General features: G+C 37.7%; 16 protein-coding genes across 31 annotated transcripts; 3 read left to right on the top strand and 13 right to left on the bottom strand.

Moving 5' to 3' along the window:
* Positions 1–6,681: 6,681 nt before the first annotated feature.
* Positions 6,682–15,401, bottom strand: LOC306856025 (large ribosomal subunit protein uL3). The gene is made up of 9 exons (XM_079394990.1): positions 15,311–15,401; positions 11,206–11,398; positions 10,822–10,990; positions 10,351–10,486; positions 8,304–8,490; positions 7,921–8,081; positions 7,718–7,819; positions 7,376–7,591; positions 6,682–6,964 (listed from the first exon to the last, which is right to left on the bottom strand). Exons 1-9 carry the CDS (start codon positions 15,359–15,361, stop codon positions 6,920–6,922), a joined length of 1,260 nt encoding a protein of 419 aa, XP_079251116.1. The 5' UTR covers positions 15,362–15,401; the 3' UTR covers positions 6,682–6,919.
* Positions 15,402–15,727: 326 nt separating this feature from the next.
* LOC306855775 (mitochondrial glutathione transporter SLC25A39) lies at positions 15,728–27,469 on the bottom strand. Of its 4 annotated transcripts, none has more exons than XM_079394645.1 (12): positions 27,245–27,469; positions 24,954–25,063; positions 24,313–24,372; positions 23,251–23,301; positions 21,947–22,056; positions 21,790–21,857; positions 21,075–21,199; positions 19,563–19,736; positions 19,364–19,473; positions 18,362–18,443; positions 18,087–18,170; positions 15,728–17,243 (listed from the first exon to the last, which is right to left on the bottom strand). In XM_079394645.1, exons 2-12 carry the CDS (start codon positions 25,048–25,050, stop codon positions 17,125–17,127), a joined length of 1,080 nt encoding a protein of 359 aa, XP_079250771.1. In that variant the 5' UTR covers positions 25,051–25,063; positions 27,245–27,469; the 3' UTR covers positions 15,728–17,124. The 4 variants fall into 4 exon arrangements, with proteins under 4 accessions (XP_079250771.1, XP_079250773.1, XP_079250772.1 ...); XM_079394647.1 differs by having other exon boundaries at positions 18,087–18,167; positions 27,245–27,388; XM_079394646.1 differs by having other exon boundaries at positions 27,067–27,253.
* Positions 27,470–28,817: 1,348 nt separating this feature from the next.
* LOC306848355 (large ribosomal subunit protein eL27) lies at positions 28,818–31,885 on the bottom strand. The gene is made up of 5 exons (XM_079382855.1): positions 31,826–31,885; positions 31,339–31,421; positions 31,087–31,256; positions 29,276–29,386; positions 28,818–28,909 (listed from the first exon to the last, which is right to left on the bottom strand). The coding sequence occupies exons 2-5, from the start codon at positions 31,417–31,419 to the stop codon at positions 28,861–28,863; spliced, it is 411 nt and encodes a 136-aa protein (XP_079238981.1). The 5' UTR covers positions 31,420–31,421; positions 31,826–31,885; the 3' UTR covers positions 28,818–28,860.
* Positions 31,886–34,503: 2,618 nt separating this feature from the next.
* On the bottom strand, positions 34,504–42,455 carry LOC306855769 (RUN domain-containing protein 1-like). Its single transcript, XM_079394630.1, has 5 exons — positions 41,817–42,455; positions 38,524–38,682; positions 38,191–38,389; positions 37,182–37,277; positions 34,504–37,096 (listed from the first exon to the last, which is right to left on the bottom strand). The coding sequence occupies exons 1-5, from the start codon at positions 42,195–42,197 to the stop codon at positions 36,225–36,227; spliced, it is 1,707 nt and encodes a 568-aa protein (XP_079250756.1). The 5' UTR covers positions 42,198–42,455; the 3' UTR covers positions 34,504–36,224.
* Positions 42,456–42,913: 458 nt separating this feature from the next.
* On the bottom strand, positions 42,914–58,127 carry LOC306855748 (progranulin-like). Its single transcript, XM_079394592.1, has 22 exons — positions 57,956–58,127; positions 57,607–57,688; positions 56,768–56,905; positions 56,194–56,331; positions 55,740–55,868; positions 55,455–55,539; positions 55,201–55,307; positions 54,521–54,671; positions 54,333–54,428; positions 54,131–54,228; positions 52,739–52,886; positions 52,557–52,654; positions 51,792–51,945; positions 51,606–51,706; positions 51,206–51,359; positions 51,018–51,118; positions 47,662–47,815; positions 47,476–47,576; positions 47,132–47,371; positions 44,721–44,963; positions 44,392–44,640; positions 42,914–43,784 (listed from the first exon to the last, which is right to left on the bottom strand). Exons 3-22 carry the CDS (start codon positions 56,903–56,905, stop codon positions 43,632–43,634), a joined length of 2,838 nt encoding a protein of 945 aa, XP_079250718.1. The 5' UTR covers positions 57,607–57,688; positions 57,956–58,127; the 3' UTR covers positions 42,914–43,631.
* On the top strand, positions 57,299–65,415 carry LOC306855757 (interferon-induced 35 kDa protein homolog). Of its 3 annotated transcripts, XM_079394602.1 has the most exons (12): positions 58,654–58,706; positions 58,874–58,900; positions 60,441–60,525; positions 61,882–61,911; positions 61,999–62,055; positions 62,150–62,308; positions 62,395–62,511; positions 62,779–62,923; positions 64,164–64,270; positions 64,359–64,545; positions 64,635–64,741; positions 64,818–65,415. In XM_079394602.1, exons 4-12 carry the CDS (start codon positions 61,900–61,902, stop codon positions 65,028–65,030), a joined length of 1,104 nt encoding a protein of 367 aa, XP_079250728.1. In that variant the 5' UTR covers positions 58,654–58,706; positions 58,874–58,900; positions 60,441–60,525; positions 61,882–61,899; the 3' UTR covers positions 65,031–65,415. The 3 variants fall into 3 exon arrangements, with proteins under 3 accessions (XP_079250729.1, XP_079250728.1, XP_079250727.1); XM_079394603.1 differs by lacking the exons at positions 58,654–58,706; positions 58,874–58,900; positions 60,441–60,525 and adding exons at positions 57,299–57,389; positions 57,628–57,690; XM_079394601.1 differs by lacking the exons at positions 58,654–58,706; positions 58,874–58,900; positions 60,441–60,525 and adding an exon at positions 61,319–61,417.
* Positions 65,416–65,807: 392 nt separating this feature from the next.
* LOC306856950 (branched-chain-amino-acid aminotransferase, cytosolic-like) lies at positions 65,808–80,126 on the bottom strand. Of its 4 annotated transcripts, XM_079396529.1 has the most exons (18): positions 79,108–79,434; positions 78,983–79,021; positions 78,800–78,903; positions 78,421–78,487; positions 77,913–78,004; positions 77,724–77,828; positions 77,579–77,646; positions 77,347–77,443; positions 74,008–74,082; positions 73,355–73,555; positions 72,233–72,343; positions 71,969–72,088; positions 71,720–71,883; positions 69,653–69,795; positions 67,791–67,876; positions 67,344–67,484; positions 67,156–67,230; positions 65,808–67,060 (listed from the first exon to the last, which is right to left on the bottom strand). In XM_079396529.1, the coding sequence occupies exons 1-18, from the start codon at positions 79,298–79,300 to the stop codon at positions 67,019–67,021; spliced, it is 1,923 nt and encodes a 640-aa protein (XP_079252655.1). In that variant the 5' UTR covers positions 79,301–79,434; the 3' UTR covers positions 65,808–67,018. The 4 variants fall into 4 exon arrangements, with proteins under 4 accessions (XP_079252655.1, XP_079252653.1, XP_079252652.1 ...); XM_079396527.1 differs by lacking the exons at positions 77,347–77,443; positions 77,579–77,646; positions 77,724–77,828; ... (3 more) ...; positions 78,983–79,021; positions 79,108–79,434 and adding exons at positions 75,519–75,617; positions 79,895–80,126; XM_079396528.1 differs by lacking the exons at positions 77,347–77,443; positions 77,579–77,646; positions 77,724–77,828; ... (3 more) ...; positions 78,983–79,021; positions 79,108–79,434 and adding an exon at positions 75,519–75,928 and having other exon boundaries at positions 65,828–66,519; positions 67,005–67,060.
* Positions 79,965–92,764, top strand: LOC306856935 (potassium voltage-gated channel subfamily A member 7-like). Of its 5 annotated transcripts, XR_013783053.1 has the most exons (4): positions 80,090–80,227; positions 80,552–80,805; positions 80,921–80,971; positions 81,794–82,859. XR_013783053.1 is itself a non-coding variant. In XM_079396494.1 (3 exons), exons 2-3 carry the CDS (start codon positions 84,909–84,911, stop codon positions 91,971–91,973), a joined length of 1,605 nt encoding a protein of 534 aa, XP_079252620.1. In that variant the 5' UTR covers positions 80,865–80,971; positions 84,880–84,908; the 3' UTR covers positions 91,974–92,764. The 5 variants fall into 5 exon arrangements, 2 of the variants coding, with proteins under 2 accessions (XP_079252620.1, XP_079252619.1); XR_013783052.1 differs by lacking the exon at positions 80,921–80,971 and having other exon boundaries at positions 79,965–80,227; positions 80,552–80,739; XM_079396494.1 differs by lacking the exons at positions 80,090–80,227; positions 80,552–80,805; positions 81,794–82,859 and adding exons at positions 84,880–85,601; positions 91,062–92,764 and having other exon boundaries at positions 80,865–80,971.
* On the bottom strand, positions 92,727–95,235 carry LOC306856973 (fibroblast growth factor 21-like; the record flags this gene model as incomplete). The annotated part of the gene is made up of 4 exons (XM_079396563.1): positions 92,727–93,363; positions 94,359–94,462; positions 94,735–94,812; positions 95,109–95,235. The coding sequence occupies 4 exons, from the start codon at positions 95,233–95,235 to the stop codon at positions 93,055–93,057; spliced, it is 618 nt and encodes a 205-aa protein (XP_079252689.1). The 3' UTR covers positions 92,727–93,054.
* Positions 95,236–98,815: 3,580 nt separating this feature from the next.
* On the bottom strand, positions 98,816–123,888 carry LOC306856981 (excitatory amino acid transporter 2-like; the record flags this gene model as incomplete). Its single annotated transcript, XM_079396573.1, has 11 exons — positions 123,779–123,888; positions 110,295–110,438; positions 109,453–109,605; positions 109,071–109,324; positions 106,036–106,141; positions 105,700–105,826; positions 102,863–103,096; positions 102,065–102,259; positions 101,060–101,194; positions 100,530–100,962; positions 98,816–99,031 (listed from the first exon to the last, which is right to left on the bottom strand). Exons 2-11 carry the CDS (start codon positions 110,431–110,433, stop codon positions 98,816–98,818), a joined length of 1,992 nt encoding a protein of 663 aa, XP_079252699.1. The 5' UTR covers positions 110,434–110,438; positions 123,779–123,888.
* Positions 123,889–157,757: 33,869 nt separating this feature from the next.
* Positions 157,758–190,156, bottom strand: LOC306847989 (liprin-alpha-3-like; the record flags this gene model as incomplete). Its single annotated transcript, XM_079382279.1, has 30 exons — positions 157,758–157,804; positions 158,746–158,908; positions 159,103–159,171; positions 160,600–160,775; positions 164,474–164,571; positions 164,830–165,005; positions 165,805–165,831; positions 166,523–166,585; positions 167,427–167,627; positions 167,836–167,917; positions 168,009–168,102; positions 169,278–169,429; positions 169,560–169,693; positions 169,780–170,020; positions 171,444–171,637; positions 171,731–171,896; positions 172,513–172,592; positions 172,712–172,774; positions 174,226–174,357; positions 175,372–175,455; positions 175,569–175,703; positions 177,135–177,228; positions 177,350–177,402; positions 178,220–178,312; positions 180,002–180,130; positions 180,209–180,268; positions 180,357–180,431; positions 180,958–181,122; positions 181,878–181,979; positions 189,824–190,156. The coding sequence occupies 30 exons, from the start codon at positions 190,154–190,156 to the stop codon at positions 157,758–157,760; spliced, it is 3,681 nt and encodes a 1,226-aa protein (XP_079238405.1).
* An 8,973-nt stretch (positions 190,157–199,129) lies between these two features.
* LOC306851059 (nucleobindin-1-like) lies at positions 199,130–205,950 on the bottom strand. 3 transcript variants are annotated; one of them, XR_013782470.1, is made up of 14 exons: positions 205,831–205,950; positions 205,409–205,532; positions 205,205–205,312; positions 204,214–204,346; positions 204,031–204,134; positions 203,446–203,631; positions 203,267–203,357; positions 203,128–203,186; positions 202,782–202,874; positions 202,237–202,326; positions 201,970–202,143; positions 201,486–201,612; positions 200,780–201,317; positions 200,187–200,460 (listed from the first exon to the last, which is right to left on the bottom strand). XR_013782470.1 is itself a non-coding variant. In XM_079387105.1 (13 exons), the coding sequence occupies exons 2-13, from the start codon at positions 205,520–205,522 to the stop codon at positions 201,229–201,231; spliced, it is 1,368 nt and encodes a 455-aa protein (XP_079243231.1). In that variant the 5' UTR covers positions 205,523–205,532; positions 205,831–205,950; the 3' UTR covers positions 199,130–201,228. The 3 variants fall into 3 exon arrangements, 2 of the variants coding, with proteins under 2 accessions (XP_079243231.1, XP_079243232.1); XM_079387105.1 differs by having other exon boundaries at positions 199,130–201,317; XM_079387106.1 differs by having other exon boundaries at positions 200,186–201,317; positions 205,409–205,569; positions 205,831–205,945.
* A 485-nt stretch (positions 205,951–206,435) lies between these two features.
* LOC306851048 (G1/S-specific cyclin-D2-like) lies at positions 206,436–210,669 on the bottom strand (the record flags this gene model as incomplete). The annotated part of the gene is made up of 4 exons (XM_079387095.1): positions 206,436–206,992; positions 207,352–207,672; positions 209,456–209,671; positions 210,460–210,669. 4 exons carry the CDS (start codon positions 210,667–210,669, stop codon positions 206,852–206,854), a joined length of 888 nt encoding a protein of 295 aa, XP_079243221.1. The 3' UTR covers positions 206,436–206,851.
* A 4,544-nt stretch (positions 210,670–215,213) lies between these two features.
* On the bottom strand, positions 215,214–226,734 carry LOC306851036 (TBC1 domain family member 17-like). Of its 2 annotated transcripts, XR_013782468.1 has the most exons (18): positions 226,665–226,734; positions 223,689–223,784; positions 223,465–223,542; positions 222,001–222,118; positions 221,730–221,916; positions 221,485–221,596; positions 221,229–221,399; positions 221,022–221,147; positions 220,823–220,926; positions 219,895–219,989; positions 219,692–219,808; positions 219,506–219,606; positions 219,325–219,424; positions 217,124–217,221; positions 216,311–216,427; positions 216,118–216,204; positions 215,669–216,025; positions 215,214–215,409 (listed from the first exon to the last, which is right to left on the bottom strand). XR_013782468.1 is itself a non-coding variant. In XM_079387081.1 (17 exons), exons 1-17 carry the CDS (start codon positions 226,689–226,691, stop codon positions 215,840–215,842), a joined length of 1,920 nt encoding a protein of 639 aa, XP_079243207.1. In that variant the 5' UTR covers positions 226,692–226,734; the 3' UTR covers positions 215,214–215,839. The 2 variants fall into 2 exon arrangements, 1 of the variants encoding a protein (XP_079243207.1); XM_079387081.1 differs by having other exon boundaries at positions 215,214–216,025.
* A 1,451-nt stretch (positions 226,735–228,185) lies between these two features.
* On the top strand, positions 228,186–233,673 carry LOC306851028 (uncharacterized protein). Its single transcript, XM_079387068.1, has 6 exons — positions 228,186–228,324; positions 229,372–230,004; positions 230,079–230,355; positions 230,450–230,533; positions 231,504–231,673; positions 232,651–233,673. The coding sequence occupies exons 2-6, from the start codon at positions 229,621–229,623 to the stop codon at positions 232,786–232,788; spliced, it is 1,053 nt and encodes a 350-aa protein (XP_079243194.1). The 5' UTR covers positions 228,186–228,324; positions 229,372–229,620; the 3' UTR covers positions 232,789–233,673.
* A 2,177-nt stretch (positions 233,674–235,850) lies between these two features.
* LOC306858772 (tripartite motif-containing protein 16-like) lies at positions 235,851–246,564 on the bottom strand (the record flags this gene model as incomplete). The annotated part of the gene is made up of 4 exons (XM_079399489.1): positions 235,851–236,261; positions 237,267–237,406; positions 238,949–239,011; positions 246,510–246,564. The coding sequence occupies 4 exons, from the start codon at positions 246,562–246,564 to the stop codon at positions 235,851–235,853; spliced, it is 669 nt and encodes a 222-aa protein (XP_079255615.1).
* Between the last annotated feature and the right edge of the window lie 961 nt (positions 246,565–247,525).

The following is a 247,525-nucleotide window of genomic DNA, read 5'->3' as shown; positions in this document are numbered from 1 at the left end:
CTGGGTCAGACTAAGTTTAGACTAAAATGAGACTCAAATACTGAAACAGGAAAAAGTGGTATACTGTCTTGCACTGTAATTTAACCTTTTTTAAGTTGTATGGAGATATGTTTAAAGATAATATGAAGTAAAATATTACACATACGGTGGAGATCAAAATTAGAGAGCAATACAATTTCGTCAATTTCAGGGTCATCGCTTAGTCCTATTTGAAGTTATTCTAACAGGAGTAGAAGAGCAGTTTTTAAGCATATTTCATGAGTTAAATACATTCTGAAGCACAGCATCAAAAACTGAAAAAAATTTGATTTTTGAAAAAGAACACTGATGAAAATTAGAGAACACTTTCAGATACCTCCCAGTTATTGGTGTTAATCTGGCATTTGGTTCTAATGTCCTTAATTATATGTCAACCCATATTTAACCGGCAGCCTAACTTTCCAGTTATCACTGACTTTGCAAGATGGTGAGCTGTTTTAAAGTGACTGAAACCCTCCAACAGCAAGGTGTCTAGATGCAGGTCAATAGCACCCATAGCAAGAAAAGTTGGTCATTCCAAATATGAGATTTCTAGAATATTGCATCTTTACAATATCACAAACTCATTCAAGTCCCCCAAAAAGGCTTGTCATCCACAGAAACAAATGCACAAGAGGACAGGATAATACAGAGAATCTCAGTGGGCAGTCGGTTCAACACTGCAGCTGGAATTGCTTGTCAGTTCAGCGCTGAATAGGGTAAGGATCTTTCTTGGCATATAGTGTTTCGACGTTGGACTGAGCCCATTCTCTCTCATCAGCAGAAAGAATCAAAGTTCACTTCAGTGATGAAAGCAAGGTTAATTTATTTGGGTCTGATGGGAAACATTATGTTTATCGTCAAACTGGGAAAAGACCCTGAGTGTGTAAAGTAGTCAGCAAAAGGTGGAGGAGGAAGTGTGATGGTTTGGGGGATGTTTTGTGCAGCAGGAGTTGGGCCTTTTATACAGATACAAGGCAGAGTGAATGCAGATGTCTATAAGAGCCTCCTGCAGCAACATGCAGTTCCTTCCCTGCGTTTATCACCCAATCAGCCTGCAAATTTAATGCAGGACAATGCCTCCTGTCACACAGCAAAACATGTAAAGCAGTTTCTTGAAGCTGAAAACATTGAAATAATGAAATGGCCATCTCAGAGTCCTGTCTGGTGGGAATCTATGGAAAATCATTGGCGACAAAGTTATGGCTAAGAAACCCACTACACACTAACTGTGGAAGAGGAGTGGACCAAGATCACACCAGCGGAGTGTGAGAAACGGATGTCCTGAGGCTGCAGGTATGTTGAAGTCATTCAAAGTACACTTCCTACTAATTTCTGACTGCTGTAACCCTCAGAACTTTTAGTTGTAATCTTTCTTTGTGCTAATCATTGTTGTTCTCCAATTTTAATCACTGTGTTTTCCACAAAATAAAGGTGTTTTTTTTTTTTTTTAAGTATCTTGGATATTTTGTAAAACACTGTTGATATAGCCACAAATACAATTCCTTCGAATTTTGAACAATGATGCAGGGGGCACTGGTTGTAGTCAAACTACAAAATTACTTTATTTTTTATACAAAAAGCTGTGAGCTTTTTATTTTATTGACAAAATATTTGAGTTTGTCTTGCATATTTTTTTCATTGGACCAGATTACATTTTAATCTGTATAATTAATATACACAATATTGTCAAAAGTATTGGGTCACCCCCTTCTAATGAACACGTTTGACTACTTTAGTCATTTCCATGAGAATCTGAATGTTTAAGCATATAATGATATTCTAAGGAATTGTGTGCTTCTTTTATAGCAACAGTTTGGACAGGACCCTTTTCTATTCTAACATGACAGTGCCTCTGTGTATAAGGCACGGTTAAAAAGACATGATTGATTCAGTCAGTGTGGAAGAACTTGACTGGTCTGCAGAAAGCCAAGTCCTGATCCCAGCTGAACTCCTCTGGTGTGACTTTAAATGCAGACACCAATGATTGGTACATATGGTACAGTAATTTTAGACACTTCCAAAACTGTTGAGATGGAAATACAATTTTTAAATACATGAATTATGTTTCCTTCTTTGTTGCCACTGTTTTGGAAGTGCCTTTTTCCGTTGTAAAGAAGGGTGTCCCAATACGTTTGTGCATATAGTGTATTTTATAGATTCATAAACTTCCTATTAAGTATTTCTTCAGTATATCTTGCATATCTATACATATGCCAAGCATATTTATGTGAATATAGGCCTACTTATATAAAATTATACTTATACTCAAAATCATAATCAAGCCTCTTATTGTTGACTGTCTATCTAGAGCTTTTGTTTGTAGTTTGTAATAAATTAACTCACGTGCAGACTAATGCAAATCATTCGGATGAAAGACGTAAAGCAAAGAAACTCTGCAAACGGCAACTGAACTGGCTGTCTGAGCTAATGAGGGACTACTCATGTGATAAAAGACTCTTTGACAATGTAATGAATGTAAATTATGACACAACACCAACAAATTGAGCTCTTTCACTCACATAAATGGACCAGATGAACCGCCCGTGGCTAATTAGTAGCTGTATCACCCATTGCTCAGCGCGATGACCAACCGATGTCCCTCCACATGCAGAGAGACGGTGGGATCGGGTGGGATGCACTGCTCCGCCGCTCGCCCTCTAGTGGTTAGGTGAGAGTTCAGCCTGTCTTCTGCTCAGGAGTCTGGTGATGCTGTTGCTGGCTTTAAGAATGCTGTGTCCATAGGAACCAGCTCAGAATACTGATTCCACAGTGCAGCACTTGTGCATCAGGGCTGCAGTCAGGCAGACGCTAGCCAAGGACTGTCCACTGTCCAAAATAAAACCAATGCATGTGGTTGATGGTTGAAGATATGCTATACTCATACTGTGGGGTTTCAATGCAGTCCATAAAGGATCAATAAAAAATAAAATAAAATAAATATAGAAATGGCTGCCTTAGACAATGAAAACATGTATTTGAATATAATTGCACATTTTTCAGTTTTTACAGTTTCTACAGTTACAGTTTCTTTACATTTTAGTTTTTTTTCTTTATTTATAACATAACGAAGACCAAAAATAGTACACAGCAAATAAGAGTTGATACATCCAAATAATAAAGAAATATAAACTTTTTTATATAATTCTTCTAATAAAAAGTCCAGAGCATGTTTTCTTGATGTTGCACAGATGCTCTTGTCCTTTATGAAACATCTGTGCACTTTATAACACTACTAGCAGACATAGACCTATTAGAAGTGCATTTGGGCATTATATCCTCCTGACATGTAAAACAACATAACCAAGGACAAACATTTTAAATATATATTTATATATTCATAATTTTATCATTAAAAACAAGCTATAGCATATCCTTGTGCATGAATCATACACAGCAATGGTATCACTGAGTGCACTAACTGAGTGTAACCAGCACGTTTAAAGAGCATAAACAATATAATGAAGGGTAGTTATGACATGAGAGGGGAAGAGGAGGAGGGGTGGAGAGCAGAAGATAGGACAGTGTGGGGAATAGCTGTATGCCCTGCCAGAGCTCCTTACGTAAGTGCACAGAGCAGAGAGGAGACCAACACAGACTCGCCCTTTGGCCACTATGATATACCGCTTCAGCCCTTTCATCTCTGCGCTTCTCTCTTTTACTGCACACTCCATTATTATACCTTCCAAAAAGGGCAATATTGTACCAGAAAGACATCTGGTTGTCCCTCTAAGTAGGGTTTCCATCAATTATAAGTTAATAGTACTGTTAATAAAATATTAATAAACAAATAATTGAACACTGTCACATTGTTCTTTTAATAACTGAAATATAATGTAATTTTAAACGTTGAAAATACATGTAGGGTAAGTGAAAGTTTATTAATTAAACTGGGACTAGTATCTAATTTTTTATTTTTTTTCCTTTAAGACTGGTCATAATAAGACTGGCTAAAATTCTAGTTGGTCATTAATGTAATTAAGAGTAATTAATGACAGAATTTTCATTTTTGGGTGAACTATCCCTTTAATGGTCATTATAATTTAGTTTAATCTACAAATATAACATGATTTTGTAGGAATTCTAATCAGGAGTGAAACATAGAACCCATGAAAAGTTATTTGTGCCAATAGGGATCGCTCCTATAATGGAAACCCGATTTCAAGGTATCACCCGAATTGCCACAACACAGACAAAAAAAATTGCTATCTTTACTAATGGAAACCACAGAACTGCGTTCCAAGTAAGACTACATACCTCAGCTGCCACGTCATAAAGCTCCATCGAAGGCCGTCTCGATTTAAAGGATTCTTGGAAGGGAACCTTGATTTCGTGACCTCCATTGCATTTTGAAGGATGCATCAAGTATCCTTTGTGTCTAACAGTCACTCACAATTATTTACACATATTCCCATTCACGAGTTCACACTTACATATAATAAATAGAATAAAGTTTATGCGTATTTGGCATGCTGTCAAGGGGAGGGCTCCGAGCTCGGAATTTGGCCCGAACCCAGAGTACCCCCCCTACAGGTTAGGACAGGAATAGTTCGGAGAAGGGGTGGCGGAGGGATGCTGGTTGATTACTGATTGTTCTCCTCTCGTGTTAATTATCTGAAAGTGCTCCTCCCGAACTTTGTTAATAAAACTTCATTTCATGACAAACATTTGGTGGCAAATGAGGCGGCAATGAACATTTTTGTTATAATATTATTATAATATCAGTTTTCGGAGATGAATGTATTATATTTCCTTTTGTTGTGTAAATCAATCACAACTGTCCATGAAGTAAATCAATGGGAGACCATAGACAGTTGTCTTTCACTGCTTTAATAATATAAAGTTTTTATTACCATGCATTTTTCCCAAATTAATTTTTAATAGTATTTTCGGACTCTTTGTCCAATCACCACCGCAAATTCAATGTGATTAGGCTAGCATGCTAATCAGCCAAACCTTAACCCTTTGCCTTTTTTCTGAGTGAAATCTAGGCCTATTCTAGGATTCATGTATTTTATAATCCAAACAGTCTTTTTCCCACACTGTCTCTCACTGAATCTGGGTTGAAGCAGTCTGTTAAATTCTAAGTAAGCATTTCCCCTTGAAAAAGCACAAAGAGACAAGCAGTGACAAAAAAGTGATGACCACTCATCTAAGCTCATTAAAAAGAATTTAAAAAATGAAGGCGCCATCCTTGATAAAACCTTATGAATATTGCCGGAAGGATGGTGGGTGAGGGGCGAAGCGATTCTTGCCATGAGAGCAGAATATCTACCATGTGAGGTGGAAGAAAGGCCTAAACAGTGTGTGAAGAGCTTCCAGGGTTCTTATTACGCTGTGAAATGATGGGGAAGCAGTTTTGCCACGAGTCAGTGAGGACAAAGAGTCTTAATTAGGTGAGCTCCCTTCGGACTGTCGTAAACAAAAGCCTCAATCCAAACTTCCCAACGCTCAGAGGGATGCTCCGTTCTCAAGGACAAAACCTAGAGGCATTGCAAGCTTAACCATTCTTGTTTGAGATTGCTACAGCAAAATTTACACACTAGGAGAACAGAGAGCATGAGGTTGCAGTGAAAGTCCTCGGCAGCCCTGTTCTACTATGATGTAATGGTGGGAGGCCAGAGGGAGTGAGGAGAGCCAGCTGTTTCTTTGGTATAGACATCTGGGCATGAGCGCTGTGGGGTGTTGCATTTGGACAGATGAACAGAGGAACATGACAGGGAAAGGTAGAATTCCTGACACTGCCCTCATCAGTCCCATCACCCCTCATTACAATGAAGCTGCTGTCAGACTGAGAGCTAATTTGAGCTCTTAGTAATTTAGCATAATATTATAGGCATACTTTGAGACAAATGCTCATCAAATATGTAGACTTATGGAATAAAAAGTGGCATCCATAATAGGGGTTTTGAGCAAGGCTAGATTAGTGTGGACTTTCCCAACTGTGCTCTGAATCAACTTTTGTCCTCTAGAGGAGCCTTGTGAACGAACAATACTAATTAAGGTATATACAGCATTCATTATCGACCAAGCACCTGAAGGCCAGGATTTTCACTGAGCTGAGTCAGGGGATCCACAAGGCTGCCATTGATCCGCTTCCTGCTCTGCGGCATTGCTTTCCTGGAGCAACCTTTCACAGAGGTCATACATGGAAAATAAAGTTAGACCATTTTGTCGCAGGAGCTATTTGGTCTTACATCCAAGATTAGGGGTACCATGATTTGGTTTCAGTGTTAATGGGGACAGCATAACATTTAGATTGTGCAACTTTTAAGTTCTCAACACTGTTCACAATCTGAAAGTAAAGTCAATACACCAACAAAAAGGCATTTTCGCCACATGCATGTACAAGGATTAAATGCATGAATCCCCAAAAACTCAACCAAGAGCCTTAAGCAGATTTAAGATCCAAGCTAAAAACAAAATCACAACCTTATAAATTCACCCAAGAACAGTCATGTTATCTTTGAAGAACCAGCATTCTCACAGTCCTGAATCTTGATAAGTAGGAGTTAATTGACTTCAAGACCTGGAAAGTCATGCAAATTCTTTAACCCTGTGGCATTTTTACATTGAGAATAGAAAGCTATTTTTTTTTCCAGGAGGTACAAGTTACACTACCTAGATCTTAAATATAACTTGAAATAAGTCCCAACACCTGGAAGCAGTTCATTGATTTTATATAAAAAGGTAGCCCAACTTATGAAATCCTAAAAATCTTACATAAACAACACCGTGGGGAAGGGCATGTCACAAAGGTTGTGAACCACTACAATAAAACAAGCGGAGAATTGAGAACTGTTAACCATTCAGAAGAGCAAAAAAAGTTAGAGACCATTCATTTTGTTGATTTTTATTAAACTCTGCAGTATTGCATACCACCAGACGGAGCAGAGCACAATTAAGACGACATCTCCTTGGCAAGGCGGTCTTTCTTGAGGGGTCCCTGTAAAAAGAAAGATTGGTTACCAGCTGATTTAACGCAAACTGAGTTTAACAAAAAAGGTACATGTGTACGACTAGTATAAATGTCATCAGAGAGTGAACAGGGAGAAAGCACAAGAGAGGCACCACTCCCCTGCCTCACTGAGCTTTTATCTTGCACTGGAATGGAACCCAAATCTCAGACAGACAGGCTGAAACAGGTTACGAACAGTGCATTGATCTGCAGAGGACCATGGGCATGGAGCAGTTAAGTGTGGTGTACATAAAATTAAAAGGGTAGAATCCACCAATGCCTGGGGACACTTGGGCCCAGCCTAATTCAGACTGATATCTTTGGGCCCCAGTCAGATTCTGGGCGCTCGGGTCATAACCGTAATAAAGTGCTGAGTAACCACTGCATTCCTGCACTCACCATGAAGTTTTTCTTTTCCTCGATGGTCTGGAAACGTCCATGACCAAACTTTGAGGTGGTGTCGATGAATTTGAGGTCGATCTTCTCCTGGGCACGGCGGCTGGTCTGGACCAGGAGAGACTTGCGCAGGGTCAAAACCCTCTTTTTGGTTCCGACCACACAGCCTTTCAGCATCAGGAAGTCGTTGGTCACCTCACCATAGTGCACGAAGCCACCCTAAATGCAGGGAATTTTGTTTTTTTTTTTAAATAAAAAAAAAAAAAAAAAAAAAAAAAACTCACAATTGGTTGGCACAATCTTAAGTAACTGAAAACCCAGTACAGCAGACATCTGCACACTCACCAGGGGGGTGATACTCTTGTTGGACAGATCATAATCAGTAGAGGCATTGTTCTTAACTACTTTTCCATCCTTGGTGTGAAATCCTGCACCAATCTTGTAGACCTTAAAAAAAAAAAAAAAAAAACACTTGAGAAAAGGTTCCAGAGGAAAGAGATTCAAAACTGATCCTACAGAAAAGATTGGGTCTAATTCTGAGGCCTCACCTTCTTGTTGATCTCAGTGCGGTGGTGGTAGCCCTTCTGACCGGCACGAGCCACAGAGAAAGCCACACGGGCAGGATGCCAGGCTCCAATACAGGCTACCTTACGCAGACCACGATGGGTCTTGCGTGGCAGCTTCTTTGTGTGCCATCGGCTTGTCACGCCTACAAAAACACTTCTTCGATTAGAAAGTGCTCTTAGAACCTCATTTGCTTAAAATACAGCAAGTGTGCTGTCAGAAGGAAGGCAGCATGGGAAATTTCCTCATGCGTTTCGGGCGCCATGCCTGACGCGATTAATCCATGTCTTTCATCATTATGTGCACAATGGTTATTAAGTCAAAACTCAAGAACAGACAGATGCGGGAAAAAAAAGACATCACCTACCCTTGTATCCATGACCCTTGGTAACGCCGATAACGTCAATCATCTCATCCTGACCAAAGACGTTGTTGATTGGAATGGGCTGCTCAAGCTTCTCTCTCGCCCAGTCAACCTTATCAGCGATGGAGCCTCCGTTCAGCTGAATTTCCATCAAGTGAGACTTCTTCTGTCGGAGGGGCAGCAGGCGCATCTACAGAAAGCAGGATGGTTAGTAAAGCTTCATTTAAAAGAAAGTAAAATTGTATAGACTAGAAACACAAGTCATTCAACCAACATGTATCAAATTAAATGGAGTACACAATTTCTGTTGCACAACACCTTTGACAATGCAATTTTGAAAACATGTTCATTGCAGTGGCAGTTTCATAATGAGTTAAATCAGAAATTTATTAAATTATGCCTGTGGGGGAGGGGGGGGGGGGGGTTACCCATGACAATTGCACAAAATAAATAAAGTTTAAGATTCGTTCTTGTAATAAACATGTGGAATGGATTTAATTGTTTGATACCAGTAGTGTGACATTTTGAATGAAGTGATTAGGGGTGGGCGATATGGCAAAAATCACCATTTTATCATGATTCTTTGTCATGTTGATTTTACCAATTTGTCTGAGCAGTACAGCCAAACTAATTTCCCTATTATAAAAAAAAAAGTGGATATTTAGGATAAAGTAGGCAAAGAAAATTATAGAGATTTTTATTTGTCAAACAAAGATGCACATTACAAATACACAATATACAAATAAAAGTGCTTGATTTTCAGGTACAATAGGCATATTTAGCAGCGCATTCAAGAAATTGAATGAACAAATAAACACCACTATATAGATTGATTCCTAAAAAGCAATTTTTTTCCAGTCAAGAGTAGCGAATCTTTTTTTTGCGTTGTGTTGCTTTAACGTTAAAGAATAAAAATTTTAATCTGTCTGTCGATTCGGTCATAGGATTTCATTTATACCATCATTTATCAATTGGTTTTAAACCTGAATGGGTTTCTTTCTGCTGAACATGCATGCTATTTTTGAGGAATGTGGAAAACCAAACAGTTGTTAGTCCACAGTGACTTCCATAGTTGCTGGTCCACATTGACTTTGATAGTAGGAAAATAAAAATAAAATACTGTTTGGTTACCCATGCTCTTCAAATTATCTTTTGCGTTCAGCACATGAAACAAATTAATACAGGTTTGGGACAACGTGAGTGAATGACAAATTACATTTGTGAACCATCCTTTTAAAATGACAGTCGGCAGCATGTTTAGTCCCGTCCCTTTAAGACCTGCACGCAGCTAATATACAGGCACGCATCCGTTTCTCTCAACGGTTTAATTTTAGACAAGAGTCTGTAAACCTTGCGCGTTTTGACCGTATTAGCTCAAAAGAAAACCTAGTTTAGTAATCAGGCGCTGTTAGACAGACGTTTTAGTTTGCGCGCTTCAGGTGTACGGGCTCAGAAATTTAAAAAATAAATAATAAAGTGCACGTCAGAAAATGAAAAGCTTAACCAGCAAGGCTTTAAAACACACGCAGATAATGTACTTTTGATTGCAAATAAGTGCAGTGTCCCGCGAGTGTAACTCTACCGCTGACTTAACACTGATGTGAATGCATGTCGCGCTGTACAGTATACTGATACAGCGGCGCCAGAACTGCAGCTGATAAAACGGGGATCCTCAAATCTGGACCATTCCTGCAGAGTTTAGCGCTAACCCGAATCAAACACACCCGAGCATGCTAATCAGTCTTCAAGATCATTAGAGAAAAAAATAAAAATAAAAAATGGGCGAGTTTGATCAGGGTTGGAGCTAAACTCTGCAGCAGATTGGACCTCCAGGGTAAGATTTGAGGAACCCTGTGATTGAGTGTGTGCTGCAGCACGATACTTTGATTTTTCTTCAAAAGCAGATCAGAGACATTTTTATCATCCACGATCAAATGGTCATACCGAACACCCCTAAGTGATATTGAAAAGGCTGGGAGATTCCAGCCAAAATAGGCGTCAAAGTGGTCACCAAAGCTCAGTGTTACTTCATGTCACAGTTTAAACTCACCTGTGTGTGGGCAATTATGCGAATGACCTGGCAGTACTTCTTCATGGAGGCGAAGTCCTTCTCCAGCTGCTTCTTGCCCTCTTCATCTTGCCACCTCTTGCAGTACTTGGTAAAGGCCTTCTTCTTGGACTTGTACCTGAACGTGGCACAGAGAAAGGTTGGCACACAGTTCCTTCATAGCCCAGCGGGCCAGTGGAAGGAGACTGGGCATGGCTGCTTGCCCATCCTCATGGTAAAGGGGGGGCGTCGACAGCACTAGGTCATTTCGGCTCATGGCACGGTTTACAAGGAGCCCTTTCCACCGGCCAGAGGAGCCCAGAGCTCATCAGGGCACTAGGCACCTGAGCGGAGCTGCACCACACCGATACATTAGACTGGCTCAGAAAAACATGACAAATGTTTACTCTGGCCAGCAACTATCAGCTCCAGAATAAACAAAACCAATCAGAAGTTATCAAAACCAAGCCTTACCAGTTCTTATAGAAGCGACGCTTGCACTCATCACTAATGTGCTCAGCAAAGATGGTCTTGATAGAGCGAAGGCCACGAGGGGTCATGACATATCCAATAACACCCACTACAATCATGGGAGGAGTCTCCACAATGGTCACTGCCTCAACCACCTCCTTTTTGTTGACCTCTGATAAAGCACAAAATGCACAAGTTAGTTTAACTGTAAACCAGCATGCATTAGAACCAGGAATTTAAAGTTATGAAACTGCTCAGAACTCGACATTCAGCAAGGGCTCAAGGCCCAAATATGTCCGCCCGTCGAGATTATCATCACTGGCAGACAACCTAATAGCAAAGCATATTTCACATTGCATGCAACAGAATCGGTGCGGTTTAACTTACTTGAGCCGGGTCGGTCAACCTCACGGACAATGTGGGTCATGCCAGCCTTGTAGCCAAGGAAAGCGGTCAGGTGAACAGGCTTGCTGGGATCATCTTTAGGGAAACTCTTCACCTTGCCACGATGGCGTTTGCACCTCTTGCGGGGCAGGAAGCCCAGAGAGCCGTGGCGTGGGGCCGAAAATTTACGGTGAGACTACACAATGAAAATTCAGAATTAATCTATTGAACTTCTGTAACAATGTAACAGTGCATATTGCAGTTTAAAAAAAATAAAAAATTCAACTGAATATAACCTTATATGAAAATACCATATGAACAGTTAATGTAGGATTTGAATGTTTTACAAGACGCGAGGTCACAAATTTAGATGAAAAAGTGACGCTTTCCTTGACAGTTCTCAAAAAACGCTTTTTCAACATCGCGTCATTACGTCACATAAGGGAGTCGTGTGCCGCGCTCTGCTTTGAACGCGCGAGTCAGTGTGTTTTCGGTAGTTATTTTTATTTCAATGTATCATTGTCATGGTAAATTGTGTTTGTGGAGGTTGCACTAATGCATCTGCTTCAAACACCGCGGTGGTGTGTAACGATCACTTTACACCGGAGGATTACCATCGTTGGTGTATATCTCGCACAGCCTTCACGATTTAACACTATCAACACATTAGTGTGATACCCAGACTGAAAGATTGTTAAATGTTTTTAAATGAGTCTGACGGCATTTCTTTTGGTAGTATGTTTGGTACATCTACATATATTAACGGTTGAAATGTGTTTTGAGTTGGGTATTAACAGTGCTATGAAATAATTTATGATTTAGTGCTGTATAAATAAAACTGAATTTAATTAACCATAAATGCAGATCTGCTAGATTGTGATTTATTTTTTATTGGTCAACAAAATGGGGCCATTCAAAACCTTTATAAAGTCCTCCTTCCTCTGTAAACTGTCTTCTAATGGCTGACACAACACATGCAGGTAAGGGCTGCCCAGAACACCACAGGCCCAGCGGACAACTTGCCTGTATGCTGTCATTATTGATTGTTATACCAATGGCATCAAATAGTGTTACTTATAGGTAGTCATAACCTAAGTAGAGTTAACTTGTAATTGAGAATCAAAATTATTCAGACTGTTTTAATATTAAAATCTTTAACTATGCATTTATACATAAGTATTTCGCTTTGAGTAATAAATGATTTCTGCCCTAAAACATGTCTGCTGGCCTGGAGAGGTCTATGCTCCTGTCTGAAGTGCATAAAGGCTATCTGTAGCACATATGGGTTCAGACAGCAAGCCTCAAAGCCTGGGTGTAGAGTCAGACACTGCACATCACGTGTGGGGGCCACATTCTCCACTAAGACCCGGTATGTAACGCATCTAACTCCCTGCAGCACTGGCTTTCCTCAGCTGTGACCATGGCCTCGCATTTCCCACACAAGCACCTATGAATCAAAAACGTGTTTATATCTCTCTCTCTCTCCTGTGACACGCCTGATCAACGCTTATTAGTTTCGATTACTGGTAGTATCAATACTAGCATTGCTATTGCCTGATTACATTAGCTAACGTGTGTAAGTTATATCTGTAAGTTAACACTGATCTCTCACCAAACACCAGCCCTGTTCTCCTCACATCAACTCAATGTCTTCTCTTACCGTTGTTCTGTCTAATCCTGGCCTGTCCTGCTCTCTTGGCTGCATAGCAGGCTCATCATTTTATCTGTGGTCCGTCATACGAGTGTAAATACACATTTAAAATTTCCTCAGCGTCCGAACTAGGGATGGGTATCGTTAAGGTTTTAACGGTATTACTACTCTTATCGATACTGCTTATCGATCCGGTACTTTAACGGTATTCTTATCGGTACTTTTTGTTTTACTTTGTTTCTTTGTTCATATTCTTACAGTATCTTATCTTATGTATATAAAACACTAAAAATGCCTGCACTTCATCAACTTGTAAATGCACCAGTGCGCAGGTATTTTTAGTGTTTTATATACATAAGATAAGATACTGTAAGAATATGAACAAAGAAACAAAGTAAAACAAACTGACAAATACAATAAAACAAACACACAAACGAAATGAAATAAACAGTGCTTTCATTTTTCCATGAAGGTCTACTAATATTAATGTTCAGGTAAGTAATAGTTACAAAAGTAATCAGATGTAAATGAGCACTGCATAGTTTTCACTGTATGTACTGATAGATTTATGTTTATTAAAGCTATAACGTTGTTCAGATTAAGAGCTGTGGGTGATTTTCTCTTTGCATTTTGTTCTTTGATTAACATTGATGGCTCAAGCTCCAGTCTGACACTTTAAGACAATATACTGACACGCATCCGATTTTCTCCCAACTGTTCTCGTCCACTTAAAACATAAAAGTGAAGACTCTCATACCCGGCCATTTTGACACATTGTGTGTGTATTTTTTTGGCATATTTTTGTGTTATTTCGACGCGCCCGAAGCTCAAAGTGTACTTTGCTTGTCCGTTTTGGAGCACGCCGCCGCGCAGGCACACGCGCGCACACACATTTCAGCCTGGGGAACAGCGTCACTTGTTCAGATTGTACTCTCAACGTTTTACTATCAAATATGTCCTGCAATGTAGCAACAGTAAAGACGGCATTTTATAACAATCACTGATTGAGCTGATTCAGATAAGTTTTGGTTCGGAGGAACGAATCCACGCCGCTATGAAGGGAAGGGAGAAATGCGGCTATAATCATTGGAAGCCAAAATCGAAAAAAAAAAAAAAAAATACTTAGCTTAATATAACAGCCACAGGCCTAAAGTGTGAGCAGATGTTTGAATAGTTGGTTCTCTCTTCTATCATTAAACAGGACTTTCATGTTGCGTGTGCTGAAGCTCATCCGCGTGAGCGCGATCTGGCTTCTGAATTGCGCATAGCAAAAATGCATCATAGACATATGTTTGAATATTATTGCACATAAAAACAGCTGGCGACTGTTATATATTCTGTATCTGTATATATATATATATATATATATATATATATATATATATATAGAGAGAGAGAGAGAGAGAGAGAAACAATAAATGTGTGTATTTTCTTAATTTCTCCAATACCGACAGAAGTACCGATAACGTCAGAGTTTATCGATACTCCGGTCTTTCATAATTTAGCCCCGAGACCGATTTAATACCGAGTTTCGGTACCCAGCCCTAGTCCGAACCGTCTGCGATCCATTGTTTTCCTGTGGTTTAAATGGACCGCTCTCCCTTTTGATGCGTCACTTCCGGTTTTGGCGCGTTTCAGATGCGGAAGTAAAATTCTCATAAAAACGACTCCAGAAGCCTTAATAACGTAAAGTATATTTTAAAGAAAATCTAGTTCCTACAGTATTTTTCTATACATCGACTCACTGGAGTCTCTAACCTGCAATATGCCCTTTAAGACAGTTTTTAGGGGTTTTTGTCAAGTTATGAGGTTTCTGTAATACCCTTTCCTATCCCCGATCACATTTTTACCTGTAAACTCCCATATCTTTGTAATTTAAACTAGACGAGTTTAAAATTATAGTTTCTAATACATCTTACAGGTTAACAAGACAAAGGCGTCACTAAAAGAGTAGTCATTACTCCAGTCTTAAACACACAAGTCTCCTTAATTGCACGCAAAGTGTTTTTAAAGTCTCGTCGTTTAATGTTTAAAGCGTGAAGTTGAATCGGTAGATTAACAAAAGCTGATTTTACATTAAACGGGTCGCCTCCTGGGAACACCATTGATCCTTTATCTGGCGACTAAACATTACTCCGAGCCTCACTTGATACAAGCGCCTAACAGAACGAGAATAAAGCCAGAGAAGGATCATTCGACAGCCACAGCGGTTTATAATAATCTCATTTTCATCTTTGCGTTTTCTAAAACGTATTCAAGTCGTTTATCTGAGGCAAGATTTCAAAGCAGAGCCCCCCCTCCTCCCGGTCAAACACACCCAGGCACCGCCGTTACCATCCAAACTCACTGAAAAACATCCGTTTACCTTCTGTGTGTCACATACAGACTAGGATGCGTCTGAAATCAGACGGATGTCTTTGATTTAGGGTGGATTGTAAGGGAGAGCCGATCACTCACCATTCTGTCCCCGGTCCGTCTGAAAGAGAGCGAGAACGGGCGGAGCTTCATTTTAAAGCAAGACGCGCGCTCGACGCGTGTGCGTCACTGCATACGTCTCTCGTACGTAACCATCCTGCAGTGGTTTATATTTCTTCCGTTAAAAAACTGTGAGAAAATCTGTGAAATGTTTAAAGTGTTATGAATATGATACACTCTTCAACCCCCCTGGTACTTTATATCATTATTCGTTAAAGCTGAATGTGAGCTATGCCTTTTTATTTATTTTATTTGTTTATATTTCGTACTGTTATTATTTGAATGTTACTTTTTTCTGCATTAAAAACAGCGGTTTGTTGAAGTACATATTAAATATTCCGTGAATTTTCATTCTGTTTCAAGAATAATGTCAAATACATGTGAAAAATGCTTGTTTTTATGCAACTATTTTAATCTTAATGTTTCGTTTCTTTGTACAATTTTTCTATGTTGTTTTTATAATTGATAAATTATATAGTCGTACACAGAATCAGTAAATAATATGCAAGTTTATATACGCCATAAAATGTACACCACCAAACCATGAATTAGAAATATGCATATTGAAGTTTATACAATTTTTAAGCAGGCTATAAAATATCTATAAACAAATGAATCATCAAACAAACGTAATAATAATAAAAAAAAAAGTTTTCTAATCCCCAAAATTATTTTGGGGATCATTTATTCACCCTCATGTCTGTCTGTCTATAGAGCGGAACACAGAAAAATGTCCACTTTTTTTTTCTTACAATGAAAGTGGATGGGGTCCAGTGCTAGTCACCAATCACTCTCGTGATATAGAAACAGTCATTTTTCTTTACACATTCGTTTTTGTTGTGAAACACACACATAAGAAAAACCTTCTCTCACATTCATTCAGAAATGCAAGTAGACTCTTTTGTGTAGCATGCTTCATGTACAGTGCAGTAATACACATTTAGTTTTTTAAAGATCTTTTATTAAATAAAATCTGAGAACTCTCTAATCATTTCAAAGGCTGCAGTAATTTTACAGCAGTTCATATCTGAACTAAATGCAGTGAACAGGTGTAGCAAACATTACAAGACCAGAGACCCATCCACTACACGCTAAAACAATTCTTGCCTTAAAAAAAATAAAAATAAAAAAAACTGCATTACATTCTCAATGCATGAAACAAAACTTTAAAAATGTTAAGGATGTTCTTGTGGCTATAGTCCAGTGCCTATACAAAAGGACAAGTCTTATACTGTAGGGGAGTTAAATATTTGCAAAAAAAAAAAAAAAGTCATTTTTGATTTTTTGTTTTTTAGCTGAAAATAAAGATGCTGTAAAGCTCAGTATTGAGTTGTTTATCCATTCAGTATATTTATCCATTGAGGTTTCCTCAACAAGAACAGCAGAGGGCAGCACTGTGTCTTTAATAAGAGGGGCTAAAGTCATGCATTGCAGATACAACAACCTGGAAGTCACTTTCAACCGGCAGCCATTTCAATAAGTACGGCATTATGGGGAGGTAGTGCTTCTGCCAGCATGCTTTGGTACGGTTCCTTAAGGCATCACAGGGTTTGTGGGGAAATTGTGCATTTATTGATGCATCATAACGCAAGTCTTTCATCTCAGATGCAAAGTAGTGGTTTAAGTCTCAGAGCTTTTATTTCTTGTGCCAGTCAGTAGGCAAAACAAAAAGTTTATTTAGAGAACTATTTCAACGCTTGGCTAAAGTCATCTGCGATTGCAGTAGTTGGCAAGGAGGAGGAGTCTCTCTCAGCTTCCTCATCATCCTGGACAAACCTCTGGTCCTCTCGCTCAACTCAAAGTCCACATCTTGCCTGATTCAGATTACGCTCCTGAAAGAAAGTTTTCCCGAACTCATAAGTGCTGATCATGACTGCACAGGCGGGAGCAACTTTGATCACTCTCGGAAGAAAACCTGAAAAAAAATTAAAAATAAAAATAAAAAAAGCGCAAAGCTGTTAATTGAATGTATACAACATTATCACTGACTGTTTAAACAATAAATAAACAATAAAATAGAATAATTTCTGTAGTTTCAGACTCAGTTTGGTCCTACCCAAAACTAACAATACTGTTCTGTGCATAAAATATATTATACATCCAAAAACTTACTATAAACTATAGTATTATATTTCAATAAACTATTGCGTTATTAATCCTGCCTAGGGCTGCATGATATTAGAAAAAAAAAACTGTCATCTGCATAAAAACACACAACTGTACTTTACAATTACAATACTAATAGTTACATCTTAATTTCTTCATTTTCTCTCTTTATTTTCTTCGATTTTTTTTTAAGATTTATTTTTGGCTTTTTGCTTTATTATGATAGGACAGTTATTAGACAGGAAGCAAAGTGTGTGTGTGTGTGGGGGGGGGGGGGGGGGGGGGGGGGGGGGAAATCGAGCCGGGACTCGAACTCAGGACGCCTGAGGATATTAGCGCAGAGTTAATTTCTTCATTTTCAAATGGTAAACCATCAAGCTTTTATTTTGACAGGGGCAAACAAAAATATGCGCTGCCAGTTTCAGAGCGAAGTGCTGCTGAACATGAACTACATGAAACCGGCAGCGCATAAGCTTGCAGAAATAGCAGCCTGCATGATCTGACAATGGCACTGAGCCATATCACGATATTGATTTTATTTCAATAATTCCTGCAGCCCTAATCCAGACTCTTTTAACTGATGTCAATCTCTAGTTTGGCTAGTAAAGTTATATAACTACTGACGTCAGTATCACTAGGTCTTAGAGTTTACCTGCAAACAAACCCCTGTATCCCATGTCAATCCAGATATTCCTCATCATGTTCCATGTGGAGGACGGTTTCTTCACAGAGACTGCTGCGAAAGGTCAAAATGTCAAGATATTTGATGCCTGATGAATGTAATTAAATCCAGCTTAAGTAATCAGCTCCTAATTGTTTTTAAAAGTGAGCCGTCACCTAATGGCATCATGTGTCACTCAGCATGCAGGATGCATTACTGCACTCTTTCTAATGTGTTAACAGGAGAAACTACAGAAGCTGATATACCTCCGAGTGCCTCCATTTCTCCTAACTGGATTTGCCTGCGTGTTTTCACCACGTCAAACGGCAGGGTCAGAATTGCAGCGACCTGTGTCCAAAAAAAAAAAAAAGATATTCTGATAAGCCAGGAGGGTATGAGAGACATAATTTTTTTTATTAATACTTTAATTCAAGCGGGTTTAAAACCAGATTTAAAAATGGCATGCATCATGTTGTATAAAAACACTAAAAATGATCTATTTCAAAAAAATTCTGTTCTTTTGAACTTTCTATTCAAAGAAAAATATTATCAGTTTCCACAAAAATATAAACAAACAATAATGTCAACATTGATAATAATAAGAGATGTTTCTTGATTTCTGAAGGATCATGTGACACTGAAAACTGGAGAAATAATGCTGAAAATTCAGCTTTGCATCACAGGAATAAATTAGATTGTACAGTATATTCAAACAGAAAATAGTTCATTTAGATGGTAATATTTCACAATATTAATTTATTTCCTGTATTTTGATCAAATAAATGGTGAACAGAAGAGACTTATTTGGGAGAAAAACATGCAAATAGAAAAATCTTAATCTTTCTATACATTATTAATTTAATTTCCTAATGATTATTCTATTTTCACTGCAAAAAACATTACATTTCAACAAGGGTTTTCTTTTAATGTAGTAATATTAGGTATGTAGTAAAAATATACAAAACATAACTTGGCCATTAGTTAGATTTCAATTCAAAAGACCAGTTTCACTCATGTCCTACATTCATCTGGGACAGAAGTCGCCCCAGCATTTATTCTCATGCAAAATGCCCTTGTTGTTAATCAGTCAGGCCAGATAAGGTTATCACACTATGTTCACATTGTTTTATCTTTCTCACCAAAGTTTTATGTAATCATTCATAAACTCCTCTATATTAATTTATAGCCATCGAGTGCCTTATTTTAAAGTGTCACTTAAAATAAAGTAAAAGTTAACAATCATATCTGGCTTTTGGGAGTATACTCACGGCTCCTGAGACGGCCCCTGCTGTAAAACTCATGGTGAATGAGGTCTGTGGAGCCCTGTACCGCTCACACAGCTGTGCTTTCACAAGCTCATAGTTAAACCAGTACAGGGCTGAGGGGAAAGCACAAAAGCAGTCAAACACTTCATCTGGGGAACATCAGTTCACCATCACGCTGCCAGAGAGTGTACAGGTCACTGACCGGAAAAGGGCACGTCCCGTAGGACAGTGGGTCCCCAGCCTCTCCAGAGAGAGAACCAGCCGTCCTGTGCCACAGCCAAGCGGATACACACCATCAGCTCGCTGTACGGTAGCTTGCGTGACTGCATCTTAGTCCGAACTAACTCCAGAGGGCTGATCACAGACACCGCTCCCACTGCAGCACAGAGAGAGACGTCAATACCTCACACCACAGCAATAACCATCCAACAGAACACTGGGAAAACAAAACTAAGGATGCACTGATAGTAACATTATGCATTTTTTTGTCTAAATACATTTAAATCAATCATTCAAATTCTAGAATTGAATTTAGGTATTGCAACATTAAACCGTATAAAAAAAAAAAACTATTATTTTGCACAAGGTTTCAATGAAGAGTATACACTACAGTTCAAAAGTGTGGGCTCAGTAAGATCTTTCATTTTTAAAAGAAATTAATACTTTTGTATAAATGCAGTTCTTTTGAAGTTTCTATTCAAAGAATATTAAGCAGCACAACTGTTTTCAACATTAATAATATATGCGTTTCTTGAGCAGCATTTAGAATGATTTCTGAAGGATCATGCGTCACTGAAGACTGGAGGAAAATTTAACTTTGCCATCACATGAATACATCTCATATGAAATATACATTTAAATAGAAAACAGATAATTTAAAATGTAATAATTTTACAATATTACCGCATTTTTGATCAAATAATTTCAGCCTTAGTGAGCATTAGACACTTCTTTCAGAAACAATAAATCTTATTAGAATCTGACCACAAACATGTCAACGATATATTGCTATTAGTAATATATCATAATACATTAGCAATATATTACTAACAATATTAATATACAGATTATTTTGAAATGTTAGAACCTAAATGTGACCCTAGACAACAAAACCAGTCTTAAGTTGCTGGGGTATATTTGTAACAATAGTCAAAATTACATTGTATGGGTCAAAATTATTGATTTTTCTTTTATGCCAGAAATCATTAGGACATTAAGTAAAGATCATGTTCCATGAAGATATTTTGTAAATTTCCTACCGTAAATATCTCAAAACTTAATTTTTGATTAGTAATATGCATTGCAAAGAACTTCATTTGGACAACTTTAAAAGGTGATTTTCTCAATATTTTTATATTTTTGCACCCTCAGAGTTCAAATTTTCAAATAGTTGTATCTCAGCCAAATATTGTCCTATCCTAACAAACATACATCAATGGAAAGCTTATTTATTCAGCTTTCAGATTATGTATAAATCTCAATTTCGAAAAATTGACCCTTATGACTGGTTTTGTAGTCCAGGGTCACAAATGTAAAAAAAGGAAAAACCAGAACTAATTAATTAAATATCCAATACTGCCAATAACCAATATTGTACATTTATGTGTGTGTGTGTGTGTGTGTGTGTGTGTGTGTGTACACACACTCATCTCATTTTAAGATCCTCATAATACACAGTAATTGTATGAGACAGCAAGGCCAAGTAAATACTCACATCTTGCTAACCCTCCTGCTATGAGAGGGATATGGTCCCCCTGATAGCCCATGCCGTAACGCAGGAAGTCTCGCAGCTGGTCGTAACAGGTGAAATAGATGACTGTAGCAGGAACCGCCATCACCCTTCAAACACAAACACACTCATTGAAAACAACTTGTGCACCAATTACAAATGTGTGTCATTCCAAAGACCGATGTTTGTTCCTATTTTCTGGTTTGTAAAACCATGTGCTCAAGTGAACCGACCCCAAAAAAAGGTTAGTTACAGTGAACTTGATACAGATGTTCAATCATTAATATGTTATTTATACACTTACAAAGTCAAAGGGTCATTTCCTTGCACAGCGTCTTCTGCACCGCTATTCGGTAAACAGCATGACTACGGTTATTTTATTTTCATTGTTACCCTTCCCGTGTGAGGCAGTTCTTTTAAACTCAACTGTTCAATAAACTCAAGTCATCTGTCTGAATCAGTCTACAGAATCCTTCATTCAATGATCTTTGTACTGTATCTGTCAAAGCATTTATATCATTAAAATCTGACTTATTTAATGATCTGCACTTGTTAATAACAATGCACTTGTTCGATTAGAATCAAAGACTTTAGATTGAGCTGGAGTTACAGCACACAATTTATAAATAGACAAAAAACCAGGTGTTACGATAGCACCTGTTTATGTAACTGTACACTGGCATTATGATGCTGCACTTACAGTGTGGGAGGAAGTCCGCTCCACAAAGACCTGAGCCCCTCGTTACGAGTGATCTTTACAAATGCATCCTGACGAGCAAAAAAGTGAATTAATCATGAGTGTGTGTGATTACAAAAACTCAAAATCACAGTTTGGAAAGATGTAAATGAATTCTCACCACGGTCCCACTGAAGTGGGTAGGGGTTTTGTACCAGCTGGAGCAGCTTGACATATTCTGACACACATAGACGTGGTCCATCAACCCGTTACAATAGAGGAAGCATTTCCCTAAAATAACAGCCAAAATGGGGTAGCATGAATCTAATTTGCAGTAATTTTGCAAAAATATTACCAAGTACCCAAATGACTCAGAAGTGATTGCAATGATCATTCTTGCATTTGGTTACGGAAGAATTTTAAATAGAAACTTTGTTAAAGTTGTGCACTATACATATTGTATGGGTTAAAGTCAACATGAAATGATAAATTAATTTATTAATTATATGTATGTTATTGATTTGATTCGATGTTGATCTGTAAACAATTCATATGTGCCTTTTTTAAAACAAATTAGCACAACTCAATCTTCCAGTGAAACAACAGACTTCTCTTTGGTATCATATGCTGGACTTCTGCACTCATTTAGTCCGGTTAAACCCTGTCCCTTTCTTACAATTGACAGCCAGCTTGCATTCAGATCTGCCTCCATCCAATCAACAAACGATGAATAGGCGATTAATAGTCACCGGCATTTCCAATAATCTGTTTTCCTCAAATGTATCTCACAACACAGTAAAAAGAAGATCTGTTGCCTTGCAACACTGCCTAAATATGAAAAAAAAAAAAAAAAAAGAAACTAATTGCCTATGTGGTGTGCAACCTCAATAATCTTGGACTGTTGTACATACCCACAGTATTGCAAACGTGACGCTTTGACATTGGGGTTTCCAAGAAAGTCTTTTCTAATCATTTAAATAGATTTGGAGAGAAGGACTGAGGTCTTAGATAAGAGGTTCTATAAATATTAGCAACCATGGCACTGACCACGCATGCGGCGAAAGTTGAACCAAATCCAACCTTGGCACAAACAAGCAGTCTTCCTACCATTTCTGGACATTACACAAGACAAGTTCAAGGTAGGTCTACATGGCATGGATCTTAGTTTGTCCTAACGAGTTCTGTTAATGCTCTACTGCTATAAACATGCTGAATAAACATTTACATACAGCAGAGTCGGAAATATTTTCTGAATGCATCTTGCTGGGGTATTTACATATGTGCACATTTGTCATGTCTGTTTGCTATGTGACCTTGGGTTTAGCCCTTCAGAGGTGTGGCATATAAGCCAAAATGTTGTCCACACTATGTTATTTAGTTGTTTTGCAGAGTGTTTGTAATTCTTTGAGTGCTGGTTAGTGGGTGTTAGCGAAGCGAGCTTCTGGGCTTTGGGAGGGGACCATGCAGTTCACATACAGTACTCACATTTTGAAGGGCGGATGACTCTAGCCCAGGGCCTTGACTCTGATGCTACAGCTACGAGAGAGAGAGAGAGAAAGACAGTGCATATAGCAAATTCAAAGTAGCATGTGTTATCAAAAGCTTACAGCAGGCTATTAGTTATACACTACCGTTCAAATGTTTGGGGTCAGTAGACTTTATATAATAATAAATGAGAAAATTAAACTTGCTATCCAGCAAGGAAGCATTACATTGATCAAAATTGACAGTAAAGACATTTATAATGTTTTGAAAGATGTTTATTTGAAATGCTGTTCCCACCAAAGAATCCTAAAAACATATTAAGCAGCATGTCTGTTTTCAACATTTATAATATAATAACTGGTAATAAATGTTTTTTTCAGCACTAAATCAGCATATTAGAATGATTTCTTAAGGATCATGCGACTCTGAAGACTAAAAAAATTATTTGGAAATATATTCAAATAAAAAACTGATACTTTAAACTGCTAAAATATTTTACAGTATTACAGTTTTGTTCAATTTTTGATCAAATAAAGGCAGGCTTGGTGAGACATCTTTCAATCTCATAAAAAATCTTAAGAATCTGAATGACAGTGTAGCCTTCATTTTTGCTGGTATTAAAGCTGAAATGAGTCAAATTCTTCTAACCCAGTTTATGCATTGACAACTGTATGAAAGCCATTTGTACATAAATGTGCCCAAAACATTTAAACACTGTAGTGCTATCAAAACTTTGCTTTGTTTAGATCATGACTGACACAACATAGCAAGGCTGATACAACCAGTGGTTTATGTTTGGGGCAGGACTGAGTTTAGCAAGCACTGGCAGACAAGGGTGTTTTTCAGAAACCTGTTTGAAATCAGTCACTATTTTTGCTATTCTAATTGGTGTTGCTAGTAGCACAGAAATGATTCACTTCAGCTTTAAGACACACATTTCAGCTAAAAATGTAAGTGGACCAGGAAAAAAAACATTGATGTTAAACTGTTGTGACTTTTATCATGTCTAGAGTAAATGCATGAAGTTCACCGTTCAATCATCTAAGAGTTTAATATCTATACCTTGATAGAGGGGAGTTTGCTGGGCTTGAAGTCTGATCTTCACTACATCCAATGGTGTGACTGCAGGGCGAGAGGAAGAAAGACAAAAACTATCATTTTGACTTAAATTTGAAAAAAGTTAGCATTTTGATTCCAACCCTTGCACAAGCACAAAGCTTCCAATGTCAAATTAAAATGTAAAACGGTCAACTCAGTTAAGCTACTTTATGAACAACTATATTCCCTACATCCAGTATCATTCCAAAGTTTGGGGTCAGTATGTTTTTTTTTTATGTTTTTGAAAGAAGTTTCTTATGCTCACCAAAACAACATTTATTTGATCAAAATAAATAAATACACTAAAAAATGAAATATTACTACAATTTAAAACAGCTCAAAAAACATTTCTTTATTAAGTTAACATCACCTTTGATCAATTCAATGCATCCTTGATGAATAAAAAGTATTTAAAAAAAAAACAAAAAAAACTGACTGACCCCATACTTGAAGGGTAGTGCATGTACATTAAAATGAATCATGCACATTATTTTTTGGTTTTCTGCGCACACAAAAATATAAAACATTATGCTAAAAATCAGACAAATGCAGCAAATGATACCACAAACATTTCCACTGAAGATTGTGCCGATTCTTTTCCTCACCAAAAAGAGATGTTAGTACAGCCCCAGTGCCAGACGCCAGCATCTGCTGCACGGGTGTAATAGCAGCCGAGGGCCTGACCGCAGGCCTTTCCCCCATCCTGCTGGCCCACCTGAGAAACACAGAGTGCTCATGTTACACACACGTTTAGCTTGCATTTATTTTCTTGCATTTCCTGTTCTTTAGCTCCTATCATCAGGGAGACCTGCTCAGGGAGACTCAGTCCTCTGAATAACAACGTAATGTCATCTGCTACATTTATGCAAAAATGTATTCAGATATTAAGAGAAAGCAACCACTAGAGGCGGTGATGATCATAATGGCTAAGCACAGCGTACTGATATCTTATCTATTAAGCACACAGCTGTGGGTGGGTCTACACTACCCCTGCAGAGGCCAGTAAACTACCTTATAAGAAACAATTTAGCATGAGACTTTGACCGATATCAAGAGTGCAGCCCGGATGCATTCACCATGCAATGTGTTCAGTGTCAAATATTTGGGTAGACTTACAGGGATGGTTCATTTAAAAATGTAAATTCTGTCATCATTTGCTCACCCTCATGTTTCAAGCCTATGACTTTTTTTCTTCAATTGAACATAAAAGATATTTTGAAAAATCTTGGTTCGCATCGCATTGACATTCATTCTATGGGGGAAAAAAACAAATCAAAACTGTTTGACCTTCAACATACTTCAAAATCTCTTCTTTTGTGTTACACAGACTCATACACAAGACATAAGGAAATAGCAGTATACTAGTAGAGGGAAAAAAACAACACTCGTGGACTGGAGAATTTTAATTATTAGACTAGTATAACCTACAACACTGACAAAAACGCAGAAGCTAGAGCAAATCAAAGCTTTAGGCTACTGACACAGAACGGAAAATCCATATGCAACTAACTAAGAGCAGATATTATTCATCTGTGAGCACAATATCAATCTACATGTTGCCCTGATGCATTTATGAAGTGCAGCAGGCTGCTGCTAATACTTAGTCATATATTTCTGCTTCAATGCTGTATCTTTGATCAGTGCAAACACCTCGATCTATTTCATGTGTGTTATGAGACTCCAGAATCACAGTTGAAGTGCAGTCCATCGTCTCTAGAGCTGCACAACAAACCCCAAACAGTTCTTATCTCACTCCTTCACATCCCTTCATCGAAAATATCAAACACAACAACTCACAGATGATGCAATACAAATAATACTGCATGTACATAAAAACAGGATTACTGAGATAATGACTAGTTAAAAAAATTTATAGACCTATATGAATCATGACACTCTTAATTCAGACAATGCCTTGCCAAATTAATGTAGTAAAAGTCCCTTAATGTCCAAGCATAATTTGTAAATCTTTTCCATATTTTCTAAACTACGTTGGAACATTTTATTAAACATTTAAGGCATATGTGACCCTGGAGCACAAACCTTGTCATAAGTTGCACGTTATATTTGTAGCAATAGCCAAAAATACATTGTATGGGTTAAAATGATTGATTTTTTCTTTTATGAACAAAATCATTAGGATATTAAGTAAAGATAATGTTCCATGAAGATATTTTGTACATTTCCTACAGTAAATACACTAAAACCTCATTTTTTATCAGTAAAATGCATTGCTAAGGACTTCATTTGGACAACTTTAAAGGCGATTTTCTCAATATTTTGATATTTTTGCACCCTCAGATTCCAGATATTCAGTTGAATCTCGGGCAAATATTGTCCGATCCTAACAAACCATACATCAATTGAAAGCTTATTTATTCAGCTTTCAGACGATATAAATCTCAATTTTAAAAAAAAATTACCCTTATGACTGGATTTGTATGGTCACATATTACATTAAAAGTAATAGGCCTGAAAATGTTAGGACAGCTATCTTTGAGCCAAGAAAAACAGCCGAAATTCAAAAACAAAGAACAAAACGTGCTGTTACCTCAAAAGAAAACACAAGTCGAGGAAGTTGATCAAATCATGGGTAGCTAAAATTTTGCCTGTCCATAAAAACAGACTCTAACCGGCCTGGTTACTACTAACGCTACTGGTTACAAATAAAATGAAAGGATTGTAGAAGGCCATGATGATTAGATAACCCTCGATTACCTGTGCGGTAACGACTCTCCTCCATCAGCTCAGTTTCATTAGCTGTGCGCTGATCGCATTAAGCGCAATGGCGCAAGATGGCACGTTGTATAGAAAGCAGTGATAGCAACTGAAGCTAATGGACCAGAAAGGCTAGTACAATCGAGGAGTAATAGAGATGCTCGTGTAGGTAACTTACCTTTTGTCTAAACCGGAGGGTTTCCGCGCATCGGTCCTGTTCGTGTCATCCTGAAGCGAGACCCTCTCCTCCGCTACGCAGTCGGAGCGTCTCAATGCGAGCAGCGGCTGTAAATAAAAACACACTGCGCCCCCTGGCGCCAAGTACACTAACGGTCTAGGGTTGTTTTTGTCATGAAGCGAGAAAAAATGGGCCAAGTCGTATCACGTTTTACTTAAGTTGTCCTCTAGGCAGCGAGAACTGTAGGTAGAAGTAAATTTAACGCACCTTTTTATATTTCAGCTGAAATAAGGCAGCGTACCATAGAGCCACGGTATATGACTTCTAAAAATGAAGTTACATAATAGTTTCTTAATAAAGTTAATAATGGACTGTACAAATGCATTATTATACATTCCAACGATAAATGTTGCAGGGGAAAATATATGCAAGTTCCTCCTTCCAGTCTCCACCAACATGAGGAAACTGCCTCATTAATACACTATTTTGTTGGAAAAATCATTTAGTTTTCTTTGAATGTTTTTTTTTTTTTTTGCCTTTCTATATCTCCCATAGATTCTTATGAAATTTGGCACCCCACTTCAGTTTTTTTTCCAAGGAGACCAATGCCATGCAAGACCAAGGTCATCTAAAATAGAGTTAGGTATAAACTACATATGCAGTTTTCCAAAGTGGCAATTCAGAATAAGTTCAAAATATATCTTTTTTGACCTGGACAACTTGCTTTGACAAATTTTTTACTTTTTTTTTAACAAAAAACGCATTAAAACGGTTTTGCTCAAAATATCTTTTGTGTTTATCAGATTAAAGAAACGTATACAGGCTTGCATAGAATTTTTGGAGTGAATTATCCCTTTAACATGATCATTTAGCTCTCTGTAAGGTTTATGTACAGAAATACTGCTTTCCCATTATCAGTCATGACTAGAACCAAATTAATTTTGACAGAGTACTCAGTTAAAACCTATCAAAATATACATAACAGAAACACAGCTGGTTTTCTGCCTCACAAGCTCAAGAGATTTATTAAAAGGTTTCCCTCTTTAAGTCCTGAGAGATCACTTCCCTCACGCTAGCATGCAATGAACTAATACTATAAGCTTGACTTGTTTTCTCATGCAGAGAGCAATCACAATCAGGGTTACAGCAAAATGTTTATTTTGAGATTCTGCAGTTCATTGTCAAACAGCATCAACCAGTGAGGCCGTCCATTTTAGCAAACATAGCCGTCACAGGGTGGATGTCACAACTGTGATGCCTTGGCGTTTATATTACTCCAATATACAAGTTGTGGAAACTAAACCGTGTGGGTCTGCATTACCACTTGGATATTTATTATTACAGTTGTTAATGTTGCTCACAAATATTTTACATGATGCAACACTGAATGATGGCACAATGTGAACAGTTACTTCAAACAAGACCCTAAATACCCTTAATAATATTGTTTTGATGACAATGAGAATTTATAAACATCAAGCAATATACGCAATAAATTCAAAAACTAATATCATGACTCAAGTAATAATACAAGATAAGAATCCAAAGCCAATAGAAATAAGGCAAGGACCACTTTGTGAGATTTTTACAGATTTATTTGTGAAACCAATGAAAACTTAGAATCTGAGCTTCTGGAAGAACCATTTGTTCTTGCCCGTCTTGTACCTGTAAAAGAAAACATTCACTATTATCAGTGCATCACCACATGCAGGAAAATACACATTTATATAGAGAGTATCAAAGCAAATAGAATGTCCAGCGCTCAACGAGATCAAACTGTTCCTACAGTCATCTCTCTGAACAGAAGCTAAAGTCAGCTAGCTCTGGATTATGTGGGTTTCAACCCACTAGACCGAGAAAACTTGCCACAACACTTTTTCTGCATCAAATAATATAGGAAGCAAATAATATGACGTCTACACACTACAATGAGAAAGTTTTAATCTAGCCCTTAATGTAACGCAAGCATTAACAATCAAAAACATACAAATTGTAAAATGAAGTAGTCGAGATCTGGTAACGAACACATACCTCTCCTCAAACTTAACCTTGGCCTCTCTCCTGGCTTTGCGCTTCAGAGCAGGATCCCTGAAAATATCCTTGTTGACAACAGTTTTGTCCAGAGGAATGTCAACAGAGTATCTGGGGAAAGATGATGCATTAATTAGACAAATGTACATAAATCAGTAGACTTTAATTACTCAGGTTTTAAAATTAGTTAAAATATTGAGTTATTCCTATTCTAACAAATAAAGGTAATCACTTCAGCTTCTGAAAATCATGATGTATTTACAATTATACAAAGGGACCAACAGGGAAACTCTCATTCACCATTTAATTGCCTAACATCTCCTTTTGTAAGTCATATGAATAAGAAACATAAGTAAAGGTAAGCGATAAGACGTTTTATTTTTGGATAATTTTACTCACAACAATCTCTCTTAAAATACCTTATAGGGTTATGATAATCAAAACAGTCCAGAGCTAGATCAAGCTTTGATCTCTGCAAACCAAACTATCACTAATGACCCCCCCCACTAATAGAAAGATTTTATCATTAGCTAGCTCCACACCGGAGAGCTGCTTTATAACAGAAAATCAAGTTGTAATTCTAACTGAAAGTGAAACCGACTCTGGTTTTTCATGTTTAATTCTGTAAAGCTATCTATTGCATAAAGAACTATATAAATAAATGTGACTGGTCTTTACTAGAGTACTGAACTATAGAGCTCGTGCAAACATCCACAATGCTGTAATCAGATGCATATTTTTAGCTGCACAAAACCACTTGCTTTACAGCTTGAAATTGCATATAGGTGTGTCTTACCTTGTTTTAATGTATTATTTTAATTATGAACACACTGGTTTGTAGTGTAAACAGTTTTAACATTTACTGCACTTCATGAGTCTTCTCGTTATTTTCCTATAGCGGCTAATGAACTGGAAGTCTTGCCCATAGGCTTACTTCTGCATTGTAGAATAAGGTGGATAGGTCCAACCAATAAGCATCTATTAGAGGTATTTGCAATGGCTTAAGATGCATCATGAAAGCACAACAGCTATGTGACTGTGCTGGAATCATAAATAGTTCACCAACTAGAAGACAAGTATAACAAAAACCGCAACTCAACCTGAATCAGTCATCAAACGTTGCGTCTACACTACTGTTCAAAAGTTTAGTGACAGGAGAGCTTTCTTTGGAAAAGAAAGTGCTTTTCATGTTCTCATTCAAGTGATCAAATCACAGCAAATACATTTATAATATCAAAAAAAGATTTCAGTTTCAAATAAATGCTGTTTACTTTGCATTCATTGAAGAATTCTATTTCCAAAATTGACAAGAAATATTTCTGAAAGATTATGTGACACTAAAGACAGGAGTAATGATACTGAAAATTATAACTTACCATTTTAGGAATAAATTACATTTTAAAACTTATTACAATAGGAAACAATTCTTTGAACTTTTAGCAGCATTTTAAAATATTACCATATTTACTGTGTTTTTGATTAAATAAATGTAGCCTTGGTGATCATAAGAGGACTTGCGTCATTAGAAAGCAAGTGTTAGGCTGATAATACACGGGACAACTTTTTTTGAGCAATGTTGCTTGGGCACTTTCCCACTGAGAATGGGTAGCAAATTTCTATTTGGATATTTTAGCTCAGTTGGGGGCTCCGTGTCTCACCTGGTTGCCCGTTGACAGCAACACTTCCAGCATAGCTCAAAAAGTTCCCCCAGGTATCATCAGCCTTACTCTGAAAACATCTGTCAGTTTCTAACAGAAAAGCTGTATGAAGATGTGCACAGACGTCCCTCTCACTGCTCAGGGTCTACATACCTGGTTGGCATCAGGTGGTTGTAGTTGAACACCTTCACAAAGGCCTTGATCTTGGACCTCTTGGCAATCTTCTTCTTGCCCATGGTTGTGGTGACTTTACGAGGATAACGGTCAATGCCTGCGACCAGAGCATGGCTGTAAGGCCGGTCCGAGGTGCCATCATCAATGTTCTGGATGGAGAAGGAGAGCACAACACTGTCAACACCCTTAAACACAGCTGCTCTCCTGAATACCGTCAAATGTTAAAAGTACCTTGACAATCACAGCCTTGCGTCCGGCATAACGTCCAGCCAGGACCATCACCACCTTACCAGGTTTCATAAACTTGCCCATGTCTGCAAAACATGAATTTGTATATGACTCGAGCTCCAGAAGCACAAAGCTGCTGTATCTTCTGAGCAGCACGTTTATAAACAACATCGAGCTCGACATAGCATTATGCTAACTGGTCATTATAAGCATCTTCTGTCATTTAACAAAGGAACTTTATTTGATCTTATTCACATATTAATTTGTTTCTTGCACAGGTGTAATAATAACCGTATGCTATCATGTCTGAAGTAGAGAGAGCGGAGGGGACTCTAAACCTATCATCTTCTAATACAAACGTAATATTCAGACAATAAACACTTCCAGTATTCGACAGGGATATTCGCTCTATAAGCAGCATAAAAGGAAGCCCGCGGGTTTTATTTCTTTATCGATGTTCATGGATTATTTTCTCGTGTATGAAACTTACTGATGGTTCTCTATGGCCGACGAGATCGGGAAAGGAAGTAGAACGGGCGAGCGTGACCCTTGACACTGACGGTGAGTGACGCACTTCCGTCGACTTGTTCAACGTAGTCCACGCGCAGTAGTTCATTTAAATAAGATATTTGACCAACTTGGTGGCCTATCTTTCTTACTAAAGTGTCATTTCCTGCCTGGCAAGGTACCTGTTATTTCCTTATCTAACTTCCATCAGCAATGTCTTGTTTTGTGGAAATTGTGTTTTGTCCATGCTTTCTCCCCCCACAAAGCTCTCCTTTGGAATAATGCTGATATAACTGTTAGAAATATGTCTCTTTTTTTCTGTGTTTTATTATTTTGGTAATATTTTAACTTGCGGACAATTTTTGAATCTCCATAATTTTCCAGTCTCACCAAAGGAATATAATATTTGATGAGAGCCGTTCCAGTGGCTTAACCCAGTTAATTAATTCAGTAAAGGCAACAGTGTTTATGCAGCTTTATGTTTGGGTGGTATTGATATTTTAGATCGGAAATGCAATAACAAACATATTCCCAAAATATTTCAGAAAAAGAGAAAGATTGCTCCAAGAGGGAAATTCTACTGGGTTCCTTTACAACAAATATAAAAAAAGGCCTGGTTTTTGCCAAGTAAATTTTGTATTTCTAACAAGGTTAAAGAGATTCATTATAAAATTGATCCTGTTAATTTGTCTATTTCTGAATATTCTGCTGTTGACGAGTCTTGCTCATTTTGTGGTTTTGTTGAGGAAACAGCTGCCCATTTATTTTTTTGATTGTGGTGTTACCAGCAAATTATGGGGTGACTTAATGTTTCTAACCTTACAAATGTGACCCATACCTTTGTCCTCAAAGATGTTATTTTTTCCAAAGCTATTATTTGCTGAATATGTTGTTAATTTTCTTATATTGAATGCAAAATTCTTCATTCATAAGCAAAAATGGCTTTGTTTTTCCCCCTTTTTCTCTCTGAATTTGTTTCGTCTCTTAGACTTACAAATAACAAAAAGAGTACCAAATGTTTGATGCACTATGGCAACTTTTCTAGAATGATGTCATTTTATTTTTGCACTTTTCTGTATAAGTAATACCATAATTTGATGTACACAAATCCAGAATATTCTTTTCTGTCTTTATTTTTACGATTGTTTTGTTCTGTAGGAATATATTCATGTCTTGTTTCCCTGTTCTTGTATGTTTCTACAAGTTTTGCAAAAAAATAAAAATAAAAATGTTAAATCTTAACTAAGTATGGGTGACTTTGCCATAGTGATGGATGCCATCCCCAGTGGAGTAATTGCACTTTTCAAAAACTCTGATTATTTTTTTAAAAAGCTGGTTCTTTACCTTCTTGTATTTCTTGGTCACATCCCTGTGAAACAGCAATAGAAAAGATTTGCTTTTTGTCCAGTCCCTCTCTCGGGAATAGACAGCTCTTTCAGAAAGACATCATTACAATCGCTTCTGTGATCTCTTATTGGAGTAGTTCTTTTGAAGGTATTCTTTGGCAGAAAGTTTGGTCCTTACCTAACAAATATTTAATTACTAAGGTTAAAGATATATCTTTTAAGTTAATACACCGATTTTACCCTGTCAAACTTTATCTTAAAAAAAAATGTTTCCTGAGATGGATCCCCTCTGCTCCTTTTACGGAGTGGAAGATGAGTCTGTATGTCATCTTTTTTTGGGATTGTGTCCATGTCGCTACCCTTTGGGGTTTAAGGATGTCTTATTTGGTTTTTATAACTCTCACAAGAATGTAAAACAAGTATTTTCTAATAAATCTATTTATTTTCCTAGCTACATTTTTTTTTATATATACATAAATGTATTTTTTTGAATGTTAAACCTCTATTTCTTATTTTTTGTAAAGACCTGAAATGTTATTTGGATACTATTTCCTCTTCCAGCAATGTCAAAGCCTTAAAATCTTATATGCTGTGCACAAAGTGTAATATTTACTCTTCTTTATAATGTGCTATTAACTAGCTTTTGGGAGGATGATTTAGCTTTTTCTTTCTTAATGTTTTTTTTGGGGGTTATTTTTCAAGATCTTTGTATATTGTTTATATCAAAGCTATATCTAGTTTTGTTGTTATAATCAAGTGTTTAATAAAAAAACTATATATATATATATATATATATATATATATATATATATATACAATTATAATTATTATTTTAATAACTTTAAATGTAATTGTATTACTGTAATTATTTGATTCTGAAAAACCTCATGTTTATGATTGTGTATTGGCTATTGAAATAATAATAAGTTAACCGTTTAAATTAAACGGTGCACTTTTATAAATTTCTTGTAATTTTATTCTATTTTAATTATATATTTCTTTAATTTTATTTTTTATTTTTTTTAAATTTAGGGTTCTGCATCTTACTACTTAAATTCAAATTCAGAAATTGAATTAGAATTTTGTGTAATTATAATTCTAAATCCTTAATTTTACATGAAATTTAAAGTTCTAGTTTTCAGAAATTGAAATGGAATTTCGAAAAGACAATTCTCAGTTAAATTCTGACTAACATGAGATTACATAAAAACTTACAAATATACAACTATTACCATAATTACTAATATATATATATATATCACATTGTCTAAAAAAGAGAGCTGATGAGAAGTGAGAAAATGACAGGACAGAATGTGACTGCATCAAATTCATAGAGCATCCAGAACATTTAATTCATGAAATCACTGAAAAGAGACCATCATTACATCCAAAAATGATGGCATACATTTTATAAAAGGGAATGTAATTGACATTGATTTGAAATCACTATTGAAATAATTGAAAGTCTATTTCCTTCTAAGAGGTACAAAGACTATAATAATTTCTTAAATAGATATAAGACAAACAAACAAATGGACATCAAAATAGGCCAAGCATGTATTCAGATTGATATATCACTATTTAAAAAAAAAAGGGGGAAAGCAAGAGGGGAAAAAGACTACATTAAATAAGGGCTAACATCACAACCATTCCTCCATATCCCAACGGTGCAGAGAAATACACTGAATACAGAATCCATTTCCATGATGTGGGGTAACAAACAGTCCCTTCTTACTTGATGAGAGTTTCAGTAAATCAGTACTCAGAGTGGTTTCAGGAATCTGGAATCAGATCAGGTTCAGTAGCAGGATACAATTCCAAGGATTGTACATTCAATATTTCAGAGCAGTAAACAAGGATTGAAATAGCAGGTATTCAAGCAGAGCCTCTGAACGCTGGCATAGCATAACAGGCCATAAATAATTCAGTCATTGTCAATGCACAGCATATCAGACTCATGTTCAGCAAATGTGTTGAATGACCTTCATTTCATTCAGTTCACTTGCTGTGCATTTCCCCCTGTAGCAGCGAGCGGGCAGCACGACAACAAGATGCAGTTTTCTACAATCATTTTTGAGGTGTCACCTGGCTGGAGAGAAGTGGTTTTCCAATGATTTACAAACACCAATGAACATCTCTTTGTTTGTTCAGAATGACCTGAGTGTGTTGCTTGACCTAATAAGTGAGGTCTCACCAGCATGCATGGTCTCCTCAGAAAGCGATAGAAACAAAGAGCAGCAATAAACCAATGATATGCGCTATGCCACTGTTTGAAATGCAATGCCTCTTAATGATGCAAATGGAATGCAAAACATCTTATTAAATTAAAACATTTTATGATCTGTCTGTGAACCACTGTACAATAATGTAGTACAAGCTCAGAAAATTTGTGAATTTAGCTACATAAATTTCTAACATAAAAAATTTAATTAAACCATTAAGTCACTAGTCACTGTTTTGTGTGTGTGTATGTGTATGTATGTACGTATGTATACATCCATGTCTATATATATATATATATAGCAGTCCACATTTGAAGTAGTGCATCTTAAACATATGCAATGGCCCTTGAAAAGATTTCAAGTAATAACTCATTCTTCTACATAGTGGTTGATTTTGGTAAAAGCTTAACATAACAATTCCCCTCAAAGGTTATGTGGAGGCAGTTACACGCTCCGAGTCACTAAACTGAGCACATTTCCTTTGAGTTGTGACCAATGCAGCATATTAAAACCTGCCTTCATCCTCATCCTCTTCAGTTTAGAGACAAGAGGCATTAGACCCAACAGCAACAGACCCAACAGAGTCTCAAGAAAGTGCACGAGTTGCTTCATTTCCAATCTTTTAATTCCAGTGTACTTGTTGATCTGGGAGTATCTTTTAAATTGATTTAAATTCATGTTATATATAATATTGTTAGTGTTATTTATATTAGTGTAAATAGTGTTATTTTTTTAAATAATTTTTAAGATTATGAGTGTTGGGATGGTTCCCCTTTTTCCTCAACCCATCAAAATTCCCATATATTTCTTTTGCTTAGAAAGCATCTTTGATATTTTTAAGCTGCCTGACAGCCAAATCTACAGGGAGGCTGAATTTGAGATGGCTGAGGCGGCCCAAGATACGCAGGCCACCTTCGAAGCCCGTCTGGGCCATGTAGCTCCAGGACTGGTAGTGTGAGTGTATGAGCGTCCCAGACTTACACAGCAGGTTGAGCCAGGACACAAGCCTCTGCTCATTGAGCGCCATGCACACTAAGGCCTTAAACTCAGAGTCCGCGCTGCGCTTGAATCGCCCATGCTCGTTAAGAACCGTATGGATGGCCCATAACAGAGACTGCTTGGGTGTGACCGTCACAGGACCACCCCCTACAGGTAAACTGAAGGATTGAGAGAGCTGGCGGGCGGGCGACTCTACAAACGCCTGGCCATTTTTGGAATGATAGTACTTGATGAAAAGTTCCCAGGGATGCAGGGTCTGGGGAGAAGAGCTGAAGGGCAGCAGGCAGGAAATAGGGGCGAGGACCAGGCTCATGCCTTGAGAAGGAGCGTACAGTCCGTGGGCCAGCAGATCCCGAAGCGCCAGGGCCAGTTCTTTACGCACAGAAGCGGTGAGTTCGTCCCGAGGTCCTCCGGGTGTCAGGCAGGCGGAGTAGCTGACCACGTGTTCATCCTGAGAGCTGGGCTGCTGGCAGGAGGCTTGCAGACGTACACGTTCCACGGCTCCTTCGAGTTTCTGCAGCAGGGGGCCGTAATCTTGAGCCTCGCCACCCTGAGACCACATGTTCTGGGGCACGTGACCCGTGGCGCATCCGAACTGACTCAGAGCAAAGATCTGCAGCACTGCTAAGGCTTTTTGGATCAGCTGAAGCCCGGTTTCCCGCATCCTCTGGGCCTGTTCAGGATCCACTTTGGACAGAGAGAAGGGATTTAAAGTTACACGTTTTAGCTGTAAAATCAAATATAAAAGTATTATAAAGTGAAGTATAATTACCTCGCTTCATCCCTCCAGTGGCTCCAGTGTTTGGTCCGCCAGAACGGGTCTGTTGGCTCTTCACACCATCATTTAACAGAGGGTTCCCCACTTCATCTGAGAGGAGCAAGATCAGGATGGTAATCTAATTGCATTTATGTTGCTCCAAATAGCCACATCAAACTTAAAGCACAGGAAACCAGTACAGTGGGCTCTGCAGATAGTGGCATATAGCTTAATGATATTCACTACTGTTCAAAAGTTTGGGGTTAGTAAGACTTTACTTATTATTATTGATATATGATACTTTAATTTAGCAAAGATGCATTAAATTGAGCAAAAAACTCACTGTTTAATAAAGAATCCTGAAAAAATACATCCGTTTTCACCAAAAATATCAAACTTTTAATGATAATATAAATTATGTGCAAGTAAGATCTTTCTAAAGTACCAAATCAGCATTTAAGAATGTTTCCTGAAGGATCATAAGAATTAATATTCTGAAAATATTATTCAAATGAGAACACAAACTTGAACTGAACTGGTTCAACAACTGAGTCGTTTCATAACTGATGAGCTTTGCAACACTGACACTGTTATTAAACTGAACTGATTCGACACTGAATCTGAATTAAGTAGGATATTGACACTATTGTCTGCTGTAGAGCTGCTTTATAGCTGAAACTGAGTTTCTTCCATAATTATTGAACAAATACTTTTCGGTTTATAACGGTGAAGGTACTTGGAAACAGTCTGAATTGACAAAAAGTGCTATTTAATGAATGAAACTTCACTAAAAACTGGAGTAATGCTGCAATTTAGCTTTGATATCACAGGAATAAATTACATTTTAAAATATAAAATTGAAATGGCAAAAACACCCTTGGCGAGAATAAGACAATTTTTTTTTCTTTCAAAAACTTTCTATCAAAAATCTTACAGACTCCAGACTTTTGAATATTAGTGTGTATTTGATGAAACGTGACAAAAATGAGCATCACATCACTGACCCATAAGCAGACTTCCTCACCCTGTATGAAGTTAATGAACATCTCCAGGTCTCTGATTTGGGTCTTGAGCTGTTCAACCAGCTGCTCTTTGACTCGAGCCGGGTTGACTATCTGAGCTATAGCGGCGTCCACTCTCTGTCGGAGCTCCTCTGGAGTGAGGTTCCCAATGTCTTCATTCAGGTTCACGTCCAGCTTCTTAATCAGCTCATCAATGATCACCTGCAGTATTGAGGTGGACAGACACTAAATAAAATACCCCTGCAATGGTTTAAAGAGTAATTACTTACAAAAATACATCTTCAAATGACTTTCAGAATGACGTCAACAGCATGAAAGCGTATGATCAGACGGACCCTCTGTCTCTCCATGACCACAGACTGAGGCAGTGAGTCATAGCTGCCCTCCTGGTAGGCGAAGCGTTCCAGGTCGTCGAGTTGAGTCTTCAGCTGGAAAATCAGCTCCTTCTGCTTCTTTCTCTGAGCTTCCAAGCGTTCCCTCTTCTCTCTTTCACTCTGCATATTATAAAAACAAAAACACAGAGTCAAACAAACTTGAAAAACCTAAAGCCAAACTTAAAATATCCACAGTGTTTACATTGTAGCTAGCTGAACATATTTGCATATGCTCTGGTGAAGGATAATGAGCTTTTAATTAGTTTGCTTCATTTGGTTTAGCTTTGCTTATCCAGGGGCCTGTTCCATAAACCAAGATTAGAGTATAAGCCAGGCTTATTTCGGTTAGTCAGGCTTATTTTTGGTAGATTCGGTTTCATAAATCAAACTTAAAAAAGTTCAAACTCGGTTACCCCGGCAACTTATGCTGGCAAACTAACCTGGTCCGGAGCAGGCTAACTGTCAGGCTAAGCTGAGCTCCTCTAACACTGACCAATAGGAACGCATCCATATTACCACGGACTCTCTCACATACAGTCAGTTTAATTTATTATCGGTCCAAAAATAAAAGTATACAGAAAATACACATTAAATAATCAAATAAATAAAAAATAGGCTACAACCAACTGTATGTAATATATTGTGCCCAAAATGTAGGCGAATGACATTTTAACATTGTGGCTACTTGTGCATGCAGTTGATCAGAAGTTTCTAGCCATGCAGCCTTTCTCTCTGAATTTATGACAGCTGTACATTTTATGGTTATTAGAACATTAAAACATTACAATCTAAAATGTCTCTTTAAAGCATTAAAGCATAAAAACACAATCAAAAGTTAAAATCACTGAATTAAAAATGTAAATTCATAATAGAAATCAGAGTACATTTTAACTCATAAGAGGAACACACATTTAACTCATTTGAGCTAGTGATTAACAGTTGCTGCTATCATAAAAATACACTTATATGTAGTCAAATTCTGCGTGTCACATTTAATGTCCAACAACAAATATTTTAGCAGAATGTATATTTTATTCAGAATTCTTGCGCTAGTATTCTGTTCTGCTCTGTCTGTGTAGCGCGCATGCGCGCCGCAGCGCTCGTTCTCTCGCATAAGCTAAATGGATATATTTGCATGGCTTTCTGACATTTACAGATGTAAAAAATATACCTGTGACGTATCAGTTATGCACTGAGGAAAACACAATGTTTCAAATGCGTTAAACAGCACAAATATTCGCTGTTTGCTATGGTGGATCGATTTGATCCATGATCGACATTAAGGGCTGCTTCAGAATAAGCGTGTACGTCACATTATCCTGACTCACTGAACCTGGATAGCATTAGTCAGATTGCGTGAACTTGAATTGTCGTTTATGGAACCGCTTTAGTCCCGATTGATTTGTTAGGTTATTTCAAGCCAGGTTTTGGACTTTAATCCCCGCTTTTCTTAGCGTCTTTTATGGAACAGCCCCCAGAAATGCAAAGCAATTCAGAATTACAATACACACAACACATTTATAGGTTAACTACAGTCCTGCTAAGCTTGTATATTTAAGTCTCTGGGGAACAAAAATGTAACTGATTCATATAAAAATGAAAAAGAGACCGAACAAAACCAAACCAAGTATGAACTCCTATCATATCAGGAATACTTAAAGTAAACACTTAAGTTTAAAGAAAGACTGCACAAGGGTCATGTTCATAGTACTCACCAATTCATCCTGCAAGCAAAGAGTGCAGAGGAGGAAATAAGAAGAAAGGAATGCATTTTAATGGCAGTAACAAGATACACCAGCAGGAAGACATAAGGGGAAAAAGAGACTTCCAAATCTTCCTTGTATATTGTTTACTGGGATTTTTATCACGATACTGTGTTGAATATTTTTAAGAGGGTGTTGATTAGTTGCTTGAATGACACAGAAACAAGCCGTTTAACAAAAGAGATGCAGACACATTGAATGCTGATTCCTGAGGGCATCACATGGATATTATATAGTCTGATCATGTGTGAATGAAAGGGGTTTGTGTAATTATGGGTGTATCACAGATGCATATTGTTACTGTAAGTCAGGAACTGTTTACTATTGTAAAAGGCTTATTGAAAACAAAACAACACTGATGACACTGTAGATCAGGGGCCTGATTCATAAAACAAGTTTACCAAATAAGCCAGGTTTTAGTTAGCCTGACTTATTTTCAGTTGATTTAGTTCAAAATAAGTCATACTAACTGAAATAAGCCTGGCTTATTTGGTAAACTTGTTTAATGAAACAACCCCCAGGTCACCTGAAAGAGGTTTTCAAATTGGAGTGCACTGAAAAGTTTAGAAAGACTGTTAAAATGTAAAAATAAAGTAAAATATATAAGCAAATAAATAATACATCTAACAGTACAGTAATAGCTGTGACAGCTATAATGAATAGATAAAAAAATTAATGATGTAACAGAAAGACAAAGTAATTATTTCCCAAATAATAATTTGTCTTGTGTAACTTGGGTCTTTATACAAAAAACAAAACAAAATTGTAATGTCTTTTAAATTATAGGATGGGGTCCCTCATATTTGGGGCCTAAAATATTGAAAAGCCCTGATGCAGACCCCATGTATTTTATAGGGTTCATGCCATTCTCCTACAAAGCGCTTGCTTTCATATTTGAGATTTGGTGAATAAATTGCATCACTTCAGGTGTTACCATTCCTGCGGGGAGGGGGGGGGTGCTCTGCATTTAACCCATCCAACGTGCACACACACAGCAGTGAACACACACACACCGTGAACATACACCCGGAGCAGTGGGCAGCCATATGCTGCAGCGCCCGGGGAGCAGTTGGGGGTTCGGTGCCTTGCTCAAGGGCACCTCAGTCGTGGTATTGAGGGTGGAGAGAGCGCTGGACATTCACTCCCCCCACCTACAATTCCTGCCGGCCGGAGACTCGAACCTGCAACCTTTGGATTATGAGTCCAACTCTCTAACAATTAGGCCACGACTTCCCAAAAAGGCTTATTTTTGCTGGTCTTAGCTCACTTAAATTGGTCTCCAGCATGGCCAAGCTGGTATTTATCTGGATTGCCAACTGGTTTCACAGCCTGGCCAGCTGATAACCACCAACCCCCTTTAAAAGACTAGTCTGACCAGACCGAGAGACCAGGTCTTGGGTTTTGGGAGATCTTGGCTTGGTTTACAATGTTTTTTTTTTGTTTGTTTTCAGCAGGGTAGAGTTCACTACGACAGAAAACAATGGAACTCACAGAGTTTTCCAGCATCTGAGCATCCTGTGCCCTGCAGCCTATGACATGAGGGCACCCTTTGAAGGCAAACTCCTCCAGCTCCAGCAGCATCCTCTCTTTCTCGTCGCTCTGCGCGTGGACGATATGTTTCAGCCGAAACTGCACTTGAGCGAAGTGAGACGTTAACGCGAGGAGCGACGAGTTCAGCTGCTCCTGCTCATCCTCCAGCTTCCGCAGCCTGGATGCCATGTCCGCATCGCTGCACGACACAGAGCCAGCCTGCGTGCCCCGCTTCCACTGCTCATCCTCCGGGTTGGCCACGGCTCCCACCGGCGCCCAGCGCTCCCCGGCTCCCGCGAAGGCAGCTTCGCTGTCGGAAGTGGACAGATCCTCCGTCGACATGTGACTGATAGCTTGGGAAGACAGCCTGGCTGTCTTTTACCGAAAACAACCTCGACCAACTTAATTTATGCGCAACTGTTTAATGTGAATTCAGAATATTCGCAGCCGCTGCTTTAGCAGGTGCAGCGCAGTGTAATACTCACGTCTTCAGAAAACATTGCAACGTAATCGAAACGACTGAGATCTTGAGGGAATATGGAACAAACGCATCAGAGTTCCATGGAACGCGCGCCGTTCTATCAACATGTTCTATGTATCGACGAATGCGTGGGCAGGATGTTTACGTCAGTGCGTCATGACGTCACTGTAACGCACAGGGGCTTTACAGTTTGCTGAGCGTTTCTGTCCATATTTACTCTTCCTGCCATTCTCTCTGTGTTTGTTTTAATGAAACGCCCTAAGTGAGTTACTGGGTTGTGTGCCAAACACGCCTCTGACTGTTCTGACCAAGCAGAGATTTTTATTACTGCCATCATGGAGCCATCGACCAGGGGTGCGTTTTCCAAAAGCATTGTTTGCTACTATGGTCGCAAGTTCCATTGAACTCTATTGGTAACAAATGAACTTGCGACAATAGTTGCCTTTGGGAAACGCACCTCAGGTTGGTAGATCACGACTTTTTAATTATTATTATTATTATGCAATTATGTACGTATTAATACAAACATATACATCTCACAACAGTGGTAGAAAAAAACACATTAAACATATAATTTCCTTTTGTCTCTCTTTTATTTCTCTTTTAGAGCTGACAAGGTTTCAGATTGGTTTTACTTGAGAAAACTTTTTGTCATTTGTCACAAAGCTGAATCAATATAACCAGCATTTAAATCAATAAAAACGACAATTACACATATGGTAAAGATCAAGACCTGCAATAAGGAAGTTACACAGAAAGGGTGATGTTTGTTATCTGAAGAGATTAATTTGATATGCGTCCTTATCCTGGGCAATAATCACAAGACTGCATGATGTCAAGTCTGAAAAAATGTAATGACAGATGTGTGAATTAAATCCAGCCACTAGAGGTCATCTATGCTTCAATATGTTACATCTTCCCATCATTCCATAGTCAAATTACTCTTCAGATAAAACTGAGCAGTATCCAAAACATTGGAAACTATGCAAAACTATGAACAATGTACACTTTACAATAATGACCAATTCTTAAAGTGTACAAATGTCTCAGTGGATAAGATTTAGTTGGTATTACTGACAGACAATGGAAACAGATATTAAACAATCATATTCAGCCCTAATGAAATTGCTCCTGCAAATAACATCAACTTTTTTCAGTAAACTGTCTGATTATCTTTGATTAGTACTTTGATAAATGTAAAATTTTTAAAAATCTGACACTTTAGGGAGTGTTGGCCATTTAAGCGAGCGAGTGGGAAGAGCCCAGGTGCTTGGGGTTTTGTTGTTGTTGTTTTTTTACAGAGTAATAGCTCGTTTATTTTTGGAGAAGAACACCCTCCAGTTGTCCCAGTTGTTCCAGTCAATGCTTAAGGCTGAAGTACAAGTTCCACCCGCGCCACATTTGTATCCAGCAGGGCAGCAGTGTTTCATATCATCACAGCACTCGGCCTTTAGAGAGAGAGATAACAAAGGACAGAAAGGAGTAAGAGAAAGTACAAGATAAACATTTACAGTTTGATTGCCATTTGAATTTACAGAAAAGTCAATAGAACTAAAATCACAAGACAGTGAATATATTCATGGAAATTCATTCTTCAATCCAACTATTATGCACTGGAACTCTAAATCGACATCTTTAACCCATTAACTACTTTCAAATGAATTTTGAACAGTTATTAAATATTCTGAAAGTTTTTGTGTGCATATAATGAAACTCATGAGTGCTCAAAACAACATCAAACCACAATGGTTTTATTGTATGGCCAGAAAATATAGAACTATAGACATAAAATGTCTCCTTTTGTGTTCCACTGCTGAAAGAAACCTTGGAACAACATGGGGGTGAGTAAATGATAGTTTAATACTTTACCTTTGAAGATATGAAACTAGTTTCAAGTAGGTATGTGCTTGCCTTTTGGTTGCAAAAATATTTTAATGTGTTTTTCTTCTTGTTTTCCATTAAAATATTTAAGGTTTTATGCTTAAAATAGTGCAAAAATAACTTTGCTAATGGGGAAAAAAAATAATTTTTGGGTGAAGGTTAAAAAAAATGTACCTTTGGAGATGGGCAACAGCCCCAGGCGGTCTGGGAGGTTGGACAACAGGTCTCACTATCTTTGCAACTATATCCACCTCCACACTGACTGTCCTTTTCTGAGACGCTCGACTGTGGCTTTTGGCCATCAATGTGGGCAAGTGGGACTATTTCCACATGCAGCCAGGTGGTTTTAATGCAGGAGCGTCTACGCAGGTCACACCTGTAGCCTTTGGGACAGCAGTGCTCCTGGTCTGGGCAGCAAACAGCCTATGGCAAATAAGAGACGCATTAAATATATTGAATATGAATAGATTTTCTGTAGCCAGTCCATATACACTTGTTCTTACCTCAGGAAGAGGGCAGCAGCCCCATTCTCCCATGGACAGATGGCAGCAGGTCGAATCTGCAGAGCAACTCAACCGCTCGTCGCACTCAACAGCGCCGAAGTCCAAGCTTGGAGCCGGTGTGCTTTGAGCGGAAAGTTTATTGTACCAGGGAATCACCACATCTCCCTTGATGCAAGACACCCTGGTCACATCACACTTATAGTTAGCCGGACAACAGTGTTCCCCATCTGTGCAACATACAGCCTGAGAAAAAATGAGAAAAAGATTCAAGCTGAAAACATATGGGCAATCTGACCTTCACAACATGCTCTGTTTGTTTGAAAATTTGCAAAACAAATTGCATATAGCCTATTTCCATATAAAAATGTTTGTGGTCAGTAAGATTTTTTTCACATTTGTGAAAGTCTCTTATTCTCACCAAGGCTGTGTTTATTTGATAAAAAAATGCAGTAAAATGTAATATTGTAAAATATTATTACAATTTGAAATAGCTGTTTTATAATGTAGTTTATTTCTGTGATGGCAAAATTTTCAACTGCCATTACTTAGTGTCACATGATCCTTCAGAAATCATTCTAATATGCTGATTTGATGCTTGAGAAACATTTCTTCTTATTATCAGTAATGAAAATGTTGTGCTGCTTAATATTTTTGATATTCATGATTTTTTTAATTATTCCTAGAGAGCTCCAAAAAAACAGCATTTATTTGAAATAAAAATCTTTATGTAACTTTTAAATGTCTTTAATGTCTTGAATGTATTTTGATCAAAAGTATTGATTTCTTTAAAAAAAACAACCACAAATTTTTAAACAGTATTGTACTTTGTATCTATTTTCGAGTCAGTGAGGACTGTGCATCTGTGTTGCACGCACACGGAAGTACCTGGAACTGTGTGTACACTCAAAACAAAGGGCCTTTTTAATAGATGCAAAATCATGAAGATACAACCAGAAAAACAGGTCGTTTAGTAAAACAACAACCTGCAGTACATGGCTTTACGTGAGAATTTAGAAGATGTTTAGCATAAATAAACATCTCTCTGTTGAGTCACACTCACATTAGGCAGAGGGCAACAGCCCCATTTGTTGGGTTTTGCAATAAGACAGCAAGTAGAGTAATCTGGACAGAAAGTTTGTGAATCACACGGAACCCTGCTATTGTACTTCCCCACTCTGTCTTTCACTTCCCCGTGCTGTCTCTGTTCCTCCTTAGCTGAGGGTGGGTTAATGTCTAGTCTTAGCCTCAGATGTCACCCCACGGAACGTTGAAAGTCTGAAGGTCTGGCTACGCGAGACTAGTTAATGTCTGACATGGGTACAGCTGTGGTGTTGCTAGTGCAGGGGAGTGTTACAAAGTCACAAGTGGTGCCGTGTGGACAGCAGTGGAATTTATCCTTACAACAAACAGCCTGCAGACAGAACAACCTGACTTTTAGTTATTTTTTATGATTAATTCTTTATAATTATATATGCACTATTAGTATGTGATAGAACTAGTCTAAAGTAGTGCCTTTTGGTTGCAAAATTAATTTTTAATGGGTATTTGTTGGGTCTTTTTTTACCATTTAAACATCATTAAACAAGATAAACATACTTGTAGCGAAATGTATATAGAATCTTAAAGCTTTTTCTTTTTTACTTATTGAGTTTTTAATAAATCTAATATAAAAGTACTGAGGTTTATGCTTTTAAAAACAAATATGTGCTTAAGGGAAAAAAACGTATTTGCAGGTCAATAAGGTTAAAAAAAAAAATAATAATAAAAAATTGAATTTTATTCAGCAAAGATGCATCAAACTGAACAAACAGTGCAATAAATACATTATATTGTTACTAAAATATTGCTCTCCTTTTGGACTTTCTACTCATCAAAGAATCCTTTAAAAATGTATAATTATTCCACAAAAATATTAAGCAGCACAACTACTTTCAATATTGAAAATAATTAGAAAGTACCAAATCAGCATATTAGAATGCTTTCTGAAGAATCATGTGACACTGACGCCTGGAAAAAAAAATCAAGCTTTGCCATTACAGGAATAAACTACCTTTTAAAGTAATTCAAAATAAAAACCAAATATTTTAAATTGTATTAATATTTCACAATAGTGTTTTTTTTATCAAACAGAGGCATTGTTGGTGAGTGTAAGAGATATCTTTTAAAGGCAATAAAAAATCTTACCAACCCCAAACTTTCAAGCTATAGGGTAATTGAATGAAAATAGGTCTGTGACAGTTTGGTTTCTCAAATAAATGTTGCTGAGCACTTGAAGAATATCATTGTGAAAGCGGGACTGAGGGATATCACCAAGAGCAATAAAATTCAAAGTTGAAAACGGAGTGTATATTTTCTAATTTGGTTACTCATGCAAGATTAGATAAGTATTTCTCCTCTGAGATATACTGTACCTCAGGCAAAGGACAGCAGCCCCAGTCTCCATCAGTGTTCTTACAGCAAGTGTTGGAATCAGGACAAACATGACTAGAGTCACAGTTCACGTTCCCAGGTGACCTCTGACCTGCTCTAGGGAAAGCAGGCAGCTTCTCGAACCAGGGCTGAGATCCTGAAGTTTTGTCACAAGACTCGGCAGCAACATTACATTTCGTATCATGAGGACAACAGTGGACGAAGTCATCACAACACACAGCCTATTGAGGAAATAGAGTTATCTTATCAAAATATCTTCTTTTGTGTTCCACAGAAGAAAGAAAGGTTAAAAGAATTATTATTCTGTGTAGATCAGGTGATTTACCTGTGGCAGAGGACAGCAGCCCCATCCTCCTTCTTTAGTCTTACAGCATGTGGTTCCATCTGGACAAGATTTGGTGCCATCACAGGAAACATCTGAATGCACTGAAACACAAGAAACAAGTTCAAGAACAAATAAAATGATAGTTTTATACTGTCTGTGTGTGCTGGATTCAGTGCTTTAATCTACCTTGTGTAACAGCCTCATTCTGACTGCTGATCAGTTTGACAGGCAGCTTCTCGAACCAGGGCTGAGATCCTGAAGAGTCCTCACACGTCCCAGCAGCAACATTACATTTCTGACCATGAGGACAGCAGTGGATGAAGTCGTCACAACACACAGCCTATTGAGAAAATGGCGTTATCTTATCAAAATATCTTCTTTTGTGTTCCACAGATGAAAGAAAGGTTAAAATAATTATTATTCTGTGAAATATTAGGTAACACTTTATTTTAAGGTTGCCTTATTACACGTGACATGTACAGTGGTGTGAAAAAGTGTTGGCCCCCTTCCTGATTTTTTATTTTTTTGCATGTTTGTCACACTTTAATGTTTCAGATCATCAAACCAATTTAAATATTAATCAAAGATAACACAAGTAAACACAACATGCAGTTTTTGAATTAAGTTTTTTATTATGAAGGGAAAACAAAATCCTAACCCACATGGCCCTGTGTGAAAAAGTGCTTGCCCCCTAAACCTAATAACTGGTTGGGCCACCCTTAGCAGCAGCAACTGCAATCAAGCTTTGCGATAACTTGCAATGAGTCTGTTACAGCGCTGTGGAGGAATTTTGGCCCACTCATCTTGGCAGAATTGTTGTAATTCAGCCACATTGGAGGGTTTTCGAGCATGAACCGCCTTTTTAAGGTCATGCCACAGCATCTCAATAGGATTCAGGTCAGGACTTTGACTAGGCCACTCCAAAGTCTTCATTTTGTTTTTCTTCAGCCATTCAGAGGTGGATTTGATGGTGTGTTTTGGATCATTGTCCTTGCTGCAGAACCCAAGTTCACTTCAGCTTGAGGTCACGAACAGATGGCCGGACATTGTCCTTCAGGAGTTTGTGGCAGACAGCTGAATTCATGGTTCCATTTATCACAGCAAGTCGTCCAGGTCCTGAAGCAGCAGAACAGCCCCAGACCCCATACCATCACCATATTTTACTGTTGGTATGATGTTCTTTATCTGAAATGCTGTGTTACTTTTACGCCAGATGTAATGGGACACACACCTTCCAAAAAGTTTCCAACTTTTGTCTCGTCAGTCCACAAAGTATTTTCCCAAAAGTCTTGGGGATCATCAAGATGTTTTCTGGCAAAACTGAGACGAGCCTTTATGTTCTTTTCGCTCAGCAGCGGTTTTCGTCTTGGAACTCTGCCATGCAGGCCATTTTTGCCCAGTCTCTTTCTTATGGTGGAGTCATGAACACTGACCTTAACTGAGGCAAGTGAGGCCTGCAGTTCTTTAGATGTTGTTGTGGGGTCTTTTGTGACCTCTTGGATGAGTCGTTGCTGCGCTCTTATTTGGCCGGCCACTCCTGGGAAGGTTCACCACTGTTCCATGTTTTTCGCCATTTGTGGATAATGGCTCTCACTGTGGTTCGCTGGAGTCCCAAAGCTTTAGAAATGGCTTTATAACCTTTTCCAGACTTATAGATCTCAATTACTTTCTTTCTCATTTGTTCCTGAATTTCTTTGGATCTCAACATGATGTGTAGCTTTTGAGGATCTTTTGGTCTACTTCACTTTGTCAGACAGGTCCTATTTAAGTGATTTCTTGATTGCGAACAGGTGTGGCAGTAATCAGGCCTGGGTGTGGCTAGAGAAACTGAACTCAGGTGTGATAAACCACAGTTATGTTTTAACAGGTGGGGGGGGGGGGGGGGGGGGGGGGTTATGTTTTACAGTGTGTTTTGTTCCCATTGTTCCCCATGGATCTCCACGCCCGCCCTGAATACCCCCTCCTCTTGCTGGAGCAGGGGGAGAGATCGCTGAAGGGCCATACCAGACTGTTCCTGGTCCTCGTGAGTTTCAACAACTACCAGGGTGACGCGCTCTGTGCGCTCTACGACGACAGTTTGAACACTGCGTGCAGAGCACCGTTGTCAGAGGATGATTCTCGAGTGAATTTCGCCGCCTTTGTGGAGTAGACACTGGCAAGAAATGGATAACCATTCACCGGCTATTCCCAGGAGGATCTCGGCAGTTCCACTCCTGACCCAGATCCCTGCCCACCATCGACCTGCGATGCGGAGCATCAGACCGAGCCCACAGATGACGGAGAGCCAGAGCCAGAGCCCACCGCGGCCAACGAGCCATCGTATCAAGGAGCGACAGAGCTGTGTATCGCCGAAGAGCCAGAGCTGCGTATACCGTCAGACCAGGTGCGAGAGCCGGGTACCATGCCCACCACGAGGGAGGAATTCGTGGCCAGTGTGATTGCGGAGAGAAGCTCCGCCCACTGCACCATGGCTGAGGGTGAGCTAATTATGGATCTGGGTAAAGGGAAAGCAGAGGGAGACCTTATAGACCTGTTTGCCGACCTACCTCCTCTCCTCCCTCCTTCTTCGTAGCCCTCTGTCACCCCTGTTCCCACGTCCAGCCCAGAGAGGGCTATGGTTCCCACGTCCTGCCCAGAGAGGCTCCTTCAGTTCCACACCACCACCATTAGTTCCACCTTGGCCCTCCGGATCCTCCCCGTCGCCCTGGCTCATCGGCTCTCCATCTCCACCTCGGGCTCCTCTGCCACCTGCTCCGCCGCCATTGGTCAGCCCCCTGGAGTCGTCTGCCCCTCCTCCTCTATGGCTCCTCCATCTGTCGACTCCACCGTAGGTCGTTACCATGGCTGTGGCCTGGGTCTCGCCTGGCTCCTCCTGCTCCAAGTCCCTCCTGTCATCTTCCTGGCTCCTCCCTCCGTCTGATCCGCCCTGGCTCCTCCCTCCTTCGTCACCCCCCCCTGGACTCTGTCTGCCGGCCCAATCCCGGGTGCCCGTCTTCCTCCCGAGCCTCCCCCCAAGTTCCCACCTGTTTCCCCTCTCTGTTGTTTCTACGGCGTGAGGACGCGCCTTCCGGGAGAGGGGCGATATGTCAGGATTGTGGACTGTCTGTGTGTGTGTTTTGCTTCCCATGTGCTCCCATTGACCTAGTTTTCCCACGTGTGTTCATGCCCATATTTGGTGTTCCCGTTCCCATTGTGTTCATTTGACCCAGGTGTTCCCCTCGTTTAGTTTGAGTATTTAAATAGTGTTCTGTTTAGTTTTCCTTGTCCGGTGTCTAATGTCAATTGCGCTACATGTGTGTTCCTGCCTGCCCTGTGTCCCCTGCGATTTTGGATTATTAAAGACTGTTATTTGTGTTAACTCCACGTCTCCGTGTTCCTCTCCGTAGGCAATTGTGACAAAGCCCAGCCCTAACCCTAACCATATAGTAAGTACATGTAGTAAATTAATATTACTCAGTACTTAAATGTATAATTACACTGTAACAAGGACACCTTAAAATAAAGTGTAACCAATTATTCCTTTAATAGATCAGGTGATTTACCTCTAGGAGAGGACAGCAGCCCCATCCTCCTTCTTTAGTCTTACAGCATGTGCTTCCATCTGGACAAGATGTGGTGCCATCACAGGAAACATCTGAATGCACTGAAACACAAGAAAAGACAGTTCAAGAACAAATAGAATGGTAGTTTTATAATGTCTGAGTGTGCTGGATTCAGTGCTTTGATCTACCTTGTGTAACAGCCTCATTCTGACTGCTGATCAGTTTGACAGGCAGCTTCTCGAACCAGGGCTGAGATCCTGAAGAGTCCTCACACGTCCCAGCAGCAACATTACATTTCTGACCATGAGGACAGCAGTGGATGAAGTCGTCACAACACACAGCCTATTGAGAAAATGGAGTTATCTTATCAAAATATCATCTTTTGTGTTCCACAGTACTTACTATTATAATAACAATATATTATGCATAATTACTTGCAAGTAACCCTAAGCCAAACCCTAATCCTAACCACTAAGTACATGTAGTAAATTAATATTACTCAGTACTTAAGGGTATAATTACACTGTAACGAGGACACCTTAAAATAAAGTGTAACCAATTATTCCTTTAATAGATCAGGTGATTTACCTCTGGGAGAGGACAGCAGCCCCATCCTCCTTCTTTAGTCTTACAGCATGTGGTTCCATCTGGACAAGATTTGGTGCCATCACAGGAAACATCTGAATGCACTGAAACACAAGAAACAAGTTCAAGAACAAATAAAATGATAGTTTTATACTGTCTGTGTGTGCTGGATTCAGTGCTTTGATCTACCTTGTGTAACAGCCTCATTCTGACTGCTGATCAGTTTGACAGGCAGCTTCTCGAACCAGGGCTGAGATCCTGAAGAGTCCTCACACGTCCCAGCAGCAACATTACATTTCTGACCATGAGGACAGCAGTGGATGAAGTCGTCACAACACACAGCCTATTGAGAAAATGGAGTTATCTTATCAAAATATCTTCTTTTGTGTTCCACAGAAGAAAGAAAGTTTAAAAGAATTATTATTCTGTGAAATAACACTTTATTTTAAAGGCAGGGTAAGCAATTTTTCAAAAACGTTTTAGAAAACTGAGTCGGAGCCGCATACCAAAACAAACTTCTAGCCAATCAGCAGTAAGGGGCATGTCTACTCATGATATGGAGGAGAGAGCGTTCAGTGAAAGAAAGATAGAGATGGCAGATAAAAAACAAAAGAGGAAAATATCTGCGGAATGATAAGGCAAGAAGTAGGACCCGTATAAATATCGGATCAGATTTCCAGCACTAGCAAGAACTCAAGGAGCGGGAGGCCTACGATCGGATGCCGAGGTTGCTTTGTTTCTTCTCGATAGGTGAGTAACACTGTGTCTACACCAGACGCACCGCGCCGCAACAGCTAAAGCCTGCCTACAGTGGACATGTGTATTTCAGGCGAGAATGTAGTTGTTTAAAACTCAAATCTATTTATAAAAACAGCGTCTATTTGAAAATGTGCTTCGTCGATTTCGGAGACGTGAGCTCAGTACTTTATTCCTTTAACAGATCAGGTGATTTACCTCTGGGAGAGGACAGCAGGCCCATTCTCCTTCTTTAGTCTTACAGCATGTGCTTCCATCTGGACAGGCCGCAGTGTCATTGCAGGGAACATCAGAGGCTGAAGGTACAGAAAGTAAACAGAGTTTTATGTTAAATGTGTTGTGTGTTCAGTTTCAAGGTTTTGGAGTGTTTGTTGCCTCACTTTGTTTGTCTTGATTGATGATTGGCTGCACGGGCACCTGTTCTACCCATGGCACACCAGAACATGAAGAGTCCTCACACGTCCCAGCAGCAACGTTACATTTCTGACCATGAGGACAGCAGTGGATGAAGTCATCACAACACACGGCCTACAGAACAAAATTATGATGTTCTTTTAACTTAGTACAGAAAATTGTAATACTTACAAAAAACAGAACTGTTTCATGGTGCTGGATGTTTACCATATCTATATATCAAGGTATTTCTAGGTATTTCTAAGTAATAAAAAAATGATATAATCGTCTTACATCCAAAATCCTCTGGAATACCATGGTATGTTTTTGTTATAGAATTTTCCACCAGAGTTACATATAATTCAAGACAGGGGGTTTCAAACTTTTTGCTCCCCATGAACCCTAAATACGATGACTCCTTAAAATGCTAAAATATTTAAAGACCTATTTAAACTGTTTTGGAAAAAAAAAAACTATAAGAATAATATTATGGAAACAATTTTTTTTATTTTAAATATATTACATTTGCACTATAGTTTAAAAGTTTGGGGTCAATGCATTTTAGGAAAATAATACATTTATTGAGCAAAGATGCATTAAATTCAATCAAAAGTAACAGTAAACACGCTCATAACATTACAAAATATTTCTATTTGAAATAAATGCTGTTCTTTTCAGTTTTTTATTCATCAAAGAATCCTGAAAAAAAGTATAATGTCTAAAATATAATATAAAAATAAGCACAGCTGTTTTCTATATTGATAATTATAAAAAAACAATTCTTGAGCAGCAAATTAAAATTCAGCTTTGCCATTTCAGGAATAAATTACATTTTAAAATTTATGAAAATAGAAATGTTACATTAGATTGTAATAATATCTCATAAAATCCCAAACTGTGTTTTTTGATTACATAAATGCAGCATTGGTGAGCATAAGATAAATCTGTAAAAAAAAGAAAAACCTTCTGAATAGACATGTATCTGGTCAAATTATTAAAATATTATCTAAAATATATATTTATGTTAGATGCATAACTTTTAAAACAAATAATTACTTTTACAACCTACATCTGTTTTTTCTTAAATTTTCTGTGGACCTTGAGATGCATATAACACCATTTCAGGTGACCCGAGATTGAGTCCCGGCTTATGGATCTTTTCCTTATCCCGTCCTTCCCACTTTGTTTCCTGTCTACTTACTGTCCCATTGTAATAAAAGGAAAAAAGGCAAATATAAAATAAATAAAAAAATCTGAGGACCCCCCAAGCATCCCCAGTGCAAACAGTAGAGAGAAGGTCTTGGAGAAATGTAAAGGCTGAGCTAATTGTCCATAGGGTACAATTCTGCTAAAGTAGTAGATCAGGTGACATGATTTACCTGTGGCAGAGGACAGCAGGCCCATTCTCCTTCTTTAGTCTTACAGCATGTGCTTCCATCTGGACAGGCCGCAGTGTCATTGCAGGGAACATCAGAGGCTGAATTTAAAGAAGGCAATGACAGAAACCATTTGAGAAGTGTTATTTTTTATGTGCACATATATAACACATCTATGTATGGCTATCTACAAATTTGCACATACTCTTTGGTAGTGCACCAGGCAATGTAGTCATTTGTTTGCCAGCAGTAGTGATTTGTCTGGTTGTAGTGAGTTCAGCTTCAGCCCTCATTTCTGCAGCTTTTGAAGAAAAAGGGCAAAGAAACGAAAATGCTGAATTGCATTGGTGGAAGTTATCAGAAAATTAATAACTCTCTGGTATATTAGCCTACGTTTGTGATCTTCCCATTCAGCTCTAAGACGAGCAGGGAACTTGGCCCACATAGGCAGCTCCTGATTGGTGGAGGACATGCATTTGGAGCCTTCAACATCACAGACACTGTCCTCTGAACAACAGTGGATTTTATCGTCACAACACACAGCCTACAGAAAACACAAATGACAGAGGAAAGAATGTGAATTAAAACACTTATGAACAAATTAAGAAAAGTTTATTCAGCAAGGATCCTTGAATTTGATCAAAACAGAGGCTTTATATTGTTATTAAAAAATCATTTTCAAATAAATGCTGCTCTTTTGAACTTTACTTTCATCAAAGAATCACAGTTTCCACAAAAGTATTAAGCAGCACAGCTGTCTTTATCATTGACAGTAATTAAATCAGCACATTAGAATGATTTCCCAAGGATCATGTGACACTAAAGACTGTAGTAATGACAATTCACCTTTGCCATCATAAGAATAAAGTACATCTTAAAATGTATCACAGAAATACACTAGCTTTAATGGCTACTTTTAGTTTTTATATTAAAATAAAGAGGAAACTGAGTTTCAAAATTTATATTTATTTAAATGTTTCTCAGACTGTGAAAAAACAGCTTAACTTTCTGAACTGAGAACTCTATGTCAACATGTCTCTGCACATATTATTGTATTTCATCTGGGCTGATACCTTTGGCATGGGGCAGCACGCCCACTGACCATCTTCTGTCTCACAACATGTGGTGTCCACGGGACACTCTGAGGTCCCATTTCCACAAAGAACAGCCTCGACTGCTTCTACAATGACAGGACAACACCATGAGCTGCACTTTTATCCTATCCAAATTAATACAGTTCATCTCACTACTGTAAACCCATTATAAATCTATATGGGATCTCCTTTAAATAAAGGATATTTTAATCATGAAACGCTTTAGTCCATACCTTTTAGTTTGACACAGGAACCGCTGTCCGCACTGCAATCATGGTCTTTTGGGCAGCAGTGTTTCCCGTCTGAGCACACAAGGCCCTGAAAAAGAGAAACACTGTATATATTCTTATATATATTATATAGTATATGTTCTTATGAAACAAATAAAGTATAGAAGAGTATATCTCTAAGGCTCTATGTTTTAGCTTTTGTGACCAGGTGAGAGGCCATTCAATACGCCATGTCATGGACAAGGAGCTAGTGATTTGGGCCCTTGTTCCTGTAATAATGTAGCTTACCTGTGCTACGGGACAGCACCCATATGATGAAGCCATCAGCAGACAGGAGAACTCAGCAGGACAGAAGGAGCCATCGGGACAGGTGATGTCGTCTTCACTTGCAGGTAACGAGGGAATCATTCTGAACGACTGAGAAATGAGGATTGTTAAGTTCACCCAAAAATGAAAATTCTATCATCATTTACTCAACCTCATGTTGTTCCAAAGCTGTATCAGTTTGTTTCTTCTGTCAAACACAAAAAAGATATTTTAAAGAAGGCTGGTCACCAAACAGTTGACGGTAGCCATTGACTGAAAAAAACAACACTTAATAGCTACCATCTGTTTGGTTACCAACATTCTTCAAAATATCTTCTTTTTTATGAGGTTGAGTAAATGATGACAGGATTTTCAGGTAAACTATACATTTAAGACTAAACAAGCAGCTTTGAGTACTCTTATTTAGACTCCTCACTTTGGGAAGGTCTGTCTGTTTAGCCGGTATCCTTTCCACAAACAGCATTGTATGTGTGGCGTTTATACACATGGAGTCCATGACACTGCACAGCATGTCTTCAGGACAGCAGTGCAGGTGGTCCTCACAACACTCTCCCTATACACACACAAACACAATTATACGCATGCATGAGCTGATCATTCACACAAACATATTGGAAAGAGTTCATTGAGCAATATAGCACTGAAGCTGGAAATTTGACAGACAACCTCCTGATTACAACTTCATTTCTTTGCACTCTTTGAATAGCAAAGTCATCAAAGAGTGATTTGCATGCTGATACTATACGGGTGCCTTATCATATCCCTTATTACAAGAGCTGACAGTGTGAATGTGTCAAACGGGTGCTATTGAGGAATATCTGAGAGAGAATAAATAAAGAGTAACCACAGAGCACTAACTTTCATATCATTGTGCAGCGTCTGATCTGAACTGCTTTCTACAACCGTATTGCATTTATAAAAGAGTACCTGACACTAATAATCTGAAATGAAACTGTCTTTATGTATCTGTCCCTCGTTCGGTCTCTCACGTGATGGAAAGGGCAGCAGTTGAACTCTCCGGTGAGATCCTGGCAGCATGTCTGGCCTGCCTCACACACTTCATTGTTGGGGCACTGCGAGCAAGCAACCAGAGTCACCAGAGCGAGGCCTAATGTCACCTTCAACATCTGGATGGAAAGAGAGAGAGAGTTAAAAAATAAAAAGTAAGAAATTTGAAATGTGTCTGATGTGTTTTAGCGGACAATGACACCTTTATATCTCAGATGTATAATTTACTGTCTTTTTTGAGCTATAACAATGCAAGAATATAATTTTAATTCTTGTATCACTTCCTCTTTCACATCTAGAAATTTGAAGCAAAAGCTTACCAGAGAAACTATGCTGACCTCAGAAACAATAACTGAAACTCAGGATTATAAATGTCTCAGAGAAAGTGGTTCAAAGTGAGCAAGATATAATTTTGTTACACAGTTGGTGAGTGTCTTATTTTCTTATTTCTGACTGAGGGCAAATCAGGGTCAATTAAAACTGTGCCGTTTTATTTCCTTTTTTGACAAAAGGAATGCCATCCTGCCAACCCACATTGCAACTGAGAAACTGGTTTTATCTCCCAGGCTTCTACTGCAGCAAAAAGGGGAAACTGTGAATGTGGTATTATCCCTTTTTTTAGACACTGATTCATTTCAGTTGCTGTTTCTCACTGAGAATAATGCTTTAATATTAATTAAAGCATTAATATTAATATTATTATTCTTAAATAATAATATTAATATTATTATTAATGCTTAAATTAATAATCCATTAATTTAAGAAAAAAAATCTCTTCTGCAGTAAAAGAAAGTGAGAGGATGCACTTAATTCAACTTACTTTTAATTGTTAAATGAACAGGTGGATTTGTAAACGGCTGAAGGTGAATGACCAGTCCGTGGATCCGTGGGCTCCAAGTTATCTGTGAGTTTTAGATAAAAATAAAATAATAGAAAAATAAATCAATTAATTCAATTCATCATTCAAATTAATTCTCTTTAACAGTTTACCACAAAAATATGCTACATAAAAGTGAGTTAGTCCCTTGTAGAAAATAAATCTGCTATAGCAACGAGTGACGTCTAATTCTGCATAATAAATCACAAAGAGCAAAGCACTTGTCCACAAAACGTTTACCATGCTATTTGAAAATGCACAAAGTGCGTCTGAGACGAACGACAAGACCTACCTTGTCCCCTCGCGACGTGTCCACACTGTGCTTGAATTAATAAATGTTTGCCCCTTAAATGTAGAGTTCTGTCAAGCTCCGCCTATATAGAGAGCAGCCTTTGGAGAATGTAGCCTAAGTGTCTATCAGTAACTGAGGAGAGTCATCCGTGCTCGCTTCCTTGGAAATGTGCATGGCGAGATGACTTAGGACGAGTTTAGAGGAGTTTAAACTAGACTCAAATAAAACAGCTGCATGGTGTTACAGCCCAAGAGTAATTACTTCTCTTTGCTCTCATTTGTAAGTCACTTTAAAAGAATTACTAATGTAAAGTCTGTTAAATTAAAAACTCTAATGCAAATATTTTTTTTAGGATGAAAAGTAGTGTTTACTGTATGGCAACACCAGCACAACCTGAACGTAAAGCTGAAACCTAGTTTCCTGTAAATCCCAAACTTGGTGCCCCTGTCACACTGAATATCAATCTTATAGATTTTTAAAACAAATATCCTTATTGTAGGTACATTTTGATATGTAAATTAATAATAGGCTACATAAAGAATAATCTTAATGATCAACACCACCCCCTGGTGAAGAGCTGCAAATGGGTGGGACTTAAGCTGCAAGTGGGCTGTACAAACCAGCAGATGATTTTGATTGGTCATGTGGGTTGTAGTATCGGGTCATGCTCCTGGTGGCTGTAGTGGGCGAATTGTTTTGCAATCCGTCAAAAAAAAAAACCCCGAAGAAGCACGGTAGATGAGTGGAAAAGGTAAGCGTGATGAACAATTTTTGTTTTGTAAAAAGTATTACAAGCTGTGAAAAGTGCATTTTCTTGGCTTTTGTACGTTTTCTTAGTACCACACACACAGCTTACAATCTTGTGCCTGACAGTATCTTTTTTTCTTTTTTTTTTCTACAAACTAATTTGCTCTCCAGGTTATGGATACCGAAGACCATAAGCAGGTAATGTAATTGCATGGCATTGTAATTTTGGTAACACTTTCTATGAAGCTCATATTTATAATACATTATAAGGGTATTTTAAGGCATTATAATGAATGCATAATGCATTATTAAAAAACATTTTTTATATATAATATGTTATATCATCTTATGAATATCGAACAGTTTTAATGTATTATAATATTTACTTGTTAGTGGTTATAGCTTTTATGATTATGATGATTAACACGTTGCATCCACTTAAGTTACAATGGATTATATTTCTCATAGTTATAATATATTATAAGTCTCATATCTTGCCACCTTTCTTATGCTACTTTACTTAAAGCCATCAATGACCACTTATAAGTATAGTAATAATAATAGTAATATATATTTTTTTCTCTCAAACAGCCATATAAGATCAGATATCAAATCAGATTGCATTGAACTATTTTTATTTTAATATCAATTTGATTATTTTGATGGTACCCTTTAGTCAGCTGTTGATAAGTAACTCTGCAACTACATGTCAACTAGCAGTCATTGGAGTATTAGTAGTATGTCTGCTAAATATATGCTAACACATTGATTTTGATGGTTCCCCAACAGACAAACTGACTATAAGCAACTTTGCGAGTACGTCAACCTAAGCCTACTAATACTCTAATGCAAGTTAGTTAACATGTAGCTGCAAAGTTGCTTATAGTCAATAGACTAAGGGGACATCAAAATAAAATGTAACCTAACATATAAACATTGCATTTTTTTTTTCAGTTGAAATTATTAACAAGCTCACATCAAAATTAATATTAGCCTCACAGGGAACACTTAAATAACACTCCACACCTAACCACTCACAAGATGTGCTGTAGTAAGATACTATGCAGATCATAAATAATGTCAAGATATATAGTCCCATTATCAGTGTAAAAGTAGATTTAATATGGTGTTCATTGTGTTATAAATAACACAATTTTATACAGTCTGTGATAGATACACTGTAAAAAATGAACAGTTGGATCAACGTAAAAAAAATAAAGGTAATAAATTAAGTTGAAAAAAATTTTTTTTAGGTGTTACCGAGGTATTTTTTTTTAAGTTGATCCAACTGTTCACTTTTTACAGTGTAATTTTCTAAAGAATAAGGTACATTTTCAAAAGTATTAGAGCACATCTCCTAACCTCCTAATCCACAATGTAATATAATTAAAACATGGTTTAAATAACATTTATTTTTATTTAATACTAATAATAATAAATAATCAGTTTTGTGTAAATTAATGGTGAATAAACTAGCGTTTTGTCTAGTGGTTTTTAAAAGGAATACTTTGTTTAAATAGTAATAAAGTCTAATTTACTTTGCCGAATGTCATCCCTTAAAATTTCTGGACACCATGTACTTGCATAGCATAGACCTACAGAGCTGAGAAATTATTCTTGAAATGTTTGTACATGTTCAACAAAAGAATAAAGTCATGCATATCTTGGATGGCATGGGGAGAATGTTTTAAATTTGGGTTAACCCTAATGCTCATTGTGCTTCTTGTGTACCCACCAGGTTATGTTGGGAAGGGCAAGCGAGGCGAGCTCCGTGGAATTTACTCGGAAGCAATGCATCTGGGATTTTGCCGTGTCCACTGCATGCAAGTCTATTGTGCTGAATGAATAATTGTACATAATTTGATTCATCAGAAATAAAATCATTTACCCACCCTGAGGTTTCAAATTAATACATTGATTTGTGTAACACGTTCTGAAGAACATTAGTCTGTCATTTGCTGTCATTTGATTTAAATTAATAAAAAATATGCTAAATAAAAAATGTGCAGTACAGACAAACTGTAACTACATTTTCTTAACTAGTCAACATTTTCTTTGTGTCACACAGTTACCCCCTAAGTGCAACTGCATCTCACTTTAATGTTCCTTGGTAGGCTGCTGTAGAATAATTGTAGAAGTAAAATGTAATCTCCAGAAATATGCTGAAATTACAACAGTTAAAGCAGGGGTGCCCAAACTCGGTCCCGGAGGGCCGGTGCCCTGCAGAGTTTAGCTCCAACTTACCTCAACACACCTCCTGGGAAGTTTCTAGTATGCCTATAAGAGCTTGATTAGCTGGTTCAGGTGTGTTTAATTGGGGTTGGAGCTAAACTCTGCAGGACACCGGCCCTCCAGGACTGAGTTTGGGCACCCCTGAGTTAAAGTATTTAAAATGACACCATCACAAAGCATGGCAAAAGGTGTAAAGACATGATTTCAATGTTGACAGTGAGTGGTACTGGATACACACAATAATGACAAAACTAAGAATTTCAGTTTTTTAAACTACTATGAAAATGCGTTATATTTATATAATTTTAAACTACGATGAAATCCAGCCTATTTGCGGCATAAGCTCCTCCCATTGGCTGTTCTTGGCGTAAGCCCCTCCCACTTGCGGGTGTCCGGGCTGCAGCGATATCTACTTGACATATTTCAACCATTAAAACCTGAAACGAAAGCGAAACTGACCTCTCTACTGTTTGCTTCATCACGGTACGTGTTTGTTTGATCTGTTTAGGCATAATTAGGCCTGTAAGCAAAATAAATGGTATGACACAACAAAAAAAATATACAAACGACACCCGTTACAAAAAGAAAAAAGACCATGTTAATTGGGCGATGTTTTGTTAAAAAGGCAGTCTTGTAAAGACGCAGCGTAGGCTGTATGACAAGCGAAAGTATTTAATGTCAGCATTTTTCCTCAGTGTTTTCAAAAACGAACAAAACAAAACAAGTGTATGCTGGCGCCTAATAAAGTGTGTAATATATTTAAATTAAATAGTTTTACAGCGCTTTTGGCGAAGCCAACAACTCATTGAACTTCATCTAGTTCATAAAGCATATTTAGTAGCCAAACTTAACCAGCTGTGTTCAGACGATAAACATGAAAAACAAGGTGGTCATATAGATTATAAACGCTTCTGTCCTAAGTAACAGTGCTTTCTGTTTGTTCACAGGTTCTTGCGTAGGTAGAAATGTCTGTTGAGGTAAAGGAAGTTCTTCTGGCAAATAGGCTTCTTTTTTTAATTGGCATCTATTTTGTTTCTATTTATGCATTTTGTTTGTACACTTAGGATTTCAGCATTGTTACAGGCGCTGAGGACAGTGTACTGGAGCTCAACAAATACAAGGTATTATTTTACAATACAAATGGCTTGTAATATACCTGTCAACCAGAATACAAGTTAGGCCTGCTAATCATTATGTCATCTCATACGTCCACAGGCACAACATGAAGCAATATTGAAGGAACAAAATATACTGAGAGATGGCGTAGATAACAACAAATACTATGCCAACGAATTTAAACTAAGAGCTGATGAAAAGAAAGCGTTATCTGAAGAAGAAAACACGAAGCGTACTAAGATCATTCAGAAAGAGAAGGTCCATATAAATAAATGTACAGACACTCATATCTCCTAATTTAAAGATATATTTTTTTAAATGTGGTAATGGGTTCCTCTGTGCAGGAGAAATGCAGATTTGTACAGGAGGAGAACACCAAGCTGCAGAAGGAGATCTTGAAAATAAAGGAGGAGATGCAAAGCTTGGACCATAAAAACAGCAGTCTGAAAAAGCAAACTGAGGTTTAAAAGTGTCAAAATAAATATATTCACGCTTATTTTAGCTGCAAACATTGCATTGAATTGGCTGTCTGACTCTAAAGTAGCCTATATCAGTACAATATGTTGAAATGCTTTTTAGTAATAATCTAAACATTTTTAAAACTATATTTTCCCTTATATTCATGTAAATTTTGAACCTAAAATTGCAATGTTTATTTAAAAAAAAAAAATCCATGGATACTTTAACAACCGTGAGATTATTAACAAGGCTCTACACTGACTCCACAGATCTCTACAGCGGTGCCTGAGAGGAAGGTTGTGTTTCGGGGAAATACAAAAGAGGGAGCCCATGCTGTGAGTTTTGATGTGAACCCCCAAATAGTTTATCCGATGGAGGGTGGAACAGCACTGATCACCTTCGAGGAAAAGGATGGTATGTAATTTTTCAAATTTTTAGCATCATCACAATAAGAAACAATGTCAAAAGTGCTTGAAGGTTCACCTGTAATAAAGAACAGTTCGTTATAACTTACTCATGCCATTCCAAACCTGTATGACTTTTCTTCTTCTGTGGAACACACAATAATATGTGACCCTGGACCACAAAACCAGTCTTAAGTGTCAATTTTTTGAAAATGAGATTTATGCATCATCTCAAAAGCTGAATACATAATCTTTCCATTGATGTATGGTTTGTTAGGATCGGACAATATTTGGCCGAGATACAACTATTTGAACATCTGGAATCTGAGGGAGCAAAAAAAATCTAAATATTGAGAAAATCGCCTTTAAAATTGTCCAAGTGAAGTTCTTAGCAATGCATATTACTGATCAAAGTTCAGTTTTGATATATTTAGAGTAGGAAATTTACAAAATATCTTCATGGAACATGATCTTTACTTAATATCCTAATGACTTTTGTCATAAAAGAAAAATCGATCATTTTGACCCATACAATGTATTTTTGGCTATTGCTACAAATATACCCCAGCGACTTAAGACTGGTTTTGTGGTCCAGGGTCACATATATTTTAAGGAGTTTTTCTACTATTTTTGAACATACAATGAAAGGCTTTGGTGTCAGAGACAACTGAAAGTAACTAAAATAATGATAATTAAAATTTTTAAATTAAATAATGTAGTTTAAGTTTTAGCAATCCAATTCTTTTCAATCAGTGTAGTCTTCTAGTTGTTCGTAAAGTACTAGAAAAAGATGAATCTTTTTATTTTTATATTAATTTACTTTTTACTCAGGATTTTACTTAAAAGACAGAAAAATTTATATAAATTATAAAAATGGCATCACTTTTTAAGATTTTAGTGATTTCTCACATAATTTTCTTGCTTTAGAAATCACACGTTTATAATTAGGCTTCCTCATATATTCAGGTTTTCTAAGTCTGTAGAGACCTTGTTGTTGAGGGGTTGAAATGAAATTTAAAAAAAGTTTTTTTAATTGTTTTTAATATTATGTTTTAAATTATTTTAATTCATCTTGAGGCCCCGTTGGAAGTTTGCCAAGTACCCCTAGTGGGTCTGGGCCCTCTGGTTATGAACCACCGCCATAGATTTTCACACTGAGACACTAAAATGACTATAACACATACCAGGGCCTCTCGTGGCTTATTGCTTTATTAACCTCTATTCAAATCTCTTCTGATACTACATTTTAGTGGCTCAGAATATATTGAACATAAAGGAACATTCGGTGCAACTTGGAGAATGTACCATCACTGTGCAGGCTAAACCCATTCAATTCCTGGTACCCAGCTATGTTGAGGTAATGGAGACAAGCTGACTTTTTGGGACTGCATTGTGTTGCTATGGACTAATGTGATATAAAACAACACTCTCTCTCCATATGTTAGATGGAAACACAAGTGTGCCCACGCAGAATCCTAGTCTCCAACCTGCCAAAGGCAGAACCTGAGGAGAGAGTACTAGACAAACTGGACATCCATTTCTCTCGGTCAAGGAATGGAGGCGGCGAGGTGGAGAACAAAGACATGCTGCACGACTCTGGCACTGTGGTCATTACCTTCTTAGATGATAACAGTAAGTTAACTAAATTCATTCAGTCTGACATCTCAGTGCATGATGCTTGAGGTGTTTTTTTATTTAAAATTGTTTCTATTTGTCTTCAGTTGCCAAAGGTCTCTCTGACAAACAAGATCATGATGTAGACTTTGGTAAGAAGAAGCACAAGGTGAAGGTCACTCCATTCCTCAATGGCGAGATTTCACAGATGAAGGTAAGAAGAGTCGCAACAATTTCAGCTGTTAATGCTGCATTGTTTATGATTTAAACTGACTGTTGCTCCCTTTCAGCTCTGTGACTCAGAGTGCATGCGCACAGTGCTGCTGACGGGCATCCCCAACATCATGGACAAAGACAACCTGCAGGACAACCTGGAGATCCACTTCCAGAAGACGGCCAATGGTGGCGGAGAGGTGGAAGGCATCCTCTACAACCCTCTAGGCCACACCGCCCTGGCTTTGTTTGATGAGGACTCTACTCAAGACAGCCAGAGCGAAAGCTAAAAACCTCTACAGCCCAGAGATCCGATGCTGCCTTTAGACACCAAAATAGATCATTAATTCATAATAGACTTTACTGTACTCCAAATTTGGGTTTATTTTGCAAAAGTTATATAGTATGGAACTCTTCACCTCTTATTTACTGTTATATTTACTTCTCTTTACCCATTACAGTAATATACTACATTAATGGATACAGATTTTTAGTTTTTACAATTCTTAGTTGTATTTATTTTCTTTTGATGACGCAATCAAATTGGGTTATGGTTTATGAGTTAATCTGAATCACAGGAAAGATTTATCAAAATGAGCAAAGTCTTAAATGTTCCTAAACTATATTGTGATGCTGATATTGTGAAAAAAGAAAATATATTCTGCACAATGAAAATTAAGGTTATTTGTATTTATGATTTATATATATATATAATATACACAAACTTTTTTTTTACTTTGCGTGACACTTAAGCACATTTGCTTGGCTGTTTTGATTTTTAGTGTTTAGTCAGTCATGCTCACTGGTGAATAATTTATCCTAATATTGTTGTCATAATGAGAAATGTTGGCAGATATGGGCTTAATTGTCACGAAAAAATTTAACTATGCAAAAAATCCTAATGGCACTAAAAATTTTACTTTTTGATTTCTTTTAGGATAAAATATGAACCAGACATGTTTTTGAAGTTTCTAAATATTTTACATCCACCAAATATTAATGTTGATCAAAATGTATGCTTAACCAAGCAAACTAGACTTTCAGAAAAAAATATTTGTAGGCAGTTTAAAAAGCATATTACGTATTTGGATGCAAATCAAATTTATTTGTAAAAATACAGTAACAGAAAAAGTGAAGACATCTACTCCGAAAAAACCTTCAAACAAAACAAACCCATCATGTGTGCAGCAGCAGCCCCCTCAGCACAGTAATGACAAATGTGAAAGATACAGCCAACTCCATCAGGCACTTAGACAGGGGAGATGTGGAGTGCATGGATTAAAATACAAGTTTAACATGAAGAAAAAAAAGGGGGGTGTCACAATGAGCCGATAGATATTCTAAGCATTGAAACAACACCAGAAATAAGTTAAAACCAATACATTCTACATGATCAGTGAACATTATATATTTCACAAACACATGTACATACAGGTCACATTGTTGTTCTGGATACCATATAGACAACACACACCTAATGATCACCTATGATTATCACATCAAGACTTTTCTAGTGGTCTCTAGAGCAGCTATGTCTGGGCCGTCCTGAAACCCTTTGTGCGTGCATAAGTTTAGCTCATGGTTTTAATTCATCTAAATCTGGCAAGAACACATTGTCTTTGTCCTTCTCTAAACAGACATATACAATCATTTACACTTTCTTTACAAATTTGGATTTAATTTAGTGTCTTTTAAAAGAAACAGAACTGTTTATATCGTAAATGAATAGCTGTCTGTCCTCTTGTTAGTAAGGAAAAGACGATCATGATGTCTGTTCTCCTGTTACACAAACAAACAAGCAGCTCAGTGAATGAACATTTACATTCAAATAATTACGTGCTGAAGTCTTATCCTTCTCAACTGCCTGATTTCTTAGCACCATTCCCACAATATAAAAGTTGAAATGTTAATACAGATAAATGTTGTAGGAAAATAACATTAGGAGACAGCAAAAGCATGACAGATTGATAAAAAAAAGAAAGTTTACAGATTGGATCAGTAACTATTGCAAGGTGAACATATTTGCTTGTTGACTATAGTTGCTTATATATGGCTTATGACGCTTGTGCTTAGGTTTAAGGACGATCTCTAGTGCTACAAATTGTGCCATATGGATATCTAAGCAAGCTTGTAAGGACATTTGGAAAGACTGCATATATTTAATAGGTGGTTTTCTGTTTAGAAAGGTTGTTACTGTAGAATAACACCCCTGTCAATTTAGTCCACACACAAACACTTGAGATGAGAGGTTTTAGACATGAAACCTGCGTCAGATCGGTTAAACGATCACTGGTGCCCAGTCCCGCTGAGTGCGTCCATACTGTACATGGAGTAACAGGGCAGAGGTTTAGACTGTGTAACAATGGAATGAAAAGAATATTATTAATTCAAGGGCTATTTGAAAAACTTCTCTACCTGGATATCAGTCAGCTCCTTATGGAATCTCTTAGCAAGGTCCGGACCGTTCTTCATTGTGGGAATTTGGTAGGTCTACAAGATTTAAATAACAAGAACTGTGTTTGCAATAAATGTACAAATGTTTATTACACTGGCAAGATACTGTCAGTGGACATTTGCATGAGAGAAGTGAAGTGTGCATTTACCTGTCCTCTGTAGAGCAGACTGCCAACTGGACACACCACGCATGCAGTGCCCGAACCAAACACCTCCAGAATCCGTCCTTTATCTAAAGCGTCTATTAGCTCCTTCATTAAAACTCGGCGCTCTGTCACTTTGAAGTCCCCCTGAAAAAGACACGCAGTCCTTACAAACAGTACTATGGCAGAACTATGATACAGGTATGGCAACAGACGTCTTGGTACTTGATATGCAACATGTTACTGAACAATTTTCAGTCATATATCATAGTATTTTCATAGTATTACATGGTATTAAAGAATGCCATAGTGCTAGAATGGCACGTCCTTAATGTGTCACTGATATGCCAATTACTTGAATATTATCATACAAATATGGTTTTGCAATCTGATTTAGAGAACGCATAAAGGTGAGAGTTGAGAAACTTCCCCCTTTCCATTCTTGTTTCTCACCCATTCTCTTGCAAGGTCCAGCAGCGACTGCCTGGTGACTCCTGGAAGAATGACGCCATCCAGTGGAGGGGTGACCAGCTCTTTTTCTATAAAGACATGCAAATATCAGAAAATACATTAAGATGCATTAAAATTTGTGTGTAAATTGAGTGTAAATAGCGATAGATTCTATTTACACTCAGTGCAAATAGCATATTTTTTAGCGATGGATTCTATTTACACTATGTTAAAATAGCAGGATTTTCTGCTATTTATACTACTTATTGCAAATAGTGGCAATTATCTGCACCTCAGTATTGTAGTACATTATATATGTAAGTATGCAATAATTTTAATTAATCTATAATTTACACTCAATACGTTATTAAATGGATGCCACCTTATTGGGACTATAAAGCCCTCCCTATACACCTACCCTAACCCTACCTTTTTATTTGTAACTTTTATTTTCAATAAAAATTAAGGAAATAATTAAAATGCCTTTCTGATGCAATATGAGATTTGAAAAGAGAGAAAAAAAGTTGCGCTCGAACTCGGGTCGATCGGATTAAAATGCATGCGCCTTACCGTCTACGTGGGCGGAATTAATGTAAATAGCCTTTGCCAACAAGGCTGGCTATTTGCACTTAGTGTAAATAGACATTCCTAAAATTTACCACCAGCAGAGGGAGACAATCATTCTTCGTGGAACACCAAATGACTAAATGTCAACATCTTGACAGACTGTACAGCAGGCCACAATGCACACGCAGTTTACTTGACTTAACCTTGCTATTTTGAGAGTGAGAAATGGACCAGAAGCTATATATACTGTGATTTTTTCTTGACAGGGCTTCCATACCATTTTATTGATGTCTTTTTTTTATTCCTTCACAATTATCGAATAAGGATTTTTCAAAATCACTTGATAGAGACTACACAAACAAACAAATTCTATCCAATTAAATATTGTAGAGAAGAGCACAACTTAAAGTTACAACTGGTCCATCTCTGTCAACAAACGCACTTAAAGCGATAGTTCACTGAAAAATTTTAATTGTCATTAATTACTCACCCTCATGTCGTTCCAAACCCATAAGAGCTTCAATCATCTTTAACACAAATTAAGATATTTTTGATGAAATCCGAGAGCTCTCTGACCCTTCATAGACAGCAACACAACTACCACGTTCAAGGTCCAGAAAGGTAGTAAGGACATCATTAAAATAGTCCATGTGACATCAGTGGTTCAATCTTACTCTCGTGCACACGCATCGAAGACTGACACGGAGAAGACATTTTTGAATGAAGTCATTATTTTTGTTTTCTTTGTGCACAAAAAGTATTCTCTTAACTTCATAAAATTAAGTTTGAGCTCCTGATGTCACGGAGTATTTTAATGATGTCCTTACTACCCTTCTGGGCCTTGAATGCGGTAGTTGCATTGCTGTCTATTAATTTCAAATATCTCATTTGTGTTCTGAAGATGAACAAAGGTCTTACGGGTTTGGAACAACATGAGGGTGAGTATTTAATTTTTATTTTTAGGTGAAATATCCTTTTAAGTGCCTTTGTTGACACATATGGATGAGTTGTGACTCTTGTTTCTGTAGACTTATTGGGACGACAACCACTGTGGAGTAGCCCAGTACCTGCTCGACTGGTCATATTCATAAAAACAGAGAGAAGTAGGTCTGGCTACAATATTTTTCCTCAAGACACATGCGGTTTTGTTTATTAACCACTAAAGTGCCAACAGTTACAATGTGCATCTTTAAATAAGCACATTTTGGGTACTAAAGCACACGTTTGCACATACAAACACGTGTTAAGACTACAGAAGATTTTAATTCAGAGTTTCTAGAAGCTATTCTCCCTCTCACCTCCTTTTTCTGTGGTCCAGTAGATGAAGAGATTCATGGTTCCAACCTCAGTGATCTCCTCATTCTCTCCATACAGCCAAAGGACCTGCTGGCATTTCTGCTTGGCTGCCTCACTTTGAACAGCAATTGTCGGCCCGTAGTTACTAAGAAACATAAAACCACAATCACAGAGATGCATTCAGGACACAAAACATTATAACATTGAAACTAAATATTTTAAAGGAAGAGGTTTATAATGAAAGCACTGCAAATCATAAACAGACATCAGATAATCTGAATCCTCAGGACAGCAGTGCAAGCTTGGCTGAAGTGGACCTTAAAAGCATAATGGGAGTATGGGACAGTAAGATAAGGACTGATAAGAGAGGTGAGTGGGGACAGATACAGAACATAAACAGAAACCAGAATTGCATTTTTGTAACGGGTCAGCAGACTGCAAAGAATTTACAATGATCTCAAGTTGTAACTTGTATATAGCCAGCCTACTGCAGCCTGTGCAAGCTAATGAATTTCTCTGAATAACCTGAATGTGAAAAGCTACTCCAAAACTGCCAAGTGGCATGACAATGGTGGAATATACAGTTAGGTCCATATATATTTGGACACTGACACAATTTTCATAATTTCACCTCTATATACCACCAGAATAGAATTAAAATGAAACTTTAAGCTTTAATTCAAGGGGTTAAACAAATTTAACATAAAATGCTTAGGAAGTAATTACAACCATTTTATACACAGAAGACCAACTGCCAAGGTCAGGATTTTCATAAAAAAATAAAATAAAATAATATTTTTTTTTTTTTTACCAAACACTATTGTATATCTCCAGAACAGGCATACGACCAATCTGTGACAAGTTTGCACCTTTTTGTTTTTAAGTTTGATGCTGGTTGCTATTCACTGCCATTATGAGAGCAGGACATTTTTTCAAATTCTCCTTTTGTGGCCCAAAATAGAAAGAAGGGCAAATTATGTTATTTTTTTGGGTGAACTAAATTCTTAAACACCAAGAAGAAATATTACACAATTTGCTACAACAATAACAAAAATAAAAGCAAGAAATAGAGACAAATAAGAAAATAAAATTTTAAATTTAAGATTTTAGAGACTTTTTCCCTCAATGAAAAATATTTTAATTTTACTTATTACTCTACAACTCTTAAAATGTATGCTGAGATATATACACTATATTGCCAATAGTATTGGGTCACCCCCTTCTAATGAACATGTTTGACTACTTTAGTAATTTCTATGAGTACAAATCTTAATGTTTAAGCATATAATGGTATTCTAGGGAATTGTGTGCTTCTAATTTTATAGCAACAGTTTGGACAGGACCCTTTTCTATTCTAACATGACAGTGTCTCTGTGTATAAGGCACAGTTCAAAAAGACAGTTGATTCATTCAGTGTGGAAGAACTTGACTGGTCTGCAGAAAGCCAAGTCCTAAACCCAGCTGAACTCCTCTGGTGTGACTTTAAATGCAAACCGTGAGCCGAAAACTCATCACCAAACACCAATGACTTGTACATAAGGGTACTGTTATTTTAGACACGTCCAAAACTGTTGCAAGAGAGATAGAAATACAGTTTTTATGTTTCCATCTTTGTTGCCACAGTTTTGTTAGTGACTTTTTCTGTTCTAAAGAAGGGGGTGTCCCAACACTTTTGTCCATATAGTGTTTATACAAGTCATTGGTGTTTGGTGATGAGTTTTCGGCTCAAGGTCTGCATATAAAGTCACACCAGAGGTATTCAGCTGGGATCAGGACTTAGCTTTCTGCAGACCAGTCAAGTTCTTCCACACTGACTGAATCAATCACATCTTTTTTAACCGTGCCTTATACACAGAGGCACTGCCATGTTAGAATAGAAAAGAGTCCTGTCCAAACTGTTGCTATAAAATTAGAAGCACACGATTCCCTAGAATGCCATTATATGCTTAAGCATTAAGATTTGTACTCATAGAAATTACTAAAGTAGTCAAACATGTTCATTAGAAGGGGGTGACCCAATACTTTTGGCAATATAGTGTATATGTAACCATGTCATTGTGAAAACTCACCCTCCCATCTTGTATTCTCCAACGCCACCCCTCCAGGCCCGGACATATCGAGGATCTGCCAGCAATGACACCGGACTAAAGCTTCCAGTTGAAAAATAAGGTCCAACAGGCCCAATGATGACAAAGAGCAAAGCATGACCTGCTCGAGACACACCTAGAGAAGGCTGCAAAAAGAAGGAGGGTCACCATTACAGATAAAAAGACCAAAATTATTCAGTAAATTATATTTTAATACCGAAAGTTTCTTACTTCAATTCCTATAAATGTAGGTCTGATGTACAGGCTGGCGTCTGTGGAGTAAGGAACCCATTCTTGGTCGGTCTCAATCAGCTTACTTATACACTTTGTCAGTTCGCCCTTATCAAACAACTAGGAGAGATACAGAGAGAGAATATGCTGATGGAGAGGATACGGCACACAGATTGGCGAAGTGAAAATGTGATAATATCACAGAGCATTAGTCAATAAGCTGAAGTAATTCCTAATGGAATAAAACAAACAAAAAAGACTAACAGGCAGGCAGCTCCTCTCGGTGCTCCGGTACATGCGCTCCATATTCAGCATAGGCCTGAAGAGACGGATGCGGTTATCTACTCCCCGGAAAGCCTTCATGCCCTCAAATAGCTGAGAATAAAACAAAAATATATATATTTTATATTAATAATAAATTCATAAAAATTAAATAGTAAAATTTGGGGGAAATTAGTCTTAAACATTAGTAAGCCCTACAGTTCACTTCAGCTAAAAATGGATCATATTAAATAAACCTATATTAAGACAAGGTCAAATAACTGTGCAGAACATTCATGGAAATACTAGCTGTACGATAACTCAGCCTTAACAAGCTCACCAGGGCATTTATTGTTAAAAAAATACAGCAAAAACTTTATATTAATAATATAAAATACTGAAATATTATTCAAATTCAAAACAGCCATTTTCTATTTTAATATATTTTACAAAGACATTTAGTCTTGTGATGGCAGCCATTACTCCAGTCTTCAGTGTCACATGATGCTTCAGAAATCAATCTAATATGCTGATTTAGGGCTCAAATTCTTATTGCTATCAAAGTGGAAAAGAGTTGTGCTGCTTAATATTATTGTGGAAACGTGATACATTGTTGTTTAGGATTACTTGATAAATATAGAAAAGAACAGCATTTATTTAAAATAAAAAATATTTTGTAAACTTGTTAATGTCTTTACTGTTTCTTAGACAGTATTTCACTCTTGCTGAATTAAAAAAAAAAAAAAAAAAAAAAAAAAAAATCACACTGACCCCAATCTTCAGAGAGGTATTGCATAATTAAATAATCTTGATGAATATGTAGTTAATGTAATATAAAATTAAACCTATATTTACAATGTGTACAAGATTTAGAATTATAAACAACTTATACAAACATAAAATAATAATAATTAAAGGCAATCTTTTCAAATCAATGATTGCAATTACAATATCAAGGAAAAAACTGCAGACATTTCATTTCTACGTTTTCACAGATTGTAGTGGCAGAGCATCTGATAGAATTCAGGTGAAAACACCAGACTAGGGAAATAAAGTTCTCATTTATTATTTTGAAAAGATGAGAAAAAGATGACATGAGGCATGTGGCTGAACACACTCCCTCACCTCTATGGAGTAATGCAGGGCTGAGGAAGCAGGGTGAAGGGACAGATTCTGGAAGGGCTTGATCTGAGGTGCCTGCCATCCTCCTGCTTCAGACCAGCTGACTGTCAGCATGTGGTCTGAAAACTGCTTGCCGAACACAAGGGTTGAGGGGTCTGGCTTTGGCTTCAGTACAGGGTTCCTCTCGATGGTAAGATCTGCAGCCTGACACAATCAACCGGGGAGAGAGACAGAGAAAAAGAGGGAGAGAAAACGAAAAGAGAGAGGGGCGGGGAGTAAAGCGGGCACGTGGAGAGATGTTTATTCATCATCATTGATTGCACATGCATTTGAAAAATGAATCTGGATTCATGCCAGTCAAGCTCTTATGGAAATTGAATTAAATTAAATTGTGGTGAGAAGGGAAGTGAGGTGTTGGAGGAAAAAAAGAAAGCAAAAGCACAAAGAAGAGAGACGTCAGATTCCACAAGGCAACACTGTGGCCTGCTTAACACTTCAGAAAATGCAACTCAGGATGAGCCATAAAACTTGTGATCGTAAACTCTGAGCCAACTAAAACAAACACACAATCACAAGACCTGAGGCCAAAACTGACTAGTGGTGGCATGGAAATAACAGTAGTGCATTAACCTGGCACAACAGGTTTGTTTCAGTACCTTGAAGGAGGAGCTGACGAACCGCAACGACCCACATGACAGGGAGAGAGGCTGAAGAAAGCGTCCATTCAGGGCCTTAAAACACAGAAACAGAGTGTGACTTCAACCATTTCTTTTCATAGCCCAATCAGACACAGAGCATGTTGTTCTTGACAGCTGTTGTTTAGCCCTCGTGAGATGTGAAGATTGAGTATGCACCAGCTGTATGTATATACCTGCATTTGTGCACAAGGAGACAGCTGGCTCATACAGTAACAGTGCTTTTAATAACTAAAAAACCCTCGGTGAACAAGCAAAGCAAAGCAAGCAAATGTGTGTTTGCCTATTTTACTGTAAGACACACACTAACCCTACTTATATTGCTGTTTTCCTTTAGTTTTTTATTCGATATTTGTTTACATAATAAATAATGTAGCAGGGCTATACGATAGCTGTCGGGTGACCTCACCAAACTCTGTGCATTATTTGGCAGGCAAAAGCATCTTATAGCATGTTTTACCATTAGTTCCTGAAAAATAACTAGAATATCTTACTGCAATAAGTATTATTTTAATTATTAATAAATAACCCAATAGGTACTAGAATGTTTTCAACATCACTATAATAATTATTCATTCAATTATCTCTTTGCTACTAGTCACTACCAAAGGTTTGGACCTAATACTAGTATTAGGACTCTACTATGTAACTCATAGTTGTTTTTTTATCTCACCATTTACAATGGATGTTTACTTCTATGTAATGACTGGTCAGAATTTAGTTGTTCAACGTTTAAAATTAAATTTCAATATTAAAATAAGACTAAACATTTAGTTACATGTAACTAAAATAAGTACTAGTCCCTCATGACAAGTCACAAGTAAAACAGGAATTTCAGCAACAAATGATCACATACTAGTCAGAAGTAGGCCTAGGTAATAAATACAGACACATATTGATTACATTTGCAAACTGTAACCAGTAAAAGTGGAATAGTTACTTGTTGGATAGTGACTAACTAGCAAAGAAATATTAGTAACTCAACTGAAAAGACATTGATCTCACTGGAATGAATACTAGCACCTGTATCTAATAAATCGTTACAAGTAAAACTGTAAATCCTACTAATATCACTTTAGAAATATGCGAGTAGTAATTTCTTAGGAATGTGCTGGTAACATAAAAAAATATATATTCATGTATTAACACGGCGCGTGCGTTCATACGGAAATACGTGGAAAGCAGATCTCTGGAGATTTACAGACAGATTTTTAGCAGCAATTCACAGTGAGAAACAACAAATGACCCTCTGATGTTTCATCCACATATAAAATCAAACACTTAAAATCATGCATCCCGCTCGTGTGACAATTGAAACTTGCGTGTTGTCGATTTGCAACGGCGATGGTCTGCAGTTTAAAGCTGCTAAATTCGGTTTTGTTGAATATACTCCAGACAGAGCCGTTAATTATTGACAGAAGGATTTGGGAGATTTGGTGGGGGGAGATAAGTGAAATGATCTTTGCACTCACCGTTCTGATCGCTGCCATCGCTGCTGAGCTGAGAGATTAATGGTAAACTAGTCCGAGTGGGAGCAATAGCCTGGGACTCTCTGTGTTCCGGATTGGACCCTTAAGAAAACAATGTGCTCAGGGTTTGAATCCTTCAAGGGTTCTTCGATAGTTATTTAAGCATTGCTTTCAACACATGTGCATCAGAAGGCTTGTTTGAAACACGCTAAATATTATTATTCGTGATGCCACCAGGATATAGCCATAAGAAGCCAGATGCTGCTTTCTAAATATGGAGGATACTTTTTATATATGAACACTCATATGATAAGCTTAATAAATATGTATGAGTCGATCATATCATCATCTTTATATGAATTTTAAACGTCAAAGAAAACTATTCCTGTCCATTAAAGGGTTAATAGTAACCCGTGGGTAGGCGTGACGGGTGTCTCGCATCTGATTGGATAAACAGGTAAAGGGTCAACTCTAGAGGGGTTAAACAAGGTTATGAGGAAACATGAGGCGTTGGTCCGATCCGGTTAAATGATTGGCTTTTAGACATTTGAAAAAATATGCTCTATGTCAATACCTTCAGCTGATGATGTGATGAAAATAAAAATAGCCTGTCACTTGTGTTGGTCACTATTGTAAACAAGGCTGTATGGCTTTAGAATGCACAGAAACCTAGTTTCCACTTGCATATTCAATTGAATTGGGTTTTCCTTGAATTTAATTTTCTGTCTCAAACTCTGAAATCTATTTTAGGCATTGCTACCAAATTTGCATCAATTTGATTATTATTTACTTGCATATAATGCAATGCATTTCCAGCTGTTTAATATAGTTAAGGACTAACCACAACATTTTGATATCAAAAGACTAACAATAGTATCAGCACTACATTGTTTGTCTCATATCATTATCTCAGAATAATCCCCATTAGTGACATTGGCCATGCTTCTGACATCCTTTTTCTAAGTAAAATAATTTGACAACAGTTTAAATGTTTTTTAATGATTACAAATAATTTTGTGTATGAAGCAAATCACAACCTGTCAAAAGTCATAAAAAAAATCACAATTAAAATTGGATTTTTGTGTAACAAACATTCCAGGGAATATTTACATGTAAACACCAGTAAGTCTTTGCACATTCATGCTACTGCAATTCACAGTGCTGGTCCCTTATAATCATATAATGTTTAGCTAATATTTGCATTAAAATAGGGAAAAAAACTCATTTAGATTCATTAAGATTCACAGATACCCAAAAAATTCCTATTACTATTAGATATACAAATAAATGCAGTTGGCTTTAAATTGAACAATTATTGCACCATTTGCCCGATCGTGCGGCGGCATGAAAGTGCGAAATGGCAAGTGAAAGAAAAACCATTTTCAATTGCTTAGTACTTCAGTAAATTTTCAATAATGTGATAGTTTAATATTAAATTTGAACTCAAATAAAATGTGAAAATCATTTTGCACAATGATTTGAAATATGTGATGAATTAGAAAATATTTGCAAGGTCTGCAAATGGTTGCACTGAGAAGCAGCATGAAACAAGTTATCTGAGATGAGGAATGAAGCCATATTATCATTTCATGGACCTTTCCATCACTGTCCGTCTATGGAATTTGGCTTTTGAAGCCGTAGTTCAGTTCAGCCCCTCCGCTCAGAAACAAATCTATCCCAGTACAGAAAGTGGCATCAGCTGCCAAAAAGAGGGCAGCTAATCCGCTCTCAGTCTCCGTTCCCATTCGGCCAATCAGCTGTTGAGTAGAAATATGTTACTAGAATATAATCAGCAGAACAGCATTGATGATTTAGCCTTATGAACACCTACCTGAGCATTTTCTCCCCCTTTAATAGTGGCAGCAGTGTCTTCTGTGTGCCCAGCAAGCTCCTCCCACAGAGGCGTCATTATATTGCTTGGTGAGATGCTATAAAAGAGTTTGAATGTTAATGAACAGCATATTCACAGATGGAAATTCAATTGGATCTGAAATAGAGAAAATCCTAAATTCTTTAGATATAAATTAAAAAGTAAGGGTGTAATTGGGTGTAATGTCACTCACCAGTTCACTCTCACTTGATAGCGACTCTCATCCACAGCCATTGCTTTAGTCATGGCGGTGATCGCCCCCTTGTGCATGTATGTGAGTATCACTGTTACTTCCAACTTGATCAAGTAAAGCACTCAGGACAAGCAGAGAAACTCACCTTGGTTGCCACATAGGGAGCTGCATCTTTCTGGCCTATTGAGGCAACAAGGCTGGACAAATTGATGATGTTCCCTTGTGTTTTACGCAGATACGGCAGCGCATACTGCCCAGAGGTAATGAAAAGAGGTTAAAAAAGTTGTTCTGCACAAGTAAAGAGACCAAAGTTTTTTTTACATCACTTCCTTACCTTTGAAGTAAGGAAGTAACTGATGAGGTTCAGATTAAGCAGGTCTCTAAACTCTTCCGCAGTAGTTTCATCTGTGGTCTTGTGAGGGGGGTCTGATTGGGGATTTATATACAAAAAACAATTTATTTATTCATTTATTAGACGATTTATTTAGAAAATATCTGTATTACGATTTTGTAAAAAAACATTTTTAATAAACATTTTTTCTCAAATATATCCAAAAGTCCCTTGTTAAATTAAAGCAGGGGTGGGGAACGTTGATCCTAGAGGGCCACTCTCCTGCAGAGTTTGGCTCCAACCCTAATCAAACACACCTGAAGCAGCTAATCAAGGTCTTCAGGATGAAGTTAGGTATTTTTTTCCCAGGAATTTTCAGGGTTGGAGCTAATCTCTGCAGGAGAGTAGCCCTCCAGGATCAACGTTCCCCACCCCTGAATTAAAGAGTGTAGAACAAATCAAAAAGTTTAAAGTACAAAAAATAACAAGGGTGAAAAAAACTTTGACTTACGCCACCCAGCGTTGTTCACCAAACAGTCTATTTGTCCAAACCTCTCCATCGTCACATTGATTAATCGCTTCAAGATGATATTTAATGAAACAATGCATTTAGAACTATATGACACATTTGTTTTGAAAAATGCATCATGTAAATGTAAACTACATAGTAATTATAAACATTTTTAAAAGCTTAACCCACAAAACAGCACAAAAATGGTTTATACATTATATTTTATATAATTACTGATCTCAAGTTTTACATGGAAACCTTTTCAAAGTTGGGAAAAAAACCTAAAACCATAAATGTTGAAGTGCTAGTTATTTGATCCATTTCCTCTGCATTATGCATTTGCTCTCATGTAAATACAAGTTTAAGAAGAAGAAAATACCTTGATGTCGTCCTCTTTTGTCAGGTCACATGACACAAACGTGCATGACCCCGGTCCTTCCTCATTCAGCACAGACTCAAGAGACTGGCCAGCAGACAGCTCAGCTGACAATCGTAGAAAGGAAAAGGAAATGTTATTGCATTTATTGGCGAAATACGCGTATAGTTTAAATCAATCACATACTTTCTTGTGCGCAGAACACAACTTTGGCTCCGTTTTGCACTGCAAAGCAAACACAAAATTAATTTGACTTACTCTCCCTTTACTTTCGATTACTTCATGGAAAGATAAATATTACAAACCCTTACCAAACACTTTAACGATGCCCTTTCCAATGCCTCTAGTGCCCCCAGTAACGATGACAATTTTGTTGGCATAACGCTGAGCACAAGCCATGTTATTATATACAGCAAATGTCAAATTTCTGCACAGGCTGAGACTCGAGTAAGCTGTTTCTAATGCACTAAAATCATCTGATAGAGAAGTGATAGCCGATGTCATGTGTGTGTGTCAACTAGAGATGACCGCTTCCTGGACGAATGATATTTTGAAGTTATTTTAGTAAACTTGAACCGGTTCGCCTGAATCGTCTGAAATTTGATCCTATTCCGGTTTCCCAGCTCTTCCCAACTCAACAGCGCTGCTCCAGCAGCAGACTGAACTGAAAACAGTCTCTATGGGAAAACACTTTATATATATATATATAAACTTTATAATTGATATACAAAAATAATGTTCTTATTGTATATAGCCTACTTTGTCCAAACCGATATTACCATGTAAAATAAATAAATAAATAAATAACACGAACACTATTAATATAAATATTTCCACAAAAATCATCAGAGTAATATCCTTCTAGAGTTGCACAAACCAAGTAAGAGTCGCTATGAACTGATGCGTGAATCGAGGACTTCAATGAGGAAACGAAATGCAAGTTTCTCATGAATTCTGTAATAAGGTGAGCTGATTAATCACTTAATATGCGTTAGACTTGTAAAACCTCCGCGTTTACATATCATTGCATGTATTTGGCGCGTTGAAAAGCTTGAATGAGTTACTATTAGGCCAAAGGTGAATAACACGTCGACTTACGCCACCCAGCGTTGTTTACAAAACAGTCTGTGAGCGTTTCTCAATGTCAAGGAAGGATCCTCGGAAGCCAGAATTTCGAGGATGCTACGTCATCGACATCCGTCGAAGGACTGTTCCAATGTCGAGGATCCTCGGAATTTCAACCAAGGACTGAGTCCTTCGTTCGAAAAATATCCCATACACAGGAAAGGATGCATAAGTGTAGCCTTCGCGCTCTTCGCGCGCTAAAATCACCCACAATCCTATGCGCGCAGCTTTGCTATCTTGCTCAAAAATTCAAAATGTCGGACGTTAGCGGAGTCGGAGCGCCAACGGTGCAATATGCGTTCAAATGTAAGTATATTTACAAATTACAAATTACTTAAAAAACATTTTTGTATTAAAAAGTATTACTACCGTATTGATATTATAAATTCTAGAAATTACGTTATTGATAGCTAACTGAACCGGACCTGTCATTTCACAATTATTAGCCGTCACCGGCATTTCTTTAGTAAATAATTAACTTAGTTAAGTTGTCGGCAGAGGTGGCGACAAATTAAAATTCTCCTCCTTCGAGCCTGACACCGATGCTGCCTCACCATCTCCATTTCCATATCTGAAAAAATGCTGTACAGCAACCAAACCAGTAATGTTTGCACTTCCATTTTTTTTCAGCGCCAAAAGCGGACCGTTTCACTGACGTAATGACGCAATAACGTGCACTTGCTAGCCTGTTCCATTTACGTGTTCTCCGAATGCTTAAGAGGAGCCTCGCCTAGCCTCTGAAGGAAGTGACTTGGAAGGACCAGTCCTGCCAAGGACGTATCCTTGACATTGAGAAACACTGCGTTTGTCCAAAGCGGGTGTGTCTCACTCGTTCTGGAAACTGAAGCTGCGGGCTCTGAGGTCATAAACCCCGCCCTCTGCATGTAAACGAATGGGACTTGAGTCAAATTAATTACATTTCCAATACAATTTTCCAAAATATGATTTTGGTCATTTAAGTTAGTTATTATCACGCTGATATATGTTCTTTTTTTACAGTCTATGGTCCAAAGCTGTCAATCAGCACACCGATTAATAGCTTCAATCAATGTAAGATATGACAATAATAAATAATACATTTAAAACTATGTGACATTTTAGGCTATGCATCATAAAATGAAAAGTACTACATCATCATTCAAATTATTTTACAATTATTTAGATTTTTTTAAAAGCAATAATTATTATTATTCACAAAATAGCACGGAAATACAATAGATTTTATAATATTGATCTCAGTTTTAATATGGAAAACTTTTTAAATATGGATAAAAAAAACCAGAATCCTAAAACCATAAAATGTTAAACTGCTAAAGCTTCTTAATTTTTTTATACTACTACTATTAATAATAATAATAATAAGAAGAATAATAACAATATGTGATAATAATGATAATAACAATAAATGATTATTGTAATTATTATAATTCTTATTTTACAACCCGAATTCTGTAAATGTTGCGACGTTTTTTTTTTTTAAATTAGAAAATTTTAATTTTAAATTTGAATAAAATGAAAACTAAAACACATTAAAAATCACATGAGCCAATATTTTATTCACAATAGAACCTAGATAACATGTTTAAATGGGGAAATTTGACAATTTTATGCACTAAATGAGCTCATTTTAAATTTGATGCCTGCTACAGGTCTCAAAATAGTTGGGACGGGGGTATGTTTACCATGGTGTAGCATCTCCTCTTCTTTTCTAAACAGTTTGAAGACGTCTGGGGATCAAGGTTATGGGTTTCTGGAATTTTGGTGTTGGAATTTGTTCCCATTCTTGACTAATATAGGTTTCCAGCTGCTGAAGAGTTCGTAGTCGTCTTTCATGTATTTTTCATTTAATGATGCACCAAATGTTCTCTGCAGGTGAAAGATCTGGACTGCTGGCAGGCCAATTCAGCACCCGGACTCTTCTACTACAAAGCCATGCTGTTGTAATAGCTGCTGTATGTGGTTTTGCATTGTCCTGCTGAAATACACAACGTCTGGAGGGGAGCATATGTTGCTCAAAAACCTTTATATTCCTTTCAGCATTCATAGTGACTTCCAAAATATGCAAGCTGCCCATACCGTATGCACTTAAGCCCCCCCATACCATCAGAGATGCTGGCTTTTGAACTGGCTTTTGGAGGACACAGCATCCGTGATTTCCAACAAGAATGTCAAATTTGGATTCGTCTGACCATAGAACACTTTTCCACTTTGAAACAGTCCATTTTAAATGAGCCTTGGCCCACAGGACACAAGGTGCTTCTGGACCATGTTCACATAAGGCTTCCATTTTGCATGATAGAGCTTTAGTTGGCATCTCTAGATGGCACGGCGGATAGTGTTTACCTACAGTGGTTTCTGGAAATATTCCTGGGCCCATTTAGTAATGTCAATGACAGAATCATGCTGATGAGTGATGCAGTGTCGTCTGAGGGCCCGAAGACCACAGGCATCCAACAAAGGTCTTCGGCCTTGTCCCTTACGCATCAGAGATTTCTCCAGTTTCTCTGAATCTTTTGATGATGTTATGCACTGTAGATGATGAGATTTGCAAAGCCTTTGCAATTTGACGTTGAGGAATGTTGTTTTTAAAGTATTCCACCATCTTTTTATGCACTCTTTCACATATTGGAGAGCCTCAGACATCTTTACTTCTGAGAGACTCTGCCTCTCTAAGACATCCCTTTTATAGCTAATCATGTTACAGACCTGATGTCAATCAACTTATTTAGTTGCTTAGATGTTCTCTCAGATAAATCTTTTCAAAATTTCTTGTTTTTTCAGCCCTTTGTTGCCCCGTGCCAACTTTTTTGAGACCTGTAGCAGACATCAAATTTGAAATTAGCTCATTTAGTGGATAAAAGTGTTAAATTTCTCAGTTTAAACATTTGCTATGTTCTCTATGTTCAATTGTGAATAAAATATTGGCTCGTGTGATTTTAAAATCTTTTAGTGTTCATTTTATTCGAATTTAAAAAACGTCCCAACATTTCTGGAATTCGGGTTGTACATTTGTATTATTATTTGATGGAATAACATGTAAATCAGCTATGCATTTACTGTCCAAGAGAACCAGTTTGGGGATTCCCATATAGTGTCAACAGTGATGTCACATAGGTTATGTTCTTATAGTTACGGATGCTAAGAATTGAAGGTAAAAACAAACAAACATATTTCTAGATTTCTAAATTTTATAATAAAGAAATTATTTCTATAAAGAATAATAAAACATTAAGTTTTTTATTGTTATATTAACTGAGATTGGAATATTTGTGGAATATTGCATAAACAAAAGGAATAGTTTTTAAAATTCAATGTTTTAATGAACTACAAAAGAAGTGACTTGAAAACTATGAAAAAAAAAAAATGTTTGCTAGACTTATGTACATGTTTTAAACGAGAACCCCAGTTTATGTTATTATGTCATTCTGTATAATTATGTTTAGAAATGTTTATATTCTAAATATTTTATTATTTGTTTCCTGGCAGAAATGCTGGGGTGGGATAAAATAACAAATAGCAAAAACCTGTCATTCATACACGGAAAAAGAAAAGAAAAGAAAGAAAGAAGAAAAAAAAGAATATATATATACATACATATAAGAGAAAAGAGAGATACAGGCATTTTAAGGTGGTGCTGGTGTGAAGATGTTTGAGACAGTGAGCTGATGAGGGGACGAGGGGCTCTGGATTGAATTTCAGTATGACAGCATTCCCCAGCACTGCAGTAAGCGTGAGAGGGAGTGAAGACAGTGACCTACAAACAGGTTTAAGTGTCTGTACTGCACTGACCAAGGGGAGAACAAAGTTTGTGGTTCAGGGTACAGGAGAAAACACCTCCTGTTGGACTCATAGGGTAGAGCGTCTGGCAGAAAGGGGGGACAGCAGATACACAGCTCATGGTGTGGTGTAGGTAGGGAAGAAACACGGATAGCGTGGGGTAACTATTCTGGATTTACGGACACTAGTGGCAGAGGGTAAGTGGAGGAACAAACAGGGTGTCTCCTCAGAAACTTTTCAGAGAACCAAACCTCTATATTCCTAATACCAAATTTCAGATTTTAGGGAGATATTTACTTGCAAGGGATTGTGATGTTTTTGATGAACATTTTTCACCCCTTAACTTCACTTAAGTCTTGATTTATACTTGAGGACACAGGTTGTTTTGCTGTCTTCATATAAACCGGCTCTCTAAACAGGGACAGTTTTATAGTCTTTTTATTATTATTATTATTCTTTTTTTTTTTTTTTAGTCAAAGTCTTGTAGTCCTATTCTCGGGGTGAGGTTCAAAGTTGTAATGGATCTGTCTGCAGGAGTCAACACAGGGTTCGGATAGAGCACATGAATTTCATGAAATTTCATGAGAGTATATGATTTCATGGAACGGCAGGAGAAGTTTCTGCAGAAGAATTTATGTATGTATACCACGCATCTGCAGTTACATTATTGGAACAGGACTGTATAAACTTGATACATTTTTGTGGTTTATTTATCTATTACACAATTTAATTAAACTATATTACTTAGAAAATTGCTAAAAGTATTATGTTTTATAAACCTGCTTTTATTTTAATATATTAAATATGTTATATGTTATATAAAAAATGTTATAGAAATTTAATGATAGCAAACAAGATGTACACAATAATTATGGAATGATATAATGCTGAAATATATACATAATATTTACTTATTTGAATAATAAATAATTAGACACATTAGCAAATAAGTGCAAAATAATTTAACAATTTAAAATCTTTACTTAATATTTAATCAAAATTAACTAAATACATCTGTACATTCACAAGACTTTCAGGTGATATTAGAATCGACATTATAGGAGAAATAACCACTTCGGATAGTGTTACGTTAGATTAACACCATTTGTAGGTTTCTACAAACCTTTGACTCCTGGGTTCATGTTTGGCTGAAATGACTGTGTTTCTATCCAATATAACAGACTGAGTGAACAAGAAAGAAGAAGAAGAGATGGACAAAGGAGGAGGAGGAGGAGAAGGATCGGATGAGGGAGTGGAGGTCAAAAATCAAGCAGAGGAAGAGATCAGTGAAAGTGACAAGAAGCTCAAGGACCAGCGCAACAAGGCAGAAAAGGGTGACAAAGAGAAGGGTGAGAGGAAGAGAGAGAATCGAAGATCTGGTTCAATGTGCAGAGGAGGCTGGGCACTGTCCGAACGACTGGCCATCAACGTGTCAGGCATGCGCTACGAGACACAGATCCGAACCCTGGCCCAGTTCCCTGACTCTCTGCTTGGAGACCCTCAGCGCCGCCTGCGCTACTTTGACCCACTCCACAACGAGATCTTCCTGGACCGCAATCGATTCTGCTTTGATGCCATCCTTTACTTTTATCAGTCCGGAGGCCGGTTACGGCGGCCTGCTAATGTGCCTCTGGACGTCTTCATGGATGAACTGCGCTTTTATGAGCTGGGAGAGGATATCATGGCTCGCTTCAAAGAGGATGAGGGCTTCCCCAAGGAGGAGCCTCGACCCCTGCCAGACAATGAGATCCAGCGCAAGCTGTGGATGCTCTTTGAGCACCCTGAGTCCTCTGGAGGTGCCCGCATCATCGCCATCATCAGCGTGATGGTGATCGTGGTCTCTATCCTCATCTTCTGTTTGGAGACGCTGCCTGACTTCAGAGTAGAGAAGGAGCTGAGAGAGGTGAGAGGAGCAGTGAAAGACAGGTCAGCGTTACCGTATCTGACTCAACAGTACATAGCTAACAAGATTTACACAATTGTGTGTCACACATACACTAGCAAATTGTTATCATAAGCTGATATTCCCATACAGAAAATGCAGGATTTATTTTTTTCAATTATAGTACACGTAATGCACAAAACACAATATGACCAACAACCTCAAGCAAAGCCATAGTTATAAGAAAGAATGTTATAATGGCTGTTAGCATAAAGCAGATGGGTTCCTGAGCATATAAAGATGAATGAGCATAAATTAAATCAAATTTATTAGTATTAATATATTATTTAAAGTCAGCATGAAATGGAAATTCACACACATCTCTTTGCTAAGAATGTTATTAAGAAAGCATGTCACTGATCATATTGTGAACGATTCAACCATATGTTTTTTTGAATTCATGAATTTTAATAAAATTTTTATAACTTGATCTTCTGTTGAAACTAAAGACTTGTCTCTGGTGATGTACTTCTCCAATTATTAAAGGAACAGTTCACCTAAAAATGAAAATGACCCCATGATTTACTCACTCTCAAGCCAACCTAGGTGTATATGACTTTCAGGTGAATACAGTTGGAGTTATGTTAAAAAATATCCTGGCTCTTCCAACCTTTATAATGGCAGTAAATAGTGGTCAAGATTTTGACGCAAAATAAAGTGCATGAATCCATCATAAAAAAAGTGCTCCAGCAGATGACGCAGGACATAGAGCCAGGACATTTTGCAATATAACTCTGATTGTACTTGTCTGAAAGAAGAAAGTCATATACACCTAGGATGGCTTAAGGGCGAGTAATTCATGGGGTAATTTTCATTTTTGGGTGAACTTTGCCTTAAAGTTCACATAAATCCCACCTCTTTTTATAACCAACCTTTTTAGGGGAAGTCGTGGCCTAATGGCTAGAGAGTTGGACTCGTAACCCAAAGGTTGCGGGTTCGAGTCTCAGGTCTGGCAGGGATTGTAGGTGGGGGGAGTGAATAACTAGCGCTCTCTTCCACCTTCAATACCACGACTGAGGTGAGACCCTTGAGCAAGGCACTGAACCCCCAACTGCTCCCCGGGCACCGCAGCATTGGCTGCCCACTGCTCCAGGTGTATGTTCACTACTATGTGTACACGTGGATGAGTTAAATGCAGAGCACAAATTCCGAGTATGGGTCACCATACTTGGCCACACACTTTCCCTCTCCTTTTTGCTTTTCCTTTCATCCAATCAGCAACTGAAGGACAGAACCAAGTCCCCTTCATTTTTTTTTTCCATTTCAACAATCCGTTTAATTAGATGTATGTCTGCTACTTCCGTTTTGTTGCAACTTTAATATTACATTATTTATTATATTTATATTTTTTAAGTATTAATTGCTATCAATAACCATTTTAAAGATAAATTTAAAGCCTATATGTGTGGTCACATTTGCACATTTCACATGAGGTTGACAGATTTGGCAGCAGTTTCAAGTTGGTCGTGCAGATTATCTGCGTTGACCAACAGAGAGCAGCTTGGTTTGAAAGTGACTTCTATTTGAGATGTGCTTCATTCAGCACTACACTGTTGACAATAGAGACTTTTCTGCCTGCGAAATTCTGCTAATGTGACTGCACCTTATTAAATATTCTCAATGTACTTGTCATCCAAATATTATAACATTTTTTTATTTTTTTTGTGTCTCCAGTAAGACCAAAAAACAAAACAAAAAAAACCCCAAAAACTAATGTTGAGGAAAGCATATCCAAGTATAGGCAAACTTATCCAAGTAGTGTGCTGTGTAAATGTACACTGCATATTGAATTTCTATCAAATGTAAAAACAATGTTTATTGCTAAATGCTAAACTTTTTAGAACACAGAGGCATTCTTACTGACTACAGGCCGATACAGATTCACATACACATTTAAAAATGTGTACACATTTCAAATCACACATAGCCTAATAATAGTGTAAGTTTAAAGTGTGAGAAGTTGCAATAAAAAAAAGAATAAAAAAAAGAAAGCACAGAAGAAAGGTTTAGGAGCAGTGTAGGGTTATTGCTGAGATTATTTTAGACGTGTTGTTAAATCTGATACACAGATTGGGAGCAGACTCTGGGGGGGGTGGGGGGGGGGGCAGTCAAGTGACGTGTCCGTGGAAAGATGTTAGCGGCGTACACAGATAGAAAAAAGGGAAAGAGATGAGAAATGACAAGATGACAGGTGACAGAATGAAAGAGCGCCTGTGCTTGATCGAGTGAGGGAAAATAGAGAGATGCAGGGTGGCTTAGGAGCAAGGGGGGAAAGTTAGTAAAGAGTATCAAATTAGTTTCCCAGCAGCGATCCAACTGCTTCGGCACAAGACTGCAACCTCAACACGCTGCCAAAACAGCTCAGTAATTCTGCATGGATCAGACAGTCAACGACAAGTAAACTAAAGTGGGTGAGAGAGAGATTGTACATTCTCAAGTTTCACCTTAGAGATCTGAGGCGTTATTTTTAGAGTAAGGACAACCCTTCTGAGCATATTAACACTGATACAGGAGCTTTTATTAACAGACCCCCTCGAAAGCTGAAATAGGAATGGAAACACACTTTCACAACATCTTATGATGACTTTAGCAAAATCTAAATAAGCACTAAGATAGGGAACACTTAAAGGAACACTCCACTTTTTTGGAAATAGGCTCATTTTACAACTCACCTAAAGTTAAACAGTTGAGTTTCACCGTTTTTGAATCCATTCAGCCGATCTCCGGGTCTGGCGGTAGAACCTTTAGCTTAGCTTAGCATAGATCATTGAATCCGATTAGACCATTAGCATTGCGCTCAAAAATTACCAAAGAGTTTCGATAATTTTCCTATTTAAAGCTTGACTCTCCTGTAGGTAACTAGTTATGATATAGCTGGGGACTACTTTCAGGTGCTGCGTAATAGCATTCCTTTATTATGCCGGAATGAGAGTATAGTTCCTAGCCATATCGGTCTTGAAAATCGCAACTTTTCATTTTCCGTCTGTCTTAGTACACGATGTAACAGGAGAGTCAAGCTTTAAATAAGAAAAATATCGAAACTCTTTGGTCATTTTTGAGCGAGATGCTAATGGTCTAATCCGATTCAATGATCTATGCTAAACTAAGCTAAAGGTTCTACCGCCAGACCCAGAGATCGGCTGAATGGATTCAAAAACGCTAAAACTCAACTGTTTGACTCTAGGGGAGTTGTAAAATGAGCTTATTTCCAAAAAAGTGGAGTGTTTCTTTAATAGCCAGCTACCCCGACACAAGATCCCACACACCACATGTGCATACAAACACATCGCACATGTCATATTTTCTAATCTCCTATCTTGCTATTCATAAATCTGTTTTCCATGCAGACACATGCTTAACTTTGAGTTATACGACTGGAAATATAAGTAAGGCTATACGTGTTTATGGATGCATATTTGAAAATACCCCTACTCTGGTTACCTCTTACATACTGATGTGGTTTGTGCTCGTGTACACATTAGACTAAGTCATATTTTATGGAGTCAGAGTGATAAAGAGCAAAAATGACTGACCTTTGAGTGAAAGGTCATGTACTGTGACCCTAAAAGCAGAATGAGACATTCAACTTCAGTCAAGAAGTGGGTGTCAAATGGGTAACCAAATTGTTTCAGTCAGGTGAAACATGTTTGGTCTCAAGAGTAGTTTCAGAAATGATCTTTAAACAGTTTTATTAACTTGTGTTACACTGTATGCCCTCTAGCGGTTAAAAAATTAAAACTGCATGCATCTTGCGGGAAAACGTTTGGCTTGTGCTCTGCTTGGATGTGATTGAATAAACCGAATAAACATTAAAAAAAAGGTGTCAGCATATGATTTTTTTTTTTACTTGGCCTATTGCAAACACTTATGTTTTTAAATAAATTATGTACATGTGATAATTGCTAGTCTGATAGGTCAAACGTTAGATAATGAATTCACGTTACTGTTACTGATCTACATGGCTATCCATCTGTTCAATAGAACACCTGTTAGGTGACATTAAAAAAATCGCTGGGTTGCTTTTTAAACCTTTCAAATCTCGCATCTCTGGAAGTCCGATTCAGGCTTTATTACAAACTCCGTTGCTTAACACACGTTTTTTTTTTTTTTTTTGCCAATCTCATATTAATCTTGAGTACCTATACAGTAGCCTAGTATTGCCTCCTTTCTTATGTCCGAGGAGTCTTGATCAGATTTATAAAAGTAAGATACAACAGTTGAGCTCTGGAGGCGTGGCGTGGGCGGAGCTAAAGAGTCACGAGCACGCAAAGCTTTTGCGTAGCGTCCGTCTGCAAACTGCTACATCGACATAATTTCCTTAAAGCTGGGTTCTTTGGGAAGCTGAACAAGGTTATCTTTCCCTCACAACCAAAAACGCACTTGTTTGGCATTGTTGAATTTGTCAAGTTCAAATTTGAATTCGCTGCAGCCCACAAGATCCAAGGGGCGTGGTTGGATCCACATCTAGGGGGGTGGAGATGGGGTTAGTGCTCTGCAGCGAGACGCTCCTCGAATTTGTGGTCAAAAACAAAAATTAGCTAAAATCTTTTCTTATTATCAATTGCTGTGCTGAAGACTTCCGTAACCCGAATGAAGCACGTGCTCTTACTCTAACTCTTCTTTTATGACGGCATACAGGGCCTAACTTATCCACCTTATACTTCACGTAAAAATGGGCGTGGCCATTTGTAAATTTTATGGGTCTTGATTCTAGTCTCATTTGCTTCCAGCTATTTTTAGCTGTACAGAACCTCTTGTTTTGCTGCTTGATACTGCAAATGGTGTGTCTTACCATGGTATTTTAGTGTATTATCTTAATTATGAACACACTGGTTTGTAATGCCAACAGTTTTACCATTTACTGCTCGTTGTTATTCTTCACCTTATTTCCCCATAGTGGCTAATCAACTGGAAGTTTTGCTCATAGGCTTACCTCTGCGTTTAGGAATAAGGTGGATAAAATGCCTGGATTTGGCACAAAAATACTCCATCATATGTCCCACAAGTTTTTTGAGACTTTGGTCATGTTTACATACTTCATTAAAAATTTTTAACCGATAACTTTAATATATACAGTTTTTACAAACAAAGATGTCCACAAAAGTTTTTTTTTTTTTCAGATTTAGCTCACTTCTGGTTACAAATTTGTTTCCAAAATGCCAAAGTACACACACAGAGACAGAGACAGAGTTGCACAGTAAATTAAAAGTATTAGGTTGTAACCACACAGAAAATATCTCAACTACAGTATATTGAAAGCACACAAAATAATAATCTCAACATAGGCCTACCTTGAATATGCAAAATGCACTTTACACTCTAGCTGTGTTTAGTATGTTTTTGACTGTCATATCTTTTTATCCCATTTCTGCATCTAATTTCTTATTCTCATCTTTTTTCTTTTCTCTGTCTCTTTTGCAGCAAATGGTATACCAGGCTTACCTTGCAGGAAACAATACCTCGAACATCCCAATGTCCTCTCCTTTCCATGATCCATTCTTCCTGGTGGAGACCATGTGCATCTGCTGGTTCTCTTTTGAGCTAGTGATGCGTTTCACCTGCTCTCCCAGCAAGACGGTCTTCTTCAAGGACGTGATGAACGTCATAGACTTTTTTGCCATTATTCCCTACTTCGTCACGCTCGGCACTGAGCTGGCTAAGTCTAGGGGTGCGGCGCCAACCATGTCCCTGGCAATCGTGAGGGTCATCCGTCTGATTCGAGTCTTCCGGATTTTCAAGCTGTCTCGCCACTCCAAAGGCCTTCAGATCCTGGGCCAGACGCTGAAGGCCAGCTTGAGGGAGCTGGCGCTGCTCATCTTCTTCCTCTTCATCGGAGTCATCCTGTTCTCCTCGGCCGTGTACTTTGCTGAGGTGGACAGCCCAGAAACGTCCTTCACCAGCATCCCAGAAGCCTTCTGGTGGGCTGTGGTCTCAATGACCACAGTGGGGTACGGCGACATGTACCCGGTGACGGTGGGCGGAAAGCTGGTGGGCTCCATGTGCGCCATCGCCGGCGTGCTCACCATCTCGCTTCCCGTTCCCGTCATCGTTTCCAACTTCAGCTACTTCTACCACCGCGAAACGGAGTGTGAGGACAACCAGGAATACACACACATCAGCACCTCCCTTTGGGAGGAGGAAGAAGGTGGGGAAGAAGGAGAAGAAGGTGAGGAAGGGCCTGGGGAACAGGAAGACCGCGTTCCTCTCGAAGGAGGCACGGCCTATAGGGGGATCTGCGCCCCTCTTAACGGGACTCTCCTGGCTGGGCTTTGCGCGGGACAGACCGGAGTGCAAAGTGTAGGGAGCGTTTACCCTCTGGTCACCCAAGTCTGAGAGACTGGCGATCAAAGAGGAGGAATGAGAGATAGAGATGGAGGTGGTCCTGTACCATGTTTTAAGGAACACTGCCTCTCTGTGACTCACTGAATATATGTGGATGATGGGAAGGAATAAATGTAAGAAACAGAAAACGATTGATGAAGAGACTGAGAAGGTACAAAATGCAGATGCAGTATCCAAAGGAAAGGTATAAAGAAGTTACAAAAAACATGTACTTTCTAGCCACAACACATCTTTAAACCGCTTTCCTAACGTTCCGGTAACCAAACTTTTTTGACACCACAACCTTTATGCTGAACTTTAAATCACTGAATGTATTTATTTGAGAAACTATTTTTATCTATTCAGAGAGTGGCATCTCAATGCGTTTGGAAAATAGCTGAGGATGAGCTGAGCTGTGTTGTGCAATAAAAGTGTTTGCATCTTTGCTTTAAAGATCTTACTGGAATTGTTGACATATGTGTTATCGGACTTATTCGTAGGAAGAAGTGCCATGCGGTGTCATTTAAATGTCATGTATTTTGTCACCCGTGTTGCAGCCATGAATGTGTCAGGGATTTGTGTGTCCCGATGAATGGATAAACTCTTAAGCATCATTCATCTGGAACAGTTTTGTGTTACTGCTGTTCTGACATTGTTGAAATGCTGTGAATAGATGTGTGTGTTTGTGTATTCAAAGGCATTTTAGGAAAATATGTACAGTAATATATGATGTGCGTGTGCTCCATGAATTGTGTAACGCTGAGCCATGTTTGTGTACTATTTATTAAAATTTTTAATCACACAAAAATCATACTGAAGTGACTCAGTGTAATGCAAAAAGAACAAACAAACTGAAAAGCGGAATCCTCTCCAGCTGAATTGTAATATTTAAATGAACAATTGTATAATGTTTAATATAACAATATTTAAGTTACTTAAATTAATTTAAATCATTTTAGACCATAGCAAATAAATAAATAAGTTCAAATAAATACAGTTCCGGGCAAAGAAAAAATACAGTAACAAAACATTTTAAACCTTGCAGTCCAGTGATAATGTAAAGCATGCCTCCATAACTGATGTGCTCCGGTCCTCATTTCCTAGTATGCAGACTGGGACTGAAGACAGTCTGAATATGTGACTGATGTCCTATTCCTAGCGGGTCGTCAGAGTCCAGGTTTATGTCCTTAATATACTGTTTCACCTCCTGTATCTGGCTGTCCTCTCCTTTCCCTGCCATTGCCATCTGAGTATTCATAACAGGGAGGAACCGAGAAAGTGGGGCACCGTGTTTCTGCCCAGACAGCGACACAGGACTCTTAGTGTGTGGAGAAATGAAAAAAGAATATCCATCTGACTGCAGCAATTCCTGAAAGGTGCAGTCTCCTTCAGAGTAATGCGGCTGAAAAAGAAAACAAAACTCAGTACCAAATGTGTGCAAGGCTCCAGTGAAATTTATATAACAGCTTACTCAATGTTTACTACAGAAGGTGTTACAAACCATGACAAATCAATTCCACATTTAATAAATAATGAAATACAGGATTAAAAAACATACATATAAAAATATTACATGTAATAAAATGAAATCAACATTTCTACAAATCTACAATTTGAGTAGTTGTAAAGAGAAAATTAATTAATAATTGTAAAAACATTATTTATAAATAAATGTAATATTAATGACTTTTAAATGTGCAAATCATAAATTTTTAAATGTTTTTGAAGTCCCTTATGCTCACCAAGGCTGCATTTATTTGATCAAATTTTATTTATTTGACGAATTAATTTATATTTTATATATCATTTAAATATATTTAAAAATTTAATTTATTTCTTTGATGCAAAGCTGAATTTTCAGCATCATTACTCCAGTCTTCAGTGTCACATGATCCTTCAGAAATAATTTTAATATGCTGATTTGCTGCTCAATCATTCCTTATTATTATCAAAAAACAGCATAATTCTTTTGCGAAAACCATGATTCTTTTTTTTCAGGATTCTTTGATGAATAGAAAAAAAAGAGATTTATTTGAAATATATTCTCTGTAACATTATAAATGTCTTTACTGTCACTTTTAATCACTTTAATGCCTCACTGCTAAATAAAAGTATTAATTTCTTGTTTAAAAAAAACACTCAGTACCTTAACTATTACCTTAACTATCTAAAGTTATTAATAATTACCTCAGTTATTTTTAAATAAAATTGTATATTAAAAAATAGATATTTTGCTTTTAAATGGCAAAATAGTAAATGCTAGAATCCATTTTATGTATACACTGCTCTCTCTCTGCTACACTAGAATGGTGTCTTTTTAACTAATTGTCATTTTTCAGTTTTATACCATGCTCTATTGGATGTTTCAAATTTGTGAAGATGTTAGAATTTTCAGACCTGTCCTTTCAAGTTGTCTTCATCATCCACGCAGAGGAAGAGAGATGTAGCCGAACTCTGGATGACCGTCTCCCCCGCTTTCACTGAACGCAGGTTGAAAACACCTGCAGAGCAGCAAACAACAGGATCATTCACACATATCACCTTTGGACTACTGCCACTATAAAACATTTTCATAACATCAACCAAAATGACAACAATTATTGTTATTATTTGCATGAGCCTTTTTATGACAGATATTATGAATTATTATCTTTTCTGATAAGGTATTTGTCCTTTCTGGGAAATAAGGCCATAATGAGGGTTACTTAGTGTTTACAATAGTACTCTGACAGGAAACTGTGCCCTTTAACTCATGTGTGCAGCAGTTGCTTACAGTTGAGCTTCTCTACTGAAGATCCTCTAACGGAGCCGTCAGGTTTCATTTCAAGGAACAGCCCATACTTTATGTTATCTAAAATGGACAAAAACACACACAGACACATGAACACACTTATTGCCATTACCTCAAGCCAGTACAATTGCAGTGCAAAACGAATGCCCTGAAATAAAAAAAGCATACATTTTTATTGTAACATCACCACGCCAACTAAGAAGGATTGACTGATTCCAGATAGCCATGTTGACGGAAGAAAGTAGCACATGTCACAGTTACCCACATTAAGCAGACCCCAACATCTAAACACTGCAGCTCAAAAAGAAGCAGAAACTCATTTGCAACATTTGCAACAGGTTAAAGGTTAAGATTACCTGCGTAGAGCAAGCGTTCCCTGACTTGCGTGCTAAACGGCAGAAGCACGTTCTGTACAGGAACATACATACACCAACGAACAGGAGGAAACAGAGCAAAAAGAAAGAAAAAACAGGTAAAAAGCATGATTGACCGAGCCGAGCAGGTGGCCATCAATACAAATGGATGGTTTCCAAAAGTAAAAATATCCTCAAAAATAAAATATCTGTAATAATAAACCTTAAAACTGACTTCAAATGTAAATGATATATAAAAACGAAGAGGCTAACTCAAATTTGTGCAAAAAACAAAACAAAAACAAAAATTGAGAAGCGATGTCTCCAAGACCTCAGATGCTAAGATGGTCTACACAGAAGACATGTCCCTGTAAACTTGTATTTATACGGTACACATGAGAGAGAGCGACAGAGAATCCATGAGTCACTCAATTACGAAAAGGAAAAATGATAACAAACTTGTTTTCAGGAAACGAAGGAGGATAAACTGATGGTAAATCTCACAGGGCTATGCCATCTATGCCATTGATCTCAGAGGACAAGGGACCCCCGACTTCTGTACTGAGAGGAAAATATATAGTATAAGTTTGCATAACGCAGATAAATCATTGTTTATTTAATATAAAGTGTTTCCCAGTATTAAGAGAAAATGGGAGTGGAGGTGGCAGTTTAAACAGAACAGATAAGAGGCCATAAAAGAGGTCATTTTGCGCTCATCTGTGCATTCTCACCTAGGATACGACAGGACGCGGGGATAGTACACTACCGTCCCATAAGCTAGAGAGGGCAGTGTGGCATCAAGTTAAAATTTTGAATTAAAAGGTTCAAGTGTGCATGTCTTATCTTAACAAAAGTTAGCATAAACATGCTAACCCGGTCTGAAAATAATTGTTAGATCCCTGTAAATGATTAAAGACTGTAAATACTGAGGTGTCACTGAATCGCTGGACGCCATCAAGTGTCGCCTGATGTCTTTTAACATAGAGTCCCTAAAGAATCACATCCTTTTCTCCAATTGCCATTTTGCCCTTTCATCTTATTACAACTCCTTTAAGCCTTCTCATTCCATCTCAGTGACGTCCAGGATCCCCACAATAACATCACTATCCCTAATCATCTGTCTCCTGTCCTGGGAAGAATGAAGAGGACTGACGTCTTTCTGGCCATCTGCTGCTCTCTCCCATCCTTTGCTCTCTACCTCGCTCTTCTTTGAGCGGATTAAGCGTTTTGATGTCTTTGTCTCATCATTGTGTGAGGAAATGTTGACTCCGCGTGCATGAAGGGATTTCATTCACCCACTAGTCTTAATGCGAGAGGGGATTTAAAACATGCTTCGTGTTGATATCGAATCTTGCACAAGAGGCATTAAAGGACAAAGCACTCAATAAGTTAAATAAATTGATACGATTTTATTAAGCACACCATAAACAGCAGCTGATTTCATGGGGAAATGAATAGAAGTCTATCAGACATGATAAATACACGAGTCAGACAAAGTACACCATGAATAACAAAATACATTTTACTAGTTTGAGTGCAACACTAAACAATAAACATAATAGCAAATGACAACAATATTAACATCAAAGTAATTCTTGAATTGTAAAGGAAAGATAAATATTGCTCTTTCATATTTTAAAAGAAATCAGTCTCAGAAATACTAATGGAAACAAATGAGATGATTGTTGATGTACAGTAAGATTATAGAGCTATAATGTCCACTGCTTATGATTTAGGAAGGTTTTGATGAGGATTGCTGAAATCTGAGAAGCTTGATTGCAGACTTCATGGCAAATACTACTATTCAAAAGTTTGGGGTCGGGAAGATTTTGAATGTTTTCGAAGTCTCTAATACTCACCAAGGCTGTATTTATTTGATCAAAAGTACAGTAAAATCAGTAATATTAGGAAATATTATTAAATTTTTACATCTGAATTTTCAGCAGTCATTACGCCAGTCTTTAGTGTCACGTGAGCCTTCAGAAAATTTTGTAATATGCTGATTTGCTGCTCAAAAAACATGTATTATTATTATTATTATTGTTTAAAACAGTTCTGCTGCTTAATATTTTTGTGGAAAAGTAATACATAAAATATGCAAAATGTAATTTCAGGATTCTTCAATGAATAGAAAGTTCAAAAGAACAATCACAGAAATCTTTTGTAACATGATAATTTAATGCATCGCTGCTGAATAAAGTATTAATTTCTTAAAAAAAATGACTGACCTCCAACCATTTAACTATTATAGTTTAATACTGTTATTTAATTTAAAGGGTTAGTTCACCCCAAAATGAAAATTATGTCATTAATTACTCACCCTCATGTTGTTCCAAACCCGTAAGACCTTCGCTCATCTTCGGAACACAAATTAAGATGTTTTTGATGAAATTGGAAAGTTATCTGACCCTCCTGAAAGTATTCTCGTAGCATCGCAAAACTGAAGTTGAGCCACTGATGCCACATGGACTGTTTTACTGATGTCTTTACTACGTTTCTGGACCTGGGAACATTTCAGTTGCGTTGCTGTCTATGGAGGGTCTGAGAGCTCTCCGATTTAATCAAAAATATCTTAATTTGTGTTCCGAAGATGAACGAAGGTCTTACGGGTTTGGAACGACATGAGGGGGAGTATTTAATGACAGAATTTTCATTTTGGGGTGAACTAACCCTTTAATACTATTATAATTTAGCAATGAAATAATATTTATTTAAAAGAAAATATTGCAATTCTTTGGAAATATGTTCTTAAGTATGAAAAATGAATAAAAAAAAAATCTCATTTGTGAGTTTTTTTTTTATATAATAGGCTGGAAGTGAGTGGAAACTACACTGGCATTCATACAGCATGACAGTGGATGACTTGTGCAAGGACAATTGTTATACAAGTAAAATACGATGTCAGGTTTATGTAACTGCTTTTGGTCTGGCGACACTGAGGTGTGCAAGCCTGATGTCACATCCACTAATATAAACAGTGTATTGGTAAATCTGTACATGCAAATGATGTTTTCGTGCATGATTCACATTTAAGAAAGGGAAAGAACATGAGGGGTACGGAGAGAAATTGCATCATATTACTCACAGCTGCTCGTGACGTCCTCGCCACCATCAAAAGAAAAACCCAACAAATCATAAAACGGGAGAGTTGGAACAACTGTTTATAGGAACCAACTGCTTCGACTCATTTGAACTGCCTGTTGTCGTTTTGTTTATGTTACACTGGCAACTGAACAGAGGACATCTAGACTATAAAAGTAAACTAAGGCAGCTCAAATGAGTCAAGGCTATCTTTTCCCTGGACCATTGAGTAAGTCTGGGTTTTACAGTGCAGTGCAGTGACATCCAGTATCCCAGTAGCCTAGATAAATTATATGATAGGGAAGTCAAAGAATAAATAAAATCAAGATTGGCAGAGCACATGCAATAGAAGCTCAGAGCCACTCATCCGGTTTATTACTGAAATCCTGTAAAAGCAAATAAGCTACAAGTTACAAACAGTTGCAGTTGCTAGACTATAAAGCTTAAACATAAAACATAGTGAAACCTACATTCGCTTTTTATCAAGTTTCTCAATGCAAAACAAACACACAACAAACCTAGGTACTCAAAGTCTTTACCAAACAACAAAAATGCCAGCGTTCACTCAGAAAGGTGGGTTCCGAGATACGGAAGAAGCATTGTGAAAATGTGCTACAGCTTTGTTTCGTTCAGGGCAGGTCACAAGGTGGGATGCCGTGGCGCCTGTCGTACGCCGTGTCGTCGCTTTCTTCTCCGTCGCTCGCCACGTCCATCATTCTTTCTTTCTCCTCGTCCTCCTCGGTCTCGCTCCCTTTATCCCGCTCACGCTCCCGCAGTCTCTCTCTTTCTCTGTTTCGTTCCCGGTCTCTGCCTCTCTCTCGGAAACCTCTGGGAAGAGTGGTAATCTGTGGGATATGAGGTGATGAGTGACTTTTAACAGCATATCCACAACAAAAATACCTCAGGATAAAAACATCGGAATTACTTGATCAGACTGAAATGATCAGGTTACTCACCCTCATGTCAATACAATGTCATTTTTACAGAAAAATGTTGCGGTAAACATGTTACAGTAAAACCTGATTCACTGTAAGTTAACCTATACAGTGAAAAACTGTAAATGGTTTACCATTGTGGTGAAATTACTGTCAGATTTATGGTTGAAAGTAAACCTATGAATTACTGGATAATTTACAGTAAAAGGGAATTCCCCCCAGTCCCTGAGAGCCACTTCACATATTAAATGTGACCCTGGACCACAAAACCAGTCTTAAGTTGCTGGGGTATATTTGTAGCAATAGCCAAAAATACATTGAATGGGTCAAAATGATTGATTTTTCGTTTATGCCAGAAATCATTAGGATATTAAGTAAAGATCATGTTCCATGAAGATATTTTGTAAATTTCCTACTGTAAATATATCAAAACTCCATTTTTGATCAGTAATATGCATTGCTAAGAACTTCATTTGAACAAATTTAAAAAGTGATTTTCTCTATATTTAGATTTTTTTGCACCCTCAGATTCCAGATTTTAAATAGTTGTATCTCAGCCAAATATTGTCCGATCCTAACAAACCACATATCAATGGAAAGACCATTCATTCAGCTTTGATGTATAAATCTTTGAAAAATTGACACTTAAGACTGGTTTTGTGGTGCAGGGTCACATATATAAATCATTTGTTTATTCTTTTTGTTTGTTTTTTATTACTCTGATAATTAGTGAAATATACAGAATCCTAAGTGGCAAAATCTTGTAATACCTCAAACTCTTTTCTGGAAACCACAGCTGTCGTATTTGTTTACATCATAAATTTAACAGGATATTCTTTGTGTACTATTTGTGTATTGTGTAGTGTATTTGTTCTTTCGCAGAACTTGGTCCCTCTTATTCATGCAATTACAATGAACAAGGATAGACGTTTTTCAAAGGAAGGTTCAACAAGCATGCAAAAACAAACCCCACAGATCAGCCCAATTTGCGAACAAATTATTCAGATTGGTGAACTGTATATAACAAATCACTGACAAGATCAGACTCAAAAGAAAGATTTGTTTGATTCATGAACTCTACTAAACACGTCAAGAAGCTTAACAGAGAATAATGACTTTGATCTCTGTCTGTTGCTTGCACAAAACAACTCGTATTTGTTTCTTATTAAGAATTGGTAATACAGTTTGATCACTTTTGTAGTATGTAAAAAAGAAAAAGAGTGACTTCAGAAGAAGAAAGTCGTACAGGTTTGGAACAACATGAAGGTGAGTAAATGATGACAGACATTAAAATTTTAGGCGATCTGTTTCTGTAAAACCAATCTGTGCAGTCATTTATTTGAGAAACTCATAGCTTAAAAAACAAAATTCCAAACATAATATTTCTATTTTCTGAACGAAGCCTCACCTGGTTGTCATGAGTGGGCAGGGTGCAGTATCCAGGCTCCGTCCTGGGTAAAAGACGAGGGGAATGTGTTCGGAAGGGCCTTGGGGAGTGAGAGCACACGGAGCGAGGGGAGGGCGAGCGGATGGAGTGAGGTGACGGAGAGCGGACGGAGCGGGGCGAGTGCGGGATAGAATGCGACTGAGACTGCGAAGGGGTCAGAGACGGGGCGTGATGGTTGAGCTTTGGGGGCCGCGGGGAGCGAGGGGGCAGTTCGGGCGGTTTGAGAGGGTCTATGAGGTCTATTTCAGTGAGGAGAGGCGGAGGGGGGACAAACTCCTCATCTGATAGAGGGATGTCCCCGTCGATCATGGCGAGCTCTGCCCGTGATAGGTGGTCCACAATGCCCGCCCCGATAGAGTCGCCCACCACGTTAATGGAGGTGCGCATTCTGTCACTGAAGACACACAAAAACAGCTCTAAACGCTGACTCAGAACAGCTCAGGCTGCCATCAGGGCCCATAGATAACACAAACAGAGCCGTTTGAACTCACAGAAGCCAGTCGACAGCGACGAGCAGGCTGATGTCTTGAGTTGGAAGGCCCACGGCGGTCAGGATTAGCAACATGGTGACCAGACCCGCACTGGGAATACTGGCCGCTCCCACACTGGCTAAAGTCGCTGTCATACTGCAGAGAAAGATAGAGAGGGATTATACCACCACGACTGAGACAGCATGGGGCGGCACTGACGGATTTGATCTATTGAGGGGGTGAAAAAAGAAAAAGTTCAATGGTGGAAATGAGGAAAATAACAAGAAGAATTGGAAGAAGATGCTAACTCAGTTAGAGGAGGAACATCTGTGATGAAGCTGCAGGTTAAAGTTTTATTTTGTAACTGTACTACAATTATAGAGACATGGTAATAAAAAGCAATTAAAATAATTGTACTAATAACCAGATTGTTATGGCACAACACAAAGGATCATAAAACCAAACATGTGACTCATAAATCAAGACTGCATTCAGACTGCGTGTGAGAACTAGCAGGCAGATGTTTAAAAGAGACAACAAATGGCATTTTAAAAATGGATCATACGGAATCAAATCTTACCTGAAAAATAAAATAAAATAAAATATTAAATTAAACTAAATTAAATTGACTACAAATTCATGGTCATTAAAATTTGATGGTACAACCTAAAAATTGTATTTTATATAATTTTATATTAAAATAAAATAAATTAAAATACATACAAATGACAACAATTTTTCAGTCATTAAAATAATGGGATTTTATGTATAAGACCTGTGTTTGTGTTTTAAAAATTCAACCCATTTTAAAGTGAATTATAAGGAATCAAGTCTTACCTGAATAAAATAAACTGATAAAAATACAAATTAAAAGCTGCAACCTAAAAGCTGATTGTTCATCTTGTGACTAAAAAGACCATTTGAAATAAATGGAAATGAAAGGGATGTTGTTGTGTGCATGTGTTTCTTTATTGAAGCCACTGCATAAGCCACAATTTGTCTTGTTTCAGTTCCACATCTCCTTACCTAACAGTGACAATCTGTCCTCCATCTAGGGCAATGTCATTCATCTGGGCGATGAAAATGGCTGCTACGGCCTCATAGAGTGCAGTGCCATCCATGTTTATGGTGGCTCCAATGGGCAGCACAAAGCGGGTCACACGCTTGTCAATCTTTAGATTCTCCTCCAGACAACGAAACGTCACTGGCAATGTCCCAGCACTGAAAAAGAGAAAGCTAAATTGATTATAATTGTCAAACAAATGTTAATTTGTTGTTTGAAAATTGCTCTGACTAAATATTATTTCCAAAATAACCCACAAAACCAGTAATTATATATAAAAAAGCAAAGTTGATAGGATTGAATGCATATTCTGTGCCAAAATGGTTTGGCGCAACAGATGTAAACCCAGATTTATTCATAAACAACTCTGTAAAATATTTCCATAATTTCTCATCCATTTAGACTGATTCATCTTTCTAGACTTCCATTCTCTGATGTTCTCCAGAATGTGTTTGGCCAGATTAGGTAGTGTGGATGATTTATGTGGTGTCTAAAACATAAGTCATCCATCTGATGTTTTTTTGGTTATGTTGGAGTTTATATTAAAACATCTGAGACCACATACAAGTATAAAATATTTTCAACATGAGAATTGTTTTGGCTGTGCTATATGTAAAAGAGTAAAAAAAAGAGATAGATCGTGCTTCTCAAGACAAATGTTTTTAACCAAATGTGACCTTTAACTCTTAAGTCTGTGCGGCCAGAACTCTTCAATCAGCATATCACCATGAAACACATGAGGAGTAGTCTGCTGTCTGTACCTGCTGGCCGTTCCCAGCGCAGTGATCCAAGCCTGGAAGATACCAGAGTAAAACGTGAAGGGGTTTTTCCGAGTCATGGTGAAGAATATGATTGGCAGGATGAACCCGCCATGAATGACGAGACCGACTATAACCGTGACCATGTACATGCCCAGCTGCCTCGCCACCACTTCCAGGTCACCGATAGCAGCAATTTTCCCACAGATGAGGGAGGCAATGCCTACTGGTGAGTACCTGAGGACAGATTAGTTGAGTTATTAGTTTGGTCAGTTTAGCTGTTTAGAGTTGATGTCAAGTGTTTGTTTTTTTTTATGTTAGTGAGCCATAATACTTCTCTAACTTTTTGACTGACAATCAATACATTTTGTTTGTATCAAGTTTGTATTTGTGGAATATAAAAAGATATATTTTATTAAAAATAAAATAATTTTATTAAGAATAAAATAAAATATTCGGAATATTCTCAGGAAAGCTGCTTTGGAACAATATTTATATAAATCGGAAATCTGAATTGAAAATCTGAAAATGTTTACATTATAAATCACACTTACTTTTTTTCTTCACTCATTATAAATGTGTCTTTATACATGCAGTTATGTCCAAAAATATCGGCACCCTTGGTAAGTATGATCGAAGAAGGCTCGAAAATTAATCTGCATTGTTGATCCTTTTGATATTTTATTGAAAAAATTCACAAAAATCTAACCTTTCATTGGATAATAAGAATTTAAAATAGGGGGAAATACCATTATGAAATAAATGTTTTTCTCTAATATACATTGGCCACAATTATTGGCACCCCTAGAAATTCTTATGAGTAAAATATCTCTGAAGTATATTTCCATTCATATTTACAATTTTGAGCACTCCAGGGTGATTATGAACATGAAATTATCCAGCCATGGCTTCCTGTTTCACAGAAATATAAATAGGAGGGAAAACAAAGCCAAATTCCCTTAATCATCCATCACAATGAGAAAAACCAAAGAATGTATTTCTGATGTGCAGCAAAAGATAATTGAGCTTCACAAATTAGTGAAGTGGCTTTAAGAAAAGAGCTAGAGCAGTGAAAATTCCCATTTCCAAAAATAATTAAGAATTTCCAATCAACATAAAATGTTACGAAACTGCCGTGTGTCTATATCGTCCTAATGCATGGTGAGGAGGAGAGTTTGAGTGGCTAAAGACTCTCCAAGGACCACAGCTGGAGAATTGCAGAAAATAGTTGAGTCTCAGGGTCAGAACACCTTAAAAAAATTGTCAAACAGCACCTACATCATCGCATGTTGTTTGGGAGGGTTTCAAGAAAAATTCTCCTCGCTCATCCAAAAACGAACTCCAGCATATTCAGTTATCAGACACGACTAGAACTTCAAATGGGGCTGGCTTCTATGGTCAGATGAAACTAAAAAAAATTAGCTTTTTAGCAGCAAACACTTAAGATGGGTTTGGTGCACACAGGGATAAAAAGTACCCCATGGGTACAATTAAATATACTGCTGTATTTTTAATATTGTGGGCCTATATTTCTGCTGGAGGTCCTGGACATCTTGTTTAGACACATGGCACCATGGATTCTATCAAAAACCAACAGATAAAAAAAAATCAACAAGTGTCTGACTCTGTTAGAAATCTTATAATGGGCCATTTTTGCATCTTCCAACCAGACAATAATCCAAAACACAAACCTCAAAAACAACAAAAATGGGTCACTGAGCACAAAACCAAGCTTCTGCTATGGCCATTCCAGTCCTCTGACCTGAACCCTGTAGAAAATGAGTGAGGTGAACTGAAGAGAAAAAGCACCAACATGGAGCTGGGAATCTAAAGGATCTGAAGAGATTAATGCAGATTAATTTTCACAGCCATCTTTGATCATATTTACCAAGGGTGCCGATATTTTTGGTTATAACTGTATATAGCTGCCTTTACATTTTTAGAAGGGAGTCCCTTGCAAGGGGATCATCATATTGGCCCAGTTTCGCAACCTGAACACCATATGAGATGACGTTATTTCTTATGTGGTCTAAATTTAATTCATCTGAAATGCTGCATATAAATATTTCACCGTGTGTTATGTAAGAAACAGATTATGTTTATTGTACCGTTTGAACAGTTTACATACTGTGAACGGAAAACACAGAACACAGTTAGTTACAGATGGGACGGTCTCAGGGCTGAGAGGGGACTGGATTTGTTGTCATTAGCTTTTATTTTGGGCTATTTACTTATTCAGTGTTTATTCTTTTAATGTTAACGATGTATTAGAGTATGAAACAAACATGTTCCTTCCCACTGTCTCACTCCTTTTGTGCTGTAAAATGGCCTGTTACATTACGGATCAAGCGTTTCAGTTCTGCAGACATGATTCATAAGTTCATTGCTCTATCTGTTTTCTGCTATGTCTTTCTTTGCCAGCATGTGGGTATCTGTCTGTGGTTTATGTGTCGGAGGATATATTACATCCAGAATAAAACTCCCACATTTACTCATGGGAACAACTATGATGTTGCACTCTCTCAGATTCCTGTGCTGTTTTCTCCCTGACAAATCCCCCCCTCTCCCTCTTCCTTACATGCTATACTTTTCTCTCTGTCCAATTCTCTCACTCTGCTGAACACCTCTGAACATGTTTGACTGATTCAAACACAATAATTCCTTAGACTACAGAAGTATATAAGGTTTTTGTACTGCTTTATCCCATGCTTCAGGAATCAAAACATGGAGAGATTAATTAGTGTTATTTATGAGTGGATGACACCCATAAAATGGTTCAAATAAATTAATTTGTTTCAGTTGCAATAGATATATAATCATGATAAAGGCAGAATACTGACCACATGATCATGGACACCATCTTCATGATGATCTCATTAAGGATGTTGAAGAAATCACACATGAGCTTCCCCCTCTCTCCCATTTTCCCCATGCAGATGCCAAACGTGATGAAGAAACCAATCAAACCTTACAACACAGGTGACAAAAATGACAATTAAAAACAGTGAAATTAAACAGAAATTCATCTATTGATAAATCATAACGTTATTTGGTATTCTAATAATGGAACACAAATTTAAATGACCCTTTTTGTATTTGCTGGTAGTTAAAATTACATCTACGCTGTATTTTGTGCTTTAAGTAAAAAAAACAAAAAAACCCTAATATACTCTAACCTAAAACATTCATTCCCCACTTCATTTCCAGTTTTTTCCGGTTGACAAGGATCGGTTCTGTTTGGTTCTGGACTGGGACAGCTACTTTTTTCTGCACCGTTTGAACCTGAAAAGGCAAGCAAGAAACAGATGATGATTACGTAAAAGTGCCAGGACAACTGTCTCTCTCTGAATGTGAGCAAAACTAAAGAGCTGATCGTGGACTTTAGGAAGAGACAGCAGCGGCCCTACACTCCTCTTATGATCAGTGGAGCGGGGTCTCCGAGAACATCTCCGAGAACCTGACTTGGACTACACACATCCAAACACAGGTTAAGAAAGCCAGGCAAAGACTGTACCATCTGCGACAGCTGAGGAAATTCACCAGCAATCCTGAAAACTTTCTATTCAGGGACCATAGAAAGTGTATTGACTCAGTGCATCTCAGTGTGGTATGGAAACAGCTCCAATCAGGACTCCAAAGCACTACAGAGAGTTGTGCGCTTAGCTGAGCGCATCTCAGGGTCTGCTCTCCCCTCTCTGCAGGACATCTACCTCAAACGCTGCAAAAATAGAGCTGTCAAAATCTTCAAGGACACAAATCACCCTGGTAACCGACTATTCACTTTGCTTCCATCTGGTAAGCGCTTCCGTAGCCTGATGGCAAAAACTGAGAGACTTAGGAGGAGCTTCTTCCCCCAGGCCATCAGGCTCCTAAACTCTAACTCTGTGTCATAACATCACTTGACTCCATGTAAATATCACTATATCAATAAGATATTCATAATTTTTCTCTACCTCATATTGCTGCTATTTACATACCCTGGACAACTTTTTGCACATTCCTCTTTATTACTATTTAAGTCAAAAACATACTGACCTGCACATTTATATTTATATTTTTTATCTTTTATTTTATTTTTTCTACTTTCTTTTTCTTAATATTTGTATTCTATATAATGGCACTGTCCTTGGAGCGGACCTGACTTACATTTCACTGCTGGTTATACCCTGTATAATTGTGTATGTAATGAATAAAAATCTTGAATCTTGAAGTGTCCAAAAGAGTTTTGCTTACAGAGTAGTTTAGTATAAATATACTATTAGTAATATTACTACTGCATTGTAAATGTTATTTTTATTATCAAACATTCTATTTAACAGGACAATACAATAAATTGTACAAAAAAATTAAGTATAAAGTATGAGTTACCATGTAATCTATGGTGAAAATATATAGTAGTCAACAAAACTTGTCTATGGAAAACTATTGTTTTGGAAGTAAACACATAACCTTTTATTATACCTTACTAGTCTTAGTCATATTATTGAGTCTATCCTCTGCAATGTTGTTCTCATAAAATGTCTTGACCCACTTCCATTAGAAAATAAATGTATTTTTAGTGTGGCGCTGCTCATGTGATGTGCAATGCAGACATAGCAAACAAACTATCAGACAAAGAGCTTATGATGCAGGTGGAACCGTTGTGAAATGGTGTATATAAAGCTCTGCAAACAATTAGAAGGAACTTCTCAGATGAGAGCTTGGTTATCTGGAATCAGTTTCATACACACCGCAATAATGTTTATTATGTGCTCTGTTAAGAGCTGTCTCTCATAGGTTGACCGTACGTCCTCTTTTTCCTGGACATGATCTGGCTGGGATTTCTAAATTGTATAAATTGTCCAGGTTATATGCGTGTTTGGCTTGAAGCGGTGCTGCGCAGACCGTCGCCACACACAGACTGATCTGCGCAGCACCCCTTCAAGCTGAACACATCTTTTGGCTTTGTTTTCTATTGGTTTCATACTTGATGAAAGTAAATACTGCAAAGAAGTTTGACCAATGCAAGCATTGTACATAATCGACCAATCATGGCACGTGAGAAGGTGGGATCTACAGAGAACCAATGCAAATTTTCGACATTTTAGGCAATTAAGAAATCTCAGCCAGGACACGTCCAGGAAAAAGAGGATGTATGGTCATCCTAAGCCAGGGATACTCAAATCTGGCCCACTCCTGCAGAGTTTAGCTCTAACCCTAATCAAACACACCTGAGCATGCTAATCAGAGTCTTCAAGATCATTAGAAAATCACAGGTAGGTGAGTTTTACCAGGGTTGGAGCTAAACTCTACAGTAGATTGGCCCTCCAGGGAAAAATTTGAGGAACCCTACCCTAAGCATTCAAAAGCTTCAATTATTTAGAATAAATGGAAGAACAAATGCTTCTACAATACTAAACATCAACTACAATGTGAACGTAAGATATTGTAAAATTCATTTAAAAAGAAATGAACATCACAAATATGTAGAGTAACACCTGAATAATGTACAACATTTTAAGCCCAGCATTTTCATTTTATCTTTTAGTTTAGAAAAAAAGCCTTTTTTAGGCCTTTGTATACAACAACCGTAGTAGCACTAAATGCGAGTAAAATTTGGCTCTGGAAACGAAGTTGGATGCAGGAATTCCAACTTACAACACAGCTGAAACTGCAATGTAAAAACGGTAAAAGGACAATAAATGTACTTTTTTATCTGACAGCAGACAGCAGGAAAAAACTATGCTTAAATGAACATAATAAAATAATAATCCATCGTTAGGATTGCAAAATAAATAGGCCACTTTAAAAGAGAAGAGAAAATGATTCTCATATTGTTTGTTGGCTAAACTCAAATTCATCTGTCACTTGTTAGAAGCAAGATAAATTAGGCAGATGGACAGGACAGGTTGCGTGACATGTCCTCATGCTCAAAAACCATGAACAAACAATGTAAAAAACAACAGCTGTGAACCATTAGCCGCAGATAGCATGAAACTATCGGTCAATTGGGATATGACCCCAGGATCCCAATATACATCACAAGCAACCTGCTGTGCCACTGTTCTGAAAGGTTCATTTTCTAAACAACAGAAATGCAGAAAGATGACAAGATGATGTCTCTGTTTGTGGGAGGGACTCGGTTTCATGGTAAACCTCTGACCCCAAGTGCATACTGGGTGATCTTGTGACTCCACTTAAAACTTTCCAAAGCACAAGCACAATTTTTTACCTGTTGAAAACAGGCCTGGACCAGGTTCTCAGGGAAAAGATTTCGGATCAGATCCAGAAAGGCGTCCAGACTGCTCACTTCTTGGTTCTTGGGGGCGGAGTTGACCTGACCGGACCGGAGTTTTGGGTTCCCAGGGTGTATTCCAAGCACCAGGATGACACCCAGAACAGCAGCGATTACTGTGGTGGACATGTAGTACACCATTGCTCTGGTGCCCATTCTTCCACTGGAGCGAGCATCCAGACCGGCCAGGCCTGCGAGCCAGTCAGAAGAAGAGAGAGATCTTGTATCAACAAAGATAAATGGCTTCTGCTTTGGTGCTGTAGACACTCTGTTTCCATTTAGCAATCTTAAAACACAACACATGTGATTAAGGACTGACCTGTGATGAGACTGGAGATGATGAGAGGCAGGATGAGCATCTTCAGCATTCTCATTAGGATGTCTCCCGGAAAGGAAACCAGCATGAGAGTGTTTGTGTCCAGATCAGGAACATAACGCAGCATCATGCCCAGCACGGTGCCCGCTATAACACCTGTGAGAGTGTCGATTACACTGGTTATGTTCGGCTTACTTATTAAAAGGTGTATGGATCATTGTAGGACACTGGGTTTTTCACATGCACCACTGCATAACTGTCTTGTATCTGCATCATCTCAAACTACTGTTGTATAAACAGTGTCACTACATTGAGGCCAAAAAATTTGCTGAGAACTTGCTAGTTTGGTATTTGTCTGCGGTTTGACCGATGATCACAGTTATGAAACCACAGACAAGGTTTATGTTTTATATTTCTAAGAATGTAAGTATAAAAAATGAGTAGATGAAAGCTGATGATAAAGGCTGACAAACTGAGATTAAATTGGTGGTATCATACATCTATAAATTGTTTTTAGACACAAAATAGTAGTATTTTAGTTTTCATGAACATTTCTTTCCTCTTTACTGCTGCTGTGCCTTAAACACCCCCTTTTGCATACGCAATTAACTAATCTCTTCCCGTATATTATCCACAATTTTAGAGATGATGCCATCTCTCCTGCTTTGTCCTTATGACCTCACTGTGACTTGCTAGGTTTTATTAGTTTATGACCACAAAACAGGCAATAAAATGGTAAATTTATTTAATCCCCTGAACTTCCAAGGAAGGAGTCAGACAGACAGATCTAAAGTTGTGTACAAACACTCCCACACATGCATACATGCACGCACACACGAGCACACCTAGTATAGTGAGGGCAAGGAGCAGGTTGCGTGAAAACCAGCCACATTGTTGGTGTCTGTTGTCTTTTAAATCTGCTTCCACTCCATCGTCCATCTGCAATGCTGCACTTGTCTGGTTGCCCAAATGCTTATTCGTCATCCTATCTGTAGAAGTCAAGAGAAAGGGAGAAAGGAAGAAGGAAAATGCAAGGTAAATAAACAGTGATGATCACTTAAACATCCCTACCTTTCCCCTCCTTACCCTTCACTTTATGCCTCCAGTGAACTCAGGCTGTTTTTCAAGGGGTCAGGGGGTCAAATTTTTGCTAGTTAGCACGGCCCAGTTAGACCCTGCTGGTTGATAACATAGACTGTAAAAAAAAGATGGATAATGCTTCTACACTTCTTTCTACTATAGAAAAGTGAAGCCAGAACCTCCCAGTATGGCCACTGTCATCTTGCGCTGATAATGCCATTTGGAGCCCGAGTTTGCTGTCATGAGTTGGAGCCGTGGTATCAAAGTTGCCCCCAAACTCCTGCAGATCCAATCACAAGCTCATAATCATGACACCACACCCCGTTTTTACAGAATTAAATAACGAACTAAAGGCAAACTTATCCACCTAATTGTTCAATGCAGAAGTAAGCCTATGTGCAAGACTTCCAGTTCATTAGCCACTCTAGGAAAATAACGAGAAGAATAACAACGTGCAGTAAACGGTAAAACTGTTTGCACTACAAACCAGTGTGTTCATAATTAAGATAATACATTGCAATTATATGGTAAGACACACCAATTTGCAATATCAAGCTGCAAAATGAGCTGTTTTGTACAACAAAAAGTAGCTGGACGCGGATGAGACCAGAAGCCATAAAACTTACAAATGACCGTGCCTGCTCTTACGGGAAAAATAAGGTGGATTAGAAAAACAAACACTTGAACATACATCAATGTGAGGAGAAAATGACAGAAGCCATCTTTGGGAAAAATTAGTTGAAGTGTAATTTGTTTATTTAATTTGCCTCAAGTCCCATTTGTTTACATAGTGAGGGCAGGGTTTATGACCTGTAAAGCAGCCAGCCGCCAGATGGCGATCAAAATGTTTTGGCTTCACTTTTAAAGGACATGTGCGGCACACTTGGTTGATACCAAATTGACTCAACTCTACTGCCAAAAAGCATTTATCTCCATTGACATTTTGCAATATGTACCCTACCATTTAAAAGTTTGCGGGTCAGTAAGATATATCTATCTATCTATCTATCTATCTATCTATCTATCTATCTATCTATCTATCTATCTATCTATCTGTAGTTTAGGTATACCCTACATTATGGGGATGAAATGTCCCCACAAAGATGGCAATATTCAAAATTCTTTTTTGGTCCCCATGAGGAAAACAGATGTTTTTTTGAAAATCTAAAAAGTTTTATGTGAGGGGTAGGTTTAGGGTATGGGGATAGAAAATAGCATTTGCACAGTATAAAAACCACTATGTCAATAGGATGTCCCGATGAAACATGGAAACCCAATGTGTGTGTACACAGTATCATTTTTTTCAGTGTGTGTGTGTGTTTGTTTGTTTGTTTCTTTACTGTGTTTTTATTCTTTTACTATGAAAATATATTAAATCAATTATTAATGTTAAATATACTAATTACATATCACATAACTGATTATTGCTGAGACTAAAAATGGTCAAATTAAATTTTAAAATCTTTTTGATTAATCTTCGCAAAACAGTTTTGACTGCTAGCTTAGAATAGCTCTAAGTTCTTTAAATAGCCAGAACAAGAAAAAGAACAAAATGCTTTTCAGTCAAGCATTGAGGAAGGTGGTTATGATCTTGCACAGAACATACAGAAGCTGAGTAATAGCCAATAAGATAAATGGGAATGCCAAGGAATTGCTCTCTCCAGGTCTGACAAACTTCCTTCGGCACGCCCGGTTTCTAAAAATTTCTCTAGAAAAATACTAGTGCAATGAGGAAAAACAATGAAAAATATCTTTATCAATACCCCAAGCTCTCTTTCTATCATGCTAATGAGCAGTGTCTAAGCAAAACAATTCACCAGAATGACAACAAACTTGGCGTGTGTATAAAAGTCATATTAGTAATAGAAAAACACAAAGACCACAGAGATAGATGAAGTAACCGCGATGTCTGAGACTGAACTGTAGTTGTGGATGAGATCAACACCCTCACAACTAATGCATTGGTCACAAATGTTTTGCCTCAGCAACACAGGCCTATATTACAGCAGGAGTGTCATAATAGGTTCATGAAATTGCATCTGAAAGCCTTGAATGACCCTCTGCTGTGTTTACGTGACCATGCCGAAACATAACACACCACATTACCATAATTGGTTATTATTATTTTCATCTGTTGCTGTTTATGCTCATGACACTGGAGGCCAATGTATCGCGAAGCCTCATTTGATTGTATTCCTCTTTTTTAATCTTTAAATGATTTATGACTGACTATGACCAAGTCTTTGTACTGACAATCTAAAATGCATAAATAAACAAAAGGCTAATTTGAAACTTCCCAAGCAACATCTGCACCACACAACATGTTGCTTTTCTCATCTGCATCAAGCAGTTGGCAATTCCGTGATCTGTATGATCACCAAAACAGTCAAGCCAGAGATTTACTTCTCGTGTATCTTACAGCTGTTTCTCCTATAACGCCATGCCTCTTTTATAAAGAGAAATCAAATGATGCCGAAACTGGTTCGGTTTGGAAGTCACTGAGATCATCGCTTGCAAAGGAACAAAGCCTTGCAAGAAAACATTATAACCTCCTTCCAATCTTTTAATCTTCTAAACTGCTACTTTTCAAGCGCTCCCTTATACGCACACAAAGACACGCCCATATGTACTCTGTCAAACCTCCATATGGGAATAATACACAGCTCCTGCTCCTTTAGAATACCATGTGACTGCCAAGTGTGGCCGATAAACATTTCATCAGCCTCGGCCCATTAAAAACATCTGCCTGAAGCCAGACACTGATTGAGGTGGGAGAAACTGAGGGTTGAGTAATGAAACATATAGAATAAACACACGTGTTCAGAAGAAAGCAAGAGCTGAAAGACAGAGCGACAAACATCTATGAATTGCATCATCGTGAAGAATAATCTTGTCTCTTTTAACTAGACAAGATAAATACTCACCTGAGTTTCCTGTCTTGGCTTTTTTGCCCTTTCTCTTCTTACTGTTTTTCGGTGCTGTTTGGTTCTGACTCTTTGACCTGCATTTTTCTTTCTTTCTCTGGATGTTCCCTGTCCTGTTCATCTGTTTGTTCTCCATCACAGATTTAAACTAAAACAACAGTTGCTGCTCAAACATAAAGACGGATTGGCAGCACTGCTGAAATGTTTTTTTTTTTTTTTTTGGAGGGGGAGGGAGGGAGGGAAGTCATTTGCCAAGTTTCAATTGCACAAACATAATCCTCTGTGAAGCCTCATGGGAGACGAGAGAGAGAGAGAGTGAGAAAGAGCTTATGACCCGCGAGTCTGTATCCCTAACAATTTTCCCTGAAGTCGTAAGCGTAAACCTGTTTTCACGAAGGTCTCCGCATTCAAACACAGGCAACAACATGCCAGAACTGCGCCTATAAAAATGAAGTGCTGCTACATTCTGCTAATCCCTTTTTTGGAGAGCTGCTTTGTTTTTCAGAGAGGAGGTTACAGGTTGTAACCAAGTAAGTAACTTTAAGTCACACCGCTGGTGGGAGGTCACAATTTTCAAGAAAGGTCAGGATGTTAGTGAAACACTGGAGGAATGCAAGTCAACAAGTAAGGCACAATGACTTCAATTCACGAAAGAAAACTGATAGCCTTTGCAATAATAAAGAGCAATTACTCTCACAATGAAATACATAAATTCATGCGCTCTTAAGCCATGATGCAGGTCTGTAATATCAGCCAGAGTCACAATGCATCCCTCCCCCGATAAAGTATGTGACCTTTTTCTTTTCCACCAATCTAGATTGATTTATGAATAAGAACATGAAGAGGATTGGCCACCTATAATGTAAGAGCTTTGGCTGTCAGTCAGAAGATGATATTAAAGTGTTAGTTCACCAGTAATATCTTCCAATGAAGAAAAAAAAGTCATACAGGTTTGGAACACTGAACAGAAAAAGAAAATCTACTAATGGTTGTCTTCTGGGTTTAGTGATGGGAAGTTCGGATCATTTTACCGACTCGGACCTTTGAGTCTCGTTCAGCAAAATGAACGAATCTTTTTTCGGGTCATTTCGTTCATTTCGTTCATTTTAGCAAAATATAATTCAAATGTTATCTGTTACTTTCCAAACACATCTACTACTTATGCAAACGTTTATCACACTACAAACAATACAAAACTATGCTATAAGAAACAGAAAATATTACTTAATTGTTTACCTGGGTCTTTAGTCTATGATTAGCGCACCACCTCTTATCTGACAAGTGTTCGGGTTTGAGTCGTTCGTTCATCACGTGACAGCCCCATACGCTTAACCAATGCAGCGTGAGCCGGAAAGAGAATTGATTAGTTCATTCGTTCATCACGTGACAGCCCCATACGCTTAACCTCGGTACTTCCGCCTAAGTCAACCGTGACCTTTTCAACGTCATTGCGTATTACGTGACGTCACGAACGCGCATCACAGAACAGAGCAAGGCGAGCATTTGTGCTTATAAAACTTAAACTTTTTTATTTATTTTTGAAATGACCGATCGTTTCGCTAGATAAGACCCTTATTCATCGTCTGGTATCGTTTAAAGCCCTTTGAAGCTGCACTGAAACTGTCATTTGGACCTTGAACCGTTTGGGTCCCAATGAAGTCCATTATATTGAGAAATGTTTTCATCAAAAACCTTAATTTCTTTTCAACTGAAGAAAGAAAGACATGGACATCTTGGATGACATGGGGGTGAGTAAATTATCAGCAAAGGTTTTTTTAAAAGTGAACTAATCCTTTAAGTGGCATTCACACAGGATGTGAGATGGAACACAATGGAATCTTGAGACGTGTTTTTAGATTAACTACTTCTAACTTGACAGTAGCATCAAAAAATGCAAAGCAGACGGTGTGAAGCGCTGAACAAACCCAGATATTGTGCAACAACCAAAAAGCGTCCATCTGGTACATGTGTACAAAGACCAAAATTTAAAAAGAGAGCATATGGAATATGCAAGGAATAATGCATTCCAAAATTACTGCAAAATAAACCTAACAGGGCAATCAGGGCGCTGAGGCGAAGAGGATATTCTGCTTTCCTCACCGGATTAAAAAATTAGGCCATGAAATTTTAATTTGCTTTGCAATTATTTTATACTTTTACCTGTATATTACATTGAAGAAATATACAAATCAATCGGCCTAGCAATAAGACAATTTTACAACAATACAAATGCCAAAGTCCTCTAAGGTCTTGCTACAATCGATCTGTCCATTTTACAGAAATGCAGAATTAGGTAACACAAAATACATTTAGTTTTACATTGCATTTACATTCATGCATTTGCCTGATGCTTTTATCCAAAGCGAGTTATATTGTATTTAAAGTAGGGGAGCACGGGGCACAACCTAACAGTGTTTGACTTTCTTAGTTTGTGTAAATCCACGTGGGGTTCAGAGTATAATTTTTTTATACACTTTAATTTCATACTGGTCTAGAGAAAATATGTTGTGTTGTTTCATAATTACAGTGTATATGTTTTCATTATTTATTTCAAAAGAATGGAAGTGAAATGTGACAGCATGCCCTGTTATTGGGGTACATTGTAACATATGAGGGGCACGTTGTAACATAACCATATGACAGCTTAAAATGTTATCGGATCTAATATATGGCAGATCATTGAATATCGGATCATTGATATGGCAGCTAGTAAATACTGTAAATTTGGTTATGCTATTATGTGTGGAAATATTTAAAACATGTGTGTTAGAACTAACCCCGTGTTAGTTTGTGCCCTGCGCTCCCCTACACATTTTATTAAGTTATTCATTCCCTGGGTATCAAACAGGGGCAGCGCTAGGGGTGGGCTAAGGGGGCTGAAGCCCCGAATGTTTTTATTACCATGTCTTGTGCACATTAAGATTGAGTTTTCATGCGCATTAAAATTATTTCTATTACAAACCCGATTCCAAAAAAGTTGGGACACTGTACAAATTGTGAATAAAAACAGAATGCAATGATGTGGAAGTTACGAATTTCAATATTTTATTCAGAATACAACATAGATGACATATCAAATGTTTAAACTGAGAAAATGTATCATTTTAAGGGAAAAATAAGTTTATTTTAAATTTCATGGCATCAACACATCTCAAAAAAGTTGGGACAAGGCCATGTTTACCACTGTGTGGCATCCCCTCTTCTTTTTATAACAGTCTGCAAACGTCTGGGGACTGAGGAGACAAGTTGCTCAAGTTTAAAAATAGGAATGTTGTCCGATTCTTGTCTAATACAGGCTTCTAGTTGCTCAACTGTCTTAGGTCTTCTTTGTCGCATCTTCCTCTTTATGATGCGCCAAATGTTTTCTATGGGTGAAAGATCTGGACTGCAGGCTGGCCATTTCAGTACCCGGATCCTCCTTCTACGCAGCCATGATGTCGTAATTGATGCAGTATGTGGTCTGGCATTGTCATGTTGGAAAATGCAAGGTCTTCCTTGAAAGAGACAACGTCTGGATGGGAGCATATGTTGTTCTAGAACTTGGATACTTTCAGCATTGATGGTGCCTTTCCAGATGTGTAAGCTGCCCATGCCACACGCACTCATGCAACCCCATACCATCAGAGATGCAGGCTTCTGAACTGAGCGCTGATAACAACTTGGGTTGTCCTTGTCCTCTTTAGTCCGGATGACATGGCGTTCCAATTTTTCCAAAAAGAACTTCAAATTTTGATTTGTCTGACCACAGAACAGTTTTCCACTTTGCCACAGTCCATTTTAAATAAGCCTTGGCCCAGAGCAAACGCCTGCGCTTCTGGATCATGTTTAGATATGGCTTCTTTTTTGACCTATAGAGTTTTAGCCGGCAACGGCGAATGGCACGGTGGATTGTGTTCACCGACAATGTTTTCTGGAAGTATTCCTGAGCCCATGTTGTGATTTCCATTACAGTAGCATTCCTGTATGTGATGCAGTGCCGTCTAAGGGCCCGAAGATCACGGGCATCCAGTATGGTTTTCCGGCCTTGACCCTTACGCACAGAGATTGTTCCAGATTCTCTGAATCTTTGGATGATATTATGCACTGTAGATGATGATAACTTCAAACTCTTTGCAATTTTTCTCTGAGAAACTCCTTTCTGATATCGCTCCACTATTTTTCACCCGCAGCGTTGGGGGAATTGGTGATCCTCTTGCCATCTTGACTTCTGAGAGACACTGCCACTCTGAGAGGCTCCTTTTATACCCAATCATGTTGCCAATTGACCTAATAAGTTGCAAATTGGTCCTCCAGCTGTTCCTTATATGTACATTTAACTTTTCCGGCCTCTTATTGCTACCTGTCCCAACTTTTTTGGAATGTTTAGCTCTCATGAAATCCAAAATGAGCCAATATTTGGCATGACATTTCAAAATGTCTCACTTTCAACATTTGATATGTTATCTATATTCTATTGTGAATAAAATATAAGTTTATGAGATTTGTAAATTATTGCATTCCCTTTTTATTCGTAATTTGTACAGTGTCCCAACTTTTTTGGAATCGGGTTTGTACTTCTTATACTTCTTATTTCTATTTCTTTCCTGTAGCTCAAATAGTAGAGCATGGCGCTAGCAACGCCAAGATTATGGGTTCGATTCCCAGGGAAAGCAATAGCTGATAAAAATATAGAAACTGTAACTTGAATGCAATGTAAGTCGCTTTGGATAAAAACGTCTACTAAATGCATAAATGTAAACGTAAATGTATTAAACCAGCACTTAAACAGCAAAATGCAGTTGCTTCAGGTATCTTTAACTTACTGTAGCCTATAAATTCATAATACCGATATCCCCATCTGACAAAATTAGATTACTGTTACTGTATAGCAACAAATATAGATTTTAAATCATGGTATTATAAACACAGATTTTCTAGGACACACACAAACATTTAGAATGACTAGATTATATGAACAGATTGGTTAGCTTTTAGCATGGTCTGTGGCAGACAGGTGAGTGTCAGGGCAACAAAATTCAATAAACAAGAAGTTAATATTAAGTGATTTAAAATCGTGAAGAAAATATTGTCTTTTTGCTCTATTTCGCAAAAATTGTTCTAAACAAAGCCATGTTGTGCGTCTCCGCACACAACAGTGTTTCATTGCTGAATGAATTTACCTTTTTTGAATGCCTTGAATCAGTGATTCGTTGATCCATTCATAAAACCAGTTTCTTCATTCCTAAATGAATCAGCAGTTTTTAATGAATTGATTGAATAAATGACTCAATGGCTCAATCATTAAGACAATGGCTTGCTGCCACCTACTGGTACTAGTTTTAGTCTCATCTTTAAAAGTATAATTTTTTTTTTTTTTAATCATTACATATTTTAGTGTTCAAATTTTTTGTGTTTATATTTAAAACATTAATACTTTTAAAAAGAAAATGTTCAACAATTACAAATAATATCATCAGAACTATTACTCATGAGTTATTGTGATTTTTATGGGGTCCGGGTGGTAAAAATAATGGATTACAGTGCTGTACCACAATTTGATTGTTTTTTACAGGTCAAAACATGTTTAAATTACATGAAAATAAATACTACAGCACTGATACTGGAAATGAAAATACAGTAATAATACTGGAAATGAAAATACGGTAATAATACTGTAATTGAAAATACAGTAAACCCATTATTATACTGTAAATGCAATTACAGTAATAATACTGTAACCGTTTTTACAGTAACTTACTGGCATCCATCTGCCTGTAAGTTACTGTCAAATTTACAGCAATCTTTTTACAGTGTAGAGTTCAGTGGATTTTAGGGGATTTTACACTCATGTATTGCTATTGCAAACATGATTGATTCTAATAATAGTTTTGTGGGGTGTAAAATCTTTCTTCAACTTACTTTGAAAATGAAGACCAAAAAGAACACATTGCAACTCAACGCTATAATTTCAATTAAACACCATCAAAGGAATTAAATGATAATTGTTCTCAAAAACAAAATAAAATGAAGTCTTAACTTGCTGGTTGCTACAGTACCACATCTTGAGGCAAGGACTATGTATTCTACTTAGACACTATTTATTTCCTCCCCTTACTGACATTTAATGAACATTAGCTGAGATCATTCCTCAAACAAGCAATCAAACAAATACCTACAGCTTAGCCGAACTAAGCTGCTGGACTTTAGCCATCTCAAACAGTGCAGGTTCGGTTTACAGTTGCAAGCTCTTTATGACAGAACAGGATGCTCAGGAACGGAATAGATGAAAAGATCAGCCGCAGGCAAAACTACAGCTTACCAAAAAAAACAAACTCGGTTGGCCTCCTTTTGTAGATCACACAGTGTGAAAATTAAAGATTCTGGGGGTTTTAATCAGTGTGCCAGAAGATGTTAGATAGAGAGATATCACTTTTACTCCTCCAGTCAGAAGACTTGACATTGCGGTCAAAGCAAAATCCCTGGAAGACAGAAAGGCCTAGGGGAATCCTTTTAGAAAGCTAGCCAAGAAGCAAAATAAGCAAGTGAGAAAAAGATTAGTGTAATGGAGATAAACCTTGACCAAGCCTGGTTTAAGAAAATTTAGCTAATCTCCCGATCTTGACCAGCTGATATTAAAACCATCACACAGGGACAACTGCTAACCACATAGCTGGGTTTTTTTTTCTTTTTTTCTAGAGGTAAGTTGGAGGAGGAGGTATGTTTCTTGTGGTTTGGCTGCCCTTATTTGCAGGCGCTTCAGTGATATTGTGTAAGATAGCAATGTCAAACAAAATGAAAAAGTTACATAAACAAGTTTGAACAACCACATTTCTGTCATATTACAGATAACTTTGTCCAATTAGTGGCTTAAACTAAACAGAAGAACTACTGAAGAATAAGACCTAATGGATTATTTTCTGAGGTTGATTGTTTGGTGTGGGCTTTGCAAAGGGATAGAGATATAATCCCATAACTCCCTGCCTCAGTGAGAAAATGGAAGAAACACAGTGACAGACTGGACACCACAGTTGTCTTTCAACCTCACACATGAACTATGCAAACTAGACCCATCCACATAATCTCATTATATATGGAGGGGGTCACATACATTTTCACATACAGATTAATATTTAAGACACTTTGAAATTAAACTATATATTTGACCAGTTACATGATCTTGATGTTGCTAGCAGGCGTTCTACAGTTTGAACTACAGGATTTTTTTTTTTTTTTTTCTTTTAACAGGAAAAATCTCATGTACTATATCACATTCCAAACATCAAATGCAATGAACTATTTTATTTATCAGCATTTTAAATATCTACATACATTTACGTATTTGGCAGCTGTCTATAGCCCAAACAACTTACATTGCATTCACAGTATATGTTTTTTAAGTTCATTCATTCCCTGGTAATCAAACCAACGACACTAGTGTTGTCAATGGCATTTGCTACTGTTTGAGCTACAGGAATACTAAACAAAATGTCAAATACTAATATATATATATATATATATATATATATATATATATATATATATATATATATATATATATATATATATATACACATACATACATGTATATACACACACACACACTATATTGCCAAAAGTATTGGGTCACCCCCTTCTAATGAACATGTTTGACTACTTTAGTCATTTCTATGAGTACAAATCTGAATGTTTAAGCATATAATGGTATTCTAGGGAATTGTGTGCTTCTTTTATAGCAACAGTTTGGACAGGACCCTTTTCTATTCTAACATGACAGTGCCTCTGTGTATAAGGCACGGTTCAAAAAGACATGATTGATTCAGTCAGCGTGGAAGAACTTGACGGGTATGCAGAAAGCCAAGTCCTGATCCCAGCTGAACTCCTCTGGTGTGACTTTATATGCAAACCTTGAGCCAAAAACTCATCACTTATACACACACATACATATATATATATATATATATATATATATTTTTTTTTTTTTTTTTAGTTCATTCACAATGATATTTTAAATACTTTGAAATATATTTTACTTTTTACTCTATTGGCATTTTTAAATGCATAAACCAAACTTAATTATGTTACATTTTCCAATGGGATAATAATAATATTAATAACAATAATAAACTTTATTCAACAACTATTCTGTAAAACAAGTCATAATATAGTATGCAATTTATATTCTCAAGTACGAAACATTATGTTAAGGAAGTTTAGTTATTTTAACTGGACAAAGAGATATAAGAAAATATATTAAGAAGCCATGCATCTTAACCTTTTGCCAGAATGTGAGCATATACTGTGAAAATATGTTTTAGACTGATGTAAAGCAATGAGATGTATTTATACTGTAAAGTAAGATTTATTACTTATTTTGCCTGCATGTGGTTAATTCTGAAAGGGTAAGCTAGCACATCTGCAGGTAGATGTGTGTAAGTCCATCTGGGGGCTTATTCCTTTGCATGTGCTGACGTGTATGGTCATCTTGCTTAACCACACACATCCGTGCACACACACACACACACACACACACAAACTTGCACACACCCTCCCCCTTACCCCTCTATCTCTGACTATAATCTGAGTGTATTAATCTGTTGTTTGAACTCCTTAAGCACAGACTGTCTATCACATCTGCTCGCCTTACCCTGCTAAAGCTTTGCTATTAATAAATCCCCAATTCCCCCTTCTCTGTTTCTCTACTGCAAGTTTTTCCCTAACTGAGCCCCGCAGGAACCCTCATTTTACCTTCCTAAATCCCTGTCAATCTGCCATTAAGCTCCATGTCTGCAGAATCAACTATTTCGTTACTTCATTTCTGAAGCCACCCTGATCTCCAATATGTCTCAATCTAGCGATCTGTCTACGGCTGGTTGACTCCTCTTTTCACTAGTGCCTCTAATGAAGCATGCCTCATTCATAATCTGCACTCTTAAAACCATCCATCATCTCTCTGACACTTCACACTACCACTACGCTCAAAGAATGCCCAACCAGGGCTATTTGTTAACTGATATGTGCTGTTAAGTTTGCAGCAATTACATGTGCAATGACAACACTGAGAGGAATTTAAAGGCAAAAAGGAAACACCATGCACGCTTCAACAATCATGGACGACCGATGATAATCATGAGCAAGAACTCATGTAAAAGGACTTTATGTCCAATATACGGTGTTTTAGCATGCCATAATATAACAAGCCCAATTAAATAAAGCATGAACAAAAATATAGATAAAGTTCTATGGCATACTGAGAAGGTAAGGGACAAGTTTAAACAGAAACAAGAACAGTAACGTGCAGTAGATCATAGTCTTACCTGTGCTGTTGTGCCGTCTCCCATCCAGCAAGATTTAGGCATTAGGAAAGAGACATGTGAAAAGAATTGACAGAGGGTGAGAAAGAGAGAGCGAGAAAGAGACGAGGCAAAGTCACAGTCTTTGCGTCATCTGAGAGAATTCTCAGATTAATAAAAACGGTTTGATTCCCTGAGCCTGGCTTGCTCGCTCAACCTCTCTCTCTTTTGCGCTCTCTCTCTCTTTTTCTAATTTTTACACTGACACTATCCCAATCAAAGCTATTTTATTAATCCTCCAATATCCTGTTATTTTTTCAGCTGTGTATGCTTTCACCAACTAATACATAAAGTAATTCATTGAATTATGGCCTGACAGACAGACAGACAGAGAGATGACAGACAGACAGACAGACAGACAGACAGACAGACAGACAGACAGACAGACAGACAGACAGACAGACAGACAGACAGATAGATAGATAGATAGATAGATAGATAGATAGATAGATAGATAGATGACATTGACAGACAGACAGATATACAGACTGACAGACAGATAGACAAATAGCTAGATAGATAGATAGATAGATAGATAGATAGATAGATAGATAGATAGATAGATAGATAGATAGATAGATAGATAGATAGATAGATAGATAGATGACAGAGACACTGTCAGACAGACAGACAGATAGATAGATATAGACAGACAGACAGACAGACCGATAGATAGATAGATATAAACAGACTGACTAGGGATGTAACGATTACCGGTTTGACGATAAATCATGATAAAATTCCCCACGGTTAGTATTACCGTTTCATATTTTAATTATCATTAAAACCGTATTCGATTACCGTGATTTGAACAACTCGCGATAAATAAATACTGTCCAGCATAAAGCAGAGTTTTCAGTAACAGTCTCACGTGCGCACGGCAGCAGAGTAGTTTCGTTCTGAGTGAAAATAGGGCGGAAAAGCTGGGAGGTTTTAAAAGAGTGCTGAGGGAATTATACAAATGAATATATCAATGAATTAATTATATGAATGTACCTCTGAAGGTTCGGACTGTCTTCAGAAACGATTTGATGGCATTTTGTTCTCATCTTCGCTCCATGTAATAGCTAAAGGAAGTGTTTGCGGAGTTCACGGGAATCAGCTGTAATTCAGCTTTTCTGTATAAAGCGCCACCTGCTGTCAGAGAGTGGATTTACAGACACTTATTTACATTCAGTCTGTGTGCAGTTTCTGTCTGGCCAAAAAATGGACCAAATTTGCATGACCTGCTGTAAATTTTAACCGGTTGATGAAAAACAAGCTTATGTGGTTTCTACACATTTAAACAATTCAGATAAGCTATATGGAATTATTTATGGAGCAGATAAAATACATATAATCATTTATTAATCAATTATCATTTTAACTTAACCCTTTTCTTTAAAGGCTGAAATGTGTGGTCTACCTTTATGTTAAACTTTTTCAAAGCTTTATTTGAACATTTACATTATTTATTTGAACATGCTATTAAACTGGTGTCAGTCAAATTGTCATTTAAAATCCAGACCTCATTGGTAATGTTATTGTTTTAGTGATTATGCAAACAAAAAGTCATTTTATTTGCTGTTTGTTGATTTTTAAGTATGAAACTTGGTGAAGTGATTTATGTGTGGGTACTTTTTGAACATCTCCAGCACATTTTAACAATACCGTGATAATACTGATAACCGTGATAATTTTGGTCACTATAATCGTGATTAGAAATTTTCATACCGTTACATCCCTAAGACTGACAGACAGATAGACAAACACACAGACAGACAGATCAATCGATAGATAGATGACAGAGACATTGTCAGACAGACGGACGGATGGATGACAGACAGATATTGTCAGACAGACAGACAGACAGACAGACAGATACATTGTCAGACAGACAAGCGGATGGACGGATGAGACATTGTCAGATAGACAGATAGATAGACAGACAGACAGACACATGGACAGACACAACCTAATTGGGAATTAAAAAAAAAAAAAAAGCGCTATCATACTACAAGAATGACATCAGAATTTGGAGGATATGTAAATGAAGATAAAGATGGAGAAATAACTGGCATTCTGAATGATTTAAGATGTGGGACAAGTTTTTTTTATAAATGTGTCCCTCTTCTACCCACTGGATGGCGATGTGGCTCTATTTCCTTATATATATATATATATATATATATATATATATATATGAATGATGCTGAGGGGGCGGGGCTTAGGACAGGTATTTGCATATGTAGAATCACATCAAATGCCTCACAACTTAGTCATAGGACAGAGAAAGATTGAGTAACGTTCATCTGTCACCTGAAATCTTCACTTTTATGGCTGTTTGGCTGCTGAGAACCTCATAAAAAATGTGTGGAGATTGAGGCATCACTCAGATTCACAACAATGGTATGATAATACTACACACAGGCTCATTAGATCTCCTGGATGTAATGGTTTAAACACGTCCAGATTCACTGCTGAGAACTCAAAGTGCTCTGCTAAATCATTACTTACAGATGACTACATACTCTGCCCTGAAGGCTTTATTCAGTAGCAAACCAACTTTTTAGGCTCCAACTACTCGCCTCAATTTATTTGATGTGGAAAGAAAAGAATACATAGGGACTCTGTATGCCAACTGTATCAAAACAAACATTGCCGCAGGTTGATTAAGGTTTTCCCCATAAAACATCTGTATGGAATCTGGTAACATTAAGTAAAAGACATCAATTACTCAATATAATACTAATGTTTGCAGTTAATGTCTATATGAACAAAGGCCCTAGTGACTTTTTCCTACTATTCATGACACCTATTATTAGATCCTGTCCTGTCCCAGTTGAATGCAGAGGAAAACTAATACTGATTATGTTAAATGACCCATTACGGTGTCAGATGGTTTTGTGTGTTCAGAGTAAGATAATGTAATAATACTAATGTGATAGTGTTTCTTGGCTTCAATACACTTCTTTTAAACATCTGGCTTTTACAGGGATAGTTCACCCAAAATGAAAATACTGTCATCATTTATTCACCATCCCAGATAACAGGTAACATTGCCAGAACTTCTAACGTTCTGACAAGGTTCTTTCAAAGTTCTTCTATTAACATTAATATTATTTTCATTCAGAGTTATCTTATCTTTAATAACATTTTCAAAACATTAGCACAAAAATATTATTTATACATTGTTAACGGAATGTTTTTTTAAATGAAATTTCTAGATGTTCATCTAGAATTTTTTAAATGTTACTACTTGTTTCAGAATGTTCAGAGGTTATTCAAAAGAAGCATTCCGATGTTTGCAAAATGATAAAAATCACACACACACAGTTGTGCAATGACCAAAAAAAAGAAAAAAAAAAAAAGAACGACACACACACACACACAAATACACAACAAAAACGTACATGTATACATTCCAGTCACTATCACACACCCTGTCCCACAGGACTGACAGATGGAGGGGCAGAGGAGAGCTACAGACCCTGACCATTCCCCTCTCTCTCCTGCTGTCTATTGTGCAGCGGTTGGGCTGTAAGTCTATCTCCTGCTAATTGCCACAGTGGTTCAAACACAAAGTCTGCCGCTGAAACAGTACCCAACAGGGTGTTGTATAGCGAGTAAAATTTACAATGTGTTACATTTCTCCTTCAGCATACAGGGTGTCTACCGCATCAGTCAGAATTTAAATGTTTAAAGGCACATACACATTTCGAAGCACACAATATTGATCATGCTCACTGGAATGTCTATCTATTTTGCTTTTTTATTATTTATTCAAAAACACTGTTTTGGCTATAGTGACCACTGATTATTTATAAACAGTCTCTAATTTGACATCTTTGCAGCAAAACAGTTATTTTTCTGAGGGCACAAGTGATTTTGGTGACTCTTTGACCATTTAGACAGAAATCTTGAAGATTTGAGACAACAGTCCTCACAATGGAAACCGCAACAACTTCCCCAATGAAATACGGTTCATCCTGCCTCTGCTGAGAAAAAGGAGTCACGTATCTCTAAAAGTTGCAGTATATGATACAACTTCTAAAGGAGTCCCAGGAGCTGTTATGAATGGTTTGTATTGCACAGGAGAAAGACAATGGTGTGAATGCTATTAAGACTCTGCAGGTACAATGAGATAAAACATGTCTTATACTTCCTGTGCAACATGAGCCAATTGTTGTCCATCAAAGAAACTTTAGAGAAACAGACTATTACCATTTAATCTGATAAATTCATGCAAATTCTAAACCAACCAACAACTTTAGCAAATAGAACGCTGTGTAACCATATACAGCTTTTTGTTCCATTTTTTCCACAATTAGACTGACACACAATAATATGGAACAGATTCTGTGACCACAGGAGTGCATCTAAAATGGGGCTTGGTAAAAACATCGCTACTCAACTGTTCTTATTCCATGGTGTTTGACACTTTAAATCACTTTCTTCTCCCCATCTCCAGATGCAGTTTAATTATGGGAACTTACATCAAAACCCTGTTCCCCTTCTTTGCGTTTTGACAAACTGTTGTGCTTTTCATCAATGCTTTTATTAGGAAAACAAGATGTGGCTGATTACTTGGTGGCATAAGCCAATTTAATTTAAGGAACAGACAAAGCATAATTAGTTTGGTCTTGTTAAACATGTCAATGCTACTCTGGCTAAATAACTATCATCTGTGCAATTATCAAACAGCACACGTCATTCAATCACCTCTTTTATGCAAACCTTAATGACCGCAACACATTGACAGAGATGATCCACTCATGTATATAAATGGATGGGATAAATAATGTGCTCATTATGACTAGTCAAACCTTCAGCTATCATGTCACAAACAATAGCATATGATACTAACACCACCAAGATCATTGTTTTAATTCCCCGGGAATGCATGAAATGAGAAATTGTATGCAATGTAAGATGAAATGTAAAGTTCTGTCATGAAACGCTAGATGGTGCAGGCTGATGGGTCATTAAAGAAAATTGATGGCTTGGCACAAGCTGATTGGTTCAAGTTGCATTTGCAGCCAATGAGCTTACTTCTTTACATTTAAATGGCTGGTTGGCATTCACTAGAGCTGTTTGCAGCTTTCAGAGTTCCCTCCACCTTCCCCAGCTCCACCTGTATAGATCTGCTACGGGTTATTATATATGTTATTTGTCCAGCAACAGTATGTCTCACAGTGCAGTACTCACAGCACCGTATCGGCATATGAATTGGTAATATAAATTCCTGTACTTACTTTGCAGCAGCAACAGCAGCAGCAGCAATAATCTACAACAACAATAACCAACAACAGCAGCAATTAAGCAGCATAATAGGTCTATTCCGCTAAAACTACAAATACATTAACACTGTCATATCCATTACCATGCTAAAATCTTCAGAGATTTGTCATGATATAACTAGATAAGTGTTTGTCAAATGTGTAAATGTAAACAAAAAAGTTTTTGGTAATTTAAAGGGGTCATATGGCGTTGCTAAAAAGATCATTATTTTGTGTATTTGGTGTAATGCAATGTGTTTATGCGGTTTAAGGTTAAAAAAAACATTATTTTCCACATACTGTACATTACTGTTACTCCTCTATGCCCCGCCTTTCTGAAATGCACTGATTTTTACAAAGCTCATCGTTCTGAGAAGCGAGGTGTGCTCTGATTGGCCAGGTATCCAGTGCGTTGTGATTGGCTGAATACCTCAAGCGTGAGATTGAAATATAATGCCCCTTACCATATTGTGATGCCGTGTCCCGGCGTGACGACACAAAAACAATAAAACCCATTATAAACGAGGCATTTGTTGTATCCAGTGGGGACATAATTACTGATTATAATGATTTATACTGTCTTTTTACATGTCGCGTTGCATCGCACCGCATAAACATTACCATGTCTGCATTTGTGATCGGAAAAACGACAAACAACAAGCGCTACCCTACACTGCTCAAAACTCGCGTTTGAATCATCAGTGGCAAATTCTTTAAATAAGAAAACGTACTTATAGGCTGCGAGTCAGAAGCGCCAGACTGTCCTTGCAAAGTTGGGATTGCCCCACATTATAGAAACAGCCTTTGTGCAAACCAGCATTGTAGGCTACTCTTCCAGGTTCAGGAAATAGTCCTCCATAAAATGCGCTGCACGCACTCCAATGTTTGGGTTGAACTGTTCTGGAACAGTGTTGTAAATGCAGCTTAACCACAGATTTCTAGTTGTGTCCACTTTTGGAAGCCCAAACAAAGTACTTTCGCTTTCACAAGGAAACACAGCATCTCCAGGACATGGCGCTAGTGGCAGCAACAATAGTACAGCGAGAATAATAGTTCCGCCTTCTTTCATTGCGTAAACTTTTGCAAATATTCCCACACCGTGACTTAGACATGTGGGGGCATGTTTTAATAAGCCATTTTAGGGGGGCGTGGTCGAGTCTTAACTTTTATAAAGAATATCACTTTGGTTTTGAGATTTTAGTCTTTGCAACTTCAGGGATCTTATCTATGCACAAACAGCTTGTAACACTCCAAAGAGAAAGGAAAACTTGAAATCGTATCATATGACCCCTTTAATGTTAGAATGCACAATTACTTTGCATACAAAATATACATTTTATCAATTCACACTTTCCTGGGAATCAAATCCATGATTGTGGCATTACTAGTGCTGTGTTCTACTGTTTGAGCTACAGGGATCATTGTAATCTGACTTGATTTCTAATTTGAAAAATTTGACCCTGGACCACAAAACAAGTCATAAGTAGCTCAGGTATATTTGTAGCAATAGCCAACAATACAGTCTAGGGGTCAAAAATATAGATTTTTCTTTTATGCCAAAAACATTAGGGATATTAAGTAAAGATCATGTTCCATGAAGATATTTTGTAAATTTCCTACCATAAATACACTGAACAAAATTATAAACGCAACACTTTTGTTTTTGCCCCCATTCTTCATGAGCTGAACTCAAAGATCTAAGATTTTTCTATGTACAAAGGCCTATTTTTCTCAAATATTGTTCACAAATCTGTCTAAATCTGTGTTAGTGAGCACTTCTCCTTTGCCGAGATAATCCATCCACCTCACAGGTGTGGCATATCAAGATGCTGATTAAACAGCATGATTATTGCACAGGTGTGCCTTAGGGTGGCCACAATAAAAGGCCACTCTAAAATGTGCAGTTTTACTGTATTGGGGGGGGGGGGGGGGGGGGGGGTCCGAAAATCAGTCAGTATCTGGTGTCAGAGATCAGGTTGTCCACTCCTCTTCAATGGCTGTGCGAAGTTGCTGGATATTGGCAGGAACTGGAACATGCTGTCGTATACGCCGATCCAGAGCATCCCAAACATGCTCAATGGGTGACATGTCCGGTGAGTATGCTGGCCATGCAAGAACTGGGATGTTTTCAGCTTCCAGGAATTTTGTACAGATCCTTGCAACATGGGGGCATGCATTATCATGCTGCAACATGAGGTGATGGTCGAGGATGAATGGCACAACAATGGGCCTCAGGATCTCGTCACGGTATCTCTGTGCATTCAAAATGCATCAATAAAATGCACCTGTGTTCGTTGTCCATAACATACGCCTGCCCATACCATAACCCCACAGCCACCATGGGCCACTCGATCCACAACGTTGGCATCAGCAAACCGATCACCCACACGACGCCATACACACTGTCTGCCATCTGCCCTGTACAGTGAAAACCGGGATTCGTCCGTGAAGAGAACACCTCTCCAAAGTGCCATCGAATGTGGGCATTTGCCCACTCAAGTCGGTTACAACGACGAACTGCAGTCAGGTCGAGACCCCAGTGAGGACGACAAGCATGCAGATGAGCTTCCCTGAGACGCTTTCTGACAGAAAGTCTCAGGTTACGTATGTTACCATAGTTCCCTGAGAGTAGGGAACGAGACACTGCGTCCTCTAGGGGTCGCCTTATGGGGGAACGCCTCGGCGTGACCGGTGTCTTGAAGCATATATCTAATCATGACAATAACATTGGCCGGCGACAGCCTATGACGTTACTACCTGCGCGGCCACAGTATAAAAGGGTGCCAGAAGCATGGCACAGAACCTAGAGGACGCAGTGTCTCGTTCCCTACTCTCAGGGAACCATGGTTACATACGTAACCTGAGACGTTCCCTTTCGAGGGAACTTCGAACTGCGTCCTCTAGAGGTCGCTATGGGGAACGGAATACCCACGCCACCATGCTGAGGGGAGTGCAAGCCAAGCACAAAAGGCAAGCACTAAATACTAACTCTATCCGGCTAAGGGAGCTGCCCCTGGGATGGTACGACGGCTATCCCCTTCAGCCAAAGGCCTGAGCTGCATACCCCAGAACTTACCTGTTAGGGGCCGGGCCTCCTGAACCCAGGGTAGAGCTCAAAGGCTTGAAATCAGAGGAAGAGATTCCTTTAAGGGGATACGACCAAGCACTTAGGATAGTAACTAAGGGTGTATTCACACCAGGAAAGTCCTATAGTTCACTTGCTTTGGTCCGGACCAAATAGAATGTTTGTTTGTTTTTGTTTGGTGCGGTTCGCTTTCACACTGCCCTTTTTGCAAGTGAACCAGAATTTGGAAACAAAACCACACGTGTGCCAAGGTCATCCATTCATTGGACAGAAATTCTCAAGCAGGGAAAACAGGAAGTGCAAAAACAGGCTAATCGTGGAGATCTTTCGTAGTGCAATTTTTATTCTTTCACTAATTTGCTGTTATGTATAGCCTACTAACGCAATATGAAGAAACTTATGAGCATCAAATGAGACAATGTCATACGATGTAATTAAGACTTGCCGGAAATAAAATCTATAAATATAAAATACTTGGAGCATATCAAAATGTTAGTTTAAACATTTAACCTAGATAAATGTGCGTGCATATCCAATCGTTTGTGCGGAGAGTGAAAGCTGAAGCGCGCTTCAGGATATCAGTGGAAATAAATTAAATACGCCGTAATCGTTGCTCATAAAGGTAAGAATAATACTTCGTTCGGAACTGTAAAGGGTCTATTTTTATTTGTGTGCTCTCACAATATAAAAAAACGTAGTACTTTTCTAAAATAAATAAAACTAATAGGAAGCGCTTGCCGTCAGTCTTCACAAAAATGAACTGAAACTCTTTGTTGAATATTTTCCTAACATACATGATGAATATATATAGAGACTAGCGTGCGCACTTACCATAACATGGATTTGTAAACACCGTCTTTTCAGATGCTCTGGAGGGAGCAGCATGTTCATAGTTGACCCTCTATGCTGAGGGGGGCAAAGCTAGCTCTACCAAGGCAGAGCTCTAGAGAGCGGAGAACTTAACTCTCAGCATGAGAGGGAACTCAGACCCTCAGAAGGGAGCGACATGCTCATAGGTGACCCTCTAAGTTGAGGGGAGCAATGCCAGCTCAACCATCAAGGAGAGCTCGGCAGGGAGCGGCATGCTCATAGGTGACCCTCTATAGTGAGGGGAGCAATGCTAGCTCGCCCAAAGAACAGCCTACCAGGGAGGCAGGAGGTGGCCCAACAACCTGGCATGACTGCTAACCAGAGCTCTAGAGAGCGGAGGCCTAACTCTCAAAATAGGAGAGGGACTCAGACGCTGAGTTTTGGGAGCGGCGTACCCATAGTTGACCCTCTAGGGTGAGGGGAGCACTGCTGAGCTCAACCAACAAGGACAGCAACCTGACAGGGAGGCAGAGAGGAGCCTAACAACCTGAAGTTGCTGCTCAATGGAGCTCCAGGGGGAACAGGACCCAGTGAGAGGAGTCTTCAGACCCTCGACCGGGAATGGCAAGCTCAAAAGTAACCTCTAGGTGAGGAGAGCACCTCTCCCTCGAGAGTTGAACGCGCTTGCTCTTCACCACACAACCCACGAACCGTGTGAAACCGCGGGTATCAGAACAAAGCCTCCATGCGAGAGAACATGCACTCCTAGTCGTGCTTAGCTTCTGCTAACATAAACAAACAGTCAGTGAAGACGAAGAAGGGGGTGACGTATTTTCCCGGCGCCCCTTTATACTGTGGCCGCGCAGGTAGTAACGTCATAGGCTGTCGCCGGCCAATGTTATTGCCGTGATTAGATATATGCTTCAAGACACCGGTCACGCTGAGGCATTCCCCATAGCGACCCCTAGAGGACGCAGTTCGAAGTTCCCTCGAAAGGGAACTATGTTTTATGTTCATGTACTTGTAATTTATTCTAAATTAATTTCAAGAAAAACTAGTACAACATTTGGTTTTACTTTGAAAAATGTTTTGAGTGTTTTTACTCGAATGTGGTTCAAAAACCACATTGGACCCCACTGACTTTCAGTATATCGAAAATTTAAATAAAAAATCCCTAATCAAAATATCTTCTTTTTTTGTTCCATAGAAGAAACTCATAAAGGTTTGGAACAAAATGAGGGTGAGTAGATGATTTTAAGATAATTAAGATAAAGTAATAAGTTCACCCAAAAAATTAAGTCAGTGATCCCCAACCACCGGAGTGCGAGCCAGTACTGGGCCGTGGAAGATTTGTTAACGGGTCACAAGAACGTTCTGGGAAATATGTGTATGGATATGACACTCAGTTATTTACTGCGCAGTAATGATTGTTCCTGTTATTCTGTATTTTCATTGTACGTGATTGCTATGGAGTAGCAATTTGATGATTTTATTGTTCTGATCTGTCATATATTAGGGATTAAACGGATCGCAGTTGATCCGTGATACGTACGGACTAGACCCCACAGTTATTAATTTTCCTATTTACACGTTCAAGCGATTTTAAACCACAAGAATAAGAAACTAAAGAGAACTCAATTCACAACTCACGTGCTGTTCTTGCATACTCCCAAAGCGCACACAAGTGTAACCAGTCCGTAGTGTAAAAAAGCTTTAAGCAATGCAAGGCCTGCCTCAAAGGCAATCACAGTCTATGCTTATCTTCTCAAGGACACTTCTTGTGAAGATAAACTCAAGGAGTAAAACATAAAGCCCTTAAGACGGCATAAGAGCCCACCAGATGCCTGCAGCGACAGCGGTCCACCACACTGTGCTCAACCAAGAACCATTAGGACTGCTAGCCCCATTTCCATACTCAAATTAATGGTGGAATATTCCAAGCAAGTTGCTTGTTGAATGTATTTCTCTAATGGCTTTCCCTCTATTGGTGTTATGAGGATTGTAAAACGAGGCTGAGGGTGAGATTATAAAAAGGGGCTCTATATGAGATGTAATCTCGGTTTACAGAAAACACACAGCGTGGAGCCACACTTTTACGTGCTTTATAAAGCTGACAAGCTTTTCCTTGTGCACTATCATTCCTTTTAAAGTTCAAGCATTTTTTCTGCTTCCGTTCCATATGAAGCTGTTTCTCATTAAGGATTAAACACAGAGCTAAGCTCTCCATTCCCATAATTAAGGCATTCCTAAAATCAGTCTCCCCTCTTAAATCCTTTGGTCTAACCCTACACTTTTCCCAGTAGCAATGCATTCCACAGATCCGATACCTAGCACCTATCATCTCAAGGTGTGTGAGATTGCGGATTATGTACTTTAGTCTATGTGTTTTGTTAAGAACGGTGCTCCTGTGTTCTTGATCTCCCCTCTTTGACCCTTTTGTCTTACTGTGAAATCCAATTTCAGGCCTCAGTAACCCTCTCTGATCCCGAATACTGAAGAAATTACAGCAGTCGCACTTTTAAGATGGTCATTTAAGAACATGCCCTTAATGGTGCGGGACCTGACACATCAATCAAAGGCGCTGCTCCCTTATCCGATCCATGCTCCCACCTACGACCCCTGACTTCTGACCTCTAGCCTGTCTGCCATGGTGGGTGCTGTTGAGGGCGAACACACATGACGGGGGCTAATTAGGTCAGATTGCGGCGAACTGTGCATTACAGCCCAAATTGGAAACACATGCTGCAGCCCACAGAGAGAGAGAGGGAGAGAGAGAACACTAGGAAAGAGGTACCGGTGGTGCTGGGGGTGAAGAAAATGGGGGTAATGTAAGGTGGAGCGGTGGGGTTCAGTAATGAAGGAGATCTATGAAATTGAAGTGCGTGAGGTGGGATAAAAAGAGGAAAAATTATTTTAATGAATGAATGACACCTCTTTGAGACCATAAATCTAACCTCAAGCTCAAGAGAGCGTCTGTGGACAGGATACTGGTCTCCTTGACAGCTCCGCTATTTTCAATAATTGCTATAATGCTATGTAACAGATTGTAATTGCTTTGATATTTGAGGTTTGAGGTGGGATATCCATTGCCATGGAAATAAATCTGATGTAAACACACACTATGAACAAGGGACAAAGAAAACAAAAATGTACTGCAAGTAAACCTTTCCAAAGTTTGAAAGAAGAATTAATTAATAATAACATTTAAAAGATTAAATAAATAAAGTAAGTATTACATTTGTTCATTACATTTATTATGAATATTATAAATGTAATATAATATACATTAAATTGATTTATTTTTAATTAAACTTTATTATTTTTATATTAATTTCATAAGATTAAAAACAATACAAATTATAATATTTTAATTACTATGTTTATTGTCGTATTATGATTAGTATTAATCATACATATTACTGTAATAATTACTTACATTATTGTTTTAACTGTATTTTTGTGTTTACATTTTAATAGTATAATGCATTTATGAGTTATAAGTTAACTAAATCAAAAACATTTTTGCTACTTTAAACAAAATAAACATTAACTGAAAATAATATATAAAACAAGGACACATTTATCATTTTCATTTAGTTTAACTTTCTAACTTTAACTTTAAGTAAAACTAAAACAAACATTAATAAAAAAAAATATATAGACATATTATTTTCTTAATTATTAAAAATAAAAAACAAAATCGCTAAAGTTTTAAAATTAAAATTAAAACAAAATATTTAAAAATACTCAAACACTATAACAGTTTATCAATGATACTAAAATAACACTGGTATAATGATAATATTCAGCATCTATTTATTGAGTGTCTTTTGCAGAGCTCAAGGTCGTATTATGTGAGAAGGATTGTCTCTTATCTGTGGTATGGTTTCGGCATCTGAAAGATGTGCAATTTTGTCAGAAGCTCCTATGTACGACTCAGTGTCAGTGACGTGCGGTGTGGTCCTTGTGTGATGAGTTGCCCTGTATAGGTGTTTGGGGTGTAGGGTGCTAAAAGGTCTTTCACAAAAACAAGTAAAGCTGGTTCACACTACTACTTGATAAGACTTTTTGGCTGATATGCAGAAATGTATTTTTATCCTTCAACGATAAGGTGTCAGAGCTCTCTGTGCGTGTGTATGTATGTGTTTAGCCATTTGAGTGCAAGTGTGTTAAAGAACTTTTGTACTTCCGTTTGAGTTTGTCCCTTCTTCCCCTTTCTACCTTTGTTCGCCTGTCATCTCGCTCAGTACCTCAGTGACTCCTTGCTCTCAATCTTTCTCTGTTCCTGTGGCTCTCTCTCATTCTCATTCCTTCAATCTCACCAATGTGCCCTGGGGTTGAAATATCTAAGTGCATACGAAACAAGTTCAGACAAAACCAGAGAGACAGAATATTGTTAAGGAGGTAAAGACTGGGAGTGAATGACACTAAATGCCAAGAGGGAGGAACAGCGTCATGAGAGGACAGGAGCAAAGATATGAGGGGGCCGGACCACATTTCAGACCTCACTGGGCTTTGTATTTGTGTGTGTGTGTGTGTGCTCACCTGTGTTTGTGTGTGTTAAATATGAAGTTCCACACCAGTTCCCCATTGCTCATTTGAAAACCTCTTTTCTGTACCCCTCTCGTTTTCTTATTCTCTCCCCCATTTCTCTCATCCCCAAACCCTTTCACGGACAGTCTCACAGGGGCAGGGTTGTAACAGAACACTTCTCTCTTTTGTCTCCTTTCTTTTCCTTATCCTTTCATCTTTTTAAACTTGGGTTTTGGTGGGATGGAAATTTCTGCTAGGTGAAAGGAGGAGAGAACGAGAGATGGAGAACGAGAGAAGGCAATGTAGGTCTCCTAAAAACCAAGGGCTGGTTGGCGGTAGACGCTGTAAAAAGAAAATAAAAAAAATCTCCAGAGGAAATTGCTTTAACAAATTGCCCCCTAATTCAAGAGCTGCACAGCCCCAAAATCCAACCCGTTCAGACCACCATAAACTGACATGAAATACATTTGAAGTGGATCAAAAACCTTTCATCAAAGTTGTCCTAAAACAAAAATGCGTTAACTTTTTTGATCCACTTCAAATGTTGACTAGCTACTGTAGGCTAAATTAAATTCTTCTGTCCGCTACTTTTCGTTACATTTATTTACAACTAAAAGGTCATAAGGTGCAGGATTCACTTGCTTGGGGTGATTAGGTTAAACTTAATTAACTGACAATAAATCAGTTCCTAAGACAGTCCATCCATTAGATTTAAGCCATTTTCCACTCTCTTTTTTCCCCATTCTCAACACCCACCGCGAGCAGATGGTCCTCGTCCTTTTTTTTCCCCTCCACCATAATGTCTTCTTTCACTCTGTCCATTCCTCTTCTTCTAAACCAGCCCTCTTTCACTCCCACTGGCTGTTGTCCCCTCAGCGCCTTTCATGAAGATACCTTACCTTACTTCAGCACTCAAACCTCGTCGGCGCGGGAATTTCTGCATCCACTTTTTGAACTTTTATTTCAGATTAATCTTTGTTCATTTATAGCTCAAAGTCTGCGATTTGTGGTCTGACTGCTGGAAAAGTAGAGCTGACGCTCATGCACGCAGTGTCAGAGGTGTATCATTGCTGCACGCCAATCCTCCAGAAACTCGCGCGTAAAGAAAGACCTGAGATTAAAAGGCGCGTTTTAAACAGATAAGTGTGGAAGTACACTCGACGTGGACCTTCTCAGACTGGACTTCGGAGATGATATGGGAGACTTCTGCAGTTTGAACTAAATGTGAATCGAGAGTTCTTCTGGAAACTTCGTTAATTTTTGCGTGAGACTGACAGACTGTATTATCAATGTGGTGTTCGCCGAAGATACGCGTGGCCCGAGACTCACCTAAACGGTAGGTGCTGCGTGTTTCCAAAGACACTTAAAAAAAAAATAACATTAGCCTACTTCTGATAACAAATAAAGTGGTGTAATGACAGATACAGTTTAATTGGGTTCATTTTTGATACAGTTAATTTAATGTGAAGCAGGTGTTGATCGGACTCGTTGACAGGTTGTCAAGCTTTGGAATTAGCAGAATTCATTTGAGTCGAATCTTTACATTGGATCTGATGAACCGATTCGCAAAATATTTATTTCACTCAATTCAATCCGAGCGAGTCTCTCAGTGAATCGAGTCTCTTTCGATACATGAGCTGATAGTTTGTAATACGAAAACGGCTGGTTTTAATAGCATTTTATTAAAACATCTTTTCCAGCCAGGTGATGATACAAGTATTGTTTATAGCAAATTCCATTTAGATAAATTATATGTTATGAGCCGAATCATGGCTGAAACAAACTGGACAACAAATCACAATAAAAATTTGCATAAAAAATGAAACTGCAATAAACAACAGTTTGTCTGGACATGTACAGTTTTGTTGAACCGGTTAGTAGAGCATGTAATATGAGACCCCATCATCACGTACAGTAATTTAACAGCGTTTTTTTTTCTTTTCTTTTTTAATCTGAAACGATTTCTTCGAAAGAAACTATTAAAAATGAGTTGGACTCGTGATTGTTACCAATCCGAATGAAAGCGATTGTGAGAGCCGTTTGCCTCGGGCCTCGAAAGAGATGACTGAAAAATATTTAGGCCAAAGACCAAGTGTGTTTGAGCTTCATATTTTTTTCAACAGTAGCCGCTAGCGACTCGACAAAACTATAAATTGAATTGCGTTCAGCGGTGCTGTCCCGTCTCTCGCGTGCAGTGTGCGGTTAAATCGACGCTGTCCAGTTCAGGTGTTCAACCTTTGTGTACCTGTCTGTCTGTCTGCGTACCTCGGAAGAAGGTCTCTGAAGTCAGTCCAGCATGCTGTTTAAAATACACAGTAGGTGTGTGTTTGTTTTTGCATTTACTATTTCTCAGAATGACATCTCAAATAATTCAAATCGATTTATTGTGTTATATTATAGAGACTGTCCTTTGGAGGAAGCCTTAAAAAACAAAGTAGATCTACACACGAGAGTAGTTTGTCAGTGTTAATGTGTTTACACAGTAAAGCTGTTAAAGGGTGGAAGCTGGCAGCCATTAAAACAATAATTAACACACATGCACATCCTGTCAGTCACCTGGCCAGCTAGCCTATAAAAACAGAAGCTCACAACCTTTGTTTACTACATAATGAATGTTTATGTAACTGTTTTCTCACCCCTGTGTAACACATAAAAAGCCTCTAGGACAGTACAAGTGAGAATAAACCTACAGGTATTTATGAGAGATCGTGTGAAGTCTTCCTCCAGTTTTCCAGGCAGGGTCTGAAGCAGACTTTGGTCAGAGAGAAAGAGGGAGAGTGTGGATGGAGATGATCCTGAAGTGTGAGGAGTAGTGGAATGTGTTGCTCTGTGTGGTAGCCATTTTCAGATGTGTTTAAGCTATCACAGTGCCTTTGATCAGAAACATCTGTACAGCTGTTTTTTATGTAAATGATTTAGAGACAAAAAATATTTTATGAGAAAGAGGAGGGACAAGTTATGTTTGTCTTGGAATAATAATCGCTGCCTGCCAAGAAAATGTTTCTCTCTCTCTCTCTCTCTCTGAATTTGTGCAGTATCTTATTTAGGAAATGTCTTTCTTCCTCTCTTTCTTTTTTAAACTAATAATAAAGAGGTCAAACAATTGTTTACCTTTTTTCTTTTACCCAATAGGTTTATTTATATTTCATAATTTAGTTTTACTCAACCATTGTGGCTGTTTTTTTCTCTCCATTTGGAGCTTTAAGAGTCCATGTGAACTTCTCAATATATACGTTATGATTGGCATCGCCCCATCCTTCAGTTAAAGCCTGATTACAAAGTCTGCAATAAAGACATCTTCATAAATCCACACAAACTTCAGTGATGCAATTAGGCAAAGTCGAACAAATTAAAAAAACTCTTTGAATAAATTTGAATCTTCTTCATTATTATTTGACTGGGTTTGGACTGGACAGATTGCTAAACACTGAGTACCAATGTGTAAATGTAGCTGGTCATTGCTTTTTATTTTTAACTGGCCAATAAGAGATTTTTGGAAGCTGGAAGCCATTACTGTAGTTCAGTTCAATAAATAGTATTTTTTTGGACTGTATAAAACGTTTTGAGTTCTGAAAGTTATAATACAAATAAATGTAAATGAAAAGTAATTTTGTCATGAAATTACATGTTTAACTTGATTTTAAACCTGTGTCTTTGTTTCATTTTCTCTCCAATTCTTTGTGGCTTGATATGGGAGTTCAGACTATGCTGCGTTGGACGCTTATGGTCGAGTGTATAGGGTGAGTGGGATGATGGGAAAATTCCAAAATTGTCAGTCACGTCAAGTCTGAACAGGGGGATTGTAGAACGTCTGTCATGAGTCACGCTTTTGTTTTCGGATTGGAGAGGATATATAATAAAGGCCATACATCTGCAATAATTGATTTGACAGGCTTATTATAGTGTGATGGCATGAAGTGGTAGTGGATCCTCTGGCTGATTTCCAGTGAAAAATCTTAGAAAGAGGTTATTTATAAAACATGTTTAAAGTTTTTGGTGGCGTGAAGCCGAGAATAGAACGAGGTGGGAGAGCCAAAGTGTTTGTCTAAGGTGGCTTTTTGTCTAGAAGATCGCAGATTACGCTTGTCATGGGGGTGGGAGTAGTGGGTCCGATCAAAGATATGTGTGGATGTGCGCGCACAGGTTCCTGTGAGGTAGAGTGTGTAAGATTGGGTTAAACGTGCGGGTTCATTGTGTTCAGGAGCTTGATGTTTTTTTGTGTGAGGCTGGAATCTCATTTTTGAGCTGTGCGTAAGGTGAGGACAGAAAGTGCAGGGCTACTCTGGATGGCAGAGTTTGTGAAGCATGTCATTGCTGCAAATGGAGCGCACTGATGAAGTGGTTCTGCATGTCGCCCAGCGTCTACGGATATGCCTCCTGCACGTGTGTCTGCCTGCCTACTCTTTGTGTTCCTGTTCCAAAGCAAACATACGCATTAACCAGCAAGTCTTCCTCTCAGGTCACACTCGTACGCATGCACTACACCCTTTTTCACTTAGGTGTGCACACCCACATACTGCCTTCAACCATGAAAAATGCTTATAAATTTTGTTGTTAAGTCATTTTATGCACTAAAAATGCAGGTCATACATAAAATAATTTGAATACAGTTCTTCTATTTTGAGCATGTTTTTGAATTGAATGGGGAAAAAAACCCTCAAGACTGTTTCAAGGTCAGTAAGTCTCTGATTTTTGACCATTTTATGACAAGTCATGATTAGTTCAGGTTGAAAAATGCCATGTGGTGTGCCTTAAAAACTTGATTATTTTTATGAATATAAAAATAATATAAAAAATATATATTTGATAATCATGATCTTTCATTTCAAATGTGTTTTAATATAGATTCATATGCAGGCCTATGTAGATAATGTAGTGCTGTCAAACGATTAATCGCATCCAAGTGTTTGTTTACATAATGTGTGTGTGTACTGTGTATATTTATTATGTATATATAAAGACACACACATACAACATATATTTTGAAAATATTTACATGTATTTATGTGTGTATATATAATTTATATTCATATAAATTATATCATATACAGTCATGGCCCAAAATATCGGCACCCTTGGTAAATATGATCAAAGAAGGCTGTGAAAATGAATCTGCATTGTTAATCCGTTTGATCTTTTATTTAAAAAATTCACAAAAATCTAACCTTTCATTGGATAATATGAATTTAAAATGGGGGGAAATATCATTATGAAATAAATGTTTTTCTTTAATTCACATTGGCCACAATTAACGGCACTCTTTTATTCAATACTTTTTGAAACCTCCATTTGCCAGTTTAACAGCTCTACATTTTCTCCTATAATGCCTGATGAGGTTAGAGAACACTAGGGCTGGGTATTGTGACCAATTCTGCGATTCGATTCTTATTTTTATGGTTTTGATTCGATATCGATTAGCTATCAATATTTCATTTAAAATGTTAGTTTTGCAGACATGGGATCCATATTTTGATATAAATGCTGGTAACTGAAATGCTGGTACTTAAGTTTATTACTGAAATACACATCTACATTAATAATAGGGTGCACACAGTTGTTTTTTTTAGTGGAGCAATTCGAAAGATGGTGACACCTTCAGGACGAGAGGTGAATATTCATATCCTCTTACGTGAAGCACGCGCATTAAGAATCGATTCGGGGATTTCCCGAATCGATATCGTTGCGTTAAACTGAAGATCGGAGAATCGATATTTTTTACCCAGCCCTAGAGAACACCTGACAAGAGATCAGAGACCATTCCTTCATCCAGAATCTCTTCAGACCCTTTAGATTCCCAGCTCCATGTTGGTGGTGCTTCTCTTCAGTTCACCTCACTCATTTTCTACAGGGTTCAGGTTAAAGGACTGGAATGGCCATAGCAGAAGCTTGGTTTTGTGCTCAGTGACCCATTTTTGTGTTGTTTTTGAGGTTTGTGTTTGGATTATTGTTCGGCTGGAAGATCCAAACATGGCCCATTATAAGATTTCTAACAGAGTCAGTCACTTGTTGATTTTTTTTTATCCGTTGTTATTTGATAGAATCCATGGTGCCATGTGTCTAAACAAGATGTCCAGGACCTCCAGCAGAAATATAGGCCCACAATATTAAAAATACAGCAGTATATTTCATTGTACCCATGGGGTACTTTTTATCCCTGTGTGCACCAAACCCATCTTGAGTGTTTGCTGCTAAAAAGCTCATTTTTTTTGTTTCATCTGACCATAGAAGTCTGATAACTGAATATGCTGGAGTTTGTTTTTGGATGAGTGAGGAGAATTTTTCTTGAAACCCTCCCAAACAACATGCGGTGATGTAGGTGCTGTTTGACAATTTTTTTTTTAAGGTTTTCTGCCTCCAAAACTCAACTATTTTCTGCAATTCTCCAGCTGTGGTCCTTGGAGAGTCTTTAGCCACTCAAACGCTCCTTCTCACCGTGCATTAGGACGATATAGACACACGTCCTCTTCCAGGCAGTTTCGTAACATTTTATGTTGATTGGAAATTCTTAATTATTTTTGGAAATGGGAATTTTCACTGCTCTAGCTCTTTTCTTAAAGCCTCTTCACTAATTTGTGAAGCTCAATTATCTTTTGCTGCACATCAGAAATATAATTTTTTTTCTCATTGTGATGGATGATTAAGGGAATTTTGTTTTCCCTCCTATTTATATTTCTGTGAAACAGGAAGCCATGGCTGGATAATTTCATGTTCATAATCACCCTGGAGTGCTCAAAATTGTAAATATGAATGGAAATATACTTCAGGGATATTTTACTCATAAGAATTTCTTGGGGGTTGCCAATAATTGTGTCAAACGTGTATTTGAGAAAAAACATTTATTTCATAATGATATTTCCCTCCATTTTAAATTCTTATTATCCTATGAAAGGTTAGATTTTTGTGAATTTTTTAAATAAAAGATCAAAAGGATTAACAATGCAGATTAATTTTCACAGCCGCCTTTGATCATATTTACCAAGGGTGCCGATACTTTTGGCCATGAATGTATAAATATATTTAATATATAAATGTAACATGTTTTTTCTTAAATATAAATATGCACATGTGTATATTTATATCTACATAAAAAATATACACAGTACACACATATATTATGTAAACAAACTTTTATTTTGGATGCGATTAATCGTTTGTTAGCACTAATATAATTACATATTTTAGGTGTATATAAATGAATTTAGTTCATTTATTTAATGGTTACACCACATGACATTTTTAGAGTCATTATATTTAATCTTTTCTTGAAAATGGAGAAAAAGATTTTCAAAACCATATGAAACCAACATGAGTGCAAAGAGTAAATTTCTAAAAACTTGCCTTGTGTGTTTCAAACAGGATTTGTCCTTTATTGGACTCATTGGTCGTTGACCTTTTAATCTAAACGTAGTATAAATATTGTGAAGCAATACCTAAATATTGATTCTTCCATGCAGTCATATATGTAACTTCATTTCAGCTGTCAGCAACATGCTGGGATTTAGTGATACTTGTTTTGATATTGTAGTATTTTGTAGTTTGTGAGACAGTATGAAGGTATGTCAGATGCATAAAATATGATTCTGTCATTATTTACGGTTGTGAAAGACCAAGGTTATAAATCTCTGTGAACATACCTGCAATACTTATCTTACGCACAGCTCCCTTAAGCAAGTATATTTGCATTTAACAGACGATAGAGCCTCATTTGCACACAGCACACCTGTTACTATGTTGAACGTAAACAGGAAGTAAGCACTTATACATGTAGTGCTCCATGTCCTGGCATGCATATATATAGACTTGGTGGCATTCTTTTGCTGCGTGTGACCACAGGCTCAGTAGTGCATTGTGTGCGAGTGCGTGCGTTCGTTTGGTTTGAGTGTTATTAGAAAACAGTGTCCGGGGCGGGGTGATGTTATTATGAGTGTCCCAAGTGGTGATTTTGCACTTTACACACAACCTTTCTGTCCACCCACTCTCTCACTATGAGCCTAATGATTATCTCTTCTCAAACGAACAGTCACTTGACTCTGCGTACACTGGCTTTACTCGCCCTCGACCCCCTCCTTCTAGTGTGTCCCGCCTGGGGAAACCCAGGAGGAGTTTTCTCAGTTGAAGACACATCACTGACATTCTGAGCATTCTTCTTTTCTTGAACTCTCTTTCTCTCTAAATGCCTCTCCCTCCCTCATCTCTCAGCACAACAATAACAGGATTGGTGAGTGATTTAACATTGGGCAGGTTGACTTCATCCCTCACTTTATCATCAACAAGATGACACACTCTAGGTCTGTGTGGTCACATTTCTCTTGTCAAATACTTACTTTAAAGCAAATTTTCTAAATTTTAAGTAGATATGTTGGAGTTTTTGTTGCCGTTAAGAGGATCACACCTCATGTCTTACATGCTTTATGTAGTTTGCACTCATTTTTGTATAAATTTAGTATAAATGTGCAATTTTTAAATTGAGACTTATACATCATCTGAAAGCTGAATAAATAAGCCTTCCACTGATGTATGCTAACTTGATTTGTTAGGATAGGATAATATTTGGCTGAAAATCTGGAATCTGAGGGTGCAAAAAAAAAACATCTAAATATTGAGAAAATCACCTTTAACGTTGTCCAAATGAAGTTCTTAGCAATGCATACTACTAATCAAAAGATTTGATATATTTACGGTGGGGAATTTACAAAATATCTTCATGGAACATGATCTTTACTTAATATCGTAATGATTTTTGGCATAAAAGAAAAATCGATAATTTTGTTATTTTGATAATTTTATTGCTACAAATATACCTGTGATACTTATGACTGCTTTTGTGGTCCAGGGTCATAAATTGTGCCTATATATAATATATACCACCATTCAAAAGTGTGGAGATTTTTAAAGATTTTTTGTCCACTCAGATGCATTAAAGTGACAGTAAAGACAAATATTTCAGAATATTTCAAATAAAGGGTTCAAGTTTAATTCTTTCTATTCATCAAAGAATCCTGAAAAAATATATGACTGTTTTGGTTTCCACGAAAATTATAAGAAACACAGATTGAGCACAAAATCAGCATACTAGAATGATTTCTGAATGATCATGTGATACTAAATATTGAAGTAATTGCTGCTTTTCCATCACAAGAATAAATTACATTTTAAAATATAGTCCTATTCAAATAAGTTTTCACAAAGTCAATAACATATTGTTCTGTCAGGACCACTATTGTCAAAGATGATTGAACAGAACCAACAAAAGTATTGCAGATTTGTTAAGAAGTTAATGTACAGTAATTTTATGTACAATAATGTGAATCAATTTTTTGATTCAAAAAAGAATCGGAAGGCTGGATCCAGACTGACAGAGGAGGAGTTGGGGATGGAGGAGGGTAATTTGCTATTGAGCAATGCGAAAACTGCTGATAATACTGAGGACCTTATATATGGATGCTTAGGTGTCGAATTCCTATAGGTAGATGGGGATCAGCTGAGAGTCAGCTAATGCGAGCTTGACTAACGTGACCTGCTAGAACTAACGCTACGCTTGATTATTTTTGATCCCTTAAATGCCAACTTTTGTCAAAAAAAGAAAATAAATCTTACTGACCCCAAATTTTTGATCTTGAACAGTAGCATGTGTGTATTTTATATAATGTTTGATGATATTTTGGTTAATCATTTCAACCCTCTCCTCACAACTTTACATGAATATTATTTTGATTGTACAATGTGGCAAAAAACTAAAAAAGACAAAAAAGTGCCAATGATGAGGCACATTTATAATTTTTGATGTGATGGTTTTGCTTCCACCTGGTGGTTGGCAGTAGTGCTTGAGTGTCTTCTCATTAAGTGCTGAAAGTAAAAGGAAGAGCGTTTATCATCCATCATTGTAGTTTTACTCTGACCCCCACTAAATAAGCACATAAATCACTACCACTGGGCCGGTCACTACCCAGTAGCTTGTCTTAGGTAGAAGACTGCTGAACTTCGGCGTTCCTGTCAATAAATAACCCAAATCTCTGAGGTATTCTCAGTACTGCTTAGAGTCATGTTACAGAAATGTGTGAATATGGGATCATCAGGTCAAACGTATGGAAGAAAGTATATAAGACAAGCTTGAACAACAACAAAAAAGATGAAAAGAGCATTTATTTGAGGCCCTAAGCAACGTCGTTGTCTTTTATTTATTTATTCTGCAGTAAAGTGACATCTTTTTGTTTGGCTCAGTCATGCTCATAATCTGTGAAATTTACAACCTTTTCCACACATACCAGGGTTGTTTGTGGTCTCATGTGAAACTAGGCCAGCACCAGACCAACACTGTTAGTGGCTTTATTTCAAACAGAGCTTTGCCAGACGTCGGCTAGCCGGTAACTTCATGTCTGCACCAACCAACAAGAGCAGGCGATAGTGAAGCAAGTTTGCAGCTCGCCGGCTCCACTCTCCCTCTGCACTGAGACATGAATCTGCTGCTTGCAATTTTGCATGTTTTTTCCACTAGCATACGCCAAAGCTGTAAAGCTATAGTTTTACATTTTTAGGCTTATTTTACCTTATTTTTATGAGCTGGCATTGAGCCTGTTCTTTTGAAAACCTGTTTCCGCCTCAGAGTAAAAAAAGTATACAATGGTAATTGCGAATTTTATCTCCCAATTGTGCTTTTACATCTGTGATTTTATTTCTTATTCTGAAGTCAGCATTAAATGAAACACTCCCTATCTATTTTCCATATGCATATATTTTCTATATGGATCTTATTGTGAGCAATTCATCCATACATATGTTTTTGTTTTGTTTTTTGGTAACTTTTCAGTTCAGTTCAACTTTATTTGTATAGCGCTTTTTACGATACAAATCGTTGCAAAGCAGCTCTACAGGAAATTAAGTTTCCACAATATATTTATATATTGTATATTAAGGGGAAGTGTATATATATAATATATTTATATATTAAGGGGAAGTCGTGGCCTAATGGTTAGAGAGTCGGACTCGTAATCGAAAGGTTGCGAGTTCGAGTCCCCGGCCGGCAGGAATTGTAGGTGGGGGGAGTGAATGTACAGCGCTCTCTCCACCCTCAATACCACGACTGAGGTGCCCTTGAGCAAGGCATTGTCTGTTGTCTGAGCGTTGGCATCCTCTGAGGTCCTCTGAGGGGTTGGCATTATCTTTTGTCAGGTGTTCAGTCATCTCAGATCATTTAAGGGTTGGATCCAGACTGAAGCTTCTGTCATTCCTAGTTACCACGGGATGTTAATCCCGTGACAGAAACCGAGAAACAAATAGAGACATAATTAGCGTAGCTGCTGTTCCATCTAAGCAAAAATGATTTGTTCAACCCAAGTTAAAGAATAATAATAATGTACATTGGATCAGATATAACTGCAGTACAAGATTATAAAATGTATTATGTGAATGCTTGGCTAAAGAGATGTCTTTAATCTAGATTTAAACAGAGAAAGTGTGTCTGAACCCCGAACGTTATCAGGAAGGCTATTCCAGAGTTTGGGAGCCAAATGTGAAAAAGATCTACCTCCTTTAGTGGACTTTGCTATCCTTGGTACTACCAAAAGTCCAGAGTTTTGTGACCTTAGGAAGCGGGTTGGATTGTAGCGTGGTAGAAGACGAGTTAGGTACGCAGGAGCTAAACCATTTAGGGCCTTATAGGCAAGTAATAATATTTTGTAAATGATACAGAACTTAATAGGTAGCCAGTGCAGAGACTGTAAAATTGGGTTAATATGATCATATTTTCTTGACCTGGTAAGAACACTAGCCACTGCATTTTGGACTATCTGTAGCTTGTTTATTGAAGATGCAGGACAACCACCTAGCAGTGCATTACAATAGTCCAGTCTAGAGGTCATGAATGCATGAACTAGCTTTTCTGCATCAGAAACGGGTAGCATGTTTCCAAGCTTGGCAATGTTTCTAAGATGGAAGAATGCTGTTTTTGTAACATGGGAAATATGATTTTCAAAGGACAAGTTGCTGTCTAATATAACACCCAGATGAGGGTGACTTTAGAGGACGTAACCGTACATCCTTCTAGTTGCAAATTGTAATCCAAGAGATTCTGTGTACTGTCTTTTGGTCCAATAAGTAATATCTCTGTCTTATCTGAATTTAATAGGAGGAAATTATTGGTCATCCAATCCTTTACATTTTTTACACAATCTATTAGCTTAGTTTAGAAGTTTCATCTGGTCTTGTTGAGATGCATAGTTGAGTATCATCAGCAAAACAATGAAAACTAATCCCGTATTTTCTAATAATATTACCAAGGGGCAACATGTATATTGAAAATAGCAGAGGACATAGGACAGATCCTTGTGGTACTCCATACTTTACTGGTGATAATTGAGATGACTCCACATTTAAATTAACAAAGTGGTAGCGATTGGACAGGTAGGATCTAAACCATCTTAAAGCCTGCCCTTGAATACCTGTATAGTTTTGTAATCGATCTAGGAGTGTGTCATGGTCTATAGCGTCGAACGCAGCACTAAGATCAAGTAATACTAGCAATGAGATGCAGCCTTGGTCTGAAGCAAGAAGCAAGTCATTTGTAATTTTAACAAGTGCAGTTTCTGTGCTATGGTGAGGCCTGAAACCTGACTGAAATTCTTTATAGAGAGAATTTATTTTTGCAAGAAGGCGCACCATTGAGCAGACACAACTTTTTCAAAAATTTTAGACATAAACGGAAGATTTGAAATGGGTCTGTAATTTGCCAGTTCATTAGAATCTAGTTGTGGTTTCTTAATAAGAGGCTTAATAACCACCAGCTTGAATGATTTTGGGACGTGACCTAAAGGTAACGATGAGTTAATGATATTGAGAAGCAGTTCTTCTGCTACAGGTAACCACTTTGTCAGTAATTTAGTGGGTACAGGATCTAATAAACATATTGTTGGATTAGATGCACTGATAAGTTTATTTAGCGCTTCCTGTCTTATAGTTGTAAAGCACTGCAGTTTTTCTTTGGGTGCGATGAATGAAGCTGAAATACTAGACGCAGTAGAATCTACATTTGATATTGTATTTCTGATGTTATCTATTTTATCAGTAAAGAAATTCATAAAGTCATTACTATTAAACTGTGAGGGAATATTTAGATCGGGTGGCGTGTGTTTATTTGTTAATCTAGCCACTGTGCTAAATAAGAACCTTGGATTGTTTTGGTTATTATCTATGAGTATGACCTTCCAAGTTAGTTTTTCTCCATTTGCGCTCAAGATTACAAATTTATTTCTTGAGAGAATGGGTATAACTGTTGTACCATGGCGCAGTACGTTTTTCTCTGACCTTTTTCAATTTGAGGGGGGCAGCAGCTTCTAATGTATTAGAGAAGATAGTGCCCATGTTGCTAGTCATTTCGTCTATTCATGTGTATTTATAGGTACACAAAGCAGTTGAGAGAAATCAGGCAGGTTATTTGTGAATCTGTCTTTGGTGGCTGGAAAAATAGTTCTGCCCGTACGATAACGCGGAGCCATATAATTAATATCAGTAATATGCAGCATAGACAATACAAGGAAATTATCAGTAACATCATCACTTTGAGGTATGATATCTATATCGGTAAGATCAATTCCATGCAATATAATTAAATCTAGCGTATGATTAAAACGATGAGTGGGCCCGGTGACGTTTTGCTTGACTCCAAAAGAGTTTATTAGGTCAGTAAATGCAAGTCCTAACGCATCATTTGCATTATCAACATGAAATCTGCTAATTATTTTAGGAAATCTGTAAATGGCCCTGGCGGTCTATACACAGTAGCCAGAGCAAGAGACAGGATCTTCTAATCAAAGTTTCAAATGGTCTTCCGGTGAAACAACAGACTTCTCTCTAGTGAGAGATGCTGGACTTTTCCAGTAAACTCCATCACTTTATTACAATTAACAGCAAGCTTGCATTCAGATCTGCTTCCATCCACTCAACAACCGTTTGAAAGAACTAAGCAATCAATCAACAGTAGGACTGCAAAAAGGTGGAAAATTTCCAGTCAATTTCAGAAACATTCCAGAAATTTTTGGAAAGTTTACAGAAATTTACCAGAAATTTTCCACCCCCTTTGCAACCCTAATCAACAGTTACCCTTGGACAACTGTAGGTAATCGATAGATGCGTAGAAAAAAACAACCAAAAAAACAGGTCCAACATCAAAGCAAAAAGAATAAATCCCGCACACCCTCTGCACTTGCAATTGTATCAAAATATATGATGAGGTAGGCTTAATAATGCATAACACCATTGATTTTGATTGGTAATGGTGTGTCCATGTAATGCAGTTGTTTTTAAACTGAATTGTCAGAACTGTCTGTATATGCCTGATGAAGGGGACAGAAACATTGTGAGTGAATACGTTTATATTTTTATACAATTGCAAGTGCAGCTAGTGTCCAGGATTTATTATTTTTTGTTTCGATAATCTGTTACAATTTTGTTACTCTAATATTCTAAACATTCCAAAGTAAATACTTGTGATGTCACTGTTCTTCCTCTTTATGCGCTTTCTAATTCTTGCTTTTTTTTTATCAACTCATAGTTGACACGTCTTGGGAGTGATGCACTGGCTTCCCCTGGTTGCCATGGTGATCGCCTCGGCCCTGCCTTTCCCTCAAAGTCCTGTGCCCAGGCTTGTTGCCGCAATGATAGAGCCTAGCAGAAATGACAGCAACCGCAGCAGCGTCCCGACAGCTAACATCAGCATGATGGACCACAACTCTTCTCACAACAACTACAGCACACATGACATAGCTCCTCACAGAACAGTCAATAAGCAGAGCACGTTTGAGGAGGACCATATATCCAAAAGTAGACCAAACCAAGAGAATCTTCAAACAGAAGACATTTTTGTCAATAACCCAAAGCAGGACCACACAGGTGGAGGTAGGACTACAGGAGCAGATGCCTCCAGGCTGCATAATCCTAGGAAATACAAATCACAAAAAATAGCCAGTTCCCAAAGCAACAATATTCTCAAGGACTATCAGCTTGAACGTAGCCAGTTTCATGAAGAAAGCAGTATTGAGGCAGAGACTTTTCTTAAAGATGACAAGAACGCAAGACGTAAACTGAAAGACGGGCCTCTTGATCCGAGCTCTCCAGTGCAGGAACATCTGGACAAAGCTCAAACGGATGCGAAAGAGTTGCTGCAGCAATCTGGAGGTTTTGGAGCAGAACCAGGGTTTGGGTTTGATGACATAGGCCTACGAGAAGAAGATCAGCTGCTTTTGCTGGATGCCCATCCACGGGTACTCTTCTCCCCGGCCCTTTCCCCACCCAAACACCCGCCACTGCTCTTAATGCTGGAGTTGGGCTTATTGGCCAATGACGCTGACGACGAGGAAAGTCACATGATGGATGCTACCACGTCCGGTCACGGAGGCGACAAAGAAACATACAGGAACTTACTCTTGGGTCTCTCTGATTCTGACGGCCCCGTTCCAGGTGTCCGCCGCAAGCGTCAAGCCGCCCACAGCGCACAAGGCATCGAACGCTCTGTATGCGAGGCCGAAAGCGGGTGGGTGACCAACAAGAAGATGGCGGTGGACTTCCGGAGCAACACCGTCACTATTCTGCAAGAAATCCAGACCCAGACTGGGCCGCTCAAGCAGTATTTCTACGAAACAAAGTGCCGTAAGCCAGATCCAAATAGGAACGGTGAAGTGCAGGCGGTGGAGGGGGCCAGCTGCTTGGGGGTGGATAAGAAACACTGGATGAGCAGGTGCGAAACCAAGCAGTCGTATGTACGCGCACTCACCTCGGATGAAACCAAGAGGATAGGGTGGAGGTGGATCCGTATTGACTCCTCCTGCGTTTGTGTGCTGCTCACTAGAGGAACCTACTATACTGAGAAGAGGTTGGAGAGGGGAAGAGAGCGAGAAAGCAAAAGGTACAGATAGCTTAGACTGTCTGAACAAAGGATTTACACAGAGTTGAAAGATCATGTGAATTAAAGAGCGTTTAAAGGAGTGTATCTGTTTTGGTCCACTGTGTGGGGGATATTTATTTTCCAGATGTTCCTGCATCTCACTTGACAAAACCTTATCGCTGTACCCCCAGTGTCTCACTGAGGGATAGTCATGTAAATCACCCTCGTGTTGCTCAAAACCTGTATGATTTATTTTCTCCTGTGGAACACAAATGAAAACAGTGGTAAAGTTTTTGGACACCAAGTCACTCGTAAAGATGTTTGAATTTCATCGCATTAGATACTGAATATCAAACCAAATGGCATCTGCAAACAAGTAATGCTATAGCTTTTCATTTTTCTGAGCCACTTTTTTTAAAGTTATTTTTATGAAGTCAGTTCTCAAGTTTATGCAGGTTTTCTAGCAGAATAACTGCTGGTGTAGTTCATTTTAATAACATATATGAGATGTTACTTAAGAGTTTGACTCCCAAAAGGACTTTTTGTCTTGAGTTTGAACAAGATTTAAAGACTAATAACGATAACAAGTGTGCATGTGGGATGTTTCTTTAAAAATACATCTGTTTTGATATTTTCACATGTAATGCAAAAAAACTTTAGACATTTTTAAATGTGGCTTAAGTGTCCAAATACTGTATATTTAGTGCATTTAATACAACAAAGCCTGCTGACTTTCAAATTGTTGTGCTATGAAAATGGTCCATGGTTATATAGACTATATCAAAGTCCCTTTTAAACAAATTCAGTTCACTCTGCAGTCATATTTGCAATGCCTCCAGGTGAGCATTTTAAAGGATTAGTTCACTTCCAGAATAAATTCTTTCTGAAAATGTACTCATCCCCCTGTCATCCAAGATGTTCATGTCTTTCTTTCCTCCACTGAAAAGAAATTAAAGATTTTGAGGAAAACTCCTTTTCTCCATTTAGTGGACTTCAATGGGTTGAAGGTCCAAACTGGAGTTTCACTGCAGCTTCTAAGGGCTCTACATGATCACAGCCGAGGAATAAGGGTCTTATCTAGCAAAACGATTGGTCATTTTCTTAGAACAAGACAAATTTATTTACTTTTATCTATTTATCACAAATCCTCATCTTGCACTAGCTTAACTTCACACAAGTTGTAATCTTCACACATTTTTAATCATGTTGGAAAAGTCACGCGTGATGTAGGTGGAAGTACCAACCCAGTGTTAACAAAGTGAACGTCAAACACCCTTTACCAAAAAAAGGTCAAACAACGATGTAGGGTGATGAATGAAGGAGAAAATGAGATGGAGTGAGGCCCTAGCCTACCTTTTTGAGCCGAAGTACACAGATGAAGAACTAACCACATGTGACCTTTCCAATGTGATTACGTAATGCGTGAAGTCACGCATTCACATCACAAAGCTAGTGCAAGACGAATGTTTGTGGTTAAAAAGTGTATATATATATATATTTTTTTAGAAAATAAATCATTTCGCTACATAAGACCCTTATTCCTTGGCTGGGATCATGCAGAACCCTTTGAAGCTGCAGTGAAACTGCAATTTGGACCTTCAACTCATTGATCCCCATTGAGGTCCACTATATGGAGAAAATTGAATTTTGGATGACATGGAGGTGAGTAAATTCTAAGGAAATTTTCATTATGGAAGTGAATTAATCCTTTCAGGTATGCAAGACAAGCTCCTACCTATGTGAAAAGAGAAATACTAAAACCCTAGAAAATAATGGCCAAATTAACAATTAATTAACATATTTCAAGACAGCAAACAAATCTGACATGAACTGTCCCATCAATGCTGTTTCTTAAGCTCGAATAGCATTTAAAAAGCATATATTTAAGTTTGTCCTGCAGTCCCAAGAGCAAGTCTCATATTCATGTGAAAAATGGAGATTCTAATAGCTCTTTAATTTGACTCACTAGATTACTAGAGCTGCCATACTGTGTTGCCATTTGCCCATTCTACAAGTGAACTGTCGGGTAATAATATACAGTCTTTGAGGTTGAAATTCAAGGTTTTCTAGGTGCATTCACTGTAAGTTATTTGGTGTTTCATGAAACAGTATACGGGTTTGAAGTGATACGAGGTGACGATGAGTTCCTCCACTCTGCTGTCATTCCTCCGGTCCATATCCATGTCTCACTAGGCCAGTGTGTAAACTCACACAAACAAGAAAACCTCAATACCGAGATCGTTTTTTGTTTTTTCTCGTACTTTTCGTATACTGTTGCATTTGTTTTATTGTATCTATAGTATACAGACAATAAGTTATTACTGTTGAATTAGTATGTAAGCGTAAGTACTTGATATTAATATATTTCTTTATAAATGTACAATATGTGAAACATATACATCATGCAAATATGTGTATTTATAATAACCAAAACCAATCTGAGCAGTATAGAGGTCAGCAGAAGTTGTAATTGCAGATGAAGGCTTTCTCATAAGTGTCCTTCAAATGACTGTCTTCGGATTCAGTGTCAGCTACTTATGGTTCACCCACGTACTGTTCACTCAGCAAATGTTACAGAAATACAAATGAGTGTTGGATGAAATGAACTTAGGTCCAATTCCGCGGTTACTGTATTAAGAAAGCTGTGGAAGCCAGTACATAGAGTTTGATGTCATTGTTCACATTGAGTCACTGTAATAAAGTATTATGTAATCTTTGTAAGGTAGATACTTTTGTATGTTTTTTTACAAAGTAGTTGGAAGAGCGAGAGGGGCTTTAGTAAAATACAAAGTGGAATATATGAATATGTGATTGTAGTTCTATTTGTTTTGTAATAAAAACCAAGAAGTACCTTGATTTGCAGTGGTGGACTTCAAACAAACGTCTCCTCGCACACAAATTAGCATCTGAAAATCACGAGCACGCCGAACTCTTCAGTACCATTAGGAACACTTTATTTTATTTTGATTTTCATCATCATTATTGTTTATTTTGCAGACATCATTTTCAATTTGAATCACTGTCATCCTCATCAACAGTAATGGTTTGTTTTTAAATCATAACACAATTTTGTCAAAATTTACACATACAAGTAGCATATTTTAATGACCATGTTTTTTTTTTATATTTCATATTTACGCTTTAAACTAGATCAAATTAAATTAGTCAGAATTATTAAATGAACATGTACATACAGTTATTCAATACATAAAGAAAATAAATATAGTTATCATAAAAAATAAAAATGAAAATACACACATTTTACAAATTGTTCCCCAAGCTCTTAACCTCATATGTTAATGTACACGTAATTTTTATTTTTAACTTCATATTGTCTTATTCCCCGAAGGTTTTAGTTCGTTGTCGTCTTGGTTGTTTGACATGCATCGCAAGACAGAAGCTAAACGTTTTCTCTCACTTTGGCCCTCCCTCCCACCCCGTCCCCCCGTTTCTCCTCCTCGGTTCACCTCTTGTCGTTCTTTTTTATGGCTTGCGTTGTTAGAATGATTCTGTCCATCAGGACTCGTGTCTGCTGGTCACTTGCTTTGTCCGCAAGCATCTATCTATCTGCCACCACCAGCTTCCCTTCATTTGCTGACTCTCTGCTGACTTTTAGTCTTTAATCTAAATGTTTGAAGATTCAAAAAAACACCTAGTAGTATTTGAGCAAGAATTGTGCCCTTGGCAGCCTCACGCGTAGCTCTCGCTGCGGTCTTTCTCAGCTTGTGCTGATTCAGAAACACATACAGCCAAGTCTTGGCCTCACACAGCCTAGCCCCTCGACTGTGCTCTTAAGTACACTTCCTCTGAACCTTACCGTATGTAAACATCCCTGAAGTCCAGGTTGAGTTGCCACAAACATCCTTTGCTATCGAGAGACTCAAGAGACCAATTGCAGGCGGTCAACGAAAGCCATTCTGAGGAACTAGGGCTGTGGGCAGCGCCATTGAAATGAAGGATGGAAAGACGAGAGAGTTCATCTACAGATGTCCCATCAGCACAGACACAGGAAGTGAGAAGAGAGAACGACAGAAAGAAAGATTAAACAGTCATCCGATTCCTCCAACCATCCCATTTCTTACCACTCTCGTGTCGTACATTCTTCATGTCTTTTGTCCTTTTTTTTTCTCTTTCTCCATCCCTCTTCTGTTATTGCAGAATGGTCAGACCAGTAGAGTTATATTTATAAATGTATATATTCATTGCTTTTTTTCTGCTTATCCCCCCTCCTCCCCGTGAATGAAATGTAAAGCCGGTTCCAGCTCTCTGACAACGGCGCCTCCTGTGTGCGAGAGACAGAATTACGACACATGGTCACCGTTTCGTGTACTGACCTTCATCAACAAAGCATCAATAAAGTCTGATTTATGGAAGCCAATTTCCACCTCATAAGAAAAAAAATCATGTCGTAACTGAGATAAATACACAATTATGTAAAAATTGAGATAAAAAGTCAATATTACACTATTACACTGAGGCATAATTATGAAATAAAAAGTTAAAATGATGACACTCTGTCGTAATATACACAAAAAGTAGAACTTATTAGTAAAATATGACAATATTTATTTTTTCATGTCACTTAATGACTTGTCTCAATTTTGACTTAGTATGTCAACCTGAAAAAAGTGAGTTCAATCAAAACATTTCAGCTTGATATTTTAATCTCATAATTATTACATTTGATGTCGTAATTATGATTTTTTATTTCACAAATAAAATTCAGCGATGCATTATTATTTTTCCTGCGTGGTGAAAATGGGCTTCCATACAGATGGAATCCGCAGACTGTTTTTTATTTTTTCTGATCTGAATTTAGGCAAAATTAAGCATTTTAAACTAGGTAAACCTGTTAAATGAGCTGAAAGTATTACAGCTGGATTTATTATCATAAATGAACAAACGAGGGGTGTTTGTGTGAGAAGGACTCCATGATTCCACAGATTCCATGTGGGCCTGATAATGATTCACAAAGCGCATGATGAATCTCAATAAAAACATGAAAAGCAACATCCTTTCCAAAACAAGTTTAGCGACAAAACACGGAGGTGTCTACTCCGTTACAGCAACCCAAAGAAACCCAACAGAATGCTAAAAGTGCTTCAGTCAAACTCATAAATGAGCACATTTTCATGATTTGGTATTTACAGGCATCAGCAGAGGGTAATCATTGGTAGTGGTGTACCGCAAATCTTGGAGGCCCTGCCCACACATGATCATTAAATACTTTCATGACATACTTTTCTCTTTATCCTGTTCGGTTCCAAAAAAATTTCTAGATTTAGAAAGTCTGGTAGGCTAGAGCAAGTGATTTTTTTGCCTTTATATATATTTATTTTTTTCAAATTGTGTACAATAATATATCTATGTAATTGAAAAAAAAGCTAGGTAGTCATGTCTGACCTTTGCAGTCCCTCAACAGGAGTAGGTCCTCACTGAGCCAGACTCTGCCCTTGGAGATGCTGAAGAAACAGATAAGTGAGAGATGTAGTTGTAAAATGTATTTCTAAACAGCATTATACAGCTTCGGCACCACTTTCTCATAAGGAAACAATCTTCTTACAACGTTCATCTGAAAACTAACACAATATCCCTCTGTCATAAATTTATTTCAGACCTAATTGCGGGGATTTCCACAAAGCCTCGCTTATCTTTGGGTCTTTAGGTCTAATCTTTCCATTAGTCTTTCCTCTTATTTATCATTTCTTATCTGAATTATGGTATGTCCTATAGTATAACGCACTGTATGTCTGCTAACTGGTCACGTGTATGCTGTATTATGTATGTTAGTATGCAATATTTCACACACAAAGCAATTAAAATTCATGCAGTAGTACAACTGAAAATATCTCCACATCTTACCGGTATCTAGTTTTGTATATTTGCTTTGTCAATGGATCTTATATTATACAGCGTGCCATTCAAAAATCTGTCAAGCCGAAAGAGCATGGAAATTTGGCAAAAATGAGTTCAAAACAGCCACTTAGCATACAAGTGGCCTGTGCCATTTCCTGATCCCATTGCCTTCTTTCTCTCTGACTACTTGCTTGTGAAATAAACGCATTACATTTTGCTAGCAAAAAAATAGCTAGAAACCATTTCTCAGTACTTAGATCACTTTTTCAAAATTCTTCACACAGTGAGCACAATAGCAGTCTCCATTGCTTTGGCACAAAATACTTTCAGTTTACATGAATTTCTTTCTCACTCAGACATAAATCACCACAAAACTCATACAACCGAATAAGACAGCAATTTGCTACATTTCGACTGCAATATTATACTGGAATATATTCCTAAAATACTATCAAAACAATAAGATGTAGCTGGTTTCAGTGCATGAAGCTAGAAACTGTAAAAAAAAAACTATAATAGGATTATTAAAATGAAAAAAGTGGCTCACCATCGCTCTGGACCTTCCTCAGGGTGACTGAGGGGGTAGAGATGGCTGAGGCACGGAAGTTAGCAGGCAAGGTCTCTGAGGAGTCAGAGGTCACTCCTCTCAGATCTTTCTCCCGGAACATCTTCCTCCATGAAGGGGAGCGGGTGAACGTCTTAGTGCCATCCTAAAGGACACGGGAACAGAGGAAAAACATCAGAATCGATATTAGCGAGACTAATTCTGAACTCAACTATCAATCATGTCATCAAAATGCATCTGACTGTTGAAAGTCCTGTCATTATACTAGAGTATGTATTTCAGTGGTGGGAGGTAAAGGATGATCAACATCCAGCTGTGTTCATGTCCCATGGTGCTCACCTCGTCTGGCCTCCTCTCTGTTCCCATGGCGATGAGAGAGTTGTATTCTTTCTCCAGCAGTTGTCGTGCCTGGATGTGGAATAAACATAATTTACATGTAATCAACCCAGTCCGGTCAGGAGTAATGAGTAGGTGCTGCTTTCATCTATAAAGCTCTTATTGTTTGGAGACTTGATGAATCAACAGGGTTTTCATGCAATAAAAATGCATCTACGGTATAAATAGACTGCCTGTACATATAAATATTTATTTTATGAGTAAATTTCCTTTATGAGTAAATTGGAATATTACAGAAACAATTTGTGAGGAAAGTTCAAAAGAAAAAAAAAAAATCACAACTTGATGTGCATGTAAGAATTTATGTTTTCTTATCAAATAACATTTATTCACCTTGAACAAATACGTTTTTGTATGCGCATTTTCCATCTTAAATTTGCATTAAAACGTGGACATTGTGGTGCATTCATATGTGACAGGTCGCGTTTGAATGAAAACAAATTCCAAAAAACTAATTTATTTTTCTATTTATTTTTATACATGATCTGTATTAAATTCCATTTACTGGGATAATGAATTGAATCATTATCCCTGACAATATTAAAGAAACAGCTGTAAACTCATCTCTTCGATGAGCACTTGCACGAACTGCATCCTGCTGAAAATAAATTAATAAATAATTTCATCTATGCTTTAATAATGTTCTAGCTTTGAAACAATGTCTGAAACTTGTGTTTATTGCCTCCTTGTTTTTTTGTATTCCTCATCTGTAATTCGCTTTAGATAAAAGCATCTGCCAAACAGATAAATATAAATCTAATTGAATGCATTAGAATATAGGTTTTTACTTTGGAAATGTAATAGGTTACAGATTACAAGTAAAAGTAATTTAACATGTAATTACTTTACTTCATTAAAGTAATGTAACTGATTACATTTGATTACTTTTTGATTACCTTTCTAAATTTCTAATGTTTTCAACTGCAAATCATTTTCAAACATTTAAAGCAGGCGGGGTAACACTGATTATTGTCAGACTTCAAAATTAAGATTATAATAATTAAATTTTAATGCACAGACACCACAAAATCAGACTTTGGCTCCTCTTTTTTTTTTTTAAGTTAAATCTTAAAATATACACATAAACCCAAATAGGAAATAAAACATTTGTCTAATAAGCATGTGACGTATTGGGTGTCCTAAACTCCTTAAACATTGATGCCTCATAGCGCAGTCAATGCAATTTATGAAAGAAATCAGTTAAATCTGTATGTGTGTGTGTGTGTGTGTGAACGAATTCAGATGTAACCTCCTATGTAATCGTTAACATTTTCATAAGTGACTGTAATTTAATTATAAATTTTTTCTCAGTAACTGATTAGTTACGTTTATTTTGTGATTAAATTGCCGTTACATGTAGCAAGTTACTCCCCAACACTGGTCATGTTTGAAAGTGTGTACAACACAAATATATATTTGTGAGGAGTGTTGTCATTGTACCTGTGTGTTCTGATTGGGTATCTGCAGGAGCAGGGCGAGGTCAGTGTAATCAAAGGTGTCGTCTAGGGCGAGCAGGGCACCATGCACACCGCTCTCAGTCAGGTTATCTGCATACTCCTTCAAGCCAATAGACTGCACCCAGCACATCACACGCTCGTTTGACCACACCATCACATCTAGACAGGAAACACAAGGGCTGGACTATGAATAGAATTCCAGGAGGGTGTTAACCACTGATCATTATCGCTGGATAATCATTGATTTCCATCTTGGGTGATGCCTCTGGATTTCATCTTTTGTTTCATTTGCTCCTGATCTTTCAGATGGACCTCTTATGGCCAATGCAACATTTGGACACATGTGTTTTTGTTTCAGACAAAGCCTTTGTCTCTGTTTTGTATTTCCAGGGGATTGCAAGGGCTTTGCATTTGTTTTGTTGATTCAGCTTCTCCAAACCAAAGTTCAAAGGAAGGAATGCAATCATGGAAAACAGTCAAACCGTTCCTACCGAGTCATTTAATATAATGGTGACTATATTAAAACACCCTCACAGCTTCAGATAACTGCATATTCTATACATCACTGTCTGTAAAGGGTGGAAAAGCTATTGATGGCAACATGCCATGAACTAGGGGCCTGATTTAGCCAGTATTGCTACAGTTAAGAAAGAAAGAAAGTTTTAGATTAAAAACTTAAACTAAGAAAACATTTGAAATGTTTTGCCTTGGTAAACTATTGAAATAAAATAAGTTGAAGTTAAAGTGCTTAAATTGCAAAGACTAAAATGGAAATAAAAATAAAGCTAAATAGAAATATTTAAAAATGAATAAAATTGACAACAAAATTACTAAAATTAAAATATAATAATAAAAGCAAATTCCAAATATTAATAAAAGCTATTATAATATATAGCCAAAATAACCCTTGGTTACATGTCTTAGTAACCACAGTTAATCATGCAGAAATATCCAATAGATCTGGGTATTGACTGTTTTAGTGTGTTTTCAGGTACCGTAGTTGATTTTAAAATAATGAAATGCCAATAACTGATAAATGTCTAACATTAAAACTCTACTTTATCTATAAAAAATAAAACACTACAAACAATTGTTTGGAATACAGCAGGTACATGTAGGCATCAAAACATTGCAGTATTGTACAGCATGAAAAATGGAAATTAATTTTGACATTTACTAAAGATTACATGTAACTCTTTTAAATTATTAGTATTTTTAAAGACTCACTTTGCATGTAGCAATGCTCACAAAAGTATCCCTGCACTACAGTGAGCAGAGATATGTGTGCATGAAAAGCTATTCACTCATGCTTAACATCGTCTCAAATGGCATGAAGGCATCTGTGTTGCTACGCGATGAATCACTTCTAGATCAGCGAAGGCATCTGTTTCTAATCAAGGTACTGAACGAGGCGGTAACTGCACCTTTAAAACAACTCACAACTTGTGAGATTAATAATGCGATCTGTGCATTGTGCTTTGATCAGTTGACTCTTCAAATGTGAAATCTCTGTTGTGCCATTGAATCCTGTGCATAATGGAAGGATGGGCCGCTCAAAGCTTTCCAGACGTCATTGCTGGTAATGTATGTTATTATTAACAAATGCATTCTGTGTAAACACCCTTCCTCTCTCTCTCTCTGCCATATTCTCATTCATTGTCCGATGTTTTGATGAACTGTACATTCCACAAGTGATGTACAGTTGTTGCTTTTTCCCTTTTGTGCATTTTGTTTATCAGACTGTTCTGTTGTGTGAATTGATTGATGATGCAAAGCAAAGATTAACATGAGAAAATCCAAAACTTGGAAAAGCACCAGAAAATGTCATGAAAGACCAACTCGGACTTCCATGATCACGCAGACTGGTTTATGCTGGTTTAATACTGGTTGAGCTAGTGGATCAGTATAACTCAGAATGCAAAAGTTTTGAAGGACAGCCTTCCTGGATTAACTAGTTAAAGGAACGAAGAAAAAAGTACACTAGCAATCAAAAGTTTGGAGTCGAGAAAGATTTTTATAGTCTCTTATTCTCACCAAGGCTGCACTTATTTGACCAAAAATACAGTACAAATGCTAATATTGTGAAATATTATTAAAATTCAAAATAACTGATTTCTAGCTTAATATGTTCTAAAATGTAATTTATTTCTGTGATGGCAAAGCTGAATTTTCAGATGCCAACAGCTTCTGAAAACAACTGTGCTTCTTAATAATTTTGTGGAAACTGTGATACATTTTTTTCACGACTATTTGATGAACAGAAAGTGCAAAACAACAGGATTTATTTGATTAAGCTTTCATAACAGCGCCAGGGCAAAAACGTTAAAACTACTGTCAAGATTTAGCAAGACTAGCTGATGCTGAAATCTTAATTCATGCATTAATGCTCTATTTCTTGGTCTGCCTAAAAAACTTATTGCAAGGTTACAGTATGTAATAACCTCCGCAGCACAACTTCTTACCTTCACCAGGCGTTCTGCTCATATTACTCTACTGCATGATCTTCACTGGCTACCTGTGGCATCTCGTATACATTTTAAGAGATTACTTCTAACATTTAAGGCATTAAATGGTCTTGCACCTCCATATCTGTCTGACCTACTGTACTCCTACTCTCCACTCCGGCCCCTCAGATCTTTTGTCCATTCCTCGTTATCGGCTGTCCACTGTAGGTGGTAGGTCATTCAGTTTCAACGCTTCGAAATTATGGAATTCGCTTTCCCTTACACTTCATAACTTATCTTCTTTGTCTACCTTCAAGACGCATTTTGGATAATGTGGCTTTATTTGGCCTGTATGTTTGTATTGTCTTTTGGGTATGTAAATGTTTTGTATAGCACTATGTAAAGTGACCTTGAGCAATGGAAAGGCGCTACATAAATAAAACTTCTTCTTCTTCTTCTTCATTTACTAAGTGGGAAATTGGTGCTGAAAAGGCACAGTTATTTTTGCGACTTGTGAACTGTTATAAATTCACTGTAAACCATGGCTTCATGGGGCATATTGCCTTTATAAAATGGTTATTCCATATACATAGCAAAATAAAACAAAGCTAATAAAATGTAATATTGATAAAAACATTCTTCCGTCAAACAATTCAGAAACAGTTGTGGTTGCAACAAAGTAGTTGCCAAGCATGCAACACAAAGATGCAGAAACAAGCATGTGTATGTTTGTAGAGTACAGCTTCCAATATGGCTCAACCAATCAGAATCAAGGACTGTAACTATCCATTTTAGAATTTATATTTTAAAACAAATCCCATCAAACAAATAAATAATACAAAAAAAATCTCTTCATATAAACAAACTCAAAGTCTTTGCCTGTGCTCTTTCCATTGAAAATCAGAGGCAACCACTGTATTTTGATCACAGTACAAACAGAGATGCTTCATACATGCAGCATACATAGTTTTTTATCTAAATTAGACTGTATAATTTTGAAATTTGAAGCAAAAACAGAAAGGTCTGCCTTTTGCTTGATCCTACACTACACTTGAAACTACACCACACAAAACATATGAACGAAACAAAATCAAATTCACTCTCTGCGATTTGTTTAACATCTTATTTGAATCATATTTGTATCGATTTTTAACTGGATCGGGGTGCACTGTTACATCCCTAAACAGTACCGTAGTATATTACAAAAAATATATATTTAATTAATATTTGCAAGCTACAATAGTGTTAATGGTGTGTTACTGGCACCAACATGCCATGCAAGGGACCAGCATCATATGCAGCTTGGACAAGACCCCTAAAATGACACTGTAGCCTTGTCAGTGTTAGGCATCTCTGTTAGCAAAGATAAGCAAGTAAGAAAAAGAGACGAAGGAAAAGATTCAAAAAGAAAACCTTTATTCTGGTGCTGGCTCTCATCTCTCCTCCTCTCCAGCTCCTTGCGGTCATAATTGAGGCGCTTCAGGCACATGATGCCATAATGCAGGCTCACCCTGTGGGGTCAAAAGGTCACAAGGATCAAGAGAGAGGTCGCGGGGCTATCTAAATTCATTAGGATATGCTACCCTGACAAACTGTTACAAGAGCTGACCCCAGGCACATTTGAGACTAGGAAAGGCCCTAAGACACACACCTGCACCATCAGAATAACTGATTGGCATTAGATGGAATGAGATTAGGAATGATAAAGAGAAAGAATAATGAAGCGTGTGGCAGCATTTAACAGATGGGGAGAGGGAGGCAGAAAATACCTGTGGAAACTGTCCACCATTTTCAGCTGCCCACGCAGCTCTTTCTTGGTCAGATGGTCCAACATGCGGGCGTCCACCAGTGACTCCATGAAGTAGCTTCTGTACTGGGGCAAACCCAGACTGGGCAGCCAATCATTGCCCACCCACTCATGGTTCATATCTCCATAAGCCAGGATCTACCACAAAGGAGGGCCAAAAAAAAAAAAACATGTTTTCTATCACAACTGTATTCCAGTTCATTCATTACAATGTGTATTTGATGCTTACAAATCCAAACTTTAGGGCTTAAAAATAAAGTTCTGGGCCAGTCACTTGCCTTATTGGATCAGCACTATATCTTTCTTTTTTATCATAAGTTCATAAATCTTTACGCCTACTCGCCTAGCATAAAACAGTGTTGTTATTGTTAACAAAAGCTAAAACTAAAAATATTAAAATCATTTTGCGTGACTGAAATAAAGGAATATATATATATATATATATATATATATATATATACACACACACATATAAGCTAATAAACATTATAATAGTATATATTGCTATTACAGCTATTGGAAAAGAAAACATTTAACATATCTAAACTAAGATTAATATTTAATAGAAAATGTATATATTAAATTTTAAATAAACATTATTTTGAATGTAAAATTGTAAACAATACATTAACAACAATTATTACAATTATAACAGTTATTTTAACATTTCATTGATTTTATTTATTATTGAATATTTGTTTAAAATTTGGAAAATCAAACATTTTAAATCTGAAATTTAAAGGAGATTTTAGATACATTGTTGAGGCTAAATCTCTGACCTACCTTCCAATTATCAAAAAGGAAACAGCAGTTAAGTGATTCTATGTGATTTTGATCCGAATACACACTTCATTTACTCTTAAAGATCATTTAGTCTTAACTATCTGATGGCACCAACAGTTTGAAAGTGTTTAATGGACGTATTGACGTTACTCACCTGATCCCAGCTAATCTCTTTCAGCTCCTTGTGTGCGGAGGTGATAGCATGATAAGAGAGAGGTGAGGAAGAGGAGATAAGGAACGCAGCAGAGGGGCAGCAGGAAAGACACATCGATGGACAGGAAGAGGAAAGAAGAATGAAGAGGGAAAGCAGGAAGAGAGGTACAAAGGGAGGAACAGTTTGTTAGTGACCGGGTCATTAGTTGGAAGCAGTTCACACTGAAACAGAAAAAAGAGGGAAAGTTGAGGATGTTCAACGCTACAGTCTAGCCAGACACACAGAGGGAGAGAGAGAAAGAGAGAGACACATCAACACATGTCCGATCACTCCACTCTCTCCTCGTGTCGCCTCTCATACTGTCCACTAGGGGACAGAACACTTTAGAATCCAACACTCCTGGTCTTTATTTTAGCGAGTTGAAATGTATTTTTTTTTTAAACTGGGGGGGCGGGGGGGCAGGACAGTCTGATTAATACAGATATATTCACAAAATGAATATCGGTTCCAATACAGTATCACATCAAACACGGTCAGAACGAGTGCAGTCATTGGTGGGTAAGAGGTTTTGTGTCAATATGCATTCTTTAAATGTATTCCGAGTAGTTAATGGCTTCAACACACATTATTTGGATCTGTTACATGTTCTTTTCCCAAGCTAGTGATCTAGTCAGGCATCAACAAGTACTGACAGAATGCAAAAAGTGTGGCTACTAACTGGTTTGGTTGCTGCGGTCAGGGACTCCATCTCAGCGTGGGTCATCCACACGTTACTGGTTGACTGTGGTAAGAAAAGAAAACAACACATACAATCAGGATTACTGTTTATTAGTATTATGTTGGGTAGGGTGAAAATGTCTATGATCACACTGAAAATCAGGAATTCAGACTCTAATGTTTAATAAGAACAACAAAGTAATTTTATTATATAAAATGAATAAAAAATATTCACGATGCTGTACTCTTTCTAGGCCACTAATTACAAATAAAGTAAATATGTAATACTGATCATGTGACTTTTTGACCATTCTGTAATCAAGTTGGAGAATATGAGTTCATACAGCTCAAATGCTGCTGTAAGAAACATTACATACACTACCTTTAAAAAGTCTTGAGGTATTTTTATAGTATTTTTCTTTTTTAAAGAAATGAATATACTTTCATTCAGCAAAGGACGTATTAAACAGGCAAGACAGCAAGGACTTTTACATTCTTATAAAAAAGTGTTTCAAATAAATGTTACTATTTTTAACTCTTTAATATATTATAATAAAAACAGTTATTCTAAAATAATATTTCACAGTATTACTGTTTTTACTGTATTTTTGATCAAATATGTAAATGCAGCCTTGGTGAGCATAAGAGACTTCTTTCAAAACCATTTAAAAATCTTACTGACCCCAAACATTTGAACGGTAGTGTATGTTCATTTTCATTTGAACTTTTCACTTAAATTATTTTGCTGATAATATAATGTGTAATAAAACTAAATTAAGTAAAACGATAAACAGAGGTATTTTAATTTATCTCAGTTTTTGGACCCCAAAGAATCCTCTTTTTTTATGGTGCATTTAGCATATGTGAGTGTATGTGAGTGTTTGTGTGAGCGTGTGTGAGCGTACGGAGCGTGTGCTGGCCGGGGCCGAGGGGCTGGTCAGGGACACCATCTCCTGAATGGCCAGTCTCAGTTTGAGCCGGTGCAGAGGGTTACTGATGCCGATCTCTCTCTGGATTTCTGTGTCTGACAGGTTTGCCATTATGGCTCCACTCTTCACGTTAGCACGACAGGCAGCAACGTACCATGCCGGCATGCCCACCCACAGCTGAAAGAGAGAGAGAGGTGACCTTTAGGAAAGCACAAAAAAAAGTGCTAACAGGAAGCGCCTTTTCTTAGGACATCAATGTTACAGAGACTGTAAGTAGATAGTCTGAAACAATAATGCCATATTTTTTAAACATAATAGCACATATCAATGTAAAACTAATCAAGCCCCTTTCTATCCATTGCAACGCTCAGATATGGAGTCATACTTCCAGCCAGGAGACAACAGTGGGTCCATCCCAAGATGCAAAGGGTAGCCCCTGTCGGCATGCCTCCTCCAAAAGCTCATGCCTAAAAGAAATGGAGAGAAGTGTATTCAGTACAAAGAATGAGATACAGAGTAAGAAGAAAAACTACACTAGACTGGTTAGAGTAACATTACTTCTTCTTGCTGCGACGGTCCTTGTCCACCGGACCGGCCATCTTAGTGAGTCCGAGGGGATCCACAGAGCCCAGATCATCTGAAGGGGTCGAGGCTACAGGAGGCACAGAGAGGTTACGGGTGGCAGTTAAATGAACAGGACTGAATGAACAGTGGATATTAAGCACTTTACTGCCCGTTAAAGGAACATTAAGATGTTGTTTATCCTGATGCAGTTATCAATACCGCAAATTCGCAATGATTACCATTTTTACATTGTTATATAATAATATTTGGTAATCAATTGCATACTACAGATTTAGTTTACAGGGCTTGTTTAGAAACCATCTGTTTCTTGAGCAGCAAATCGGCATATTCAAATGATTTCTGAAGGATCATGTGACACTCAAGACTGGAGTAATGATGCTGAAATTCAGCTTTGCCATCACAGGAATAAATTACAGCTTAATTTATTTAAATAGGAAACAGCTATTTTAAATTGTAATAATATTTCACAATTTTACTGTGTTTGCTATATTTTTTGATCAAATAAATGCAGCCTTGGAAAGCATAAGAGACTTATTTCAAAAACATAAAAACATCTTACCAAGCACAAGATTTTAAATGCTAGTGTGCATACTGCATATATAAAACATAAGTTTTTCTGTTCCAGGAGAATGAACCAAATATAGTGATGACTCGTGTTGTACTACACAGATTTTTGTCAAATCAAATGCTCTCTAGAATGAGAATGTCCTTCCCACTAGCACTAAAGGAAACAACTAGCATGTAGAAAATCATGTTGAATGACTGTGACATAAATAAAGGTTATTTATTATTTAAAAAGGAAATGAGCCCTTTGATATGTCCCAAGCAAACAAATGGTTTCATTAGGAACAAGTCAGCAATTTCTTAGGAACTTTAAGGAACGTTTCCAGAGAATTTAAACATATTCCTCTGATTCTGAGCAGTGCTATTTTTTATTTTGTTGTCAAGCACGTTTTTTGTTTTAAAAGGAATAGTTCACCCAAAAATGAAAATTCTGTCATTAATTGCTCACCCTCATGTTGTTCCAAACCCGTAAGACCTTTGTTCATCTTCAGAACACAAATTAAGATAAGGTAGTAAGGACATCATTAAAATCACCATCTGCTGTCAAAAATATCTTAATTTGTGTTCCGAAGATGAACGAAGGTCTTCCGGGTTTGGAACGATACAAGGGAGAGTAATTAATGACAGAATTTTCATTTTTGGGTGAACTATCACTTTACGCATTTTAGTTAGACTCACCTAGAGATGCTGACTCACGTCCAGGCTGACCCATTCGGACCTTATCCTTCTTCCCAAAGAGCCGGCCGATGGAAGACTTGATGCTTTTCTTTTTGCTGGCCTTGTGGAGGGAGTCCTGGCTACTGTTTGAGCTGCTGCCATCAGCGGAGAGGCTGGAAATCCACAGAGAGAGACAGGGAAATGTCACTTTAAAAAGACTGAAGTTTGAAGGGAAAGACATTTTGTACAGTGCAATCTCAGTCCTATGTAAAGATGGATTTCAGGCCGGGCCGTTTAATGCACCTGCGGAACTCGCGACTGTCATCCAACATTGCACCAGGGTGAGTATGTGTCATCCTGTCCAATCGCAGTGCACGGGGGGTGGGAGGAGGAGTGGAATCCAGAAGGGCCAGGGACCTATCGTCATCTTTGTTGTTCTGAGGGGCAGAATGGAGTCAGCTGTTTGCACATTTATTCAGTGTGTGATAGCAATGCTTGTGAATAATCACACACACGCTCCTACCTGTCTGTCTGTCTCGCGTGCTGGGGAGTGGGGCAGGCGGGGAGTGGAGTGCCCGGAGCTGGGTGGAGAGGGCGATGCCAGGGTGGAGGATGTGAGGGATGGGGGGATGAAGCCACGGCCTGTGCTGTCCCGTCCCAGAGAGGTCGGAGGGACTGGAGGGCCATCCAGAGCCACGCTGCTGACTCTGCTCTCGATTTCTTCAGCACGAAGCTCTGTGCTCTCCTTCTCTTCCTGAATCAGCCTGAAGAAAATATGAAGGGAGGGTAAGACAAAGGCTTCTGTAGGTATTCAAGACTTTTTAAAGGTGTGTTCAGACCAGAAATGATATCTATAAAGATAACTATACATATAACTACAGTATATTAGCATTAACAATGGACGATACTGTTCTTATTACAAGCTTGCGTTGCAGTTTTGTCATCTACCATTTTAAATGCCTGAGATAGATTCTGGTTGGCTGTCAAAAATGTATTGATCATCAGCTGAAAGTGAAAGTGATCCAAAGATACTGTTACCCTGTGTTGTTATCCTTATAGCTTATCCTTATGCTGTGGACTTCCCTTTGTTCTAACGAATATTGAAACTTTGTAGTTATTGTCCTTGGTACGAAAGGTGTAAACCTTTTCAAAGACCACCTAAATGGAAATTGCTATCATATTTTTATTGAACAAAATTTTATTTTTCATAATTTTAAGTTCCTAGGGAATACACATATGGTAACAAATATAAACTTGCAAACTTGAGCTCTTCAGTGCCAATAATAGAGCATAAAATATAAATTTACCTTAAATCTACTTAAATCCAACAAGAATCAATCACAAGTGCTGTATTCCCTCATACAACATTAAATATTAATACAAATATGAAAAAAAAAACATTTATGGCTCCAATTTCAAGCCTTGAATTGAAAAAAATTAAATGAAATCTCAAAATATTTTAAATATTTTAAAAATCTATATTTATAATATATTTTAAAATAATATATTTTTATATAAAAATCTTTTTATATTTCCAAAATTCGAAGGACAGAGAGAATGAATCAAAGATAAATAAACCAAATTTTAGGCTGGTTAATATCCATCAATCTACTAGTTAGTTATTCAGTGCTAACTAGTCTGTTCTAAAAATACACAAGTTTGAGGTTAGTAATTTTTTTTTCTTTTTTGAAAGATATTAATACTTTTATTTAGCAAGGGTGCATTAAACTGATCAAGAGTAACAGTAAATATTTCTATTTCAAATAGATGTTGTTCTTTTGAATGTCAGAAGAATCACGTTTTTTTTCACCAAAAAAATAGCATCTTTGCCATCACAGGAATAAATTACATTTTAAACTACATAAATAGATAAACCATTAATTATATTTATATATGTACATTTATATATATTGTAGTGTGTAAAACTTCCAATCGGGTGGGGTGAGGTGAACTCAAACTAGCAGGTATTTCTTAAGACTGAGATGAAGCCACCCATCAACTACTTGATTTTGAAAATAATTTTATGCACAGAGGTTCCCTGCCATATACTCTCCTAATCGAGTGTCTCTCCTGCTCTTTCCCATTAACCTCCCTTTCTGAGCACTCTCCATTACATATGTCTGTCCCATTAAATTAAAGTTTATTTTTAAAGCTGTCTCAAGGTTCCTCTGTCTCGAGTAAACTCACTTAATCTCTTTGTTGATGGCCTCCAGCTGCTCCTGCAGCATGATAGCGAGAGTCTGCACATCTGTCTGGCCGCTTGGCGAGAGCAGCTCCGATCCGAAGAGCGTCTCACGATCCTCTTCATCATCAGAACACCTGTCCTCCACGCCACCCTCAAACCCAGTGCCCAGCAAAGCTCCGGTGTCCCAGTCGCCGTACTACAGATGAGAAAGATAAGAAGAGACTAGTTTAATTTCATGTTAAGCCATTTTCAGTAATTTATTAGCAGGTTCATACAAAGATGTTCTCACTTTGCTAGTGTCCTCCCTTGCCCCGCCCCAGCGTCCACGTTGAGTCCGTCTGACCACGCTTCCTGTACCTGTGTTTCCATAATGATCTAAGTGGGTGGTGGAGCCAGCAGGAAGTGACCCTCCTCCCTGGGAGTACCTCAGCTCCAGAGCACTTCCTGGCAGAGACCTAATAGAGATGCACAAGAGGCCACAAAATCAAAACTGCCCCTATTTATGGTTAGTGTTTGCCCACTTTTCACAATGTAAATGATTCCTGATGGATAAAATCATCCTGTCCTATGTTTTTCCCTCAATAAGTATTTAGTTAAACTCAGAAATAAAAAAACTATTTATAAATTTGCGGTCAGTTAGATTTTGTACATTTTTTCATCATTTTAATGTTAAAGTAAAAACAGTAATATTGTGAAATATTATTAGAATTTAAAATAACTTTTCTATTAATTACTTTCTATAATTTAATTCTGTAATTTTATTCCTTTGATGGCAAAGCTGAATTTTCAGCTGTTTTCAGTGTCACATGATCCTTCAGAAATCATTATAATATGCTGATTTGATGCATTTCTGATTTTGATACATTTTCAAGGTCCTTTGGTAAAATAGTATTAATTATTAAACAAAACTTACTGAACCCAAACTTTGAATGTTACACACTGAAGTAAAATTGATTGTGAATGTCTTATCATGGTAACATCAGCATAAAGAACGAATGAAGCAGTCACATACTTCATAAACTGACATAAATGACTTTTAAAAGAAGACAGCAGAAATGTTATGCGTCTTACCGTGAGTAAGAGGAACCTGGTCGTCCTTTCAGCTGGTCCAGCTCTAGTTGAAGCCTCTCCAGCTCTGCAATTAGTTGATCCTGGGAGGAAAAATATATTAGTATCAGATAATGTAGCCATCTGGACACAGGTCAATTGAACAGACCTGTATTTCCTTTCCTTTCTTTACAATAGCATTATAGTTTAAAGAGAAAAATACCTTGTTCGCTAAGAGATCATCTTGGATCTTCTTCATGTTAGCGAGTTCCTCAGACAGAGCGTTCTGTAACACATTACACCAGATGCTTACACATAAATTCATTCAGTTGTAAGGTTTTTTTTATCCAAATTAATCTTGTGTGTTCCCTGGGAATCCTATGTCATGGGAAAACCATGACAGTGGCATGGTTAGTATCATGGTAGGATGGGTCACAATGGAGAAATACCTGATCAGTCAACCAACTAGTCAGGTGTGGTTCGCTAGTTTAGATTATAATCATTTTTATTTTTGGTTTTGATATGGTTTTGCTTAAATTAGCACACCATCTGAGTGTGCCTTGTTCAGCCGTTAGCTAGTTTACAAGGCAATACCAGAGGGACATCAGTGCTTCAACTGTAATTTTATGAAGCTACGAGAATACTTTTTGGTGCGTGAAGAAAAAAAACTAAAGACTTTTTTCAATAATTTCTTCTCTTCTATGTCTGACTTCAATGTGTGTTCACGAGAGTACCCCGACACAACCGAAACAAGCCACAGTGCATCACATGGACTATTCTGATATACTATTTTAATGATGTCTTTACTACCTTTCTGGGCCTTGAACGTGGTAGTTGCGTTGCTGTCTATGGAGGGTCAGAGAGCTCTCAGATTTCATCAAAAATATCTTAATCTGTCTTCCGAAGATGAACGAAGGTCTTAAGGAAGGACATGAGGGTGAGTAATTAATGACAGAATTTTCATTTGTGAGTGAACTATCCCTTTAATTCTTAAAGAAATCAGTAATAATAATTAGTTATAAAACAATGAATAAAATTAATTACTTAAAATTATAAGCAGAAAAAATATAGGCAATATTTGATTATTTTTCTATGACTTTCTAGACCTAGAAATCATGCTTTTGAAATTTCCTCATATTTACATGACCTTTAGATCCCTGAGCATTATGTATGTTGGATTAAAAAATAGCTTTCCTAACTGTTAAAAATGCATCTTGAGACTTGCGCTTCTTCAGTCTGTTTTTGAACATGCCTTTCATAAATGGCCTCTTACAAACACATCCAACTGCGCTCAGAGGAACCAGAAACAGCATAATTATACTTCATCGAAACTGATTAGTTAACTACAGTGGTTGTTCAGGCATCCTACAACTAGTAGATTTTGAAAATATGTGGTTTGGCACATTCCTAGACCACTCCAGTCTCATGTCTTCTGTTTTCAGGAACAAGTCTTCTGTTTCTGGCATTAAGGGCAAATTATGTTTCAGCCATTTATCATGGATTCTCTGATGAGAAACGCATTGAGCATGAAACACCTGCTTTTGTGCTGAAATAATGAGGGAGGACACATAGAGGAAGACTGGAACTCCAATTAGACGCAAACATAATTGAGGCAACATCTGGATTTTTGAGGCAAACATCAAAGATGTGGTGACATGTCAAGGCTATTTTTCTGTTTTCTGGATGTGTATGCAACGTTGTCAAGGAACTCAAATCTGAAATTGTGGAGGGTCACACCTTCTCCTCCAGGGCAGCCATTCTCTCCTTCAGGTGCAGCTGCAGTCTCTCATTGGACTCTGACAGAAGCTTGTCCACCGTGTCAGAGAGACGCTTGTTGTGTTCGTCATTCATCCGCTCCCTCTGCCTCGCCTGAAGGAAGGGAGCGAAAAAGAGAGGGAAAAGTCACGGAAAGAGAAAGATGGATGATGAATTTTGAGTATATACTTGACTAACAGTGAATGAAAGATATGTGACATTGATGAGAGATTATGCTGTGTGATTTTAAGCATATTCAAGAATAAGACTATTTTGATTCTTATTAGTATATTTTGCTCCCACCAGATGGGGATAAACTACAAGAAATGTGGTTGTTTCTTAGATCAGTTTCTTACAAGCTAGAAGTCAACTCTAAATATAAATCAACTGTATAAACCACTTGTTTTTTAGAATATGAAAATGTAAAATGCTAAAAATGTTGTTTTTTTTATTTAAAAAACGTGATTTTTTTTCCCCCACATGTGCTCATATGTATTCATACATCTACCTGTAAAATTGTTTTCAGATGCACCAGATGAGTTTTTTTATTTTACCTGTATTTGAAATATACTTTAACATATTTAAATATTTACATGCAAGTAAATGTTAAATATTTACAATATTTAAAATATAATTAAGCATTTTAAAATCAACATATTTAACACATTTACTTTTTTATTTCAAAATAATTACAGGTTGCAGATGTTAGCTCACTGAGAAATTCATAATGTAACGTTTGTGAATCAAACAAAAAATTATATTTACACTTATTTCATACTCAATGTTTCTGCATTTGTATTTTCATTTTCGAATAATCAGGTTTTTTTAAAGTCTTTGCACACTCCGAAATTCACATCTGAAATTTTTGCACGCTAAAAAATAAATACGACCTCATGTCAATCACGTTTACCGGTACACACTGCCCCCGAAACCTTCATCCGTCATAAAAAAAAAATTGGATCGGGATCAATTTTCTGCATTTAGGATGATAAATACGAAAAAACACATACACAAATTTTGTTCTCAGTGTGCAAGGACTTTTACTCTAAAAACCCATTCAAAGTGAAAATACTTCACTATATTTGAGAGTAACATGCTGAACAAATGAAAAATGAGAGGATGAGTCACCCTCTGTAGCTCCTGATTTTTCTCTTCAAGTTGTGCCTCCAACTGTCTCAGTCTCTCCTCAAAGTTGCCATGACGCTCCTCCGCCTAAACATCAGAGTAAGGATAAAATTAATTTTAACATCGTTTGAACCTGTTCTCAATTTGAAATGACTTAATTGCACAGCACCTCAAACAGATCTGAACCTGACAGCACACACCTTGTTGAGTGCCGCCACTCTCTGGGCGAGCTGAGCCTCGATCTCGGGCAACGTCTCGGCCCTCTGGAGGGTTTGCTGCAGCTTCTGTTTAGCATCATCTAGACGCTCCTGGAGCTGCCTGTTCTTCTCTTCACTCTGAGTGACAGAACAATAAGCCAAAACAATACAGAACGAATTAACAATACCAATACCAAACAATACCATAATGAGCACATTCTCTTCAGGAAAAATAGTGCTTTGTTTTTGGTGGAGACCTGGTGTAAACACAATGGAACTTCTTTTTGTCAGAAATTAACCAAAAGAAAATAATAAAGAAATAAAATTATGAACAAAAATCAGTATGTATGAACAGCAAAGAGATATGTTACGTAAAACCAAAGAGTCCAGACATTTCATCTCAAAGCTTGGAAACAGATTCTAAATTCCTGTAGCCACAATTACAGACCTCAACCCACAAGCCCTTAAAACAACAAAATAAATTCACTTAGATTTAAATACAAAATTAATTTAGGAGCAATAATCCTGTCACGTGGTTCCTTTGCTAAGAATGTCTAAATTTGCAGTGCATCTCTATTTACTGTGAATATATCACTATCTCCTATTGCGGGATTTGTTTAACTTAAAAGATTTGACAGGAAAAGGCTTTGTATAAATATAAAAATTTGGAATGAATAGCTTTAATCAGATGCAAAAATAGAAAGACAAAACGTAGAAAATAAATTTCAAGAAACATTCATCTGTGAAAATAAAATAAAATGTTAGTTTTTTTTTTATTCATGAGAATATCAATCAGTTTACATGTCCCCATTCATAACCATTACATTTTAATAGGTTAGATAGAATTAAATAAAAATGAAGACTACCCTTCAAGTTTTTTTGAATGAAATTAATAATTTGTATTTAGTAAGGATGAATTCGATTGAAGGTGACAGTAACGACTTTTACGTTAGTTAAAAATAAAAGCTGTTTTTTTGAACTTCCTATTCATCAACAAATCCTGAAAAAAATGTAGCACGGTTTTCACAAATATTCAAATAGAATTTTATTTTCAATTGTAATAATATTTTGGTCATATATATTTTTATAAATTTAACCTTGGTGAGCATAAGAGCACTTAGTTTATAACCATTTAAAAATCTTACCAACCCACAACATTTGAATTTTATTTCAAAGTATATTTAATACAAACCTTTAAATTAAAATCATTGAATTCAGCTTTTTTCTAAACACAAATATCATGTTTTTACTGTTTATGCTTTTTTTCCCCCATGAAAAAAAAATAACATTTAAATTATTTAGCCCAGTAAAGCTAGTTTGATGCTGTGGTTAGCAAAAGCCTATTTGTTGACCAATATTGGAGGAGCCTATAGTGGTTATAGCACTTTGAGGTGTCCAAATATGAAGGATTTCTTGAAAATTCATTAAAAAGAAAGAAAATGTTCAGGCGCAAATGGCGCCATACCCTGAGAATAACCGCCAGAGACTCCTGTTGATGAACACGCTGTTAAATGTTCCTTCAATAGTTACACCTTTCATGTGTGTCTGTACATGATTTTTCTTTTGTACCTGTCTGTATAAAGACTCTTTGCTGGCAAGCTCGTTCTCCAGCTTGTCTTTGATGTCATGGAGAGAGGTTGCCTCCCTCTGGGCACTGAGGTACCTACAGACAAAAACACACACGGTGAGGATCTTGAGAAATCAAAACTGTGACTCTATCTGTGTCACTCCAAGGTGCGGTCATACCATATGACAAAACAGCTGTGAGATCTGGTCTAGTTTACCTGCGCTCTAAGGTGGTAATTCTTTCCTCCATGTCCTCTCTTTGACACAGTGCCTGTGGTTGGGGGGGGTGGAAAAACGGGAGATAAAAGAGAAAACGTCAAAAAGAATAACAGACAACAGCATATGGTTAACTGATTGCAGAGGCACAAATGCACACTAAACGATCACAATCAGACTATTTGGTAACATTATTACAGTTGGGCGTCTGTCTAGACAGCGCCGTAACTGTTTACTTCAAATGGAGCTGACTATGAACAGTTATTGCGAAACCCTTTTGGTATGGAATATTACATAATTGCTGTGAGGGAGGAAGACGAGGAGATGAAAGACGAGCGTAGCGAAAAGAGCGAAAGGCAACGCATCTTGGGAAATGAGGAAAAACCTCTTCACTCGCCATTATCGAGACTGTACTTTATGACAGTGGAAGCAGATTATAAGCAAAAATCGGCTCAAGGCATCCAACGTAAATAGGATGCCAAGCCAGCACGGTAGCTACCGGCAATTCCGGAAAATTCCATAAGTAGCGAGTCGGTGACATGAAACAGGCACCGCTGCCAAGTTGGCAAGTCTTTGTGTTACCGCAGGAGAATACAGCGTGCTTTTATTATACAGAAAATTAGACTTCTTCCATGAGGAATGTCAGATAGACAGCTGATTATTTTGTTGGCAGTTTGATTGATCTCCCTCTGGCTGACAGGCACACCCATCAACAACTAGAGCATTTTACCAGCAATTAATCACTGCATCGTGGCAGGAAACCCTTCTAAATGGGAAAGGAGGTGGGATGACAGCAAAACCATGGTTGCGTGACATAGGGCTCTTGATTTTGTTTTGAAGTACTCTCGATGAGAACTTAACCTCTGACCCACCTCTTTCACGTCTCTCTGAAGCTTCTGATTGGCTTCCTCAGATTTAGCTAATTCCCTCCTGGCGGTAGTGAGTTGCTCCTCGATCTCTCCAACCTGCGCATGGGAGACAAGGCTCAGACGTTAACATGTGCGCACGAACGCATGCAAACACAAAACCGAGCCAATGAAACTTGGATGCATTCCAGTAGCCATTTCTCCCTCTGTCGTTTCTTTTTTTGCAATTGGGGATGCTGCGTACATCCACCAGAGGGCACCAGAATGTGACACAGTCTTTCACTCAGCATCTCCTCTCATTCTGTATCTCTATGGCAACCATAGGAATGCCAGGCTAACTGGAACCTTCTCATCCAAAATGTGTCAGTAGCTTTGAGTGTGTCATACTGTAGGTCTTCTCCCACCCCGTCTGTCCTGTATTTCCATCCTGTGTCTGTGAACATTATATGCATCACACTCATACACTTATAAGCTCTGTTTCAAAATCCAACTTGCTTCTAAGGAAGTATCCTAACCATCATGAAACCTCATAAGTCACTGATTTGGACACTGCATACAGGCAGGAGCTCTGCGGTTAACATATCATAACACGCATACACTACCATTCAAATGTTTAGGGTCAATACGTTTTTTGTGTGTGTGTGTTTGTTTTTTAAAGAAATGTATATTTTATTCAGCAAGGACTCAACTGACAAAAATGGTTAAACTTCAGAATAGGGAACACATATTCATTTTTAATTTTACGAAAGCTTCAAGTGCAGTTAATTATTTGTCATGCAATATGTGCAAACAGGCAATGGCGGATACAAATTCGCAAGGAACAGGCCTCCTCTGCCCTTTCATTCGGCAACATTTCGTTCATGCCCCCGCGACAAAATCAGAGGCAATGGTTGAGAGTACAAAGTAAGGAATGGCGAGAGAGAGTGTTGTTTTAATGGAATTTGATGACGCCAAATGGAAAGAAAACTTTTGCATGTCTCAGAGAGCATTTCTAAGAGCCATGATCTTTTTGCTGTCAAACAGTTGACCACCGCTTTGTGTGTATCCTGTCGCAAAATGCAGCAAAAAGTCCTGTGTACTTCTCTGTATTGCACTCTGATAATGCGACTAAAATAGGAATACTCCACGTCTTAAATCGATTTGTGTTTACTTTGAGTATGACTTTAGCCAGATTAAGGTAATCAAAAACATTATTTAAAATAACTATTATTTTAGTAATATTTCAGAATATTACTGTCGTTACAGTATTTTTTATTTATTTATTTAATTTAATTTTTGTGTGAGTGTGTGTATCAAAATGCTGTCTTGGTGAGCATAAAAGACTTCTATGAAAACCATTAAAAACATCAACCCCAAACTTTTGAACAGTAGTGTACATATATAGGCAAAATAGCTTAAATAACTCTCTCTCTCTCTCTCTCTCTCTCTCTCTATATATATATATATATACATATGTGGCATTTAATGAATTTGAAATTGAATTTATTTTTCACTACATTATTCAGCTTGTTGCAGTGGATTAAGGCAAGGGTGTCCAATCCTGCACGTTCCTGCAGAGTTTAGCTCCAACCCAAATTAAACACACCTGAACCAGAAAAATCAAGGGTTTTCAGCATTCCTAGAAACTTCCAGACCGGTATGTTGAGGAAGGTTGGACACCCCTGCAATATGGGTCTGCATTCCCTCTTTGGCTAGAATTGGGCTTCCTTTTGAATCAAATTGCCTCGTTGAGAGTGTGCCTAGGATTCCTTAAAATGCCCTCTCTATAGGCAGCAGCGCAACACTCACCTGTCTGCACATGAGCGCCAGTCTTTCTTTTAACTGTGAAAGCTCTGCTCTCTGTCTCTCTATCTCTCCCTCTCTCTGTCTGTCAATCTCGCCATCATCCAAGATGGAGGAGGGGCCATTCGGGAGACGCTGTGTGAAAAACAGAGGAACATGAGGAAAAAAAAGATTCAAAAGATTCAAAACAATATCCAAATAGTTCTGACTCACCTCTTTTCCATTGTCCAAACCCCGCTCTCTCCTTTTAATCTGATCCCGTAAAGACAGAACCTAAGTATAGCGAACAAATGCAAGGCCAGTGTGCCACATACAGAGAGAAAAGGAGGTACAAAATATATTGCAAAAGTATGATGTTCACCTCATTTGTGGACGCTTCCAGCTCTTCCTCTAGAACAGCAACTCTCTCTAAAGCCACACGCAATCTCTCACGCACCTGAGGGAGAGAAGAACAATAGACAATGAATCAACAGGGAGAACCTGTCCAAAGAAATTCTCACCTCTATGAAGAGACGAAGTAATTCTGTAGATGTCTGACATTTCAAACACTGATATCAGCTTTAAAAACTTCATAATGAACTCATAGAGTGCAATACGAGAGGGTTTCCTGCTGTATTGATAGCTGTGCCTTAAAACTGAATTAATAGGTTATGTTTTTCGGGTCTTGAAGGGACCAAATGAAACTACTTTTGCATCGAAGCAATAATGACTTAGAATTTGTTATTTCCTTTCACACAAAGCTCTTGTATAGCTTTAGAAGACTTTAAATACAGTGCATGAGTCATATGGGCTACTTTTGTGATACTTTTATGGTGCTTTTTGTCATTTTTGGAGCTTTAGGCCACTGTTTTCATTATGAGCAGGACTCAAACAACAGCTGTGTTCGGAAAACTTCAGATATTCAGATTTATCATCATGCTGACATAATGTAAGACAGGAGAGAGTAGGGAAGGGCTGCTGACCTTTTCGTCCAGGGCTTTATGGTGTTCGAACAGGGACTTGAGGGCCTTGAGTACCTCCACCTCACTGGAGACTCCAGCAGGAGACTGAGCCTGCCTCTTCACCACAGTCATCCTCAGAGAGCGCTCGTGACGAGACACCAGGCACTCCAGATGCTCCAGCAGGAGCTAGACGGCACAGGAAAGAAACAGAGAAACTAAGAATGTAAATTGGAAGACAGGAGCTAATTACTACCCTTTTTTTTACTCTAGTGAACATTTCCTAGAGTATGACTGACTCCCAGAGAACAGTCTTAGGAGCAGTGTTGGGGGTAACGCATTACAAGTAACGTGAGTTACGTAATCAGATTACTTTTTTAAGTAACGAGTAAAGCAACACGTTACTTTTTAATTTAGAAGGAAATATCAGAGTTCCTTTTTCAAATAAGTAACTCCAGTTAATATGTTTCCCATGTCTTGACTGACAGCTCTTGTGTTGCCATTTTGAGAGAAATCGGGAGTTATTATTATTATTTTAAAAAGTCTCAAACTTTAAAGAGGTTACAAAAACGGAATATTTCCACCATTATTCCAAGGAAAAATAGTCAGTTCACTGGACAAATTTGACTTTGCTACCACAATAGTAATATAAAGGTAAATTGTAATGAAACAAAGTAAATTAAAATTTCAATTTGATGCATTTAAGGGTTAGTAACTAGCTACAGAAAATCCATTTATGTCACTGTATTTCTGACTCTATTTACTGAGGTAAAGCCCTTGTGAAAACTAGTCTATATACAGTATATGGTAAGAGTGGGATATCGCACCCCAGCCAAAACATTTAATTAAAAACAAACACACAAAACCACAAACACAAGCAGGGGATATAAAGAGGATGTGATGTCTGTTTCACACGCACAGATTATGGTTATGGAGTTACTGACCCGTGTATTGTTCCTCTCCGCCTTGAGCTCAGCAATCTCCTCTTCTCTCTCCAGCAGCTGCTCCCGACATACATTCAGCTCTTTAGTCAACACCGCAAACTCCTGCAAACACACGCAAACACACACACAAAGAGAAAATCAGCTCCGTTCTGATCTTTACAGGCTCCTAACAATCAACACAAATAAACCGATGAGTGTGTATCCAGTGCAGTGGTCAGCCTGAAATATATTTACAGATCACTCAAACCACACACACACATAACACTGAAATAAACACATACACCACATATACTGTATGTGTCCACCGTGTAGTCTGGGCTTCAGACAGCCTGCCTACGAACCACCCACAGACTCACTGACCGTCTGAGACACAGTGCATACACACAACTGAAACACACACTTTCTCAATCTGGCAAGCTCTAATCTGATTGGCTGACTTCACACCATTCCACTAGGTGTAACAGCCCACAGGGTTTATTATCAGTGTGTCTGAAAAGTTGTGTTTGCAGGCTGATACATGAAGTTTAGCTGGATTCACAATCACTGGATTTTCCTAGGATTGGATTAATGATATCAAAACTTTGAAAGATACTATGAGTATATATAACTAAACCGAAATAAAATAAGTATTACAATTACTAAAACTAAAGAGATACAAATAAAAAATTAAAGCAAAACATATATTTTAAAAAAGAATAAAAATTAGAAAAACGCATAAAATAACTAAATCTAAAATTAAAATAAAAAAATGAAAGGGCCCATTTTGGTGGACACTGGTCAGATGATGACAACAAGACAGATTCACAACCATTATATACAACATTATTATCATTATTATTATTATTTAAAAAAAGTCTCAAACCTTAAAGAGGCTAAACAAATAATAATATTTCCACCATTATTCCAAGGAAAAATAGAAACTATTATTAAAGGGATAGTTCACCCAAAAATGAATATTCTGTCATTAATTACTCACCCTCATGTCGTTCCTTCATTCATCACCCAGAAGAGAAGAAATCGTTGAATAGAGTCATTATTTTAGTTTTCTTTGTGCACAAAAAGTATGCTTGTAGCTTCATAACATTACGGTTAAACCACTGATATCACATGGACTATTTTAACAATGTCTTCACTTCCTTTCTTGGCCTTGAACCTTTCAGTTGCATTGCTGTGTATAGAGGGTCAAAAAGCTCTCGGATTTCATCGAAAATATGAAATAGTGTTCTGACTAAGAATGAAGGTCTTACAGGTTTGGAACGTCATGAGGGTGAGTAATTAATGACACAATTTTCATTTTTAGGTGAACTATCCTTTTAACCACACAACAATGAAACCATAAGAATAATAGAAGGGCAGAACATGTTCAAAAAATTACAAAAACTTTTGATGACACCAACTTAACACAAGGTGAGGATAACGGTAAATGTGTGTCTGTGTGAGGGATGTACAGTATACAGCAATAAAAAAGTACAATAAAAAAAGTACAATTGAAAACAAAAAGGTACTGTGGTAAGATACCATCATTTGGTCATTTTGTTACCTGACCAAGAGGACAACGTGCAGCTATTCAGAGATTTTTAAAATCATTTGTTAAAATCATGTTACTTTTTCCCCCTCAATAACTATCACTTTTTTACTGAAACATACAGAATCAGAATTTTCCATCTTATAGAATCACAAAATGAATCATGTTTAATAATTTAACACATCAACACATTCAAAATGTTTGAAAACAAGCAGCATTCTCATCATTCCAGCTGAAATACTAGAGGCTATATCTAGTACATGAGGGGGCCTCGGGGTCAAAAAGGTTGATACGCACTGGTTTAATTTAAATTTCTTAAATATTTTTAATTCATAAATCTAATTTATTAGTATAAACCAAATCCAGACAGGATGTCCAAGAACAGTAGGCATGTAAACTCTTTGCACAGAGAATTCAAAAGGATAGTCCACCCAAAAATGAAAATTCTGTCATTAATTACTCACCCTCATGTCGTTTCAAACCCGTAAGACCTCCGTTCATCTTCAGAACACAAATTAAGATATTTGTGATGGAATCTGAGAGCTTTCAGACCCTCCATAGACAGCAATTCCGCTGGATGGAAACTGCGTACGCTCTTCTGTGTCAGCCGCACCGCACAGATATATCTTCTACGTATATTTACGCTTTGATTTGAATGAAAACACCGCATCCGGCTAACACAGAAGAGCGTACACATTTTCCGTCCAGTGGATATTCTCCAAAATGGCACTATAGGGTGATGTGGAGGAGACGGATTAGGGATGTAACGATTACCGGTTTGACGATAAATCATGATAAAATTCCCCACGGTTAGTATTACCGTTTCATATTTTAATTATCATTAAAACCGTATTCGATTACCGTGATTTGAACAACTCGCGATAAATAAATACTGTCCAGCATAAAGCAGAGTTTTCAGTAACAGTCTCACGTGCGCACGGCAGCAGAGTAGTTTCGTTCTGAGTGAAAATAGGGCGGAAAAGCTGGGAGGTTTTAAAAGAGTGCTGAGGGAATTATACAAATGAATATATCAATGAATTAATTATATGAATGTACCTCTGAAGGTTCGGACTGTCTTCAGAAACGATTTGATGGCATTTTGTTCTCATCTTCGCTCCATGTAATAGCTAAAGGAAGTGTTTGCGGAGTTCACGGGAATCAGCTGTAATTCAGCTTTTCTGTATAAAGCGCCACCTGCTGTCAGAGAGTGGATTTACAGACACTTATTTACATTCAGTCTGTGTGCAGTTTCTGTCTGGCCAAAAAATGGACCAAATTTGCATGACCTGCTGTAAATTTTAACCGGTTGATGAAAAACAAGCTTATGTGGTTTCTACACATTTAAACAATTCAGATAAGCTATATGGAATTATTTATGGAGCAGATAAAATACATATAATCATTTATTAATCAATTATCATTTTAACTTAACCCTTTTCTTTAAAGGCTGAAATGTGTGGTCTACCTTTATGTTAAACTTTTTCAAAGCTTTATTTGAACATTTACATTATTTATTTGAACATGCTATTAAACTGGTGTCAGTCAAATTGTCATTTAAAATCCAGACCTCATTGGTAATGTTATTGTTTTAGTGATTATGCAAACAAAAAGTCATTTTATTTGCTGTTTGTTGATTTTTAAGTATGAAACTTGGTGAAGTGATTTATGTGTGGGTACTTTTTGAACATCTCCAGCACATTTTAACAATACCGTGATAATACTGATAACCGTGATAATTTTGGTCACTATAATCGTGATTAGAAATTTTCATACCGTTACATCCCTAAGACGGATTTGAATAAAGTCGTTTTTTTTTTCTTTTGCGCACAAAAAGTATTCTCGTAGCTTTGTAAAATTACGGTTGAACCCCTGATGTGACATGGATTATTTTACAGATCTCCTTGCTACGTTTCTGGACCTTGATCGTGTAAGAACCCTTGCTGTCTATGGGAGGGTCTGAGAGGTCTCAGATTCCATCAAAAATATCTTAATTTGTGTTCTAAAGATGAACGGAGGTCTTACAGGTTTGGAACGATATGAGGGTGAGTAATTAATGACAGAATTTTAATTTTTTGGTGAACTATCACTTTAATGATCAGTATGACCATTAGGCAACAGCAGAGTTTGTTTGCACTTCTCATGCGTTTTGTTGTTGTTGTTTTTGTTATAACCTACAGTATGTGTGTAAGCATCTCTTTACCTCCTCCTTTGATATGTGCACATTTTGCAAACAAATTGCAGGGCCCGAATGAATATTTATTTCATTTATTGATAGCCCAGCGTAATTTCATCAGTAATCTGAGGCCAGTGACTTGTTACTGAGGTAATAGAGGCTAGTATCGTAAATGCCCAAATGTTGGTATCATACAACCAACCCGTGTTCGTGAGCGTGTGAGACTGAATCAGAGTTTGTTACTTTTATTGCTTCTGTGTGAACAGATGACAAAGTCCACATTCTGAACACTCCGATGAGCAACTGTAAGGTCTTCACAGCACCATGTTGTGTAAGATGACATATGGCCTAACACGGCTGCCACTGCGAGCCTAAAGCCACACCATCTTTTTCCAGCCGCCTATATGTGATCGGATGCCTTCCTCAAATATCACACACCACACACCTTCCCTGTCTTATACGCAGGCAGATTCGCCATACTGCATGTGTACTTATGTACTTTGTGTGTCCATTTACTTAAACGAACAGCAGATGTTGGCATTTTATTAGATATGTCTGAATATGTTTGCAAGATGACGCAAAGAAACACTAATAACTTAACCTAAAAGTGAATCAAATCCTGGATCAATCAAGTCAGGGACTCAAAACAAAAGGAGATTTGAATCCGAGCCAATCTTCCTAAGCAATCACATTCCCTCCAGAATGCAAACCAAACCCCAATCAAAAGGCCTTTAACAATCGAAGCACAATTCTCGACCAATCACGTTGTATGTACCTTCAGAGCTCTAATCGGCCAATCATATTTCCTTTCCTTCGTGATGAATGCGTTTGGTGGGTCACGTCTCCATCCTGTCTATATCTGACTGCCTCACTTTCTGCCAACAAGCAAAACTAGGGGAAAGAAGCTGGAGCAAGGAGGAGGAAAGGAGGAGAAAGAGGAGTGGGGGGGCTAAGCTTAGGAGTGGTATAGTGGTACACAGATGGTAACTCAGTGGGCCCATAGGACTTTGGCATTCTGGAAATGTACCTTGCTGAGATTGGACTAGAATTATGTTTGGCACAAGTATGCCAAACACAATTGCGTGATAATGTCCTGCCTTATTCCTCTCCCTCATTCAAACTCCTGCTACGGCTCCACTGACACAAAGGACCTCAAGAATGCCTTCACGTCCTATTTTTCAGCTTTTGTCTCTTTCTCGATTCGTTTTTCTCTCATACGCCCAACGCTGATGGGATGCACAGACTGAACCCTGCTTAATGTATCACTGCTCTGAATATGTGTCTGCTTATTTCAGAGAGTGTTTGCATATGTTTGTGTGTGTGTGTGTGTGTGTGAAAGAGAGAGAGAGATATTGATTCTCCCTCTCTCTGTGTTGCTATGCCCCTTAGATATCCAGTCATTCTCCCAGAAAATGGGTCTCTCTGATACCTGTTATTTCAAACCACAGGTTAGTGGCAGTCTGTCCCAAAATGTTTCCAGTGATACAGACATTAATCTTTAATTGTATACAAATATGGTGTTAGAAATGTATAAAAATGAATACAGAAGCATAAATGTGTAACCTAATTCACATAAACAAAACACGATTCATAAATATGCAAGTGCTTTGATAAATTGTTCAATGTTTTTGCATTTATTGTTCAGTCCGCATTTGCAAATTGTCACACATTTGTGGGTCACCTCGGAATTGAGACAAATTCATTGTTAGAAGTATATTTTCTTTAGACTTCACAAAATTATTTTTGTTAATTGGTATTTTGTCTTATTTACCATTAAAAATGTCTAAACATCTAGCTACATTTGCTTGAGATGAAAAACCGCAGAAGATATTGTTTTCAAGGAAAATATGTTAAATTACTCTCTTACACCATTATAACAGTTCTTTCTTGTTTCTAGCAAAAAGATAACAAAATAATTTAGATATTTTGTTCAATCTACGGTGAAAAGGAAAATAAAATGTTTACTAAAGGGTAAGAAATACAAGCTTATAATATTGATATATTCTGTAAAACTGCTGATGAAGGAAAATACTTTTCACAATTCAGTTAAGTTCAACACTGTGACTGTAGTGCAGTATCCTATTGTCTCTCTTCTGTACAATGTGCTTTTATGGAAAAGGAGTTACACTGAAATGTTATAATTACACAGGAACACTCGGATCTCAATGCAAATGTACAAATGCACCACCTGAAAAATCAGGTAATGACAACTGAATTTGAATGAAATCCACACATTATGCAAATAGCATCTTTTTTTCTCTCCACTAGGAACATTGTGGTCCAGAGAGTTTGGGATATTAGAAGTGACTCCTTATTTTTAACACACACACAACATAACTTCAGGATTCACTTTACTACAAATCAAAGTGGTTGTCGCTCTCCAAATTCTGCAGTGTACATATGTCTTTCAGAAATATATATATATAGCACATCCCTAGTATCGGCCAAGCTCATTAAGCTGCAATGAAGGATTCAAATTCATTATTTAATCAAATCTACCAATGAAACAACCAGGACCGTTCAAAAGATTATACTCTTCACCAATCAAAAATGTAGCGTCCCGACTTGTAAAACAGGTCACAGAATCATAGATAAGCAGATAATTTCAAAAAGATATGTGGAACACCTTAAATTAGATCGGAGGAGACAAAACAGTTCAAGACCTGATGCAAAAGCCCACAGCAAGTCTGGAAGATTAAGATTGGCTTAAATGTTACCCAAATCAGACAAATATACATACAGACTGCCCAGTGCAAACAAAGGACATGATACTAACAAGACAAGCTGAGTTCTGACTCTTTAAAATTCTTTTCATTTGTCTGTATGCAACATCACTTATACTTCACTGGCAGCTCATCCTCAGACACGGTTCATCTCAATGACCTGTTTTTCTAAGCAAACTATTCAGTCCAAGAAATTCTTAAGGGAATATTCTAGGTTCAACAGATTTTCAACCAGCTTTGTATTGTTAAAATGTTGTAAATATAAATGAACAATGTGTACTCTTTCTCTGTGTTACCTGCACCCGATATCTGTGTTTATTTGATTAGGTGATTGTTCAGCAAAAGTCAGCTCCATAACCTCCAGGACCTCAAGACCTTTGACAGCTCCAGAGCTAATGTTAAAACTACAGACTGAACTTGTCCATTTTCATATTCCTGCCCACAGACAGTCAGATCACAGGGGCGGCATCAAAATCAAAAATGCTTTATGGGCGTAGAACTTCTTAAACTAAAATGTCACAGCCCTTTTTCTCTGTTTTCTTTAGTCATGTATCATATATGGAACTTTTTTCGCATTTCTACTGCATAGACAACCAAGTTTTATTAAAAGCCATCTTTCCAGCAGTATATTCCCCCTTTAAAGTTCAATCCACGTGATATTTGCACAAGGGCATTAATTTCCCCAAAATGTGCTAATTTTTAGGTTGGTCACGTGCATTCGTTGTGCTGACCAAACAGAAAGCTGCTTGATTAGAAAGTGACTTCTGTGTAAACTGTGCTTTATACATAGCTAGGCTACTGACAACAGACAATGGACCTTTTTTTGCCCACTAAATTTTTATATTTTGCTAATGTGACTGCACCTTTACAGTAAGACTTTACTTATAGTAAGAAAATTACAATGGAAGACAATAGGGCCAATTTTGAGGATTAAAAGCAGAAATGTGAAGCTAAATGTTGCAAAAGCACATATCAATTCTTAAAACTTGTGTATTACTTGATCAGTACTGTAAATCTATTTAAATACATTTTTTTAGATATTTGTTTGTTTGTGGTGTTGCACTGTCATGGGAACATTGTAAAATTGGATGTAACTTTACACAGAAAAGGTTAGTAAGTCACCTTTTAACACTATATTACACATATTGTGCCCATCTTGTGTTTTTCTTTCTCTTTTTTTCATAAAAAAAGTGACTATTTTACTGTTTACAGATTGGCCCATTTTGCTTCCATTGTAAGTGCCTCACTATAACCCAAGTTTTTGCTTGTTTTGTTATTTTAAGTAAATAAGTGGAAATTATTTCTCGTAGTAATCAACCACAAATGCTGTTATTTGAGCATACATGCAACTTGGACTGAACCCCAGGTATTCCCCTAAAACATGTTAATCCATATGAAGATGATATTTATATGATTTTAAATTAAGCTGCACAATATATCAACAAAATTACGAATATTCACATTATGAATCTCCTGTGACTTCAAATATTGTTTTAAACACATGTACAGGACCCCTAATGCGTACCTGAGGCAGTGCGATGGAGAGTTGTCTCTGTAGCGAGTCCTTCTCATGACCCAGCTCTCGCAGACGTAGCTGTGCCGTGCCGAGACTCTCCTGGGTCTCTCTGAGACTCTCTAGCAGCCGCTCTCTCTCCGTCAGCATGTTCACCATCAGAGACTCCAGATTTCCAGTGCTCCCGCCCTCGTCTCCACCCCGTGCCTCCCGGCTGCCATAGCCACCACCCATGCCCCCAGTGCCACCCCCCATACCCCCACCACCTCCAGCAGGAGAGGACGGGCCTCCTCCACTACCACCCCGCCCGTCCTCCGAGATGGTGGGCATCACCTCACACATCATCTTGAGGCCGTGAACAGGTGCAAGAGTTTAAGGGCGGGTGTGTATATGTCTTGGCCCTACAAGTTTGCAAAGAGGAACTTGTGAGAATCACAGTGGCGAATCTGACGGTGCTTGGGTGCCTGAGAGCCTACGGTAAAGAGATAAACAACTTTTCATTCATATGCGGGTGTCTTGGACGGTGTAGCGTGTGGTCTGCGGAAAGAACGTGTGCCTTAACAGTCTATAATGTGTGTGGGAATGTGAGTATTGCAGATATGTTATATTATGCGTGCAGTTGTTCTCTCTTTCTTTTCCTCTATATCTTGTCCCTCAGTTAGTGTGTTTGAATTCACCCTCAATTCAAGCTTTCTTGATGGAAACTCCTAATTGCTGCGCTCTTCTTCAAGGGTGGACATGTACTGCCAGTTTATCTGAGTTGTCTTCTTGACAATGAGTTTATTATCCACAGCTTTCTTTCCTTTATTTTTTTCCTCAGTGCTCAGGTAGATTCATGAGTTGTGTTGCTATTTCCTGAATGGCTTCAAGGCTCCTGATTGGCTCTTAGTATGTGCTGTTCAAAATCCTTGGCTTGGGTGCGTTTGGGTGGAGCAGCAGGACGTGGTCTCAGGTGGGACAAAAGTGGTAGGAGAAAGTAGGAGGGGAAAGTCGCTGGGTCGCAGGGACTGGATTGGGTAAAAGGCAGGGTGGGCATGGAGGAGAGTCTTCTACCCAATGGGTTCGAACTTCAAGTAAAGGAGAGCTGAAGAGGGAAATAAAGGAGAGTGGCATTAGCACAAATGGTCAAAGCTGGGCAAGGCATGAAGAAATAAAGCATTATACATCAAATCCAGTGAATTCACAGTCTCTGAGTAAGCCATTTCGAAACAGTAAGTTTCCCAGTAGACTTTAATAGTGCTTTTATTGATGAACTATGGGGATACCGCCACAAAAAAGGGAAAGACAAGACACTATATAGGGAGAAAATAACACAATAAACAAAAAAAGGCTTCAGACAGCAAGAGGTGAAAGACAACTGTTATGATATCTTACTTTTGCAGTTACTAATAAACATGCTTTCAATGCAGACCTTTAATGCATTACATGTTGTCAGGTAGAACTGGGATAGATAAATTGGGAATCATCTGTGCTGTTGAGTTACTGTCAGCTGTCATGTAAAGCTTTAAAACATATTGTGATAAAATACACTACATGAAAAAAAACAGTAATGCTTAAAAGTCCTATGCCAATCTTGACAGTGACATCAATTACATGCACATAACTTTCTGATTACGGTTCATATTCCGGGTAAGCCTTTATGCTGAAAACAGATTTCCATATGCTCCAGAAATAGTGACATATGATTTATAATTATTAGTATCAGCATATCCTGAATGTTTTTCTGTTTGCTTGATCCACTTACTGTATAGTGCATCACGCATTTTAGTAACTTTCAACAGTAATTTAATCAACTCATGAAATATCGTTCATATCCCAACACACAAACTATGATTTGCCAAATGTAGGTCATGAGACTCTTACAAATACAGGCCATGGTGATTCTTTTAATTTTATAAAAGTAAGAAAGACTTATAAAGTAAGAGTAATCTTCATTAGAAAAGTAAAAGTCTTGAATTATTCTGAATGTTCGAGTTCTTTATATCTAATATCACGAATTACCTCTGCTTGGACATAGATAAAAAAGAACATTCAGTTAGAGTCGATATTCCGAATATGACCCACAAATCTGAATAATACAAGCATGTATCTAATTCAGATTTCCAGAAACCAAAACACTGGATTAATCTGGTTATGCCAATCAATGTGTTGGCATGACCCTTACATAATCACAATATGAGCAAATTCTGATTCACATCAGAATATTCCTGTGCATGTAAAAGCATTGAGTGAGAGACATGGAGTTAGGAGCGAAATCACTCGGTTCTTCGACACAAGAGTCAGCACTAGATGGTGGCAGACACATTGGGGAGCATCAAACTAAAAATAACATTGTAACCATCGGGTTTCCCCCTCACATAAATCTGGGAATAGCATGAAAGAGCGTCCAGTTCCAGTGAATGTCGACACAGAGGAATTTGGAGGAATCAATAGAGCAGTGATTCCTCGCACAGGCCACAAATCCTGCTAAATACTCCCTGTCTTGAATGTAAACGACGTCCAGGCGAATAAACTCAACGCATCAGCCTCGTTTCCGCGACTGTCATGCAAAACATTCAAATCGACACCCAGTTCTATTTGTTTTGTCTGTCGGTCGGTCTGTCCATCCGTCTCTCTACCTCCCTCCCTCTCTCTCTTTCTCCGACACACACCTATTTCAAATTCCCTTCAACACAGACAGCAGCCGTTTCCTAACACCACAACGCACCGCTTTTATTCGCCCCTACGGTGTATTCTCTTCTCCAAACAGGCTCTGTAAAGCCTATTAGTCAAGAGGTATTAAATTCAAGGCGTGTAACGATCATGTAGCCTGGCAGCGCTTTTTGTGTGTGTGTCCGTGGACGCTGTCTAAACGCAGGAAGAAGGAAGAGACAGGTGTCGTTTAAAGGCGACCCGAGCGTGATTGGATGCTGCTGCTGATCTTGTTTATTCCGTACTAACGCGAACGGCTTGATGAAAAGAATAAAAAGCAAGCACCGCTCCGTTCGCCTAAACGACGCTCAGTGTAAATTAGGCTGGATGTAGGCTATGTGTTGACGTATTCCTCCGCCGCTCGCCTCGCTCCACCATGATATATGTGCCGTCTCTCTTCTGCAGATACGCGACTGGACATGGCGTCGAAATGAAATGGTTACATTTTAACTAGGCTAATGAAGAACGCATCGTGTCATGTCTTCAAATGTCGCTATTTGATGCTCTTCCTGCCATCCTTTCGCCTCGCCCCCTCCTCCCAAGTCCTCCATCATCATCCCCCTCCTCATCTCCACAGCTGGGCGATAGCCTATCACACACACAAACATGCATATATAAAAAAATGCATGCGATGCTGAAATATGCACCGCTCACCGTTGTCATCGTCGAGAGTAAACGCTAGACATCATCATTTCATCCCCGTCGACCCCATCGGAGCGCAGCGCTTTTGGGTGCCCAGTTATCAGCCTCCCCCCTTCCCTCTTTCTCACACATGTAACGACGGCATCGAGCGAGCAAACGTTACACCTATCCACAGACAACCCCAGTCTCTCTCTCTCTCTCTTTCTCCCTCTCTCTCTCTCCCCCCTCCCTCTCGATGTAAAGGTGCTGGCTCTTAAAGAAACACTCGCGCCTGCTTCACAAACACAAGCTGTTGCTAGGGCTAGGACCACTGTAACTGGGAGATATCATGCTTGTAAATGACACGGTCCAGCACCTTTCCTCGCGTAAGAGGACGAATGTGTTATTTTAAGAGCGGTGCTTGAGCATTCATGGGCAAAAGGTCCAAATGATCAGCGGCGCTGGGTACCAGAGAACTTACTCGCTCTCTGTGTGTCGCCACATCCACTCCCTCTACCGGGCGCTTTCGGTATTGCGCCTCCGCACTTGTTAACAATTAGCACATATTTTTTATTTTTTTTTCAGCGTTTCATTGCCTCATCACTCAAGTGCAGCTTTTATTGGGTTTTAAAATGTTAAGTTTACGATAATTGTGTTTAGAGTGAAATAATGTTTTGCATAATATTCCATTCCAGCCCACGTGTCTGGCAACACCAGCAACATTACTCTAGTCTATAAAGCACTTTATTTATATATTAAAAATAATCTCTTTATTTAAACATACACATTTTCCAAGAACACACCTGAGTATTCCACGAGTGGTCAAATTGGTGTAGCTATATAAAGTGTAGCCTAGCCTATTAGCCTATAGAAAGATTTTCATGACGGTCGACGTTTATAGAAATTTCTGTCAGCCTAAATTTGCAAAGTAGCCTAAATTTGAACCAGAAGGGCGTAAGAGACATTTTTGGTGAAATGGAGATATATATATATAGCCTATTAAATGAAAGCTCTTAATGAGCTCTTTCTACTGGCAAAAGTACTGTCATCCATGAGTGTACAGATTTGTATTATAAACAACTGAAATCAGTACACAAAGTCAGATCAAACTGTGGTACTTTTTTTGTTTTGGCTCTCCTGTAGTAACATAATAGGCTATTTGTAACACCACACCAACCCTACTTCGACTGCGTTTGGGAAGGTTCAAACTCTGCTCAGACACCTTGCAATGCTGATAAATTGTAATGTATATAGCCTATGTTTTATATCTAGTTATGAAACAGTTATAATAAGAAGCGCGCGCTGGAGGAAAACCAAATTCCCCGCGACGCGTCTCGAGCTGAGGAGCCCCTTTCAGTGGTGGAGGCCACAGACATGAGTGCTACAAACCAATGAGAAACAGACACCGGTGACTTCTCCACCAATAAACCAGATGACGAGGAGGGCTTCTGCATTGATAAACGCCAATAAAGCGGGGAGAGCGCAGGGTGGAGATATGAGAAGGGTCCCGAAAGGGATGACGTAATGTGTTTTTAGGGGATGATGTCATCGTTTGCACAAGGAGAGGATTTAAAGACACAGCTGTGCCGCGGTACAACTTGCAGCTGGAGAAGTGCTGCACAAGAACAATGTGGGGGATGTCTGCTTTTGCACCAGTCCAAATCAAAAAGCCTCGGCTGATATTTTCTAAGCTTTTCTACTTTTTTACTTCTCATTTTGAGAGTCCCAAAAGCAAGGCATAGGACTTCATATACCATTTTTACATAACATTTAAGCATAACACTATTCTTATGCATGATTCTTATGCATCTTATTGCATAGCTTGTACTACTAGCATCTCTACCCATGCACAGCCGGTAACTATGGCAACAGAGGCAACATGGTGTTTATCAGAGTGCCTTTTGGAGCTGCAGCATCAGGGCCTTCCAAGCCAGTGAGCACTTAGGGAAAGAGATAAGGACAGGACACTGCTGAGGTGCCCTGGGATATAATCAACCCTAGTCCTCATGGGTTCAGGAAAAGTTCAGGATGAACAGCTGGTCACAACAAAGCCTCCAATTTAAGAAGACCCTAAATGATATTACCATTACACTAAGGTTTTTTTTTTTTTTTAGTTCACCCACAAATTTACAATTTTGTCATCTCTTGCTCCCCTTCACGTTGTTCCAAATCTGTATACCTTTAATTTTGAAGTTAAGTCTGTAACCAAATTTTGGTTACTATTGATTTGCATCAAATGACTGAAAAAAGAACATTTCATTTATATTCTACAGAAGATGAAATTATGAGTGATTTCAAGAGGTTTGATGCTTAAAAATATAGGTCTTTATTGGCATGTTTCCATGAAGAACTTTTAAACATTCATGGAATCTTTCAATTCCACAAAATGTTCTTTAAAGGCTCTAAAAAAAATTAAGGTTATTTTTTGGCTCCATGAAGTTCCATGAAGAACCTTTAACATCCATGGAATATTTCCATTTCACAAAGAGTTGTTTATATTGGAAAAAGGTTATTCTATTCTCTTTAAAGTAAAGATTTTTTATTGGCATCTGTGGTTCCATGAAGAAACTTTAACATTCATGAAACTTTTTAATTCCTCTAAAACGATTCTTTGGATGATTAAAATATTCTTCACAAAAAAAAAGGTTCCCCATTTGGAACCCTTATTTGTAAGATGTAAATTTATGTGATGCTCCAGAACCCAAACAGCAGATCCATGACCATCATGCTTGTTTTTAACATTTAAACATTTATTCAAATTCTGTATATTAGGTTCTTCTTGGCATGCAATACCCTTGTCTCCATGTCCTGTAAATGACTCTAGAGATGACAATCGCAGTGGGAGACTGTCGTCTGTCCCTGTGAACTCAGCACATTTAGTTTCTGTGTGTGTGGTGGTGGCCTGAAGTGCAGGACAGTTTGGTTCTGTCACACAATAGCAAAGTGATGACCCAAAAATCACCTGAGCATTATCAGAAAGTACATTCAGGACCAGTGTTTTATGCTCAGGCAGCAATCCACCGTCTGCATTTTCACCGCTGTCAGACCATACAGCTCAGAGAGTAATAAATACTGTGCATAATGGTGCAGAAGCAGCAGAAATGTATCATATGTGGCTATCATGATATAGGGGATGACAACCAAGTATGTTTGGCACAGATCTAGAAGTGCTGAGAAGTTTTATGAGCTCTTAGCTCCCTCTCCTGTCCATAAAGGCAATTGCAATATGGCCCAGATAGAAAGACAGGAGGTGCTGTAGTGTTGAATAATAGTGCTGTGTTAACTGCTTAGTTGTCTCTTATCATCACTCAACCCTCACAGGCAGAGAAAGGACAGGGAGAGGGAAAGATCAAGGGTAGAGATGTAGGAAATGTGAATGAGAGAATGTCAAGAGAGAGTATCAAATACTTGGTCTTCCAATAAGAAATCAGCCATTGTGCGATTTTAATGGTCGTTTTCCTGCACAAGAACCGCATACACATGCCTCAGATCTGCTTCTGCTGAAACTAAAGCACAAGAAGTTAAGATTTTAAAGGGGTAGTTCATTTAAAAATAAGAATTATGTCATCATTTACTCACCCTGATGTTGTTCCAACCTGAATGACTTATTTACTTCCATAAAACACAAAACGACAGCCCAGTGCACAATTAACTTTCATTGTATGGAAAAACAAAGATCTAAAGGTGAGTAAATGATTTTTGGTGGATTAATCCATTACAAAACCTGAAGAGCGTCATGATAGCGGTTTATGTAGAGGTTGACGTAGAGAATGAAGAAAAGCAGAGAAATCACTGTTAGGGGCCTAACATAAGCAAATGCAAGAAACAGGATGTGGAAACCAGACAGTCAATGCTCCAGAGACACAGTAAAATACCTACTGACTTCATAAGGGTTGGTATAAAAAATAAAAAAATAAAAAATGAGGCATTATGAAAAGTGGATGATTTAGCAGCAGTCAGCCTACTCAGTGATGCAAATGACTCGAACAGAAGCCCTCTTTCACACTATCCAAAGCAAGTACTCGTTTCATCAGACTCTTCCCACAGTCTCTGACTCATCTTTCTTGGCTCTTTATTTTATTCCTCTTGTCCTCTTGTCTTTTACAAGCTAGAGCATTCAACAAATAATTCCTTCCTCCGTTTGCTGGTTGACAGAGTTCCCTGTCCTTGTGAAACGACATCAGACTGAAGCAAAACCTGACTTTGTTTGTCACAAAGGACAATTAAATGAAATACAGTCATGGCCAAAAATATCGGCACCCTTGGTAAATATGATCAAAGAAGGCTGTGAAAATTAATCACAAAAATCTAACATTTCATTGGATAATAAGAATTTAAAATGGGGGGAAATATCATTTTGAAATAAATGTTTTTCTCTAATACACATTGGCCACAATTAACGGCACCCTTTTATTCAATACTTTTTGAAACCTCCATTTGCCAGTTTAACAGCTCAAAATGTTCTCTTATAATGCCTGATGAGGTTAGAGAACACCTGACAAGAGATCAGAGACCATTCCTTCATCCAGAATCACTCCAGATCCTTTAGATTCCCAGCTCCATGTTGGTGCTTCTTCTCTTCAGTTCACCTCACTCATTTTCTACAGGGTTCAGGTCAGAGGACTGGAATGGCAATAGCAGAAGCTTGGTTTTGTGCTCAGTGACCCATTTTTGTGTTGTTTTTGAGGTTTGTGTTTGGATTGTTGTTCGGCTGGAAGATCTAAACATGGCCCATTATAAGATTTCTAACAGAGTCAGTCACTTGTTGATTTTTTTATCTGTTGGTATTTGATAGAATCCATGGTGCCATGTGTCTAAACAAGATGTCCAGGACCTCCAGCAGAAATATAGGCCCACAATATTAAAAATACAGCAGTATATTTTATTGTACACATGGGGTACTTTTTATCCCTGTGTGCACCAAACCCATCTTGAGTGTTTGCTGCTAAAAAGCTCATTTTTTTAGTTTCATCTGACCATAGAAGCCAGTCTCATTTGAAGTTCCAGTCGTGTCTGATAACTGAATATGCTGGAGATTGTTTTTGGATGAGCTAGGAGAATTTTTCTTGAAACCCTCCCAAACAACATGTGGTGATGTAGATGCTGTTTGACAATTTGTTTTAAAGGTTTTCTGCCTCCAAAACTCAACTATTTTCTGCAATTTTCCAGCTGTGGTCCTTGGAGAGTCTTTAGCCAGTCTTTAGGGAATTTTCACTGCTCTAGCTCTTTTCTTAAAGCCACTTCACTAATTTGTGAAGCTCAATTATCTTTTGCTGCACATCAGAAATATATTCTTTGGTTTTTCTCATTATGATGGATGATTAAGTGAATTTGGGCTTTGTTTTCCCTCCTATTTATATTTCTGTGAAACAGGAAGCCATGGCTGGATAATTTCACGTTCATAATCACCCTGGAGTGCTCAAAATTGTGAATATGAATGGGAATATACTTCACGAGATATTTTACTCATAAGAATTTCTAGGGGTGCCAATAACAGTGTCCAACGTGTATTTGAGAAAAACATTTATTTCATAATGATATTTCCCCCCATTTTAAATTCTTATTATCCAATGAAAGGTTAGATTTTTGTGAATTTATTTTAATAAAATCCATTTAAAAAGGATTAACAATGCAGATTAATTTTCACAGCCTTCTTTGATCATATTTATCAAGGGTGCCGATATTTTTGGCCATGACTGTATGAGGGTTGGTTTCTGTTAACAGTTATATTTGAGGTCAACATGACATTTTTTTTAATAAACTTATTTTAGATTCATCTCACTCATCAGCATTACTCCACTTTAGAATTAATTATTCTTTAACTGTTGAATCGGTGTTATTTTAGTATCATTGAGATAAAATATATTAACAAATATATAATAGTATATTTTTTTATATTGTGTTTTCAATTTAAGTTAGTTTTAATTGAGTTATTTTTGTCATTTGTCATAAACAACACTGGACCTCACTGGTTTTCATTGTATGCAAAACAAATAAATAACTAAACACATTCAAAATATCTTTTTATGTTCCACAGCAAGAAAAAAAGTATAGTAAAATATTTTGAAAAACAGGATGGCAAGCAAATGATGGCACTTTTATTTTTGGGTGAACTATCCCTTTAAAAAATCTCTTGGACCAAAACCCCTCAAGTAAACAATCCCTGTGAGAAGAGTTTAAATATGTGGTTTCAGATTGCTGTACTGATGTTTGAGTGGAGGGACATTATTTACATATCTATGGTAGCATCAGTGGAGAGTGTAAGTGAAAGGTGACAGCTGCAGCAGAAGAGGCGGAGCAACGGGGTCACTGGGGTTAGGGAGTGTCTGACAGAATTGGAATGGAATTTACAGCAAGTATGTGCCATGTGGCAAATGACACTCAACGCAGATCAGTGAATACTTCAGAACAATGCCGCTGTCACTAGTTTTCACAGAGATGGAAAAACAACAAATTGACTTGTTGGAAGAGAAATGCAGAACAGCTGAAACTGACATTTGGAGCCAAGGAATTAGTTTAGTTCAGAAACAAATGGGCTGAGTCATCATATGAATGGTTTTGATGGTATTTGTTGCAGATCACAATTTGAATTTAGGTGAATGTTTAATTTAATCCAATCATTTGGATTTTTGCTGTTACACATGATCATGTGATCAATATTTGTAAAGCAAAGCACTATAATCTTGAAGTATTGGTTGCGTGAAAGGTTTCACCCAAAAATGAAAATGTTGTCACTATTTACTTACCCTGTAAAAATGTATTTTTGGAAGTTGTGAATAAAACTCTATTGGAGTTTGTTTCACAAGAAAATACTATTTTCAGGTTTTCTACTTCAAAATTTAACATTAAATGTGTTACTTGCACTTTCTTTGCAGTTTGTTGTATTTACTAGCAATTTCTGAGTCAAAATTGTTTCTACACCTAATGCTTTTCAGTGTACCCTCATGTTGTCCCAAACAATATGTTCCAAACACTTGTGTTCTTTTACTATATACAGATATGTTTAGCAATTCAGTTCATTCAAAACATCTTTTTGTGTTCCACAAAAAAAAAGGAACAAAATGAGGTTTACTCAAAACGAGTAAATGATTAATTTTTATTTTTAACATCCCTTTAATAAAAACCACATTTTACAGTATTTAAAATCTGATATTTTCTTAAATGAAAGAAATAAAAGTCATCAAATCTGAGGGATTCTACATTACATTTAAAAAAAAAAAAAAAAAAAAAAAAAAAAATGTAGATTCATTGCACATTGCTGTATCTGAATGTTTGATTTACAGTTCTGTGCTCGTCTAAGTCTATTAGAAACCTGGTACCACTTTATATTAAGTGGCCTTTAACTACTATGTACTTATATAATAAAATAAGTACTTATTGTGGTCATATTGTATTGAAAAATACTTTTGCTGCTGTTGAGGTGGGATACGGGTAAGGTTAGAGACAGGTTTGGTGGTATGGGTCGGTTTAAGGGTGGGTTAAGGTGTAATTATAAATGTAATTACAGAAATTTATTACAAATGTAACTACATGCAGGTATTTTTTTAGAATATAAGTACAATGCAAAAACATATGTACACAATAAGTGCATTGTACCAAATGATTAATTTAAATACCAGTACATAGTAGTTAAGGCCACCTAATATAAAGTGGGACCAGAAACCTTATATCAGAAAGCCGTGTTTATAAGGTTTTACTGACATAATGTGAACCACAGAAAAGAACCACTTTATTCAAAGTCTAGAAACACAACGAAAAGCAAGCAGGGCTGTAAACTTTGAAACCAGGGCAAAAGTAGCAATATTTAAGAAAAGACCCTGACAACCACCTTACAAAGCCACATATCCAATATTAATTTGCCATTCTTTAGAAGGGATCATGCGAACGGTCTATATTGATGACACTCTATTAGGGATTTGAGCATATTTAGTTGAGGATGAAGCAGAAAACACCATGAGTATGTATGAGGAGTTAATTATTTTTGTTCTGAGAGATTAAGATAAGAACAGGGTAAGTCAATAGACTTGTATGTGTATGTGCACTGTGCAATTCAAAGGCTAGTTCTTTCAAATTAGAAATCAGGTAGAAGCGTGTATGTGTTTGTGTTAGGAGGTGTGCTGTGGCAGATTCTGTGGTGGCTCAGCTTGCAGGTTATTTTGAACATCTCCATTCTGATTGACTGGGGCTTTCACCACTGAAAAAGACAAAACAGCCAATGTTTACCATGCTGAAAAATTCACCTTCACAGTGTTAAATAGATTCAAGATTACAGTCCAGAAATACAGTCCATTTTTTATTTAAATGATATCAAGTAAGGTTAACCAAATGTTGAATTACAGACTATTAATTTCATTTTTCTCACCTTGACTGTCTTCATTTGCTAGTTTCTGGATCTCTTGTTGAAACTGGAGCTCGCCATGAGGACCTGATGGAGGCTGTCTATTCAGTGCCTGTTGCTCCTTTTGTTTTTGTGACATCTCCATTACTGCCTGATTAGAAGTAAAACAAGCTATCAGTTCTCTGGCATCGTAACAAAGCATCAAAAATTACTATACTATGCAGTACTGATGTTCTAAATTAAAATAATTTGTTTTAGTATGGGCTTAACAGTAAAAAAAAAAAAAAACTAAAACAGTTATATCAAAATTTGAGATTTCTGAAAATGTGTAATTTGATAAAAGTATAATTTGTATTATTTCACACATACACTTTTTATTTTTAAATATCATTATACAAGCATTTTCCAAAGAAAATTTATAATAATAGCTAGAAATTATACAGCTATTCTAATTACATAAAGGCAACAGCAAGAAAAGGGCTGCAACCAATTGAAACCAGTCTTTTACCTGCTGATATTCTCGTTTCTGGGCTTCTAGGGCTTTGCTTCTCTCTTTGAGAAGTTCCTGCTCCTGTCGTAATTTCTCCGCCCTTCTGCCAAGTTCCACCTCCCTATCCCGAAGTTCTGTCTCAAAGCGCGCCAGCTCCTCTTCTGTGTACACAGGCTTGGTATCATCCAGTGTCTTGAAGTATAGAAAGATAACGTGTTGGCACAAAACACTGCCATGTAAAGACAGAATAATAAAGTCAGACACGCATCAAAATCTGGCTCTAACCTCCCATTCCTTTGCGTTGTTAAACTCTTTCTTCTCCGTAGATTTGAGGAACTCTTCCATGCTGACCAGTCTATCATGATTGAGATCTACCTGCAGGAAGCAGCGAGAGAGGAAAAAGCTATTTAAAAAGGTAATTAAAAATGAACTGAAGTAACTAATTAAAAAAAAAAGACTCTAATGCAGTGAAAATCAGATAAAAGAATGACTATTTCTTCATCTCATGCATCCTGAAGGAACAGAACAGATGGAATCACTGCTGCTCCACACATTGTGAAAGTGTTAAAAAGCTGAAGGAGAAAGCCAGATAAAGGGAAAGAGAGAGAATGAAAGCGTTTACATACACACTCTTATAACATTTTTGCCGGACATTCTAAAGGCTTATTCAGCGTTCACTTATCGCTCATTTTAAACAATAAAATCAAAGAAAAACTCAAATAATTTAATGTAAACAGCATTTAGGCTTTTATGAACTGATTTTGGTTTAGTTTTTAGCACTGTGTAAACACACTCAATAAGAGTCACTACAAAACAAGTGAAGGCTTTACATTTTGCATGACGTGTTCTCGCATCCTCAGCCTCTCCTCCTCCATTTCCATCATGTCATCCTCTTCATTCTTGGGATCATACACCTTCTCCAGCTAAGACAGTGAAAAAGAAAAGATGAACACATCAGAAAGGTGCTTGCCTTTTGCTCGTTTTCTGCATGTCAAGAACAGTATAAGCTTCATCAAAGGTGCCATCATAGATTCCTATGTTAATGATGTTTTGCTCTGGACAGCCACTAGAGCCCACTAGAGTCTTAACAGCTGACTCAGTCACAGCATAAAGAGGCTTCCATCACTGTCAATAACAGATTGCAATGATTCACCAACCTCAAAGGTGAAACATTACCTCTTTTGTGAAAAGGGCCTCCAGCTCTTGCTCATCTAACACACCGTCACCATTCGTATCTATGTGAGAAAACACAGTTAAATTAATTCTGCCTGTGGAACGGCTTCTTATGGACTACTTGAGGACAAAAAAGACTCACCGTGAAGCTTAAAGAATGTCTTGGGATTGAACTCCTGTGGATCCAGCCCATCTGTCTCTTTCCAGACCTCCCGTAACTGATCCACGCTACCCTGAAAAGGAAGTAAAAACAAAGTTTTACTCAGGAAATACAACAGTCAGTCTTTCCATACGTACATCTCCCGCTCTTCATTCCCTCACCGGAGCGTTAACTTTAGGGTGTTGGCGGTGCTTTTCTTTCAGCTCCTCGATTCTCTTCTCCTCCTTCTCTCTCTTCTCCTGGTCCAAACTCTTCAGGTACTCCCTCCTCTCGTGTTCTTTCAGCATCTCATAGCGCTTAAACTCCTCGTGACGCTCCGCATCGTAATTTTCAAGATCTTTAGTGGCCTAACAAATAAGCACATAAAAAATAAAAAAAAAGCATATGACTCTTCACTTTATTTATTTCCGGTTTGTTTGATTTGATTATTTATTTTTCAATTATGTGTTTGTGTTTTTATGTAATATTGTGGAATTTTCATTTGTGGCAAATGAGTCAGTTATCTGTGCACCTGTTCTTTTGTGTAGAAAAATCTAATAAAAGTAGTTTAAAAAAAACGAGAAAAATGTGTATACTATAATCTGATAGAATCTGATTAAAACAAAAACAAGAAAAGAAGAAAGATCAGGATTTTATTTGCTAGCGTTTGAAAGGTTAAATGCAGTTGCCGAACAAGTATGCACTGAATGCTTGTCAATGTTTTTTTTTGCTATTTCACATTATAGCATGTTAGGAATGGGCGTTACCGTCACGATAAGCAGCTCCAGGTCTTTGGCTTCAAATGTGTTCTGATTATGAGGGTCCAGATGTTCAAACTGCTTCAACAAGGAGACATGATCCATCTGAACACCTGCAATCACAACAAGCATTTGCGTGAACAGATTTTCTTGCTCTTCAGTGTCACTTGAGTAATACATAAACACACTCACTCTGTGTGTTGGTGCTGTCCAGTTTAGCCTTCAGCAACATCCGGAGGCGTGAGACCTCTTGCCTCTTCAGCTCATCCAGTCGCGTCCTCACATGGTGGCCCACCAAATCCAACTCCTTACTGAGGCGTCCATTCTGAAACACAGTAGCTTTCCATTAAGTACTTGAAGTACTGATGAAATGATAAAACTTCAAAGCTCAAAGGCAAAACAGCGTAACAGAGACTGTGCACATTTGGTATTTTCCTCATTCATTTTCTCCATAGGGATTTTTATAAAACCAAACAAACCAGCTCCACGACCGAGATGAATCACAACATTACAAAACTTTAATTTGAAGCAAAAAAGCAATTTAAGAAAAAAGACTAAAGGTACAAGTTCTATGTACTTAATGTCTTTTATGAAGCAATGACCTACACATCTCACATTACAACAAATATGACAAATAACAATATATAATAAATCACTGTACAAAAGTACATTATAAATGTAAAATACACGTTATTAAAATAAATAAAAAATCCTAAATAAAGAGTTAATAATAAACTCCTTAAAATAAAAAAGTTTTTGAACCATGAACCAGCTCAAACTTAAAAAATAGATAATAACCTACACATCTCAAATTATAAAAGAATAAAAATAATTATACAACATACAATAATGGACTAGTCACTGTATAAAAATATACAATAAATGATATATATAAAACACAATTTGATTATTAAAATAAATGTATTTATATATAATTTTATATATTATTTATAAATAAATAAATAAACATATGATAGATAAAATAAGTTTAGAGAGTATGTGACCAACTAGATTAAAAATAAAGCTGAAATCACACTTGCTTGTGACTTCGGCAGAAGCTTATGTTATAACTTCATCTCTGAGCTCCTGCTAGGTGTGTTTTCAAGGGTACTTCCAGCTTATCATTCATAAAGAAGAGGAATAGGATTCTTCCGTTTGGTGCCCTACTGTTTTTGTGCTTTACCTTGATGTCGTCTGTGTTGGCGGTCTGGAGTTTTTCTCTGAAGTGAGGGTCAGTCTCCAGCACCTCAATCACCTCTCTGAGGTAACGGTCGTAGTACAGACCAGTATCCTGAGATATGCACGTACAGCCAAAACAAGAGAGCAAGTGAATATGGAGCAAGTGATTAATGCATATGGCGTGTTCTAGTCGTGAGACCAGTCTTACCACATTCTCCTCTGCTCTCTCCTCCTTGGGAGGGTCTTGCTTGCGATCTATAGGCACTGACCACACCACAAGACACAGAGACAAAAGCAGCAGCCCCTTCAAGCCTCCTGTCATCCTTGGACACCTTTGGATACAAAGATTAGACAGCCTTTACTTTCACCCTTTAGAGAGAGAGAGAGAGAGCAGTCTCTTTAAGCAGACAGGTTTATTTATGTAAGACTCATTGAGTACACGTCGATCATGACAAGAGAGAGCAGCCGAAGAAATGGAGTCTGTGGGGCAGTTCGCGAAAACACACTTGACATGTTTCACAACAGATGCAACTTCACGAGAAAAACAGTCACAGTCATCTACCGACGTCTGAAGTGTCGTTTGGTCTGAAACTCTTCAGTCTAAATCAGATAAACAGCGAGTTTTCTTACCACAGGGTCAGATCCTGTTTGAGCGGTGAGTGAAACCTGCGACTACAAATTACTCAGCGTTCAGTTGCTGCCTCAAAAACAAGTGCGGCCATGAGTTATGACGCAATCCAAACGCGACGCGTTCCACAAACATGAGCCAACCAGTATTTGTACAGTACAACGCCGTTTGTTATTAAAGTAATAAATGGGATACATTTTTTTTTATATAATTCCATTAAGCCATTTTACCCAAAACGCCAATGTAATGAAACTGTCCCTAAAAAACAACAACCGTTATTTGCATGCAAGAAATGTAGCCTATTTCTATTTTTTAGCCTCTATCTATCTATCTATATATAAATAATTGATTATTATTATTATTTACACAACACAAGGACCATGATTGATTACATTTTTGATCTTGCACAATGGTTTTCTTTTTTTCTTTCGCTCTCATTTCATATTTTGTGTATATTTGGTGTGTGTGTGTGTGTGTGTGTATATATTTATATATTTGAGAGTCCTAACTAATTTCGTTTTTTGAAAATCCTGCAGCACTTTTTTCTTTCTTTCTTTTCTTTCGTCAAGTGTTGTTATATATAAATGGACTTTGAGAGACGCACATTGGCAAACATAGAAACTTTATTTTAATTAGGCTACTTCGAAAAATAGATATTCATTTATTTTTTTATCCAACACTCTGATTACAAACAGGCTGAAACACTGACAAACAAAATAAATTAAATATAAAAATGTGCACACAATAAATACTATGATCATATAAAAAGTAGAAATGTAATACATAAAGTGAAAAGGATAAACCTGAAATACATAAGTCATCACAATTACAGTTATGGCAATAGAAGTTAATAAATATGGCACACGTAAATCGTAATCCCTCAAACAAATAAATAATAATGATTATAAATCACTTCAGAAGTTACATAAGACAAAACATAAATGTCACATTGTGTTTAAATCAGTTTAACTGATAAATAAATGTGAGACGCAGAATAAATATCCCTCATAAATCAACCGTGCATTAAAAGTCTATTTCTCTTAGGTCTGTGGGTGTGCTGGCTCTTTCCTCTTCAATATCACCATCTTTCTCCTCATGTGCTCCATTCCTCAGTCTCTCCCCGAGAGCTCCCTCTATCAGCTCAGTGCAGCACTGCAGCACCGCCTGTCGGCACAAGCAGGAATAGTTACAGATATTCAAGTCATAATAATAATATTCATATTAATAATAATTATTATTATCTCTCTCGCTTTCTCTCTCTCAAAAAAATGGTATCACTTTATGTTAAGGTATCTTTGTTACACAGGTTACATGTAGGCTACTTACAATTATAATAACAACTAATTATGCATAATTATATGCAAGTAACCCTAATCATACAGTAAGTACATGCAGTTAATTAATATTACTCAGTACTTACATGTATAATTACACTGTAACAGGGACACCATAAAATAAGGTTTAAGCAAAATAATTTTTATTATTATTGTATGTTTAGCTCTCTGAGATAAATCTTGGCTCACCATATCAGTCTGACAGAGTGTGGCCAGGGCAGAGGTCATGACACTCAGCTCTCCCGCACTTTTGGCCCTTAAACCCCGCAGGGCAGAGTTCAGCGCAGCCGCAGCCACCAGTGAAGGAGGAGTTCCCAGAAAGCGCGAGTCACACACACACAAGGCAACGAGTGTATCGCTGTGGCGCCGCAGCATTGCGAGAAAGTCTCCTGTATGCGCGTCTCCGTCCCTGAGCTCCCCGAGAGTGCGCAGGAAGTGTGGGATGAAGTCCTGAGGAGTCACTGCTGCCACATCCCACCGCAGAGTCGCCAGCACCACACGCTCCATTTCCTGTTGGAGTAAGCATACATATACAGGTCCTTTTCAAAAAATTAGCATATTGTGATAAAGTTCATTATTTTCTGTAATGTACTGATAAACATTAGACTTTCATATATTTTAGATTCATTACAACACAACTGAAGTAGTTCAAGCCTTTTATTGTTTTAATATTGATGATTTTGGCATACAGCTCATGAAAACCCAAAATTCCTATCTCAAAAAATTAGCATATCATGAAAAGGTTCTCTAAACGAGCTATTAACCTAATCATCTGAATCAACTAATTAACTCTAAACACCTGCAAAAGATTCCTGAGGCTTTTAAAAACTCCCAGCCTGGTTCATTACTCAAAACCGCAATCATGGGTAAGACTGCCGACCTGACTGCTGTCCAGAAGGCCATCATTGACACCCTCAAGCAAGAGGGTAAGACACAGAAAGAAATTTCTGAACGAATAGGCTGTTCCCAGAGTGCTGTATCAAGGCACCTCAGTGGGAAGTCTGTGGGAAGGAAAAAGTGTGGCAGAAAACGCAGCACAACGAGAAGAGGTGACCGGACCCTGAGGAAGATTGTGGAGAAGGACCGATTCCAGACCTTGGGGGACCTGCGGAAGCAATGGACTGAGTCTGGAGTAGAAACATCCAGAGCCACCGTGTACAGGCGTGTGCAGGAAATGGGCTACAGGTGCAGCATTCCCCAGGTCAAGCCACTTTTGAACAGAGAAGCAGCACTGGACTGTTGCTCAGTGGTCCAAAGTACTTTTTTCGGATGAAAGCAAATTTTGCATGTCATTCGGAAATCAAGGTGCCAGAGTCTGGAGGAAGACTGGGGAGAGGGAAATGCCAAAATGCCTGAAGTCCAGTGTCAAGTACCCACAGTCAGTGATGCTGGTGTTGGTCCACTGTGTTTTATCAAGGGCAGGGTCAATGCAGCTAGCTATCAGGAGATTTTGGAGCACTTCATGCTTCCATCTGCTGAAAAGCTTTATGGAGATGAAGATTTCATTTTTCAGCACGACCTGGCACCTGCTCACAGTGCCAAAACCACTGGTAAATGGTTTACTGACCATGGTATTACTGTGCTCAATTGGCCTGCCAACTCTCCTGACCTGAACCCCATAGAGAATCTGTGGGATATTGTGAAGAGAAAGTTGAGAGACGCAAGACCCAACACTCTGGATGAGCTTAAGGCCGCTATCGAAGCATCCTGGGCCTCCATAACACCTCAGCAGTGCCACAGGCTGATTGCCTCCATGCCACGCCGCATTGAAGCAGTCATTTCTGCAAAAGGATTCCCGACCAAGTATTGAGTGCATAACTGAACATAATTATTTGAAGGTTGATTTTTTTTTTTTTGTATTAAAAACACTTTTCTTTTATTGGTCGGATGAAATATGCTAATTTTTTGAGATAGGAATTTTGGGTTTTCATGAGCTGTATGCCAAAATCATCAATATTAAAACAATAAAAGGCTTGAACTACTTCAGTTGTGTTGTAATGAATCTAAAATATATGAAAGTCTAATGTTTATAAGTACATTACAGAAAATAATGAACTTTATCACAATATGCTAATTTTTTGAAAAGGACCTGTATATATATACTGCCTATATGCATGTCATTTTTATTACTCTTTTTCCCAAAACTTTTCACTGAAATGATTTAATTCATACTGGAAAAATGCAAAACAGCACTATTTTCTAATGATTTATTTGAATGTTTCAGACTTTTGGACAGCACTGTCCATAATATTGAGCCTTTAGTGAATTTTTATTCATAATGTTTTTCACTCACCCGTAGGTTTGATGAGAGAAAGTCGTACTCTGCTGCCGCACAGAGCGTATCTGCACTAACTGTGTCACTTTCTGTCAGTTTTGAGGCCACCAGAACACAAGCTGCAGCCAGACAGGATGGAGAGACAGGCAGGGACAGAGTGGCCGACAGATATCGATCCAACAGGGAGACAGCCAGGGGAAATACAGACTCATCACAGTCACATTCACAGCACACCTATGAAAACACAGAAGAGGAAGATTTCAACAACAACAAAAACCCTCATAGTCAAATGTATAATGAACTGTAGAACTCTGTCCCTGTCACTTAGTATGCTTCATCTTGATCTAAAGTCCTCAAATAATTATGCATGCCTTTCTAAACCTGTATGACTTTCTTTAATAGAAAAATGTCTCAGTCTCTTTGCCCATACAATGAAAGTCAGTAGGTGGTCCAATATTCTTTTGAAGCCCTTTGACTTTTTAATTATATGGACAAAAACATTTGAAACTTTATTTAAAATTTGTGCTTTTTTTTTTAGGAGAACCATCCCTTTAATCATAAACATAAATGTGAAGTATATTTTTCATTACAAATATATTTTTAAACCATTACAAGTAGTTATATTATAAAATCTTTCTCCATGGTCCACTTTGCCAGCTTCTTTGAGTGTTTCACCGTATAAGTGTTAAGTTGTATAAGTGTTATACTTTAATTGTTTTATTTTAAAATGATTTAATTTTTTAATGATTTCATTAGTTTAAGAGTTTCAAGCCCTACACTGAAAGAAGTCTACACTTTTTTTTCCTTAGAAAATGCTAGTAAATTTCACAAACAAGTAAAATACTGAATCAACATAAAATTCTGAAGCAGAAAACCTTGTTTTTTTTTTGTAAAATACTAATCATCTTTGTTTTACTACTATTTTTTTATAACTTAAAAATGTTTTTTTTTAGCATACACCCAACATGAACAACATACTTTATGTCTAGCACTGGATTTTGGTTATTAGCATGCAAATCTACCTCCATGGTCCACTTGGCCAGTTCCTCTCTGCGCTGTGGTTCTCTCTGGATGAGGGAGATGTAGAGAGGAGAGGGCAGGTATCTCTCCTCTGACTGCTGAAGTCTCTGAATAACTCTCAGTCCGGAGGCGCTGGGGTCCCATGGGGCTCGGACCGAAGACTGAGTCCTGTCCTGGCCCTCTTCCTCCTCACACCACAGAGACACAGACATCACTCCTGCCAGCAGTTGTGATCCAATACTGAAGCTGTCCCAAGTGTGTCTCAAAAGTCTTGGTCCCGAGTAGAAGAGTTAGTGCAAACTTCCTTGCCCTTTTGAAAGTGCTTGTGTTTATGTGCGAGCGAGAGTCTGCGTGTTTCTTGCGTTGTTCTCAGCCGCCTTCTTGCTTCAGTCCGCTTATATATCCTCTGAGTGAATGAGTGACTGCTGATAAATAAAGTGAGAAAGTGAAGAATAAAGAGGGGTGTGTAAAATGAGTGGAGTAAAAAAATAAAGAACCACAATGCTGGCTGAGCAACAATGGCATCAACAGGTGGAGAGAGAGAGAGAGAGAGAGAGAGAGGGAGGAGAGAGGAGCGCAGACAAGAGAGAGAGTTGTCCAGAGGGACATAGTAACAGCTTGTCACCGTCAGTGAGCGAAGAAAAGAGAGAGAGAGAGAAAGAGGTCATCACCATGCTGTGACAATGGGAATGAATAACAATAAGACAAGGATGTTTGTTGACAGTGAAGGGTATCAGATAAAGATGGTGTGATTACATTTACATATCTATATATCAAATAAAGATTTAAAACTGCATATAATTCATAGACTTTGATGTATTTGACTCAAGAAAAGTCCTGCTAGTGGTTGAAGGTCATGGTTTTAAAGCATTCTCAAGGAACATTTCACAAATATGGTCTTATAACTTTAGCATTAGAGGTATAAATGTCATTTTTTGCTAAGAAATCTTAGGTAAACTATTATATAACAAAGTTGAAGGGTCAGAAAGCTCTTGGATTTCATCACAATATCTTAATTTGTGTTCTGAAGATGAACAAAGGTCTTTTGGATTTGGAACGACATGAGGGCGAGTAATTAATGACAGAATTTTCAGTTTTGGGTGAACTATCCCTTTAACCTAGCATAAAAAATAGTGAGTTTAAAAAACATCAAATGTTTGTATCTCTCGGAAATTGTGATTATGGTCTCACGTAAGACTTAATTATTGAATTGGTATTCAGTGTTCAGTTTCAGTTTGTTTTTAATGATTAACTGAACCATTTAAACATGTTACTAGTGTTGTAAGAAAACATAATCAAAGAAATATATATTTATGTATATATACTTATAGTAAATCTTTTAAAATTGTTTAAATAGTGTCTATTTAATTTAATTGTTATATTATATTATACATTGGTAACAGGGTTCAAATTTGCAAATGACAGTAAGGGAATAGAAAACAGCACTCATATAATATTAATACAATAAGATCAACATTTTCTAAGCACCTGACCTTTTAAGACAGGGATTCCAAAACGTTTTGTTAGCATGTTTTGACCTTAAATATTTAATTGAACTACCCTCTGAGATTGTAATTTAACATTTTAATTATTTAACAACACATGCACATATTCACAGTTCTCAGATGTCAGGTAATGTTCAAAAATGTAAAAAAGTTTTCAGTTAAATGCTTTATTTAATTGAACGTGTTCAGTTTTTAGCACTGAATTTTGGTATTTATCACTGCAGTTTCTGTAGAAGCAGCCTTTTGAGGCTTCATTGCATATTCTAAACAAGAGACACGTTTTTGTCTAGTCTAGAATACGTAATGAAGCCTCAAAAGGCTGTCACTACAAAAACAGCAGTAAGAGTGAAACTGATAACCCAGGTCTGAAATGACATAAGGCTCAGAGCAGATGGAAAAGCTTTTTGAAACCTGATACAGGAGTGTGAGACAGAGACTGAGACTGATGGGAGCTGGAGAGTGTGCAACTTTTGTTTTCGGCGCACTGAAGTCACACTTATTCACGTGCCACCTAATCACCCTGTCACCCCCCTGTTTTGAGTGGAATCTCATTGTCAAAGCAACTAGTCTCTCCATCTCGCACAGCCCACACTCGTTCCACCCCTCCCTGGGCCTGTGGCAATCTGGTGTCCTGTTTAAAGAGCGGTGGGTCCTCATGGGAGGGCTGGGCGAGGTATGTGCAACAGACAGTGGAGCCGGCAGGTCAATGAGCCGTATTGTCTCTCTTTACAAATCACTGTCAGACACCAGCGCCTGGCCTTCTGCTCCCACTCAATTCACACACACTTCACATGCTCGCACTCGACTCCTGGATGGCCCTCACAGTCACAGTGGAACACGTTTAAGTGGAGACCTCAGGACTGGATTCGTCAGGTGTTTGAGTTCATATTAAAATGCATTTCAAAAAGTTTAAATTGTAGTATGTAATTGTAATTGTATGCCTTGGCAAATTAGCAAACAGTTCAAGACATTGTTTAGATCTATAGAGAAGACACATCTTTGACTGACACGGTGCTGTAGGAAGTTATAGATGGTTGCCAGGGCGTTCTGACTGGTTGCTAGGTGGTCGCTAACTGGCCCAAGTCAAATAAGCTCAACCCTAAGTCTCTACCCTAGTAAAAAAATTAAATTTATTTCATACTAAGTCTAGTTCAAATCTATTAACATATTTACTGAAATATCACTCGAGATTTACGGTCTTTAAATGCAAGATATGTCCCTGAAGTAAACTTGCAATAGTTCCACTTTAGCACAGTCAAAAATACTTCAGTGTCTTTTAGTTGAACTTCTGCACTACTTCCACAATTGAAGTGCATTAAGCACAAAATTCATTTTAGCAGACTTTATGTATACCAGTTTATTATACCAAAAGTACAACTGCAGGGTATTTTTAAGCACATAAATATGTAAATGTATATGTAGTATACTTAGCATGAAATAAGTGTATACATTTTAGTATATTTGTTTTTCACTAGGGTATGACATTGGGATTTCTAAATATTACTTATTTTCATTGATTTAAAAACCACCAGGTGAACACTGCAAGTTTGGATGTTTGCAAAAGAATAACATATTCATCTCTCTCCCATTTGTGTAAAAAGTAAAGAGGACAGAACAATAACCCTCTAAAACCTGATGAAGTTCTCAAATGCACAAAGAGAGACTTCACTCAGACCCCATAGAGGAGTTTGAACTGCTCCAGTCCTTGAAAACTAACTAGAGCTTAACTCAGAGCAGATTGAGTTTGAATGAGACACTCTTCTTATTTTCTGTTCTCCAGTAAAGCGAGGTCATGCCGGCCGTAAAAGGGACAAGATGAGTCTCAGGAGTAAACGTGTGTGTTTGTGTATGGACAAAGAAGGGTGACAGATCGCAGGGCTGTTTAAGTGCCGTGCTAAATTCATAAGTTGCAGCTGTATTCAAACAAACACAGTGGGAAAGTGAAGGGAGGGCGAGAGAGAGACAGACAGAGAAAAGAGGAGGATGAACAGCAGAAAGAGCAGTGAGCAGGACGGCGAGGAGGAGGCGTGGTACTCCACCCCTCATTTTCCAGCTCATTTGGTAGGACAGTGGGCAACAGTGACCCCATTTACCCTGATCTTTTAACCCCAGTCAGACACCTGCTGATGGAGTGTGTGAATGTGTTTGCACTGGTGAGGAGCCATGCCATTCTGTGCCAGACATAAATTAAACGGTTCAACAAAACATATGTCAAATGTAGAAATAAAAGATTTTCTGGTTCATTAATTTGTCATTTTACTAAAAACATGGATTTTTGGTTTCTAAATAAAAAAAGAAACTAATAAATTCAAAATAAAAGTGATCTAATAAATTCTAATTTCTCAGTTCTTAACTCTTCTTTTAAGATTTTTTTTTCTTCTAATCTGTTGTAATCCTCCAACTGATGAAGTGGTTTTATCTGACATATCCACTCGTCTGAAGAGAGAGGAGGGTAAAAACAAAAAATGTTAAATATATTTAAAAAAAAATCTTTATCTAGGACATTGATTTTTGCATTATTATTATTTATAAAAAAAAAAAAAAAAAAAAAAAAATTCCAAGATATTGTTTATCATCTGAATGAACATTTACATATAATGGTTATATAGTTATAATATACTTAATATACTGTGAAGAAATCTTTTCATCACAGTATATTAAGGCATTGAGATAATAATAATAAAGATTTTTAATAAAAGTGAAAATATCTTAGTTTTTTTTTCATTATTATTTTTTCCTTCATTACAATAAAAACTCAAATCTGAATGAACATTTGCGTATATGTAATTCTAATATTTTTAAGTTATTTTGAAGTGTTACAGAGAAAGATTTTTATCAGTTTATTGTGATATTAATAATAATAAAAATGTTTATCTATGGCCACATTTCCATTACATTTTCTTTTATTATCTGAACGTCCATATGCATGTAATGGAGATAATACATTTATATCACATATAAAGCTAAGTGTTTATAAGTGTTATGAGAAAGCTTTTTGTACTGGAGGTCAAGTCAAGGCTGTCAAGTTTAAAAACCCCTTATGAGTGAAGTGACATTCAGCCAAGTATGGTGACCCATACTCGGAATTCGTGTTCTGCATTCACTCCCCCCACCTACAATCCCTGCCGGCCCGAGACTCAAACCCGCAACCTTTGGATTACAAGTCCGACTCTCTAACCATTAGGCCACGACTTATGTGGGCAAGGAATGAGAATAAAGTGGACATTTGGCAAAGAACAATACCTCAATGTCAGGGACTAAATTTCAATGTTTTATTCTTTAGCCATATGAAAAAGCTTTATTTTAAAAGCTAACAAAAGAAGTAGCTCTTGCTACATTGCATGCAATACGATTGAGTGCGTGCACAGCATCATCTTCTAGCTGTCACTGAGTGTAACAATAAAGAGAGGGAGACAGGCAACATAAACAGAAAGGCAGAGAAAACAACTAATATACATTATCATACAATACATAATGAATAACATGGTTTTGGGTACTGCGAGTATAGTGGATCAAACAATTAGATATCTAACGCTCATTAATGCATAAAATATTAACTGATAAAATACGAGCTGCGAATATAATGCTCACACTATAAACTGTAAGAGTTCTCTCTCTTCAGTGACTCTGTCTGCAATGCCCACAGTCATTCGCACATCAGTTTAAACAGCATGTGGAAAATACTCTGCCCTTCTTTGGAAAGTACAGTATAAAATAGTCAGCTGATCTCATTTTTATTAGGTCGCTGCAGATCTAGAGTTCAATCTCCGAATTACATTCACCATATTTTATAAACACGTTAATCATTATTTTTTTAGAATATTCATCAATATGGTTAAAAATCATCTGTTCCCCTTCTGCCAATCACCTTATGGAATTAGGGGTATGTAGGAGGCGGGTGCTGTGGTGTCTGTCCATTAAACGGCTGGCAGGAAGAAGCTCCTCTGGCCTCGGACTGAGCAAGAAGGGTGTCTGTCTCTGCGGGCTCGGAGTCTGGACTCTTTTCTGATAAGCTGGTCAGGACACGCAACCCAAGAACCTCCTGTACTTTCAAAGACAGCTCCTGTGAACAGAGCAGTCAGAAAGCATTATGTACTATGCATGACCACGGTTATTTTTCATAGCATATCAGCAGACATATCTGTCCCGTCTCACCTTGCAGTTTGTCAGCTGCAAATAAATAGCCTCTCCTTCACAGAGTATTGACTGCAGATCCAGCTTCATGGTGAGCTCATTAATGTGCTGGAAAAACACACACACACACACTTAGAATCAACTGACTTACTGTGAAAGTCACTTTCCTGGTTTTGCTTTATATTTTCATGGGCTTAAACAATTCTATGCTTACCTTCAGTATAGAGTTAAAATCATGATTTGAACCAATCAGCTCCCCTTTTTGTGACTCAAGAATGGAGGAGGCCATAAGTAAATGGAAGTTTTCACAAGGCAGACGGGTCCACAGAACCTGCAAAACATTGGTAGCGGTGTTGTTATTGTTCAATAAAACTTTAATTAAAATAAAGCTGAAATAAAATATAAATAGTAGATGAAACTTAATTAGAAAATGTAAAAAGTTGCCAATGGCATCTAACTGAAATAAAATTAGTTGAAGTACTAAAACTACAGAAATATTAAAAAAAATCTGAAACCACTGAAATAAAAATAAAGGAAATAGAAATAGAAATATTAAAAATATCTAAAACTACAGAAACTAAAACTGAAATAAAAATAAAGGAAATCTCAATAGAAATAATAAAAACTCAAACTAATAAAAATGACAAGCACAAAATTGCTTACATATAATTAATGTAATTAAAATGAAAACAAGAAAATAAAGCTACTTTATAAATAACACTGATGAGAAGAGCTTTTAATATTCAATATTAAGTCAATCAAAAAAAAAAAAAATCAATATTAAGAATCAAAACATTTGTGCTGCTTTTGTGCATGAAAATATACTGATAGCAGATTGCCTGTTCTTTAAACAACAGAATATAACAGAAAACTACTGTAAGTTCACATGCTGTATGTGCTTAAGATACTTGAATCAGTATATATTGCTAAAATAATTCATTCATAATTATAAACATATTATATTTTATATAATATTAATGATGATGATGAAAGTCATAGAAAATAATACAAGTAATCTCCCTCTTACCTCCCAAAGACTCAAAATGTCTTCAAAAGAGAATTCTCTCTTATACCAAATCAGCAACCAACGGAAACAGAAACAAAGTGAACCACTGTCTTGAGAGTCTAAGAGAGAAAAAAAACAAAACAAACGAACGAACGAACAAAAAACAAAACAAACAAAAAAAGTAAACCAATTGTGCCACTGTGCATTAGCCATTAGAAAAACAACACATATACAGTCAGGTCCATAAATATTGGGACATCGACACAATTCTAACATTTTTGGCTCTATACACCACTACAATGGATTTCAAATGAAACGAACAAGATGTGCTTTAACTGCAGACTGTCAGATTTAATTTGAGGGTATTTACATCCAAATCAGGTGAACGGTGTAGGAATTACAACAGTTTGCATATGTGCCTCCCACTTGTTAAGGGACCAAAAGTAATGGGACAATTGGCTTCTCAGCTGTTCCATGGCCAGGTGTGTGTTATTCCCTCATTATCCCAATCACAATGAGCAGATAAAAGGTCCAGAGTTCATTTCAAGTGTGCTATTTGCATTTGGAATCTGTTGCTGTCAACTGTCAAGATGAGATCCAAAGAGCTGTCACTATTAGTGAAGCAAGCCATCATTAGGCTGAAAAAACCAAACAAACCCATCAGAGAGACAGCAAAAACATTAGGCGTGGCCAAAACAACAGTTTGGAACATTCTTAAAAAGAAGGAGCGCACCGGTGAGCTCAGCAACACTAAAAGACCCGGAAGACCACGGAAAACAACTGTGGTGGATGACCGAAGAATTCTTTCTCTGGTGAAGAAAACACCCTTCACAACAGTTGGCCAGATCAAGAACACTCTCCAGGAGGTAGGTGTATGTGTGTCAAAGTCAACAATCAAGAGAAGACTTCACCAGAGTGAATACAGAGGGTTCACCACAAGATGTAAACCATTGGTGAGCCTCAAAAACAGGAAGGCCAGATTAGAGTTTGCCAAACGACATCTAAAAAAGCCTTCACAGTTCTGGAACAACATCCTATGGACAGATGAGACCAAGATCAACTTATACCAGAGTGATGGGAAGAGAAGAGTATGGAGAAGGAAAGGAACTGCTCATGATCCTAAGCATACCACCTCATCAGTGAAGCATGGTGGTGGTAGTGTCATGGCGTGGGCATGTATGGCTGCCAGTGGAACTGGTTCTCTTGTATTTATTGATGATGTGACTGCTGACAAAAGCAGCAGGATGAATTCTGAAGTGTTTCGGGCAATATTATCTGCTCATATTCAGCCAAATGCTTCAGAACTCACTGGACGGCGCTTCACAGTGCAGATGGACAATGACCCAAAGCATACTGCAAAAGCAACCAAACAGTTTTTGAAGGGAAAGAAGTGGACTGTTATGCAATGGCCAAGTCAATCACCTAACCTGAATCCGATTGAGCATGCATTTCACTTGCTGAAGACAAAACTGAAGGGAAAATGCCCCGAGAACAAGCAGGACCTGAAGACGGTTGCAGTAGAGGCCTGGCAGAGCATCACCAGGGATGAAACCCAGCGTCTGGTGATGTCTATGCGTTCCAGACTTCAGGCTGTAATTGACTGCAAAGGATTTGCAACCAAGTATTAAAAAGTGAAAGTTTGATTTATGATTATTATTCTGTCCCATTACTTTTGGTCCCTTACCAATGTAAATACCCTCAAATTAAAGCTGACAGTCTGCAGTTAAAGCACATCTTGTTCGTTTAATTTGAAATCCATTGTGGTGGTGTATAGAGCCAAAAATGTTAGAATTGTGTCGATGTCCCAAAATTTATGGACCTGACTGTAGAAGGTAGAAGTTTATAGTGAAGTGAAGTGAAGTGACATACTGCCAAGTATGGTGACCCATACTCGGAATTCGTGCTCTGCATTTAACCCATCCAACGTGCACACACACAGCAGTGAACACACACACACCGTGAACACACACCCGGAGCAGTGGGCAGCCATTTATGCTGCGTCGCCCAGGGAGCAGTTGGGGGTTCGGTGCCTTGCTCAAGGGCACCTCAGTCGTGGTATTGAGGGTGGAGAGAGCGCTGGACATTCACTCCCCCCACCTACAATCCCTGCCGGCCCGAGACTCGAACCCGCAACCTTTGGATTACGAGTCCGACTCTCTAACCATTAGGCCACGACTTCTATAACTCTATAACTTCATTATAGAGAATGTGTTTGTGTTTACCCAGGTAGTCACACAGCTCTGGATCAAGTGCTCTCAGTAGGAGGCTGAGCTGAAGCAGCTGCTGTTTCATGGCCTCTTGAGACTCTTCAAAGTTTTGGTGCTAAAGACAGATAAAGGGTTTATATCTAGAGCTAATGCATCAATTGAATAACACAATCAGAAAACAAGTGTGTTTACTGACCACTAAATCCATAAAGCCTGTCAAACACCAGAAGGACTCCACCTCATTCTGGGTAACAAAGAGGAGAGGAGACAGAAGATCACTCATCCCCTGGACATAACCTAAAGGGCAAAGTGAGAGAGAGAGAGCGATAAGAGACATAACAGCATCCTCTAATGGTCAGTAGCTGGAATTAAAATGACATACCCAGATCGAAGTTATACATGCAGTATGTCATCAGTACGTCATGGAGCAGTGTAAGTCCTGGGTTCTCATTGCCAGAAAAGAAGGAATTGTGTCTGTCTGTTCGATTCACATCCCGTTCTGTACAATCAAAGAGCAGGAGCAAATCAGATGTAGAAAGTGACTGTTTACACTTGCTGTAGGATCTACGACACAGCTAAACATACCTATGAGGCTACGGTATCCTCGGAAGAGAGAGTTCCTCATCTCCTGCTCTTCACTAACTGATTTCCACTGAACCTTCATCCTGAAATACTCATCCCTGAAGAGAAAAATCACAAATTGTAAAGAGCACAAAAATTTAAAGAATAATTTACGCTGACAATCAGGGGTTTTAGAAAGGAAAGAGCCAGGGTAGACACAATATTGGCCTTATCATTCGGGTTTATGTATATGAATTTAGTAGTAGATATGGTAGATTAGAACTTAGAAATGTAAGTATAATTGCAGTTATCATTCGAAGATTGAGGTCAGTAAGCTTTTATTCATTAAAGATGCATTAATTTAACCAAAAGTGACAAGCATATAGAATGTTACCCAAAAATCATTTCAAATAAATTCTGTTGTTTTTATCCTAAAAAGGTTTCACTGTTTACACAAAAATATTAGGTAGCACAACGGTTTTCAACATTGGTAATAATAAAAATGCTTCTTTAGCAGCAAATCAGCATATTAGAATGATTTCTAAAGGATCGTGTGACACTGAAGACTGGAGTAATGATGCTGAAAATTCAGCTTTCCGATCACAGGAATAAATTACATTTTAAAATATATTACAATAGAAAACAGTTATTTTAAATGGTCATAATATTTCACAATATTACTGTTTTTACTGCATTTTTGTTCAAATAAATGTAGTCTCGATGAGCATAATGAGAGTTCTTAAAAAAAATTTTTTTTACTGACCCCAAACTTTTTGACAGCAGTACATATCTTGTTCTAAGCTTAGGTCTAAAGAGATATACCGAATACTGAAGAAAAATGACACAGGAAATCACAACAGCTGCAAATGTTTAACTGGGTTGAGGAACAAGTACACTATATAACTTTTGATACCTTTGTGGTTTGCGTTGAAACAAAATATGTTTAGCTTACGTTTTCACTCGAAGGATGTCCTCTCTTTCTTTGGTTGTACTGTTCCACGGGTAGAACCCCAGTAAGAACTTCCACACCTCCTTCCGCAGAGATGGAACAATGCCCTAGAAAAAGCAGGAAAGATTTTAATCAATGGAAGCGTCATTGGTTTGTGGCATGTAAACAGGATTAGGAAAATATCACTGAAACATAGACGAACCCCTCTAAACACCAGCTCCTTGACCTTCTGTGGATCAGTGACACGGCCCTCTGGATCCAAAAACTGATCCCAGTTATCCAAAGGCTTTCCTCTTTTGACCTCCGGTCTGGGGCCGAGCTCTGCCCCCTGGTGGAATACACAATCTCTTTTTAAGTTTATGCACAATCAACATTTATACACAAACAGCCAGGACTCTATGTAACTCACACAGGTAATGAGCTCAAAGCCTGGCTCCTCATCAGCTGAGTGTGGGAAATGGGCATCCTGGGGTGAGCGGCTACCGAGGGGCGACTCTGGATGTCTAAGTGCTCCCCGGAAGAAGTTAGTCACTTTAGAGAATCCCCCGAACGTGGTCGCATAAGGATCCTGAATGAACCTCTGTAGATAAGACCAATTAGATGGCATGTTTACAGGCCCTTGTTTATGGCTTTAATCACATTAAAACACAACATATATAACTTACAGACACTAGATCTGCACTGGTATCATCAAAGAGGTTCAGCTCCTCAAACGACTGCGACAGGGCTCCAGAATCATGTGGGTATGCCAGGAAGAGCCTACCATCCATGGGAGACCTTACAGCAGAATGTGTCACAAGAGTATGTAAATATATTTATTTATTTCTTTAGTCATTTAGCAGATGCTAAACATATAGGTACTAAAATGCAAAAGAGTTGGTTGAAAAACATAAATTTGTATGCCACTCACGGGGCCAGTCTGATGTAACGCTGCATAGCTTTCAGCAGCTCTCTAGTGCCCCCTCGATGGAAGTGCAGGGGAGGGAGAGGATCGCCCCCTCTGGTGGTCAGCACCAAGAAGTTCCTGCCCAGAGAGAAGCGAGCCCTCCGGAGAGAGTACAGCTCTGAAAGGGGCAGGGAGAACGAGCCCCACTGACCTGCCAAAAGACATACTCATGCTCATGCACGTTTATATAAATGCAAGCGCACTTCATCTGAGAAGCACCAGTTTGGCGCAGTACCTGTTTCTCTGACTGGTGGATGCTCTTGCCGTCTTTCCTGCTTGACTGTGCTGATGACGGCCCAGTCTGGCTCATAGCCTGGGTCAAACTTAGTTTCCTCTTCCCCTCCTTCCCCATCCTTTCAGGAAGAGATTAAGAGAGGAACAGAAGTTTAGGAAACGGTATACCTTTCAAATTTTGGAGTTGGTAAGATTTTTAATGCTTTGAATGTTCTTGCTCTCAACAAGGCTGCATTTATTTACTAAAAAACAGAGTAATACTGCAAAATAATATTATAACTGTGTTCTGTTTTAATACATTTTAAAATGTAATTTATGTGATAGCATAGCTGAATTTTCAGCAGTCCTTACTCCAAGCTTCAGTGTCGCATGATCTTTCAAAAATCATTCTGATATACTGATTTGGTGCTTAAGAATAATTTCTTATGATCAATTATCAGCCTTTTTGTGTACTCTGTAACACATTTTTAAGGATTCGTAGATGAATAGAAAAATATTTATTTGAAATTTTCATATCAAGCAGATGTAAAGCTGCTTAGACACAATTTGCATTGTTAAAAGCGCTATACAAATAATAGTGACTTGACTTGAAAACTTAATACTATAAATCTTTTTACTGTCACTTGATTAATTAAATGCTAAAAATAAAAAAAATAAAAATCTTCCTGACTCCAAACTTTTGAATGATAATGTACGTTAAGCATTTCTCATAGATTTGACCAATTACATTTTGTCATTTAGCAGATGCCTTTATCCAAAGCAACTTACAAATGAGGACAACAGAAGCACTCAAAACCAACAAACGAGCAGTAATATGTTACTGCTATGACAAGTCCCAGTTAGGCTAATGCAGTAAGGATTTTTTTTAAAATAATAAATAAAAAGAAAACAAGTAGATAGAATAGAAAACGAATAGAGAATGCTCGTGTTAGAGGATCTTTTTTTAAATAGATAAAAAAGTGAAAAGAATAGCAAAAGAATAAAGAATGCTGTTAAAGGGTTTTTTTTTTTTTTTTATAAAAAGAAAACAAGTAGTTAGAATAAAAAAAGAATAGTGCAAGTATTAGAGGGTCAGGCATTTTTATTTTTTAATAAATAAAAAGTAAAAAGTAGATAAAATAGAAATAGAAAATGAAATGAAAGAGGTGTGTTTTTAGCCATTTCTTGAAGATGCTAAGGATTGAGTTGGGCAGGTCATGACTTATCAAATAATTTTTATAGAGATGTATGGTTTTATTGTATGTGTGCAAATATTTTCAGTAGGACAAAACGTTTTAATTTCTATTAATCTACAATGACCTATATTTCCATGACTTTGAAAATCACAGTTTACAAATTTTCCAAAATAAGTTTTTTTCTTTGAACATGCTAAGTTTGTTTTTAAATGAACATGTGACAAGTGACCTTTGACTCTGAAGAGCAAACCGAGAGCTCCATCCTCTACTCAAGTCATTCTCTTACCAACCTTTTTGGCGTAGAAGACAGCAGGAGCATTTCTCACATCCTCCTCAACAGGGCTCCACTCCATTGCCGGCTCTCCATCCTGAAAGAGTTTAAATGTAATTTTGCAAACGGTGTTAATAGACAGAAGAATTATTTACTAACACATAATATCATTAATAACATATAAGCACATGAAAGTGTTTAATAATAAAATATGTTAATCCTGATACAGTGTGTTGATCATACCCGCTCGACTATGCGGATGAAGCCGGGGATGGTTGTGTCCTGATTGCTTCTTTTGGCATTGGTGTGGAGGTAAACACCCTCCTTCTCAAAGATCAGCTGATGAATGACATAGTACATCACACTTTTACTACAGGACAGGGGTAGACAATAAGGGAAATTTGCCACTGGCCCTCCGGGCCAGTGTCTTTTGAAGTTCACTGGCCCAGGTCAACGCGTCGGGTATTGATCCCAATAATCACGAAAAAGAACAGTTTGCTTGAACAACATGAATAACATTAATTTTTTTTAAGGTAGGTTTAGTGCAAAGTGCAGCAAAACTGTGCAAAAACATGAAACAAGTGCAAATAAACCTATTGCATAGGATTCATTCTCCGTAGTCACACAGCAATTCATTATATTATGTTCATACCATAGGTTTCATACACGTTAACTTTTCTCTAACTTACTTGTCTGCATATGTGGGCATTGATCTGCAGAGCTCACAGTAAACCTCTTTTTTTCTTGATCGTAGCCCAGCTAGGGGTGGGCGATATGGGAAAAATATCATATCACGATTTTTTTTTAGAAATATCACGATTCACGATTTGATCACGATTCTTTGTCATGTTGGTTTTACAAGCTGTCTGAGCATTACAGCCAAACTAGAAAGACAAAGCCTTTCAAGGTAACAAAAAACAAAAAAAAAAGACATGGCAGATATTTAGGTCAAAGTGGGCGAAGATAAAAATCTTTGTCATCATTTTATCTTTCTTATTAAAAAATAAGAACAAAGATACACATTACAAATACACATAATATACAAATAAAACAAACTTCTTCATTTTCAGGTACAATAGGTGTATTTAGCAGAGCATTCAATGAAATTGAATGAACAAATATAAAAATAAAACTCTACATAGACTGATTCCTAAAGCAACTGTATTAAAGTTTTTCAGTCAAGAATAGAGTGATTTTTCTCTTTGCGTTTTGTTGTTTTGTTAACGTTAAATGAATAGTTCCCCCACAAATTAATATTCTGTCATCTGTCTGTCAATTCTGTCATAATGTTTTATTTTTATACCATCATTTACTCAAAAGTTGTTTTAAACCTGAATGAGTTTCTTTCTTCTGCTGAACATAAATGCTATTTTGAAGAAGGTGGAAAACCAATCAGCTGCTGCTCCTCAGTGACTTCCATAGGATTTTTCTTTCATATCAAAGTCAATGTGGACCAGCAACTGTTTGGTTACCCTCATTCTTCAAAATATCTTCTTTTGGGTTCAGCACAAGAAATTAATAGAGGTTTGGGACAACATGTGAGTGAGTAAATGATGACAGAAATTAAATTTTAGGGTGAACTATCCCTTTAATGACAAGCGGCAGCATGTTTAGTGTCCTGTCCCTTTAAGAGCTGCACGCATCTAATATACAGGCACGCATCCATTTCTCTCTTAACTATTCACTTTCATTTTAGAGATAACCAACTGAGTCTGTATGTAAACCTTGTGTGTTTTGACAGTATTAGCGCAGAAGATAAGTTAGTTGAGTAATCAGGCGCTGTTAGACAGGCTTTTTAGCGCACGTGCTTCAGGTGTATGAGCGCACGTCAGACCAGCGCGTGAATTAAACATTTAACCAGCAAGGCTTGTGTGCAAATAATGTACTTTTGCGATCGCGAATAAGTGCAGTGTCCTGTCAGAGTAACTCTACTGCTGTATGTCGTGTTGTACAGTATATAGAGACCGCGGCGCCAGAACTGTATTTGACATAATGTGTGCTGTAGCACGATACTACCATATTTCTTCAAAAGCAGATCGTGGAGACATTTTTATCGTCCACCCCTAAGCCCAGCCAATTCCAGCGGTCTCGCCACTGGGGCTGAAACTTTCTCTGCCTTTTCTTTTCGTATTCCCTTTCGCTTTCCCTCAATTCCTCTGGTGATTTTCTCTTCCTTGCCTTCTCTTTTTTACCCGGCGTTTGGCCGGGTGATGGGGGTTTCAGAAACATGTAGCCTAGCTTAATAGTAGCTATAGGTAGGTGCTGAGCAGCAGTGTGCAGTTTGCGCGCGTAACCGCGGGAGCGAGCATAAACCCGCTGCATCTGTATGGCTGTCGGGATCACGTAACCTGCTAGCGGTGGTTACCGAGACGATTTAACAGAAATCAAAACACAGAACCACAGGTAATTAATGTGAAATTAGACTTTTTTTTTAATCGAGGCATTATTTTTACTGGCCCCACCGGGCTAGTGGTTGGAGCGATCTGGTGGCCCTGACGGTTTTAAAAGGTTTTAAAAGTACGTCCGGGCCACCGGGCCAATTATATTGTCGACCCCAGCAGGACCAAATGTCAACAAAACTACAGATGAATCATTTGAAACAATATGTCAATATAACTATTATTCTTCAGTTTTGACCATAGCAACAGCATTAAATAGATTTAATTAATTTAAATGTTTGTTTTGTTCTAATAACCCAACAATACAACAATTGTAGCTTTAATACTATAGTAGACATTTCCTAATACACCACGATAGATTAATAATTCAGCAGTTTACAAATGATATATTTGAGAAATTAGATTAGCAATAGATAATCACTAATGTCAATCCAGCTGCTAGTTTTCTATAATCTATAACACTTCATTGCGTTAAGACCAAAGCTCTCCAGTTAACTGGTTTGACCAGTGACCAGTTCAATAAAAACCTCCTTGCTGGAGGTGTTACCCAACGGGTGACAGTGGTATTTGAAATGTCAGTCAATCATAAAGACATGACAGTGACTAGACCATCAGGTTTGAACGACATTTCAGTCCTCAGCTTGGGCTATCGCTAACTAACTAGCTCCAGCTATGGAAAAACGGTCTTTTCCTGAGACATTAAACAGGTAAATAGGTACAAATGTATAACATTATATAGTTTTGTGTGATGTCATGTCAAATATGGCATCGTCGATCTAAACTTATATTAAGGTTACTGACAAACACTGTCGCTACTCACCTTGTAACTCTCTGGCTTCGCCTCCATTCCTCCTCCTGCGCTCACGTAGTTTGACCAAAACAATCACACTTCCGTTTTTTTTCCTGGATGACTCCGCCCACCTCCGCAGCAGCCAATCAGAAACCAATAAATCATGACGTTGTCTTTATTATGTTATTTTGAAGATGGTGATAATTAGTGCTTTGTTGATTTTTACATAACGTAATGATTGTAATACAAATCAAAACGACATTATTTGTTTAAAAAATTCTCCTTATAACATATTCATTCATAATTTAACCCTTTTATGTCGTTTAAAACCCAAAAAGTTAAGACTTTTTATTCTTCAGTAAAGAACAAAAATAAAAAATAAAAAGAAAGAAAGAAAGAAAGAGAATTAGTCAGCATTTACTTTCATTGCATCGGATTGCATTCTGCAGGCTGTCGGTCTCAGTCAGTCATGAAAGAAAGTCATGTTTAAAACACCATTCGGGTAAGTAAAATTACCATTTTATTATTATTAATATTTTTAATTTTGCTCTTTAAATTCTCTTACAAAACTGTTAATTGTGTAAAAGTACAAATCACTCTAACTCTTGGAAGTACAAGAAAACCACCTGGAGAAATGTGACCGATTTAGTGTGTACCAAATCATTAGCCTACTGCACATGAAGTCCAGTAAATCATTATGTATTTATTATCAGCTTCCTTCAATGTCACCTGCTCGTATTTGTTCTTTCTGAACGGTACCTCTGCAAATGTGTTGCGTCCGCTCTAATGTTGCCATGTCCGCTTATTACGCGTATATTGTCTTAAAGCTTTGCCTGTACAGATGAACAAGAGCTGTCCATGTGTTGCACCGAAAGGTTTTAGGGGCTGTAATGACTTCGGCTGTTGATACTTAAGAGTTCCAACAAGGCTTATTTCCAGAATGCACCCACATCTTTTGCGATTTCATATGCTACTCTAGCCCCATTGGTGCACAAATGTGTTTAGGTGCATGTGTGTATGGCCGAGATAATTATTAATTTATTGTTACTATAATCTAGCAGGTTGGATACATTACATATTTTGTTTTTTTTTTTGTTTTTTTGGAAAAGTTTAGGTTAAAACAGTGTAAAAAAAAAAAAATCAATAAAAAACAATAAATAAATAAATAATTTACATATATCAATAAAAAATACAAATTGAAATGTGCACTCGTGGTATAGTAGAAAACTTTTATAATGTACTGTTAAGAAAATAAATATTTTCCTGATATTTTAAATATATTTAAAATATTAATTTTTCACAGCATAAATTTGGTGTTTATACGTGAAATATGGAAAATATATGCAGTAGATGCCTTTTAAATTTTAGGATGTGGTCCCTCGCACAAGGATGGTCATATTTGGGACCATGGCATATAAAACAATAAAATACCCTGGGTAAATGTACCCACACAAAGAACGCGTGAAAAAAACAAATAATAAAATAGGTCGCTTATTTATTGATTGTTTTTCAGACCATTTGCGTGTTTCTTCTGCGCAATCTGGCAACCCCGATCTGCACCTACTGTAAACAGCGCTGTGCTGGAGTCTAGGGGAGAGACAGGCACGGGTAACAGGCTCCTAACAAAGAGGGTTTAATAAAGTTTAGGAGTAAAGGACGATTGTGACAGAGGCGGGAGGATATAACGAGGGTATGTCAGTCACTTGCTTTTCTTTTCACGAATCATCCCGATGCAGTTTTAATTGTGCAAAAAGATGAAATAGATTTTTAGCTGCATTGCTAACGCTGGAGCGCACTGGCCTGTGTATTTCACTTGGCCATTTACCAATGAACTGATCAACAAGCTCTAAAGCAGTTAATGCCGTAATGCAAACACCCCGCTGTTTAGCCGCTGATTTCGCCAACTGCATATTAAAGCTGACAGTGACAAACAAACAAACAAAAGCAGCAGAAATCATGACCGGCTGTTCATGTTTTCCCGAAAATGCGAGAAACGGACAGATCCGCTGCATGCAACTGCACGACAGGCCTCGAAAATGAGTTTTTACCGTTGTGCAAAGCCTGGTCCTCATTTAAACGAGAACGTCCCAAACAAACGTGTACGTGTGCTGCACGTGCAGGGGAATGGAGGCGTACCCTTCCCCTTCAAAGTGAGTGCGGGGTTTGTTGCACAGCAGATGAGCTTGTTGATTACTCAAACAAACTAGTTTTTAAGCTGTTCTACAGTTATAAATGTGACCCTGGACCACAAACCAGTCATAAGGGTCAATTCAAGATTTCTACATCATTTGAAAGCTGAATAAATAAGCTTTTCATTGATGTGTGGTTTGTTGGGATAGGACAATATTTGGCTGAGACACAACTATTTGAAAATCTGGAATCTGAGGGTGCAAAAAATTAAAATATTGAGAAAATTGCCTTTATAGATGTCCAAAATGAAGTTCTTAGCAATGCATATTACTAATCGAATAAACAAAAAAGTTTTGATATATTTACGGTAGGAAGTTTACAAAATATGTTCATGGAACATGATCATCATTACTTAATATCCTAATGAATTTTGGCATGAAAGAAAAATAGATAATTTTGACTCATACAATATATTGTTGGCTATTGCTACTGATGACTGGTTTTGTGGTCCAGGGTCACAAATCAAAAAGCATGTTCATTTAGCCTAAATAAGTTACGATAGTGTGCTCTTGATATATATTTATTCATAATTTCTTTTCTTTTCTAGGTAACATCAGCAAATGGTGGCATCCTCCCATCTCTCCCCTAGTTCTCTCCTGCACACAGACACCATCACCCATTTCAATTGTGCCTCTTCTAACAGTGCCATCAGCATTAACTAAACCAAGTTCTCATTACCAAAGAGTGCTAACCACAAAACGACCAACACATTCACACACACCAGCATTTCAACATTCCAAAAGAACAAATTCCGAAAACAATTCAACAGAGGCATAGGTTGTTGCATAAGCACATCATGGCCTCTGTCACCAAATCCTCTAACCCCGAGATCCCCGATAATCACAAGGAGAGCTGGCTGGCGCTGCTTGCTGCCGCTGAGGCCTACAGTCAGACATCCGGTTGTGATCTGGCCATTCTGACCGCCTATAAGAAGTTCCGTCCTTCCGGGGTCGAGGTGGAAGGAACGAGGAATCACGAAGGGGGTGGAACTCAGGTGCGGAAGTTTGATTATGCGTATCATGTTTGGGGACCAGGGGCCCTAGCTGAGTCGTCACGGCGATACATGGATGACATCGCAGTTCTGCACTCCACCACTGTACTGACGGCTCAGAGACACACGCGTCTGAATGCAGAGGAAGGAAGAGCCAAACTGGGTGTGGATGTGCCATCTGACAGACTGGTGAGTGCTGTTTTTTTATTTTTAAACAATTTTGAGAGCATTGGCTTCTGATTTAGTGTGTCCTCTTTCCAAAGAGCTTGACTGGAGATGGAGTCGGGACTGTTAGTCCCAACATGAGGCTCTATTCTAAGAGCTACCCATCGATCTACAGCTCGGCCGCTGCTATTGGCCAGCCAGGCGGTCAGCATGGGAACGGAGAGTGTGACCAGGAGAAAGCGGCGATGGAGGAACGTGAGAATGCAAGAGAGAGGACGGAAATTGTGGACTTGGAGGAAGAGGAGGAGGAAGAGGAGGAGGAGGAGGAAGAAGAGGATTTGGATGGGAGGAGACGTAACCTGAACGAATCAGCAGGTAGGTGCACCTATTTTTATTTTTTTTAGATGATAAGGGGTTTGTCATTTCAGATCTCAAATTCAAACTGAATGGATCTATCTTTCTTTCTCAGGTGTCTTTTCAATGGATGAGGATTCTTTGTCCCGGGACTGCGAGCCCTTCTTCGAGTCTGACGGGGAGGAGGAGAGCACGGATGGTGAATTATTGTTATTATATATATATTTTCTTATTAATATATTTTAAATAATAATGTACCAGTATTAAAATTCTGGTAAATGCCAAAAATTACTTGAATGTTATTGCCTATTTTTTCACATTTAGGCATCATAGCATTGTAATGTGCAGCATGAAAAATAGATAACGAGTGTTATTTATAAATAACGTGTTATTTAAGTGTTATATAACTTTAAGTGGCTGTTAGATGATGTTGAAATGTAAAAAATAGGGGAAATCAGCATTATCCAATTTCAGCTGATAAAGTAAACCACTGTTCAAAAGTTTGGGGTCAGTATGTTTTTTTTAATTATAATTTTTTTTCGGCATTCGTCAAGGACACATTATATGGATTTAAAAGTGACAGTAAAACATTTAAAATATTACAAAAGATTTCTGTTTCAAATCAATGTTGTAGTTTTGAACCTTATTTATAAAAATAAAGTATCGTTAGTACTTTTTGTTACTTTAAAATATAGTTTTTAAAATGTTAGGCAGCACAGCTGTTTTTAATGATAATAGAGGTTTTTTTTAAACAGCAAATCAGTATATTTGAAAGATTTTTGAAGGATCATGTGACACTGAAGACTACAGTAATGACTGCTGAAAAATCAGCTTTGCATCACAGGAATAAATTACAGTTAAACATATATTATTTAAAATGTAATTGTTACTGTTTTACTGTATTTTTGATCAAGTAAATGCAGCCTTGGTGAGCATAAGATACTTCTTTCAAAAACATTTTAAAAATCTTTCTGACCCCTAACCAGCCAATAACTGATATTGTACCAATATAATGTGTAATCTTTTTTTTTTTAATTATTCTTATTCAGTAATTCAGTTTCAAACACAGTGACTGTTCAAAGAGATCATGATCTGAATTATGACCCTGTAACATCGGTGTGTTTTTATTGCTGTCGTTCATATTTTTATCTCTGTTATATTGCTGCCAGGCTCTCTGAGTGAGGAAGCACCTCCCCCTCCACGTGGCTTGGCAATGGGTCACCTGGCATCTCGCTCTTCTAACCCCATGGCAATGGCTCGTTCACTGCCCGTGTCTATACCAGTGTGGGGTTACAGGAACAACCATGCCTCTCAGGGAGACTCCCACAGTGGAGAACGGGTCAGTTATTCATCGCTTCATACATGCCCTCATCCCCTCTACAACAGTTTCATAGAGATTGACAATTCAAATGACTTTTTGTGCAGATCATGTATGCGTTTTTAATACAAAGGATGTGTTGTAGATAGCAAAATTATACCACATACTAGATTACTCATTTGGACCAAAATTTAAGACAAAATTGTATTTACTTTTTTACTTACTTTTTACTTTTGTCATTTAGCAGACGCTTTTGTCCATAAGATATAATATTTATCATTCCTCGATGAGACAATTTCATAATTAATGTGTTGCAACACCATTTTTGAACAGTTTCCTACAAAATGGATATCAATATAAATTCATACTTAAAAGTTTGGGATTTTTTTTTTTTTTTTAATTTTTGAAAGAAATCTCATGTTTGTCAATCCTGCATTTATTTGATCAAAGATACAGAAAAAATATAAAATGTATAAAAAACAGTAATATTGTGAAATATTACTACAATTATTAAAATAACTGTTTTCTATTTTAATGTATTTTTTGTGAAATATTTTTAGTTGTACAGTGTAGTATAAGATTTATAGAAGGTTCATGATGATTAAAAATGTTCAAAAGTAAACAAATATATTTGCTACATATTTTTGTGATGGGGGGTGGTAATATTTCAATGTATTGGGATAATTTTACCTCAAAAGACTGAGCCAGAACCAGTATTTTCCACCGGAAAATTACTCTAAAAATATACCGTTTCTTTTTGGAAAATCTATACTCTAAATAGCTGCAATATTATCGTACTGCATTATTGACACAGTTATCGATACAATATTTTGTTGCCAAGTCTTTTCTGATTAACACCCTCACTACCATTGTGACTAAATCCACTTATATAATGGGTTTTTGCAGAAGAAAAATTGAAGAATAGCAATTAATTATCATTTTTTCTCACGTAATCACTTTTACACTAGTTTTCAGCTTGAATGTCTCTTTTATGTTAGGTGGGCTGTACAGACCTGGACCACATAGCTGCCAGTATGAAAGCCCTGCTGGTCCCTGGAGCCACAGACGGAACGGAGATGTTTGGAGCACTGCCACGACCTCGCCTAAACACGGGCGACTTCTCTCTTAAGCACTGAGAGTGGACGAATGTGTGCGTGTGTATGTTTGAGCGTGCATGAGAACGGGGGGGGGGGGATGTTTGAGTGCGAAAGTGATTTGAACAGAACTGGAGAGTTTTATGGATGTTTTTAGCGAAGATGTTGCCAAAACTGAAGCTTTTTCCTGCATATCATTAGTATTTCTATGGCTCTGAAAGTAGCGAAACCTTTACCGACCCTTCACATCTGCAGCAGAAGGAGGAGAGGGTTGATTCGCATGTCTTAATTGGAGAATTTCTTTTGGGTTTGACCAAATGGTTGTGGCAGACTTTAGTTACGTAGTGCATTTCATTGAGAAACACTAAGCAAACGTACATCATTGCTTTACTAATCATACCCAGTAACTGTCCTCTGCAGTGTGGGATTTACTGATAGTATATGAGCCTATTTACATGCTGAGATTCTCGCACATCCATCACCAGAGGAGCATTGTACATTAGCAAACACTACATGTACTTGGATATACAGACTGCTGCGTTCAGATGTGAATTCAGTAGTGTATATTCCATGGCAAGATTGCCAAAGCTGACTAGATGTTAATGTGAATGCTTGCAAAAGATGTCGCTCTCTGCCTGTGTGCACTCACTTTTATTTCAGATACTGTCCTGAAGACTTTTTAAATCAGTGCTTTGTGAAGCAAGACAATGAAAGGACAAAACGTTTCGGAAAAACAAATGTGTGGGAAGTTTCAGGATTATAACTAATTAATGTGCTGATAACTGATACGAATGCAGAAACACGAAGGATATGTCGAATATGAGGGTTTACAACACTACAGATGTCAACCAGCTGTGTGCTCACCTTAAACATTTCACAACTGTTCAATGTTTAAGTAAATGCGTTTTCAATAAACAAGTTGTTTTGAAATTCTGTTGCCCTTTGTGTCTTATTTGCATTTAAAAGTTCAAAGTTTTTATCTTGGTGTGATTGAGCAGGCTGAAGAAAATATGTGCAACTCTCTGAGGGACGTCGAAGCTTCCTGTGCTCAACAGAGGGCGGTGTTGTTTTTCTGTAGCTTTTTACTCCAAGCTATCCTTTAGCTTTCCTTTATGCATTTAGCAGGATTTTATTCAACCCAAAATTTGGTCAGCGACTAATAAATTTTTATTGCCAAATAAGGTAAAGGAATTACATTTTAAGATACTGCATAGGTACTATCCCTGTAACATTTTTATTAACAAGTTTAGAAAAGATGTCTCACCAATATGTTCATTTTGTAACCTGGAAAATGAAACACTTATACACTTGTTTTGTAACTGTAAATATTCTGAAGACTTTTGGAAGCAGGTTTCTATGTTGGTTTTTGATATATTTTACAAAATATTTAAAATAGATGAATCTATGATCCTTTTTTTGAACTGTAATACTGGATCGGATGTAGTTGATAACACTTTAAAGGTGATAATTCTTCTTGGGAAGTTCCATATACATAAAGCAAAATTTACATCTATTAGTCCCTCATTTAAGTTTTTTTGTAAAGAACTTAATATATTTTATGACTCACTGACTTCAATTACCAGAAACAAGAAATGTATAAAAACATCTCTCATATTAAAAAATGTTATCTGTAAAATGTAATACTTTACCATACATCATATATATTTGTTATATGTATCCCCCATGTTCTTATTTTTGTTGTTTTTTTATTTTTATTTTTTTGATGTGAGTTATGCTTGAAGTTAAGTACTTCTGTATATTTGAAAAAAAAAACAATTAAAAAAAAAAAAAAAAAAGGATTTTATTCAACCCATCTTACAAATGAGTTAAGCCTATACAACAAAGCGATTCATCTTAAATTTATTCCCTTTCCCACTTTTGATTTTATTTCCATTCATCTCATTCAGGTTTGTATTATATATATATATATATATATATATATATATAGCTGAGTTATACATTATATAGCTGAATTTTGAAGGCGCCTGAGGGTAAATTCTGTAAAAATGCTTTCAAAAGCTCTCAGAGACTTTTGTGTAATTCAGTAGTACAATACAGAAATGTTATCTTATTACTGAAAAGAGAATGTAATATCAAAGTATTGTATAATGTGTTAAAGTAGCATAGACTGTGGGTTCATCGTGAGTTCACATGCTAGTTCATTGTGAGTTTACATGATGCCAGGTGCATACACCAAGGGAAGGCCACCAGACATCAAGGAGGATGAAATCACCTTCCACCAAGGGAAGGCCATATATTTTAAAAAAGAGCAGATTCAGCTATATTCCACCATTAGGTAACGGATCAAAAGGGGTGCAAAATATTGGTGGCATGCCAAAAAGATATGACCAATAAAAAATAGAAAAGCGTTAACCTTGATACATTGTTGATAGCGAAAAGGTATAAAATGTGGCATCTGAACAAACAAAGACCAGAGAGACAGTGGATGTGGCGGCTGACTCTTCGGCTTTGTTACTTTGTAATAAAGTCTTCCTTTGACACCTGTAACTCTGCTGTTTGAGCCTTTCTTGCTGCACTGACTGCGATCCAGACGAACAACAACCGTGGTGGGCCACTAAAGCAAAAAGTACTTTTGAATGTGTCAGTAGAGAAAATCTTTGTGAACTGGGTCACGCCAACCAGATAAACACGGACACCTCGATTATCCCCCAAGACCTTTACTTGGTTTTAAAGACAGCAATAAAAACACTCATATATCACACATCATTATTATTATTTTGAAATAGTTTATTAGACTACAGAGATAAATATTTCCTAATGTGTCTGCATTTGCCATCACATGGAATATAAAATGAATACAGTGACTATTCAAAATAATTAGTATTAAAGATTAATGCTACACCAATTTGTTTGCTGGTTAAAATACTTATTTTGAATCAACCTAGTGGTTACTAACAGGCAGATTCAGGTTTAGAATGCAAGTCTCCATTTACTACAGTTTCAGTAGTATTATTTATGTTGTTACAGAACATTTTTTTGTATCTTACTCCCTACCAATGACTCTTTCTCAAACTTTCCTCTTTCTTAAACCACCCTTACCCTGTCTCCTTCCAACCCCTCCTTCTCTTCATGTGTTCACCCCACTACTGATCCTTCTTTCGGATCCAGCAGTAGGAGTTCCTGCCCACCCAGAAACCAGGGAAGAGCTTCTCCTTGAAACTGGCTGCAAAACGATGAATCAGTCTGACCTCCTTGGAGCCGTTCTCTCCATCTTCGACTAGGAAAAACTTGATGATGCCAGCTGGATGGTCAGCGTAGATGCCGATGGTGGGACAGAGGGAAGCCTGGAATTCGATGTTCTCTCCATTGTGCCAGACATGGTAGCAGGATCCGGCCCAGCCCACACCCCACGACAGGTCATTCTCTCCCAGCCCACATGGGCCATCCTTAGCTTTCCGCCCTGCGCTTTCACACGCTGCCCCAATCACCACCCAGCCCTCGCAGTCCACCTCCCAGTACCCACGACTGCCCAGAAGACCCTCCTTACACAGCACCTTTGGGAAGATATTGTGAAAGTTATCCTTGCAGCAGTCGCATGGTTACTACATGTTGACCATAACAGTCTTGCACATTACATTCTGCCATTTACTCACCCTCATGTCATTTCAAACCTGCATAGCTGTCCTTTTGAGTTGAACTTGTGAGTGAATTAATCATTCAGACTGGTTTTGTGTGCCATATCAACAGATTCATTTAAATATTAGACTAACGATTTATGTTATGCTGAAAAATATAATAGATAAGCATAATTATGACAAAAATGTGAGATGTGTGTGTTATGACATAAAAAGCTGAAATTATGACACAGAAAAACAAAAACTATGACAAAAAGTAAAAATGATAATTTAAAAACATGACCAAAAGTTGAAATTGTGTGAGGCTAAGTTATAATTAGATAGCAAGAAAACATTATGAGATAAGTCATTGTGACAAAATGTTAAAACAATGAAATACTAAATAATAATCATGAAATCCAAATTGGCATTAATTTTTGTCACAATTTTTATGTTATGACTTTAAGCCTTATTATTCTAATTTAGAGTGTCATAACTCAGATTTTTTGTCTCAATTTTGACCTAGCATTTCATAATTTAAATTCATGTCAATTATGGCTTTCATGCTTTTTTAATCTGTGCTTATTTGTGAATAAATACCTAAATCAAATCTTTCCATCATATAAAACAATCCTGTCTTTTGAGAAGACTTGGATTTACACATATAGATTTATATAGATTATTTTTATGATGTCTTTATGCAGTTTGTGAAGTTTTAAAATGTTAATTACTATAAAACTGATGAAAAAACTTTCAATCAAAGAACAAAAATATGAGGATTTTTTGTTCTGAACACTAAAAATCTTTGCAAAGACATGAGGATGAGTAAATGATGACATTTTTGCTAAATGTTTGCATGACTAAGCCTTAAAAATGATACATTTTATAAATCACACGACAAAACAAAAACAAAGTAGAGACAGATTCAGAGACTCACTTACATACCTGTGGTGAATGTTCATATCTCTCTGGCCTGTCTAGAACAGGACACGCTTCCTCTGACATACGTGACACTTTGGCTCCACCTTCTGAGAGCCACAACAATTTCTGAGCAGTTCTGTCATCCAGAGAGAGATTTATCCAGTCTGAGAGAAAAAATAACATTTCAGAGGTCAAGGGCCTACTAAATTATAATACAGAACTAAACTGAACAAAATTATAAACGGAACACTTTTGTTTTTGCCCTCATTTTTCATGAGCTGAACTCAAAGATCTAAGACCCTTTCTATGTACACAAAAGGCCTATTTCTCTCAAATATTGTTCACAAATCTGTCTAAATCTGTGTTAGTGAGCACTTCTCCTTTGCCGAGATAATCCATCCACCTCACAGGTGTGGCATATCAAGATGCTGATTAGACAGGTGTGCCTTAGGCTGGCCACAATAAAAGGCCACTCTAAAATTTGCAGTTTTACTGTATTGGGGTGGTCCAGGGGGGTCCGAAAACCAGTCAGTATCTGGTGTGACCATCATTTGCCTCACGCAGTGCAACACATCTCCTTCGCATAGAGATCAGGTTGTTGATTGTGGCCTGTGGAATGTTGGTCCACTCCTCTTCAATGGCTGTGCAAAGTTGCTGGATATTGGAAGGAACTGGAACACTCTGACGTATACACCGATCCAGAGCATCCAGGAAATGTCTACAGATACTTGCAACATGGGGCCGTGCATTATCATGCTGCAACATGAGGTGATGGTCGTGGATGAATGGCACAACAATGGGCCTCAGGATCTCGTCACGGTATCTCTGTGCATTCAGAATGCCATCAATAAAATGCACCTGTGTTCGTTGTCCATAACATACGCCTGCCCATACCATAACTCCACCGCCACCATGGGCCACTCGATCCACAACGCTGACATTAGCAAACCGCTCACCCACACGACGCCATACACGCTGTCTGCCATCTGCCCTGTACAGTGAAAACCGGGATTCATCCGTGAAGAGAATACCTCTCCACAGTGCCTCACACCATTGAATGTGAGCATTGCCCACTCAAGTCGGTTACGACAACGAACTGCAGTCAGGTCGAGACCCCGATGAGGACGACGAGCAAGCAGATGAGCTTCCCTGAGACGGTTTGTTGGATGTTGGATGTGGAGGTCCTGGGCTGGTGTGGTTACACGTGGTCTGCGGTTGTGAGGCCGGTTGGATGTACTGCCAAATTCTCTGAAACGCCTTTGAAGACGGCTTATGGTATTGAAATGAATATTCAATTCACAGGCAACAGCTCTGGTAGACATTCCAGACGCTCCCTCAAAACTTGCGACATTTGTGGCATTGTGCTATGTGATAAAACTGCACATTTTAGAGTGGCCTTTTATCGTGGCCAGCCTAAGGCACACCTGTGCAATAATCATGCTGTGTAATCAACATCTTGATATGCCACACCTGTGAGGTGGATGGATTATCTCGGCAAAGGAGAAGTGCTCACTAACACAGATTTAGACAGATTTGTGAACAATATTTGAGAGAAATAGGCCTTTTGTGTACATAGAAAAAGTCTTAGATCTTTGAGTTCAGCTCATGAAAAATGAGGGCAAAAACAAAAGTGTTGCGTTTATAATTTTGTTCAGTGTATATAAGAAGCATACAAACAAAACAATTCCTGTAATGTTTGTGCGTACATTTCATCAGCTCAGCTCTAGTATTGGGTTCAGCGATGTTGGGTTCATATGGTGGCACCTTTTCTGTGATGGAAAGAAGAAGAAAGAGCGAGAGGTCATTATATTCTATACCATGACTGCATAATCCTATTTAAATGTCAGCTGTCTAATGGAGGCCCAAGCTTCATGTGACTTCCATTGTATTATGATCCTCTCCCATTAACACTATTAAGACAGCGAGGCGTAAAGATAGCAGCACTCACCTTGAAAAAGTCATGGTAATGATCACACATGCAAACCATATTGTCAGATTTACATGCTATTTTGATCTGAACATAAGTGTCAGTTCTATTATAAGAACAGTATGTTCTCCAAACCTTAAATGACTTGTTGATAATGATCTGTGAGGCTGTTTTAGTAGGCATTAAACATGGTGAAATTAAAGCTAGCTACACCTCTGTGTCCGTGACCATCATGACACCTGCAAAAAATATGATAAAATATGAACAAAATCTGAAAACTCATTCTTAATAAATTTATATTTTGGAATAAATGTAAAATGCTAAACATTACATTTATACTTGGTTTTAAAAACTTTAAATACATGGTTAATGTAAGCATGAAAATACTATTGTAATAGTTGTTTTAATAGTGTAATAAATGTTTTTATTTTTATTATTATTATTATTATTTATGTAAATCCATGTTCCAGCTGACATGTTCCAGATTACATTTGAGAAAACAACAACCAATACAATTACACTTTGCAGTTTTACATTAACAATGTAATTAATGTTCTGTTTATTAAAACAGTTTATTATTCATAAAGTTTACATTAATTAAAAAATATATACGAATGCAGCAATACATTTCATATTTCATGTGCATTTAGCCTTTTTTATATAATCTTATTTTTGGATCTTCAGTCATCAATGTTTGGTAAACACTGCAGGTATCATGATGGTCACAGACACAGAGATGTAACTTTAATTCACCAAACTGACTGATAACGCTACCTGCTGATGTAACTGTCCCTGTTGGACAGTGTCACTTAAAAAAAAAATGGTTTTGCAGGTTTGCATGTTTCTGGAGGGTGGGGTTTCGGAGACCAGCTGTAGCAAAAGGGGGCGCTCTTGGTAAGACTCAGCAGGATTGCATAGTTTACAGTTACCTGCTGGATTTGCTTCTGCTCTTGATCCTTTTCTTCCTGTAGGGGTGAAAATGTACATCAATTAAAATCAGAGATTACCAGCAAACCATTTTAAGCAAAAGCACGGGCAGTTTGGAAATGATATTGACGCTGCACAAGCATTCTAGAGTCTTCCCTTTCCTTACATTGCTTTTCTGATCCTCCTTCCTTACCTCTCGTGCGCAATATATCACTCTGTGGTATGCCATTCATCTACCCCCACTGTTGTTAGCACTGAATCATATAGTTTACCCATGCCTGTCAGGGTTTAGGTTACATCTAAGAAGCATGCTAGGCCTAAACTTACATTCACCATGGACACACATCATAGGCACTGACAGCAGTTTCCAAGAATACATTTTTGTTTCTGCCGCACTTCATTTCCACGGTGTTAATGGTGTTGGCATGTTTATGTCCAGCACTGGGCTTGCAGGTTTAACACTTTTCTCGTTACTGTTGGTTTTTCTCAAGCACCTTCTGAGAAAGCCATCTGCAATCCTTTGCTCACGTATTACAGCTCACACATTTTATTTTGCCTTCTTTTGTTAACGTGGACAGTAATATTAGCTGCTCCCTTGGGTTATCATAATTATGAGGTGGCATTTAGTGCATTGGTGCAATTTCTGTCAGTTTAAGTGTGAATTGTATGTGAATTGCAGTAGCAGATTAGTAGCAAAAGAGGGAAAAGGTCACTGTAATAATGAAACACAACTATCCACCTAATATCCTGCAAACAGAGTGTGGTAGTGGCTAAAAATTAGGGCTGAAAAGGAAAGGTTGCTGGTTTGAGTCCTGCAAGAAGCATTCCTCAATAAAGACTATGTTTTATTTTATTTCAGTATTTTTTATTTAATGTTTTAGATATTTTAAGTTAAAAAGTCTAATTAAAAGTCCTTTTTATCAGTGTAAGATTCTTTTGTCAGCTGATTGCTAAAAAAGGTCTGAAATCTACTCCATGAAGAATTTGATCTCACATTTCAGTGATATCAGATAACATCAGCAAAAAAAAAAGTAATGCTGTCAGTAATTCCTCAGTCATGTTTAAGCAAGCCTGCGATTATGGTAAAAGCGGTTTGGATTCTCTTTTGATTGGTTGCACGGTTCGGGTGGTGGGAGGGGACAGGGGTGACTGACATCACTATAATGGATCACCTCTAAGTGATCGGGTCAGCTGTGTTTCTGCACATATAGGACGGGGACTTCTGTACACCTGTTCAAGACCCCCAGCGCTGTTTGTGATCTTGCTGACAATCACTGAGAACAGATTGTTTAGAGGTCACCATCATCATCATTACATTTACATTTACATTTATTCATTTAGCTGACGCTATTATCCAAAGCGACTTACAATTGCTATATATGTCAGAGGTCACACGCCTCTGGAGCAACTAGGGGTTAAGTGTCTTGCTCAGGGACACATTGGTGTCTCACAGTGGATTCGAACCCGGGTCTCTCACACCAAAGGCATGTGTCTTATCCACTGCATCACCACCCCTTCATCCCCATAATCTTTTATTTAATGTGTTATACACTGTCACAAACTGTCACTGCAGCGATACCCTTTCAAACGGTACACTTTGGGTACTAATATGTACTTTTGAACCACTAATAGGCTATTTTACCATTTAGGGTAAAATAAGGTATAACGATAGCTCAGGATACCAACTCTTTGATAATTTTGTACCTTTTTTTCCTGAGAGACACACATGCTCTCCACATATTACAACAGGGAAGCCCTTATAGGCCATCAAGAAATTATGAGATACAAGATCATCCAAATGGAAGATAAGGAAAAAGAAAAGTAAATGTCGCAGTCATTAATCTTTCTGCAGTGAAACCTTAGATATAATCCTGGTGCACATATAAACTCCATCAGTTGCTTGGGACTTATAGAGGAATGAATGGTACAGAGCGAAGGTAACAGAGGTGGTAAAGGGATCAGGGCTAGAGATTAGCAACTGCTGCTGACAGGTCACTCCATCAGTCATAGCCTGTTTCACCTTCTCTTTGGGACCTCTCCCTTATAGGGGCTGGTATGGAGGGAGTCAGGAAGAACAGGAGGGAGGGGTCGAGCATAACAGCCATGGTCATGAAGCAGAGCTCCAAAATAAAACAAATCAGAAAGATCTAAAAATGTCCGATGTGGAGTCTGTTCACGCAATCTGAAGCCATGCTGACAGCCCTTCAAGTCAAGGTTTTCTCCCTGGTGTGAGATTCAACCCTGGTGTTTTGGGAGTGGTGACTTGGTGGAGAATGAGCATGAACAGAAGAATGCTGTAAACAAGAGGTATATGGAGGGGGTCCGGGTGAAAGACTTGTTTTAATATCCCCAATGTCCAATAAGGGATCATTCACAAAGCCTCGGTCACTCACATCTTTCACCAGACCAACACATAATTGTGAAAGACTGATGGCTGATTTAGAAGATATGAGAAGGTGATGAGTACTGCAAATAATAACAACAATTTGTTTATTGACATTTTTGTCTTGTTTTCCATAAAAAACAAACAAACGCATAAATACATTCTGAACACACTCTAAAAATCAGTAGAAAAACAAAAAAGCTCCTGGTAAATTTTTACATTTTATATATATATATATGGGGAAAAACCTATGAAAATAAATGTAAATGTTTTTTGCAAGATAAATTAATTTTTAATAATTACATATATTACATTTATTAAACAACTGTGTAAAATATTAGGTTCTTTTTTGAGCATCGATTTAACACAATTTAGTGAGGTTTATGCTTAAAAATAATTGAATTAGTATAAAAATAATAAGTAGCTTTCACATTTTTGTTTTACATGTTTATGTATATAATTCTCTAAAGATTGTCTTGCAAAAAATATGCTTCTTAAGTAAATTCATTTTAAGAATATATTTTTAATAGAAAATAAGACAAAAAAAATACTTAAGATAATTTTTGCAGTGACTTGACAGAATAAGTTGACAGAGTGGAAACCGTGAGCATGGCATTGTGGGAAATCCATGTTGTATTTTGTTTCTACATTATAATTTATAACCTAAACATTAACCCCCAGTTTCAGTTTCACATACAAGGCTTAAAATGTGAGGTGTTTCAACTGAAATAAACTTTCATTGAACTTAAAATATATCAATGCATTTGTTTTGTTTCAAGATGGACACCAGTCATGTATTTTTCTAAGGCACATTTATAAAAATGACTTCTATGTCCTAATTGAACTATGGCCTAATCCTGGCTTAGTCTAAGCCTTGTCTGTGAAACCAGGCATAAATGTTGTCATCTGACCCACATTGTCAAAGCTTATCAAATCTTCTCAATAAAAGTGGCATCATATCAACTGGAACAACTGTCTGCTGTTGAGTAACTTGGAATTTTGCATCAGCAGTTATATTGATGACCTCAGGGTCATTGCTGGGCTTTGGTGTCTTTCGCTCGTGATGACAGTGCAGAAAGCAAGCTGTTTGTGTTGGACACGTCCGTAGCGTGCCTTGGCAAACCCTGCCAAGCTACGGGCACGCTGGTATGGTTCATATTTGGTGGCTGGATCAAGGAGACACTATGCATGATGATTTGAAAGGGAAGGCGATGGATATGATCTTGTGGCCCCCCAAGTGTTGAAAACCACATGCTGAGTGTCGGCACTCTGTTGATTGCTTACTTGAAACAGGCCCGATGGAAAATAACATGAACAGGCAGATGCACAAATAGAGGGATTCGTGTCTGTAAAGGGAGATTTCAGAGGTGTGACCCACCACAGTCCTGGGAAAGACACTCAACCCGCTCGGATAAGAGTCGTTCTCAGATACTGGTTAGATCGGATCTCTCTTAACAGTGATTGAGTTGGTTTCCATGCTGACTTAGATTGCTGAGAATTACGCACTCACGGTGCACCATGCTTATCTAGGGCATGGCAGACCCAATTTGGCTAAATCTCAAAAGGCATAAATAAAACAAGGACAGTAGAGCAGTGGAGATGAGTTACAGCGGAGGGTTTTACACTTCATTACCCCTGTGATCAAGAAGGCGGCATGTCATCGTTGATAAGTTAATAAGAAACCAGCAGGGTCCTCTTTATATCTTTTAATGAGGTGCAAGCAGGTCCTACACTATATAAAAAAAAAAGTTGTTTCAACTTAAAATAATTTGTTCCCTGCTGCCTTGAAATTTTTAGATTAGTCAACTAAAATATTCCAGTTGTCCCATAAAATAACACTGAGTAACGTAAAATTTCAAGTTGACTGAACTAAAAATTTCAAGTCAGCGGGGAACAAATTATTTTAAGTTGAAACAACTTTTTAAAACATTTTTTTTTTACAGTGTAACTAGGAGAAAAGCATAAATTATATTATACATTATATATATATATATTTTTTTTTTTTTAATTGTTCATGTTTACTCTGTTTGCTATTTAATTTTAAGTGAATATTAAGTGAATGAGTGAAGATGGTCCTAACTAGGTAAAAAAAAAAATATATATATATATATATATATTATATCATATTATTAAATTTGACGTATTTATAGGTGCAAGAGGCTCATAACAAGGTGAAAATCAATACTAAAATTATATTATATTATATTATAATTTTTAAATTGTTCATGTCTACTCTGTTTGCTATAATAAAAAATCATATTTTTTCTGAAAAAAAAAAAATCTTACAAATGAAAAATAAAAATGTTCAAATTAAAATGCAACTAAAATTGAAATGAAATTGAGAGCGAGAGAGAGAGAGAGAAGCAGAGAGAGCTGTTGAAATGACAGATGAGGGCGACATGTGAAAGTAGAAGGGTGAAGGAGGTACCATGTAACTATATTAACACCTCAAAGAAGATTCATCTGATGAATGCTGGTCATTTCACTTGTATATCAATCTTACTGTGTGATATTGAATTTGCAAACATTTTAAAATATGCAATGATTTACTTGTAGTGATGGGTATACACAATATACCGTTGTAGTGTATATAAATGCTGAGTACAGCACAGCTACAAAGCCTTCCATATGTGTGCATATGTTTGCATTTGACCTCTTTAAAGTACTTAAAATAGTATGTAAGTCTAGAGGATTTTTGACAACATGCTTACCTTAAAATATATGCAGGCTCGAGGGAGTGTACAAGGTCTTGTATGGCCATCTCTCCTCTTATAATTATTTGTTGTCAATAGATTGAGTAGGGCAGCTGCTAAACTCTTTGTCACTGTAAAGACTATTATTAATTTCCTGTGAGATGTTAAGCTGTGCATACGAGCTTGGAGAGTAACAGAATGACAATAAAGTTCAAGGTGCCCTCTTCTCATGCTGTCGCCCATTAGTCTTTCCTGTGTACCTTTGATCTGTGCTGTCTCAGAGTATGCACAAACTGTCAGAGTAACCCTCCATCAAGTCAGCATTGTGGTGACACTTTTAGTTTGTGTACTGTCACCAGCACTGTAAATACTGCAGGTCTTAAGCACATAGACTGGGTTTAAAGTGTCTAGAAAAATGTCTGGTTGCATCACCAGGTGCATACCATAGTCTGAGATGAATTATTTATTACATTTTACACACACACACACACGCACACCACACACCACACAACACACACACAACACACAACACACAACACACAACACACACACACACTATTTTCCTTTGTTTTCCAATTGTACATGTCAGTCTGTTTCAGTACCACATGCAGCATGCATTCATATCTACTATTGTTGCTGTTTTTTTATTTTATTTTGTGATATACCAAGATGACAAATGAGAAAACTATTTGAAATAAAATAAAATATATGAATATTAATATTTAAACATATAATTATAAATACAAAAAAATATTAAAATAAATAAAAAGTTTATATAATAATAATACATTTATTTTTTATATAAATTAAATAAAATATATATATAAAAAAAAAGGTACAATTAAATTGTTTTAATGTCCATTAAAAAAATCTAAATAAATATAATAACTCCATAACCAGACTTTGTTCTCTGAGGCTTTTCCTCAGACAACTTTTTTCTTCTTCCCTTACATAAATTTGCTATTTTTCTATATATTATGTTTTATTTTGCATTTAATTTTTTTATTATGTCCATGTACTATTTGATTTTTATTTTATTATTCTTACAATGTCAGTTTTCTCTGTCAATTTTATTGCCTTCCTTGTCCATCTTTGCAAAAGTTTGTGTACATATAAATAAGAACTGTTTTAAAAGATGCTGAAGTTTTACTTATTTATCTGCTAGTGCCATATTATTGAAAATATACATCCAATATATGTATATAATATACAGCAACATCCAATGATGGATTGGTAGCAAGTTACAGATCTTAGCAACAATGAATGTGTCCTGGCACACAGCTGAGCCTGTTCTGCTGATAATGAACTGATGGTGAGGCAATGAGAGCAGCCCTTACCTGCTTTCTTTACTTCAGGCATGATTCCGTTGGTGCTTGGGGTACTACTGGGCATTGCAGTGCTGGATGAGCGTCTTTCGACTCAGAGTCTCTCTCTGTCTCTGGGTTTCCTTCTTATTCACTCCGTGAAAAGGGGGGAGGAAAAGACACTGCCGGAGGGGAGGGGAGGGGGTCTGTAGGTGGTCGAGGTGCTGATTGTGAGGTCCATCCTGTTACCTAAAGCACTCACATGTTACCATCAAATGAATCAATAAAAGGATATACGGTACAGTATGACTACACACATGCAGTACTGATTAAGAATCTATATATGCAATGCCATGATGAACTGATACTAGATGCAGAGTGCAAAATAGCAGGGCATTTTAGCTTATTCCACTGAAACGTGTTTAGTACAACACATTTAGATATCAGGAGAAGACAGAATGGGTTCTTTGGCCTCAGAGTTCAGCAGGGGGTCTGACATTGCATTCACATTACTGTCACATCCGAAGGACATCTTCACACGCAACCCAAGGCATTTTTTGTTTACGTTGTGGGAAATGTTATGTATCCACAGAAACTTTGCTAATACTGAGGTATTATGACTTTGCAAATGGATCAGAAGGGAGCCTGTGATTTAGATTAATCTTACCGCATAAAAAACACACCTTGATTGAATGATTTACAGAAGTATAGTTGCAGCAAACCTCATGTCATGCCTCCCAAAATGACAATAGCATCAGTTTCTTAATCAAACAGCAAAGCCGTGCTAATCTGAGGTGGATCCGCTGAACTGTATTACAGGACATTATCACTCAGCAATCTCATCTCAAAGCACTGAGTCTTAAATCACACGGTGATTCTTTAATGCTTGAAAGCAGACTGTTGATTATGTAAGTATCTGGCCTGTCTTCATTCCTGATAAACAAGACAGGTGTATTGCTCGTCCCTCAGACACTCATTCTTGTCTCACTCTTCCTCTTAGCACCTCTGTTCTCTCTTTATCGTTGTAATGAGAAACAGCTTCCCTTCCA

Source organism: Barbus barbus (assembly GCF_936440315.1).
Source record: "Barbus barbus genome assembly, chromosome: 3".
In the NCBI taxonomy this organism is placed as follows: Eukaryota; Metazoa; Chordata; class Actinopteri; order Cypriniformes; family Cyprinidae; genus Barbus; species Barbus barbus.
This window is presented reverse-complemented; position numbering and strand designations above follow the sequence as displayed.

Excerpts from the sequence above, each read along its gene's own strand:
- LOC306855769 (XM_079394630.1), bottom strand. The coding sequence starts at position 42,197 with ATGTCGACGGAGGATCTGTCCACTTCCGACAGCGAAGCTGCCTTCGCG. Across the intron at positions 38,390-38,523 it reads TGGTCATGGAGAGACAGAGG|GTGATCATTGATGAGCTGAT; the intron begins GTCCGTCTGATC and ends TCAATACTGCAG. Across the intron at positions 37,278-38,190 it reads GTTCATTAACTTCATACAGG|ATGAAGTGGGGAACCCTCTG; the intron begins GTGAGGAAGTCT and ends TGCTCCTCTCAG.
- LOC306856025 (XM_079394990.1), bottom strand. The coding sequence starts at position 15,361 with ATGAAGCTCCGCCCGTTCTCGCTCTCTTTCAGACGGACCGGGGACAGA. Across the intron at positions 8,491-10,350 it reads GCATAATTGCCCACACACAG|ATGCGCCTGCTGCCCCTCCG; the intron begins GTGAGTTTAAAC and ends TGCTTTCTGTAG. Across the intron at positions 6,965-7,375 it reads AGGAAAAGAAAAACTTCATG|GGACCCCTCAAGAAAGACCG; the intron begins GTGAGTGCAGGA and ends TTCTTTTTACAG.
- LOC306855775 (XM_079394645.1), bottom strand. The coding sequence starts at position 25,050 with ATGGGGGAAAGGCCTGCGGTCAGGCCCTCGGCTGCTATTACACCCGTG. Across the intron at positions 19,737-21,074 it reads AGCAGGAGGGTTAGCAAGAT|TGGGAGCGGTGTCTGTGATC; the intron begins GTGAGTATTTAC and ends TCTGTGCTGCAG. Across the intron at positions 17,244-18,086 it reads ATACAGGGGTTTGTTTGCAG|GTTTTCTTCCGAGAGTGATC; the intron begins GTAAACTCTAAG and ends ATTTTTTTTCAG.
- LOC306848355 (XM_079382855.1), bottom strand. The coding sequence starts at position 31,419 with ATGGGCAAGTTTATGAAACCTGGTAAGGTGGTGATGGTCCTGGCTGGA. Across the intron at positions 31,257-31,338 it reads GCAAGGCTGTGATTGTCAAG|AACATTGATGATGGCACCTC; the intron begins GTACTTTTAACA and ends TTCTCCATCCAG. Across the intron at positions 29,387-31,086 it reads AACCACCTGATGCCAACCAG|ATACTCTGTTGACATTCCTC; the intron begins GTATGTAGACCC and ends ATCTTTCCCCAG.
- LOC306855757 (XM_079394603.1), top strand. Across the intron at positions 62,512-62,778 it reads GTCTGAAAAAGCAAACTGAG|ATCTCTACAGCGGTGCCTGA; the intron begins GTTTAAAAGTGT and ends CTGACTCCACAG. Across the intron at positions 64,742-64,817 it reads GCGAGATTTCACAGATGAAG|CTCTGTGACTCAGAGTGCAT; the intron begins GTAAGAAGAGTC and ends GCTCCCTTTCAG.
- LOC306851028 (XM_079387068.1), top strand. The coding sequence starts at position 229,621 with ATGGCCTCTGTCACCAAATCCTCTAACCCCGAGATCCCCGATAATCAC. Across the intron at positions 230,005-230,078 it reads ATGTGCCATCTGACAGACTG|AGCTTGACTGGAGATGGAGT; the intron begins GTGAGTGCTGTT and ends CTCTTTCCAAAG. Across the intron at positions 230,356-230,449 it reads TAACCTGAACGAATCAGCAG|GTGTCTTTTCAATGGATGAG; the intron begins GTAGGTGCACCT and ends TTTCTTTCTCAG.
- LOC306855748 (XM_079394592.1), bottom strand. The coding sequence starts at position 56,905 with ATGTTGAAGGTGACATTAGGCCTCGCTCTGGTGACTCTGGTTGCTTGC. Across the intron at positions 51,360-51,605 it reads GCTGCTGTCCTCTCCCAGAG|GCTGTGTGTTGTGACGACTT; the intron begins GTAAATCACCTG and ends TTTTCTCAATAG. Across the intron at positions 47,577-47,661 it reads GAATGAGGCTGTTACACAAG|TGCATTCAGATGTTTCCTGT; the intron begins GTAGATTAAAGC and ends CTTGTGTTTCAG.
- LOC306856950 (XM_079396529.1), bottom strand. The coding sequence starts at position 79,300 with ATGACATCGGCTATCACTTCTCTATCAGATGATTTTAGTGCATTAGAA. Across the intron at positions 79,022-79,107 it reads GGGCATCGTTAAAGTGTTTG|TGCAAAACGGAGCCAAAGTT; the intron begins GTAAGGGTTTGT and ends TTTGCTTTGCAG. Across the intron at positions 77,444-77,578 it reads TATCAAGTGAGAGTGAACTG|CATCTCACCAAGCAATATAA; the intron begins GTGAGTGACATT and ends ACTCTTTTATAG.
- LOC306851036 (XM_079387081.1), bottom strand. The coding sequence starts at position 226,691 with ATGGAGGCGAAGCCAGAGAGTTACAAG. Across the intron at positions 222,119-223,464 it reads CTGTCTTCTACGCCAAAAAG|GATGGGGAAGGAGGGGAAGA; the intron begins GTTGGTAAGAGA and ends TCTTCCTGAAAG. Across the intron at positions 221,400-221,484 it reads CCAGTGCAGATCTAGTGTCT|AGGTTCATTCAGGATCCTTA; the intron begins GTAAGTTATATA and ends TCTTATCTACAG.
- LOC306856935 (XM_079396494.1), top strand. The coding sequence starts at position 84,909 with ATGGACAAAGGAGGAGGAGGAGGAGAAGGATCGGATGAGGGAGTGGAG. Across the intron at positions 85,602-91,061 it reads TAGAGAAGGAGCTGAGAGAG|CAAATGGTATACCAGGCTTA; the intron begins GTGAGAGGAGCA and ends TCTCTTTTGCAG.
- LOC306851059 (XM_079387105.1), bottom strand. The coding sequence starts at position 205,522 with ATGACAGGAGGCTTGAAGGGGCTGCTGCTTTTGTCTCTGTGTCTTGTG. Across the intron at positions 203,632-204,030 it reads TGGAGCTGCTTATCGTGACG|GCCACTAAAGATCTTGAAAA; the intron begins GTAACGCCCATT and ends CTTATTTGTTAG. Across the intron at positions 202,144-202,236 it reads ACAACGCAAAGGAATGGGAG|ACACTGGATGATACCAAGCC; the intron begins GTTAGAGCCAGA and ends CTATACTTCAAG.